At 39.4% G+C, this 273259-nt stretch overlaps 1 protein-coding gene across 2 annotated transcripts; it reads right to left on the bottom strand.

The window, feature by feature from the left end:
- Positions 1-39109: 39109 nt before the first annotated feature.
- On the bottom strand, positions 39110-249586 carry LOC135985436 (ubiquitin-conjugating enzyme E2 E2). 2 transcript variants are annotated; one of them, XM_065628763.1, is made up of 6 exons: positions 249375-249586; positions 244733-244921; positions 236640-236690; positions 77066-77198; positions 62837-62984; positions 39110-39858 (listed from the first exon to the last, which is right to left on the bottom strand). In XM_065628763.1, the coding sequence occupies exons 2-6, from the start codon at positions 244906-244908 to the stop codon at positions 39761-39763; spliced, it is 606 nt and encodes a 201-aa protein (XP_065484835.1). In that variant the 5' UTR covers positions 244909-244921; positions 249375-249586; the 3' UTR covers positions 39110-39760. The 2 variants fall into 2 exon arrangements, with proteins under 2 accessions (XP_065484835.1, XP_065484837.1); XM_065628765.1 differs by having other exon boundaries at positions 249335-249381.
- Positions 249587-273259: the final 23673 nt, after the last annotated feature.

Here is a 273259-nt window from a genome sequence, read left to right as displayed (position 1 = left end):
TCACCAAATTATTTGAAACTGATATTGTGAAAATGAACCTTATGATGGAAGTCAATACTCTCCTAGTTGTGAAAAATATATCTACACAACAATCTGAATCTTGGTAAAATATAATTTGTTCCAGAAATGGGTAACAGAATCATACATGTCATTTTAAGAAGCCTTTGGCTGGTTTATTAAAAACAAAACCAAACCAAAGCACCACCCACGCCCCCTCCCAACAAACAAACAAAAACCACAACAAAAACCAAACCTATAGAGTACAAAGTACAACCAGTGCGGGTGGAGTCCTCAGGTGGGCATCCTGATCTATACTAATGTAGCTGAAGCCTATTCTACTGACTGGATGTGGATACCAGAAAATGGCATAATGACTGTCTGAATGTCAGTGAACCTGATAAAACTTCCACTGGAAAAACTCTGTGGAGACTCCCTTTAATTTCAATGGTCTTTGGACTGAGCTTAGTATTAACCGTTTACCATAGATAATAATAGCAACCTCCAGATTATTTTCTTCATTTGCTTAGCATTTGCTTAAATGAATGTATTGAAAACGTCATTTTAGAGGGAAGGAAATAAAGTAAGTTTGTTTTCCAAACCTTCTGGCAGGAATGATTTAGTGATGGGAATCCCCACAAAATAAATTCATTTCTTGTCCTCTAACATTATTATTAACGAGTCAAGTCATAACTAAAGTAACAAGCTTCTGGTTGTTAGAAGTACCCTCCACTTGTCTCTGGATGCCAAAAGTGCTGGTTCTTCCTTTCCCAGTCAGCAATATCTCTCTGTAGTACAAGAATTCATCCCTTTTATTCATTGATGCACAGAGGTTAAGGTGAAAAGGGATCATTAGATTATCTGGTATAGCCTCCTGTGCACCACAGGCCATTGAATTCCTTGCAGTTATATCTGTAATTAAGCCAATTATTCATATTTGGCTAAGGCACACCCTGATTTGAAGATGCTATGAGATAGAGAATGACTTGATCCTTTGGTCATGTGTTCCAGTGGTTGATCACCTTCACGACAAAAAAGAAACCCAAAAACTCGAAACCAACCAAACAAAAATTTCCTCAGTTTTCTAATTTGAATTTGCCTGGCCTTTGTTTCCAGCCATTAGTCCTTTTTTTTTTTTTTCAGTTTTCTCCACTAGATTGGGGAACTCTTCTATTTTCTGCCTACAACAAAGGTACTTCTGTGCAATAATTCAGTCCCTTCTATTTGCTTTTCTATAAGCTAAAGCACTCAACTCTTGCATCTCTTGCTGCAAAGATTTATCTCCTTCTGCAGGCTCTTTCCTGCTTCAAATATACTTCAAACAGGTGGACACCAAAACCAGATGCTGTGTTCCAGTATAGCTTGCCCCAATGTTCTACCCAGTAAAATCACTTCATAGTCCTACTCACTAATCATCAGTTTAGAAGTCCCAGGGTAGGACTGCTCATGTTTTATCACAGGATTGCCTTTGGAGTCCATGTTGAATTTATTTTCTTCTATAATGTTTTTCAGATCCATTCTGTAACAGGATGAAGTCCGTAACTACTGTAGGCAGACTCTGTGAAAATTGTATAGTGCCAACTTTTAAACAAAATGGCACGAAGTACTATGTCAAACATATCGGCTGGTAAAAATAACTACATAGATGTAATACATTCAGTTTGTTTGACCTATTTTTCACAATATCTGTTGACTGGCAATAATTATGTTTTGGTTCTCCATTAATTAAGCCTTGTGTCATCATTTTCTTTTCCTCTTTTCTCTCTTTCTCCTGGGACTGAAATCAGCCCAACCGGTCTGTACATCATGCAGTGACCCTGGAACCTTGGGGAGACATCTGCTGATGACCAGCACAGCAGCTATGCAATTTATTGTCTGATATATGTGCAAACGTAATACAGAGCAAGTCTCATTTCTAATATATATTCATAAAACTTCTGTAAAATTCAGCTCTGTAGGAGCTGAACTTACAGGTGCTCCTGAAGATCAGGCACAGCTTACCATAAAACATCTGAGGACAAAAGGTATCAGTACAAAGCTTTGGGGACTCAGCCAGGGCTGTGGCTTAAATGATCTTGGGGTGCTTGCAGTAGCCAGCACAGACCCATGCTGCACCTGAGATACGACTACTCTGTGTTACACCGGGACCCTCTCCGGCACTCACAGCAGGCAAGACCAGGGCAGCATCCAGGTAGCTCTCTCTTCCCATAGGAGTGAAGTCTTGTGCAGTTCCTCTCAGTACACCTTGGGTGGGTATTTCTGCCTCTGCTGCTTGACACAGAAATGTATTAAGTACTTGTTTTCAAGGCTGTCGGTTTGGCACTTTTCATGAGGACTAGTATGATGCTTGTTCACTCCCCTTTATCCCAAAAACAAGTGACACAAAAAGTTACCGTTAAAGATGACAAGGTGCCCAAAGACATTAAAGTGTTTATATAACTTTATACACATCGTAACACATACGAGCAGTACTCATAGGCAACTGACACTATCTTTTGCCCTGTCCTATCAATAAATGGTTGCAATTTTCTTTTTGAGTCTCAGTTTCCTCACTTTCTAAATTCCCAATAAACAGCCGTTAGCATCTGAGGTATTTTTATTCTGTGCTTGAGAACAAAAATGTAGTGATAAAAATAGAAAATCCACACTAGGAAAGAAACACTGTTGTTTTTTAGTGTATTGAATAAAACCAGAACTCTCTGGAGCCCTTAATAATATGGATACCTGATATATCAAGACTATGTTGTAAGCCTCCCTGAGCTCGGTCAGTTTTCCTGGTCTGGTTCAAAAGAGCAAAGATTCCTTTTTTCTTATTACCTGTCTTTATTCTCATGAGTATCAAATTAAAGTTCCTTGCATCAGGGCTCTGGTTTGTTTGCGGTGATACTAGTGGAGAAGCTCTAACTTACAATCAGGCCTGAAGCATCGTGTCAGGGAACCACCAAGAAGGTGGGCATCATAACCCTCTTGAGAGGCTCTGCGGTGGCAGGAGTGTTGCCAAATAGTGTACGGAACTCCACAGATGAAGCAAACGAAAGCCCAGTGGTTCAGGCCAGGGGATTAGAAAACTGTGTGTCTAATTATGAAATGCCATATTTTACAGTCGAATGGCATAGACAGCATGTGCTCCAGACAATGATGGACACAAAAGGAAGAGGAGAGCCATGGCTGAAAGGTGATACTCTAGTCATCAGCCCTGCACCAGAGGTGCTGTGAGCTTGCTTCTCCACCACCAACCTCATTTGCATTAGGCAACACAGCTTTTTATACTTTTAAAGAAAATACAAGTAGCAATATGGTATTACAAGGTCAGCTGCAATCATAAATGTTATCAGTGGTTATCTGGAAACCACATGAAACAACAATCTCTTTCCTCACACCAGCTCTGCACTGCCTTCTGGTGTAGCTGAAAGTGGTTTTATTTTGCTTCCCCTCTGTGCAACTCTTTCATGACTTGCACAGCCCTATGTCTTCAAAAGTAGCTGCAAAGTTGGTCTATTCCCATGAGCACTTCTGAAGGCAATGGGTGTGGAGGTGTCGCAGCTGGAAGCCCAGCCATCCCTGCACCTTCTGAAGGCTTTAGAGGAGATGTTGGACCAATGGTTTACAGGGAACAGAGAAAGGAGCGGTTGTGGCCTTCCCCAGTTCTTTCATGACCTCTCTGAGACCCACAGCAAGGATGGCAGCAGGACTACCTACCAGGCAAGGTGTTGGCCAGATGTACCTAATGCTGGTCCAAGGTTGTCTTGAAACAAGCAGAAATACCCTCCTGCCTCAGTTTCCCTGTTTCAGTGTGGAGACAAGTCAATTCCTTGAGAGAGATTTAAAAAAAAGGTGTAATACATGCCAGCCACCCTCCTTCAGCAGGCGGTACGTGCGGCCCTGCAGGTGTGTAGCAGCTACAGCTTCTACTGACCCGTGTCTGTCCCCAGAGGTGAGGCGGGCGGTGGGCGCCGGTGCTGCCAGCGTGGGTGGCCCGTGGTTTCTGTAGGTGTGCAGGCTGTGCCAGGACCGCCACAGCAAATTCTTTTCAAGGGAGAGGCAGGAAATGGTGTCTCTGAAGCGCAGTGGAAAGCAAATCGTTCACTGCCGCCAGGGTTTCGTCTCCTCACAAATACGATTATTGCTCATAAATGTGGCTTTGTCATTCTGTGAGAACCAGTAGAGTTCCACTTTCAGGAACATTTTAATGATTAACCGTGAATAAGAAGAGGAGGATGAGATCTTTGTGGTGTCTGCTGAGAGATAGTGGTATTTTGCCATAGCTGACAAAAGATCCAAGACCGTGTCTTGTGGATGCTTACTCCAAACTTCCACTAAGCCACAAACAAGACACACACCACACAGTTCCTCTCCAAACTTACCCAGAAATTTACTTCTCCTGCCCAGTACCTGACCCTGGGCATTCTTACCCCAAACCTCCCCTGTCTGCCTGGCAGACCAAGGGGTAAGGACTCAGAGATTTGCCCAGTTTCGGTGAAACTGTGCAATAAACTTTATTAATCTTTCCAAGGCAGGAATTAGTATCTGTTCTTCCTCCTTCCTCCTCCTCCATCAGCACCAGCTGCTACAGTGCGTATTGCCCTATAAAACACTTTCCGTGTTTTGGATTCTGGTGCCCTCAGGTGCCCTTCTCCTCCCCCATCCTCCCAGATGAACACCTGTGAGAGGCAGATGGTACAGATAATCCAGAATATATTTCTTGAGTCCATGTAGAGAAGCTGCCAAGCTGCTGATTTTTTGGCACCGTGCCTCGTGGCATCCATGGCTGGTGAGAGACAGAGATGCCGCCTGAAAATAGCCCAAGAGGAAATTCTCCTGGTGTCTCCAGAGGTGTGGGGAAGGCGGCTGCTGCTGCGGGGTTTGCGGGCAGACGTCCCTCAGGCACCTCTGCTGGGAACGCCTCATGAACGGAGCTTCCTTGCTCATGTCTTAATCAGTCCTTCCTCCGGCTCCTCTTCGCTGGGCTCTGCGGGTGCTGCCTTGCCTTCTCGGAGTGGAGGGGGAGAGGCAGCTTTTGGTCAGGCATGGCCTGGCAAAGGGAGGAAACGTGTCTGCAGGGAGCTGGGAGCTGTTGTTTCTGCCTGCAGACTTCACATCCGTGCACACTCAGAGGCTGCAGCGAGAGATATCTCTGTTCAATTGTTTCCATAAAAGATACGCACTAGCGCGTATTTATATCTGCCAGAGGAATAATATGCACACTTGTAACTGATGAGCTTTGTCAGAGCGGTTGCATGGGGAGGCTGCGTAGATGTCCAGCCAGGCAGGTGAGAGGGGGCTCCCAGCAGCATCCCACACCACGCTGTGTCCTTCAGCAGCACCAGCAGCCCTCAGAACTGCAGCAAATAGGTCCCCGGGACAAACCACCACCATCAGCAAGCAGCCCAGCTCCTTCCTGACAAGAGAAGCAGTTTTCTAACTTGTGATTGTGCCTGAGAAGTAGCCTGGTTTACACAGAAAGAACTTAACTCTGGGGTAGGAGTCACGTCCAGGCACAGCCACGGCAGCGCTGCTGAAATTCAGGTATTCATCAGGGCTTATCACAACTGAAGCTGGATTATTCCACAGCAGTCATCAGGAAAAGGAGCTGAGACCTGCTTGCCAGCACATAAGACCAACAACAACAAATACCAAAGAGTCAACACAATGTGTTCTTCCTATTGTGTGGGGCTTCAGGGCAGCATAAATCCTTGCACCACCCTAGCTGGTTTTGAAAGACATATTCTTATTGCCCAGGGTCTGCCAAACCCTTTCTGGACACGAAGGAGAGCACAGTCCTTGCCTGAGGGGGCTGATGGTCAGTGGCAGACTAGCAGTGAGGAAATGGAACAAATGAGACAGAAGAGAAAGGCATGTGAGTTTTGGAAAGTGTGTGGTTTGCCCCAGTATGTTTTGAGAAGCTGGAAGAGATATGAGAAACATTGATTTTCCTGCCACTGTTTATTCTTTATTAGTTCTGTAACCTTGAGATCTCTAATTCAGGGTCTAACATCCTTTGTTTCTAATATTCACTCCTTTAATGCACATTTTGCAGAAAAATGTCTCTTGCTCCTTGCCTCCTCTTCCTCCTCCCCCAAAACCAGGACACTGCACCCAGGTCCTTAAAAACACAGGCATACCTAACCCCACTGGGATCAAATAGGCTTAACCAGATTTAGGTGCCTAAATACCTTTCAGGATCTAGGCTTTAATCAGCTGATTTAATGAGCTCCTATAGTCAAAATGCACAAACAAGGTCTTAAAGCCAGTGTCTCTGAGGTCCAGTGCAGAACAGGCGCTCCAAATGCAGACACGGAGGCAAAGGGTCAATGAAAGCCCCAGAAAGCAATGCTGAGGTGGAGACAGGTACCACAGTCCCCAGGCAGCGAAGCTGTGTCTGCATCAGGTGATGCAGATCATAAAAGAGCCTTGCAGTATTTGTAGCAGACCTGCTTTCTGCATTCCCTGCAAGACAGTCCCTCCTGCTCCTGTTTTCTCAAGGAACTGGATTTCTTGCTGAAGGCCAGATCCAGAAGTGAGAAGGAACCAGGGATAATTTCAGCTATGCCAGCACAATTTTGGGGAGAATACTTCTTCCCATTAAAGGGCACAAGTAATAAATCAACTAACTTCAGCCACAAGCAACTTAGTACAGAGACACAAAGGAACTCATAGCTGTGGCTGCTCATTCAGCCTTACACAGAATGAAAAAGAAGCTTCCTCTAAAAAATGATAATGCTATTCTCTTTACCAACAGATCTTATGTGCCAATCCCACTCTAACAGAATATAACTCTGCTAGGTAATGTATGAACAGAAAACAAAAGAAAAAAGAAGAAAAGGGTGCCTTTTGGCTAGAGAAGTTTAAAAAAAGAATAGATGGTGTCATGAGCAGTAAGGGGCAGTATCGGTGATGCAGCAGCTCAACCACAGATGAGTCTGGGCTGTGGTTTTTGGGAAAGTGTCATAAGAAGAGATCTTTCGGGGAGAAATTTTAGGAGGGAAACAACACAATCGCTTTTTCAGCAATGGGCAGGCTGCAAATAAGGTGTAGATGATGAAGGCTAAACAGTGCTATGCTATGAATTGCGGCAGTGCCAGTCCCATGGATCAGCGAGGGCTCTGCTGTTCTGAGCAGATGGCAGCTGAACATGAGATCACAACCATGCACGGCAGCACCCAGCCTCTCCGGGAAGTCACTTATCTGCTGCCTTGCTCAGGAGGTCTGACACAACTATACACACATGATTTGTGCTTGGGTTGCTGTGTTGAAATGCAAACAGGTCTTATAAAAAGATGAGATAGTCCACTACGCCTTTCACAGAGGGTGTGGACTTTGTTCATGTAAGAAATGGAAAATTTATATCATTCAGAACATTTCACTGCCTCTGGACTGGCCGATGGATCTCAGGAATCTTTTTTAGCAGTGCTGTAGGGCTAGGAAACTGTGGGTCCATGCCTTAAAACAGTCCTGCACCATGATGGCAATTTTCACTGTGATGTTAGCTAGGAAAAGCCATTTCTTGGTATTATTACATAGAAGGGACCACTGATACTAAGTTATGTGAGTGAGGTTGGAAAATGAAGAGTTGGATTAACAATATCTAATGCAGGAGCTGATTTCCACAATAATCAAGAAAGACAGTAGACAGGGAGGACCTAGGTGATAGTAATAGTTAAGCATGGTGAATTAAACTCATGAATTAACTTTCCCAAAGCTATTTCCAACAAGCTGAAGGCATGAATGAAGGCAAAGAGTCAGGTCCACAGCTGGAAGAGAGGTCTGGTGCCTCTCCACGCTCCTCAGACAGGTCTGGACTGTAGAAACTAGATAAGGACTTCAGCATTACAGGATGCAAGAGGGAGTCCTTTTTCTAACCACAATATGACCCTTCAGTATTGCCTTCTGCACCTGAACATGCTTCGCTTGAACTCACTATGGGGCACAGTTCTCCTGTTTTGGTGTTTATTTTGCAGCAATGGGCCTTGATATTATAGTAGTGTCTGCTGTATATATTGGAAGGGGGCAGAGGGAGTTTGGGTTACAACTGCTTTACTAACAGTAGTTCTTGAAGGAACTCTCATTTCAGTTTAATTCAAGTAGCAGTCCCAAGGCCTGGGGCTGTACTGAGTTTTGGCAATAGGATTCCTTCAAGGCTATTGTTTCAGAAATCCTTGCAGATTCCTGAGATTTCTCTTCATTCAAGTTAGCACACCAATACAGACTCCAGCTCTTCTCTTGGTCTAAATGATGCAAAGATGCTCTAACCAACTGAGATGGAAAAGAGTAAATGGCAGCAAGCACCTTTTCCTGCGCTCTTGTGAAAACAACGCTACAGCTGATGGTACTCCAGGCTACCACTCTGTCAAGGACCTGCTCATTTCCATCCTTCCAGCTCAATCCTCAACCCTCCTGACACAGCAGCTTCGACAAGAACCACCTATTCCTTAGTAGGCAACCAAATTCTATTGGACGGCCTGATCCCCTGCTTGCCAGGGAGGCAGGATTTCTCAAGTTACAAAGGTACCTAAAGACCAGTTAGGCATTTCTACAAATTCTGGAAAGAATCAGTGCAGGAGCAATGCTGAACTCTTGATGAAATCAAGAAGAGCTGAGGATTTAGCCTGAAGTGATATTTTTAGAGTGGAGATACCTTAAAAATACATCCTGTCTGCATTTTCAGGAAACTACCCACCCTTCAAGATCTGCCTCCGTGCTTGCTTTATCGTGCCAGCAGTGCTCGGGGTGTTAGGTAAATGTTGCAGCATTTCCAGTGAAAAGAGGCATTGGTGCAAATCATAATCAGGCCTGAGGATTCAAATCCTCCCCCCAGGTAGGTCAGTGTGACCCTGACTTCAGGGAGACAAAAGCATAAATGGGGAGTTCTCTGACCCGTCAGGGTCAAGATGGATTAGAAATTCAACTCAAGCCCCTCACAGCTGCACTGTAACCGACAGAGGAATCCCTGCATGCATGTTTAGCCTTTAGGTTAGCTTTCACTGTTATTAATTTCCTTTTATAATGTCCATTTCATGTTTACCAACACAGCACCAGATTCTCAGCTGATGTAAATCAGCAGTGATCTGCTGCTGTTAAGTGAGCGGCATTACAGCAGTTGAGGGGATGGCCCCTAGCTATTAATTTTGCTCTGCTCCTCTTTCTTGACAGCAATAATCTCTTAGAATTTGAGACTAAATAAAAGAATCACCCCTTGGATAGCTGAATTCTTTAATTCCCTCCCGGCCTCCACTCTCCTTGCTGTCAATGGAAATGAATAGCACTGAGCACCTGACAGGATCAGGCCCTCGGGCAGCTCGATGGCTGTGCCAGCCCTCTAATTCTAGGGTAATGATAATAATCAGGCTTGCACAGAGTGTTGACACATATTTATTAATTGCAAGGTGCGGCTGGCTCTGCACTTTGCTAAGACAAACACTTGCAGAACAATGTGCACAGAGGAGGCTGGAAAGCACCCAGCCATGTGTCAGCAGCAGCTGAAAGGGGAGGAAATCGCGAACTGTCCCGTGCGAGGAGGCAGAGCACTGAAAATCTGGCTGGAGGAGGAAGGACCTCCTTTTCTTTGGTTCAGTTTTCCTTTTGGAAAAAACCTTTCCTGTTTCATCACAAAGTCCCTGATCTCGCCATGGCCCCAGCGGCTCATGACACAAGACCAAGATGACACAATCGGAGCCAGGCTTTGTGCCAGGGCTGGCAGTGATTTAGTGATGTTCCTAGAGAGCAGGGGGAGGCAGGCCCTGGCCCATGAGCTGAAGGTTATTTGTGCAGTCATATATTTATGGCAGTAATCATGCAAGTGCCAGAGTGGTGGGAAGGGAATGGAAGGGAAGGGGAGCCTGCCTGCAAGGTAGCTGGTCCTGCAGAGGTGAACTGCTGGATGCTCAAGGCAGAAAGCAGCAAGAAGGCTGGGAGAGAGAAGAGCTTTCATTCTTACTTTTGATAGTAAAAAAAAAAGCAACAAGTGACTACCCTGTGTCTATTTACTCCTCTGTAAACGGTGCCCAGTGACTCACTCCTTTTAGCGCTTTCCTTTATCAGTGATGAAATTACTCTCTCTTGCGAGCAACTTCTTTCCCTCCTTTCCTTCAGCCTGAGGATTTACATACGGCGATACCAGATAAACGAAGACAGAGCAAGACAGCTCACTGAGTTCATACCTCAGCTTTGGTTGAGTTATGCCTGGCAAAACTGCAGCTGGCTTGGATGTGTCTGTAGGCTCTTCTTCACTGCTCCTCTGTTTGCTTTCCCACACAGCTGAGAGCACTTTGAAGCTGTGCTAACTCATGTCAAATAGAGCAATTTCCAAAGCTCACTTAACTTATCTGCCCTGTCATAGCTGTGACCGGCCTGGCACTAATCGGGATATTTAAGAAATATCAGCCAGTTACATAGAGTCCTCTGAATCAGTGAAGAGGAGAAACTTCTTTTCTCATTTTAAGTAGTTTCTATATGTCTAGAGATGTCTTACAGAAACAGAAACTATACCTGATAAAGTGCCAGCATTAATCCATTTGATGTATTTAAGTGCGGCTGTTTAACAGCAACATATCAAGTTAATGTAATAGTGATGGGATAAGAAATGGCATCAGAGGGTTTCAAAAGATTTCTTATCACAAGGAAAAAAAAGGATTTTGACTTCTCATTTCTCTGTGAATGAGAACACCTTTGCTATTTACATTATTTACTGTTTACTGTAGTAGAGTCACTACTAAAAATCAAAGAGATTTGCAGAGCCCTGCCAGTTCTTTTTATATCTCCTTTGCTGACTCAATAAACAACTGACACTCCAGTATTGTAACTAAGTACTGTACTGATTCTTCCCTCATTGAAAACATCTTTCTAAGAGAAAAGAATTGTTCTGCTCCTGCTAAAAATGTGATTTGTCTGGTGAAGCATTTGTAAAAGCTTTTTTCCCCAGTGTTACTGTGGCAATCGGAAGCAGTTAGGCGTGTACAGTAACTTGAGAAGCTATGTGAAACCTTCTGATATGCAAATATACTGCTGTATACATGGCAAAGAAGAGCTTTGGGCACGCTTACATGAAACAGAGTTGCATTAACAAACAATTCCCTTATATGCTATTTTTAAACCAAAACCTCATCCTGAAAAACTATGTGAAGTAAATATTCCGAAAAGTCTGTGCTGGTAGGAGACTGTTTCTGAATTCAGACCAGTTCTGCCCCAGGCTAGTTCTGTTTCTCTCAGTGCAGTCGCCTTTAAATAAAATAGAGCAGGATTGAAGCCAAGGAGCCTGAGCAAGGTGCAGCAAGGAAAGACACTCCAGTAGCATCTGGCAAGGATGAGGCATTTCAATTCTTGACCATCACCTGTCAAACTGGATGGATGACCCTACGGGATAATGTGGCCTTCCAGTCTGAAGAGGACACCCTGCATCTGGTCCATATCTGGTCTTAGATCCAACTTAAAGCAGGGAAGATACAATGGGAAACTAGTCTAATGCAACTCCACTATGGTGTTCTTGGATGCTAGCCACAGGCGAGTCTTCCAGGTAAGCACAGAACACAAAGGAATTTATGAGCACATAAATCATAGGAGCTGAAGATGGGAAAGGCCACTGGAGGACTAGTCAATGCAGGCTTGTTTTCTACAGGGAATTTCCCAGCTGACAGTTTTAAGAATTTCAAACAATAGGGCTTTAACTTTCCTCTGGAAGCAATTCAAGGTGGTTAGGCACCTATCTGAACCTTTCAGCATCTCGGTACGTTTCACAGGACTGGCCGTATGCAGATTCCTAGCAGCTCTTGCTGCAGATCATTACATTCAGATTTATTTTTGCTGCTTATTCGAGGCAAATCCAGAAGTGGAGGTAGTCTCTTCCACTTCAGGCTTGCCTACACTCTGGGTTTCCCCAGACTTCCTCCCAGGGAAACCGAGTCAGCAGGAAGAGTAGTTGTGAAAAGATCCCTGGGTGGACAATCGGAGTTTGGGTCAGAGTGAACTGGGAAAATGCATTAAGATCACAGAACAAGGAAGGCTGCATGCAGCATTGTTGGGGGATAGCTGCAGTGCATTGCAGTGATGCTCTACCGTACAGCAGGATGTCCTCTGCGCAGTCAAGTCCCTAAGATTTGAGCAACTTCCACAAATTGCTCCTAGAAACTAGATGGATTTTCAACAATGCAGATCACCTCTTCAAATGGCTTTACTGGTTTGCAGAAGGGCAGGATGTGCATCAGCAGCTACTCCACAACAGATTCCCAAAGAAGATGTAAGAAAGAAAGGGCACACAGAGGAAACCATCTTTGCCCCTAACAACTGAGAGTAAGGCTGCTAGAGCAAGAACGGAAACCTGCTTGTGTTTAAATTCCAATTTATATTCTCTGTAGAGATCAACAGAGTCTATTGGCATTTTGCAATGATTGTGAGGAATTTTAGTGGTTAATTATGTTTCTTGCCTCACTATCTCTGTGCACATGAGTCCTAAAAGGAGTTTACTGTTCAAATGCCCAGGCTCTGGGCCAGGAGCAGTGCCTAGATAGAATACTGTGAAACATCTCCTCACATGCTGTGATAAAATGCTCAGGGACATACTATATAGAGCTATGAGTACGTCTACAAAGTCATGAAATGTTATGCCATCAGTGCTACGAGTACTGCAAGGTTGTAATCTCAGAGCAGTCTATCAGCCAAAGTGGGAGAGTAACAAATCAATAACCTTTCAAGCCAGTGTGCAAAGGGAGGTAAGGAGGTGGTTGGCCAAAATGTGCAGGTTTTTGCAGTGGGAGAAGTGGGAGAGTAACATAATGGGCACAAAGGAAGGAAAGGGTGAAAAACAGGTGAGAGCAGTGGTGGTAGGGTGGTGGGAGGCCAACAGAACACTTAACCATTTCCTCTTGCCATGGGTTGGTGACTCATTTTCGGTGTGTGAAACGAGAAGACGGCGGTGTGCCACTGTGGTGTGCCAGGTGAGAGTCAGGAAGGGCGGAAGAGGGAGGGCTGGGGTTGGGTTGTAGCTTAGCCACAGCTAGAGGAAGATGGTTTGTATTAGCCTATGGCTTGCTTGAATTGATCACCACCCTTCACCGTCTCACCACCATTTAAATTAAAATGCTAATAAAACAAAAGAAATACAGACACTTTCTACCGAGGTCTCTTGCCCTGGACTGGCAGTCTGTGCGTCCATGCTCGTGCGCAGCCTGCCCTGTCTGTGTGTCTCTCCTTCCCATGTTACAGAGGGATCCTTGCTTACAGGCAGAGATGCTCTTGGGGTCCAGCCACTGTGGCAGCTGCCTGGGACCTTGGCCAGGTGAAGAGAGAAGGGCAATATACTTAGCTAAGATAGAAAGCAGTAAATACATGCAATGCTAAAATGGAAGAAGAAAGGAGCTTACCTCCAACTTCCCCCCGGCATACTAGAATTCTATGGTTAGGTCTTCCTTGTCAGACATCCCACTAGTCCCAAAGTATTCAGCAGTCTTGACTAACCTGAGGTAATCATAATAAAACATAGTTTATTAGAATAATAGAATAATAGAATAATTTGGGTTGGGAGGGACCTTCAAAAGTCACCTAGTCCAACTCCCTGTAATGAGCAGGGGAATCTTCAACTAGATCAGGTTGCTCAGAGCCCCATCCAGCCTGGCCTTGAATGTCTCCATGGATGGGGCATCTACCACCTCCCCAGACGACCTGTTCCAGTATTTTACCACCCTTGTTATAAACAATTTCTTCCTGATGTCTAGCCTGAATATCCCCTCCTTTAGTTTAAAGCCACTGCCCCTTGTCTTATTGTAACAGGCTCCCATGACAAAACCACCCCCATCATCCATCAGAATTATGGCAGGTTGCACAAACCCTGGCAGAGTCTGGCTTCTTTCTTTACAAAGCACTTCAGCTCCAAGCTCTTGATTGAGAGCTACAAGGTGCCCTGAACATGTACCTGCTCCAATGATTCATTAGCTGTGGCTTTTTGCAATGATTGCCGTATTGCAGTATTTCTTCAGGGTTTCCTGGCTCTCCCCAGGAGACCAGGAGATGCAGGATCAGCGGTGGTGTGGTGCATCAGGCAGTGCAGTCATGTCCACAGCAGAGATTCACTGCTGATTCCAGGAATCTGCAGTCGTGAGTGAGCTGCACTTGAGTGCGAGCCTGCCCTGAAACACAGGCTTGGCCATCTGGCCAACATGATTGCAAACGGGTGGAGGATGTGCAGGTACTGATCAGTTTTGGCACAACATGAAAACAGAGTGGGAGGGCGACTGGCAGCCAGTCAAACCAGCAGAGAAACGATAATCCTAGCTCACCATGCGCTATTAGTGAGCAGAGCACAGATTGTCTCCAGCATTCGTACCCGCTGGAAATTGCTCTGTGTGGGTGCAGGGTGTTTCGGTGAGAATATAGCAGGGTTTGTGGGGAGTCTTGTGCCGACAGGCTCTGGGAGTAATAGCAGGCATGGGAGTTGGGAGGCGTGGGTTTAATTTCTGTGGGGTTTCTGGGGCAAGGTCCTTCCTCTTGGCCTTTTTCCCTCCTCCCTGGCACTGGGATGTGGTGAGTCCTCTGGAGCAGGGGCTGTCCCTTCAAATGGATGATGACACAGCGGGTCGAATATCTGGTTTGGGTGCCTTCACCTGTACACAGGTAAAGTGCAAAAAATCATAGAGAGTGAGGTCCTCCCTTGCTTAATTGTCTACCTTTACTGAATCCTCTGCTTGTGTATCTGTGTCACAGTGGCAGAGAAAAACATGACAGGAAAGGGTTAATTTGTTGGGAGGTGGGTGAGGTTTGCAGGCAGAGGGGAGGAGCAGGAGAGTATTTCTGTATTAACATGCAGCTGGTTAATGCAGCTGAATAGCCCTGGCTCAGCTGTTACCTTTCTCAAAGCCAATGGCAAATGATGAAAAACCGTGGTAATATCTATTAAAAGTTTGTGGAAGGGGCCTGCTCAGTGGGAGCTTTTCCATCTCACATACAAGTGATGATTTAGAACAGAGAAAGATCCCCTCGAGGGGATTTTGTGAACCATGCAATGCTAATTAACTCCATTGTTGTATTTTGTTTTGAACATAAGAGTCCCTCTGGGATTGCAGCACTCTTTCCTCCTGCAATAGATTTCCATTTTGCACCACTGTATAAAATCTCCTCCACGTCCCATCAGCAAAAGGGATTAACAATAGGGAGAAGCATATGTGCATAGTTTTATGGGGTTCTAGGGAGGAATGTCTCTCCCTTCACCTCCCAGATGCATTCTCGATAGGGGCCATTCTGTACACCCTTGCTTTTGCTGTTTCTTTAACCTTGAATTAAAAACAAGTGTACATCAAACACTGGGCAGCATCTCTCTTTGATCTTCAGCATATTCAAACCACTTCCGAACATGCTGTGCTGGAGCTTGTTTTAGTGGCTGGGTTGTTTGGGCATTAATGAAAAAAAGAAAAAGAAAACCAAACCTCAATATTCCGCAAAAAATCAACAAAAGCTGTCAACACCAGGAGTGGAAGTGCTGGTGAAAGACTGATTTGTTCATCCAGAGTTCATCCCAAAAGGAAAGCAAGAAAATGAAAGCTCTCATCTGTCTGAAGCCCTTACTATCTTAAGCCAACAATGTTAGGAAGAAACTTGACTCTCTCTGTGCTGGATCTGCTCTTCATTTTCTGGACTTCTGGTGCCTACTTTGGCTTGCCCAGACACCCTCTCTGCTCGCTCCTTTTGTGTTGAACAAAGTGCATCCTGACTCACCCTCCTGCTCTGGCTATTGCAATGTAGCATCAACTTAAGTGAAGTCAGAACAAGGACAAGAGCAAGGAGCATCATGTATTTCAGGTCAACGAAATTGCTTCTTAATTCTTCAGCTTTAGTCTCTGGCCTCCATCAACTCTGAGAAAGCCCAGATCCCCACGTGGTGTCTTGGGTATTCTCTTTGCTGCCTTAAGTTTCAGCTGTGCACAGGCCAATATTCACAGAGTGTTGATGTCTGTCTTCCTGCTTTAGACAATTTGGTTGTTTGAAGGTAAGAAATATTTAGCAAGCAATCCTAAGGCAGCAGCTAGTGTACTGGCATCAGAATGATGACTTCTAGATGGGACTGGAACTGCACTGGAAGCTACCTGCTACCAGCTGTAATGGGAATTCTGCGTGAACTCTACCAATAGGAGCAGGGATTTGCAAATAAGAGACCTTCTCATCTACCTTATAACACTGCAGATTCTTAAGTCTTGATTCTTAATTCATGCTGGAATATATCTAATTATAAACTGGGCAATTTTTGAGTTGTCTGAATGAACAACGGGAAAGACATTTAACAACATCTTCAGGAGTGTAAATTGTGAAAGTCATGGAGGAGCCCAAGCCATGCTGCCCTTTGCGCTCAGGACCGCAGGGGAATGACTGTGCCACCTCCAGACCCAGGCAGAGCTGCTGCACATCAGAGACACTGCAGCCCATCAGAGACCCTACCACCCCACTCCCTATCTTCAGTCAGCTAAGCAGAATACTAGATATATTAAATAGCTTTGTCAAGGATCTGGTGGGGATGCTCATTGAGGCAACAGTCTCTATGGCGTTGCTGCTAGACTGATGAAGTAAAATTTGTCATATAAATCCTCCTGTTCTTCCTACAACATCTCTTGCTTACTGCAAACTCCTGTCTTCCTTTCCAAAAGAAGGGGAATAAATTCCAACATATTTATACTGCCTCTATCCCAAACCTTTCTGCACCACCATGGCTGGATAGATTTCCTCTTGTAGCAGGGCATTCAGTGATCCCAGCAGAAGATTCTCCTGGAACCCTTCTTGGTCAAACGCTATGACATTATCTCATGCTGTAGGGTCTTGAGGACTATTGCCACAACAGCTGAAGGTGAAGTTGTCTATCACAAGAGTGGCCTACAGACCATGCTAGTGAATACGAAGCAACCTACTGAAAGGATGTTCAGAGTCGTTCTTTCTGAAAATACTGCTAAATCTTTTCTGCTTGAGTGTTACAGGTCTGTGTAAATACATCTTTTTCTTCTTTTCTCTGCAGTACTTTTATAGCAAATGACAGAATTAAAAAAGAAAAACTCAAGGAGAGCGACTTTCCATTCTAAAATCCTCAGCTTATTTCAAACACGCATGGTGGTGTAGTGACCTCAACATCTTCTCACATACATCTGTATAAAATAACCAGAGCAACTAACTACATAGGTTTACCCCACTCAACATCCAGAGAGGAAAGGGTGAGAGCTAGCCCATTTTTAAGAAGCATTTCTAGTGCAGTGTTTTCAGCAGGAGCACATTTGCCAAATCCTTCTGCTTTTTTCACCCTTTAATATATGTATGAGGGAAGATTCTTGTGAACAGAAGAAGCCCAGAAGTCATTTTTTTCCAGTCCTCTCTGTAAGCTTGTCTTCCTTCAGCACTCGCTGATCGCTGCCTTGTTAACGCACGGACACAGACATCCCAGGCCAGGCTGGACGGGGCTCCGAGCAACCTGATCTAGTTGAAGATGTTCCTGCCCATTGCAGGGGGGTTGGACTAGATGACCTTTGAAGGTCCCTTCCAACCCAAACTATTCTATGATTCTACGACTCCATGACAGAAAGTTAGTGAAGGTGCTAACAGCATGGGCCTCATCATACCAGCCCTCTTGCCATTCCTGCTCTTGCGTAGCTCAACACATTACTCCTTTACTGAGCTGCTGCAGATAGCCATTGCCTTGAGCAGCTCAGGCTCGTGTCTGAAAGCTAACGAATCATTTCCCGACGAGTGTGCAATGTGGACACCAAATGCCACGAGAGAAAGTGAGCCCTTTTATGACTGCCAAGATCACAGCAAAGGTTTTCCGCGGATACTGAGAACAGATTTTGCTTGAAGCTGCTCCTGCTCCTGGCACCACAGAGGCCCCACTCCCCTCGCCCCCTCTCTCCCAGGCTAAGTATAGAAGAGATATGAACTCCCCGAAGTTTCATTCCCACTCCCGGTTTTGCAGCGCAGCTCTCGCCGAGTGACCCCATTTGCGTGCTCTGCCCATAGAGGTCCCTGCTGGCTCCTCTGGGGCTCTGCCGGGGGCTGCACACCCCCAGTGAGCAACCCACAGCCGGACCTGCCCACCTCTGGTTTCCTTGCTTCAGTAGCGCCGTGGAGATATTTTTGTAGTTTCCATGACAGAGGTGCGTAATGTCAACAACCATTTGTCCTCTGTGACCTGTGATTTTCCACACCCTGCTAGAATGAGTGAGAAGCGACTCTACTGCTGCTTGAGCGGCTTTCACGTGTGGTTAGGAGGAGGCTGGATATAGGGGAGGAGGGCACAAGGAAACATGGGAGCTGCTTTCACAGCCGCTGAGCTTTATTCCAGCTAGTTTCTGAGTTTTGCATCACCATTCGAACATTTTTCCCTGTCAGGCAGAAAGGAGTGGGAGGGTAGATGGCCCTGCTCATCACAGAGAGCACACGCTATTTGCAAATATTATTTTAGCATGTCCCTGCTCTTCCCTGTGTCGGCCTAATATTTGCAGTGGATAATTTCTAAAGCCTAAATAACATAAGCTCATGATTGAACATGCTTTTCTTGAGCTAAGCTCCACCTTGTTCCAAAGTAATTGCTTCCTCTCAGTGCCCTGCGTTAAATCCTCAGGAGAACAGGACAGAAGTCCAACCTGCAAATCTGGCAGCCAAACCACAAAGGCCAGCGTTCACCCCCACCTGTCTGGGGGCTCCAGGAGCTCCTGTCGCACCCCAGTCCATCGCTCTTCCTTCCTCTGGCCCTCTTCACCCCGCTGTCATGAGTGAGGCCTGGCTCTTTTCCTGGAGATGTCCCCTGCCTGGGGCTGTCACCATACAGAGCTCCTCCGGGTCAGGTCCCCAAACTGCCCGAAATCTGCCACTCAGCTGCCAGCTGTGTGACAGGAGGCAGAGGCGGGTATCACGCCGGGATGCATTTCAAAGCCAAAGAACCCTTGTTTTAAGTCTGTCGCAAGCTTTGTGCAATAACCTTTCTCCCAGAAGATTGGCGATAAAGCTTTTAAAATTAATTTGCATAATTGGATCTTTAATTCTTTTAAAATGGAAACCAAAATGGCACTGTTCTCAACAAAAAAAGGCTTTCAAAAAAGCCAAAGGATTGGTTGCAAGGTGGAGATGTGTCACTGAGCTGAAACTAAGCCCAGATGAAGGATATTTAGGCAGACTGAATCAAATTCTGGTTGCAACTAGAGCAGGGAAATTCTGAGGTAACAGCACAGACTCGAGTAAAATTACTTCATGATCATGTCAGCATAACTGAGGCTGGGTCTGCAGTAACTACTTTAACTTTTCAGCTCTGTGGTTAATTAGCAGCCCTTTTAGTTTATGGCTCTTTTTTTATTCAAAAATTTATTAGATTAATAAACACTGCAGATATTTTTACAACAGCGGGGAAAATGTTCTGTTTGTGTAAAAGATCAAGACATCATTTGAGTCAATCTGAGTGCAATCGTTTAATTCAGCAGAAATTTTGGCCCACTGAGATACCATTGGGAGAGCTGTGCATAGAAAACCAGACAGAGTTCAGCTAGTGAAAAACCATTCTCATGTGCTTGTAAATGAAAAGCAACATTTCTAATGAAGTGCAATGTATTTTACCTCCCAGCCCTCCCTGAATTACGTGTGGCTTCATATGGTGTTTTCACCTTACAAGAAAAAAAACCCCACACAACAATTTCAGTAGGTAGAATCCACGACACTCTTTTCTAAAGAGCTATTTTTATTTTTAAAAATATCGAAATGGCAGGGTATGAACCTGTTCTAAAAGAGAACTTGGTTTTCTCCCCCTGCTTGCAACAATCCATTCTCTAATCAAATATAAAGCAACTCCATCAGTGTCCTCTATTCACCAGTGCTGTTAGTTACCCAAAGCAGCCTGAATGCCAGATAGAGGCTTATGGCCATAACCTCATTGGCCTTTTCTTTCAAACAGTAGTGAAATAGAAACACCGGAGCTGGGGCAAGCTGGCAGAGTACAAATAGAAGATTTCTGTGACTTGTCAGTCCTGGGTGCTCCATCACTGCCTGCGCCATGGAAATGCAGCCCAGGTGGTGGGAGCATGCAGGAAGCCCACCGTTAAATTTTGCTCATGGGTACCCTGGTGTAAATCCAGAACAATGCCACTGGAGCCACTGGACTTAATTGGGATTTTCACCTGGGCAACCAAAATGCCTGAAGAAGTAAGGTATATCTGGGCTGCTGCAGACACTGCCAAGAATAAAGCTCAGCGGTCAAGGTTAGTTGCAAGCGCTGTTGCACAGATAAATTTTAGGTAGTTTGCAGCTCTCACAGATTTCAGTATTGTTTGTTTTGTTTCGTTTTACTTTTTCAAGAACGCCTGTGAGAATAAAACCTGTGTTGCTATAAATTAAAAAACCCTCATGAAGTACAGTGAGAGCAACAAATACCACACCATGGCACCAGGGATGTGATCTGTTTTAAGAAACACATGGCTTTATGTTTAATGAAGAGAGCCTGTTGAAGGACTGCAGACCAGGAGGGCACACTAGATTTGTTGTTTGATTAGGTTCTGGGTTATGTACTTCCCTTTTGCTGGGTATCTGACAACATATGCCATTCCACTTGCAACCAAATGAGCTGGGGGAGGAAGGCAGAAACAAAGCATTTATGAAGGACTGGAGCATTTTATTTTCCACCTTTTGAGAAAAGTGTTAAGGGAAAAAAAAAAGGTATCATTTTTTCTAAACTAGAAACAGAAACAGATGGAAAGAGAAATGGAATTTAAGTAGACAGAGGACAATAATTCTCTACAAGCACACAAAAGGAATTGTTGGAAATATATAAAATACACTCATCAGCATCCAGTTCATTAAAATAATGCCTCTGTGCAGCTAAAACCTTCCAGTATATCAGGGCCAGATCTTGAAAATACTTCACTGCCTTCAAGATGAATTGAAGGCGCTTTCCATCACACATGGGATAATTTGCACTTTATGGGGTTGGGAACTACATGGCTATGATCAGGCTGTGCTTGCAGGTACAACTTTCCATGCTCCATCTTTGGAATTGTCTGAAACTTGTGGGTAAAGGGCACTGCTGAGGCTGGTGTTGGTTGCCTCTCGTCCAGCGTAACTGTAGGCCACTGTCAGATGGCTTAGTGCCGCATTCCTCTCTAACCCTGTCTGCATGCAGCAAGGTGTCCCCACCACTTTATTTTTGATTTTGTGATCCTGCAACCAGCACTGCACCATTTTGAGTCTGCCCATGTTTATTTATCAGAAGACCGCTTTCCACGCACACCTCAGAAACTCCTTGACATCAGGTTAGCAAGCTGTGTCAGTCTGCCCACGGTTGCACACAAGCGAGATTTGAGACAAAAAGTGATGAACTATAATCCATGGCCAAGGTAGAGGGAAGGGCTGAGTCACCTCTTCCCGCAGCAGCCTACACAGGTGTTACATGAGGCCAACACCCAAAACACCCCTCCAAACACCGCTCCAAAACACCCCTCAAGAAATCCAGGCCTCCTGCCAGTACACCACAGGACTGCCACAATGATCCCACAGAAAATATGAACAACAGAGGTGGTCTCCGAAATCCTTCCCCATTTCCAAAGTTTAGCGGTGGACAAGGGCCACAGGAAGGTTCATTTCTGCTTGTTTGAGTTTCATAGCCCCAAGCTAACTCCTGAAGAACAGAGAAACCCTCCTGCAACCTCTAACATGGTAACCTTCCATTTAAGACATTGATCCAAGACATCTAGAGACTTGGTCTCAATTCCCTTCTAACTCAGAAAGGAGTTAGACTCACACGTCCTAGATATTTAAGGAATAGGTGGAGGTGAGGACAGGGAATCCTTCTCTTGATAGTCAAGTGGTATGTGGTGATGGATGCAATATTCACAGGGCTGGAACTAAGCAGAAGGGAACATTAATCCCTCTTTCCTGTGTCACTGGTTAGGGCAGTGAGTTTATCTCTGCTCTTCAGCTCTTTTCCACAACCAAGATCAAAACCTGGGTCTGCTCACCTCTTCAGAGTATCACAGATTTCATGCATTTGGCACTTGGGTGCTAGCAAAGCACTTAACAATGGCATGATTTCACCCAGTAATGGCTTCATTAGAGTACTTTAACCCTGTTGCACAACAGAATCATCATTAAGATAATCTGATTCCAGGACACTATCCCCTCAGATGGCCACTCTGCACACTTTCCACTCTCTCCTCAAGCCTCTTTGGAGACTGCTTTTTGAACAGTTTGGTATAAGTATTTTGCACAGGCTCAAGGATATTAACAGCTGGAATTTCTCACTCCCATACAATGCAAATATCCTTTTATTCGATAACAGAGCTACTGAATACACTGGTGACAGTGTCTAACAAGGCTCCAGTGCTAGTTCAGTTAACAGACCCCATATTTACAGTCTTCAGTCTTGGATATATAAATAGGCAAAGGCTCTGGGAGTAGATTTCCCCCCCGCCTTGTCGCTGCCAAAGATAAATTGGTGCAGAAGTTGGCCAGGCAGAAGTGCTGGGTGTGACGGTCCCCTCTGCATCACCCATCCCATGGGGTCAGCCCCTGGGGGAACACACTTCACTTCTAATGGTACAGGGAGATTTCAGGTTTAATTCCCCAGCCACTTTTTCCTCTTGAGCTCAGGATAACGAGCTGTGACTTTTCAGTGAGAAAACCAACACATTTTAACATTTCTCTGAAAACATTGGGAGAAAGTCCCAAACCCACAGGGTTTTGTTTATAATTGCTGCCAGGCTGATAAATCCTGGAGACAGAGGAATCTATATAAACAAAAAAGATTTCCAGTAGCACAGGAAAACTCTGCAATACCAACCTATCATCACATTCTGATAGACAAAACATTTATAGTTTATTGTCAGGAGGACTCTAGCTGAAAAGCACTTGCCTGAGCCAGAATGGACTGACCTTTTGCAGTAGGCACAATAAGGCGGTGAACACGGCTGAGCTATCAGAACTTCTGCAATAAACCCAAATCCCTTTTGATAAGGGGAATCAAAAGCATGCAGCTCCCCACCACCTCCTAATAATGCCCATGACCTCAACGATGCCTTACAAATCTGCTACGTAGTTGGAGAACTCGATGCAACACTTGCTTCCTGGCAGCAGCTTTTTCTTTTCCTCTGGGTAGGTGCTTTGCAATTTCAAATCAAGTTCCCCAAGCGCTGGCTTCAGAGCCATAAGAGAGTTTTCATTTCCTATCATACAACCTGTCCAAGAAGTCTCATCAATATTACAACAGCAAATAGCCTGACAACTTCCTTGTAAATAACACACTCCCACTCTGCTTAGTGCTCTGCATTTAATATCATACTGGATATTTTAGAAATAGTGGGAATATAGTTGAAAACGTAGTAATAAGATAAATGTTTTACCCATCACGAGGTGAAGTACACATAGCTCACTCCTAGCACCTTTTGAGTCACTGCTTAATAAATAACTCAGAGAAGGCTCCAAACAAATCTGAAGTGGGTAGAATTGCTTTTCCCTATGTATTGTGTGTGTGTGTGTGTATACAAACACATAAGCGCCCCACTGTATCACATTATGGAATTTAGTAACTAGTCCTTGCACATGCCTAACATACCATCAAAAGCAGCAATTAATTCAAATCTCTTGCTTGATTTGCATTAAAAAGAAACAATTATTTATTTTTATTTCATAAAGGTTCATTTAAAAAGGGAAGGAAAAAAAAAAAAGAGAACTTATTAGAAATGAAACCAAGCCAAATAATTAATTATGATGGGAAGTTATCACCAGCCTTGGGTTGTGGACTTGAAATGCAAGTCCACATTCAGAACCAGGGTCTGGCACCTAAGCTATAGCACACGTGTTCAGCTGTCAGCTCTAGGGGAGTTTAAAATCAAAGTAGCTTTAAGCTTTTTGGGTTTATCTGCTATTTCAATTGGTTTAAACAGTTACTTAGAGATCAGACTTCTACAGACCCCTAAGAGCCCCGCAATGCTATGTCAGGCTGCTCAGTGTCTTCCTTACACCCAAACCCCTTTCTGTGCTTCAGTCATTCCTTCACCCATGTGGGGTCTTTTGCAAGGTCACACTGAGCTCAAATAATTTTGTTGATTAACTGGATATGACTCCTACCCTTACAAAATAAATACGAACTCTGGATCCACAGAGGACAGGGGTTCTTCCATGTGTCTTTGATTCAGGCAGTGAAACCCTAACTAGTAAACAGGCCTCTCTGTTTCACATTTTTTGCTGGCAAAGTAGAAAATTCTCCACTCAGCATGCAGATTTGCTGTAGTATGCTTAGACACCAAGCCTCCATCGGCTCTGTCAGGGTTGTAAACTTCTTGCCTTGGGTCTGGGTTCTGCTAGTCCTTTGCCTCCCTTGCTTCCTTTCCTTATCTGAGGATAAGAAATGAAGTGAGGATAATAGCATTTTATTGCTGCACAGCAGGGATGAGAAAGTAATTAAAGATTGTGAGGTTGGAGCAAAGGGAGATGTATATAATCCCTAGATAGAGGCATTTATTTTCATTTAAAAATGTAAACCCCAAAGATGACTGCAACAGTACGTTTTTCCCTCCTCTACCCCAAACAACTGAATCCATTTACCTGGAGTTTGATCAAGTTACAGCACAGCAAATCCCGTTTAAAAACAGGGCCCTCATCTCTCCCTTTATACTCCCATCTTAACGCTTTACAAAGTGAAACTCCAGACACTTCGTGAGTCACATATCACTACCAAATAAGTAGCAGTCATTGAATGGCGCCTCATAAAGGAGGCAGGAAACAGGAAAAGCTCAAAATAAAGCTGTTTGTAAATTAAAGAACTAAGGGGAAGAATGGATAGGAAATGAGCCCCTTATTTTTTCTTCAAAATTATTCTGATTAATGAGGAGAAAGATCAATAGCCTATCTGCAGCTGCCATGGGGAAGACAGGGTGAAGAGTGAATCCAGACCCAAGTATCCCCGTGGTGCCAACACATCACATTCTGCACGACGCTTGATATAATGAGCTGCAGGGTGAAATCTCACGCAACTGCTCTACCTACCTGTCTGTCCATTTGGTTCCTCATTATAGGCTGATGTGATCAGCTATAGGGTACCAAAAGGAGAAATGTATGGCATATATTTGTGAGCAGTCAGAAAAACAATTGCTTTCATTCCTGCAACACTGCTTTCCTCCTGCTCTAACAAGGGACTCAACTATTCCAAATTTCTCTGCGCTGCTGCTGCATGCAGCTCTGAAACCATGTGCATTGTTCCTACCACACGTGGCAACACCTGGGGCCACAGCCTGATGCGAAACATACTGAAAGCAGCAAAACATTCCCATTGATGTTTTTGGATTTTATTTTTTAATCAGCCCCTAAATGAAGTGCCTCAGATAGTGCTGCTTCCTTTATTAATGTTTGGTTTGGGGACTTCATAATTATGTTTAGCAGCTTTTGTGGGCCAGCAGATTCCTAGGCAAAATGACCTGGCAGGCCGCTGAGGCCATTTCCACTGTTTTTGGAGTGCTTTGTAAGGAGAGAATCGCTGTTATTTGGATGGAGACCTTGGATGAAACAAGATGAGGCATCATGCTCCCATCTTCTTTGGCTTGCCCCAGCGACAGGGAGAAAGTACCCAGCACTGTTTCATTAAGGTCTTGGCATGTTCCTTAATGGCACTTGTGGTAGTTACACGCACAAAAGAAGCACTTATCCCCTGTCGCTTTTCCCATCTGCAGCCATTCATTTGCAGATCTGCTCAGAGATCAATCCACACTGGCATGAGAGATAAGAGGAGACCCTGATGCTGCGCTTCAGAGATTACAGCAGCCAGGCGTGCTCCAAGGGCCAATGCAGAGCCGCAGACGGGTGCTGTATTTTTGAGCATCCCCTGGTACTCGCAGCCCAGGAACGCTATCTCAGTCGACCTGCTCCGGGCTCTGCAGAGAGCTGATGGACACCAGTACTCAGATAAGGTTAGGGAGTGATTCCTCTTTTCTGAGGCCACTGGGAACACACAAAGCTACACACAGAGCAAGGCTAGTGCCAAAAAATATTACTGATACACATCTGTAAGAGAAAACTCTGCTTTCGTTTCCAGCTCTCCAAAGAGCTTTTAGCAGAAACATCTCTTAGCAAGAGCCACCTCTCCCACAACCGCAGGAGTGGCTAGCAGTTCTTAAAGAGCTGCCTCCTTGGCTATAAATACATACAACATTTAAAAATTCTTCACGTTAAGTATTTGTGAAATCAAGAACAACAGCTACACAATGCTCATATTTAGACTTACTGAGGAAAATGCTTTCATTTGGCAGAGTACTTAACTGTATTCTTACACTTGGGCTTAAGCCACCTCTAAAATTGGCTCAGGCTGCCACAAAAAAACCAGCTTAAACCAATTTAATTGCTCTCTGCTGCAATCCCACCCACCTTCCCACCCCTGGTTGCACATTCCCTGTCTCCTTCCTTATGCCAGCTCCCGTGCTCATCTGACCATACTCTGAGCCATTTGGGAATGCAAACCAGACACACACCCTCGACAGCCCAAAACCCATCCATTTTCTACCAATTTAGCATGCTGGAGTGACACACCAGAGCCAGAGTAAAGGAAGGGGAGGAATTGATCGGTTGAGGCAGGCAGCTTCAGGCATGAGCTCTAAAATTTGACAGCTCATCGCTGTGGTCCTGCTCCCTCCACCTCCGCCCATGCCATTTAATTCCACCCCTTGCTGAATTATCCAAAGCCCAAGCTGACCCTCCTCCCTCCCTTCCTACACACACACACACACACACACACGCTTGGTTTCTGCAAGGTCAGTAAATTGAATCAGCTCAGCAAGAGTCCCTGCCAGCATGGAAATGCATGACTGGAGGTGAGAAGGGCTGCTCCCTTCCAACACCAGGGAGCCATTAGATCAGCTAAGTGGTATTGTCAAGCCGTACCCTCAGGCTCCTGCATGTATTTGAGTCCCTGTTACCCTAAGGTAAGGCTACAAAATTGGAGACAAAGCCTCACGCTGAAGAGAGCAAGGCACCCGCAGCAGCAAGGAGCTGAGCAATAACCACGCTTCCCTGCGCAGGCTACAGCAACCTTGGCTGTTCCTCCATGCAGCAGCTGTCATTCTAATAGCCGTGTTTTAAGGTAAGGATACCAAAGCTTAAGTCAGCTCTTTCAAGAAGAGAGGCAGGTCAGTGTAAAGGAAATTCAAAGACACTGAAGTAGCCAGAACGTAATAAAAATAAATGAAAAGAGAAAAACACCACCAACAAAAACCCAAACAAAAAAGCAAAGCCCTACAGCAGGATGACAAGTGAGATTTCCGACAGGATACCCCTCCCTCAGTGTCGATTTACCAGTGTTTCGTGACACAGACGGACTCCTAAATATCAGGATAAGTGCTCATCTGTAATGAAGTTTGCTATATGCATTATATAGCAATGTATCTTTCGCACTTCACGTATAGCTGTCTGTACCTATAAATAGAAATGATGCCTTGTGCATTATCATATATTACAACCTCTGATGATGTGGTAAAGCAGAGGAAATGAGCAAAGGAAGTGGTGTGCTCCACCAGAACATACAAACTTCACAGGGCCTTGGTAAGTCAGCTTCAGGCAAACCAGGGCTGTGAAATAGTCCAAAAACACGTGGAGAAGCAAAATGATGAATGGAGAGACAGTAAACCGATGGGTTTGTTCCATGACACAAAACAAAAGACAAAGTAATCTTATGGAGAGGCTAAAAGACCAAAAAGAATCTTTGCATGCTTAAAGTGAGGATATTGCACAAAGTGACATGGAAAAAGTCGGGAGAAGCAGAATAAACAGGCCACAGCAGGTCTGCTGGGCAGTGCTGGGAAGAAGATGACAGACAGGGGATTCCTGCAATGCTGAGGCCAAAGCCAGGGTTGAGCCTGGACTTTCTGCAAGGGATGGGAGGCCAGGACTAGACTGCTAATCTCTTTCATTTTTCAAAATGTATCACCTTTGCATTGTTTGTTTGTTTTGATTTTGTTTTGTTTTTCCTTTGCATTTTTTTCCTTGAAAAAAGAAGAAAATTCTTCTTCATTCTCACACATTTTATGAACTGATGAAATATCTTCGTGACTTGTTCTCATCAGCTTTTTTCTTGTTTAGTATTTCAGCCTGACCACTATGCCTACGGGGCTAATGAGCTGTGACTGGCAATACAACTAAAGATAGATTTGATGGCATCCTAGCAGACAAAAGTGTTTTAATTAAACTGAAAGAAAATTGGTTTTTATCATAGAGTAAACCAGGAGCCCATACTGAATAGACAAAAGTAAACCTTTTGATAGGAAAGATCAGTGCCATGTCTGCCAGAGAGGGAATTTGAGGTTTAATTCTTGGCTCAAGCAGATTTCCCACAGAGCCTGTTACTCTGGGCCAAAAGCATGTTTTGACTTGCCTTTTGGAAGACATAGACAGTTTGGTCTCGGCTTCCTGGGAACTTCCTGGCTGCATTCACTAGGGAGGGCTGAGCAGAGCCCAAAGGAGGCTCCTCACTGTTCAGCATCGGGACCACTTACTAGTTCTCCCCAGAATTTCATTTAATAGTAAAACTCAGAGGTCAGTCACGAAAAGGCCAAGCTAGATTTGAGCTAGCCAGGGTTACGCTGAAAACCACAAGATTTATAAAAAACAGTTCCCTCTCTCACCTTGTTAAGGCTTAAACAAATAGAAAAACTTGCTTTGACTTTACCAAGAGCAAAGTTGAAGACTCCATGTTTGCTATTTTTATCAACTTCAGTTAATTCTCATTAGCTTTGAAAGCAGTATAGTTTTGAGCAATGCCTGATTCATTTGGGAAGCAGCATATGGAAAGAGAAAGAATGGTAATGAATCAGTTCCTCCAAGATAGAAATATCACATATAAGTGTTTCAAGGCCATGTAGGCAGCATTCTCTGTTGAAGTTTTGCAACACTTTTCGTATTAATACTATCTCATCACTTGCTTCTCTTGGTCAGCTTTCACTGCTTGGTCTGAAAGCTCTCACTGAATGCCACCAGTTCATCAAGAAGATGCTTTTTCTGGCTTTATCAAAAGTGTCTTATTTTTTTTAACCTTGTGAAAAAAAAGAAAAAGGAAAATAAAAATAAAAAGAAAGGAAAACGAAAAGAAAAGGAAAAAGAAAAAGATCTTTAGTATTAGTAATGTCTATAACTCCAACAATCAAGTATGACCTATATGAAAGACATCAGAAAACGTGTTGTTACACGACTGACAGTGCGGCCCATCTGTTAATGAGTTCATCATAAGTGAGTGAGAAGTGTCGAGGCAGAGGATCATTTACACAAAAACCGAAGTTGACTCAAAGGCACCATTACCTCCCAATTGTCGTGTCTCTTCTAATTCAGGTTTAAAAGCTGCGGTGCTTTACAGGTCTCTCACACTTTCTGGGAGTGGCCTTTGAGCTGCATGTAAATCGTTCCCATTTACCAAGCTTTCACTTGAAACAGAAAATACATCCTACGGTTTTATCAGCTGCCATCTAAGAACTGAGGCACCTCCCGAGGTGTTGGTTGCTAGAGCAAACCAGCTTTTTATTTCGCAAAAAGGCTCATACACAAAAAGGCTCATAACCTCTTTCTCCACCACATGAGAGGGCAGAAGCGTTGGTACCCACAGTAAGTCGCCTCCCAGACAAGCGTAGGATGAAGCCAAGAGTGGGGCAAAGTTGGCTAGCCCTCCTGCGGCCACCTCTCAGCAGGAAAACATCTCCGAGTAGCTGAATACACGGTTTTAACTGGAGCCAACTCGGGAAGAATAAGCACACATTTAAGCTCAGAGAGCCAGTTTAAAGAAAGAAAGAAAAGGAATTAAAAAAAGAGCTTCTTACAGCCAAATTCCAGTAAATTGAAAGGGAATCATGCCATTAGACAACTCTCCTTAACCTCAAGTAAAAGTCCTGCTTACCCTGGCTCTCACTGCTGCTCCAGCACCCAACTTCTTTGGTAGTCTCCTATGTGTGCTTAAAGGGGGCCCATAAGAAGGATGGGGACAGACTTTTTAGCAGGGCCTGTTACAACATGACAAGGGGTAATGGTTTTAAACTAAAAGAGGGGTATTCAGGTTAGATTTAAGTAAGAAATTTTTTACAATTAGGGTGGTGAAATACTGAAACAAGTTGTCCAGACCCCATCCCTGGAGACATTCAAGGTGAGGCTGGATGGGGCTCTGAGCAACCTCATCTAGTTGAAGATGTCCCTGCTCACTGCAGGGGGTTGGACTAGATGACCTTTGAAGGTCCCTTCCAACTCAAACTAATCTATGATTCTATGCCTGACCCAGTCAGCACATGATCCCCTGTCCATGCCCCCTCCAGCTCCCACCTCAGGGGTTGCCCATGGTGGCTACTGGCCCGTCGTGGCCATCAGCCCTTGAGAACAGGCTGCTGACAATCTCCACAGCTCAGTCTCCCCCGCCAGGTTCCTTCCTCCTGGCAGAGCGGAGCTGCTCAGAGCACCAGAGCCAGGCTGAACACAACACATAGTAAATCAAAGCCTCTCTGCTCGTGCTACTAGTGACACCTCAGATTACTAGCACTTAATTGAATTTACTTTTCAGCATGCTTTTTATGGTTTGCTTTTCTATTGGCTGTGACAATAAGAATTAATTCCTGTAGGGCAATTTCATTTAGGTTTATACCATGTTTCATATTCAGATTTTCAATGTTGCGACATTTGAGTGGCAAATCCATGGAGGACTATTTATAAGTACTTCTGCGAAATTAAAGCAGACCCATACTGAGGGTAGGCACTTTAACAAGCAAAATACTTTAAAAACAAATAAGTGTGAAGGAAAAACAATAACCTGGAGAAAAGTTATTTGGCCAACTGCAGAAGATTGATTAGAGAAATCTCATGTACAGGCAAGAAATACAGTTGCATGTATAAATATTTGGAGGACTGGTGACACAGATAAACAGTTATTTAACCTTTTTGTTGTTGTTGTTGAGTTTTACATTAGATTTGAGACAAAATACTGCTGAAATCTTCCCCCCAGGGCAAAACTGCCTACTGTATAAAAGGTCTTGATTCTTGAAAAATGTCTTCATGTGCTCAGCTTTGTGGATCAAGGGCAGTTGCACAGATCTACAAACTGTGTATAACTCACAGTGCATAAATTTAAGGATGGCATAGGTTGGTTGAGACTCTGCCTGGGTCTTGTGGACAGTCCCTCCTGCTCAGGTGGGGTGGAGCATTGTGAGAACTGCTGTAGTGACTAAGGGAATAAAAGGAGAATTTATAACCTTTGGAAGAAGGGGTAGGCTACTCAAGAGAACAAGAATGCCTTGAAGTGAAACAGGGAGACAATTAGAAGGACCGAAGCCTAACTAGAGCTGAACCTGGCTACCGCTGTAAAGAGGAACAAGAAATGTTTCCATAAATACATCAGCTACAGAAGGAGGGCTAAGGAGAATCTCCGCCCTCTGATGGATGCAGAGGGGAACGTAGTGATGGAGGATGAGGGAAAGGCTGAGGTACTTAGTACCTTCTTTGCCTCAGTCTTTAATAGTAAGAATGAATCCAAGAAGAAATGGTTAGTGACCTGCTGCACCACTTAGACACACACAAGTCTACGGGGCCAGATGGGATCCAGTCAAGGCTACTGAGGGAGCTGGAAGAGGTGCACACCATGCCACTGTCTATCATTTATCAGCAGTCCTGGCTAACTTGGGAGGTCTCAGTTGGAAGTTGGCAAATGTGACACCCATGTACAAGAAGGGTTGGAAGGAGGATCCAGGGTATTGCAGGCTTGTCAGTCTGACCTCGGTGCTGGGGAAGGTCATGGAACAGATCATCCTGAGTGCCATCAGGCAGCATATACAGGACAACCAAGCGATCAGGCCCAGTCAGCATGGGTTTATGAAAGGCAGGTCCTGCTTGACCAACCTGATCTCCTTCTACAACAAGGTGAATCTCTTAGTGGATGAGGGAAAGGCCGTGCATATTGTGTACTTAGACCTCAGTAAAGCCTTTTGCACTGTTTCCTACAGCATTCTCATGGAGAAGCTGGCAGCTCATGGCCTGAATGGGTGTACTCTTCACTGGTTAAAGAAATGTCTGGATAGCCGGGCCCAAAGTGTTGTGGTGAAAGGAGTCAAATCCAGTTGGCAGCCGGTCATGAGTGGTGTTCCCCAGGGCTCAGTACTGGGGTCAGTTCTATTTAATGTCTTTACTGATGATCAGGACAAGGGGATTGAGTGCACTCTCAGTAAGTTTGCAGATGACACCAAGTTGGGTGGGAGTGTGGATCTGCTGGAAGGTAGGAAGCTTCTATGGAGGGATCTGGATCAGTTGGATTGATGGGCTGAGGCCAGTTGTATGCGGTTCCAGAAGGCCAAGTGCCGTGTCCTGCAGTTGGGTCACAACAACCCCATGCAATGCGACAGGCTTGGGGAAGAGTGGCTGGAAAGCTTCCCAGTGGAAAAGGACATGGCAATGCTGATCAACAGCTGAATGAACACGAACCAGCAGTGTGCCTAGGTGCCCAAGAAGGCCAACAGCATCTTGGCTTGTATCAGAAATAATGTGGCCAGCAGGACTAGGGAACTGATTGATCCCCTGCACTCAGTGCTGGTGAGGCCACACCTCAAATCCTGTGTTCAGTTTTGGGACCCTCACTATAGGAAAGACATTGAGGCACTGGAGAGAGTTCAGAGGAGGGTGACAAAGCTGGTGAGGGGCCTGGAGCACAAGTCTGTTGAGGAGCGGCTGAGGGAACTGGGGCTGTTGAGCCTGGAGAAAAGGAGGCTGAGGGGAGACCTTATCGCTGTCTACAGCTACCTGAAAGGAGGTTGTAGCATGGAGGGTCTTGGTGTCTTCTCCTCAGTAGCAAGTGATAGGATGAGAGAAAATGGCCTCAAGTTGTGCCAGGGGAGGTTTAAATTGGACATTAGGAAAAGTTTCTTCATGGAAAGGGTTATCAGGCATTGGAACACGCTGCCCAGATAAATGGTTGAGTCACCATCCCTGGAAGTTTATTTCTGTAATTATTTTTCTTTTAATTTCTTCCTGGGGTTTGACTACATCTCTTGTCCTTCTGCCTCCAGAGTTTCAGTGCCACTCTTTGAAAATTAGATGGAGTTATTAGGCCTAACAGCTCCAGCCCACACATTAGCAGGGCTCAAGTGACTGCTGTTATTTTTCATTTGCAGGCTTTGCTCAATCATTTACATAAATGGAAAGAAAAAAGTTACAAAGAGGCAATATTACACTACACAAGTCTTCTTCTTCCACTAGAAAACTATTGATTAAAGTTGTTCAAACGTATTTATTTTAAATAGATAAAATGGCAAATTTACACAGTAACGAAATATAGTATTTCATGATGTCTATTATGAAATAGAAGAGAATAAGATTATTTATTTAAGCCTGTCGATTATTAGATTATCATAAAAATGTATGCATATAAGTAATTCCATGAGTCTTTCTGATTAGATTACCTTGATATGACAGAGCACGTTTTGATTACTCTTTTCTTCTTTGCAATAAGGATTTATATTCTAAGTAGATTTCAGGAAGATTTTCTTTTGAAATTGCAGCAAGAGGTAGTGGATGGACAATACATAATGAAGCAGAACAGGAAACAGGAGAGACTTTTTAATTCACACAATTATTTTCCTGTGCAAAAGATTATTACGTTTCCACTGCACACAGATTTTTTTTTTTTAAGTTCCATTCTATTTATTAGAAAAGTAACATTTAGAGCATTTAATACAAACCATTTTGCTGCTACTTACAATGCTTGTCCTGAAAGACTGAGGGACAGTGCTGTTGTAACCTCTGAGACCAGGAAATCTGTAGAGAGTATTTGTGTCTTAGTGTAACTGCTAAGCACCAAGAACATTAACTGCTCTTTCACATGAATGAGAAGCAAGCAGGTTTTCAACCCTCTTTTTGCAAAGATGGCAGTAATCTCAGGCACTGAGCTTCCTCTTCCTCAGTGAGATGTCAGCGCACCATGGTGAGACAGCGATGGGCTGCAAGGAGCCTGGAGCAGAGGTGACTGGTGTTTGGTGTGGTGCTGGGCTTAGCAAGGGGTTTGGATGACTGAAGCCTGAGTGAAGAAGGAGATTTAGGAACTGGGGAGCAGCAGATGGAGCAGAGATGAAGGTTGCATGTGGTCCAAAGGAAGAAGGAAGCAGGATTTTTGCAGTGTTGGGGAGTCTTTGCTAAAGAAAAGCTCTCATTTCTTTGCCCCGTTTATGACAAGCGGAGAAAGAAGCGGGGCTGTATTGAAATCTGTGTGGTAGGAGCTCCATCCACGTTAGGAGACCATTCAGGGCCTTACAAAGGCTATGAGTCAACTGCAAAGAAGGGAGGCATTTCACAGAAACTGAAGTGTGACCCTTTGTTTTTCTTGACCCCAAGGTCCTCAGCGACACAAAAGAGAACCCCAGCACCAATTCTGCAGCAACAAATGCCTGTTGTGAGTAAGTGTATTTGAGGAGCAGTGACAATAAGGAATGACCCGAGGTGCTTGTTTCCCAAGGGACTGCCAAGGCGGGGAGTCCTGTGTGCAGCGTGACAGAGGTGGAAGAGACGAGGGTGCTGGGAAGTATTTCCTTAGAAAGTCTCTCCTGGAATGCATGATCTGACCATCTACGTTTACTACTGGGACACCTGGACAGTGTTTTGTTTGTTTGTTTGTTTTTTAATTGTTCTGCAAAAACTATAGAAGTAAATACAGCTTTTAATTAGCCATTACCTGAAGTGGGATTTTTCTAATTTAGGACTGGCAAGTGTTTAGGAAGTCTTAGTAGCCTTGTCTTTATTTCACCCTTCCATCAGCCCATGAGTCTTTCACAATCAGAGCAGACATGAAGTGCTGCAGGTCCCTATTAAAGTTCATGATGGAACTAGGGTGCAGAATGATGGATTTAAAGAGGTCACAAAACTCTTTCTAGCAAATAGTAGTCCCCAAATACATTCCAGTTGTGACCTGAGAGAGGCTGCTGGAAGCATCCCAAGCAGCCATGCATTGGCTCTGCAGATCGTTTGAGCTGAGGAAATGCATTTGCATATGGATGTCACGCTAAGGAGGCAGGGCAGCCCGGATTTCATTACTACTAATGATGTGTGTGGGAGAAGTGATTTAGTTTACAGCCAATGCCAGGCGTGGCACATTGAGGAAGTACTTAGTTCATACAAAGCTCTCTCTTGCTTCTAAGACCTAAAAAACCAGGGGATTTCAAGCAATTCCTGGAGGCCCAGTGTTACGTGACATGGGAGAGAAATGAAAGGGAATGAAAAGGAGAAGAGGAGCAACTGAGGATGGAAAACCAGCAGGCATAGCTGGCTCTGTAGGAATTGTGACTGCCAAGACTGGACAGTCAGACTTTGCAGGTGCCAGAATTTTTACTCCAAGTCCTTGTTTTAGTCTGCCCAACTCAAAATGCAGGCAAACGCATTGGGCCTGGGGCAAGACATCCAGCTTCAGAGACAGGAGAAATTTCTGAGAACTGGAAAGGAGAAAAGGGTCCCCAGGATAATACTGGAGATGGAGCAACTGGTAGTTGCTGCACTGTCAGAATAATCTCACGGCATCTCCGTACTCCAGTGGGGCTGCCTCTGCTTTCCCTGCTGCAGCAGGCACTGCCTCAGGCAAGGGAGAGCAGAGCGGGGCCTGGGGGCACATGCTGGGCATGTACTTTGGGGGACAAAGGGATTACTATGCTGAGGCAGCTTCAGGAAGAGCTATTTGAACTGGGCTCAGTACCTTGGCTGACCTCTCAGGTCAGAGTAAAGAATCAGTCAAACAGAAGAATGCAGACAGAGGGAAGGACAGGGTGAACATGAAGGAGGAGTAAGTCAGAGGGATTAATGCTGGAGATAATCAACCTGATCTAGTTGAAGATGTTCCTGCTCATTGCAGGGGGGTGGGACCTTTAAAGGTGCCTTCCAACCCAGACTGTTCTATGGTTCTATAAGGCAGCCAGGGAGAGGGAACATGGTGTAACAGCAACTGGAGGAGCAGCTCAGGGCATGCACCGCACTCAGGGTGAGCGTTGGGCCAGAATTTCAAAGGCTGAGAGGACCTTGAAGAAGGGCCCAATTTGGGGGTTTATGAGGTGCAAGACCTCTGGTGTTTTATACTTAACGTGGTATCATTGCACAGTGTACCAGGGCAGAAGGGCTGTAAGGTGCTATCCATTGTTTGGGCATGGGATGTGACTGCATATCCATCTGCAGCTCACAATATGAAAACCTGAAGAAAGATCTTAGAAGAGGAATTATTGCTGTCTTATTCATGGAACAGCAGCTGTTTTTAATGGATTTTAACTGTTTGGCTGCAATCACCCACCATGCGTGTAATCAAAAGGCTTACGAGCTGCTAAAACTCACTCCTGGAGCAGTCTGGAAATGCTGTCTCTGGAAATACAGGATTTTTTGGGTACCTTAATTTAAGCTATGTTTTTTTTCCCCTAGCTTTCTAGAGAGGGAAATCATCTGGTCAGTTGGACAGGGGTATGTGAAGGCCACTTCAATAATTAGTGAATGAGTAAATGCAGTTTGGAGAGTTCCCTGTTTTCTGCTTCATCTGAGTTGAACTCAAAGGCTACGGGACACTGACATTTAGCTGGGGTTACTGGAAATAAAATATTGTTTACTTGATATTGCAGGTGAACTCAGAAAAGTTGTGAGATGTCTTTAAAGAATTAAACCATTTTTAGCATTTGTGCGTCCTTGAAAAAAATACTGAGATTTGCTGAAGTGGTGGCCTTTATATGCTGGTTTAGGACAACTGTATGCTATTGAATATGTTTTGACTATGTGTGAGTCATGTGAATGATCTTCATAACCAGTTGTAGGAGGGCAGCATGTGGGCTTCACCATGCAGAAGAAGTTAGAAAGATGATTTGGCATAAAAGAGGAAACAGGAATCGGCTAAGTTTGCTGTGGATCTGCGGAGCAACGGCGGGACGGAATAATGTCCAATATTTTCTAGATGTTGTAAAGAGAAAAGGAGAAAAAGAGACTAAGCCAATACATCATTGTGCAGCGGGGCTCCGCTGGCAGACTGAATTCTGTTGGAGATGGTTCATTTCTCCTCAGTGACAACAGCAGGTTTCAAATAATGCTTCATATTTCCCAGGTTTAGCAGATGAAGGGAAAGAATTACTTGGGAGGCAGTTAGAGCAGATTTGCAAATAGAGGAGAATGTTTTATGGACAGACTTGCAAACATTTGGCTCCTGCAGATGCCAGAAGATTCTGCATCTGCTTTAATCAATGTGGGTTGATCCTTTCTGATTATTTCTTTGAGATCCCCGTGGTTCTGAAGGCCGTAGTTTTATATTATCTAGGACAAAGAGACTGTTCGGCTTCACACAGGGGGCAACTTACCTGCAAATTCAAACTGTGCAGCTTTTGATTGGTAAGAAAGGCAAGTGAGAGCTGATGAAGTGAGAATAGGCATTTATTAAAATTCTGTGATTCCCCCTCCAAGGTATCTCAGCTGTCTTTCAGTTATGTCTTCATTAGAGATACCACAGACTCTTCTGTTTATAATGTCTTCTTTATATTTTGGCAAAAAAGAAAAAAAAAAAGATGGTAGGAATTAAAGACTACTTTTTCAAGTGGGTACCTGGGAAATTACTGCATTGTGCTCAACTGAGTGTAAATAATGGCTGCTGAGTGGCAGACAAAGTAATTCACACAAAATCTGAAATTACCCATTAATTACTGTCTCAGGGGATACACGTCTTTTATGGCAGGAATCTCTTCAGCAGATGGGATAAGAGGAGAAGTAATGCAGTTACTGTACTGGGCAAGACGCAGTTGTTCTTTTAAATCTTTTTACCCCTTTGTTGTACTTTTCAGCAGGAAGGTTCCCTTCAGATGTGGAGGTACTTTGTGGCAAGTTGTGTGGTGGGAGCAGCTTCCAAGGAAAACACATATAACAGTTGTCCTGAGAAGGTGTTCTGGCTCAGAGAAGTCTGGGTTTTGGGGTTTTGTTTTATATTTGAACTGTTATTGTTCTTTCATGCCTATATTTAGGATCTGTTGGCCTCAAAATGTTGTATGGCTAGGCTTGTAAACAGTTGGCTTCTGTAGACACCAGAAGACTTGCTGTTTGCTTTGATCAAAAGAGGCTGATTATTTCTTTGAGATCCCTGTGGTTCTTGGAGCGGTAGCTATATACCACCTACAACAAAGTCAACGTTCAGCTTCTCTTCACAGAGAGGACAACTCACCAGCAGATTCAAGCTGGATGTCTGTTCAGTTATTCGCAAATGGTGGAGAGAAAAACCAAACAGCATGGAAACGCTGAGCAGTGCAGTGGTTGGCATAGAGGCCCCATGGTGTCACCTTGACTGCTTTCATTTTCAAGACGGTTGGATTGTGTTGGAGGGTAACGGGATCGGGTCCCCCTGTATGTTTATAGTGTTGCTATTGTAATGTATCTTCTTTAAGATAACATCTTCTTTAAACATAAAAGGCAGGAGAGAGAGGACAGGGCAGGCAGGCACTGTATATAGCATCTATAACATTTAATTATATGAGACAGGGATTTTCCAATGTGCCTTGCAACACAAAGAACATTTAGATATCAGTATCACAGTATGTATTTTCTAAATCACAACACCCACACATTTCCTTAGCCAAGTAGAAGTTTTCCTTCTATGGCTGCATATCTAAAATTAGCCTGAAGGTCAAATCTGAATAGAAATACCCTTGCCATTGAACCTGCTGGGAATGATTGGTGCAACGGGCTCAATTTTCCCATTGAAAACCTTCATTTATTTTTTTTAATAACAGTTGCTTTTACAGTTAAAGAGCTTGGAGAAAGGCAAAATGAGGCCTGCTGTATAAAATCATCATCAATATTCTGCTTTCACTGCAAGGCTATTTTTATAGCCAACTATTTTAAATGTAACAAGATGGATATAGTGAAGCCATAGTATAAAAGATACAGCAAGAGGCTTCAGAATAGCTGAGCACTGGCACCCGAAAGAAAGGCCTTAAAATTCGGAAGATGTTTGTACGTGAAAAGATATACACCATGAAGAATTATAAGCTAAGAAATGCATTGTTGAGAAGAAATTAATAGTTCAGGTCTAGAAATAGTTGCTTAACCTGCAGTTGTATTATGTGAGGACTACGCAGCCTATACTGCACAAATGCAAAAGCACCGTCTTGCAAGAAGTGCATTTATCAGCCACAGTGTTTTATTGAGTGCTTTAATAATACAAGTGTACATCAACTGATCCACAGTCAAAAGTGGCAGGTCCCTAAGAAATTTACAAGCACTTTTTTTTTTTTTAAGTAAATCAAAATACATATTAATTTGTTCAACACAATAGCCTTTTGCGTGGGAAACAGAAGGCTAGTGATAAACACAGTCTTAGTAATGCACAGTGATTCTTGATTTTAAGCTTTTATACAAAACTTGTTCCCAGTAGCATGCACCCACCATTAAAGACTTCAGTACAAAAAAATAACCCTAAACACTACATTTAAGTAGAAACGAGATATAATTCTGAATTTGTTTGTTTTCCCAAAAACCACATGAAAGAAAAAAACCCCACACATTAATACAAAGCTTTGTGACAAAGCTCTATACTATTACAGATCCAACATTCTTTGCACTGATAACCAAAATTCCCTGTCTACATTTGAGGGAAACAACTTTCAAGTTAACAGAACAAAAAAACCCCAAACAAATAAAAATAAACATAAAACCAAAAAAGAAAGTAAGGACAACCTTTTGTCACAAAATGGTTCAAAATTTAATAAAAAATAAGAATGGAGGGAAGGGCTATTGATGCACTTAGTGAATGTGCTTGCACAGGTCCAGCAAATCCTAGAGTAGGTTCCTATGTGGCGTATCGCTTGGTCCACTGTCTGGCCATTCTGTCGTGCTCTGCTCTGTTAGTCATGTACTGAGTGGCAATACTTCCAACCAGGGGGTCAGCTGAAAAGGAAACACAAACCGTGAAGTACTTGTCAGCCTTGAATGGACCAAAAAGCTCTTCTTAGATCCATATTCATTGAGTTCTCCTGGGTTTAACTGTAAGAACAAGGTGCCTACAGACACTAGTCCCATTTTGAAAGCGTGCGTGCATACAGGAGGAAGGGAAGAGGAAGATGGGGAGGAGTCAGTGGGCTGGCAGTTAGCTATACATTTCTGGCAAACATTTAATTAAAAAACCTTTTTTCTAAAATTCTGCCTCACAAACTAATGTTCCAGTAATTTTATTTTGAGCTAAAAGTCTCTTTCAGGTGACAAGTATAAACATACTATGTCATTTATTTATGGTATTAGACTCCCAAAAATACCTACATTATCACCTAAGAGGAGGATGGGCTTGAATTCTATTATAGGGTTAAGTGTTTCTTTTTGAATACTTTTAGTTTTGAAGCATTAGAAAAAAGATGAGGAATTAGGGCAGTAAGTACTATTTTGAAAGGAGCAAAAGGTAATTCCAGTCTTTGGGAACTGGTATTTAATTTGTGGGATCTTTCTGAGCATTTATATGGCCAGAATGCTGCATGACTTGGTCTTCTCAAGCTGTTTCTCTAATTCTGAAATGAAGAAACATCCTGAAAAGGTATTTTTACATTAATCTGGATCTACAAATTACTTCACAAATTATTAAACAAAACTAATCAGCCCTCTAAAACATATAAACCAAGACTTTCCCTTAAGTCACTGTATGTCATCACCATGTTTCTCTTCTCAGTTCAAAGCAGACAAAAGGTATAGAGATTTTCCCTTTTTTGGGAGACCATACTCTTGCTATTTCTGCTGCAACACTAAATTTCCTGAGATTCTACCACCATACCATGCAAGTTCAGAACCACTGATACCATGGGGTTTTTTGTGACTTAGGACAGATGAACATGACATCTTCTTAAAGCTAGTTAATCATCAGCTTTGTAGTTGACTGAAGATGGTGCCATTCAACAATACAAATTTCAGCTTCCCCAGTACAGTCATAATCTGAGTGTGGTGTTTGCATCATTAACCTCTGAAATTCCTGGGACTAGATGTCAGGCCGTCCACAAAGCAAGAGTAAATTTGGGCTTTTTTGTTTGTTTGTTGATGATAAGAGTTTATGACAGGAGAAATGTTTCAGTTTAGCCAAAAATGAATTGATTGGCTTACTGCCAACATTACTGAATATTACTGGATAATATCTAACGAAAAAAATCTTTTGCTACTTTCAGGAAGAGTCCATGATTTGAATCTTAAATGTGCAGCTACTAAATTAGTAAGGCAAGTTATCACTGTGACTGTGGTGTACTAAGTCCCTGTAGTCTCAGTCCTGCAAACACTTACTGCATATGATTACTTTTATTATCTTAATATATCCAGAGGAGGTCACTGAGGCCTGGACTTTGCTATTTTTAACATGCATGAGTGTCAAAGAAGCATATCTGATCTAAGATCCATTTTAAAAGTTTCAGACTAGAAAGTATGTCACCTTTAACTCCTTAGCCAAGGAGAACTGTATAGGGGATTAGCAGAAGGATTTTGTTCTGTGCAAATAGGAGGCTAACAATCTATGGGTATTTAAGGAATGCAAATTGTTCATGGCTGGAATGAGGTTTGAGGCACTGCCGGGTAAATAGGGAACCTGGTCAATGGGAAGGGGCAGAATTTTTTACAATGAGGGTGGTAAAATACTGAAACAGGTTGTCCAGAGAGGTGGTAGATGCCCCATCCCTGGTGACATTGAAGGCCAGGCTGGACGGGGCTCTGAGCAACCTGATCTGGTTGCAGATGTCCCTGCTCATGGCAGGGGGGTTGGACTAGATGACCTTTGAAGGTCCCTTCCAACCCAAACTACTCTATGATTCTATTACTCTCTCAGCAAAATTTTAGGGAGTAGCCACAGGGAAATCTTGTCATAATGTAAGGTAACCTGGGGATGAGCCTGACAGCTCTGCTGCAAATTCCCACACCCTCCTTGGACGGGCTGAACTTGGAAGGAATTCTTAGAGCAAAATTTGATGAATGTGCTGGTTTACAAGCTGTTGGGGAAGGTGGGGTTTGGCCTCTGAGCCATCTGGCTGTGACGGGTTGCAAGAATATCACAGCACTATCATCTGGAACACAGCAAGTACTTAATGAGGTTTAGTCCGTATTTAAAGTGCTGCCGCTAAGACCTTTATAGAACCTTATGTGAGTCAGTGAAAAGTGATGTGCTGTAGTAAAGGTTTACCCAGTTCAAATCTGAAAGTCTTTTATGTGTGGGATGAATGATTCTGTGAAAGCGTGTCTTTCACATTGAGAGCTGTAAATCAATTTCCTTGGTATACTGAAAGAGTGCTGAGGATCATATCATCATCCCCAATCCTGGATGATAGATTACAATGTTTGGTTTTCTAGTGTGGGTTTCCATCTATATCTCCTTTTGGGAGCAGGGAAGTATTTCAACAACATAGATCTTTGGAAGGATTTAGAAGGTACAAGCTCATCCTCTCACTCCCTCGCAGCATAGGAGAGTGTCTACTTTCTTTTGGGGCAAGGGAATCAGTGAGAGGAGTTCTTGATTAGAAAGTGGGGAAATCTGGCGAAGCCCAGTAATGTAGGGAACTGGGCTGCTTATTTACCCATATGTTCAAGCCTTTGTCTTTGCAGTGCTTTGTTTGGCAGCTGGGGACAGAGTGGAGGTGACGGCCTGCAAGATATCTGAGATCTACACAGCTTTTGTTGTAGGCGTGTAAATTCCCACCGAAAGAGTGACCTGTGAATCAATTATCATCTTGGGTGCTTTCCTCAAGTCAGTGCCTCCCTCCATGGGTGTCTGCCTGTGCAAAGCCAAGAGAGGTCCTTGCCTGCCGTAGTGCAAGGAGGACCAGCTGCCCCCACAGCCAGCTGCCCAGCCAACGCTACGCAAAGGTGTTCTCCGTAACAACAGTAATACCATTGTTCTTTGCAATTTGGCAGCGTGGCTATACATTTTATTGGCTATAACAATATTGAATAAAAGAACAAACCCAAAGCCACTTGCTCGTTCGAGACTCCAAAGTGAAGAAACAGAAAAATGGTTATTGCTAAAGAGGCCCGGCTTTTTCACATCCTTGTCAGAGGGTCTGGAGGTGTGTTGTCATTGTATGCCGTTATTTATGAGGATTTTAAAAAGGACTCTTCAACAGGTGTTTGAAGAGCTGGTTTACTTTAGCAGTTTGCGTGGAGCCATAAAACCATCAGCAGACACAACTGCTTTGTTTGGGAAGTCAGGGCAGCTGGTGAGGAGGGAGATTCTAACTTCAGAGCCACCCAACCAGTGGCACATTGGCCTGTTTGATGCAGCACACCGTGTGTGTGCTTGAGGACAGAAGGATGGCGTGTGAACTCCAGAAATGCAAACGGTCTCTTTCTGCACCTGCATGGGCAGCTTCAAGCCCAAGCCCTATTGTCCCTGGTGGAGGAGGGAGCGGGCTGGCAGGCCCGAGGAGACACATCTCTCAACACTTAATGAGTTGTGAGTCACCATCACTATGAAGTTCATGGGGACTGGCCATAAAATGGAGATGACAAGATAAATTGAAGAACCTTAATTAAAATGAGTAAAAAATTTAATTCCCAACATGCACGAGCCTTGGTTATAGAGTCCGAGTCCTACAAAATACCAAATATGAGGAAGAAACAATAGTTCCCATTTACCCCCTAAACTAAGTAGCACATGGCTGAGCATCACCTGGTTATCAGCTGGGCTGCACTATTTAAGGATTATTGTGAAATCTCCATTAGTAGGGCCAAATATGTATTTATAAAACAATTGCTGTATAAACTGTCTGATTAGTCAATAAAAAGGAATACTGGATCTCAAAATGTATAATAGTACTTCTCCATGTTTCCATTTCTCATTACCATAAAACTGTTTCTCATTTTCCATTTGTATATATCTGTGGTTTTATTCTCAGTGTTAAAAATTTGTTTCCACAACTAGTAAACCGGTCTCGCCTTTTCTTTTATATTGTTTTTTTTAGAAGTGGCCTTATTCATAATTTCAATTCAGAAATTCACTCCAAATGGGACTGTGTCCAAACAACAACAAAAACCAGGGGCTCAGAATACAAAGCTATGCCAGAAATGTGCAACCGGAACAACCTAATGAAAGAAATGAAAACTACAATAAATTAATAACAATAACGGCAAAACTCTGCAACTCCTGGCCTGCCAGGAGCTGGGTACTTTGGGACCTCTTGGGCCGCCAGATGCACGATGCCTGGCTTGAGAGCCATGGGTCCCTCATCCCTCAGGGCGCTGGTGGCTGGAGGAGCCGTGGGGAGTCACGCCATGGCACACACCGTCTGCTCGCCAGAGAAGTTGCTGCAACTTGGTGGATCTGGAAAGCTTTCAGGTCTTATAATTTACTGTCCAGTCTAGTCCCTGATTCTCACTTCTACACATCTGCCCTACGACGCCTCTATAACCTTTTGCTTGTTTAAAGAAAAAATTCTATCCTGTCCTTGGATTAATTCCATGCAAAACCAGAGGACATCAGGAGTTACAGCATCAAATTTAATGTTAAAGAGTATTGCAAAAGTAATGAAAATATATAAAAAAGCACCAAATTAAACAAGCATGGACAGAAGCTAAAGTTCAGCAATGTTGCTTACATGGAAAACATTAATCAAGAGAAGTAAAGTATGAAGAAAAGCTTCTGGATGATTTATAGGAAGACTGCAGCTGCTAAATCCCCACTCACCTCACCATATGTAATCCTCATGTTTTATCAGAATTCACAAAATTACTCTGAATTTAAATGTAGTTTTGAAAGCTCGGCGAGCTGGATCTCCTGCCTAGTTTAAAAAGGTTGGATGCGCTGCTTTACAATGCCTTGTCATCCTTTGCAGCCACTTAATACGACTGTATAAGGAGGAACATTTGTGTCTCATGTCTGTTGTATGGCTAATCAAATTTACAGCCCAATTCTAGGGAGTTAATGCTATTGGGGATTTGGATGAGTTGAGGTTTGGTCATTACAAAATTTCAGCTGTGTTTAATGCTAGTTATACTGCTTTATCATCCAGAAGACAGACTGTAATTCTTCTTTAAAACTACTTTTCCCCCAAATAAATGAAAATATATTGCTATACTGTATTTTTCTCTGCTTGTATTTTTACAGCTATTTCTATGTCAGCAAATAGCAATTTCAGAGCAGAATTCATCTCCTGGGCTTTTCAATGCTCTTTTAAAAATACAGCAAACATACTCTAGTGAAATAAAAACTGGAGATGGTGTGTTTAACAGCTTGATTTCAATGTGCCTTCTCCATCAGCCACATGATATGCAATGAAATTCCAACTGATAGTGCCAACATGGTTAAAGAGACATACATTTAGACTTAAAATGTACACTATGGGTGTTTGTATGCATTATATATATTTTCAATGAGCATTTATAAAGTAGAATTATATTTCTATTGCAGTATTTTAGAGTTTTAATAGAGAGCAACTGATGGAGCCAGTTATTACACCATCACAAATGGTTTCTCAGAAAGATTTCTGGAGCACCTTAAAAACCAAAAAAACTCCACAGCACTATAAAAATCTCACAGTTTCCTCAGCCAAATATTTACAATGTACTTTTTTTCGGTCCAGGTTTAGATCCAGCTCTGTATCAGGGGGAATTCACGAGAGCTGGCCTCCAGCTGAAGAAGCAGAATTAAGCTGGAAGAATTTCCAAAGGTTAGATGCAACGTGAAAGGTTTTATTCTGTGTCTTGAACTATAAACGACTCCTTTCTCATAGCTGCAAGAGGCATCCCATTGAGAAACTCTATGGAAATAACTGTTCTGAAACATCAGTCACCAAAAATTAAATCTGCTTTCCTTTCTTTGGACCAGCTGTGTGAAATGCAGAAGAAAACAAACAAGTAACTTTTTAGTTATTTGGGCTCCAGTTACGCCTTTAGAAGAGTTTTTCGTTTATAGAATACATTTTTTTTTTCAGGCCTGCTTCTCTTTCCAAATATGCTGCTGTATTGCTTTTTGAATTAAAAAAATGGGAGTGCTTTGGGATTTTTTTTTTTTTAGGAAAAGTCCAGGTGCTCTGTATGTCATCTATAGGTCTATAGGACAGCTGCCTTCGAGTCATCTTTATACAGCAGCACAGGCAGGACTGGTTACCACGAAATTAAACCTTCCCAAAATAAAAGTTCATATTATCCATAACTACATTTTGTTTGGCGATTTCAGCACAAATAGCAGTGCAGGACAGTATATATTCCCATACTGGCTTGCAGTGAAAGCCAAGTTTCCTGAATCAAATTTTTGTGGTTTTTAATATTATACCAACCTTTAAGAAATAGGTCCCAAAAGGCACATTAAAAAAAAAAACCAACCCAAAAACAAACAAAAAAAACTGACGGGAAAAAGCAGAAACTAATAATTCTGAAACACCGGTTTTCTTAACAGTAAATGTTGACAGCTTGATGCACATCCAAAACATCCTTAAACTTAACTGAAAAACAAATATTTTGTTTATAATTATATTTTATTATGTTGTTTTCAGTGGCATCTGGGCTAGTGTTACAAGAAGCCTGGTTGGTGAAAACTACAGACAAAAGCAGTGTCAGACACGCAATATCAAATATATCATAGAACAATTTAATACTCCGAGAGGAAGAGATTAGAGAAGATGAATTGTTTGTGAGTAATGTTATTTATAGTGTCACTTTGTCTCAGGGAGTTTCCATAGTTTGCCACAAGTCACCTGTTTTAAACTTAACGAACTCCTAGAAGACCATGTCAAGGATACTGTGAGTCTTGAGGTGGAAAATGAGGTATGTGAAATGCATCACAGCATCCTTCAGTGATCGTACAGCAGCAGCGTTGCTCTCTTTTGCTACCATTAATAATAATGCACAGACTAAGTAATTCTTTGGAGGCAGAGGCAGGTGAAGTGGCACACTGAATTACTCCACTAACCTTTCACCTTTGAAAAGAGCGCTCAAAATCAGGGCAGAAGTGAAAATGAGGGCAGCACAAGCACTAATCCCTGTTTGTGCGGCAATAAAACTCGCCTCGCGGTTGGAAGTCTGATCAACACACACGTACGAACGGGAACAACAGAGGGATTCAAGTCAGAACAAAGGGCGGTAGCAGGGCTCTGAATTGCTTTACACACCCTGCAAGCCGAGCTACAATTTATTTCTGACTTTCATAAAGTCACAGTTCCAGCTATCTATACAGAATGTATTTATCCATCTATGAGACTCCTTGAAAACTGTACAGAAGAATGATAAAGTGATCAATAAACACTGTACAAAAAAAGGACAATAAAACCTGAATTATTTCTGTAAAGAAAAAAGGTAATCCTCTAGAAAGGTCTAACGTCTACTAGGAAAGAAGTCAGCGAAGTTAATATCCAGTTTAGCAATTAGTTTATGGCAGAAATCATAGGATATGGAGTATAATGAACTCTGCTTCTTGTTTCAGGAATTAGTTTTGCAGATTGGGTTGGTCCCATCTCAACACTCAATAGAAAAATTCTGATATATATATAGGCTATGGCAGTGTGCTAAAACATGAAAATATGCCTGCTGAAATTGCCTTAGAGCTCATGCAGATCATCAGGCTGGCTACTATGGCTGACATGGTTTTGACAAAGTGGACAACCATCTGACCTTCAAGGGTTGTTTCCACCAAAGTAAAATAAGAAGGGATGCAGCAAGATATCCTTTGACATAGTCTTCTTGGATACAAGGTGATCAAATGTGTTGGTGTCAGAAGAAACAAAGGCCAAGCTTGTAATGTCACTTCTCAGTTTCAGATAAAACCCTGGATTGTCTTTCCAAGTATAACAGGGGAAATAAGGAAATATGGGGCAGATGCATAAGAACTTGAGACACAATTTTTGGAAATGGATCTGAATGTTTAAGCTAACCGCCTCTGCATTTAGAGAACTGAGAACTGTGCTATATACTGTAGCTTGGAGACTGCGTAACTTCAAAGCCTAAGTTTGCCAAAAGTTTTTGTACCCACATAGGAAAGCCAACCTAGTGGTCACTGTTTTAATGCAAGGCTAAAGGAAACTTACAGTTTTGCACCAGGCTTCCTATGAAGTTGTGTTCAGCAGTACATCCCATAGTCGTGGCCACTCAGCCATCTGGCCCTTGGCTATCTCTCGAGCTATACACCTAAAGTCTTTTTCCTCGGAAAAATCAGAGCAAGTGCAGGAGGAGAAGGGGAGGGTGAGATAAAGCATGGAAGACCCTGAGGTTTTGTTCTGTTGTACAGCCAAGGTGTAGCCAGGGTGCACGTCTGGGCATGTAAGCACGGAAGCCGTCATGTCACACTGCTTGCAAGAGATGAAACTCCAGAGTGCTCCTTTGAGGAGAAACTTCTTCACGGTGAGGGTGCCAGAGCACTGGAACAGGCTGCCCAGAGAGGTTGTGGAGTCTCCTTCTCTGGAGATGTTCAAAACCTGCCTGGACACATTCCTGTGTGATCTGCTCTGGGTGAACCTGCTTTAGCAGGTGGGTTGGACTGGATGATCTCCAGAGGTCCCTTCCAACCCCAACCATTCTGTGATTCTTGGTCTTCATGGTTTTCAAGTCATCATGATGACTCCAAGGAAAGTTAAGTGGTCTTACAGTGGTGCCTCAGTTTCCCATCTGTAAAGCTGGACTGTTGCTTCTACATCACCCAGGATATTCTGAGAATAAAAATGCTAAAAATTGTGAGGTATCTGGATACTGTGGTAAATGGGGCTATATAGATGTGTATTGTAAAGAGACTGATATTCTTGACTTAACTCTAATTTTTAAGCTCCACGGAGTTGTCAGAAACACATTTGACTTCTGTTAGTTCATACAATGATCAAAGTTACCCAAATATTAAGGCATGTGTGACTTGATTCCAATGTTCAAGTTGTTGTCTGGAGGAAAATGTTACGTACCATCAAGAAAAAAAAAAAGAGCTCTGCAAATCCATCTTAGAAAACGTCCATTTACTAAAATACCTATTTTGGATACATGGAAGGAGAAAGTCATTCCTCTCCCAAGGCTTGCATTTGATTGCTGTCAGCCTACCTACCACAGATCTGTGTGAAATATGAGGCTGCCTAAGAAAAAGATGTTTCAGAAATAAGGAGTATTATCTGGCCCAATTTTATTAACATGGCTCTTAAAGGAAAGCGTTGGCAGTGATTCATCTCTGTACCTTGCCAAGGGAAATCATTCTTGTTTAAAGAATAAGGTTTTTTCCCAGTCTTCAGTTTTTAGTAGGATTTCTATAAACTTCACTGGCTGCCTGGGAGTTAGCTGAGGCAATCATGGATCAACGGGGCACAGTGTACTGATCTTGAAGAGTTGTCTTTAATTAAGGAAGAACATGCACCTATTAGAAGTGCCAGCATGCTGGAACAATTAAAGTTCTGAAATAACACACTTCACTTTGATGCTTGGATGCGTCTCAAAATTAAAAGGACAGATACATTAGCAACGTATCTGTTCATAATAATGAACTCAATTGAGAAACAGTCATTGTTATTAGAAAAAAATAATAAAAAGGTGTTACTAAATAAGAACTTGATAAGAAAGATATTACATGGCACAAGGCTTGATAAAATTTGCAGAAAAAGTGATGGCAATATGCATTTACCTTGTAGAAGGTGACTAGGGGTGGATAATAAGGAAATCTCAGCACTCTGAGCTCAAAATGCTTTCAAGCAACAAAAATGCTACCATCCATAATGTAACTGGCATGTATCCATAGGGTCATAACTATATTTTCAGAAAAATGCTGTAGATTTTATTTTTGTCTAAAGATTTATTAAGAGAGATAGCTATTCTACAGGAATTCCAGAATGTTTAGCGTTTCTTTCATTTAAAGAAAAAAGAACCACTTTTCTTCTGAATTTGTGTTTTCTCACCTTCCACTAATTATCATCTCCAGGCAAAGGTGTGACCTATGGGTCTTACACATCTCAAACAAACAGTTTAATCCCAAAGCAACTGGGTGCAAAGGCATTGCCTGTGGCCATGCTTTGTATAGTGTTAGACACTATAATCACATGCACCAAATGTAGATTACTACACAGAAAAACCAGGAAGTCCAACAGGATCCACACTTACCATGTGGATTCTCAAGGGACAGGGAAGGGAGGAAGTGTTACTGCATGTTCTGGTCTTTGGTGGAATTTACACACTGGCATCTTACTTTTAGGAGAAGGGTTTGAACGTGAGCAATACCAAAATCTTCAACTTAAACACATCAGGATCATCTTAGGTGAGATGTAGGAGTCATCTGAATCCTGCTCTTGAATCTATCCCTTTGTTGCTTTATTGCAACTAATCATTGGAGTAAATAGAAAAGCCTATACATGTTCTGAATGCTGCTTATTTTAGTTTAATCTGATTTTCTCCTTCTTGTCCTATTAAATCTTGTTATTAATTTCACACATTTAAATCCAAAACTGTTATTAGGAATCCCATGCAAAATGTCAAAAGAATACGAGAGGCTTTTATTTACAAAAGGGGGGGCTGGTGAAGAATTTTATCCTTACTAAAGGCCAATAGGACTTTTTTTTCATAGGCCAGGGCCTGAAATCCCTTGGCAAGTTGAACATCCCTTGGAAGAGAAATAGGAACTTGGGTGTGCCTTGCATTAACACACCTCTTACTGTTACGAATACCAATAATAACTCAAAACCAGTCAGGCCTCTCTATACAGTTCCCTCTCTATACCTCCCTTTCTCCCAGGGAACATGTGGAAGGAAGTTGCAGGCTGTATCTGGCTCAGATGTGTCTAAGTTTATATCTGCATCAAGAAATGGTAGAAGGAAAATGCCTGGAAACTAATTTGTTCGGGGTTTTTGTTGGAACGGCCCAGATGCTCTCGTTGATGGGCCTGGCTTCCTGGGGCTTTTCTGGACTGCAGGCATGGGTTGTTTGAGCCTAGTTGTGTGCTGCATGTTGGGACTGTGTCTCACATTGCCACCTGCATCTGTGGTCCATACTATTCTTGAGGGGTCATCCAAAACGTCACTGTGATATAAATGTAGGGAACAGGTGCCATCCCAGCAGAGTATGGGACAAGGACCTCTGGAGTCAGCATCACTGCTAACGTGTACACTTGATAGATTACTGACAGTCCAGAGTGGTGAACTCTTGATCCCTCAAGTGCTGCAGAGTTTGCAGTTAACACTGCCCTACCAAAAGAGGCATCCAGGGAAGATACTTGTATCAACATACAGTGGCTCAAGAAAGTACGAAACCCAGAGTGCCATCTTGCCCTGAAGATCAAAACAGTGACGGTGATATTCCTGGAGGCTGATCACTGAGGTGACATGGGACATCCTATGAAGGGAGCGGGGTGGTGCGAGCTCTGGCAATGACTGAGCCATCAGCAGGTGAGTGAGAAAATAACCCCATTTTAGTAACCAAATGGACTATCCAATTCTAAATTAACTTCAGAACACAAATATAATTAGGTTTCACTACAAACAGGTTCTAATAGGACTAGAAGGAAAAAGAGGTTAAACAATATAATTAGTATTCAACATGTAGGCAGGGTTAGCTCCTGGATTAGTTGCAATGAAGTTACATGGCAACGCTGAATAAAGATTGAATTTATGATATTTACAGCAATAATTTCATATTTAGTAACAGGTAAAATAACTTTATTTGCAAATCCTATCTTTCCTGCATGAGAGGTCACACTGACTCCATTGTTATGCCTGACTAAATGATGATCACTTTGCCAAATGATTTCAGGCATTTGCATAAAAAGTCCTAAGACTGAGCTGTAGAAAAAAAAATTATACAAGGTAGAGATGGAAAAGACATGGAAGTTCATGAAGGCATTCCTTCTGCTAGTATAATATTGTGCCTTATAGTAACTTCTACTTTCATGCCACGTTAATAGGTATTATAAAGACTGAGGATTCCAGCCCTTGAGAATTTTCCAAAATCTAATTAATCTTAAAGTTGCAAATGCTCCACTCCATAGAAAGGCCTTTTTCTAAGCCTTGTAGAGATGGAAAATTTTACAAATAATTTACTGATCAGAGCTCTATTTCTGTAATGCATATGAATTTGAAATCTTACAGTACAGACCATCCTTAAATTTGGGACAATTACAGCATACATTTTGCTATTTAAGTAACTGTCTGCTACTCCAGTTAAAGTGCCTGAACTTAATTTGCTGTGAAAATAGGGATTCTGAAACACACACTGCATATAATTTGTTTTATTTGTTGCCTTTGATAGATCTGCAAAACTGTAAAACACAAACAATCATTTCCTCCTCCCCTGCTGAATAATGCAGAAAATTAGCCATGCAAAATAAAAGATATGTTTTGCAGTAGTGTAAATCATCTCTGAAGGTAGAATCTGAATGACTCAGGAATAATAATTTCTCAAATTTTATTCAAGACAGTGAGAGACTAAACGATTTAATAGCTAAGATAATTATATCCAGGATTATAAATTTTGCTTTTTAGGACTGACTACATTCTTGTGAATCTGTTAGAGAGCCAAAGGTAGCAGGCTTCTTTTCAGGAGCTTAAAGAATGTGGAGCAGTGTGATTTCTATGGTGAAACAAGAATAATTGTATTTTAAGAACAGGAAGAAGCAGCCTTAAAAATAGTTGTGCTAATCAGGGTCCTGAAGGTGGTTCATAGGCAATTAGAAGCATATGGCATGAAATTTGAAAATATGTCCTTACCTACAAGTTAAAAAAGGTACAGAGAAAAAACCAAAACCCACACTTAGTAAAATGGAACAAAGTCTAAGTGAAAAATCTGGCGTACAAAAATTCAGGGTTTATTCCAGCTGAGATTTGAGTTCTTTGTACTAACTGGGAATAATGAATATCAGATTAAATTATTATGAGATTAGAGAATTAAGTGAAGGAATACAGGTAAAATGTGATGCCTACATTATTGATTTTCTAGTTTTAATTATTTTTCCCTTAAATACGTATGGGTCTGTTAGTGAGAAAATATACCCAGTAGAATTGGTTAAGACCAGATCTGTTATATCTACTTCAATCAAAAGACTCCAATGTAATTAAGGAGATGTCTATATTGGCTAGACAAAACCTGCATGAAACAAAGAAAATACATGTAATGACTGTAAATTAATTGGAGTGTATTTTGAAAGTAAAAGGCAGTTTACTTTGTATCTTGTAATCCATTCAAATTAAGCTAGGATTCTATATTATTATTATTATTATAATATATATGGGAAATAATTAATAGCTTTATTTAAATACTTCACATTGTTAAACATTTAACATTAATAACTTATTTTGGTCTTGGTTCACACAAAGATTTATTACGTGTATTCACTAAATTACCTGTCTTCTCTCTGAGGTAATAGGCATAGAAAACCTCCACTGGTACTATTTTAAATTACACATGCTTATTGGAAGGAAAATGAATTGTAACCTTTTGTATTTGTAACATCCATCACTCTCGCATTTTCTCAAGTACTTTCAATTTGACAGTGGTTAAGGTAAAGCTCTTAGAAAGCCTGTGCTTCTTGAGCAGAAGTGCACAAACTTTTAAAAACCCTGTATGTATATTTATCATATAGCTTTTATAAGCTTCATGTAAAAAACCACAACCAATCAAAAAAACTACAAAATTCCAGTTGTATTTTTTTCCATCTTTACTTTCATTTTGTGATAAGGCTGAACTTTGTATGTTATAGAAGCCCCTTTTGAGGAATAAGAAAAATGAGGAACAGTTAAGGGTAGTGACAAGACTCTTCTCTCTCCTGAGTGCCAATTATACCCCTTTACATTTATTTCTTGACAGAGATGTACAAAAACTCTTTACTGATTTGGATTTTAGTCAATTTCTGATTTAATCAGATGCCATTTAATAAACTGATGGTTTGGTATTATTATGTGTGAAGTTCAATTTTTGTCACCTCATCTTAAATAAAAACTAAAGAGGACAAGAAAACAAAAAAGGAGAAGAAATCATTAGCAGCATGGTTACGCCTTTCCCATTTCAGGAATGGTTGAAATCTAAGTTTATTTCCTCTGAAAAAAAAAAAAAAGACAAAATAAGGTGTGACAAGTAATTTTGTAAAGAAGGTTATTAAAAAAAAAAAAGCGGTCTCTTCTCCATAGTAAGAAAAGAACACAAACAAAAATGCAACGAATTTAGTAAAAGTTAAAAGAAAGTATATGTTTCATACATCAAATAGTTAAACACATGCAAGAATATAGTGTAGGAATATTAGAAGGCAATTTAGGAAAATTAAAAAAGAATTAAAAACCACACTAGTCATGGCACCACCTAAGTCACCATTGCAAAGGCTATTACTGCTCATGCTTCAACACATAATCTGATCGTTAGCTGTGGTGAGGAGGGAATTTCCTCTCCAGTATGTTACTGTGTGAGTAAAGTGCTTTAAGGGAATTTTACATTTTTCACTGAACCACTGAGCAATGAGCAGTTACAGGCAACATACCTGACTGAACCGAATAGTACTGTTTTTCTCCTACAGAATGACTATATTTCTCCTTCTAGTGATTTTTCTTTGTAGAGTTACAGATGCACCAGTTAAAAAAAGAACAGGGTAAGTGCGTGTGTGACTGGTATCTGGAGCTACAGCTAATGACTGCTTTGTGCCTTGGATACCACAAAATCCAGATTGCATATTTTATTTTTAAAAAGTAATCTCTACCATTCTATTTCTAAATTACATAAATCCACCAATTTTCTTATGTAAATAACTCCAGACATTTTTGAGAGAAAAAATTATTTAAACAGACTGTAGACTTCCGAAACCATAATGGGGGGTTTAAAACTAACAATTTCTAAACAATCTTACTTCTCTAGTTGCATTAATCTTTTTAATGATGTCTTGTGAGCTTTGAATAGCCTAAATCTGAACACATGAGCAGCTTCTATGCTCACGAACAACGCTCTTCTACCCATAAGGTGTTGTCAATGTGCAACTGAAAAGAGCAAAGATTTAGGCCAACATAAATAGTAATCCTGATCCAAGCCTCCTCCCCCTGCACACATAATTAGGAGATATTCCAAGACGTATTTTCCTGAGAACTACTAAAGGGATGACAGTTCACAAATGTTTTTCCTGCTGTTACAGTAATCCCTACAGTCACGGGTTCATGTCGAGGGGACTTAGTCAACTGATAAGAACAAAATCTTGTAACAGTTTCATCGGCTCTTCATGGCAAAGCAAATTCATTCTCTTTCGATGCTTATCTATGCATGATTTTCATAATGTGCTGCTGCACTGCTTGCATTCACATACATTTAATTGCATGTTTATAGAGCAGGTCCACAGAATTTAAGACATATAGGTGTACGTGTCTGCAAACATTTAAAGACCAGATGTACAGAGAGTCTCTTCCTGGCAGTGCAGAGACACTCCAAGGAAGGCTTTAGATGCCTAAAACCCACGGGAAGTTCTGCTAACCCTGCCGGCTGTCTGCTGGCATCTTTAGGTGCCTAAATGCCTTTAACATATTGGTGCTGTGTATCCAGCTCAGAATACAAGAAACTCTGATTCAAACTATAGAATAGCAATTAGTATAGTATACATACTACAGTACAGTACAGATAGTATAGTACAGTATCTTTTAAAAGGAATGGAAAGAGAAACTACTGATAGACTAGCAAGGATTTGTGAAGATCAACCGTAGAATATTTGATACGATCAGTACAAATATGGACATATTACTTCAATAAATATACAGCAGGTTCTTCAGAACTGGCAGGGGAACATACAATATTAAAAGATAAATAGGTACTTTCTAGCAAAAAGAACTTTGTTGCAATTGATGGGTTCATTTTGCTCATATGAATGAGTTGATGGTGATGGGTTTTTCCCAAGGCAATCCTGCCCTGGACGTCATTCTGTGTTCACTAACAGCAGAACGAAACTATCAGCTTTGTGCTGTGTTTTCATTTTGTGATCCTTTTGGACAACTTATTACAATGGCCTTTAGGTAAAACAGTCAGGCACATGCACCCATCCAGCAGCACCAAGGTAACTGAGCAACCACACACTACATTCTGTATTTGCTAAGCAAGAGCCACCGGAGTGAGCTCGTTGTACCTGGAGACAACCCAAGGCAGAGATTTTAAAAGGAACAGAAAGGTTACATTGGAACTTATAACAAAACAAAACAAAAATTACTACATGAATTGATTCCTCGCTGCTCTGACTTTTGTCTACTGTCCCTTACTTGTTGCTGTGCTTGAGTGACATGGCATAGAGTATTTTCCTGCTCCAGATACAAAAAGAGCATTTTCCATTGTGCTGAAACAGCCCAGAAACCTGTCCGTTTCCTGAGAGAGCACAGTATACAAACTCTGAAGAAAAGGGAAAACGAGCTCCAAGCTAAAGAGTATAAATAATCTCAGACAACAGAGCAATTTCGTTGTTTACACAACCCTCTGCTGCTTACAAAAAGGATATATGGCAAACGAGATTATTTTGTTGTATGTCTGATAGTGCTGTGCTGTGACATTGCACCTGGTAGCCTGTGGGTGCCAGGGAAGAATCAAAGTAGCAGGGGTTGGCCAGCCTTATAAAATGGGACAAATTAAATATTGTTTTGCCAACTTCTAAGTATTTCAGTCACTTTCCAGGATATTAACAATGTTCGACAAATCTACTCAAATATCTTCTGGATTATTTCAGGAGTATTTATGATTTTCTTGTCTTCTATATGTCTTGACAAAAATGTTGTAAAAGGAAACAAGATTTCATTACAAACCAGTACAAAATACATTTGTGCACAGAGAAGACTTAGAGTCCTATTTGATAAACTGAACAATGATGTTAAGCTGCTAAATGAGAAGGAAAAAAAAATCAGATTGGATTCTGAAGCAAAGCTTTTTGATAATAGCAAAATGTGCAGATTATGGCTTGAAGGGGAAAAATTACAAGAATGAGGAAAATGAAAAGTGGCTCATCCCTTGAACTTGCTGTCATCCAGAGTTTCTAAATTCACTTCACAACTGCGGGTGAGGGGAAAAGAAGGAATGATAATTGGGAAGTCTAAAAAATTGCAGAAGGAACATCTGACGTGAACCGGCACTGACAGAAAGCAGCCTCTGCTATGGAGAAGCACCAGATGAGGAGAAACACCATGCATACGAGATATATAGAAGAACACAGAGAAAAAAGATACATCCAGTCTGCTGAGTGGCGAGGGGCACGGACCTGTTCTTCATTACCCGGGACTGGGTAGCTATTTTAGTGTTTGAACACAGAAGCCAAACAGCAGAGCTGTGACCACAAGTCAGCCAAATTCTCACTCCCAGCCAAACGCTCCAGCATGGAACAGATTTTATTTTTACAGCTATGTTACATTTTCCTTTAATAAGCTGTCTTAGATTTATTTTTAAACTTTTTTTTTGGACAGGCTAGTGCTTTCAAATCTCTCAGTAATTCTGAAAATACATCTTTTTTATTGATACAGTGGACATCTATTAGTGTATTAAAATGCATGTTAGTATGCCTGGAGCTTATTGGCTGAAAAAACAGAGATACTCCCGTGGAACCTAATGTGTCAACACATGCTTGCTTTGTAAGTGGCCATGGCAATTTTGGATGTTAATGCCCCTGTACCAGAGACATCAGGCCAAAGCAGAGTCAGGAGAAAGGAGTGTGTCAGTGGGCATCAAGGCGAAGGTTGGCAGCCTCGCTCCAGCTCCCAGTTGGAGATGGGCTTTCCTGAGAGAGTTCAAAGGAACCTGCTTCCCTTTGCCTGGGGTGGGCAGAAGACAATTCCACGGGTGGTGCGGGGGCCAGCAAGGGACATCCTTAACTGCCCTATCTAGATTTACCTGTCAATACCTCATACAAATGGGTAGATGTCCCCACCTACTACTGTTTTGCAAAGGTCCTGGAAACAGAGCAGCAATTCCAGCAACTTTCTAGCAGGGCAAATACCTTTGAAAAGTCACTCTCCAGAGTGCTGTTTCAGATCCCATTGAGGACCAAAGATAAGCATTAAATCACACTATTGAATCCTTTTCCGCAAAGCATGACAGAACTGGGATTTTCTACTCTCAGCAGTAAGAGTGCAGAACCTTACAAATCTTTAGGAAAACAAAAAAGATTAAAAAAAAAAAAACCAAAACCAAAAAAAGGATATTGTAATGATTGCATCCCATCTCTAAACTCTCCTAAATACCAGCACTCTCATGCAGGTGCTGGTGAGGGCATTAATAATTTTTTGGCAGAAAATATTTAGGAAAACTTAAAACATGCCAAACCACAAGGATAACTTATAATTGCAATAGAAAAACAGCAACAAATTGGCAATTATACCTATTCTGGTAGATAAAGGCAAAACATAAGGATGATGCATATAAAGCAAGCTTGAAAGGATGTCTCATGTCTATTAGTGAGACCAGTAAAGATCTCCATAATCTAAGTATGTTGGCTTTGTTTATCTATGCATAGATAAATGTAAGTCATTAAAATGCACAGCCATATTACTTAATGTGGGCTAACAAAGTATGAAACAATCTGGCAAAGTCATGATTCATGGTAGAACTTGTAAAAAACAGCATATATACTTTAAATCAAGGTGTATTTTATTTGAAAACCACAATTTGCTTTGCAAAGTTTTTTAATGTAAGCAGTCTACTTTTCAGATGTGCTGAGCAACTGCAACTCCAATAAAAATTGATGTGCCTTATATCAAGGTAATGTAGCAGTATCCATCCAACTCATTTACTCTTATATTACCTGTGAGGACACATATGCTTCAGTCCTAATCTAGGTTCACAGCAAACTTTATGTGTTACACTGAACAAACTGTATCATACTTTCAGGTGAATTTAAAGGATGAAAAGAGACAAGCTGCTTTACACTGCTAGTATGATTTGCCACTGAAGTGTCTGAGAGCAGAGTCAGACCAGCTAACCTGGCTAGTGCTGATCCAGGTGAAGCTGGTACCACTGTCAGGTCATGCATTTGCTTTCCTGGAGGCTAACTTTTCTAGCAAAAGCTTTTCCTTTTCCTTTTCCTTTTCCTTTTCCTTTTCCTTTCCTTTCCTTCCCTTCCCTTCCCTTCCCTTCCCTTCCCTTCCCTTCCCTTCCCTTCCCTTCCCTTCCCTTCCCTTCCCTAAAATTGAGGGATACAATCCCCACTGGCCATGGAACATGTGTGTATAGAAAATGGTAAGGAGCTAGAGGCAGAGGATGACACCAGAAAGGAAGAGGCTGGTGTGAGGGAGATGCAGGTTTTGTTCTGATGTCCTAATCAAGGCTTAGCCACGTGTTATTAAGCAGACATGATTCGATATTAGACTGTTCAGACATCAGGGATGATCAGGCCAGCCGAGTTCAGACTTGGAATATGTGAAGAAGGAGACCAAGAAAAGAAAAAAAGTTGCAGCGCAGTCTCACTGGTGTTTCAATATACTTTCTCTGAAGCATTTGCAAATAAGAATTTTCCTGGGGCTTGAGAACCTTTGGCAGGGCTGAGGTGGCAATGACCAAGTGAAAACAGTAAGCATTTCAACTCAGATCAGCATCACCAGCTCTCTAAATAAAAAAATAATTAATTTGTTTTCGTACTTGAAGCTCAGTAAAAATATAAAACCTCAGGGCCCATCCACACTTGAAAGCTCTTTTGGATTAAGGCAGTGTGGGAATTTACACTCCCTAGGCTCTGCTTGTATACTTAAAGTACAGTTGATTTTTACTCCAATAAGTCATTTTTTTGTGACTTAACACATTTTTAAAGAGGGGAGTTTCTCTGAAGTAACTGACTGCCCACATAGGCAAGTTCTAGCAGCTAACACTGGAAGTAAATATTGTAGCACTCAAGCACATAGCGTATGAGCACTTACATATTTGGGTTCATTCAGATGACTCTATCTACCAGGTTTTGTAGGGTTGCTTGTGCACATGCCAAAATATTTACAGGATTGCCCTCCCCCTCTTGCCCCCGGCTTTGCAGGAGATGTGTGCTATGCCCCAGAGTGCCACCTTAAAGAAAAATATGAATCCCTGGATTGAATGCTAGCGTATCCCATCATCTTTCCCATCTCTCTGATAGCATTCCAGTTGGCGCTCTCGCACTCCCAGATAATTCACACATGTTCACTCATACGCAAACCCTACAGCACCCCTTCCCCCCACGAAAAAGTCGGCCAGCTGTTAGAAAATTCAGACGTTTCATTAACGCAATTTACTGGCTGATACTGCCAAGCAAAACAGAGACAATTAATAATAATCAGGGCTGAAGGGTCTGAGACAGCTTATGAGTAAAGGATAGTATTAGTTGTTTAAAAAGGACAAACTCGCTCCTGCCTGGAGTGATAGGGAACAAAGGGCGGTGATGTATAACCGGGGAGGAAAGAGACTCTCTCCGTGGCTTTTGCAGATTACTGTGTGAATGACAGGAGCGGCAGGAGCAAATACCTCTTTTCATTTGCTCAGCCTGCTGCAGAAGAATAGCAGCACTTGCCAATGAAGCTGCAGCTGTGCTCCAGCTCTGTTTAATCACTGTGTGTGACTGAGGGTTAATTAGCTGCCATTCTTACTGCTATTTGTTGTTCTAATGAAGATTTGCATAAATGTAAGACTAGGAGGTAACTGATACTTGATTTTTCCCTTCAGAGAGGCTGGGGGTGGAAAACTCGCCTATCCCAAGTGTTTATGTTTGTGGGAGATTCAGTGTTGCCTTTCCATTTGATCTGATCTGCTTCTGCTGATGAATGGTGAACAAAGAGTTCAAAATTGCTTATCAAATCAAGAGCCCGGTTGGGATTCTGCCTCTAGAAAGGGGCAGACTAGGTAGATGAAGAGAGGACTGAGGGATTAAAAAGTTTAACCCAGCTGACAGAGAGGAGAAAACATAGATGTGTGTTTCTGTACATATATACGAGTATATGTATGTGATATATCTCAGTGATATGTATCTCAGTGATGTATCTATCTATCTGTCTATCTATCTATCTGTCTATCTCTCTATCTATCTATCATGTTCCATCTGGATGGCATGGAACCAATAACTTATTAATGATAAAATGTCATAAAAAAATAATGAGACAGGCAGTACGACCAGAACAAGCTGTAGCATATTGGGCAGTACGCTGAAAAGCAAGAGCTTTTAAGTGTTTGCAAGCCCCCTGTTGTACATCACTAACACTCAAAGTTCACTTTTTAATATAAAAAGTATCTAACACTAAACAGGCAATCTCAGAGGAAAGCAAAAATGACTCAGCAGTTCACAGTCACCTGTCATCAACTCTTCGTAAGAGGGGAATTCACAACACAAATTAAGAAATGGCCTTCATTCCTCAAAAAATCATAGAAAAATTTTAACATGATCCATTAAAAAAATCCAAAACTACTTTGTAATTAAGTGTTTGAAAATGAAACATCATTAAATCGTTCTATTTGCTATGGTCACAACAATGCTTAAGGCTACTAACTAAAAGAAACTGAAGAAAAGAGTAACCTTCCATTTTCAGTATAGCTTGGTGCACATGATAATATATTATGGGCAACTGTTGTCAGTGTTCCTCTTACACACTTGCTCAGCTAAAACTGCGGCTTGACAGGATCTGTAAAATAGTCTAAGGGAAAGAAAAAGATCAAGAGGGCAGAGGTAGTAAATTTCTAAATTTCAAATCACCACTGGCAAGTGGCCAGCGTTCAAGCAGCCTGTATCTCTCCACAGAGACGTGACCATGAACGAGAGCAAATGTATTGCCAGTTCCTCAGTCTCAATGCAGCTTTGCGGCGTCTCTAGCCCCTTACCTGGTCTCTAAGACACATAAGCAAATACTCAGTTGCTTTTCTTTACACTTCTGCCACCAGTCCAACTGATTTCCTACAGGCACCTATGCAGATTTTGGGGTAGACCCTAGCAGAAGTCAATCTTTCAGAGTCATAAGCAGAGAGCATCCAGCCCATCTGAAATAAACGTGCCTGAAATGGTAACACAGGGCTCCTCTATCCTTAGCTGGAAGGAATGCCACGGATTTTAATGCTATATACAGCAACAAACTCACATGAAAATAAACACGGTCAATTGCATTTTTGCTCACTTTCACCTGATTTTGAGCTTTGAAATAATTCAGTCTTCTGTTACAGCTTTTAACTCAGCCCCTGATTATACAATCTCACATTCTGCCCTTTGCAAAGCAGTTTTTAGCCCTTTGGTTGAGGAGAAAAGTTTAAAAACAGGAAACCTAAAGGTTTAAAAACAGATGGCAAATTAAAAAAGAAAATTGAAGTGTACGATGAAAAAATAAACCAGCAACAACCCTCACAATGTGTAGATAGATCACTTAATTTTTCTTTAATGATTCCTTATTAATTTCTATATACTACAATTTTCCAAGGATATAGTCAGAATCATTCACTGGTAAATAGGGTAAGAGAAAGTGGAAATTACAGATCTAGTGGTCAATGGCAGAAAACAAATCTAAAAGAGCTGAGGGAAGAGGTTAAGTGCTATGCTAGTTAATAAGAATGACACCTTGCTTTGAATACTCATACTGGCTGTCCAGGATATTGAATAAACCTAATTTAAATTAATTTTCATTATTTGTAGAGTCTGTGTTAGATATCTATCATTGTCAGTACTATTAATATTATTTTCAGAGACCATATTATCAGCATATTTAAATGAAAGCTTTAATTTTCAATATTTATTAACTCATTAGTATTTCTTGGTACTAATATCCTGGTTGTAATATCCAAATTAGTGCCTACTACAAGGTATTCTCTACTGATTACACTTTTTGAATTAAAATATTTTTATTCTCAAGTACTAAAAATGAACTTAAGCTCCTGAAATCATGCTTACTTTCTATACTATGTCTTAATTTAAATAATGGAATTTAAAATTTACATTTATGTCTTTTTTAGTAGATAGCAGTAAAACAGTGCACTGACCGCGTCCTAGTATCCAACTGAACGTGAACTGTGAATGAACACAAATGTGAAAGTTAATTGGTCTTACCTGGGTTGCAGTCTGTGAGGAGGGAGCAAATGGAGAGGAGAACTTTAGAAATGGTTAATGCTGGGCTCCAGTTGTCTTTTAAAATGTCCAGGCAGATGACGCCTTGGCTGTTAATATTACAGTGGTAGATTCTCGTCCGGAACGTTACCTAGAAAAGACAGCGTGACTAAGTACAATGGTGTTCAATCCAGTAATTACACAATTATTAGGCAATTAAAAAATTATATGAACTAATGTTCTGCCTTCCTGGTTGAAATAACAGCACTCTGCTACTGTCAGTTAAAGACTGGGTGGGATACGGATATTCATCAGAAAATAAAGAAAATAAAGTCTGCCACTTCCACCTTTGGCCAGCGGTGGAACTGGTTTGTGCAAGGAGAGAATGGGACACGTTTCCTGAGCTTCCTTTTGCTTTGGTCTCATCAATCTCATTATTTTTGTATGGGACCATAAAAAGCTATTCCAGCCCGTGATCTAGACAACGCTCATAACTCTGGCCCACAGGTACTTCATGCTTTGAAGGGAGGCAGAAGAAGACAGATTCTTCTACAGTCTTCATCTGTTCACCATTTGACCCAATAGATTAAGCTGGAAAAAAAATGTGGAGGCATCCCATCAGTGAATCCTGGAAAAATTAAAGTGAAATATTTTTGAGAAAGGCTGCTCAAATAAGATGCTTTTCTTTCCAAATTTTAAGTTACAGTTGAATCAGTAGAATTGCTTGTGAAAAACCTTTTGCTTTTTTGTAGTTAATTTTGAGGATTTCTCTATTCATTTTTTATTGTCTCCCGGGCGATCCTGTATGTACCAAATCAAGGAGAAGAACACTTCTTTTAGCCTAAAATGATGTGCTTCTTCATCAAGTCAAAGATTTGGGCCTTTTATTTTAAAGGAATTTCAGCTATGGAAGTCCACTTTCTAGTTCAGAATGAACACTAGAGCTACGGGATAGAAAGGGACAATATAAAAAACAGCCTCTTGGGGGTCTCCATCAAGGACTGATTTCTCCATCAGCTCTATCCAAGTGACAAATCAAACCAGATGGTTTTAATGACATGTCCATAACATCTGAAATTAAGATGTACAATTTCAGTGGTCTATCTCATCAGCAATAACCCTGGAGAGTAATGGAAACTGATGACAGGCATGCCCCTGCTCTGATTTTTTTCAGTATCAGAAATCTCAGTGATTTCAGTAAGACTGAGATCAGGCCACTTATCAGTAAGCAGAAGAGAGGATACAAGGGAAATTACACAGTATCTGTTCTACTTGTATTTTTTTAAAAAAATCATTCTCCAAAACACTGAACAAAATTTTGCCCCTTTGGATTAAATCAACTAGCTTTGGCAAAACAACAAACAGAAGAAGTAGTAGATTTCTGGTATTAAAACACTACATTCAACAAGAAGTACTCTTCCTCGCAAGTACTTTTCCACATAAATCTAGGAAGCGCTTTTGGAGCCCAGTGTCATGCATCAGTGAGTTCTGTAACAAAGTTCCCAACAAAGCAAGTTCATCAGTTTTTAAATGCATCTATGTCTAAAGGTATTGCCAATTAACAGGATAATTTAATAGTTTGCCTTTCCTTTTTTTCCCCTACAGTTGTGGTTTCATTTATTGTTTTCTAGCCTAAGCGCTTCATTTCAAGAACTTTTATGAGAATTCAAAATATTTCTGTCACAATGAGCTCAATTTATCCAAGCACTATAGCCAGATGATGTATTTTTTCCCCTCATTAGGAGTCCAAGCACATTGAGCATTTGGAGTGAAGTAAGTCTTCTGCAAGATCAAGAAAATGGTATTTAATGATAAAATTAAATTTTCATCTACAAAGGGACGCTATTTTGGACAAGGAAGTTTACAAATACAGATGTGATAAACTATCTTGCACAAACTGCACGTCGAAAGTATCCACAGAGGGAGTTGGTGTGGAAGAGCATCCTGTGAATTGTAGGCCAGTGTTAATCATTAAGTCCCCAGATAGATTAACTCCAGGCACTCTTATACTTGAGAATACACATGAATCAGGGAATGTGTCCCAGGATGTCCCACGACTCAGGCAAACACTTTAGCATCTGCTTAATTTTAAGTACTGGATGTTTACTTCTCAGTACATTGTTGGAATAAAGTTTTTGATTAATTATTTTTCCTGAACAAAGGTGCTTTCCTATGCGTCCATGATGAAAAATTTGAGGACTTTATTCAGTGATATCTGAATACACCGACTAGTAAGATATATGTGGTCTCACCAAATGTAGGGGAAACACACTGAATCCATTGCACAGATTAAATTATACTCTTTAAATTATTTATAGATGGCTCAGACTGAGCTGCAAACTGCTTAAGAGAAGGCCATCAATTTGAGCCTGTAATTTAACATGTAACTGTTTTGCCAGCAGCTGAGAAGACAGACACGTCACCACACATTTCCCTGACTTAGCTGCGTTTGAATCATTGAAGTAGGGACACTGGGAATTTGGCAGGATTCAGAGAGCCGCTGGGATGAATGGAGGTGGTTCATGTCTTTCATAAGCTGTTCAATGCTCCATTGCCATCTTAAGCTGGTAGATAACCATGGGTGGGAATACCACCATTTGTAGTTGGAAGGCTATTTTTAGCAATACTTAAACCTGAAATGCAGCATTTTTTCACCACGAGCACATTTTAAAGCCGTGACACTGTGGAAGGTGCGCGCTCACAAGATAAGGCTTGCTGCTGCCTATCATTGACAAATATGTCACCAGCTTGCCAGACATGCCAGTCCACTTAAAAATGCCGGCCTAAGTACACAGAGACATTTTAATGACAAAAAAATCAAAGCTTTCAGAATTTCTAAAGAAGTTGTATTAATGACAGCCTTAATACGCTGGGCACAGTGGACTGACGGTGGCAGGTAAGGGTGTTCTCCTAAAGCAGCACCCAGCACACCTGGGATGACACGCCGCTTTCCTCAGCCAGGTACTGCCTCAAATTGCAGCTAATGTGGGAAATGTTGACATGCAACTTCATGGATGTTGTGTTTACACATTTTAAATTTAGGCAGGGTTGTTCCTATTATATGTGCAGAGAGAAGACAAGTGAAAATACCATTCCAGGGGAACTACATTTTCTTTATTGTGGTCATATTTTTACTTTTGATGCCACCTAAATGGTTCCTATAAAGGCTGAACTCTAATACTACTTATCCGCTAATAAAAACACCTAAGCAATCCCATGCGGGGGCTCAAGGGAGTGTGTGGGTGGATAGGAGTTATCCTCAGACAATTGAACAGTAAAGGAGTAATTTTTTTTTTTTTTTAACGATAAGTGTCCTCTATGGATTTACTCTCTTTGATTCTGCAGTTTTAAGAGGATATCTATTTTTTTTCGGAATAAAAGTGCAGGTCAGAAAAATGTGAATTATGGGAAATAAGGAAAAATGGGACTATTTTCTGAAAACTGTAAGAGTACTATAAACAAGCTTTAGAAAGATAATGATAAGGAATTTATATTCAATCAGTTTTGCAAGTAAACAATAATAAACTCATCTGTTTATCTACTGCTGAATGCCAAACCCTTCTGAGTACTGTAAAGCAGAATTAAACAAATAAAACCCCCTTTATATAGTCTCTAAGAAGAAAATGAGATTATCTATTTAAAAGGGGGAGAAAAAATTATTAGACAGAAGAGAAGTACATGTAAAGCTACGGCTGGCTGTTCATCAAATAAGTTTTAGGACTGAAAAAAAGATTGTTTGTAAAACCTGAGAAGGGTAAATTAAGATGGATTTCAGCTGAGTGGTTTGAGACAACTGGTTGTAGGCAAGACAAATGTCTCCTGGATCTCAGAGTGATTCTGAACACTGATTTCCCAGGATGATGTAGTCCTAAAATCACTCACAATCTCTGTTTTGCACCTAATGTTCCTATGTTAGGTCTAAACCCAAGCAGCCACTGGTGTTGCCATCCACGTGTGTGATTTGCTTAACCTGCGCTGTGAGACTCAGAGACAGGCGCGTGAATGCCCATCTAAATAGACTGGATATTAGGAAAAAACTGCTTCACAGAATGGGTTGTCAAGCACTGGAACAGGCTGCCCAGGGAAGTGGTTGAGTCACCATCCCTGGAGGTGTTTAAAAGATGCTTAGATGAGGTTCTTGGGGACATGGTTTAGTGCCAGAGTTAGGTTATTGGTTGGACTCGATGATTTTGAGGGTCTCTTCCAACCAAAATGGTTCTATAATTCTAAGGCACTGCAGCTTTGAAAGGGCTGGTCCCACAAACAGATCAGACTCCACTGAATTCAGTCGTAATGCTCTTCAAAAACCTGTCAGGAGGAAGAAATTATTCTCTGGTTCTGCACATTAGCACGCAAGGGGTTACAGCGTGTGCTCGGGAATTGATTTCTTCAGCATGTTTGGGTTCAAACCTCCACCTCCTGTTGCTCATTCCTCCCACCAAAGCCTGGCGACAGCCTAGGGAGAGACAAAAGATTCCCAGAGCCAACAGGAGAATAAACAGAAACAACCCCATTTTGCTCCGCCAACACTGGTAGGAGGGCTGAGATCCCAGGGCTCTCATTCCTGCAGTTCCTTTCAAGCTCTTTCATTTCTTACAAGGATGCAATCCTGCACGCCTGCCTGAGATGAAACTTCTGTCTTCCTCAAGTATTCCCCTGGAATTCTGTTTTAATAAAACTGTGGTGGCAGTACCTGAAGTGGAAGAAGTTGTACTGCATACAGAAAAGGTTATATATATATTAAAAAGTATGATGCCCTTTATGATGATGTTCATGGAGCTCTGGAGGGAGTAGGTAGTTCCCATCTCAGTTTGTCAGACTTTATGAGCAATAGATTTGTCTGCTCAAATAGAGAGAATAATAAAACCAAGATCAAGCCTACACTCTTTACTCATATTAGAAAAATACTCTAAAACAACAACGAAAAACATCTATAGCTCTGAGTGACACAATGTTCATGCAAGAGCCTTTACAAGCCTCTGGTTTGCAACTACAGATTTGAAGCACGCACATGATCAATCGTTGAGATACTTAATGGATTATCACATACAATGCGTAATAAATGACTGACCACATGATGCTCACTGTTAAAGAGCACGAGTTAAATATACGCCAAAAAATGAACTTCAGGCAGTTCTTAAAAAACTTGGTCACACCTAATTTTAATTGGTAAAGAATAACGATAGTTTATCAAAGGAAAATACATGTCATCTGCATTAGCAGGAAATAATAAATTGTAATTACTTTTGCTTGACCTACAGAAAAGTCTGACATGCAAACTGCTCTGGCTTTCTGTGGCAAAATACACCATGCAAGACACAGCTAACTGAAAGTGGTAACAATTTAAAAGGGATATAATGGCATTCATGAGTTAGCCTTTAATATTACTGAAAATGAAACAGTGTGCAATATGAGTAATTATTCATTATATTCATGGTAATTATGAAGCTGAGTAACTACTCACACTGTCTCACTGAACAGCCCACTACAGGGAAAAAATATTGAATAAGCACAGCAATACTAAACACCTACAATATATAAACATACTCATTTTGCACACAGATTTAATAGCAGAAAAGGTAAAAAGGGACCTTGATAATCTTTGAGGTACTTGAGAGGGCAAATAAAATATATCGTAAACTGTACAAAGTTTTCTGAAAATAAAGTAAGAGCAGCAGTGAACGAGGGAAATGGATTACTATTTGGGTTAGGGATCTTCAGATTAGAAACAATATTATAAGATGCAAAGCATCAAAAGCTTTCTCTGACAAAGCAAATACGAGTTTTTAAAAATGATAATCATTTAATAAGCAAAATCTTTCTTATAATTAGTAATTCCATATGGATTTTTTTTTTTAAGATTTACTGGCTATTTAACTTTTATAAAATAAATCCTCCGTTTCATAGTTTAAAGCATGCAGGCTATATCATCCTACATGCACACCTCTCTGAGTTCACCAAAGTGCTCCTTCATGTTCGGTTTAACACAATGCAACACTTCTGCCCCAGATGTGAATAAACCTAGCACACAGCACCATCTTTATTTTACATGAAAAAAATGTATATCACCATGTGACAGGCAGTATCTGGCATTTTATTGTTTTTCCTAATTCTGTGAAGTTTTGGAAAGAAGGGAGCTCCCGGGTGTGCTCTGGGTATCGAGGCAGAGGCAGGCGTGGCAAGCACAGGGCTGCGGGCACAGGGCTGCTGGTGAGCAGGACCTTCAGGTCCTAAACTTCATTTTAAGGAACTTCAGCTTTTCTTCCTCACCAAGTTTTAACAGCCACTGGGCATTTAGGTGCTCCCTACAGGAGCAGTTCTAGGCAGATTGACCTCAAATCACTAGTTTTCTGTCCTAATCAGTTCATCTGCTCTTATTCTATAGTGATACTGTAAATAAAATTCTTTCTCTCACATATGTATATATACATGTGTGCGTAAAAAAGGACAAAAAAGAACACTGAAATACGATGCAGTTTTAGATCACATGCCTTTTTGTGCAGTAGTAAAACGTGTGATATGACAGAATTACGTAGTTCAGAGATTTACACGGTATTGTTCTTATCAAAAGTGACTTTTGCACTTATTGGCAGTAAAATATAGTTATTGATCCTTTCCTTGGCCTGACATATATCTGCTTACATCTCTATCCTTCACTTTACGTCTCCGTGATTCTATAATTTTGAGAGACATTAAAGTTTCTTCAGGAGCCACTGGGGTTTGACCTGTCTCGAGCGCTGTACCGTTGCATGCTGCCCTATAGGTTCTGTGTCACCTGAAGGTATGGGACCTATGGAAGGAATGGAGTTCCACTGCAGAGTGATGAAGCTGGTGAGGGGCCTGGAGCACAAGTCTGATGAGGAGCGGCTGAGGGAGCTGGGGCTGTTGAGCCTGCAGAAAAGGAGGCTGAGGGGAGACCTTATCGCTGTCTACAGCTACGTGAAAGGAGGTTGGAGCATGGAGGGGGTTGGTCTCTTCTCCCCAGTAGCAAGTGATAGGATGAGAGGAAATGGCCTCAAGTTGTACCAGGTAAGGTTCAGGTTGGATATTAGTAAATATTTCTTCATGGAAAGAGTTGTGAAGCATTGGAACAGGTTGTCCAGGGAAGTGGCGGAATCACCACCCCTATAGGTGTTTAAAAGGTGTGTAGACAAGGTTCTTAGGGACATGGTTCAGTGCTAGAATTAGGTTGTGGCTGGACTTGATGATCTTGAGGGTCTCTTCCAACCAGAATAATTCTGTGATTCTGTGATTCTATGATTCTATGGTGCAAGTGTGGGAACTGCAGGCTGCAGTTCTTGTGCACCGAGAAGAGCAGGACTTGGGCTGATTCTGCCAGCTCTCACAGTGGTCTGCTGGTGGCAGGTTGTCCATTTCTCCCTCCCAAAGAACTCCCATGCATCCCGTTTCTGCCTGCAGCCACCCGAAGTCTTTGCTCGCTGGGAAAGCCTGCCATCTCCATTTATTATCATGGATGAGGGATCCACGGGCTGCTCTCAGCGAGGAGATGTAAACAGCAACGCTGGGTGAAGAACAAGGGAGTGTGGAGGCAAAGTGAAGAGGCTGGTGGAGGCATCAGGGTGGGAATGTGCCAGGCGAGGGACCACCGGACAAGGAGGAGGAGGATGTCGAGGGCAGAAGGCAGCTGAGAAAAGCTGTGAGCAGCCCAGGATGGCACTGAGAGCTAACGTGATGTGACAGAGGCTGTGAGAGAAGTATGATGAGGCAAACGAATGTAAGGGATAACAGTGACAGGAGACCATCGCATGTGAAGGCTGTTCATACGATGCAAATATCTGGGGAGGGTCAAGAGATGGTCAGTTGAAGCCCTGCCTGCACCAGGGGCGCAGAGAGGGTAAATAGCCATGATCAGATAGGCTGTACTTAAGATTATTTTGAGAGCTTCAAATGCAAATTTTGTTAACAGTGACATATACAAGTTAAGGTGCGGGTCTGCCTTGTGAGGTTCATTTTAACAATTGAGGTTAGTAATACCAAGGAATGCTTATTTTTTCTCATCTACTCCTTCAAACACTGTTTTTCTATTACACTGCAGATAAAAGTGTCTTTAACAATCACATATAAAATAGGCATGAAAAAGTAGAGTGAAAGAACTGCCTTTGTACATGAGGCTGAATTTATGAAACAGGTAGAAAGTTTGTCTCACAGAAGGATTCCACAAAATGATATGTAGTGTATAGAGATTAGTGCTATATGACAATTACATATAAAAAACTGAAGAGACACTTAATGTTGCCATTAAGATCAGATTCTATAGACACTGTGCATTATATTTACAAAGGAAAAAGACCCTCCTTGCAGTCAAGCAGTTGATTTAAAACAGCTAAGCTTTCAAATGCTGAGAACAATTTGTCAGTCAGTTGATAGACATATGAGATTTACAAGGAGGAAATGAAGTTTTCTGTTATTTTAATTTTGATTTAGAGGTGATTTAGCATTTGTAGCTTTCAAGTCCTGCGAACCACTTTTCAGTCAGCTGAGATTAAAGTCCCCAGCAAGATTAATTGTAGAGCTGGGATTAAGAGATTTTATAAATCACTCAAATTCAAAAATAAAGCTAGCAGAGTACTAGGATAATGATAGATATATCCATATGGTATCAGCTACAGCTAAATTGAATTGACACTGTAATAGACTGAACGCAATCAAATATGAGAGTAGAAGTTATTAATAAAGACTATTCTTGATGAAAATGCAGACACTACTACAGTGACATTTCCTGGGGGTAGACTTCTCTTGAAGAGCATTATTTCTCTACAAGCACCTGTACAACCATGGTATGGCTTCCTGATTCATCAAGGCTTCCTGCTCTGGAGAAACAGTATGCAGGATAATGAAATTACTGTCATTCCTTCAATAACTATAGTGTACGTAATGATGCAGTATTAATTTGTTGTGATAGCTAAATGTTAAAGGATCTCAGATCAAAAATTTGCATACTTGGGGAATTCACCGATTTCTTATGTGGACCATGGACAGAAATTGAGCTGAAATTCTTTTTGTCAGATCAGGCTGACTAAATGATGTGATATCCCGTATTCATATACATGTATATCTGCACACATGTACACCCACAGATACACTCACACCCACACAAGGGACATCTCTCTATGCATAGCTATATGTTCCATTCAATGCCCTAAAGAAAGAGAAAGAGCAAGAAAGAGCTCTCCTTTGTTAAAGCCAAGGGGCAAACTGTCTGAATCTATTAAGGATGAAAGGAAGATGGTTAGCAGGAAAAAGAAATCTCAAAGGTATTTCTAAATAACTGTTGAGGGGTCATTAAAGCACTGGAGAAATGTAAAGTTATTTGCTTGGCAGGCCATCTCAGTATTTTCATTAATTTCTTTAAGTGGCTGCTCTGAACGGGGCACAGCTTTCTCTGTTCTTCAGCCCACTGCACTACAAGGGAGATGAGGTATTTCTGGTCTGAAGTGCAACCTCACCTTGTGACCAAGACTGAAGCCTCGGCAGCAACTGGCCTTTAGCAGAAGGTGAGATCACGTCCACATCTTTGCCTCGCTTCGGCTGTTCCACACCATCCACCTGCCTGGCATCTCATAAAACCAACGTGATACTTGGGATGAAGCTGAAAAAAGAATAGTGATCCTGCGGGCTGCCGTTTTCTCGCTGACTCAGCCAACTGGGCGCTCAGCTAATTTCTGCACTGCTACAGAAGCTACCTCACAGTGGAGGCAAGGAAATATTCTTAATTGACTAGAGCCTCCCAGAAAGCCAAAGCTAATTTGTCAGGTCTCAGATGAGCTGTTCTAAAAATCATGTTCTCTGGTTGTGGAGATAAATCAGAGATAGGCTGGGGTGGCCCTTCAGCACACCTATTCAGTTTGGATCAGTCACACATAGATAAACTTTTTTCGGGGAAGAACGACTCCCTCCTCTGCATGAGTGTGCTGCAGTTGTGAGTGAAGCCAAATGCCATTGATTTAAAAGGAAAGCAAAGCTGAAAGGGTCAGTGACCTCTGTCTCCGAAAGTCTGCAGTCCAGTTTCAAGGCATGAGACAAAGTTGAAAAACTGAAATAGGCTGACTTTAAAGGGGGAAAAATTTATATTGTGAGAGCAAATTATACTCTGACTTACCACACGTCATAGTCTGTTTTGGTAAAGAATGATTTAATTTAATATTATGCTTATGGTCCTACTTTAGGGAGACATTGACGGGTAAGGACAGACAAAAAGAAAATTGTGGACCTGTAGGGGAAAGACTGGTTGTTGCAGACTGGCGGGGAAACCTGATGGCAGTGATACTTGGCTATGCAAAATGAGGAACATGAAATGGACCATAAAGTGTAATTAGAGGATGTAAAGAATAGAGGTAAATCTTAAAAATCTTAAGAGTATGTGGTGTTGAAGGCTACAAAGGTGTAAAAACTGAAGAAATACATAAAAATGTAAGTTTTGGATAGATACTTTTCCTTTGTTTAAATAAAACCTGAATGAATTAGTGATTCACTTTCATGTGCTAAAGATAAGGTGAGACAGCAGGTTAACTGTCTAGAAGAACAAATGAAAATTACTTTATACCTTTGTTAAAAAACCCCAAATATAGGTCAAACATCTTTTCTTCATGTGCAAATATTCTCTCAGAGGTTTAATTTTATTTTAATAATGTTTTCCAATATGCAGCAGGGTGCCCAGTGATCAGAATAGGCATCAACAATGTTTATAGAAGGAATCTGGATGCTTTAGAAAATACTGAGAACTTTGTATAATACAAACCAAACAATGGTTACACCACATACGTATTTCAATTATAATAATAAAAGACATGTCCCCTGAATTTACTTTCAATATATTTTTCTCACTTTAAAAATTATTTTACCCTTCCCAACATCCACATGCAACACAGACATGCATGATATCAGAGTGCATAACATCAGAGAATAGATAAGGAAAAAGGATTGTGGAAATCTTTCTGCAGATTTTAAAACACTTTGGATTAGGCCTTTTAACAGTAACTAAGTTATGTGACATGGGCATTTGCGTTTGGAACCTCAAGATGGGTCAAGTAATTGCATCTGGGAAACACAGTTTCTGTTTCTTCCCAGGTCTCTTGTGGCCACATTTTTTGAAGATCAATTTTGACAGTACTCATCTAAATGTTCCCTTGCTTCATAGTAAAATAGGGATGAAAATGGCCCATGGAAATCTCAGGAGTAATGTATGAATTCAATCATAGCGAGAAATGTGAACTAGACCTTTTCTGCTATGTACTTACAGGGAGGTAATCTTGCCAGCATTCAGAAATACATTTTATCTCTTTCTCGGTACATTCCACAGTCTTGTACTTTATCTCTAGATTTTTTAAGACGATAGAGCCTTAAGGAGTGGAACTATACTTAGAAAAAAAAATCTAAGATGATCTCTTCCCATAACCGTAGGACCCATGATTTTGAGAACAGCACCAAATATCACAAATCTTGCATTCAAGTAGGAGAGATGTCAACACCCAGTGACACAGAGAGCATCGTACTGTGTTGTTCTGTTGAACTGTGTGTTCTGTTCCATGTACTCACTAGCTTTCTTTTGCTAGAAATAAGCATGTGAATAACGTTTAACCATCATTTCCCAACAATACTGTTCGGCAGCAGCTACCTTATGACAAGCAGTCATCTTCCCATGCTGCTTTCCTCAAGGGCTTTCCCAAACTATTTTACCTATGAATCAGTTTCATAGGGTCTGGAAAACAGCTGTAATGAAATAGCAGCAGTTTGAGAGGACCTACAGCAGGACTGAAAATAGGGGTCGTTTACAACAATGGCTGAAGTGAATAGAATGAGAATCCATGTGTACAAAATACACCAGCGACATCATCGGTTCTATCTGACATTAGTCTCCTGTGCACATGTAGTCATTACTTTCTTACAGATAACAATTTCTCTCTTCATAAATGCTGGCCTTTTAGTAATACAATATGGCATCATCAACTCTCTCATTCTTTATCAAGGAGTACATTTTCATATGATTTATATACAGACTTTTCTTCCAACGACAATTGGCACCAAGATGAAGGCAGACAAAAAAAATCTATTACAAAGCGGGTTAAGAACCAGCTCTTTGCTTGATATTTCATGAATAAGCAATGCACAGCTACATTACTCATGTCTCAAAATAATACAGTTGTCAAAGACAACTGAGAGTGGATTGAAAAAGTCTTTATCTCATAGTGAAACAGCAAACTGGACCTGGACCTTCTCTTTTAAAAGGATGCATATTGCATATATTGCCTTAGGACAGATTCAACAGACAGAACGACAAAAGGTATCCCTCCAACTTGTCTTTCACATTTAGTTCTTTACATATTAGGTTTGGATCTCTGAGAGAACTTCAAGCTCTATTTTATACTCAACAAATCCATTTAGTGGATATGCCAATATCCCCTAAATAATACAATTTTAATTTGCTGAGGGACTGAATGTAACCCTTGCATTACAGCTAATACAAACAGACTAAGCTCAGCAAAGAAACAAACTAAAGGGGTCTGTTAAAATGAACCTTGTTTAGCAAATAAGAAGTCTTGGACTGGCCTGGGCTGGGAAGGAGGCAGAAAGAAAAGGGCATCGCCCAGCTCAGTGTACCTAAAGCTTCAATTAACTGAAGGAGAAGTTAGGAAGTTTCAAATTCTTTCTTCACTGTGCAATCATAGTTATCTAAATCAGAAAATGTGCAGTCGGCGAGGTGTACAGCCCCTGTAAGTCTCGTCGGGGACCTCAAAGCTTCCCTAAACCAGAACACTGAAAGTGGGAAATGAAGTCGGACCATCTATAACACTGACTCATCTTTAGGTCACTGGGAAAGTCTACTTTACAGAATGAGAAGTATTTTGAATTCACATCTCTCTTTTTTTTTTTTAAAAAAAACCAACCACCCAACTTTTCCTGATAATATCCATGTTAACGACTATAAACTTTACTACTGTTTCATTAAAATGTTGTTTATAAACACTCCTCTTTCAACAGTCTACTCACGGCAATCAAATAGGAGTCAGCTCCTTCCTCTTTTAATGCAACACCTTTCTAGCATAGACCAACATGGCACACCAAGCCTTTCAGAAATGTGTCAGAAAGAGGGTAAATATTTTTGCTCCCATAGATCCTCCCAGGGAGCTGTTCCAGTCTCTCACTTTCCACACTGGCAAGGTGAACGATTCACCTCTTTTCACTTTGGTTCATAAAGGACAGGCCTATCAATTTATTTGAGTATTAACAGCCCTGCGGGGTAAATTTTCCCAGTTTCTGTTCCTGTTAGTGAACATGTGTGCTAAGAATTGCACTCGGTCTTCCAGATAAAGTCTTACAAGTGTTTTGTATGTGACATAGGTAATTCCTTATCTCTACAGGCAATGCCAGAGGATGCATCTTAGGACTGTATTTGCCTTTTTTATAGATGCATTAAACAGGTGGTTTGTACTAATCCTGTGATCACCCCGTAAAGCCTCTTTTTGACACCCTCCCTCAGCAGTTATGACTACTGGTTATTGATGACACTCTGCATTACTGCATTTCAGCCCATTTCTGTTTTTCTAGTCTTCATAATCACTAGATTTTTCCTGTTTCACATTCCGAGACTACTCAATCATGGTAATGCTCTACCACCTTCATGTTACTGGTACAGTTCTATGTTTGTGGTTAGTGTCATTATTGACAGCATTGAAAACGAACCCGTAAGGAATTATGTAAATATCTCCGTCTTTCACTCCAGTTTCTTGCCTTTGTTGTGTGTTTCCAAATTCTCCTAGAAAACGGTGTAAAGCAATTACTTATAACTTCATGAACAATAGCGTATCTTGCATGTGCAGAAGTCATTTATATGGGGTAGTGGGAAAGTGGCACATTTTTGTCAGACTGCCACAGACCTCTGGTGAATGATATGGGTCAAAAGGCAAGATTAAGCATCTTCAGCTGCTTATAAAGGGTACAACTCAAATACAGAAACAAATCCAAATAAAACAAATAACTGCTGGAAATTATGCAACTGCTTGCTAAATAAATTCATACCCATCCAGCTATACTGGTGAAATGCAGGCAAATTTTAGGCAGTTATTTAAATTCTTTCCATCAAAATACTCAGTTTAAATATTCATTATTGCCCTGAAAGTTTTATATTTCATCCTACAATGATATACCAACATACGCATTAAAAATATCACAAGGAGAGGACTCCTGTCAGACTTTTAATATCCTCCTACTAACCTTAGGTGGTTTAAAAGGGTAGTCCGGTGAAAAGGTAATGTCAAGGAAGAAAACTCCACCTTCATATACAGACCCTGGAGGCCCCAGTATAGTCGACCTCCATTCATAAATGTTGTCTCCTTTGGGTCCAGCACTAAAATAGAAAACAAAAATATAACATAATAACCACATACAATCAAGAATATACTGCATCAGTTATAGTCTACTAGCAGTACCACTGGTTTTGCAGTATCACTACAAGTTAAAATTGTGTATCACATTCATTAAGTTAGTCCTGGATAAAATGTGTAACTGGTGTCCTAAGCTCTGTCGGTGAAGTGATATATTCGGCCAGGATGAAGTATTAAAATCACATTATAAATTATTCAAATAAGCGCAGAAAAATTCCCAATTGCCTTATCTCAAATATTTTAGTGGGCAGATGTGAAGTATTTACAGTGCAAGGATACAGAGACTTTGCTCAGATGTCTTGTCACTGCCTTGCTTCACAAGCCATCCTATTTTCACCTACCTCCTCATCCACCTACCTCATCAGTCAGTAGCAGTGTAATTACACACATTATTATACAGCACAGGCTGTACTAAAGACTGAGCAGGGTACAAATGACCTTGCAGCTGTACTTTCTAAGTTACTAACCTAAGGACTCCAGTCACTAGCACAGAAGACTGCTTTACTCTGCAATCCTTACCCTATCTTAAAAAAAATATAAGTAAGAAGTGGGTTAAATTGTTGGATTATGTTAAGTCAAGGTCCTAATTTAAAAACACAGTACTGGAACAATATTTAAAATACATAAAACATTATGCTGTTTGTGAAACAAGAAAAATCATCCACCCACATAGTTAATTCCTGAAAAAATCAAACTGAAAACTAATAAAAGTTCTTGGGCATGACCTTTCCAAAAGCCAACACAGTCTCCTTTCATACAACATAATGCTTGTCCACAGCAGTACATATTTTACTCAGGGTGGCCTCTTAAGGAGTACGAAGACTTCTTTTTGTTTCACAGCCTGCTGATACCAGTTGCTGATACAGGACTTGAATTTTAATTAGGATCAGTTGGGATGGGGACTTCTAGGTATCTGATTAATATTTTTCAGAGGAAGGCAGTGCTGGTAGGCATTTCAAATAAGTGACGTGTTATTAAGACATTTCTTGTGAAACAATTCTTGTTATGTTTTCAATAAAGATTTCCACAGCATGCAGGGGTTTGTGAAATAACCCTGCATGTAGAACAGATGAAAGCTCTTGGCTATGCCCCATGCCTCACAATGTACCCAAGGATACAACTATTATATGACATCATGTCATGTTCACTGCTCAACTATTCATTTTGTTCACCGAAAGTTAATAAAACCTCCTTTCACCTGAAATTCCTTGGGCTCCCTTCATTAAAACTTCTGACTGCATGATTCCCTGCACACAACTGCATGACTTAGTGCTGTGCGGTGTACTTCATTAGTCATGGTACCTACATGAATTTTCTGTAATAGCTGTTAATGCTTCTTGGCTTTTTAAACTACGTGCTTTCTTAACAAAAATGGGTTAGAGAGACTGTAACATTATGGAACATCCATTTTCTATATGTCATTGTAACAAAACTAGGAATTGTTTTAAAGATAAAATCTGGGGTTTTTTTAAGTATCACAATAAGAGAAGTCTTGCCATCCATATTTCACAGTGTCTATAATACATCAGGTTGCTAGCTGCCAAACAAATTTCATTTACCCAGTTCTCAGTTTGCATTAACCTTTGAATAATAAAGCACAGCTGAGACTGCTGTAAGAAACAAACCAGAGAATGAATAATTAAAACCACCTCCACTGCCTTTAGAAAGACCATTCCCGAGTCAACAGGGAAGGTTTAATTGTGACTGAACTAGGCATTAAGGGGCTAATTGAACTCTTTATAAGCCCAAATGAATGTGGAACTACATCAGTGCTATGGTATACAAGGTTCATAGAAACTAAAACCCTTAAAAAAAAAAATCAGGCAATTAGTTCAAAAAGAAAAGGCAAGAAGCGGTCTAAATCTTACATGAAAAAAAGCCCATAATATGTGAAGAAAACCCTTTCCCATTTTCTGCAGAAAAGTGTTTTAATACTTGGAGAAGTAATGATTCGGTTGATGCCAGTAGGTTAAAATGGAAGTGATCCAAATGTCGATCCCAGAGAAATGGTTGGAAATAGCAAGTAACAAAAGCAAACCCTGTCTTTATGAGACCTTATTTCGCCAGGAGGGGATGGTTGGGCTCTTTTCGGGTTTGAGTGAGGCTCACTTTTTAATCAGAAGTCTCTCTGATGGTCGCATTTTCATAATCTATATTATTTTTATTTGTTTTTCCTATTTATTTAATTGCATTAACATTTGAAATGAGCAGTCATTAATTAGAATAGTTGGAAAATGCTCCATCTGCCAGTTGAACTGTTTCGGCACGTCCAGCTACAAGCCCAGCCTGATCACATTCTGAGGATGCTGATTAACATTAATTGAAGGTTTTCTTTGCAAATAAGAGATGAAGCTTTATTAAGTATTATTATTAATTTGAAGAATAGCTTGAATTGTATGGAGTGTGGGAAGGCTGCTGTTACTGATGTTGCCCATTTGAGTGCTTGCTGGCAGCAAGGCTGTTCAGCCGATGTAAAATACTGATCCATGCGCACAGGCAACAGCTGGTATGAAGGGCAATAGCACGCACAAGCACAACATTTTTTTTTTAACTTGCACATTAATTATACAAAAAGTTTGACAGGTGTTATATCTCTGTTTTCCTTATTTCCTAATTGTAAGCCTTTTATTTATCCACATTATTGGCAGCCAGAATGACGACTCATCAGGCTCTGCTAGAGAAAACTCCCATATGTGCAAGACCTCAGCCAGATCCTTATTCTATATGGTTTATAATGCAAGAGGATTTAATTGCCCTTCTCTCCACATGGATATCTGCCCGGCACACTGAAGCCTGAGTGTTTTACATTCAGTATGATTTATATTCCAGCTCTATTAATGTTACTGGCAACCAAACCACAGATCTCAAAGAAAGGAAACCAAACATCTCAGTGCCTGAAGTTCTGTTATCTTTGGAAGGAGAGATTCAGATGTGCATCCGCTTGGCAAAGGGCAGACTAAATCTGTCTTGAACTCCACTGACCCAGGGCCAGAGCATACGCATGCTGCTCGCCCACTGCTAAATCTGTCACCTTCAGGGGAGAAATAACGGTGCCTGGGGCTGCTCCAGGTGGAAGTGGCTGAACTAGAAGGATGACATGGTCAGGAGAAGGACAAGTCTGCTGTCAGACCGGCAGCACAGCCTCCCAGTTTGAGCCCTGATGCTCCAAGCCCAGCAAACCCACAGGATGGGGCAATGGCGAAGCCCAGCAAGAAGCAGGCAGTGTGACCCCAGAACTGGCACTCCCAACATTTCCAGCATTTTCTCCCAGGTGCAATTGGTAATGTAGGACTGAGGAGGTGCAGCTGAGCATAAAGACTCTGGAGACCGTAGGTTATCAGTGGCTCATCAAGAGCAAGGTCTCTGCTGTCATTATTCCCCTGTAGCTGATGAGACACTGCTCACAATATTGCCTGGTTTACCCGCTGGGGAAGCTTTGCTCCCTGGAAGAGCTGGGGTGGGTGGACATGGAACCAGCCTCTGTCCCTGTCCAGAATGACATCAGTATGGGTGTATGAAATTCAGGACAAAGGAGTCAAAATAGGTAAAATGGTCTCCTTTGTATTTCACTCTCCTTTGCCTCTCCTTATCTATTTTAGTTCTGCCACTGCCTCCCACATACATGCTTGCAGGTGAAATGTATGCACATCAGTTACAGTTAGTAGCAGAATACTTTAAATGCTACTATAACTGAATTCATTTTGCTTTAAATATGCTTAACGCACTGAGTATTTTCTATTCCCTCAACATATTTCAGTCAGGCAGTCACTTGAAAGTAGCGCTGCTGAAAACTGCTTGTCCAGTACAATCCATTATAAACACCAAGCTTTCCCTGCATTTAGTATATCATGAAATATTAAATTTAAAATGATGTATTAGGAGAGTTGTATGAAAACAACAGCATCTATGAGACATACCAGATGAAAACCTATCTGGAGAAGTTATGCAATTACAGTTGATTTTTAGTTTTATCGGAGCTGTGATCTGCATACAAATTTACTCAATTTCCAGAGAATAACTCAAAAAAATAAAAACACAAATTCAAAGAAGTAACAGTATCCCACATGTATATCAAGTAGTTGTACGGAATAAATTAGTCAAAATAATAGTATTATTTTCTAATCTAACTTGTGTTTCTTGATGAGGAATCCCATGCTTCCCCAGCATCTATAACCGGAGGCAGCATAACCTTATACTGTAGAAACTGAGGACTAGCTCGATGTCTTCCATTCTTGGTATCTGAATCTTGCTGGTATCCACTTTTAAAGTGTAACTGTACTCTTTAACAGAAGGGAAAGGCAAGACTATAGCACAAACCAAAGAAGTAAGAAAAGGAATTGTAACTTAAATTGCCTACTAGTCCTGACATGCTAACAGTGTGTATGGGGAAACCATTAGGCCAAATAAAACAGGAATGTGAGATGGCTGGGAGGTCTTCCCATTCCTTAGGACGCAGAAAGGAATTGGAAGATTCTTCTGGACTGGGTAAGTTTAAGTTCATTTTTACCCTCATCCTTTATAGCAGAGCAGAATAAAGCAGGACCAGGTTATTATATTAATGTTGTCCATGAACTCACTTTCCATGGCATTGTCTATGGAGATTCATTCTTATTATCTAACCTGAATTCCCTTAGCACACAGAAACACACATCAGAACTGGGGTTCCCCTGCCCTAGGTGCAGTCCATGGAGGATGCAGACCCTCTCAACTATCTTCAGTAACATCTGACAGCTGAAAGAAAAGAGATACAGTTAAGTCCCTTCCTCTTGCTTTCCTTTTATTACACAGAGCCTTGAGTTTACTACTGAAGAGATTTCCCTCTGAGGAGGGAAGCTCACCACAGAATTATCTCAATTTTTAAGACATACAACACTTTTTCTTGCAATCCTGTTTCTTGCCCATCTAACAGTTATGCTGGAGCAGATCCTGCCTCTAGCTGCCCTTGGTGAATGCTTCTGGGAAGACAGTTGCCCAGAGGGCTAGGTGGATACAAAAGTATTGGCAGATTGGCAAAATAACTCAGAGTACCGCTGGTGAGGGAAGAGGATGGATGTGACAAAACAGAAGACTACAGATTTAGCTTTCAGCGAGATACGTCTCTTGAGAAGCACATCCAAAGCCTCATCAAAATATACCCAGTACATACCTTTGCTCTCTGTTTTGAGCATGGTGCCAACACTGAAACTGGTCCTAAGCGAAAGCGTTGCCTTGGTCTGTACCACAGCTCGGGGCCGTCCCCACGCCTGGGGACAGCCACGAGACCAGCAGCGGGGCTGTGCTGGCACAGTGGTTGCTGGATAATCCCCATGTGGGAAGGAGTAAAGTCAACAGGAGCTCTGCTGATGCTAACGTCACCAGGTAACTCAGACCCACCTGCGCACCCAGCCCAGCCCCGTTCAAAAAAAGGCAAAATAGTGCCATTGAGGAGCATCAGCATAACACCCCCATGAGCGGCCGTAGTTCTCAGCCCTGCGTTCCCACTCCTGTGTGCCTTTGCTTTGGAACGGTTACAGGCAGTGCCAGCAACACCAGGTATCTGTTGAATTTCCTCTGCTCTTCTCCCAGTTCTCTTTCTTCTCCATTCTGGAAGGCCACCTCATCCACGACCTCTTGAGCCTTCACCCTTTTCTCTTCCCTTGTTACTGACAATTCTCCTTCGTAGAACCTGTATTTTCTATTTTCTGCTCGAGGGTGGTGTCTCTCCCATTCCCTCTCTCTGTACGGTGATAATTCATTGCTCCATCATAGTGGATGCTTCCTCCCTTCAGGAGGTACATGCAGATCCCCCGTCCCCTAACATCCCCTTTCTTTTTCTCTCATCAACAGCCATCAACACACCCTGCTATTTTTCATCTTTCTCCAGAAGAGAGGAGAGGGTAGAAAATGGTGTAGGGGGGATTTTATTACAGTACAGCAGTTACTCATTTTGTTTCTTTCCTTCCCTGTTGCCCTTCTTCTGAGACGTAGAAAATGAGGAGCAAGCAGCACGGGTGCTGCAGCAACAGTGGCGTAGGGAAGGGAGTCACAGCTGCCTGCCCAGATGCTACAGTGATACCAGGAGGTACTTTTATAAATGTGTGTAATAAACAGTTGCCACAGCAGCCAAAGGAATATATTTCTACAAAACAAAAACAAAGAGAGAGCAGCGAGCACTGAGACTGCCTGTGGCAATGGGCACAGTTGTACGGTTAATAACACCTCTGCTATGAATAAAATTAGCAGGCTGGTCTCCAAGCAGTAAAATCAAAGAACAATTAAAGGAATAAACCCCTTCAGAATTAGAGATAAGTGCTTAGTTCGGCTATGATATTGATGACTTAAACACTCATCAAAAAATAAACTCTCCCCAAATTTTTACCTTTGGACTGTATAACATTTTCTTCATTTATTTTTCCTGAAAATCTCTGAAAACTCCTAATTTTTTTTTCATTATTTATCCTCACCTCAATTCCTTCATCTATATGGTGCAAAAAGTGTTTCTTAATACTTATTATCCAGACCAAAGCTAGAAATTTTTCAGCACTAAATTTGATGCCCAAGTAATCTGAATTACTCTAAAAAGTAACAAGATTTACACATTTTTAAAGAGTTGTTAATTTTTACTTTAACTAGATGCTATATGTAGTGAAAAAGCTTGGCTTTCCATGATCTAACACTCAAATTTGGGCCTACGCTAGATCCAGTATTTTTTGTCACCCTGCAATATTACTGGGAATTTATGTCTTACATATGTTGGAATATCAATATAATTAGATGACGTAAGCATGATTTTTGGGTAGGTATCTTTCATTGGACTTAATTATTCATAATGGAAAACAAGGGTGAAGTGACTGGGCCACTTGTCACTCAGTAAGGCTTTGGCAGAAAGAGAAACTTCAGACAAATCCCTTACACCACTTAGTTTCCATTACTGCAACAGAATTCAGCTGTAAAATTTGGATCAGACTTCCTTCTTGCTCTTCCAGTTTTCTGATTGAGACCATCTTTATGTAAGAAACCTTAAAAAAAAATACTACTTTTAGGCAAGCAGTAAGAGGAGGAGGATATTAAGACATTTTTCTAACCCATGCTACAATTCTTTCAAAGTGGTTATATCCTGCCTTTATCATGCGCTTTTTATTGAAGCCAGTTACAATTTTCATCTACACTTTGGAACAAATGTGTTCGTGGTAAATGCGACTGGAAGAATATCTAGGAAAACTGATCCCAATGAGCTGTCACAGGAGCAGCAACATATTACAGGACAACACTGGATATTGCTTCTTATGCTTATAGAGAGCAATTGAATTCTGTATGGGGTACCACATCTTTTCACTGTGAATCTTCTTGAGTTTTAGCAAGATGTTTCTAGAGGTCCATTTATCACCCAAAGCAATATGCTGTTTAACTTTGGGCCTTCCTGCCACTTTCTTGCAGCAAACCTGCAGCACACCCGGTCAGTGTGCCCAAAGTCTGTATGAGACAAATCCTTTTTTTTTCCTTCTGATTAACTTTCTCTGCCTGCCTGTCACTGGAGCCATTAAAACTTATTCACTGAAGTCGCTGAAACCATGTTGTATTTAAAATTAGTAAGTTTTGGCCACAGGAAAAATAACAAATAGATTAAGACCAAAGCTAATATCACTTATTGATTTTATTATTCACTCCTAAATAATACCCCTAAAAATTATTAGAAGTATCCCAGCGCTTTAGCAGACTGGTGTTATTCAGAGAGTGCTTTGATGCTTTTATTCTCTAAAGTCCTGTCTTCAGAGCGTTCCTGAGATAGAAACCATCATGAAGAAAACTGCTTCTTAATGCACAAAATAGTTATTTATATTATAGTATCTACAGCAATTTATTCATTGCAAACACCATTACACAGCGTACGATCACAGCATGCTGAGTATTCACAATGAGATTTTAAAAATGGCAATTTTGTTAAGTATTCTCCACTTTGTTCAGCTGAACAAAATTACATAAAACCCTTCACAGAAGGTTTTCCTTGTTCAGCGCTGGAAACAATCATTTGCCTCCTATTACACATCTATGGGCTCGATTCCCTTTTGCCACATCTTTTGTTTCTTTTTCTTTTAAAGTAATACCACTAACTGCAGTTCCATCTCTTTTACACCACTAGAAATAGACTGTATAGTTTAAAAAAGAGAAAATATTTATCAGCCTGATTTGCCTCTATGGTAAATTATATCAAGCATGATTTGTAGCCATACTTTAGCACAAGAGGAAAGCACAAGTAACTGGGAATGAAAAACACCACGAAAAAAATGTAAAGACTGTCCTGGGACCTTCTAATATGACCTCCAACCTTGCAACTTGGCAAGTGATATTATTTCCATGTTATTCCTAATTTGCTTTTCCTTGAGGTTTTTGTTTTCCAGGATTGCCATTTATTTTTCAAAACACAACTACTTTTCAATTTCACAACATTTCCCCTTGCCCACAACAGCTGTAATTTACCATTCTATCTTTTCTAAGTTAAACAGAAAACATGACACACAACAGTGGGGTGGCACCATCAGGCACTATATTTTTAAATTCTAGATTTAACTTAAAAGGATGAGGTGACTGAGCGTGGACAGATAGCACGGAAACCTCACAGCAGCTGGAAGATTTAAGAGGTGTAGTAGGGAGGAAAGCGTTCTTTAAAACGGCATTGACTTTTTAGTTTCTGTGGAAACCTTAGAGGCAACACAGGAGAAAGAGGTAGACAGGATGAAAGCGGACCAGCTCAAACAGCCTAGAACGACCTGTCACGAATGGGTGTAATACATTGAAAGCTTTGGATTCGAAATCCATTGGACATGTTGATTTGATCACTTATAAGAAAATTGATACCAAACTCCTGCTCTTTATCAGGATGAATCATGCAGAATGTATTAGCAATGAATGGATCAGCTGAACTTCAACTAACGTCTCCTTCACTTTCTGATGATGGACTGACAATTTCATGTAAGAAATTTTTAAAAGTGTTATCCAAGAGATCTCTACAGTATCTTACTTAAAGAACTATTAGTGTAAAGATACTCTGCAGTAGTCAGACATTTCAGTAATTGAGAATGATTTAAACAGGATTATTTCTAATATATGTTCACACACATTTTCTGATTATTATGGCCAATAGGCAGTAACATTTTTCAATGACTGCATATTGTCTGTTCCTCAGAAAGCTGGTTTTCTGTATGACCACTAGTCTTTGTATCCTTCCCCTACTTGGAAATGATTTATTCAACTGCCTATAGAGAGGCTTGATTTCCTCAAGACTGTCATCTTTAATAATCCCATCTACAGGCAGTTGTCTAAACAGGAGCCTGGAAATTTTGAAACGTTATGCAACAAGAATAATTTTGTAGCTTTTTTCCTGAGGGGCCCTGATTCTGAGATTTCTTTTTGTGATGTTTTAGAGACTTCAGTATCTACACATAAGCTGCTTGTAAAACTGTCCCAAAATATTAATGAGGGAAAGCAATGACAAGAAAATGTAAATAAGTTAATATATACAGAAAGAGAGATCTCAAACATACAATACAGCTGTGTAACCAACAAGTCTGCTCTTCTGTCCGCCCCGTAAACAGAGGAACAGGCTTGAATACAGACTCCCCTCATCTCAGTGAGAGATTCACACACGCTTACACGTGAAACGCTTGCTTACACAAGGAAACAACTCTATATTATGGCACAGATTAACTAACATGATGTTAAACACATTATAAAACAAGTCATTTCCTCCTGAGTAAACAAGCCTATAAAGCCAACAGGCACAGAAAAAGGAAATTTGATTCTGAAATCCATATACTTCAAAAGCAGATTCCTTTTATTTAGTCAATTTAGTTAAGAGGCTGTCTTATTTCTCCAGATCTCTGGTAAACAGAAGAAAACACGCTTGGAAATTACTGGCAAACAGACATGTTTTCACAACATTTGTTCTTCATTTGAAATTATTAACTTACTTCAAATATGGAGACCAGCCACAGGTCCAAGGTGAAAGAAACATTAAAATGTCTCAATTTTTGATTGAGACTGATTGCCTCCATTGCAGGTCACATTCTGACTTACCAGAAGAAAACACCATTTATAGGCAATTTTCTTTGCAGTGTCTGTGAGGACCGAGCAATTTACACCACTTGACTGACTAGTCGAAACAAACAGGGACCTGGCAGATTTCTGGGAAGTGTTTCCATGAGACTGGGACCTGGTAATGTGGATTCTTCTACTTCATTAGAATATTGTTAAGACTTTTTAATGTACTCCTTCCCTGGGGTGGGGGACTTATCTGGATCCATGACAGGGTGAACAGAAAATAAAATACACAGAAATTTCTCATTTTTCTATCAGGATAATTTTCTCCTAGGATCTTTTGGGAGCAGCTTTGGGGCTGAGGTTAGGAAGAGGCTTACACAGGACTAAGCTTTTTGTCCTGAGGTTGCTGGAAATCCTCTCAAAGTCAGACCTGGAGTTACAAAGTGAACTTGCTAAAACAGTCCCAGAAACTGGTTATGCCATGGACCACTATAAGAACGGGGCCATTCCAATGTGCTTTTCAGTAAAGGTGAGCTTATTTGGGACAACTGAGGCTACATTCTTCTCAGTACACAGACCTCCACTGTGCTCCCAGGATCAGGACTGTTGATTAGAAAACCCTGCCCTATAAATGGCTTATTTTAATCCCTTGCTTTATTCAAAAGCATTAGGATGGAAAGCTGGAAAGTGATCCTGGGATGGATGATGGCAGAATTGGTTCAAGAAAAGAAGGACGCTCGCTTGTCATTTGAAAGCGATAGTGAAAAGTTATGGCTCGAAGCGGAAGACATCCGCCTCTATTCTCAGGATGGGAAGGCGAACAACTGGTGTGCAGGTACGCCTTTGTGAAAGCAATCTTCACCTCAGAGCTGGAGAACTCAGAGCTCAAGCTTCCAAGTGACGCTTCCACTGCTGTAGGCCTCACGCATGATCTACTCTAGAAATGATGCTTTGTCTAACGAAGAATCAACATCAGTCAGGAGAAGCAGCATTATCATCTGTAATTCGTAATCAAATGCTTTGTCAGAGAAGAATTAAACTTCACATCTAGGACCTGTTTTTTTATAACCACAGCGTATGTTCCCTACATCAAGATATAATACCAACAACAGTTGAAATTACCATTACAATTTCCTTGGCAACAGTAACTTGGAATCCTTACTCACACAGATGTTTCTTGCATGACAAAAATTACATTTGTGTTATTTTCATTCCCATTTTCAGTCTCAGCTCATCTCCTTTGTTCAGCTGCCAGTGATACCTTCTCACATCATTGTTTATTCACTCATAATACACCTGGTTGTGTGCATTAAGTGACAAATGACCAGTCTTTTGAGTCAGAGCTACCACAAGGAGAACCACAGAACACTACACTAGTCATGCTGAAATTTGCCACGTAAAAATAACATGTAGCTTAACCTATGAACACTAGAGTTATATTACTTATCTTTATCATGCATTACTGCTTATCTTTATTGTCCTAATCACGCTTATTTAAGTCTTGTGTATTCAAAGCAAACAGCTGGAGCAAATGGTTATGAGCTATAGAAATCTTCATCTTGTGGTCTCTGGTTCAGCGCTAGCCTAGATGGCTTCTGTCCAGACTGTTTGTACTTGGAGGCTCTTTGGTGGTCTGCATCTAATGAATAGGGTTTTTACGAATCCATCTCTTAGTGGACAAATGTCCCAAGTCACAACAATATCACTGCTGATTGTGGCCTTGCTGACTTGATGGAGGAGGAAATAGTCTTTGGCTGGATGTGCCAGCTCTTGCTTGAGGCCCTGAGAATGCTGTGGGAACACATGCCAGACAGCTGCCTGTCCTTACTGGTTATTCACAGGTTAATTAGGAATCTATCTGTGCTAATCTCTGTAACGGTCAGTTCGGTACTCCTCACAAGCATTGCACTGAGTGTAATAGTTTTAACAGAAAAACATCCTGCTTTTTTTCTAACACAGAGGGAAGGCATAGTGGAGATACTTTAAGTCCTATTACTTTTTAGGTAACTTGGATATGATCAAAATCAGCAATGGTTCACCTGTACTGCTTGTGATAATTTAGCAGAAATCTAGCTGCCTAAGAAAGGTTTAAATATACCACTTTATGTATTAAGAGGAAAAACTGTTCCTCTGTCAGATCATATTGAATCACAGCGGTGTGTATATGTATTCTTGTCACAGTTTCTGCACTTTTACTCATTTTGATGCCTTCAAAATTGTCTTTTTTAAAATTAATGTACTTGCCAATTGTATATTCTGGAAGGGAGAGCAGCTGTTTCCTCACAACTGTACGCATAGCCTTTTGAAGAAAATTTTGTTTATTAATAGTAATCTATTTTTCATAGCTTTGCAATTTCTTAGATAATAGGGCAAAACACAATTTTCCTTTCATGTTCTCTGCATACTGAAGCGACAGATGCAATTGCAAGAGACTACTTATGCTGAGGGCAAAACTTAGTACTGCTTAATGTGACTTAATGACTAAAAAATGTGTATCATTTATAGATGACATCTAGTACTCAGCTAAGATATTATTATGGTCAATGAGTACTCTTCCCTGCCAGTTAGTAAAAAGATTTGGAATTAAATCCATTTTTATTTTACTTGTTCAAGTAGACACAATGAAAGCAGGCGAGCTAACCACATGAGTAACACAGATGAGATTTGGTCCTTGCTCTTAATGCTTTTCTAGACAGAAGCTCATGTATAACAATATATATTTTAACTTGAGACACAGAACTGAGAGAAAGGGGGATAAAACCAGGAGTGAGAAAAGGCTATTTTACAGCTACATAGATCTCCAAATACCTCCAGGAACTTTGCATAATAAGGGCAGCTACTTTCAGCTATCACTCCATGGCCCATGACAATCTTTGCAGGAAAGCACTTCTTTCTCCCCCAGGCAATGCTATCAAGTTAGCACGGATCCCTTGAAATATGTAAGTGCTGTATTTAGAGCTAAATGTATAGCATATGGAGGACTGGAGCTGTGCTCTGGAGAACACTCCCCACCCGAAGGCGCTCAGGCACGCCAACAAACGTCCCTACAAAATGCGGCAAATATGACAGGGAAAATGCCAGAATACAGACATTTCCTGTAGATTTTAACTCATGTCAAGAGACAATCTTGTGTGATAGAGATACCACAGGGTCCACAACTATCTTGAACTACCTCAAGAGACAATGTACACAATGAAGTAGTGTTTAATACACAAGCACTATTTCCCTTATGGGATACATTACCTAGCTTTTCCTAAAGCTACCAAGGCAATCCACATGCTTCTTTACCAAACTAGGCGTATTCAATGCCAATGCAGAGAAGCTGTGAGTGACACTCAACTTTCCCAGGAAGCGAAGGCTCAGTCCAGTGCACTCCAGAGTTGATCTGGTGTTCAGTGATGCCAATGATGAAACTCCCACTGACTTCAATACATTGAAATGCACAAAAAAGAGCACTTGTGAGCCACTTGTAAGCCCATAAAACGTGCATGCAGTTCTGCTCACAATTTTAAAATCTCCTATTTTTAATGAGTCTTGTTAAAAAAAAAAAAAATGCCTATGCATTTGTACACTCAGATTTATGCTCACGTACTTCAAATCTTTTTCAGTTTATCATGTTAGCAAACATTCCAAAACTGTAGCCTCAGATGATCAACCCCCTTCCCCACCTCAAACCTTCCAAATCAAAAAGCAGTGGATGGTGGTGCGGTCTGCGCAACCACCAAGCTTTGATCAAGGTTTTTCCGTTACAGCAATATTTTAGAACCATGCAAAAAATATGAACCAAACTTGTTGGTTGACTTCCATTCCTATCACTTCTCTGACATTCAAAACTGAAATGTCAGTTCCTCTGTGAAATAAGAGAACTCTGTAATTTGGGAAGTCTATTAACTTGTTTGACGGAACTAGATTTATTACATTTTTGGCATATAATCCTTCACAAGGTAATATTCTTTGCTTAAATAATATTTCTGTTTTCATTTGCATCCTTATACTTATTTTCAAGTAATTTTATCACTAATAAGGATTATTGCTGGGTTCAGGACTCAAATCTCACTGCAATTCAAAAAAATGGGAACAATTTCACATGAATATTTTCTCTGCAAAGGTAAAAGGTCAAACTGAGTAGCACTAGACACAAGAAAATGAATTAATAAACTGAAGGAAAGATAATCAGTCTGGCTTCAAGGTTAACTTTCTGTTATTTATTGTAGTTGTGTGGGCTTTTTTTTTCTTAACTTCTAACAATGCCAATCCAGTGCTACCACAGCAGATACTAACAAATATTAATAGAAACAATGTCTAAAAATCACACTCTCTTTCAGAAACCCATCCCTGCTCCACAGCTACTCCCTCCTAAAAAATCTGTAACAAAGAAATATCCTTTTTGTTGAAAATCAGGAAACTGAGGTCCTGGCAAACTGACAGGTAAAGTAAATTTATTTTCCTCAAAAACATGATTGTGTGAATAAGAGGTGTTCAGAAATGTAAGTGGCCAGCTGCCTTCTCAGATGTGACTGTAAATACTGCATTTAAATATAGAATCATAATATTTACAAACAGAAATAACACACAGTGTGTCTTTCAAAATCCCTCTGCCATTGTCCAGACTTTTTTTTTTTTTTTTTGTGGTAAACAAACCTGTATAAACAGTGGGAAGTAAAAGTGGTTTTAAAATAATTTTATTTTTTTTGCAAATGAAGCAGTCTTGCCAACATCAACAGCTACTACTGTTATACTAACGCTGCTGTCTTATTTCATTCTTCTTCATTCATTCTCTGATAAATATATTTTGCTTCACAAATTGAGGGAAGCCTGAAAACCTCAACTTTTTCTCACTTTGCAAGCTTTGGAGAATTTACCTAAAATATTTTAACATTCAGAAGCCCATACTTCTTATTGCATAAAGTTACATCTGAACTTTCATGTATTTCCAAAAAATGACAAAACAGATTTAGTGCAAGTCAGATGGTTTTGCCACAAATACAATTTCAGTTTATGGTTATCAATTTAGGCAAATTAGGATTTCCCAACAATGTCAGTTAAAAGTTCGGTATTGACTTATCTTTTGTCCAAGAAGTCAGTTAGTTTTTTTCATCCCTTTTCATCTCTGTTTCACTATAGTAGCCACAAGTATTTTTTATTTGTGGGCCATAAAATATTACAGTAATTCATTACATATGGCATTGGCATACTTGTTATAGCTACCTAGCGTACATTTCAATACCAAAATACATTTCTCAGTTTAATACACTACTAATGAATCAAGTAAAATTCAAGTGGTTTGGGGCTTCAACTGACACTTCAACTTATTGCTCCCATAATCACATCATGAGCAGAAGTGGCCTTGTAATACTCACTTCATGTTCAGGCAGTAGTAGTGAAACTCACTGTAATGTTCTTGCTCTATGGTTTATAATTACTTCCAAATTTCAGAAAATGTGTTTATGTGCCCATTGACATTATTTTTTCAGGGGGGTTTTCTGTTATGCTAGCCACCACAGATGCCTAAAAACAAACATCCAAAGAATGCATATCCAAATATACGTCCAAAAGAATTTTTTTAGCATTTTAAACAAAAGACTTTGCTTCATTAAAATACTTCACACCAGTCCTCCTCAGCAAGAGACTGACCCAGAACCAGAAACTCCTGACTGAGGAGTAAGGGCGAGCAGCTCTTCCCTTGCTGAAGAGATTTTCAAACCCTTTGACAAACCCTGCTTCAGATGTTCTTTATTCATTCGATGACATTATTTGTACAGGCATATAGAAAAGGGAAAGGTTCTGAGCAATGCCCAGTCCTTTGCTGTGGACTTTCCACCACTGCTGAGGAGAAGATCTGGACTTTAGGTGTTGGGGAATAGTTTTTATAAAGTTGCTTCTCCACAGTCACACGTAGCACAGCTTGCAGTCTTTGCTCTACAATATTTAAAACTTAATAACATGTTGCTGCAAATACTTTCTACCAGGTGACGCCAATGAAAATATTCACAGTACTATAAAGAGGACTCATTAATTATCTTCAGGTCTTACAGAATGTCAAGACCTAGTACCAAAAATACATATGGACATGAACAACAATGTTTTGTGCGCATAAAGCTACTTAAGGGCACAGCTTCTCAGGACTCACGCTTCCAAGCTACAGCTTGTTGGTTTTGACAGCAAAGTGAAACATTGCACTCCAGGAACTGAAATACAATTCTTTTATAGCATTATTTTTCAGCCAGTACACTACCAGGAGACACTAACAAGCAAGGCCTATTTAGTTATGTTGAGCAATGAATAAACTCAGTTATCCAAGGATGGAATATTTCACAAGACCTAAGAGTTTCATGGTGGATTTTCAGGGGTAATTTTTGCTTTTTGTGTACAGAGCATGGGATCAGTACCACAGCAGGTACAGAATACAAGGCTCGCTATCTGCTCAGAGGAACGTTACAATCAGGTTTTCGTCTGTTCAGCAGAAATTCAAAGCTGGGATGTCTTGTGTTGAACATCTGCATCTACGGCACCACGCGACAGTGGCAAACACTTTGTAGAGCTTAGGGTGAAGGGATCTCATCTCCACACCACAACACCTTGGTGTGCTGCCGGTTGCCAGTCACAATTAACTCTTTTAACTACAGAAATAGGCTCAGCCTCATTTCAATAAATCCCGCAGGGAGAGGAAGATGAGAAAACACACTGTGGTACCTCTAAAGAGTAGAACACTTCAGCCTATTTGCAGTCAGATTCACCGATTATAAGGCATCCATTTAGTCTAAGCTGGACGAGCAACGTCTCTGTCAATGGGTAGAATAAACACTATTTAGAGTGGAACCGTTTGTAATATGCTTTAATTGGCAATTTTCCCTTATTGAATAATACAACATCTTTCATATGAGGATTCTGCAGCTCTGTTATTTTTTGTCCCCGTATTAAGAGATATGAAAACTACTGCACAGAATAAATTCTCTTAATAACAGAGCTTAGAATAAAACATCCATTATTACAGGGATCAGACTGGTCTTCTACAACCATATGAATGCAACCAGAGCAAGAAAGAAATGTAAAACACCCACATACTTAAAATCAACATCTTTTCTCCAGAACAGATGGCAATATAAAATATGAATTAAGGGTAACTTCACATAAATTAAGGAAAAAAAGCCTTTTTTGAATAGTAGAAGATACCTCACTGTTTATAAACTGTGTTTACACTTACGGCATTTCTTCTGCATGAAGATATGGTCAGGAGGTTCAGCCAACAAAGAACTGCATATGTTTTTTGTAGGCTATGCAGAGGCTTGCAGACTAGACAGACTGACAACACTAAAATGTCACTGAGGCTGTCTTTCAAAGGGGCAGCTGACAGAGTTCTGCACAAATTTAATCTGTTCCAGGGAAAGGTAACCTGAAATGATGAAGTCCAATTGACTGGGTGCATCCAGGAGCTGGAACATACTCTCACATAAAACCGCTGGGTGTTGATAGGGTGAGTTTCATTGATAGCTAGACTGTGCAGTTTAAAGTGACTGGAAAGTCTCAACTGAAGAAAAGTTTTCATTCTTTGTTTTTTAAAAAGATTTCTATATGCTTTGTTCTTCTCACTTAAATTGGGCAGTACCTATCCCTCAAGGGTCTGTACTGGGACTAATACTATTCAATATCTTTACTGATAATATAGACAGTGGGATCGAGCGCACCCTCAGCAAGTCTGCAGATGGCACCAAGCTGAGTGGTGCAGTTGATATCCTTGAGGGACGGGATGCCTTCCAGAGGGACCTGGACAGGCTCAAGGAGCGGGCTCATGTGAACTTCGTGAAATTCAACAAGGCCAAGTACAAGGTCCTGCACTTGGGTTGTGGCAATTCCCAAGAGTAATACAGACTGGAGTACGAATGGATTGAGAGTAGCCCTGCAGAGAAGAACTTGGGGATATTGACGTGAGCCGTCAATGTGTGCTTGCAGCCCATCATCTCCTGGACTGCATAAAAAGAAGTGGGACCAGCAGGTCAAGGGAGGCGATTCTCTCTACTCCGCTCTGGTGAGGCCCCACCTGGAGTACTGCATCCAGCTCTGGGACTCCCAGCATAAGAAGGATGTGGACCTGTTGGAGACGGTCCAGAGGGCCACAAAAATGATCAGAGGGCTGAAACATCTCTCCTATGAGGACAAGCTGAGAGAGTTGGGGTTGTTCAGCCTGGAGAAGAGAAGCTTTGGGGAGACCTTATTGTGGTCTTCCAATACTTCTGGTTTGCATGAGGCTTTGAACAACCAGAACTGGTCAAAGATGTCCTCACCTGTGTCTCCTAATCTAGGGGTTGGACTAGATGATCCTTAAAGGTCCCTTCCAATCCAAACCATTTGGGCTTTCTATGATTATACCATGTTGCTCTGTATTAAAAAATAAACCAGAAAATCATAATACATCATACTCTATGAGGATATACATATTTCCCAGATTTCATTTTCACTAGAATAGACATCTACTTTTCTTTATATTTCCCAGTGTGTTCTTATCAGAATACATACCCTTTCAAGAGTCTACCGGTATCAACTAGAGCTCCTTGTAGCCGAATGAAAAGAACCTGCTTGTAATACATACATATGTAAAAAAAGCTCTCATAAATTAATGTAATGGGCCAAAATTTGTCATGATATTATTCACTGACTTCAGTGGAGTTTTTCTAGCTTACTTAAGGATTAAACTTGGCTCAGTAAGATCATTAGAAAAGTAAAAGACTATGGAAATAATTTTTTTAAATCATGGAAGTGGATTGTGTAAGATCACAATGGAGTAAAAATGTAAATAGCAGGATAAAGATAAATACACAAAACTCCGTATGGGTACCAAGAGCAATATTGTCAGAATGCGATCTGATGCTAAGAAACACACATGCACTATCAGAAAAACATGAATAAAGTAATTTCTCAGAGGTTCAATGCAAAAGACATTTTCCCCTTAGAGAAAACGTTATAAAATGCTTCCTCTCTTCAGAGAAGGCAACAGAATGGAAGGGAATGAAAAGTGGTAGGAAACACCTCTGCATCTCCAAATGCTGTTCAAAGTTAGAAAATGAAAACGTTTCATTACAAGATGAGGAAAAAGAAATAGCTGATCAAAGTCAGTCAACTTGCTTATTTATATCTCACAAAACACCTCGGGTCTGCACTTTGTCAATCTGCAGAAAGCAAAAGATTTTTCTGACCTCATAAATTGGCAAGAAATGGCTTGTGTACTGATCTGTTCAGCTCAGCGGATACTTGGCACCATTTATCTCGGCTCTCACAGAACCAAATACACCTACCATGAGGGTGATTGCTATGGAGTTTCTCAAGGTCAAGAGGAAAAAGCCTCATTTAAGCAACTGCTATGTCACAGTGGTGTCACGTCAACTCTGGTCTAATTGCCTCACAAAGCTGAAGATGGTGACCACTGAACGCTACTATTGTCACTATTCTGTACCTCTGGACACAGTAGAGCTAAAGTATCGTGAGGCAGAACCTCTAAAAAATTGTCGGCAATGTCATGTTAAAAAGTCATGAGGAGATGACACCTTATTTATAGCCTGGAGTTTTCATCCAGCTTCCTAAATAATTTGCTATGCAGGTATCACCACTAAAAAGTTAAAATATAGCACTGTATTAGCATAGAAGCATCTATAGAGAACAACATGTCTAAACATACAGGAGTGGCTGAATTTGTCCCAGTAGTATATATTCACATTCACATTCATCAATAACTTGGTATGTGAATAGGAAATAAGGTGTTTATTCACTAGGATAAATGAGATTTTCCAGCATCATAGTCATTCACTTTTAGGTCTAAGTACGTATGCTGGCAAGATCTATGTATGGATTATATGCTAGGACTAGACTGAAAATGGAATTTACTATTTTTGAAATTATATTAACTTTCTTAAAAATATGTATCTTGAAGAAAACTTTTCTAAAATTTTCATTCTAAAGTTTAAAACTGCAGAGCCTCTGGGCGCTTGAGAAATACAACCATACTGTCTCCTCTTCATCAGAGCATCACACACATCCACCGTTAGAGAGGCAAACACGTCAGACCTGTGGCTGTGGAAGGAGAGCTTCTTCCATGTATTGTTTCTAAAATCAGCACAACTATTTTGTACCTTCTATATGCGTTACCTCTTTAGAACATGGGTAACCTCAGACTCCTTTTCAGATAAGTTGGTTTTCTGTATCCTGATGGTTTTCTTTAAATAAATATCAGCATGGCCAATTGGCTCCACTACATTAGTGCAACCCATACAGTGAGCAGGACTGGCCACCAAACAGATGCTGTGACAGCTACCCTTTTAAGCACAAATAAAAGGCTGTAAAAGAAGAGGCACTTGTTTTTATTTAAGATTTCACATTACCTCTTCAACGGTTTCTGCCTGCCGACAAGCAAACATACAACCTAGACATCAGCAGCGGGAATTACCTATTTGCCTAAAGTATGTATTTGCTGACTTAATGTGTTTAGCATTTGTCACGTACACAGAGGACCTGACAAATACAATCTTCTTGTCCTTCCTTAATCATTTTGTGGAGCAAGAAATTACAAGATGAGTTCATTCTTCTTCATTACTTTACTTTTTCCTCACTATGGTAGTGTGCCAAAAACCAGCTCACAGCCATTTCCCTTCTCTAATATACAAAGTCAAAGTAAATTTCCATCTGGCAAATGAAATGCGATGTTGATTAGGAATGCAATATATTTGAAACATTTGACTTTTAAAGCACAAAAAACTTGCATCTGAAATATAGTAAGTTTGTCACATATCCACGAAGCCACATCAAATCAGGAAATGCAGTTGTTAGAGCTGATTAATGCTGACTTTGCAGTTTCATGATTTTTGTATATATGTGTCATAGCCCTAGCTCTGTAAAAGGAACACTGCCAAGTCCTTGACTTCTCAAATATGTTCTTTTAAACTGCTATCCTCTTGCGGAATTATGTTATATATATTCCAATTATATTATGGCTAAGTAAGATCTCAGATCTTACCTTCAAACTGACAAAGTGTAGCAAAGCAAACATTTGAGAAGTTGAAATACAGTCTAAACGTTACCAGTTTCATGCTATTGATAATTGCTGTGTCAAAAGTCATCAAACTGTGAACTTCCTCCATGTTATTTGGAAACTCATCCCCTGAAATACAAGTTCTAGAAAGAGCTTCAAATATTTTTCCCGTGCTGAAACAAACTGATTTATGAGCTCAGACATTGTCTATCAGTTGTCTAACAATAAGAAGCACAAACATGGAGTATGAGAAACCCTTAGTTATGTAGCATTCAATCACTCTAATTCAACTCATTTCCTCATTCTACATAAGCGTGGACTTAAATTCTACCCGTATGGAGGAAGGCTTATTCAGACCTTATGCTTCAGGGATTACTGCAGCAGTTAGCTCTACCCAAGACTTTCTGCCTGGATCTGGAGGAAGAATTAAGGTGTGAAAAAGGGAAAGATTTCAGGTATGTACAAGTCTCCAGCTCTTCCTCTTGGGTTACAGGCTACAACAAGAAACACAGGGCTACGGTGATTAAAAAAACAGCAGGAAAAATTCTCTTACAAAACCTACTATGCCAGCGATAGGTTGAATATTATTCCTGTTGAATACAGGCAAGTTGGCAGTACAGGCTCCTGGTAAATGTATGATGTTTTGAACATATTTTGGGGTTCAGATACTCCTCTTAGAGATTAAAAGCATTCACCATGTGTCCCAGTCCTGCTTTAACAAGACTGGAAAGAACTTTGTACTGATTTCAATTAAAATTAAGCTCTTCCCAAATACCGTTTTGTATTTTGTTTAATTGAATGCACAAGCATGCTATCCAGTAGAGGGGGTATAGCTCAACCGTTTCTCTTCCTCGAAGGGGCTGTCACAACTGAGGACAATATGAAGAAGAGGTAAGCAGGAAAGCTGTGAAAATTTACATGCCTTTAGAAAGAGGAGCTGCATGGGGAGAAAACAGGAAAATAAATCTTAATTTCAAGCTTCTCATTGTTTAATATAAACCAACGAAAAACCAGAAAATATCACAAGTACCTTCAATTCATTTCAGACTGAAACCTCTTCTGTTAAGTATTTTATCTCAACAGTGTACATACCCTACTTATTTGGAAAAAAGAAATTTTGCGTGTTAAAAATTCTGGAAATAAACTCAGGCATCATGTAATTCAATCAGTTTTTGCATTACAGAAAAATGAGGTGTTGATGTATTCTCCTTGAGAAATGATGGCTAAAAAACTTAACACCATTATGTGAGTGTTAACACCATTATGTGAATTGTAACAGTTGTACAACACTTTGCTATGTCCCCACTAGTAAAAGCAAATTCTGGTGAGGAAAAAAGTCCCTCCCCAAAAATGAAGCACACCTCAAAGATAGATAGAAGATGGATTTTTATGTTACAGAACTCCTGGTTGCTATCAAACCAACAGCAACTAGCAAAAGGGAATTTTTCAGATTTCCAAAAATATGCTTCAAGAATGTCAACAAATATACAAGCTGTCATTAACAAGAAAGTTCAGGCTCAAACTAGCAAACCGATCTCCCATTTACGAGGCCTTGAGTTTTGAGTAACTACATTAGACATTTTTATGTGAAGACCTCACAAATACCTTTGAGGCCAAGGTGTGGTTGCACAGCACTTCCCAAATTAGACTATTAGGTCATGATTCAAGAAAGCTCCTTAATAACTGCTTAATTACTAACCCAAATGCATATGTGTTGTTCAAAGTCAGACTCCGGCAACGGCAGCACCCAATGCAGGAAACCCATTCTGAGTTTGCTCCAGCCCAGTAAGCGCAGCAGGACTTGCAGAACGTGTCCAGAAGAAAGCGTGGTCAGTTTTGAATTCTGCAGAAGCTTTGCAACATTTCAGAGAAATACCCATGTATTCTCAGACTCCAACTGTGGTGTACTTTAAGATTAAAAACCCCCTGCTACAATGTCTTCTTAGAAAGTTAAAATGCTTTGTTATAGACCAGAACAATTTATATTTAAAAGGCATAATACCCTGATGTTAAATGTCAAGCTATTCCTATACTGTAAAAATAAATTCTAGTGTTGAATCTTACAGCCCATGAATTCAATTGGAGTTAAAGACGTGTAATTCAGGATGGCATTAGCTCAATTGTGGCCACGCAATTTGTATGACTAAAACCAGTACTAGATGGGTAACTATGCATATCTGCTCTATTCACGTAAATGTGGGGGGTTAATACACATCAGTTTTGTGCATGTAATATAGGCACCTATCAGTTACAGAAACAACTCTAAGTGTACCTGTGCTACCTAGTTCCCTATATCTCCATTAATGATATTCAAGGTAATCCCAAGAGGTGGTTCCTCTTACCAGCCACACTCGCATGGGATGATTGTCAACCACAGTGACCCAAACTTACTTAGAAATAATTACATTCATAGGAGGGAGTTTTTGCCCAGTGTACACTGCACAGCCATTACCCAACTAAAGGCTTCTACAACTCAAGTCTACTTTATCCTCAGAGAAAGCAGAGGAAGGGAGGAAGGAAGGAAGGAAGGAAAGGAAAAGACAGGACACAACACTGCAGTAAAGAACAGAATTATTTATTTTCTCACACTAGGCTGAACAGACACAAGTCCTGCCTGAATGAGTCTCTTAATCCCCCTAGTTGCTCCATTTTCCCTTTAATACCTCGTAATTTCAATGCTCTCAGACAGTCCTTCTTGCCTCTAGTAAACTGCACCTTGCAGCTCACAGGCTACCCAGAAGGAGAGGATGAAAAACAAAGGCAGAAGGCCCCACTTCACCTAGCAAAAGGTCACACAATTTTCTGGACCTCTAATGTATACCCATATTAAATTCTTTGCAAGTGCCAGGAGGCTAATTCTATAATTAATGGAAGGTCTGACATTAAATGAGTTAATTTTGTTCTCCTCACTGTGGGTAACATGTAAATTTGAAATTTCCTCTCAAATCGTTAATTAATTTTTCTAATACAGGCTGTAATTCTCCCAAGTGAGGGAAGCGAAGAGAAGCATGTTTGGAGCCCTGGAGTGTTGCTGCTTAACAAACTCCCAGGGTCAAAGCTGAACAGAGGAACATCTATCTCGGCTGTAACTAAAGCAATGTGGAGAACCATGGCTAGTTTGCTACAAAGGGTTTACGTGACAGTTTCTGGAAAAAGCTGGGGGTAATCTCTCCAAATGATGTGTTCTGGCTTTAGGGTCCCTGGCTGTATTCATGCCAATCTGGATTGAAATCTGAGAGATCTGGGTTCAGTTCCTGACTGTCACAGGCTCCTGTGTCATCAAGCAAGGCAGACAAGTCAATTAATTTCACTATGTCTCATTTCCAGTTGTAACATGAAGATATAAAGCTCATTTATGAGGGGAGAAGGAGAGGGAGAACAATGACTAATGAAAATATTTAAGAATGAGTAACTGAAATCCTTCCCTAACACCAAGTTAATACGCTTTCAGAAAAACAAACAAACAAACCAACAAACCTCTTAATTCATTAAGAGAAACAAAATAAATCAGTATATGTATTTTTTTTCCAATCAAAACAACATTTATGCAAAAAATATTTTCAATTTAAAAAAAAATAAGAATGAATGGCAAATTTCACCCAGTTGTGCTCACTTGGGATTATCTACAAATTCAAGGATTTGACAAAAATAAATCCGTAATCTTGATTTAGACCTTGTCTCATACACAGGCTGCAGTTTCATGATTAAGTTCACCTTATTCACTGTTACTGAGATTAGCAGTCCTGCCCTCACCGCTGTCCGTGATTGTGTGGTTTGTGCTGGCATCAGTGCTGGGGCAGCTGTGCAGCTGGACTGAAAATTAATCTGGCCACAGCAAAAAAAGAAAAGATTTTTTTTTTTTTTTTTCAGCTGAAGTAGCTCCCTGAACTAACAAGCCCTGTGCTGACACAGAGAGAGGCAGCAATGAATGGCTGAAGGATAAAGCTGAGGGAGGGACAACCTCTTTCAGTGACTCCAAGGATTTAAATAGGCTTAAAGCCATCATGAAACCACTCCCTCAGCCTGATCCCCACTGCCCAGAGGATCCTTTTCTGTCTTTGGTAGGGGACAGCACCTTCACACAGACAGACAGCTGAACAGTTACTCTCCACAGATACTATCTCTGCATCCACGGGAAATGCAAAGCTATTCAAGACAATTTGGCATGGAATAAAGCACAGGTAAGCGACGTTGCATTGACCGTGGGACAGACCCTGGCCGTGGCCAGTCTCCGCCACAGCATCGCATGTGCGGGGCTTATGTCGCTTTTGATAATACGCATTTTTGCTTAGCAGAAACTATATGACAACTCAATATTTTAAATCCCCAAATAATGTGGAGAAAAGATTTTCTGGACTCAAATTAATGCGGTAAAAGGGAGGATAAGACTGATTTAATTAGAAAAAAATAAATGTTTTTGGTCCATACAAAATAATATGTCCAGGGAAACATGGAAACATTCTACAAGTAACAGTCTAAATATTCCTACGAGGAATCCCCAGTATTATAATTATGGTATTCCTAGGATTTTTCCCTTCTCTGCGTGTTTGACAGAGTACTGATTTTAATACAAGTACTAACATCATCAGAACAAATTTGACCTAAAAAGACCTACTTTTTCTATAGTTCAATTTTGATAATACATGTTTGGTCCTAGATAAAAGTTTTATTTCTCAGACTCTGGTGAGAACTTAAAAAAAAGGGTCTGTAGTGACATAACTGCATATTCTTTGCAGATTTCTAAACTATTTTGCAATGGAACCGTTGTAGAAAGTAGAGTATCATTTTGTTGAAAGTCAAAACATAACTCAGTAATATCGTCAACTTTAATTTTTAATGATGTCAATACCACATTGATACTTCAGTCTTGTGTTGATCACATTTCCAATATTCTTTTATGAGCAGCTTAAAAATAACAGAGTAAGAAAAATGTCTTAATGTGATTTAAAAACACCAACAACTGAAATAAATCTTCTGTGTAGTCACGCTTAAATCAATTAAATAGATCCAGATCTTAGGAAGGTTTTCTAATTATACTTCAGTTACTACCCAAGCTTTAAAAAAATACAGAAAGAGAATGAAAAAAAGCTTAAATTATCAGGTGCCTCATCTTCCTTGTTATTACTTTGAATATGCAATGTTAAAAGGTATAGTATGTTAAAAGACACTAATAATGAGTTCTTTCTTTATGCCAAGTGAGCCGATCATTTTCTTATGATGGAAGTATTTCTCTGAGCAGTAACACTTACTTAAATAGAAATATTCACAATCTTCTTCTCCAGCTAATTAAAAGCACTCGGTCTGATTAAACATGAATCTGAACAATGTTTTTCACCCCTATCCCTCCCAATTCCATTATAAATCAGTGCTCTTGAGTGAGCTGAGGCTCTTGTTTTAAGTACTGTCCCTACGCTAATTTTATTTTTATGATTTTAAGAGTCCTTAAAAATATTAGCTCAAGCGACACATGGAAAGGCATCAAGTCTTTGCCTGAAGGCCTAACAGATGTTTGCCAGCTTATTGTTTCTAACACTTTAATAAATGACCACTTCTACAAAATGAAATAGATAATATTTTGTGCTGTTGCTGTACCGTCACGTGGGCCATTCGGTAATTGGAAAGGAATTAGCTGACTCCCTCCACAACACGCGCATCCTTCTTAGACCTCACAGAGCAACTCACCCTATGGCTCAGGGACTCTGGTTGATATGTTACAGAAGCCGGTATGGATGGTCAGCAAATCCTCCGTACACCACATTTCCCTTGAAGCTCCCATGACCACCAACTGGGTGGCCTTCCAGTGGTGACAGCTCTGTGACAGCCATCTCTATCTGCCTGGCAACTAAGGATGGGTGTTAGTTTTCATCTGGTGCTTGTGAGTTTCCCCTCGAACACAAGATGGGGTCAGACAGTGGTGGTGACAGGGAAATTGGCCTCCCCATCCTAGCAAAGTCCTCTCCTTGTATCTCTGACTACTGGGCTTGGCAGGAGCCAGAAGGTTTTAGGAAACTTTGAATGGTTCTTGCCAGGCAGTCTATAAATCGGGCTGGTAATCTGGCAGACTGTAAGAAACTGTCTGGAATTACGGTAACTGAAAGGCTAGCCTATGCTCTAAAACATAGAAAAGTAGAGGAGATTAAAAAAAAAAAAGACCTCCCTTCAAGCTCTCTGCATCATGAGTATCAGAATAGGGCTGAGGTGAACATGGTTGAATTAACATACTACCTACACTTTTCCCATTTTCATTTTACAAATTCACCTGGTTAACCTTCTTAGCTTTAAAAAAAACCAAACAAGCCCTGCCACAAAGCCCAGCATTGCTATTTAAACTATCAATAAACCAAGCTGTTAAAATAGTTTTGTTTCAGCTAGTACTGTTTGTAAACATGTCCGAGAGTTGTAATTCATTCCCCTAATGTAAAAATAAAAATGTTTTAAAAAATATAATTTTAATTTTTTTGAATGTTATCACTGTAAATACTTGAAGGAGTTACTAAAAAAAGCCAGAATAAGACTTTGATGCACCTTCTGTTATACACTGTCTTGTTTGCTGATAAATTTATGGTACAATAAAAACCTTTTTGTTAAAAACCAAAGAATTAGGCACACTGTATATTTTCAAAGGAAGTCCTAATCCACGTGAACAAAATGCCACACTGCCAATTTAGCTCTCTGCAAAAAGAGATGTCTAAAGATCGTGGCCTGCTAATGAAATATTTTTAAAAATTTTGCCTGTGGAGCTCCCATTCATGTTATGCAGCCTGAGAGACGACTGAGACACACATCCAAGAAATATAATTATTACTTTTCATAAAAGACAGAAAGCATAGCTGTAATATTACCTTCTAAAATGCCTCCAGCTATCTGAATTCAGATTAACACCTTTACAAGGGTAGAAAGTAACATTTCACAGCACCAGAGGCTGGAAGGGAAAGGCAGGAATTTAAAGGAAAATAGCAGCTCCTCTTTTTGGAATTTGCAGCCTAAAAAGTTTGAGGTAATTGTACAACTAACAGACCATGTTTAATCTTTGAAAGGATTGAGAGGAAACACAGAAGCTGTAAATTACCAGTAATGACAGTAATCTTTTCATTTAACTATCAGTATATCAAACCACAGACTCACGGAACACAATAATAACTCGTAGATAGGAATCTAAGGAGATCCAGTCTGTATATTTATTTGGTTCTCAAGTACTCTGTTAAGCCGAAAGAGACAAATATGTTTGGTTTTCTTAGCAATAATAGAGGCATAACAAAAGGTTTATGCAAGAACTAAAACATCGAGTGTCAAAAAAAAAAAACATTTCCCAAACACTGCAGGTACAGGGCCAGGCACAAAAGAGCATTTTGAGCTGGAACACCCACATAAAGGGAAGGGCTGAGGGTTATTTCAGTGCAGCTACCGAAACAAGGGGGAGCAGCCCAAAGGCTGATCTGACATCTGCTCCAATGCAATCTGGTGATCGCAACACTGAGGAAACGGGACCATGTGAAATACTGAGAGCAGTAGCTCTGGGACACCTGGCTATGCTTCTGTGCCACAGGGAGCAGCCCTTGGTCTGTTACCGGTATTTGAAACTTGGGATGTGAGCTTGGTATTTTTGAGAAAGTTTGCTGCCATCACTTGTAAGCCTGGGAGTCTGGCCTGGTTCGTACCTGAGAATTCTTCCTGTGCAATGAAGTTACTCATGTGTGCATTATTTTGGTACCAAGACATTTCTACTTGGAAAAGGCTTTATTGATACCTGTAGCAGTGTAGTTATTTCCTTTGCTATAAGCAAAAAAATACAAAAACATAAGGAACCTCTCTATCAGCGTAAGTGAAGTACATGATGGTGACTGTTTTAAACACATATATGGATTTAATTATAGTGATAACATTTTATAATGTAAATAATGCAAAAACAATGAATGATAATCAGCCATAATTTACGCTGTAACAAAAATAATAAAAACAGGCAGTAAAACCGTGTGCTCTTTCAATTACAGCTGATTCTGCTCTTTCCTGACGGCGAAGCACTTCATACAAATATTACACTTTCAGTGCTCAGTGTTAAACTCTACAAGGGAGAATCGAGACCATACAGCACTCTGACTGTATTCTTCCCTCTTTTTTCTCTCCCATGAAGTCTCCTTGCGAAAGCATTGTTCTCTAAAATCATTTCACATCAATCAGAGCCAAGTGTTTGTCATCTATATATCACATCCTCCTAAAGGCATGACTACTGTAACTTTGTTTACATCTTTTAACACCACACATCAACAAAGTCTACATGATCCTCTAACTGAACACCATATCCATTTCTAATGGATGGGCTAACACCTTTCTTGCCTGTTTTTTTTTCTTATGGTATATCTAGTGCCATGTACAGCTTGTCGCCAGTTTATTACTGACTGGGGATATTTTCTGCCGCAGCAGGAGATTAGCATGTGTTTGGTGCTAAATGCGCGAAGGGATTTGGATCCGGCAGGGCCTGCTGCAACAGGACAAGGGGTGATGGTTTTTAAACTAAAGGAGAGGAGATTCAGGCTAGACATGAGGAAAAAAATTTTTACAATGAGGGTGGTGAAATAGTGGAACAGGTTGCCCAGAGAGGCGGTAGATGCCCCATCCCTGGAGACATTCAAGGCCAGGCTGGACGGGGCTCTGAGCAACCTGATCTAGTTGCAGCTGTCCCTGCTCAAGGCATCGGGGTTGGACTAGATGACCTTTGAAGGTCCCTTCCAACCCAAACTATTCTGTGATTTCATGAATACTGAATGTCATTAATTCTCATCCTAAACACCTGGCATCCAGACCAAGCTGCTCCAGACCGGGTGCCTGAGGTCCCCGTAGGTGCATTGGAAGGAATTCAGAGCAGACAGTAAGGCTGAGCTGGGAGCTGTCGAAACTAGCCGAGAGAAACACTAAGGAAAGGGTGTGTGCCTCAAATTCTTCTCCTTTTGCAGCTTAGGTATCTTTTTTTTTTTTTTTTACGGCCTGCAAAGCAGTGCCTGTGTCAGATAGGGTTTCAAAGCCCCAAATCCACCCAAACTTGTTCGGGCGCCTCACTTCCTCCTTTCACAACCAAAACACGATAGGTGCCTACTCTTCGAATACTGTTGTAGGGTCAAAACACAGAGGACGTGAGGTCAATTCCTGGTTTAATTCCTCCTTAGCTTGTCATGGTACAAACCCACACTTCTCAATTCCCAGCAGAATGTTTCAACCCCATTACATTGGGGAAATAACAGGGGTGGGAGAGAGGGATGGGTCACTTGCCACTTTCTGCCTAAATTATGCCAGTACTACAATGAAGGCAATTTACTTAGTTAAAGCAAAAGGTAGTTTACAGTAGTCTGTTGCTTTCTGGACTAAAGTCCAAGGTCTATTGTGTTTTAAATTATATTATGCATTACTCTCATAATCTTATTCCCTTGGTATATGACAGTCTCCTGGGATTCTTTACACTTCTATTTAAATTTCAGGGACACACTGCTTTGCAGTGACTTTCAATTAGTTCTCCACTTAATAAACAACTGTATATAATTGAATATCTATATACATATTGAGAATAGAATGTATTCATTGTTCAAATTTAAAATCCTTAGTTATATGCTTGGAGCCAGTGAATGGCATTGTTCACACTAAAATAAAATCAAGGTATTACAACATGGAATGCTTATGTTTAGAAATGGATCATTTGCAATTTCAGAAAATAGATAATTTACAAAGTCTAAAATAAAATGCATGATTGCATTGTTCTAAGCATTGAGGGACTGAACAAAAGGCTTCCGCTTTCTTATCAGCATCAATTATGGCATGAGCATGAATAATATGAATTGTGATTAAATCATTACTAACCATTTTTGCATAAATTTCCACTTTCACTTCACCAATATAACATTTTTATAAAAGATAGAATTATAATTCTTCTTAAAGCCATAAAGGAAAACCACAGAGCTTTATCTGTGACAATTATTAAGAAGAAGATACAGATGATCTCTCTATCCCTAACAGTTACAGCTAATAACACTCCTGAATTGTATTTCCCAGCCATCATCCCCCATGCAGAAGGTTTTCACCTCAGCTTTGATGAAGCCAGAACTGGGACAAAGTTTTTCCTCTTTCTGCATCTGTTGCAGGGATGTACCCAGTTAAATGGAAATCTGCACAGGATCTGGTGGGAGGACAGAAACTGTGGTATTAGGGGTGTGTGTGTGACACAACCAGGCTGGGTATTGCAGTCCATTAATGTAGGCAAAAGAAGAGTGATCAGTCCTGTGTTAATTATGGAGCCACCAGATTGTGCAGCAGCTAATATTTCTTTTGTCTGGAAGGTGACTTGGAACAGTGATGGCAAAAGATGATTACCATATAAACACTACACGTTTTCATACCTTTCAAATGTAAGCCTTAATATGGACCAGGAAAAAGATGAGTTTAAAAGAAGCTTGGACTTAAAGTATATGATAATCAATCACCCAGAAAAAAGTTTGATTTTATCTATTGTGTTACTTAAATGCTCTTTGAAGGCAGATGAGACGAAATGTATGTTTAAATATGTCAAATATGTTCAAGGAATATTTTAAACAGCTATTCTACATTGAGATGTCTTAAGGGACGGGCTCATGGGACTGTAGACTTGGGTCTTCAAGTGGGATACACTGAGAGGCTGGACTCCAGGTTGCATAGATTGCTCCACACATGCGCGTATGGGGACTAGGGACTGTACCGCAGCCATTTTGCTACATTTTCAAGTGAAAGTACTGTTTTTTGCAAAAGTTATTTAACACCCTGAAAGAACCCACAGAATGCAGCAGGGAGCAATGTAATACCATGTTTGATAATGATTTCTCTCCATGTTTGTGTAGTTACTTGTCTCTCTAAGGTTCATCTGTTGTGAGCTTTTCTCTAGGAGTGTCTGGATTGGTAAAAAGGCTTTTAGGTTTTCTGTTTTGTCATGTATCAAAGGGACTACTGATGCATATAACTCATTAAACAAAATTTAATGAAGGACAATGCACGTGTTTAACTGTAAACACCTGCTATAAATCTTTCAAGGAACCCTGGAAAGTAAGTGGCACAGAGATTTATCAAGGTCTTACTTGTGGAGGCATCTTCATTTGAATAAAACTAAGCGAAGCATAAAGGAAAGATTTGTGAGACAAAAAAAATTGTGTTATTATTACAAGGAGGAGTTTTTTCTATCACATAAAAAACAAGTGACTAGTGTGAGCCAGGTTTCCCGCTTTACTCCAATGAAAAAAAAACTGCACAGTTACTTTATCACCTTCCAAAATAAATTTTATATGAAACCTACATGTTTCTTTATGGCACACAAAAGAATAAATTAGCCTAGGAGAACATTCAGGCCTTTGGTACTCCCTGTATAAGTTAACTGTGTTAAGATGAAAATGTTTTACAGAGCCCTGCCCAGTAGTAATGCCTGATTTAAAAAAAAAAAAAGAAATCAGTGTCTAAGAAACTTACAAAGGACAAGGAAGAAGCTGATTATGAAGAAATGTTTTATACTCTTGTTTTACAGCCCAACAAGGACACTAGAAAGAATGCCCGATGATCGGAATAACTGCATAAACAAACACACCGATAATCAGTCAAGTTTAGAGATAAATTAGTATGGCTTTCCTAGGGAATTCAGTTATTTCAAAAGCTCAAATTATGGCAGATGGCTGTAGGATGTTCTACTTTACAGGCCTGTGCTACCAAATGTGCAGTTAGAACATAACCTACTTACTCTACACCCTTCATTTAAGTGGATCTACCCTCGTAGTTGGATAGATTCCCTTTGAACGTCCAGAGGCAGTGACACAGGGTCTTATTATATTATCCAGAGCACTGGCCTCATGTATCTGGGCTCCATGGTATCATTCCAGATGAAACAAACACTTCCTAACCTTTGCGTTCAGCTATTCTGTATGGCATTTGACTTGTGAGCATTGCTTCCCTGTTGTCTTACCATGCTCATGTGGTTTCATGCAGACTTGCTCGCTTGCACTGCAGCCTTCTTGTAGACCATCTTTTGTAGGCCAGTACCAATGGCTGCTGCGTGAATTGGGAAGCTCTTTATGGAGGACAACCTTTGTGACACTGCTCCCCACTACTTTCTGTGTATACTTCCAGAACTACAGCCTATGTGCAGAGCCTTTGCCAACTGTAAGCATTCAAACAGTTATTTAAGAAGGCCATTCTACGTACTGTTGTGGCTATTATCCCTTTGCATGAAAGGTTCTGGCAATCAGCTTCATCCCACAGTGTATGAGGACCAACCCCACTGGCCACAAATACTTAATTACAAAAAGAAACCTACAATGTCCGTAGTCCATGAACGTTTATCACTCCCCATGGTGCTGAGTACAGCTATCACCATCAGGGGACCTGGGATGGGGAAGGGGCGTATGTGCCATGACTCTTCATCCTCCGTATTGCCAAGGAGATGAACCTGGTCCTGGGGGACACTGGGAGGCACCGTGCCAGGCGGGTGGGTTCGCACGGGCCCGTGTGTTAGCGCTTGCTGTGGTCTCTTCCCCTTCCCTGGGATTTTTTTTTAATGGCTTATCGATGATGTTCAGCTCAGTACTAAGCAGGGACTGCAACGAAACCTCTGGTGTGAATTTGTGGACCGTATTTCTTACTTGGATCATTCTTTCTTTTGTAAAGGTAGTGCAAAAAAAAAGCCACGTTTGCAACACTTTTTTTGAATAGTCTTTACCTAATCGTAAAAACAACTGCACCGAACTTCCTCATCACTGTTTTCTTTTATGGACACCATGCCATGCCAAGATGTTGTGGTGTTTTGGTTTTTTGTTTTTTTGGTTTTTTTTTTAATATCAATTTTTTCCCATAACTTTTTTACTGCAATGCTCAATAAATACTTAAGTGCCAGTGTGAAGTGGATTATTGTTAACATGTTGCAGGAAAATTGCACAGTGCTAAAGCTTGCAATAAAAATAAGCAGAACACCCACTGTTAATACACTGTAGTTAAGTGTATTAGCTGTTTTCAAAAGCATTAACTCCCACACAAATAGCAATGCTATTTTGTCCAATATATTATTATCAGACAGTGAAAATCAGTTGGAGACTATCTAAAGCCTTTATGCCATTTGTATTAAAACAAAATTGTTTCACAAAATTAGGAAATTGTGTAGGGACAGCACTTAAGATTTTACTAGGTGTAAACAAATAATAATAATAATACTAAAAAATTATGAAATTACATACCAGTCATACAAATGACTCTTCTCTGTTTCCCATCTGATATTCAAAATAATTGAAAAAAAAATCTTTTTTTTCCACCTCTTACTTTTTATTGTATTTTCTCTCTCAGTAGCTGGTGAGACTTCATAAATTTTGAGCTCCTGTACTTTTCCCTTCACTGGAGTGGGAAAACTAATATTGGATAAAACTGATACATAAGAAGAAGCAATTGTTAATGATCCTAATGTGGCAGTGGAAGCTCTTCATGAATTTACTGATTATCCTTTTGTTTCTGCTTCCTGTTCATGTGTCTCAGCAGCGACATAATGAAAATAATAATAATTTGCACCCAGATTCTCAAAGTGGTTTGCAAATATTAATTAATCGCAAACCTAATTAAGCCTCTGAGACAGATTTTATGCTCCTGTTGTGCTCTGGAGACCTACGTGCATCTCTCCTTAAAGCATATTTCTTCTCTTTATGGGGCTACTCAAAAGCCTCTGAAGTTAAGGAGGAAAAAAAAAAGGGGGGGGGGTAGGAGAGAGGGAGGAAGGAAAGGGGGGAGTGTGAGGAAATGAAAACAAACCCCTCTTATTTTCCTAGGTATTGTACTGGGCTCTAACTACTTGACATAGGAAAAATGCTGTTTTCATAGCATCTTCTGCTAGCAGTGGTATTAAAGATGACTATGTTTTGTCCTGAGGTACTGTTACATGACAAAAAGTAAAAATATTACTAAAATGGTAAAAACTGTCAAAGTGTATCTTAATTTTACACGTTCTTGGATGATGGCTGTCACCTGGCTCCCAGCAAGCTCTGCTTCACACATAGCTGTGGTTTGGGGTTTGGACTGAGCTGCAGGGGTGTCACGCAACCAGGCACGCTGTCACATAGCAGGTGTAAACCCTGCCACATCCCCTTTCTGGTGTCAAACTGTCACAGGCTCAAATAACAACTTTGCAGCAGCAACAACAAGAGACAAATGCTTTAAAATGCATCTTCTAGGGAAGCTACTGAGGATTTTCCCTTCTTTCAGGGAAGCACACTTTGGTGTAAACCAGGATGTGTGTCCTTTGGAATAACTATTACAAGAAGCTCTTTCTTTTCCACCTCTTTTTACTTCTTTTTCAGAAAATCCTACATCACTCTAAGGAATCAAACTATAGAAAATACTGCTGGCTACCTTTTTCCTCACTTTAACATCATAGATAGCCAGGTGATTCTGCCCTGCAAGTGCTATTCTTCTGACTTCAAAAATTAGAATTCTTTCAGTCCTAAAAAAGCTGCCATTTAATTCTCACCCCATTACAATAAGAGCCAGCAGAAGAACGGGCCAACTAGAGTCAACAAAACAATGACCTTCAAATCCTTGATCATCACCAAAATATGCTTGTCCCAACGGAAATACACATGCTTCTATAACATAGGTGGTTTACCAAAGGGAAAAAAACTACACAGTCCTCCAGATGTCTTACCAAAATGAAATACTCCTCCTATAAATAGCACACAGACTGATGAAGAGCAACAGAAGAATTAGAGCTCAAGAGATGTTTAGGACCCTGCAGGAGTGCAAAAAATTCAAGTAAAGATGGGAGGAGAAGTTTAAGATATTTTCTATAAAACTGAAATAATTAAAAGTGTTCTAAATCACCTATCCTAATTAGCAGAATGTGAAAATGTGAATACTCTTTGAAAAACTTAAACTTATTTTTAAAATTGTTTTCTTGAGTTTTTTCCTCTTTCTTCACCTAAGAGCCTTAAAGTGGACTACGTAGCTGTTCAAAGGATTTACAAATAATCTATTAATAAATTCTACAAAAAGCATGCTTTGTAATGAGTATCTGACTTTTAAATTGGTCAAATTTAGTAATTTGGTTTACTCATTTTGTTTCTGAGAAGAGTAGCTGAACAGATGACTGGCTCTGTTTCTCCTATCATTTCCACATTTTGCAATACAAATGGATTTAATAAAATGATAAGATAAAATAAAACAACTTACAGCTTTTTCACCCAATCAGTCCATAAAGCTTTAGCTCCCTCACCCCTCCCCTGTTTTTTTATTAAAAACCAAACCTACAGGCTTATAAATCAGAACATAATTCTTTAAGAAATGTAAAGCCTGATATTTGAAGTTGTATGAGAGTCTTGCAGAAAGGGAGTTGTAATATGCTGGCAATGATCTCTGGAGAAGCAGATGGCAGGAATAACTTTGTCTCTTACCTTTATTCACCATATGTCATTTGACTGATTAAACTGTATTTATGTAGAAAAAAATAATATAAAACAACACATGTAAGTATAGCTCTTCAGTGCACATCATCCCACTAATTTTTTTGTGTTCTGATAATCCATCTGCAAACCCTGTGCGTTTTCGTGCAGGTTTCCCCTTCCTGCGTGAACTTGCTTTATGTTTTTGCGCCCCTGCAAAATAACACATATTCCAGACTCTTAGAGCTGTGATCTTCCTATCTGGCTGAGTAAACACAGATGATTCTAGAAGAGGAGGGAAGACCTGTAGAAAGGATTGAGGCACTTCAGAAGGTCTTGGTAATTCAACAGGTGGCAAATTATTTCTCAGCAAGAATCTGTAGTGCCAGACAGCGCAGGGAGAATACCACATCTTTCATTTGAGAATAGTTTCTTCTGTTTTGACTGAGTTGATCACCACAGGGACCAGCCAGGTGAGCACCAGATCAGCTCTCCATCCACCTTATCCATCCTTACAAAACGGCTTTTCTCTTTCTCCTCCAAATACCCAACACCTTCATTCTTCTTCCCCTTCTCCTCCAAATGCCAGCCTTCATCCCTCCCATGTCCTCCGGCAGCACTCCCGCTCACCTCCATGGCTATCGTGGCACCACCTGCCCAACAAGGCAGGCTCAGTGCTGTCTGCCCCGCTGCACAGCACGGTGCTGCTTTGGGTCAAAACTGTGGCTTTTGTGCTCTAACTTGCCTTAATCAACACACAGTCATTTATCCTGTCTGCTTTCGCCAGCATCTTCTGCTCCTGAACATAAATTTGGAGAGTGCAGTGGCAGCAGAGTTGGGTTTGCTTTTGTTGGTACAGTGGGAAACTTTAAATCTTTTCTGTGATCAGGCCATTTTCAGAGCTCTTCTTTTAGTTCTGCCAGGGCTAACTGAAAACAAAAGCTACTCCTGTTCCCTAGAATTAAAGCACACACCTCTGAAAAGAAGATTTCCAGATTTTCCAAATTTCTACTCAAATATTCAATAAATTAATAGTCTTAGTATTTATTCAATAAATGAATATTCTTTTGCTCAGAGCCTTGTCCAGCCTGGCTTTGAATCCCTGGAGACATCCCAGGCCAGGCTGGACGGGGCTCTGAGCAACCTGATCTGGTTGCAGATGTCCCTGCTCATTGCAGGGGGGTTGGACTAGATGAGCTTTGAAGGTCCCTTCCAACCCAAACTATTCTATGATTCTACTTTGCCAAACTCTGCTGACCTGGCGGGTTATCCAGCGCATCCCTGTGGCTGCTGTTTTCGAGCTCGGTCCCGGCGTGTGGTGCAGGCATTGTGTCCCATCTGGAGTTCTCTCTGGGTAGGTCTTTTGTTTGTAAAAATAGCAATGGTCTGTAAGAAAACTGCGACTGGCCTGTAGAGCTGAAGTTTAATTGGCTTCACTCTGATGTGATTTTCTCATTTCCCTGAGTGAGGTGAGGATCACTCCCACCTTGCTGATGGAGGCTCCACTGATGTCAGTTACGGCCTGGAGTCAACTGGGCCAGACTGAAGTGCCTTGGGATTTAAGAGTGAATACAGGAAGATTAAGAAAAAACTAGAGACCACCAGGATGAATGCAGCAGGAACGCAATGGGCCGTAAGAAATGTGGGAGAAAGACATTGATATCCACCCAGCTGATTCTGTTTAAACCTGGCAAAATCTCACTCTCAAATAAGCGAGCTAAGACTTCTCTGTAAAACCGACAGAATCAGCAAACTGGGAATGACTGCTTCCAGTGATTGCACTGACCGAGAGCTCCTCAGTTTGACTTTGGCAGGGATTTGCCATCTGCATCAGCTGACAAGTGTAGCCCATTGTTAGAAACTGCTTCTAATAGCTTCAGGCCATTATTCTTTGTCTTGATATCTTCCCAGACTGGGAATAATTCCTTCCTTCATCTACACAGTTACTCTGGAAGTATTTATAGATGATAATTGGGTCCCTTCCTTCCATCCTACTGAGTTTTCTCTAGCTGTAGGACTGTCTTATCATTTGTTATATTATCCTATCTTTCAATCACTTTGTTAGTAAAAAAAAAAAAATGCAGCTTCAGATATAAAGGCAATCAGAACCACATAATACTTCTGATGTTGCAGGATCTGCTAATGTGAAATACACACTTACAAACTGTGGAAAATAGAAGTCCAAAAAGAGAAAGCGAAATAAAATAGCACTCCCTCCACATTCGAAAGATTCTCTGGATGGAGTCTGAACATTAGTTATACAGATTGGAATTTTAGTTAATGCCAATAAAGTACACAAAGGAAAAAATAACAAAGATTTCAATAACATTCAACAATCATCTCAGTGAAGCTTCTGCTAGTTATTAAATCAGTCGTGGGCTTTTAATAAAATATTCCAAATCATTTAAACATACAATTGAAATGGTGAATCAGAATGTCTTGCCAAAATGACTTCAAGGATATAGATAATTTGAACTACACAGACATCTTGTTTTTCTAATTCCAGTATGTTATTAATTCTCCTTCCTCTACAGCTGTAAGTAACAAACCAGATTCCTATTTTAGCTAGCACTGGATTAAATGTGGAGTATTCTTATTGAAAATTACAATTTAAAAAGATAGCCTAAAGTATCCTGATTAAAGAAAAAGTAGCATTACCATTTTGCCTTTGTTTTAGGGATTTGGACTCAAATGAAACTTTGTCACCATATATAAGGCTAATACAAATTTGAAAGATGTGTACTAATCTGAAACAGGTATTTAACTAGATTAAAATTTTGCTGGTACACAGAAACCAATACAAACTATCAAAGCTAATTAAACTGTCTCTGTAAAAAGTTCCTCATTTCTATTTAACACTGCCAATTTTCAGGCTATTCATGAACTATTTTCTACACTCTTAAAGATGTTTTCTTGTTGCCAATGTTTTTTTCACCCTCCCCTTTCCAACAAATGAAATTAGACTCCTTTCTATGCTATCTACCAGTTTATTTGCCGATTGATTATTATTAACTATCTTCAAACAAAGAAAATACTTTTATTTGCACACATCTGATAATGATATTCCTGGGTCTAGACAAGTGAAACAGGAGTTAGACAAGATATGTTAGTGAACTTAATACTGTATTTCCAAAAGAAAAATAAGGTAAAACTTGAGAAAAGTGATGTAGTTCAGTACAGTTAAAAAAAATAAGAATGCTACTCAAATATTTGATTCAAGCTTTTGGAATTGAAATAGGGATTCTTGCCATCTATAGGCAAGAAGGGATTCAATAAAATAAAACAATTCTCTTGCCATCTACAGTGATTCAGTATAATAACATAATTCATATCAAATTAAGCATTACACTGAAACAAAACTCCCACTCTAGTTAAGTGAAGGAATAAATAATGACAAACCTGTTTTGTTATAAAAACATATGGAAAAAAACCTCATTATCTTTTATTCATAGATCTAGCAAATATAACATCCTAGTTTCACATTTATTTCCCTGTTTCCACGTAATGAGGCATAAGATTATTTCAGTAAGATTTACCCCGGACAAATCACAGACAGATTCCCAATCCACTTAAACTATTAACTCCATGGATTACATGTGTTATGTGAAAAAAAATTAACAAATAAAACTGAGCCCTCCTGAACATAAATACTTTTTTTTTCTTTTTTTTTAAAGCCCCAGACAGTTCTATCAAGTAAAGGAACAATTTGTCTAAGGGTAGATCAGTTTTGAACATAAAGGTCTTTATCCCATATAATGTCAAAATATTATGTATTGTTCTCCTTATTAAAGATTACCAACCGTCTGTTTTTATACCTCTTGTAAAACTATAATGATCATACAACTATCTAAGAGCTTGCTCTTAGCTATCACAGTTTGGTATCTTTAATTATCTGTTCAATTTTGACGACCTGTACAACATTAAATTGATTTCGTTATTTTATATACATATATGCCTGTAGCATACCATGCACTGTAAGCCTATTTATCTATATGATTTATTTGTGAATTTAGGAATACTTGTACTAGATCCAATGCAATTATAATCGTAATTGCTAATTTGATAACAATTAAATTTATATAACATCCCAAACGCACTCAAGTCAGGTAAATATGACTTATTTACTCCCGCCTGAGCCACAGCTCCAGTGACAATTCAACCTCTGTAGATTCGTCAGACATGAGTCTATTCCCACCAAGTCCAAGTAGGTTGCCTGTATAAAGCCCACTTCTTAGGATTTGCCGAGACAACGAGGATTTATTATAATATTTAGAATTAAACTGATTATCTTTAGAAATCTCCTCAAATCCTTCCAGCTAGTTACATGAGACTGTCGTTACAGTGTCTTTCCTCCATGGAGGACTATGATATCTTCCCTCCACTCCCATCCCTGGTGAGAAAAAACAACAGTGCTTTAGTTCATTTACTTTGCTCCTGTAGTTTTAAATGAAATCCTGCCTTGGGATAAGGAACTTCTGTTAATGATAACACAAGGTTACAAAAAATAGTCCAGATAGTAGAAACTAGATTAAGACTGTGTTAATCTAAACACCAGACCTCAGATTTCCACCATTACACATTTTTACATGTATTTATCTCAATTAAAACAATTCACTATCTTTTTTTTATCATCTCAATTTTTCCTGGAGAACAGATGATACTCAGTGTAATCAACCCAAACGATAACCCCGTGATTTAAAGTGTAACAGAAACAGTATGATTTGTGTGTCCTGAACTGAGTTATAACCATCAGGCAAGTACAGAGAATATTCTTGAGGGGTCGGTATCACAGCGGAGACTGGCTGTGAAGGCAGAACATGGAGCTCTAGCTTGTGGTGGGTTCCGAGCAGATGTCTGTAGTCCCTGAACGGGGCCAGGACAGTGGTATGGGAAGGAGGAGGAAAGAGAAGGTAAATCCCACGAGGACAGCTGTTACTCTGAAAAGATCTTGCAAGGACTTTCTTAAACTCATCTGTAATAAGGACCTACTCTAATCAAACACTCCACAGCGAGGAAAGCCTGAGTCTTGTACCAGTGGGAACCAGCCTGTGTCCTCATCTGCTGAGGTGCATAATAGCCACGTGGATGTTACTGCAGCTTTTGGAAAATACACTACATCTTAGCAAAAAATATATGTCTTTTTAATCATCTCTCAATGCATGTCAGTAGGGATCAAAGCCAGCTGCTCATGAGTGGTAACGTCGATTTGGAACATTGCAAGCATTTCATCATCAGCAGGCTGGGGGCCTGTTTTCAATTCGGTTAAATTTTCTGGAGTTTGTTCAGCATGGTGATATTTTTAATAAAGCCCTGTAACATTACACACATCAATGTACAAAACTGGAAATAAGAGGATGCCAAAGTCAGCCCTTAAAACTGATGTTGCATGAGAGAGTATTTGGAGTGGGGAGCAAAATTAGTTCCTCATTATTTTCTAACTATGGGGCATGACATTCATTAATATGAATTATTATATTCTGTTTGTATCATATGAGGCTCAAATACCTCTGGATTCAGTGATCAGCAAACAAAACCACTGAGGTAAAGAACAAAGACAGCAGTTTATTTGTCTGTGACACAGAAATTTAAACAGTAAAGCTCTAGACTCTTGCAACTGAAAAGTGTGTAAAATTAAATTAGCATTCCTAAGCCCAAACCACTCATATATAACAAATTGTCTATGTTTTATATCAATTTAATGTAAAATTTTTATATAAGCTTTTATGCATTGATCTACTCTTTCTTATGATTATATTAATATAGAATGATAATTACAGGATATAGAATTCATTACAGGATAGAAGGTAAATAAAAACTGTACATGGAAAGTGTCTTATTTCCATCTCATCTTATTTTTTCTCTGCCTCTTTCAGGCTATTTAATAGGCATTTTTTCTAGCTTATATCCTTTCTTTCTCCCCAAAATATTTAAAAATTGTCCAGGAATAAACAAACAAACAAAAGAAAACTGCATGGCCAAAAAGAAACAGATTTTTTAAATGTTTGACTTATCTTCAACTAAGTTCTGGGGAATTCCAAGCATGCAACAAATGCAGTAAGAGGCCCATTGCTCAAGCTTGGCTGAAGATTGCTCTTTGCCTTCAGCCACTTGATCTGTATCTCTTCCTTTTATAATTTCTTGTCTGAATAAATAAGGTTTTCAGGAATGAAATTATTTTTGCATAAACCAAAATAGTACTCAAGATTTAAGTTATACAATGGCACTTTCTTGAACAAATCAGCTTTAGTTTCTTTCTTCAATTTGTCTACCATAAAAAACCTCCCACTTCATGTTGCATGAAGAAGATGTAGTAAATGAAATATGCTGCTGCCTGATAATTATCTATTGTTAAAGTTTAAACTATTTATTTGTATCTTCTATGATATCCTGCACTTTTTCTCCTAAACACTTTAGGGTCACTTAAAAAACCAGTAACTTAAAATTCTTGTGTTCTTTTTCATTTGTGGCACAAGCTTACAACTCTTTTAAAGATACCTATTTAAATTTCCTTTGTGGTTACTTCAGTGGTATTATAAAAATAAAAAGCAGCTGACTTCTGTATTATTGTAATTGTGCTTTTCTTCATTTCTTGTAATGTCAAGTTATCAAGTCAATCGTGATTAGTCTGCGCTATGGACACTGCTTACCTCTCATGACTCTGTATGAGAATTCGTTATTAAATGTTTGTATGTTTTCTCTTTTTCTCATTCTTAATGTGTATAACTGAAAAGGTAACAATGATAACTAAACTGGTCATGGTATCTTCAGTATGCATGCATAGAACCAGATTTTCAAGTAAATTGATATCATGTATTATTGTTTTCCTATTTTTTCCCAGGCATTAGGAAAAATCTATGCTGATATTAAAGTACAGCATCTGTATCAACTGGGGGATCTCAATATTATTTCAGAAAAGACTGTATTTTTCATGAGTAAAAGGTATCTCTTTATTAGGTATGCTAATTTTACATCCACCCATAAAATAAGCACGAAGTACCTTAATTTCCTTAATGACCATAAAACCTAAAAATGTTTTGTAATCTGAAAAATGAAGCATGCCATCAAAGGTAAATTTGCTTAATGAAACATGAGGCTGCACAAACTCCTATTTTTACAAGTATATGGTTTATTAACTTATGGTTTCAAGGCCTGAACAATAAAGGTATTGTGAAGTGATGATCTGTGTTTAGACAGCTGCTAACTCTTTCATCTCACTTATATATTGCTAAGCATATTTTAACAATTAAAGTTTCATTTGTAAAGTAATACCAAGTATTGATTTGAATATGGCTAAATTTGGCACTTCGAGATATTAACACAGTCATTATAATAGTCTACAACCTCATGCTTGTTTTAAAAATTCCTAGAAACCCTACATTAGCACACGCTTGCTTTTCACTACAGCAGGGACCAAACGATGAGCACTCAAAAGCCTCTCTTGGTGCATCATTCAGTACTTAAGCGCACGTGAGCCTTGGGTAGCTTCTTGACTACATCTCTATCAGACAGAGTCGAAGACTTCAAAACATAAATAACAAAGATGAATATTTAACCCACACGGTAATACGCTAAATATATTCTGAGTGTTTCCCAAATGGCAGTTATGCCCTGGAAAATATTAAATCAGCAAAAAGATTGAAATATGTCAAAATTACATGGCAGCTAAAATTGAAGCCATATTAACTTTTATTTTGTGTGCACTTAATTGGGCAATAATTTTGAAGACTGGATTTTATTGAATATCTTGGGAAATCATCTTTATATTTCCCTGTAACGATGAGAAACATCAAACATAGTAAATAAATACATTTAAGAAATTTACAATTTTTTCTCTAATATTTGACTGTGCCAATTGAAATACTTCCAGAGTGAGAAATGAAAGGAGCGACTGTCCAAAGAACAAAACACAGAGTTCTAGGTACATGTTTCTTATTGCATTTAGCACCTATGGGTAAATACATTCAAGTTAAACAGATCAAAACCACAGAGCTCAATATGAAGTTATTCTCTTGTAAAATTGTTTATTTCAGACATTCTTTACATGTTTCCTGCTTGGTCCTGTAAACTCATTATCTTTAGTCTCCTGATACTCAGAAACTTCTTTACATAACGGTCCTCATGAGTAAGCTTAAACCGTTTTACTACAGATTTTTCTGCAAAAAAGAGCTTTATTAAATGAAATTGCTACAAAATACCATTTTGCCAGAAACTGAAACTCTGTTTTGTGAAAGTTAGATAGTCTATGTCGTACTGATGAAGCCAACAGTTTCCTAAAGCTTTTAATACTATTTGCAATTGAAGCAGAGGCTGCAGAGATCAATTTTCAGGCTATGAAAGTAACGGGGATCTTCAGGAATTGATGGCCAAGATAATTTCAGTAACAAAGTTCTGTTTTCAAAAATGACACATGCAGAAATGAAAAAGATGTAAAAAAATGACACAAGCTTAACCTCACCGAATGTTATGAACCTTTACTGCTAAAATACTGTATAAACAGCAAGGTTAAAAAAAAAGCAGGACGAAATACTTTTAAAGCATGATGGCTTACTTTGGAGAAGGTATTACAATATCCAAACAAAACAGTTCAGACTATATAGCTTAAGAAATTGTCTATCCACAACAAGGAACAAGCCAAACAGCTATACAGAAGAAAACTCCTGCATGCACATACACTGCAGAAAAGAATTGTGTTTAAGATGCCTCGATTTAGTGCCCATGCTTTGCTGTGCCCTCGACAATTTTTTTTCAATACTTCTTAAGAAACGCAGCTGTTAGGGAAATAGTAATCACTATTTGGTTATGTATTTTACTTGTGTACCGTAGGCAAGCACGCAGACTTACTGAGATAGGCAAGGTCTTTATAGCCATTGGATACCCAGAAGCTTAGTTGCCCTCAGCTTCCAAAATCTGTGCTACTGACACTCATTTTTTTCTCAAGCATTCTACTAAGTAGACGTGACTGACATCTTTACAATTCTAGCTCTAAATATTTACATACATATATCCTTTTGCTAACACCGACTTATCACAGCGTAGTCAAATAGGTTTAGTACCTCATCTGTCTGGTAACTAGGGCTAAACACACTGATCTCACCAAATCCATGAGAGGTGCTTATTATTTTTCATACAGCAACGACAAGAGGTCCAAATCAAAGGTCAGTGACCCTTTAGGTAATACAGCCATTGCATTTAACAAAAACATGGTCTCAGTCCAAAAAGACGTATTTTTCTAAACAAAGGAGTGGTGAATCATACTTATGTGAATAAATCTTAAAGTAAACTAATTCAAAGAAGGCAGCGTGTACATAGGCAAATACAATTTCAAGGTACACATGATACAAACATCAAAAGGCTTAGGTTTTTTTCTACCATATTGTATTCCTCATAAACAATAGCTACTCTGGTGCCTCTAAGGCTCTCATATGGTAATTTCTTTTCTTTGGTGAAGAGGCGACATATCTTGGCAAAGAGATGAAAGATCAGACTGTTCATTTGCTACTTTGAGACTATCACATCTGATATAATTATGATTTCCTTTTCCCAACATATAACTAAAATTCAGGATCACAGGCATTGGCCTCGTTCTTTCCTAAATTTTAAAGAAATTAGACTTTTTGTGGCTTCTCTTGACCACGTCGGTAGAATTTGATTAGACACAAACACTTACCACAAGTCATATTTTTATGAGTCGAAGCAGCTATGAAAGTATTTCTCAGCCTGCTTAATGAAACAACTGTTGAACCAGCAAAAGATAGCTGTTATGATACAACTGTGGTTGAAAAAATGACTAAGTGAAAACAACATTTTTTCTCAGCAGTTTTACTCTCTGAATGAGCTCACAGTCTGTTGAGTTTTGCAGAAAAACTACGATTTTATTACTGCACTTTATTCATTAGTATGGCAGCATCAGCACAGATGTGAGAGACAGGAAGCAATAACTGTTATCACCTAAAATTTTAACCAATAGGTGGTAACCATCCCCCAATATGTCTTTGAACTAGGAGACATGAAGGTGATGAGAGTGCTTCGAAGTGTTATTATCTTCTCTGCTACATTCCACAGAAACACTTAAGACAAAATGAGAATCTCCACAAGAAGGGTGTAGGAAAAATAAGAACAGTCATTTTTGTTTATCAACTAACTACACTATCTCCCAAATAAGTAAAAGTTGGCCATTCTCAATTTTTAGAATACTAGATGTTTTACATTTACAACCACCACTGCAAAACTGACATGCTCATAGAATGTCACAGCTTTTTTTTTGGTGGTGTTTTCACACTACTGATAATGTTTTTTAAAGCTGAAGTTCTATAAATAACATAGGAACATTCAATTTAATGAGAAACGACAACATAAACAATGGTAGATAAATGACACACTTCTTTTTGTAACAAGAATTAACATACTGTTGTCATTTTTTCAGAGATCAAGGAAGTCTAATGCTTCACAAGCTTAGAAAAGTAGATGCATAGAGATGATGGGAAACCTGATCTGTCTGATAGTCTTCTTGTGCCTTTTTTCAGCCATATTTCAATGCAAAGCACTGGCCTCACAGTATGGTTGCTTATATGCTTTCTAAATATGCGGCAGGATTAGATGTCCAGAATACGTGCCCTTAAAGATTTTAAATACTTCTGTGATAGCAAGGGGCTCACCAAGTTCACAAATCTGACTTATTTTCACTCGGTTTTTTACTATGTGATAATATCTGCAGATCGACTTGGAAATGTGCCATGGCAGAGGCTACACACACAGGCAGGATGAATTGTTTCTCCTTCTAGGGAGCTTATGGTGGCATTTTGAAATTAATGGAGGGTTTTTCTGGTCCTTATGAAAAAAGTAGCAACTCAAATTTCAACAGCTATGAAAATAAAAACATTCCTCCATAATATTTACAGGCGTTGCTATGTTATTTAAATATTTTGTTTATTAATTGACTGGACTTTTAAGGCTTTATCTTTTCTCCTCAGAGTTGAGAACTACACACATGTTCTCCCAACAGTTTGGGCACAAAGCATTTTGTTCTGCGAGTCCATAGGAGTATTACATATCCACAGGTTATTTTCTTTCTTTCATTTATATTTCCCTCGGTCCCTTGTGGCAAATAATCTTAAATAATTTGGATAGAATGCTGGGAATGAATAGTAATACATTTGTTGAGTAGAGTAAGACTTTCTTAAAAAAAAGGCAAAACAATCCGCCCACCAATGTTTAGTTCCTGCTGCTGTACAGCGCAATTCGGACAAGGTCACCCTGGGATTTTTCCCTCTGCAAAGTGACAGCAATAGGCAAATGACAGGCATAAGGAAAATGTCAGTAAAGCAGCCATCTAGCTTTTTGGTTTTTCTAGATGCCTACTCTGGCAGGATGGATCTTTGCTTTTCTGCAGCAGCACAAATCGAAACCAAGTATATGAGGCATATACCGGTATATGAAAAGGGAAATTTATGTATAGAGTAGTAAAAGAAAAGCTAACCAAATACCTGTGAAAGCATCAGCTGTTTACAGTATCCTATAATCCAGTTCCTAATCTATGAAATATTTAGCCTACTAATAAGAATTCAAGGCCATACTTATCAATTAATTAATCCATTTTAATATCTTGATTTGTGAGTTAAGGAAAAAAACCCAAACATTGCTTGCTTGTGTCACACGATACCAGAAGCTTAATTAAAACTCTTTAAACATAAAATCCATTGGATGCCATAAAACTGCCAGGTGTACAAGTCATTATCTCAGGAGAGAAAAAGACACATTTTACTGGCCATAAAAGCTAAATTTTTCTAATACTAGCACCAATAAACCTTTCACTTAATTTGGAAATCCACAGTGCTTGTTAAAGTTAAGCACAACAAAAGTATCATCTAGGAGAATTTTTCTTCTAATGAACAGAAATGTAAAATTAACTGCAAGAGAGGTCACAGTATTGACTGAACATAAACAACAGGAGACCACTGCTCCTGCACAAGTACATACATTGTGGAACAGTCGGTTTAAATAACCCGCCAGTTCATCAGTTCTTCTAGAGGAATCTCACATACTTAGCAAGTGTTAAGGACAAAATAGTGGTATGCCAGCCCTTTTAGTAACAGGCAACTTGGGATACTCAGTGAAGAATGACACTAAGAACTCAAAGTCTGTTAGTATAGGTAATAAGTCTAAAGCAATTACCACCTGCTATGGAAACACTCTATTGATTTGGCCACTTAAGTTTGATAAATGGGTGTCATATAGCAGAAACTATAAGAAGGAAGAAGCTTATAATCCTGGTACTGAATCTTAATTTATTGCAAGAATGTCAAAATCAATATTTTAAAAAAATACTGGTATTGTGCTAATGCAGGCTGCTTTCAAATGACACCCTCTTCCCCTCAGCATGGCAAAATGTCACAAGCATTAATATTTCATTATAAACCGCTTCTTCCATCAGAGAAGTTGCAATATACACCACACAATTGTTTGCAATCCAGAACACAGAAATAGTACTTGTTCTACTTATCAATAAAGATTGTCTTAGATTTTTTTCTTATCATCTGCTGGCAACAACAACATACCACGCCATTAGTGTTTTCACATCTTACGTTTACTTCTTCGTCTGTGATTTACTGTATAGACTTTACGTGCCCAAAGCACTGCACCACAGAACTGATAAGGAAAATGCTCTGCATGTAGTAGAAACTTGTTCCAAACTTTAACAGCCTGTTGAAATACTATGCTCTATTACTGGTTTAAGTAGTTAGTACCAGTAAGAACTATTTTAAAACGTATATACTCAAGTTGCTATTGGATACAGTTTCATGCTTTAAAAATTGTTAAAAATTCTGGGGAGAACTTCCAGGACAGCAGTTTGCAAAAACTGAATAAATACTGAATTCATAAACCTTTATGAGAAAAGGACATTTACTCTCCCAGAAGGCACTAGACAGTTTCCAGATCATTAGTAGACAAACTTGGGATGGAAATGATGGGAAAGAGTGCTGAAACAAAGCATTGGAATAAATTAGCTAAAGGTAGAGTCCTACATCTGTGTAAACTTCTGGTTCAGCTATTAATTTAACTACATCCCAAAACATCCACTAAAGGTTTTGCATTCACATAATGGCCATGAATGAGGAATAGCTCAGGATTAAGTAGGTGTTTCTAGTACCTTTTTCCATGAATCAGTACTAGAATCAACACTATTCAGTCATTTTCACCAGCAATCTGCATGACGTCTTCTGATAAAACCACCGACTGCCACAAAGATTGGTGAAAAGCGAAATGTTCAGACGACATTGCAGTCACACAGGGCTTGTCCACAAGGTGCAGTGACGGTGAGAGAGGAACCCAAAGCTCATGAAAACCTAATGGGAGTTGGTTAAGTATTCCCAGCCCCTCGCAGTGTGGTGAGGACTGAGCAGGTCAGGCCTCGAAGCATCGGGGGATGCTGATGCTGAGTCAGCAATGCTGCTTTTATTAATAGATTGTGGCAGCTCACAGGACTCCAGCTTGGGGTTGTTTAATGAAGACACAGCCGAAGAGTATCTGGATCTCTGGTGTAGAATTTAATGGAGAACAACCTGGATTACACCATAAACTGAGTCAAATCAGACAAAGTGTATTTCAGCACACTGAAAACATTTAGGGACACATTGCGCAGGCCAGGTCTTCAAAACGGGGGACTGTAAGGTCAGGGTTCTAGAAAATGACACTGGATAAGCCATGTCACACCAATATTCAGTGTTGTGCAGTGGCAAGAAGCATATGTAACCAATAGAGAAGTAACTTTACTTATATATATGATGTTGGAATACTATATAGCATGCTGGTGCTCATATTTTCAAGAGATATTGGAAAATCTGGAGAGTGTAACAAAAAGAAACATAGATATGAGACAAGGTCAGAAAAAATGCCATATCGTGAAAGACATGAACTGCTGAATAGTGTACTCTAAAGAAAGTTTATTTAGCAAAACAAGGTACAATATATATGTGAAAGCTGAAGCCAGAATTATTCAAATTGGAAAAAAAATCATGAATTTTTAATAGTGAAAGTATAATTCACTGGAATAAACTGCCAAGAGAAGTGGCAGATTCTTTTGGTATCTTCCAGTCATGAGAGGCTATCTTTCTGGAGGACTAAGTGTGAGATCAGTCCTGTGGAAAAGCTAAATGGTGGGAATGAGGGTCTGTGATAAACAGGAGGTTAACCTGGCTCTTAGTCTCCTCTGTTGTAAACCTGTGAATCTAAAAAAGTGAAAAGCAGGTAACAACAGCATAAGATTCTTCTGTGTCCTTTCATTTAACAGTTATAGTCTAAGGCATTGACTCAATTTTCCTCTGGAGAGAAACTAATCAATAGAACAGGGTCACAAAAAGAAAATGAAGTTTGGCTCTAAAATAGGTAACTACATCTTCTAAAAGCAACAAGCTGGCTTCCATGTTTTGATTGACAATACATTCTACAAACAATTGTAAAGTTTGATAAAACGGGAAGAGATATGAAACTTAGGGCTGATATTTTTAGGTACCGAGGTGAATTCAGGGGATTTTGAGACCTATCATCAATGCAGTGAAACTATTGTAATACAGAATTGATTTGCTAGATCAGGAAAAATAACATGACTTCAAACCGGTCATTGAGCCAGGGAATTATTTGAGAATGGTGCATAACACTGTGAAGGTTGCCTAAGAACTGGTAAACAAGTACTCAAAATGAGAGAGAGGAAGGATGGGCAGATACAGCAGTGAGATATTTTTTCCAGTGATAGCCAGAGGTCAGTAATTACATGGAAAATCAGTAACCAATGTCAGACAGGAGGCGAGAGAGGAAATGAAATATGATTAAGACTCCTATTTAGGCACAGTGTGTGAAAGGCCTGTCTGTTTGTTACCTCAGATGAAGTTGTTGAGGATATCACATTATAGAAATGTCCTTTTAGAGAAATATCCTTCTGATTTGTATCTAATGTCTAGTGTTCCATACGCCTGTAGTGAGGATATGATCATTAGAAATTCAGACACTTCAATGAGTCTTGTAAACTCGTCATCTCATGGATGTCTTTTTTGACCACCGATTTTAAAACTGTTCTTCCATACGGATTAGCAGGAGAGACATCAGCGCCCAGCAGCTGTCAGATGCAAGGCGCCCTTTTGACAACGCCAGCGGAGGGTGCTGGGGCTGCCACCGCTCCCTGACGCCACCATGGGCCAGCAAGACGAGTAGGTGGAACGCAAAGCTCTGCCTAAACAACTGTTCCATTTCTTCCTACAAGGACATAAAGCTCTGTATCGAGCTACTGGAACAGCCATTATAATTATACATATATATATATATCAATTCAGAGTAAGATGAATGGTGCATGTACCTCACCCTGAAGGTACACTGATTTGCATATAAGAAATGTTGCTGTTCTCCTAAAAGCACTTTATTTGTAACTGAAAGCAGCTGATTAACATGCCAAAATTTAGACGTGATTTTTTATTGAAAGGGGGCTGGATTTCCATACGTTTTTCAGGACTTAAAAAATAATTTTCACTTTTAAAAAGAAAAATTCCACCACACGTTTATGAAATTTCTGTGGTTTGTTTTCTTACTGGCATAGCACTGAATAAGTTCTTCCATTAAACCACTTTAGTAAAGGAAAAAAAAGGAGTAACTTCAACGGATTTTGAGTCAAGCCTTTTGAATAAATAGCACACCCATATTTTCAAGTGGTTTTCCTAACAGTCTGATCTAAAACCCACTGAAATTAAGCAGATTCTTTCCTGTTCAGTACAATGAAGGTTGAACCCAGCCTATGGACTAATCACCCCATATGCTCAGATGCGCGTCTGAGAGTAGAAACTGAAGTTTCACTTTCAAATTACAGAAAGAGTCAACTTCTGTCCATAAGAGTGCTCAGAAAAGAGAAGCACAACCATTAGACTATCAAGAGTGGTTGAACCCCCAAAAGCCTGGCACTCCTCACTGCCCAAACAACTCCTAAAGAGTTACTAAAAACCCATACAGAAAGAATACTGGAATTGCTGATTCTTTGTTTCATGCTGAGTCCAGCAGTCACCATTGACTTCCATGGACAAAATACGGCATGTGTCTATGACAGTGTCAGGTACAGTCAGTCACGCAGCTTTAGTCACAGCAATATTTTGAGTGACAAAGCAGGAGTAGAAACTTGCACTACGTTTAAGTAAAGCAGCCTTAAACTGGACTTTCAGGCCTTCGCCTGGGTGAAACACCTCCATAGAGGAACTGAGAAGGAATTTCCATAAGTAGCCATCAACATCAGGACCCCATTGGGATAACCAGATTTAAGAATATACAACTCTGCCACATGTACCACCACCACCCTGGTGTAAAATACATGACATTACCATTTACGAGTTGATTCACGAGATTCCTCTAAGTATTTTTCTTTTTCAGCCATGCAAAATAGAAGGTCACTGAAGAGAGATAATCTCTTTTATTAGATCAACTGATGTATTTGGAGAAAAAAGACAAGTTTCCAGTCAGCCCATTTTTGAGTTCTGAATTAGACGCAGCCATCTTCAAAATGAAATCCAACTGTTCTAACTAGATATATTGATCAGTCAGACCACCCAAAATGAAAGGGATCCAACACCTGGGGAGCAGATGGGGCATTAGCAGGAAGAAGGCTGATAAGGTGCTTATCTCTATAAGAAGGAGAAAGGTAAATTACAAGGCGCGTGTTTCATTCTTCGCTATTTGAAGCTTCTCTATTTGGATGAATGGCCAAGACCTTGAGTAAGAGACATTGTCTGCTTTTTAGTAACATATGCCTTCTTGATAGCTATACACGCACATATAATGACTTCAAGGATTAATAGTTTTTTACAACTTGGAGATCCACACACCATCATGAATAAAAGCAATATAAACTTGAACCTGCTACAGCTGCAGTGCTCTGTATATTGCTAAGCACTATTTTGTTAATTGCATTTTAGCTGCTTCCCGTCCCACCCCCCCCCCCACCCCCAAGTCTTAGACAAGGAATGTAGTGAAAAACTTTGGACATTGAGAAACAGTGCCTCGCTTTCCTGGATAACTTCTCTGGGGCACAATATTACTGGGGAAATGCCTACTCTCTGTGTTTCAGGCTGAGAAGTCAATATTTGTACCTTAAAGGACACTCAGCATTTAGCTGCTGCACCCAAGCGTTAGAAGAACAGTCATTTCATCAAGAATTGTATCACTATAATACAGAGGAATAGGGAAGCTGTGCCTTTTTTATAGTAAGAATCAATGTTAGGATAAGATATGCCTTTCTTTAATGTTCTGACTCCGAGCAGGAATAATAGGTAATGTAAGAACAACTATTTAAATCCTGAAAGCTATGGACCTAAATCCTAAATTATCCTAATCCTAATCCTAAATTATTCACAACAGTTTAGGATTTCATTATGCCTTTTTAAAATCTTTCTCAGTTTTGTTGTGTATTTTTGTTCTAATACATTCTTAGTCCGAACACAAAGCATTGTTTAATTGTCACTTAGATTATCTTAATGATAACACTCCACCTTTTCTATTGAACGTACTCTCGTACTTGGTGTAACTGATGCACTCCACGATATTTAAGAGATAGCTTTTTAAAGTTTATTGGATGATTTCCTAATCCAGATGTTTTGCCTAGTATTTTTCTCTTTCTGCAGAACAAAGTAGATCATATCCTCATAGGAATTCCTTTACTTCCATTCCATAATACGCCAGCAGTAGCTTTCAAGATTATTTTTACATGAGTGCAGCTTCTCTTTTTTTAAACATATGATTTTCACTGTCAAATGGGAAAAGCGACTGAAATAGCGCAGACCTGCTCTCATCACTGTTATGCTATTTTTTTCATGCTTGGAAGTATTGTAATATTCAAGGGAGCAATTAAAATTGTTCCACTGTGTAGTAATAAAGAATATGATTCTCAAGTCAAGTGCCAGCCAAGCAGGTTTTATAAACTAAGAGAACACTGAATTTCTAGATGTTATAATATGCTATGTAGATATTTACTCTGAAAATGATAAACTTCATTATAGTCTAACATTTTTAACAAAAGCATGAGCCAGTAATTTAAAGAGTGTCCATGGAACTACACCAATACGATGGACCACTTAGAAGGCAAAACATTTGAGCAATAAGATTAAAAATCTATAAATATAAATAATGTTGTTCTAAAACTGACTAACATTTTATTTCAGGAATGTTTCAACTTTATATCACATACCATAAAGTATACTCTGTTTCAGTGGTTTCACCAACCTCTTCAGCATTGCATTTTTCTATGTAGAGAGACAAATTTAATCCTATTTCTCCTTCTATTATATATTAATGTTTACAAAAATATTGTACCCATGAGAGTTATATTTCTAGGATTCAATTTCAGTACTTGAAACAGCACTGATTCAGAGGCTTTTACAGAAATAATATGTGAAAGCATTTCGATGAAACATAACTGCTTTAGGATTTCCCCTCAGTCCCTTCATGACACACTTAACAGTATTTCTCACACTCTCAAAGAGATTTGGTCTCTTAAGAAAAATACAGACAAAACCCATAAAAATAAAGAATTTTGACAGGTATCAAACTTAAAGCAAAGTGTGGTACATCAATACATGGCAAATCATACCTCTTTACTATGCACAAATCCGTTTGCAAGAAAACCAGTAAGAGGTTAGTATAACTTGTAACATCATGGCTTCCTCCCCACCTTCTAATTATTCCCAAACTCTCAATTTTATACAACTTCAGAGCCACACACTCTCCAGCTTGGCATTACACGCATGCCTGAGTCCAGGTACTCCCGGTAACTACACTGGGTGGATCAGGCAGGACTGAAGACTTTCACTCCAAACCACGCAACTTGCACATGTTAAAACCAAAACTTTTTCTAACTGTGCACCTTCAATGAGATGAAAGATGTCAGTGGACGCGGATAACAGGGGAGCCAAGGATACGTCAAAAGCTCCAGTGCCATTAACTGATGTAGCATGTCTGGTGGTGGTGGTGTGGCCTAGTTGCATAATCATTCTTCTGCAAGGGTCTTTCCGTCTCCTACTTCACGTATCTGTTGGAACCATCTGCAAGTTACAGTTTCTTACCCATAAAACCAGGAACAGCATTTTCTACATGCGTCCTTTTGGTTGTCATTATACATACATATATTTATTTCAGGCATACTAAGTACATTGCTAGTGTCAGTCAGACTTGACATAAGAGCTAGACAGGCTACCCTGGAACCAGAGAGCCAGATAACTCAGATATTATATTTTGCACTGAAGAGATGACACAGCACTGTTGCAGAGTTATCTCATTCAGTTAAATGCTCCACTATTCTAGTTTTGTAAATTTTGTAAACATAATTCTGTTCTTATATGTGTCTCAGAACGAGCAGCCTGGGCACAGAGCACGCTGACACTGAGATTGTGGATCATTTTACTTATGGTACATACCCCTTCAGCAAGGTACTCAGGGCACTGAAGTGTGCATAGGGATGGAGAGGTATTATACAGGAAAGAAAAAACTTGAGGAGATTTTCTTTCTAGTATTTTAGTATTATCATATTTTGAAATAATGATATATAAGTGAGAGTTTTGGAGAAATATCTTTCCATATAAATAAAAGATAATATCCTAAGGAGATTAATTTATATCTAAAAATTTTAAAAGATGAGAGTATAAACAGAAGGGTCATAAAGACAGCTACAGTATAGCCATACTAAGTGTATATATACATTACTGCTACTGAGTGAGCACACTGCATTGTAGTTTGGCAGAGAGCTCAGAATTCCTGAACCTTGGCCCAGGGGATCAAAGGTGAAGATCTGAACATCTGGCTGATGGTGGGAGAGACGGTAGTTTAAGTTTCCATTCTCTTCAAGTTGGCTAATATGTCAAGCTGCATACTACATAGTAATTGATCTCTTGATTAGAACAAAGTGTTCCAGATTTCAAGGCCAAGGAAAAAGAAGAAAAAAAACCAAACAATCCCCTATAAGTAAAAATGACAATATTTCTAAAAAGTTTGGAATTCTCAAAGCATTCAAATCTTTTGTGTCTAACCAAGTTCAACTTGAAAGTTAAAATGAACCTTCCTATGAAGTTGACTGTATAATTGTTTTTAATTTAAACATTTGAGGGAAATTTAATGGGTATCCTTTGCTTCAAGAACATTCAAGAATAGCAAGTAGTATTTTTGCATACTAAAATAGATTTGTTTAGTGTTCATAAATGGCATAGAGAAAACTCAAACTGAATGTGTATTAGGGCAATTTCACACCATCTTTTTATCATTTTTACAGTGGGTCAATTTAACAGTGGGAGAGCAAGTAACGTCTTCAATTAAAAAATCCAGTGGTAATGAAATAACCATAGTCTTTCATATTTTCCTGTATACTATGCTTGCGTGTGTAGACAGAAAGTATTACTCTGTGATTTCAGTAATGACTGCAAGACAGAGGTGTCAAAGCAGTCACTGCCTAAAACAAAATAATAACTAATTTTCCTTCAAACAAACCAAAAAAGAGTCGCATGAAATAAAATATCCTGTGCTGTGGATGATGGTTAAAATGGGATGGGAAAACAAACAAACAAACAAATAAACATTTAAAAATCTTTGAAGATATCTTAAGAATTAAAAATAGAGTCAAGTTGGCACACAAATAAAATTTGAGTGCTAGACTAATCACTAGAAGCACAGCTGGAACAGTTAGGGCAGCAAAGATCTGGGTCTCTGCCATTCTTCATAAAGTAAGGCTTTCCATGCTTTTTTTAGCCAAGGATCTCTTGCTTCTTGAGAGGTGCCCTACCATTATGCAGAGGGCAACCAAAGGAATACAAGGTCCTCTGACTTCTCTAGGGTCATGCAACCAACCAGTTTAAGAATAGAAAAATCCATCCTGTATCTCTTCTTACCTACTGCTGTGGCCTCAGGTCCTGAGCTCCTCCACCCCACTTCTCAACACATATTTCAGTTTGCTGAAACTCATCTGTCAGAGTAGCTAGAACGAACCTTTTGACTATGCTGCTACACAAAGGGAGCTTCATAGCCACAAACACACATGAGCAATTAAAGACAGTGTATGTAACACAGAAAAGTGAAAACAACAAAATAAAACCTAAATTATGGGCTAGATTAGGTTCTGCTGCTGGAATGTTGAGCCTTGTTGGACTCTTTCCTTACTGGCTGTTTCAGAGTAGATGGAGCTCTATCAAAGTCAGGAAAACACAACGATGGGAAGAAAATTTTATCCTTTTAGAGACTGCAGTATTCAAATGGCACAGCAAATGAACTGGCTCTGTGCTTCTCAGGCTTTCTCAGGCTGGCAGAAAGGAGAAATTCAAAGTGGGGATCCAAGGGATTACTTCATCTGAGATGTGACAAAATGCAGAGAAGGGTGCACCTGCTGAAATAAACAGTTTGTTTTGTGTGTGCTGCTTTTTTTTTAAGAAAGTGAAGCTCTCATTCAAAGAGAGGGTTTTTTCTTAATAAAAGTATTTTTATTAGGGATAACTGTGCTAAGAGGGCTTTCCACTTTCTAGATGTAACTAAGATCTCTGGGTTTGATTTATTCAGCTCCTTTATTCTAACCTTCAAATGATTCCTGCAGTTTTTTGCACAGACTGAATAGAAGAAATGAAAAGCTTCACAAATAAGAATAAACTGTCATCAGATGAAACTGCAAATTTGGAACTCAAATTCCTCAGACTGTAAATGGCACAAAAATACAGCCTCTCATCACTGGAGACTCATTTGTGTAGCTACAAATCATGGCAAAAATATTTCAAGATGAAATATGAAAAACAATAAGAGAAAATAATTGCTTAACACATGCATGAAAGTGTGTCCCAAGCAGTAATGCTGTGATTACATTTAATACCTGAATAATTGTTTGGCTTTGAGGAAAAGAGATTCTCTTAGCAGACATATCTATAATTACAATTCCTTTGAAATGAATGTTGTATGAGTCCTTAGAAAACATTATACCTAACAAAACAATTTCTGCAGGTAATATACAGCCCAGTCTGAGAGGCCCTGGTACATGTTGCATCAGAACACCAAGTTTGTGTCTTCATGGATTTGTGTAAAAATTCTGTACCTCTATGGGAATAATCGTCTCTTTGCTTCATTCTTTTTACATGCATAGATACTACTAGAGAGAGGAAAAGGTGGTGGTGGGGTACCTTTGGCGTATGTGAACACTAACTATCCGTAACTTTGGTAAAACTTCTGTAATAAACGACAATAGCTAAGTGAAAAAAAATGCATCACTTTATGCTGCCTGTACAAATACATCTTGGTAACTAATTTTTTACTATAAACTGTTTTGCTTTTGTTATTTTTAGCTAACTCTGAGCAAGATACCCTCAGGAGCCACAAATTCCAGTTATAAATGCAGCTACAGTTTTGAATCTACCTCCTTTTGTGTACAATGCCTTACACTGACCATCAAACAAAAGTTATATACAGAGATTTCTCACACACTTCAACAGAGCAGGGTGACCTCCACATGGTAATTAATATAACTCCATCTTTATTGTGGGTTCTGCTTGGCCGTGTGTTTAGTACTGTCTATCTGACTGGAAGATGCCCACCCTCACGTAACCCTTGTCCACTTTTGGGCAGTCCACCATCTCCTCTGACCTTTCCCACTGAGTACCTACCTATTTCACCAACAGACAGCTGCATCCTCGTTGATTCTTGGCAAATGTGTCAAGAATTTTTTCCTGAGTTATATAATGATCTACAAATATATTGTATTTCATGAAGTATTTAACAAAATAATATTTCATAAATATATCACAAAATGATATTTCGCAAAATGAATTGTGTGGGATATGCTGTGGGGAGTCCGGAAGAAAAGAGCAATAATGACTGAGAAATGCAGAGCAAAGTTAAAATACTTTAAAAATTTTAAGGACTTTTTGGGATTTTCAGCCTCCTCTTCCATTACACAACTTCTTCTTGAAGTTGTATCTTCTCAGTTCTTAAAAAATGACCACATTAGGTATGTACATTTCTATTTCAGACATATGTAAAAATCTCTGATATATTGACGTGTAGGTCATTAGCATTGTTTTATGGTACCCAGCCTATTGCAAACACTAACTAAGAGGAGAGCTGGTGCTTTCCAAAAAGATCCTCTGGTCTAACGCAGCCAAACCCTTCTGGCACTTACGCAGGATCTACCACTTTTCCTGCACTTGGACAGAATGCCCCACATATTTCTTTCAGCCTGGCATGTGCCTGTAAAGAAACCACTCCCATTCATGAAATGCAGCTAAAATGCAGAAATAAAGCATACACTAGGTATTAAATACAAAGCCAAGTAAAACGTTCTCAAGTCTAATATCAATGTTGCCATCATGCCAAGCTCCTTACAGCAACTACACGCACCCTGCAGTCTCTTTTCCACCCTTCGCACAGACCACCCAGAATATTTCAATCAGACAGTTCCTATCTAAAACACATACCTCCTTCTCTACAGATTTGGGAAAAATCGAGCCTTGGTTACACCTTCACAGGCAACGTTCTTCGTCCCTGCAGCCTCCTTATCTACGCTGGTGTAACTGCTTGATACAGCTAAATGATGAACTGATACAGCAACAAACCAAGCAGCAATAAAAATGGCAATGACAACATTAAAGGCAAACTTAGAAGGTGGAAGCTGGCACTGCTGTTCAAGAAGGACCTGGGTAAGTACGGGCATAGTGGGAGAACATCTGCAACAGTTCCTTGTGGACCAGCCAACACAGATAAATCACATGCTCCAGGTGCACACAAGTATTTGCAAGACAGCAGCGAATGAAGGTACATAATGCATTGGCTTGTAAACTTGGTGATTCTGAGTATAACCCCATTACTAGCTCTTACTACATTGATTTATTACCCACATTTGCCTGCCGCAGGATCCTTGGTCTTTCTTTCAGAGGGCACAGTTGGAGAGCAAGGAAAATGTCCACGAAGCAGGACCCAACACGACTATTTCATTCTAATTTAATTCCGAGCTGGAGAATTGTAATTTGATTGATTTGGGGTTAAATTAAAAATCAGAAGGATCTCTGACCTCTAAAACATTACATGGGTAATTTTTGCTGAATTACGACTCATCTCCATGAGTTGGATACCTATCTGTTGTGCGACAGACATGCTTTACAACTGATATGTTACTTAAAACACATGCAGTATAAAATATGGTTAAGTATTTCAGTAAAACTTAAATAACAACCACAAAGCACCAGAAAGATGCTGTAAAATACCCGTAAGGGCCTGGTTCGGATAACATAAAACAAGAAATTAGGGGGTTCAGGTTTGGAACTATCAGAAAGTCTCTTAAAACCACATGAATTTCAGGGAATTAAAAGATGGTTCCAGGCTATACTTTGAATTTGGGGGCATCTATCACTACGAAGCAAGTCATTAACAATATTATTTAGAACTAATCTTCGTGTGAACGTGTTGATGCTTTCAGTCACACAACATTATATAAACAAAAACAACCAAGGGCAAATGTGATGTTTTAATTTAAGAAATGGCAACTGGAAATCCTGCTCTGATTATGCACCTGACCTTGCTATGCTCACAGTGCCTCTGCAAAACTGCTGAATACTAATTTTTAAGCATGTCGTCCTTCAAGCGCTGTTTTAAGCACCCCCTACTACACGAACAGATGAAGCAAACTGCCGACAAGCTGCAGCGCGTGTCATACACGCAATGTGGTTAACAAACAGCGTTCTGTAAAACCACAAAGGCCAACTAAGGCTCTGATTAAGTCAAGTGAAATCAGTATTGTTATACCAGGATTACATTTCTGTCCAACTTCCTAAGTTTTAGGCTTTGCTATCCATTTAAACACAGATGTCTCAAAAAATTTCTTACCTTCCCCATGAAAATATCAGACAAAAATAAGCCTGACCTTGGAGAAAATTTGTAGAAGGGGAACAAAGCAGCAATTAACCCCTAAGAACTGCACTTCCATTTTCTATCCTCCCACTGCTGACTTTGTCATTCCTTTAATAACAGAAAGATTTTCAAAATTTCTAGTCCATTAACCAACAGCTTGTGGACACCAAGAAGCAGAGGAGAGAAGGCACATTAAAATTAGGCTTTGGTCAGGAAGGAAAAAATAGAAAATGCTGCACATAACTGTACAGAAATGAAGACGATATCAGAACAACTCATTATCTGAAGCTTTTAAAAGTATTTAAGGATGCTTCTGTAGCTTTGCAGGATACAGGCTTTGGAGTCCTGTTGTTAACCAGGACTACTTTCTGGAGAATTTAATTTTCTGTAGAATTTAATTTTCTGGAGAAGTAACCAGAACTACTTTCTGGAGAATTTCTACTTTTTTACCATGAGGGGATAAAACATATTATTTAAAATATTTGAAAAATAATATAGAATCATTATTAATATCTGATACCTTAAAGCTAGTAAATACAGAGGTACTGAATTTTATAATTAAATGTTACTGTAATACTTTACTGATTCAGTGTGTAATATGATGCATCTGTAGATATTAAATTTTACTACCAATTGCACAGAATAATTGATTTGCAAAAATGTTGTCCATTTTCATGGCTTTATATATTTAATCTATTTATTTATTTGTTTATTTTTATATATTTAATTGAGCTTTCTACATTGTAAATTACATTCCTGAGGCACAACATCTTACATTTCATCAGATTAATGCTCTGCCAATTTAATGTGTTCACTAAGAGCAGTAGTTTTCATAACAATCAACTAGCTCTCTGAATCCTCTTTTGGATGTTAAAAAAGCATTATTTCTTTTCCTAAGATCTTTGTTATTACCCTCTTCAGAAATAGCCTTGCTCATAATATTAGCTAGGAGGAGATTAATGTAGTGTGCTAAATGGCTGATAAAATCTTATTTATTTGTATTTATTATTTGAGTATTTCTACCTTCTGTCTTTATCAACACAGTGCTGTGACAAAGATTTGGACAGCAATTCTATTAATTGTCCTAAGTTTGGGATGAAACATTAACCGAGATCAGTATTCAGGTTATAATCTGACTCTTGATTTCCCTGTGTGGAAATGAGAATGAAGAAATAGAAATTCCTCTGAGGTTACAAAGTTTCTGGTGTCTGACAAAGGAGACAGAACCGTTCTCCTCCTGCAAGTCAATTCACATACACACAAAACCAAAGAAGTGCCCAAGCTCCATTCCCTGCTCCAGTCAAGGTGTGATTAAATCCAAGCAGCACCCTGGGGATACAGCAGGAGTCCATCTTCCTGCAATATGCCACAGCCCAGGATTTCCCCAGACATCCTCACAGGAAAAGAAAAGTACATATTCAAGTCTACTCGGGTGATAAAAGAAACTGTGTGAGGCTTTCCTGAACCTGGATGCATTTCTCCTTCTTACGGGATGCAAATGACACCAGCTGTCCTTCCTCTTTTATACATATATTTCTTCATTTTTCCCCCCCTTACAATTTCACGAGGGCAGTTTTGAAAATAGTTGAAATTTTTAAAGAAAAAATGAAAGGAAATCAAAAGAAAACTGAAAGAACCTGAAAACTTAAGTTTTGCCCTGTCTGCCTTCCCAAATGCTCTTCTCCCACTCTATATTTTGGTGCAGGTGCGAAATTACAGAATCTTAACAAGTTTTCCCACAGTATTAACTTTTGCATCCAACATGTTTGATTGGTTGCATTCCCTGCATGTCAGAGTACAGCACAAATACTATAAACCTAATCGAAAAGCTCACGGCCCTAGAGTTAAAGTTTAGAAGATTATTTTCCATTTAAATGACCAAATATATTTTTGGCCCTGATTTACAGGGAAGCTGCATTTCATACATTTACATTTACACAAATCTACAAAATGTCCAAGATGACAGCTTTCTGGATGTTAATTCCAAATTCCCATGCTCTAGGGAGTCCCTCTAAAGCACAAGCAGGGAGCTGTACACTTGCCAAGAGATTAAGTACAAAAAACTCTACTACCTATAGCTGAAGGTGCATTTTGATGACTAAGTTAGCATTTAGAGGGTTTCCTTTGGAGATGTACCTGCCTAAGGAAATCTGATTTTTCTAAGGACAGCTCTATGAGATGTAAAGACATCCCTTGCCCCTGCCTCTGCCTTTGACATCCAGAGTCTCCCAGCAGCTCTTGCACGATTAACAGAGCCACAAAGCGATGTCTGGTCTTAAGGACTGCCTTAATTAATCCTGATTCCCCTCACCACTTCTACCTTTGCGAATCAAAGATCTGAGAGAGCGCTTCCAATCCCCTTCCACACCTCCAGAAGTCCCTTTAAAAGGTGGCAGCTGGTAGTGTCACTCTCCTCAAATTATTCTAAGCAGCTTCACAGGGATATCCGTCACTTGCTCCTGTGATGCCCATGGTCTCATTACTGCAGAACTGAAATTCCCACCACAAAGTGCAATTTTAGAGGAAGCACTCTCAACCTCTGAAGCATCTCTCTGTCACAAGGGCACAAAGCTACACAAGACAGAGAGAATCGCCTTCCCTCTCCTCAGTCTCTGTGACAGCTGCTCAAACAGGGAAAAGCTCACAGATCTCTTCTGAGCAGGATACATCTTTTTGCTCCTTGCTTGTAGCTGAATGGAGAAAACGTATCACATGGAACACACTGGTGACAAGAATGTTGCTGTTTTTCTCAACATGAGACAACCACAACCTGGCAGAATAATGTTCAGACACAACCAGTGAAGCTACAGACCAAGGAGCACTTATCTAACTACTTATCTTCTCCATCAATAAATATCAGAGGTTACGCATCCCCACAACCAACATATTTTTTCCACAAAAAGATTCACGTTACTCATTTAGTCACACATTTCTTCAACTTGTTAAATTCTATGAGGCACTTACACAGATGCATACAAATATGCCATTTATATATCAACAAAGGACTAAAGCAATTACAAAGTGTTTTTAAATGTTATAGCACATACTGTATCATACCAGTGAGGAACAATATATCAATCTCACTGTTCTCCTAGTTGAATACAAAGGTAGTATCTGTATAATCCAACCATTCATATCTCAGACAAATATTGTAATGACTTTATCTATGTTACTCTGCAATATCTTCTAGTGGGATAGTATCACTTACAAGAAATAGCATGGTACAGGCATTTATAAACACCAGCCTTGGAATATATACATGTGGCATGGTTTGGGGAACCATTCTTCGCATAAACTGCAGGACATGTGTGGGAAGATCACCTGCCAGATTATCCCGGGGGAAAGGAGTCAGAGTACTGCAGATCATTAGATATGACATACTCATCACTATTATGGCTGTGAAGAAAATGAGGGAAGAGGAACTGTCAGAGGAGATGCTACAGAAAAAACTCAGTAATACAGTATCATATATTTGCAAAAGTAAACAAAATAGAACCACCTAGTCTTCAAAGAATCCTAATTAAGTTAAAAAATCCAGTGCTTGAAAGTTCAGGATTGTCAGATATATGGTTTTCTGTGCACTTGTATTTTCTACTCGTTGTGTAGTTGTCTTCTGTACTACATGAAGATAACCTACCTGTGTCACTGCTTTATTTACACAGACAGAAAAATTATCTCAAGTACTTCTTTGTTCACATTTTCAGTGTATGGTTATCGGTTCCACTGAATTTATTCTGCATTTACTACTAATTGACATGAACGTCTCATATTCACCAACTTAATGATAATCTAAGGACTTTTGGAGATAAGGACAGGAAAGAAACAAATGTAAAAAATACATGTATAATCTCAGAAGCATTTCTCATTTTCTATTTTCTTTTCTTTCTCAAGTGAATTGGAACTGAAGTAGAGTAAGGATTTACTAAAGACACTCGCTGTTCTGCTAAAATGAATCATTCCACTTCACTCTCAAACCTAATTAGCAATATGTTAGCGGGTGGAAAGAACAGATAACAGGCATCTAATCTGCCAAATGCTGCATCCACAGAGGCCCATTTATCTAACCTGCCTGGTGTTTGGTGAAAATCTGGACAGATTGCTACGCTCTCAGAGAAGACCGCCTTCGTATCAGACGTGACCTTGCAATTTCTGAAACACCAGGTTTTGTTAAGTTTTGTTAAGTCTCAAGTACTGAATATTTGAGTATAAAACACTGAGCTCTGAGGTAACATGAAAAATTGATTCACAGTGATGCATATTATATTAAAAAAACCCCCAACAACTCACTGGTCATTTAGGAGCCATTACTACTACCGTGATTAATCTCTTCCAAAAGTACCTGGTCTAGAGTTTGGCACCCCTTTTATTTCATATTTTAGTTGATGACCTTGGGATGAAAATAAAGATGCACTAATGCAGTTTGTTGAGGATACAAAGTCAGGACGTTGAGTCTTCCTACAGGAGGAGGATTTGAATGTCCTGTGGGGGGAAATGCATGATCTTGAAGACCCCAGAAACAGAACTGGCTTGAAAGTAATAGTCCAAAGGGCACATGGGACTAACAACAAGAATTCCTGATATATACGGGGAGCTCATTAGTTGGAAATAGCAGCCTATTTTAGTCAGTCACAGGATGACTATGAGCCACTTAATTGATTCTGACCATGAAAAGGGCAAAGCAACGTATTTTCGTAAAGAAGAGGGAGTATTCATACCATTGTATAGCCTGTACCGAGACCTCATCTGAAGTATCTTGTGTAATTCCAGTTATACATGTTCAAAAAAAAAAAAAGATGAATGCAAATTTGAACAGGTGCTGAACAGGACTGTTAGGGAGATCAAACACAAACCTATCTTATGGGAGGAGACTGAAGGGATTTATTTTTTTTATGCTGAAAAATGAAGCCTGAGAAGCAAGATGATTGCTTGCAGCTAATGCATTGGGGGCAATAGATTCGTTAAATCTATGAGAGAATTTTGGTGTCACAACAAATGGGTAGAAGCTGCTCGTGAATAAATTTAGGACAGAAACTGGAAGGTTTGTAGTCATTGTTACAGGAGAGTGGTCCTACAACAACCTTCCAAAAGGAGAGATTGGGGAAGGAAAATCTAATAAGTGAAACCTAACTAGTCTATGAAAAATACTGTACGATGTTGCATGCCACAGCAGAGGTCTTGGTGACATCAAAAGTTCCTTAAAATCTAGTGTTTCTATTGGCTTAGCTGAAAGTCCTCATGCCTCTAAAGAGCTATTTGCAGATACAAGCACTACAGCCACCACAGCCCATAGAGCAATTAAATTTATTTTAAACAGCCTTTTTCATTCTGAACTATATTTATACTTCAAAATACCCATTTGTAAAACCTTAACGAGGCACGATTGCTCGGTCATACTTTCAGTACCCACAGCAGAATCACAGTCATGCAGTGCAAGTTCACATTTGGTGTCACAAGCTATCTGCATCTAAAGTGCACAAGTTAGAAGTGCTCTGTGTCTAGCGGGCATGTTTGGCTTTTAAATACGATATCTTGTTTGAAGCAGCCAGCCCACCTCAGGAAAAGCTGAGACCATAAAAGAGCAGTCATGTTAACCTGTAACAGGGGGAGATGCTTATAGCTAGGACAATGGCCTCTGGGTATTTATTCTCTATTTATTTAATTGTTTACTAAGTAAAGCCTCTAAATAAACCAAAAGTGTGAGAAAAAAGAAACTCTCTCAGCATGATATATGGCAAGAAAATCCCTCCATATTAAACAATTAGTATCAAACTCCTCTTGCTTAACCAATTGCAGCAGGTGCACTTAGAAGCTTTCATTATCCAAGCTAAGCAGTCTAATATAACTAAACTTTGAGGAAAGCCAATTTCCAGTACTATTCCTTTTTGTCTCACTTACACAGCTTTTTGTGATTTTCTGTTTCTGCTATATAAAAGTTCTTCCAGATAAAAGATGATATCTCAAGATAGAAATAGTTTCAAACAATTGTTAAATGGAGTCATTTGCCCAGTTATGAGTTATAATGCGGGAGGGAGAAAGAAGCTTCACGACCTCCTGTAATATTGAGATTTCTAAATGAGCATTTCCATAATGTTGACTGAACCTTCTAAGTATTTAAAGATGTGAACAGTTAATATTGCAATGTTTAAAAGGCATCAGTTAGTCAATGCTCAAATTCAGAGACCATTACAGAACTGCCTCCTCATGTAGAAGTAAGATTCATGGCAGCCTAAGTAATTTCTCAAGACACATCGCTCTATGAATGAGTTGTTTGAACTGTTGTGCTGTCTGTACAACACTTACATAAACACAACGGGAGAAGATAAGCACTCAATAATTTAGTTCAACAACAATATAATTCCTTCCAAAATAGCTTGTTGGAAACACTCTGATTTTAACTCTATGGAAAGAGCTTGTCATCACATTATTAAGGCCCGTCAGAATAAAGTAAATAATGACACAAAAACTAGAGTTCTTAATATTAATCCAAATGCAAAATTTTCAGCAAAATTATTCTCTACTCAAAGAGTAATTCCTCTTTGTCAGAAGAAGATACAGCATTTTTCATACAGCACAAAACACACTGATTCCTGTTCTAAGTGTAAAGTAAAGGTATTCAGTCAAAGCCAGTCAGTACCTTGAGAATGCAAAGTCACATTACAACAGCTTCAGAATATTCTTTGAAGGCACATTTTGAGGTTTACCAAAACAGAACGGTGTATACATAGCCTGTGACTCTCTTATCAGGAAGGCTAATGTTTCCATTCATCAGAATGCAGTAAAACATTTTAAAATACTAAATTACTAAATAAATATTAAAAACATAGCTAAATAATATGTAATTTCTCAATGGACAAAGCTTTCAGGGACTATCTGAACCAAGGACATGTGTCTCTTAAAAAAGGAGACAAATTATATCAGCTAAGTTTTGTACACAATTCAGTGGCCAATAGGAATACTTTTAAATATTAAAATATCTGTTTATGTGGTGAAACTTCATAATACATATAGGGATGTGTAGATGGCTGCGATTCTAAAGAACTGGGTATACTTTTACATCATGAGATCAAATTGTTACATTGGGAAAAATACGATTAACTTCACTAGATTTGCTCAACTAAGGAAACTATAGGATCATGTAAAATACATGCCTGTCTATAAAGAATTAAACTGTGAACTGACATTAGCAGAGGTTCACCCTAAGCTCCAAATTACTTTGCAGTTGCAAGGGTTGAGTGCTACTCCTATAATTACTATTTTGCCAAATTGTCTTGGTAACTTACTAATAAAGAAATAAAACACATTCACTTGACACAATGATTGATGAAAATACTAATGGTATTCTGCTTACTTATTCAAAAATAGCACTCTGGCTCTTCAGGCAAGTTGAATTTTATTAAACTGAGTTATTGCTATGTTATTTTACAGTTTACAATTTACATTAAAGGCTCCCTTTACATTTAAAGACTACAAAAAAAAAAAAAAAAGTTATGTGAACAGCGGATATAAAAAAAACCTTGCCCCTTCCCGATATGTCTTATATCCTCCAAAACTGTTTGCCACAATGATCAAATTCCCTGTCAGATGTCCTGCAGAAGTGCTCTCTGCTTCAATGCAATACTGTCAGCATCTCCCCACTACTCTTCAACCCACCTAGCCTACACCTTTTGGCTTTTTTCCATTTTCTTAAAAAGAATTTTGGGCAGGAGTATCTGTGTGTGCACAGATTCACTAGATAATGAATGTGGGCCAAATTAACTTTAATTTCTCACGTTATGCTGCAGACCTTCCCCAAGCAGAAGAGCAGGGGAAGAAATGGTGAGAAAAGCTCATCAGCAGCTCTGCTGAACTGTTGCTTTTCATGAAACTTGTAAACCAGACTAATGAGCATATAGACAGGCAGCAAAATACTGTACCTCTCATTTAATGAGAAAAAAAAGACTATACAGTTTACTCTTGTCCAGACCAACTCAAAGAAGCAGAAGAATTTCTAAGAATGGTATGCTGTATTTATTTTGACATTTGCGGTCAAAATTACTTAACCCTGATAATTTAATTTACATTTATTTCTTATCTATGCTCACTTTTCTTCTTCTCATGCCTGAGCTTTTTTTCCCTGTTTTAATTTTGAGGCACAGCAGGGTTCCTGCTCTATTCCTAATAGCTTTCACAGACAAAAGAACACATGCTCATAATACGATAGTGAAAAAATCATAAGCAGAAAGCAACCAACGCAAACCAGCACCCAAACACACACATGTATCAGCTGGGGAATTCTCGCCAACTTCAGCTGCTGCTAGCTTTTTCTTTGGCAGCTCTCTGTTCCCCTGAAAAGCTCCAACCTCATTTAAAACCTGGCGGAGTCCGTTCAGCAGCAATTCCAATTTCTGTTAGTTTTTAAGTGGCTAATAACAGGATGTTTCCGCACAGACACCTGGAAACTCTGCAGTGGCCCAAGGCATAACTCTTGATTCAATCAAGGAATTGATCCTGGAAGAGTCAAGTTCAAGTCCCTAAGGCTGTGGTGGCCCAAACAAATTAAGAGAGGCAAAGGGACATTCCCCCATTATACCACAGGCAAGCAAGGTCCCTAAAAGAGCTTCTAGGTCAGCTGCCCTTCAGAAGAGCAGATTTTCCTACAGAGGAAGATTCTCCACTGACTCCTCTAGAAACCTGAAGTCCTGTCATTGTCTTTATACAGTACAATATAGCTACAGTATATCAAATAGTCTAGTTTCTCTATTCTGACACTCCATTACTATATATCTATAGTACACAAAGATCTGGGAAGTTTGTATTGCAGTATTACAGACTGATGAACAAACCACAAATATATGCTTCCATGTGAAATGCATCTATTCCAGTATTTTATGGTGTATCATCTACATCAGCCATTTCTCAATCAGCCATTCTAAAAATACCAATTCAGATCAACTTGAAACACCTGCACTTGAAATTCCATGTCAGCAGCAAGCTGATAACATAAGAGGAAAGTAATCTTTCGTGTTAATAAACAGTGTAATGGAACTGATACAATGTGTGGCTATTGTCCTTTCAAGTTGCTTTGAGAACATCTACATAAATTAAATGCTCCTTTTTTCATTATCAAATCTCTGAGGTTTTGATGTGCTGTATTTTATTAGTTCAGCAGCCTCACTCAAATAGCAGCTAGCTAACACAATCCTTGCAATTAGTACCTTATGTACATTCTTGAACCAAATTCCTCCTCTGGGATTCAAAGAAAACCCAGGGTCTCATTTGAGTCTCTCTTGTAATTCAGCTACATACTACACTTTTACAGCTATGCAAATTAGCTTCAAGGAAAACTGTGATGTACAGCAAAGGAAGAGAGCTGGAAATTAAAATCCTGCAGGAGAGAAAATATTTAAAATTTCCTTTACATTTTTTCTTTTGTTTAGCTAATCCCTAAAGGCATTAGAGCAGCATGTTTCATCTTGAAAGTCCCTGTAGAATCATGTACTATTGAGCATAACTACAAATGTGATGCTTTGAGCAGCCAGATAATGGTTTTTAATTGGCTCATCATTGCAGCTTCAGCCCAAAAGCACAAAAATGAATTTAGAACCAATATTAACAGGTGATAATTAAATTATGGGGTCTGCATGCTTAATATATTGGAATAAGGCAGATGAGGCAACTAAGACCATTAACTTTAATAATGGAAATCAGTATCTACCTGAAGTAGTATTTTATAGCACATTAGCAATGGTTGATTAGTGTTAAATCATAAAGTAAATTTTGTTTTCTTACTAAAGCTTTTTTTCACTTATTCTACTCTGTACCCGTGTATTTAGCATGCACACTAAACTAAGGATGCCCATTTAAACCATTGGGCAAATGAGCAAAACCCACAAATAAACCAGACAATTCATTGTGATGACTTGAGGACTTTATTTGTTACTTGAATAACTTATTTACTAAACTTCAATATTAAAGCATACATAGATCGAACAATGAGTAAAGTGGGAAACTTTTGAATCCAAGAGTTTTAGTAAAAAGTATTCATCATCAAGTCAGCAAGGTCCGTAACCCAGATTTCCCATTCTCCCTTGGTGAAGCAGAACTACCTGGATGCGTCATTTCTTACCACTGTAAGAAACGATGCCATGTACAGATAAACCCTGCACTTCCTGAGAGCAGCAAACCCAAACTTCGGTGGTGTCTCAGCACCACTTGAATTTGACAAAAGAAAGTGCTGTTTTCTCTTTTTTTCTTTCATGTTTTCCATGCCTTTACACCTGAGGAGAGAGGCAAGCTTTGGATTTTCCTGTCTTCTTTAGATGGGCACTCCACTAAATGTCTTTCTCTCCACCTCCACTGTCTTCTATATTCAATTTACTTTATCTAACACAGCACTATCTCCTCAATCTTGTAAAACTGTGTATCATCATCTATTCTGAGTCTCTCATGACTGCTGTCTCCAAATTAAAGCTTTCATTCTGCTTGCCTTTCTGCTGCTACCTACACTCTTTTGTCTTTTCTGTAGCGTATCCTGTCAACTCATTCTTTTCCTTCATACTGGAGCGCTAGGGTTCCTTTTTCTGCTTCTGTGTCTGCCTCGTCGGCTTGAGCTCAGCCATCAGCTTCCCCTATTTCCACTCCTGCCAACAGAGTGAGAGCTATCAAGTGCTTTAGGAATCTTAGTTTTTTCTGTAAGACTTCTCTCTATCTGTGAAGTCTCTCATTTCTGCTTCTCTCTTCCTGCTCGAGCTTAGTTTTGATCAGCACTTGCACCTTCCCTGCTACTGAGGATTTCCCAAGTTCAGCTTCCATCTGAAGTAATGTTCTTCAAACCCTAGCCATTCGTCACTTTCTTTCCCTGCCTTTTAACTTTTTCTAACATCTTTCATCTCAATGGACATATACGAATTCCCTTCCTCCCTATAAAAAACAACATAAAAATGGTCCATGAATTTATAGAGCGAAGCAGCCATGAAGTTACAACAAAACTACCCATTCCCACTAGTGCATGCAGGGACATCGTTAAATTAAGCCATGGCAAAGAAATATGGAGGTGTAACCACTTGTTTAGGAAGCTATGTATGAATTCAGAAGCCTGGGTATCTCAGTCTTTGAATGAAAGCACTTAGGAAGCTTGAAGGATTGAAATAACCCGTGGCCCATGAACCACAAGGTTATCACTGGCCCTCAGGGAACATATTCCGTAACTCTCTTCAAAGGTGCATGGTTTATTAATACATACTCTTAATATGCTAAGTACCTAAGTCAGACTTTATGTAAAATGCGGGAGCCGGAGGTAAGGAGGTGGAAATGGCACTTCAGAATACGAAAATCAAAATCTAGCAGCAATTACCTAGAAGTCCAACATGATCCATCCAAGTTTCTTATGACATCATTGCCACCCTACTGTTGTTAATGTCAAAGACCAAGGGAATGCCATTAAGCAATTGAACAAAGATTGAGCAAAGATTAAACAACTAAACTAAAGAAACAATGATTCTTCAAAAGACAATAAGTCATTTTGAACTGGAAGTCAAATTTTATATCCAAGCAACACAAAATTGTTGCAACACCTGTGATTTTCATCGAAAACAAAGTAAAACGAATGCTTAATATGCTTGATGAAGCTGTGGTGAAGGCTAAAGATAGAACAGATCCTGAATGAAAATGAAGTTTGTCAGTTATATAACAAAATTTAGATACACATATGTGACTGTAACACACTCTCATGGCTATAAATTGTTACACTCACCCCAATGAAGTGGACGGCTAAGGTTTTACCGTATATGAGCCCAGCAATATTGCCTTATTTTAATGTAGATCACCCCAAGGGAGTGCTCATAATACCTCTGTTTTGCACCACTGTTTATCATATTTATAACATATTTTGCAGGCAATCTATTTCAGATCTGTGTTAGAGAGATTTACTTTTTTATCGAGAATATTTCTTATATATCCACATGTAAACCCACTTGATTTTATTATCATGAGTTCAACTTTATAGGCCTTAAAGGGAGAATAAAATCATAATGAATATATTTCAATAACCTATGAAAATTATTAAAATATATTCCCTATAAGTCATGGTACTACAATTTTAGCATCCAATAACTCAAACCTACCATGAATTGAGAAGAATGTCTTGCAATACCAGAAAACAGAATTTTCAGCTCTGTTGATTAAGCTTTTGATGGCTCACAAAATATTGGCTCTCAGGCCACTTAGTAAGGTAAAATAAGACAAAAGCATATTAGTTTGGTGGGTTTTTTTCAAAATGCATATGATGCAGGGGAAAAGAAATGTTTCTATTTTACAGGATGATACTTCCACATAACACTGAGTCCAAATCAAAATGAATAGTGACAAGAATGAAGGTGAGGTGGTCAAATATGCACCGTAAAAGAAATTTATCTCATGGTTCCATGGTCTGTCACAAAAATCCCACTGTCAAACATACAGTGTATGCACAAAGAACATCCCATGTGCTGACCTTCAAAACCACCGCAATACTCAACACTGAGATGGTATTTGCATCCAACAGACAGAGAAACACAGCAGAGAAAATTAATTCTAAAAAAAGTATTTACATATCTTTCAAAATGAACCAGTAAAAGCTTGGAAACAATGTTCATTAAAGAACCCTCAGCTACTGCTAAAAAAATTCCTTTGAACTTCCAGCAGCAGGATTAAAAGGTCTTTCAATGAAACTACACTGCAGTCATTGTACCATTCATACGTAGAGTATCTTACATACTGCTATGGTCTTTTGTGACCCTGTAAGAAATAACAGCATTATGGGGCCAGTAATACTTATGTGAAGTGACAGCAACACAGAACTCACTGAATTCTTCTGCAGTTTTCATTGATTTTGACAGCAGTGTCATCCATGCTACTGAGAGACATATCTAGTTGTTCCATGGTTTTTAAAATGCACTTTTAATATCTCTTTGTAGAAGTCTTAAATAGACAATGTTCAACCCAGCATTGCAAACTCCAAGTACTCAAATAAAAAGGAGTACTTAATTTCTAAGTTAATTTCTAACTTTTAGGAACATTTTCTTTTGGTTTTCTCCAAACCCACAGGAATTAGACACCTTATCCTTCTTAAGCAAAGGCTGAGCTTTTGACGTGTGTGCGTATCTCCTAAAGCACCACACACGCATGCACATACATGAGAAGTGTGACAGTCCCAATGAAACTTAACGATTTCCCAGTGTTGTGTATACATGTGTACATCTTCTCCAAAGGGAAATCGTATAATGAAGCTAAATAGTAGCACAGCTTAAAAAACAGTTAAAAAACCACAAAAGGTCAGGAGTTGTAGCAAGCAAGATCAAATCAATAACAAATCAAGCGTCAAATAATGTGGAGTGAAATGCTGTCACTTCTGAAGTCCAGTACATGTGTTTCCTCTCAAAAGCTGTGGCAACAGAGTCTCAGATTGTTCACAAATTTATCTGACTGAACACATTCTTTGGGCTTGCTGTTCAGAAAATGGGATTTTAATTCAGATTCCTCTGGCGAAACGCAACATTCAGAATTCCTGTTTCATCTGTGCCTGGAGCTCACAAAAATGGGAAGAGCCCAGGCAGACCTCTGTTTGCAGGGAAGTACCAATGAGTGGAGCAAGATTTGGCCACTCGTGAAAACAGAGCACGGGACACTCCGTTTGCCTTTTCAGGGGAACAAGTAGAGCTACTAATCAGCTCCAAAAGCCCTTTATTTTTGACCTCTTTCTTGCAGATTCCTTTTCACAGGATCTTCCATGCAACTCCGCAAGGAGCCTGGAGAGATCCCAAGCCTCCTGCACAGCCCTGGGACAGCAAATGCTGGAGCAAATGAAACCCAGCAGGAAAGAGTGAGCAGCTACAGGGACATCAGAGCAGCAAAGAGAAGAAGAGGCAGAGGATATATTTAGATAAACGGTTCACAGATAAAGTATCATAGAAGGAATTCAAGGCTACACATCTCACTGGCTTTTGTTGAATCAATGGATCTTGCTGTACACAGCAAAATATTTCCTCTCTGCAGCATTTTATTTCAGCTCTTAATAACTGGAGACTTGTATTCCTCTTCTATTATTACCTAATATTACTATTATTGATTTATGTAGCACTGCCAGACAGAGAATTTAACTGACAGAGCTGATTTCAATAAAAGCTTTTGTTAAAATGACAGTATAGAATTATAAAATAAAATTGAAGTTTTAATTTTAAAACATTAAACAAATGGAAAATGTAGAATTTATATTTATGAAAAAAAGGAGATTGCGGTTAATACACAAAACCTTTACAAATCATTACACTCATAAGTCTAGAAATGGAGAATCCCTGGCAGCAAAATGTCTGAAGACAGAATGTTTATTTATTAGTGTTATTTTTAAAAGGATGTTCCAAGTCAAACTCGACAGCTTGTTTACAGTGGGGTCCTGCCCAAGGGTGGCTTAAAAGATATTAAACAGGCATATAACCAGAATATCACGTTACTGTACAAGATACAAGTTTGCCTGTGGCTTGATTTTACCGTGACTGCTTTAGCAATTTCTTATTTATTTTTCAGGAAGCACTCATCTGTTCTAGCTTCCCCTCCCTCTGAAAAGAAAAAGAAACACAAGACAAAACTCTTCATATATAAAAATATATATAAAATAAATAATCCTGGAATCAATAGAATATATACACACTCATATTTCTATATGAATGAGCTAATGGGATAATGCATAGCATCCATGCAAAGCGCTGCTACTGTTTCCAGGTGTTGGCTTTCTTCAGAGAACATTAGCTTTTTCATATTTGTAATAATTTTAAGGAAAACCAAGATTTTTTGCAGGTTTCTCAATTTTCAAAATGGGTCTCAAAAGGATGGTGATTTCATCACAGAATAGTAAGTGTTTGGTAGTCCTTCCCACCACACAGGTTTGGAAAGGGAACGGCTTTGAGAAGGGACAAATTTCCAGCAAGCAGGACTCTTGGTAACATCATACAGGTGAGAATTATTTTGGAAATATGGCAGCTGTTTCTGAGGCTGGGAACATCAACTTGGAAACTGAGAGTGGGCTGATGAGAAACTACCATGCCAAACCTGACACAATTACTTTATTTTAGAAAAATTTGTCTTCAAGGAGCATTTAAGTCATCATAAAATATTTTCCCTATTTTACAAAAACAGTCTTTTCTTAAGACCTCCAACAATGTTAAAATTCTCAGTAGGAAAAAGAAATCTGACTTTGTAGAAGATACATCCCTGACTCCAGGGCCTCCAATCTAAACTGGCCTCAACTTTAAATTATTTAACGCTGCAGCTTCTGAGAAGCATTTGGCTGAGCAGAACTTTCTAGAGGCTGATTATTAAAATCCCACAGTATTTCCCCAGCACCATGAATGCTTCATCCCAACATCATGCCACATGCTGCTTGCTGAACCTTCAGATAAGACAGAGGCAAAACATTACGGCACAGTGGTAAGTTTAATATTAGTACTTCCTAATTTTTGAGGTGTGGTTGTGAAAATCAAAATAAAATTCATGTAGATGATGCTACATGTGACATGTGCCACGTAATTTTTGTGTGCATATATGGTGCATATAGTTACAACATTCAAAATGAGGCTGGTCTACAGAAGAGAAAAAGTGGAAAGGAAAAAATATACCAGAACTTCTCAACCACCACACCAGAATTTCCTCTTCTCCTACTGCATATCTCTATGGAAATAATAGATATGATGTGCAACACAAGTCACATAATCACAGAATGGCTGGGGTTGGAAGGGACCTCTGGAGATCATCTAGTCCAACCCACCTGCTAAAGCAGGTTCTCCTAGAACAGATCGGAATGTGTCCAGGTGGGTTCTGAATGTCTCCAGAGAAGGAGACTCCACAACCTCTCTCGGCAGCCTGTTCCAGTGCTCTGGCACCCTCAAAGAAGTTTCTCCTCATATTCAGATGGAACCTCCTGTGCTTCAGTCTGTGCCTGTTGCCTCTCATCCTATCGTTGGGCACCACTGAAAGCAGTCTGGTCCCATCCTCTTGACACCCACCCTTGAGATATTTATAAACATTGATAGATCACCTCTCAGCCTTCTCTTCTCCAGGCTGAACAGACCCAGCTCTCTCAGTCTCTCCTCTTAAGAAAGATGCTCTAGGCCCCTAACCACCTCCATAGCCCGCCACTGGACTCCTTCCAGTTATTCCTTGTCCTTCTTAAACTGGGGAGCGCCTACAGGGCTTGAAAACAAAATTCTTATATGAAGCCATAGATGGCACAGATAATATTAAAAGATATGTAATAATTAATGCTTTGTATATAAGGACTAAACTGAAACTTTTCAGATAAAATTTTACCCCGAATTACTTTTTAATTAGCATCACTGAAGTAAATGGAAATACAGAAATGTAAGAGGCATAATCCAGCCTCTTGTAGCTATGTTTGGGGTTTTCATTTGAGGCAGAATCTAATTTGCAATATTAAAACAGCATTATCTGTCATTTATGAAACATAAGAAAAAATTTATGACCCCCCAACCCAATAATAATGTTTACCAAAGAATTAGACAGTCCAAGTTTAAAAAATGAGTTTTGCATTCTAGTTCAATTTGTCAAGATAGTAATTTCTACTTTGACAGTAACAAAGAGCTTTCCTGAATTACCGTTTAATGTTGGTATTTAGATGGAGCAATCTTTTACGCTGCAGTGGAAATTTACATTGAAAACATGGCCTGACATGCCTCCATTTCAATGGTATGCTGGCACTAGTTCTTGTTTCCCTGCTTTTTTGTTGCTGCCTACAGTTTGCCAGTACAGGGAACTGACCTAGCTTAAAAATAACCTTTTTAATTTTTTTTTTTTTCCCCCGTAACTTGGCCCAGGTCCCTGATCTGGTTCAGTGCACGGCTGCATAAATACTTCTACCAACACAACCTGGGAGTAACAAGGGCTGTATAAGCCTGAACTGCAGCCAAAGCCAATTACATGTCAAATTATGGTGTATGTTTGAGCAGACAATTTTAATGTACTAGATGTAAAGGATGTTGAGAGGTCTGTAAATGTTATGACTACATAGCTAGCTGAAACTGTTGAGTCATGTTATCTGCTGTCAGAAGAGTGTAACGGGTTAATTCAAGTGCATTATTTACAGGGAGTGGACACAACAGGTTCATATGGGCTCATTTGATAAAGCAGATGCCACTGAATTTTAAGTTTTACAACTATAAATGTTTCATATATACAAACTTTTCAAGTCTGGCTAAATTCTAATATAGACCATGCCAGAAAAACCCCAGCAGCAAGCACTCATACAAAGGCTTTGAGAATGAATAAAATGCCCAGTCTTCAGAGGCAGTACTAGGAGGCTGACAGTGAACAGCGTAGCATTGAAGAAGACTGACACCTCTCCCAATACTTTATGCCTTTTTTTCTTGATCACAGTTCCAACCTGCTCTCCTCAATTTTTTGTGAGCAAGAAGCCAGGGTAGAAAAGTCACTGTTTACTAAACGAACTCAAAAAAGTCCCAAAAGCAAGCTCATGCCTTACTACCAGGTACTAAAGTATTCACACAAAGAACAGAGTTGGTTAATGTTGCTACCTACTGTCCTGTCACTTACTTCTCTGACACCAAATCCTCATCTGGAAATAAAGAACACAAAGGGAATTACTTGCTCTTCTCCATGCTTGTTCCTCACTAATTCTTTTGGTGAGCACCTACTGTTGGGTCTAAATTGCATTATGGAGGAGTTTCATAAAGGTTGACTTTTGCGTACCAAGACTAGCTTTCCTTTCCAATTAGTGGTTAAGAACCTCAGAGAACAATTAATTCAGACACCTGCTCTCTGAAATTGCCTTTTGGATCTATCTCTCTTTTCACTTGTTCTAGAAAAAGACCAAAAGATAACCTACCTAAGGAGGGCTATCCACTAGTTCTACCCATCACCATGCCACTATGTGCTCTGTTATGGAGCAAGTGTAGTCAGAAGTCCCAACATCTTATCAGTCACAGCACTTAAAAATAATCTTAGGGCCCAAAGTAACAGGCAAGGAATCACAGAATCACAGAATGGTTGGGGTTGGAAGGGGCCTCTGGAGATCATCTAGTCCAACTTCCCTGATAATGTAGATCACCTAGAGCACGTTGCACAGGAATGTGTCCAGGCACATTTTGAACGTCTCCAGAGAAGGAGACTCCACAACCTCTCTCGGCAGCCTGTCCCAGTGCTCTGGCACCGTAGAATTCAAGAAGTTTCTCCTCATATTCAGATGGAACCTCCTGTGCTTGAGTCTGTGCCTCTTGCCCCTGATCCTATCATCGGGCACCACTGTAAAGGGTCTGGTCCCATCCTCTTGACACCCACCCTTGAGATATTTATAAGCATTGATAAGATCTCCTCTCAGCCTTTTCTCCAGGCTGAATTGCATTCTCCTTCCCCTTGAAATAGAAAACAGCTTGTTCTCTGCAGAGAGAACATCATTCGGCTGCTCTGTGAATCGTGGGATGCTGAGCAAGTCCACACAGGTGGCTGTGCAGGGAACTAGGTGTGAAACTGCAACGTGATGCGTCAAGAAATTTACAAATTCACAACCTCAACTGCTGTGCAGGGGCCCCAAAGCCCCGCGAGCTGGGTGCGGGGCACATCTCCACTCCCACACCGCGTTACGATCCAGCACTTCAGCGCTTATCGACCTGGGTCACAGCTGATGGTTTTAGATTCTAGATAGTGCGAACTGCAACTGCTGTGTTGGCTGCTTATGACAGAAATGGATCTGAACACAGTTCTTTCCTTTTATAAATTCTATGTGTAGTGCACTTTTGAAAGATGGTATTTCCTTAATCTAAAATGATCACAGGTAGTACATCTCTGTTAGTTTCAAACGTGAGAGCCAAGATTCATGACACCATAGTTTAATGCTGCTCTTATCAGAAACCTGCAGAGATTAGAAACTGTAAGAAAAGCATTGATGGACGTTTTCAGGCTTTCTGGATTAGTTTGGAATTAACCACCGGTGTATTGCTTTCTTTGACAACTCTTTTATAATTGGGCACAGATGGATGAAACTACACTACAAACACAGTGAGATTTTCTTTAATCATTAATTTTCACTTAATTCGCCAGATGGCTTTAGCTTGTAGTGAACCCTTTATTTGCTGTTGTGTCATTTGCGGGATAAGTTTTACTTTTTTTTGGTTAAATGTTTATGTCTCCTGAAACCCTTATTTTACTATTGTCTTCTGATCACTTTCTAAAACCTAAAGAAGGCGAATTTGTGTATCTGATTATATTACCCTTAATTTCTTGTAAGTACTTCAGTTTTCCCTCTCAGGAACAGAAGACTTTTACACTATCAATAAAATTTCAATATTAAAGTTAAAACATAATACGTTACTTCCCTAAGATGTGTAGAATGTGACTCTAAAAGTAGCCTGATTTTTAAAGCATATCTGCCTTTCCTAATCATGTATGTGTACTGTTTGTGAAAATGGGGCATTTTCATTCACACTTTTGCATCACTTTTCCTGGGTACTCTTTTTCTGCCCTGCCTCACACTGTAATTGTTGAGTTCACATCCCTTTCTGAAAGTATTTGAATGGAAAAATCAATTACTCTGTTCAGAAAAAAAAAAAGCATTTCTTAAATCTGCACTTGCTCCATAGTTAGGAGTGACTTCAAAAATCACGTTTCATGTCAGTTTTCTGAGGCTTCGCTCATTTTTCACATTAGCCAAGATGCTCCTTTATAAGCTTTAATTAAAAGTCCTTTTCTTTAACCAGGATGACAAGAGGCTGCTGTTTGGTTGAAAAGGGACATGGCTGTTTAAGTCAGTGGAAAACTTTTCCTGATGTTGAACTATGTGTATTAGAGTTTCTTAGTCTTTTTATAGCCCAAGATTTACTCTGAGTATATGTTGCAGGACACATCCTTCTCTGCAGGACGATCCCTGGTTCTGTGAGAAATGTGCTGGGCACCAGAGAGGGCAGCATGTGAACAGCTTCTCATCATAGGTGAAAGCAGCAGAATCCTTTAAGAAGTGCCAAGTCTCTGATAAGCCAAAGGACTAAAGGAAATGCTGAATTTGAAGCTGTTCTTTTTCCTGCAGTGGGCTTCTCCTCTGCGTTTATACAACCTTGGTTTGTTCTTAGTGACTCTTCCTTCAATGAGGCACTAATGAGATTATGTCTGAAGGTCTTTGTTATGCTTTCTGCTGATACATTGGATGTAACATTATTCTGAACTGATGAATGAAGGCAGAAAGAAGAATGGAGAAAGTGTTAAACGGATATGAAATGGAATATTCAGACAACAGCCCTAGGCAATCAGAACAGGGCAGGGATGAGTGAACAAAAGAACAAGGTTATCTACTCTCATATGTTAAAAATTCTCAGGGGGCTCTGTGTCAACCTTTAAAAAAACAAATCAGAACAATGCAGCAACAGAAACAAGAAAGGGAGAAAGGAAAAATTCCCAATTTCTTTCCTGTTTGCAAATGTTACTTTATCTTCCATTGCAGCAATGGATGCCTTTAAAGGAACAAAAGGAAATGAACAGGAGGTATAATGAGACTTTCCGACACTTACACAGTTATAAAACAACTTCTTTTTTTTTTTTTTCTAGAAAAAGATTGTTCAAGCTTCTTAATGCATGGTATTTAACTTAAATAATATAGAGAGCAATGGAGCTACAGCACAGGCCAAGTGCCAAGATTCTTTTCACATAAAACTGGAAGGCAAAGTCAGTCTGTAGAGCAGTCTGCCTGCTTAGGAATAGAGGCAGCTCTCAAAGTGAAGAAGAAATCTGAACAATATCAAAAGAGAGTGTGCATTTCCATTCAGATTCCTAAGGCTTTTACTGGAAATGCATCTTTGATACGCACTCAAATTTATAATAAGAAAATGAACTCCCTTCTTTAATGTGTTAGAATAACAACTATGAATGCAAGTTTCTATTGATTTTCACGCAATTCCTATTTTTTTCCAGTTTCTTTTTGTCAAAAAATAAAATCACACCAAGAAAACACCCCCCAATACAATCACTAACACTAAAATTCCAGTGAAATAATTCTATTTAATGCTTCTGTAAAAATTAAATAATACATCAGAAGTTTCCGGATGCTATAAAGAAAAAAAAAAGGCACTTGTACGCAGAATCCAAATGGTACAGGTAGCTATATCAGTTGTACTAGGCAAACCATGTCCTGCAGAAAACACACTGATCTTGTTGACATCAATGGAAGCTCCACATGCAGAACTGAGAAGAGGTTTTGGCATTGGACTGCAGTTAATGGCAAATATTTACATCATTTTAGTCCCATCTGATACATTCATGGGAGATACAGATTTCAAGGTATGTATAAATCACGAATAATGAGCGCTGCATGTGACACTTCAAAGAAGAGGATTAATAAGTATAGGAAATGCACAACTGAATGTAAGTAGTTTGGCCTTTCTTTTAATGAAGAGAGGCAATTTAAGGCTTAGCAAACTAACAGAATTTTTATTTGACTAATATTAGCTTTAAATAGAATGCGTTGTTAGCAATGGCATTTAAGAAAAGGGAAAAACCAGAGTTAGTGAGGCTTAAAACCAGCAAGGGAGTAGAATATGTTCCAGTAAGAAAGCATATGAATCACAGAGAACTGCTTTCTGTTATAGCAACAAGATCAATTAGATCTGCAACAGCTGAAAACCATTAACTGCTGTTGGCTGCTGTTAGCGTAATGGGCTTTTTTCTGCTCAGTATTCTGGTGTCAGTTTATCACTATACTACCCAAACAGTTCTGCCTGAAGCCCTGGTAATCTTAAACATAGAATTGTTAGGAACAAAAGAAAATCTCCTAGCATACAAATTGAAGTATTAAATATTACTAACCTGTTTATAGATTAAACCCAGCTTCAGCTGCCAAAATTGCTCAGTACGGTGTCAGAGATGTCTTTGATTTATGTTTTCATTTTTTATTTTGTGAGAGGCAGAAATGGTCACCTAATGTTAGCCATGTTAATTAATTTCTAGCCAGACATATAAGGGGGAAAAAAATCGGGGCAAGAAAAGCTTCCCTAGAGCAGTCAGCAACAGCACTTCTTATTTCTGCTCCCACTTTATGGAAAATAATCAAAACTAAGTTTGTGAGGCTGCTGTTCTTCTCATTGTCCCAGGGTTCCTGTGCCATCCCCAAACTTCTGTAGGAGCTGTGCTCGGTCCTTTTTCAAATTAGCAATACATCACCTTCTCTAAAAGCACAACATCTTTTTACATAGTTTATCTACAGCACAATTTATTAGTTTCTGATTTTCAGAAGAGAAAAACAGTATGTCTTTTTAATGTTTTCATTTAAATATTCATAGCATAACATTCAAAGTGACAGTTGGTCTTCTTCTAGATGAGGTTTGTTTTCTTTTGCTCATTAGCGGCTCGACCTCAGGCAGCATTATTTCTCTAGCTTGTCAGCTCGGTTTTCTCACTTCAGTGCTACTCCCTTTCTTCATCATCTTGGTGGCTGCTTTTACAGGCTTTCAAACTGTTGGGTGGGAAATATCAGGAACACCACTGCTTACCCTGGGCTAAATTAATGCCTCCCATGTGAGGATCCATGTAAGCAAATGTTGGGTTGTTTGGTTGGTTGGTTTTTTTTATTTTTGGTAGCGGGGGGTAGAGGAAATGAAATGCCAACACTGACTTATATTCACAGGATTCAATTGCGATAAGCCTGTCTGCTTCAAACAGTGAGGTGTGGCGAAGAGATCCACAAGACAGTGCTAAACCAGTGAGAAATGTTTGCACAGGACATTTGGATGCTACGCTGACCCAGCCAGGGTCTGGGAGGTACAACAGACCCCAACCGTGACACAGGGGCAGCGCGGCCACAGCCAGGACTCCCAGTTTAGGTACCTACACTGCCTGCAGTTCTGGAGTAATAGGTTGGCACAGGTTTGGTTGGGTGACAGTCCCCATGGAAGGGACTTGCTTAACGCCCCTGTCTCTGTCCCAGGCACGATTACATTGTGACCCACTCTAGTCAGAGTGGCAATAAAAAGCTGTTTTCTTCATTGTCCATTGAAATTCTCTTCACCCTATCCTTAAGCCTCAGAGTTCTCTCTGTGGTTAGGATGGGACTAGTATGTACAAAAATTTGAGGTGTGCTTTCAAGCCCTTAATACATATGTATTTAAAGGAATATCCCACAGCCTCTCCTCCGTCATTTGGCTGCTTGGCATCATCAGAATATGAGTACCTATAACTCAGCAGAAATTGTATGAAATGACAGGAAATCTTGTTGCTAAGAGCCACCTGTAAACACAGAGGAAATCACTACTGAAAGACTCCACCCTACACTTCTGTGCACAAATAATGACAGATAAATAAAGAAAAATTGCAATATTTCATTATTATATAGCAGCTAACCCACATTTCTTTAGTTGTCCTAACTTACATTGAACTTACAATGCTATAGCTTCAGACTTCAATGCCATTTATTATTTGTCTGTGTCTTAGAAAGGAAAACAATTAAAGTCCTTGTGTCACTGAGGCAGTGGGATGGAGAGGGGACATGGTGGAGACAGAGAATAATGCAACCATCTATCTAAGGACGACTTAAATACCAAATTTTGTTTTCACCTCACATGTATAGTTGTGTTAATTAGTGAAGCGTGCATTTACAATAGCCAGTTGGGAAGGCGAACAATGTCTCATTTGGATTTTCTGCACAGATGTGGATTTCTTTTAAAAAAAGGGAGAGTACTTTCAAAACTTTCAAGATTTATCTCTCAAAACTTGTCCTTAGTGCACAAGACAGCCCAGTAGGAAGGGCCCTGTGCTTGCTCCAGTACCAGGAGCACTGGATAATGTGGACTGAGGCTTGAGCTCTGCGGCATGAAACGCAGGAGCATTCTGCCAGCTATGAGGTCCCCATTATCACAGTCCACACGCCTGAAACTAGACAACTAAATAAATGTTTAATATCCCCCTGAAGTATCCTGACTTCAAAATACAGCTCGGGGGCTTAATAAACATGCATCTCAAGGGCATTTGGAATTGCCCCAAATGGGTGATTATCATATTTTCTGGGAGACATTGTACAAGGGCTTTTGTAGATTTTGTCTCGGAGTTTTAAAGTGACAGGATTTGTGCCTCAGAAAATATCATAGATAATTTCATAGATTCTTAGGTGTTCCAATGTCATTATTTCAAAGAGCTCCTGCCATTGAATTCTGCCAAGAAAAGGGACAATATCAGAGAGATAAAACATAAGCAAATCTTTTTTTTGAAACCACTATTAACTGTATAAATTACAGATAAGATAAGCAAGAGGTTGTTTAAGCCTTTAGCAGGGGGTGAGGGGTGGGGAGGGTAAATCACAATTCCCCCACACACTCTCAATCTAGGAAAAACTCTTAAATTCAGCTGGTGTGAGCAGGGACTTGAACAACTGCCTACAACCCTTTTTAAAAAGGATTTCTTAATTGGGGACAGAAGAAAAGTGAATGTAGACGATCTGTTCCCCGACAGTGATGTAATATAAAACATTGCATTTTTGCTGTAAAAAAAATAATGTGTCTGTCTTGTTTAATATTGAAGGCTAAAAGTAAGAAACAATTTCAAGAAGCAATTATACCCTTCGTGTGCAAGATTAAATAAACTTCAATCCATGATTAAAAACAAACCCAAAACACTCCTTAATGCAGATTGTACACAACTGGTTTAATGCCTTCTTTCCTAAACATAACTGAATCTAGTTTATTTTAAATTAATCTTGCTTCTTTGCAATGTAAATCTGAAATATAGGAGGCATTCCTTAAAATTCTCATGGTGGGCAGGCCTTTGAACAACATGAAATAACTGTGAAACTGCTGACAAATATATGCTTATAAATTACCATGGAACAGCAGAGAAATCACTCTGTTAAGCTAATGCATATTGAGATGTTCCTTTATATTGTATCTGTTAATCAGATACTTGAATGGCAAAGCATAAAAGCAGACAAGATATTGCCCATATAAATTGGCTCATGATGGCCTGTTTTTAAATAAAAAATTAAGTCTATATTGACAGAACAGTTACAGATAAAAATATCCCTGGTTTTCTAACATAAAATGGTGTGTCTCAGTGAAAGAACGGGTTCATTTTAATTCTAATTTATAAGAAAATACAGTTTACTTTAGGAAATGTACAATCATGGTGCAGAAGTGTCCTGCTCTACAGTAAGTTCTATAAATCCAACTCTCTAGAACAAGAACTAAACAACTATTCAAATACTAATGACTGAAGTTTTAGTGAAGACTAATATATTATATCACATTTAAAATTTTGAAGTGTTGGTTTATTTTAAACCTAGGCAGAACATTTTAAATGAAAATGAGATAAAAATGGTTTTTAATATGACTAACACAATTTTCACATGCAGAATCCTAGCTAGATCTCAGTATCTTCTGGTGTAGCACTGTATTAGCTATGCAGTTAAATATTACAGTATTGCCTGAAAAATTTCACAAATCCTTACTCTTTCCTGGTGTTATTAATAGCTTGAATACTGATTTTTGTTTGCTATAACAAGACAATTCATCTATTAAATCAAACAAACATCTACTAAAACAAATAATTTCATCTATTAAAACCATCATAAGCAGAAGCAAAGTCTATGCCTGTGTTTATTTCTGAAAACATACAGTGAATTTTGAATACTATTTAAGCCCTTGAGCTCAGGAAAATTATTATGCTAGACTTTGGCATCGGAAGGCTTGCAACCCTTAAGAAATTTAGATATAAGATTTAAAAAGTGGTTCGTTGTTTAAAATCCCAGGAAATACATCACATTTTCCAAATTTCATCTAAAGAATCAAGTAGGAATCTAGAGCCAAGCTGGAAAATGCCAACAAAACTGCCTAGAGACAGGAAGGTGGATAGAGATATACACACATAATTAGCATTCTGCTAAACAATTAGGCCTGCATTAATTCTGTTTTAATAGACACATGATAACTGAATTTATCTTATAAAACTTCTTTATCCCAAATACATAAATACTGGGAAATCCTCTCTCACCAAAAGTAACACCAAAGAACGAACATTTTTTTCTTCCTTACTGTTACCAGGAACAGAACCAAATGAAGAATTTCATTTGGTAAAAGTTATATTAAGATTTGCACCATTTTTAGCAAAATACTTCTTAAGTCAAATACTTATATTTTGAAAGCATTCTGTTTGTGAAGCAAAGTGCAAGTAAGAAATAAAGCAGGTGCAAACAAGTACATTTTCTCAGGAGAGAGCATTCAAATGCGAGTCCTGCCCTTAATCCCGCTGGCAGCTCAGGGACTAATGCTGCCCAAGTCAGAGAGTGGTGATGACTCTCGATTGCTGTTGGTACAAAGAAGGAGACATTACAATGCTTCCATGGATTTTTCACCCTCCTTCCTGCCTCGAAGAACATCTGCTGACTGACTAATCTGGTAAAATATACAATTTGATCAGCTATTTTATGTGATCACTAGGTTAGATTAAGAAGAGAACTGCTTTGGAAGGTGCAGAGTTGGCATCCTTCCACGCACAGCGATTCAATGGCCGAAATAAATCCTGCTGCCAAGATGACAACAATGTAGACTGAACACAAAGAAAGTATTTTGGACATGAATTTACTTTTCAGTTCATAATTAAGCTTCAATGAAAAATATTTTTGCGGGGAGTAATCCAAGCTTCAGGCCACTATAATGATGCCTTACTTGCACATCAAGTTTCATATTACTGTATATTTAGTTTACATTACTGGAACAGGGTTTGATGATAACCTGTACCACACATAAAAGAAAGAAATCACATTAAGGTCCTTGTTAACTGCCAATGTAACCAAGAATTTCTCTTCGAAATCTGTATGTGATGCCATTAAGGGAAAATTATCTTATGTTTCCCACTTTGAAAGATCTTATATCTTCCCCCAAAGCTCTGAATGACATGTCAAATTCTACATTCCCATAGCAAAGAACATATTAAGAAGGCAGTAGAATCAACCGCAGAAAACATAATAAAACAATTTTTAAAAGGAAGGAAGGGAGAATTAGTTCATTTGATGAAAGGGAGCACAGAGACTTATGGATATGGTACTTGAATTTATCACTTTATGGTAATGGTAGTCTTGCCATCCTATCTAGAACAGCAGAGCAAGGGATCGACACAACAGTTTTAGATCTCTCTCCTTGTACCAAAAATATTATCATGTGAAAGGAAAAAGACAAAAGCTTGTTGAGGAAGGGAGAAATTATAACTTAAAAAAGAGACAGCCCACGGCTGTCACTCGGGAACCAGACTGGAAAATGTTCTGCTATATTACCATTTTCTGCAAGGTTTATTTTTGGAAAACCGAGGGTAATCTCAATGTCTACAATACCAGTTACAGATACCAGGAATAAAGCATTAAACAACAGCTAAAGTATAGCACCTAAGTAAATACCATTTCCAGAAGTACATTCACCTTGTTACAATCACTTACTTCTATTTTTTAAATCTATGCTTCAAATTTAAATATAAATGGATTAGGCACAATGCTGAAGCCCTCCTAAGTGTATATAAAAAAGAAATACCAGTCTTGGTTATCAGTCTGTTTATAGGATTTGAAAAATCACCTGCAATCATAAAACATTTTCTAAGCCCTATTCTATTGTGTGCAATATCTTCATTTGTAAAAACAGAATTTTTATTTGAAAACTTGATGGTATTATTTAGTTTTAGTATTTGACTTCATGAAGTACCTCATTAAAAATCCTTAGCTGACTTCACAAAACATCACCTACCATTTCTCTCCTTCTGTAAAACAAATTCTATGCCAAGAGTGTTCTTATGAATTCCCTCTTTTGCCTGTTAGACAGGTAGGACAATTTCTTGCGGAGAAGGGTATGGCGCAGGGGGGACCCCTGATACAAACACTGTCTTTTCTGTGAGATGAAGCTTTTTTGAAGAGAATGGTTTTGCAGGCGTTTCCTAAGACTGTTTACACCCTGGCTTTATGTAATTACTCAGGGATTTTTATTTTGCATGGAGACTCTGTTGGTGGAGAGTCTTCCTCCCCGCTTTCTCGCATTTGTCTTGGGTATTGTCCGAGTAGAAACTAATTATTCCACTGTTGATCACTTTATTAAAGCTGCCATCTGAAATGAAGTATATCCATGCTTGAGAGACTACAGCTTTAAGGAGACAAAGCTGTGTGGAGGGTGAGTGTTTCCTTGCCCTGGAGCCTACACTAGTGTCTTGGACGGGATACAGTACTTCATCAGAGAGGGAGCTGCTTTCACACAGTTGTAGCTGTACCTCAACCAAGGGGTTTTGCCATTGGAGCTATGCCAGGTGGTAGCACAGTATTTTCCACCTTATGACTGAAACGATCACAATGGCAGAACTTGAAAGTGCAAATCAGCCTGAGTCCCATGAATGAGATCAAAGCCATGTCTTTTGTTTTCTGTTCCCCCTCCCTTTTTATTTTTTTTTTGCTTGAAGGCTTTGTTCTAATAGTAATATTCAGCAGAAAAGCAGAATAGCCTGATGATTACTCTGCTTTTAACAGATGACTCATCCTTTGATGACTCTTGAGGGAAAAGAGCACTGGGTTTGCTTGTGTCTTTCCTGGAGTAGCTTCAGGCCTCGATGAGTCAGACCTCGTGCTCAGAAGCACCAGTCTACAGCATTTACCACTATGTTAGTAATGAGCATGTTTTGCATCAACTAGCATACATTCCTTCTTGAAGCTTATATTTAAACCATATTACTCCAGCAAACATTAGGTAATTGGCAGTTCTTAATTCTAGTTTCATTTCTTACCTTTTCCTGTAAGTTTTAAAATGCTTTCAGAAATAAAAGGTGTTTCAGTGCTTCAGAGTTGTCCCGTTTTGCATTATTCCACCAAATACCTCTGTCAGGAACACAGAATGTTTTGCAAGTTCCTCACCGGGCTACAAAAGCATTAAATAACCAAGCCAAAAAGCCTTTAATGAAAATGCTACAATGACTTTAATCTAATTTCACAATAACCCAGGTAGTTATGGATTTTCTGTGCACAAGACAGAGTTGGGCCAAGTAACCAGTCTGGTTCAGTTGTGTTTAGCTCTGTGGCGTTATGTGGGAACACAGCATCTCATTGCATCGCTGCTCTCTCGCCTATGCCAGGCAGATATGGTTATTAAGCACATGTGGTTTAAATAAGGAACACAGCTTTTTCCAGTGAGGAGTTGCTTGTACTAATTAGTCTCTCATATGTTCAAGCCACTTTTGTGATTCAGTTACATAATACGAAAGTTCCTTTTCAGATGCACCCTCCACATAAGGTCACAGCAAAATATGCACAAAAAGAGGAAACGAGTCATTTTAAGTTCCTAGAATTGCATTTGATTTTTCAGCCAAAATACCTTCAAGATTCCCAAATCCTTTTTTTCTATGTTTTGCATTACACTAGTCTATTAAATTATTTTTATTGAAATTTCATTATATTGAGTGCATATTTCAGTTGTGGTGGTATTTTTCTGCACATTTGCACATGCTAGTGACCGCTAAAGTCTGCTGTTAAATATTCTTGTAGAATATTTCAGTTGCTGGTTTGTTTGCTTGCCAACTCTCTTCCTAAAGATGGCAAATAAGAAAACACAAATCTGTGAGGGTCTATAGAGGCTCTAAAAAGCAGACAGAGAAGTATCTGAAAATGTTTTTTATATGAAATAGTACTGGAACGTAATGTATTTATATGGCTTCATATGCATCATTGCATATGGAAAATTTCAGAAAAGCTATCTTTACAACCACCTTGCAAGATAGGATAACTCATTATTCCCAGTATACATACAGGCAATTAAAACACAACAAGACTAAGCAACATGCCATGTGAAGAAAGAATGTGGAACTAAACTTTTGTCTTCCAAATCACATACCAGCCTAACTGCTTTTTCTAGAGATAAATAGCAACCAGCCTAACCAAAGGAGTATATTAGAAGATTCAACTGTAGAAATCATCTCTCACAGAGAATGTATTTCTGACATGTTTTTGAGATTTAAGAATTCTTCAACTATCTTTCCTCATCAACTTAACCCATCCCCAACAACTATGCAAAGCTACAAATAAGGCAAATCAAAACCATCTCAACTATTAATCAGTTATTAATACAAACTGGCTATATAATAACTTGGAATGAGGACGTTACATTAGCCTTTCTGAATGACTGAATTGGGATTTCAAGTTCAAAAGATGTCCTTGGCTTGTTCCCTCAAAAATGATGCACTGTATGTAAATATTTCACTTGCTCACATCCAATTTATCAGTGATCTATGTTGTTTTGTAAGAATCACCCATGTTCTTCATTATCACTCCCCCAATCACTTGTGCGAATCAAACACTGCAGGTAATTTTATTTCTACTCGCTTATTGATTAAAATGTTATACAATACAGAGTGAAGAACTGATTCCAACAAGATCCCAATAGAAAATGTTCCTTGTTTACAGGTGTATTGACACCCCTTCATTTGCCAATTTCTAATGTAGTTAGAATGCCAGATTGATCTTGTATAATTATTTTTAAATAAAAATGTTAGACGGTAGTGTGTCAAGCCTTACAGAATTCTGTATATCTTATAGTAACAATATTAGCTTTAATCAGCTAAAGTTTTAATCTAATAAAGATGGATGCACAGTTAAGTGAATATTGACTGGCATAGATTACATCTCTCTCCTTTACTTCTGTATCAATGGAGACCTGCATCAGCCTTTCCATTACTTCACCTAGGAACGATGTCAAGGATAGGCTATAATCATATCGATATTTTTTTTAAGGTTAAATACTTCTTTACAGTCAAGAGTAAGATACTGACTTTCAGCTAAATTAAAAAGAAGGGGAAAAAGATGACTTCTGAATGTCAGCTTCTGATTGTGAACTAGTTTCCCCATTTCTCCAGGAACTTACGACATGCCTCACACAAGGAAGACAGGGCAAGATTTTGGTCATTGTTACCAAAGTAATTTCTGATGCTGCATTTGCCAAAATGGTGCAGGGAGCTGTCTGAAGAGGGAGGAAAGAAAGACAAGGAGTAAAGGGGAAAAAGGGAGAAAACCAACTTATTTTAAGTTCCCTCTTCCCAGGAAGAAGGAATACCTCTAAGGTCAGGCTTCAAGAGTTTCAGTTGCAGGGGGACTGGTCTCCCTGTCCATGAACTTGCAGAGCACTCCCATGGCATTAAAAGTTTGCTGAAGTGGAGCAATTTCAAATGACCAAATCTCACACGTGCAGTTACTCATTTAAAGTGAATACAATGCATTTACTTTGTCAAACTTGTTAATTCTCAGTCCTGAATCTTATTTATTTCCCTGCCTGTATGAATATGGTTTCTAAATCACAATTAATGTAGGAAGTAACCCAAGGCAAGTATTGTATCTACCCTGTGTTTTACTTCTCCACATTCTGGCAGGTACAATTCCCAGTTATGCCTTGATTGCACCCAGAACATGGAAGAGAGGACTCAGATGCAGGTTCTTGAAAAAGTCTGAAAAGTAATAAGGTAACACCTTGAAAAAAACTTAAGACTGCTTTTAAATCAACCATGTATGCAAAACACACATTATCTAGAAACTCCTCTATACAGGAAAAATAATTAGGCCTAGTTGTGTTAAACAGAAGATAAAGAAAATACTTACAAGGATATGATTATAAGGAACGTGAGCAGATTGTCCTCCTTCATTCAGAGCATTATCATGGAAAAGAGGATATATGAGATGTAAAGCTATATTTGGCTAGACTTAGACTGGCTGAATGAATCTAAGCCACCATTTCAGTTTATTTAATTTTAAAAGCAGGTCAAAGTGCTGCTTTCAGCCAGCTATTAATATTGAAAGGATCTTCTGGTTATTACAGCTATGCTCCAAAATATCTTCAAAGCATTAAAACTATACTAAATTGTATGTCTTGCTGAACAAAAAGACTGATGACTAAACAATTTTTCAAGACTGAAGAGTGCAAAAAGATCATTACAAACACCAGACTAAAAGAGAACCAACTTACATTCGGTTGAAAACATCAGGCAGCAGTATCTGAAAACACCACTTCAGACTAATGGGAAAGAAATGTTTCCGTTAAAAATAAATTCTCCCTGCTCCTCTCCCTTCCCTTCTGGCCTGGTTGCCATTTATTTGCTTGGAGAGCATCTCTTTCCTCCATACAGCAAGTCCTAATAAAAGTATTAACCAAAGAGTGAAAAATTCTGGAAATGCTATTTAAAATTATATACTAACAAAATAATAACAGCATTGAATTTAAACTTATACAATTAAAAAAGACTGATGATTTTTAATTTGAGGTATTGCAGATCAAAATAGGGAACAACCAAAGTTAAACGTTAAAATTATGTCTCTCATATTACAACATCTATCCTGTAATACCTTGAGTTCCTGCTACTCAATTTCACTGCGTCCTTCTGCCATTCATTCATACTTCATTTACAGAGATGTTAAAATGAGTATAAAAAGCTAAAACACTGCCACAGTAGAGCTTTTTACACACTTAGTTGCAAATTCTGTAAGGACTGAGAAAAGTCTTTGCACTACAAGTTGGTACCAGACCCTGGTTTTGAAAACTAGGGTACATTGTGAAAAGTGAAGAGGACTAAGTAAAGTGGGTAAAATTAAGCAGCTGCCTAAGTTACTGTAGGATCAAAACCTTATTACTACATTGTGTGGTTTGCTTATTTCTAAGGACTAGAGGGTTACTACAAGCTCAGTTTTGGTTTTCTCCAGCTCAAATTCACTATAATGTCATGTCTGTGATGTTCCTCTTAATCACACCATAAATACAAGATTTTTTGTAATAAAAACAGAGAGAGAGAGAGAGAACTGAATATTATTTCAGCAAGTTTGTATTAGCTAATCAAAATGGAAATTCCTGGGCTATTTACCATTAGCAGTAGAAGTGGATTGCTTTGTGGAGAGAAAAACTGACAATCATTCAATATTCTTGTAATAATACTGTGGTTTCCTGTTTGATCACAGCAATAGTCTCATCTTCAGTTTATAACTAATCAACAGCAATCATTTAATATTTTGAAGTAAAGAATTCTATTACGAAAATGCATTGTGTGCAGGATGATAAAGGCTGTCTGTTCACAAATTAATGCTCTGCTTCAGAATTAAACATCAAGAGTTGTCCTCCAAACAAGGACAGTCTTGATGGGGAGGCTGAGGGGAGTACAGCACAGCCCGTGTGCTCTAGGCAGTTTCCCCATCTGTATCATAGATGCATCCAGCCCTGTCCAACCCCAAACTCTCTAAATCTAGAGGAAAAAAAAAAAAAAAAAATCAACTGAGCTAAGTGACTTTGAACTTGTTTGCTTTACACAGTTGCAACAAAAACTTGCCTATTTCTGCCATAAAGAAAATGATAATTTTTTGCACAAACTGTTCTACATATTTGTAAAAAAGAACACATAATAAAAAATGAGCCACACCAAAATTAGAACAAATCTGAAATCAGTATTATACTGGCAAATACAGAAACAAAGGCTAATCCAGATGTGTTTTCAGGCACCTCTAGTTTGCCTGGGCACAACCTGAGTAATCCTGGAGTTCCTGTATGAAACTCAAGTGTGACTACTCACAACTTAAAGCAAAGCATTCCTTTTTTTCTATTTCTTTCTTTTTAGAGTAATTTGGAATAAAATAAAACATTACAGCTTTGATTTGATATTGTAAATCTTTCAACCTATTTTTACATAAATAGTCTCTGTTGCGACAGAGAAGGAGAAACATAAGTATTAACTGTTTACATGAAAAGAAGGTTTGCAGAAGCAATCTCTAAACTATGTAACTAAATTTTTCTCAGACAACAGAATGAGTATCAAGCAGCTTGCTGGACAGCACCGGAGTAAAATCCATCTAATTTAATAACTATAGATTTGTGAGAACTTAGAAGGGGCCTACAAATACATATGCACATTTTCATCAGACTGAAAAGTCTTGGTTTGTCTGTTTATACATAGCTGCTTGTAGTGATAATTTTCAATATATCATCACAGCATCTAACAAACACAGAAAAATTATTTCCTTCATATATTTGAACTGACAAGACACTGAAACATTAAATACATTATCTGAAACAAGTTATTACTTAAGCGCTAAGCTAATGAGACAGTCAAAATACTGGAAAATTATAATCTCATCACAAATCACATCAAAATGTATCTCGGCTAATTAGCAGCAGAAAAGCAGTGAGAAATTACTTGTATTTCTTGTTGTCCACTAAATAGGCTTTCAACATATTCTAAACTGTTCTAAATACGAAGTCACTGCTTCTCACTAATAAAGAGTTGTTTAAATACCAAATTTCTATTGTTTTGATGTGTTTAGTCTTGGAAAGCTATATAGAAAATAACAAAGCTTTTTCCGGGGGTGGGTTGGAGGAATGGATGTTTTCAGAACATATGGTAATAGCAGCATTTATCTAGCATACCTAAAATATGTGCTAGTATCTTTTAGCTAAAGGCATAAAGACACTGTAGATATCAATTCCCAAGCACTTCAAGCCCAAACTCACATGCAGGTCCCCAAGGCAGCATGAACATTCACTCAAGGTTCAGGTCTAGGATAAGGCTGGCAGCTCTGCTGTTTCCGGAGGAGGCACCGTGTTCCTCCTACCTCCTCAAACTGGGGCTTCTCAAATCCAATTATGACTAAACTTCTGCTCAGTCCAACATTTGGGGATAATCCAGGGGGTTCATTTCCACCAGTTGTCCTGTGTAAGTATTTGTTTTATTGCATGGCTGCAGATTGGTGTGATGACCTGATTACCTCCTTGTTATTCCATAACTTTATTTTTCAGACTTCCATGCTCGTTTACTGCTTTTTACATGATGGTACAGAAAATGAGGCAGTAGTCTCTCAAGACGTAAAAAAACAGCAGGAGGACTGTTGTCTTCTGTGACATTCATCTACTGAAGAGCTGCACTGCTGCAGATGAAAGCATTAAGCAACTCCTTTTGGTGAAATTGGGGAAGCTGAATGAGTAACAGCTGATACTGATACTGATGCTGGGGGGAAAAGCATCTATGAATTTTATTCAGACTCTATGAGGTAAATAACCAGATCAGTGACGCATAATTCTTACACAAACAAAATATCATTTAGCTAAGGACAGGGATGTTCAGAGGAGGAACATTAGTGTTAAAAGCCTAATGAAAGGGGTTTTGGTAGAGAAACAGCAAGAAAAAACGTTTTCACTCTGTACCACATTTCATTTCTTTTGCTGCTCAGCTTCACGTCTTTTTTTTTTTCGCGAGAGCACCTGCCACATGAGATGCACTCATGAGGGGAAAGTCCCTACCCGAGAAGATCCCAGTGTCAGGACAGATAGAGACTGGTGAAAGAGGAACAAAGACGATGACTATTACTTTTCAGCAAAGCAAATGGAAACGCTTTATGAGGTTGAGTCAGAGCACTGACACACTTTCCAACGCATGCATGCTCCCTCCCTCACAGCCTCCTACGCAGATTCACTCCCTCAACAACAGTAAAAAAGTCAACATCAAACCCAGAAAAACTGCTCAGTTACCCATTCAAAGTGGCAACTGCTTCCTGAAATTAATTAAAATAGCCAGACTTGACTCCCTTCTGCTTGTTAGTTCTGGGTCTCCCTCCCCTGTACCGCAATCCTTCCTTACTTTGCTTTCTTTTCAGTCGCTTCTAGTCCAAGCATCCCCAAGTCTTCAAAGAGGGTTTATTTTCCTTTGCTTCTTGCCATAGAGCTGTTATACCCCAGAAGACTTTGTTTGCATCTGTAAATGACAAAGACCCCTCAAAGGGTCAGCAGCAGATGGGGAATAAATGGTAGCTGGGGAACCCAGAGGAGGTGAGCAGCACTGAAAGCAGGGAAGCAATGGGAATGGATGATTCGACAGTGTAGGAGAAAATAACTTATTTTAGGCTTTTAAGCTGTGCCGGAAAGGGTACGGTTGCCCCTTGCAAAGGAGTTCCCTGGGGAACGGCTCATTGTACTAAGAGTGGGAAACATGAAGGCAGGGGAAGTATGAGCTCAGTCAGACACAGAGACAATGAGCACAAGGCTCCTTCCAGGGTGACTCATCCAGCCGCTGGGACAGAGGAAACCCATCACTCCATAAATCAGCGTCTTTTGCTAACTATCCAAGTGGTGGCACTTGGCAGGGGGGAAAGCAGCTGTTCACTCCTAACAGCTCACGGGATGGTGCTGGGAAGCGGCACTTGAAAAGAGGTTTGGGGGAAATGACGTTTGGTGACAAGCTGAGAAGGAAATAGTACAAGATACTTAAAGGAATTAATTTCCCTTTGCATAAATAATAGGCAACCGGATCAAAGTCACACTCCAATAACACTAAGGTTCTGCTAGAGCTAAAGAAATTTTTTCAAACTCGTGGGCCACTGAACATTTTTCTTCTAAGCAAGACTTCATTTTTACATAATTTATGTGCCAGTAATGCAGTTTTCTCATGACAAAGCCCATTCTAATATTTAATAGAAAGGTAAGACAGATTTTTGAAAAACATGCTTTTTTGCATAGTTATTAGATTTTAAGTAATAAAATTACATGCAGACTAATTGGGGGAAAAAAGCCCAGTATTTATTCCTCAGCTTTATAACTTTGAGCATGGTAATGCTTAGGAGTCCGCAGGTAGGAGTGCCTTTTCTCGTGAGCATTGTTGTCACCTCCTGCCTTGAAAAACTAAAGAGCTTCCACTCTTATGGAAGGCAAATAACACACCAGAACACTGAATTAAGCGATGCGCCAAATATTACATTAGTTTCACTATTAATTAATCAGGGTCAATGGTTTAAGAGTAAATTTTTTTACTAGAAGTGTCTGCTTTCACAGCTTGTCTTACAGCCTAGCAGTTACAGATGTCTCTTCCGAGTAGTTTCTTTCATCCTCCTCTATCCCCAGAAGGAGTGTAAAAACAAAAAACAAAACTATCGGGTTTATTTTATACTGATTGTTTTTACTTATTAGCTTCTCGAAAGTAACAAGGATGCAACCTAAAGTAGCATAAAGCTTTTCAATTATCTGATGTAGATAACTGAGCCAGAAAAGCTCACCCCAGATGATGAGAATCAGACTGGGTCATCTGTAGCTTACTGATCACCTCTGGCTGCATGGAGACCCCCTGCGGCCCAGCTACATGTGCAGCAGCTCTCAAGTAGGGCCAGGACTGCTCATACTTGAAGTTCATTGCTTCTATGACTATCAGGAGGACCCAGGTGGCAGCTGGAACTGTTCGATCCCTTACGATCTCATTTTGTACGTAGGGAGTTGAAGCACAGGACAAGTGGGTTTCCTACAACATCAGAAGTTCTGAAAAATCAGAAATCCTCTCCCTCTCAGATTCTACCAGGGAGCCATAAAAACAATAATAATTAAAAAAAACCAACAAAGAAAGAAACAAAACAAACACAAACCAAACAAAACCACAAGAAACAAAAGTGAGAGGTTAGTTTGCAAGCTACAGTCATTCCTGAAGAACTACATTCAGCCATTTCAGAAGTGACTGAACCTTCTGAAAACCACTTAACTGGTTTTGTGTGTGGAAAAAGGCAAAGAATGGCAGGCAAAAAAGAGAGGCAAGTTGTCTCTCCTCCTCTCCTCTCCTCTCCTCTCCTCTCCTCTCCTCTCCTCTCCAATGCAATTTCCTTAAAATAACTGGGACAGTCTACCAAAACTGGAGACCACTCCTTTAGAAACAGAAGACTGTGGCTAATGAACCCAAGCCATTTTGGTTGAAACAGTCATATTTACAGGTAAATAAGCAACTGCCCACCAATGTCCCATCCCTGAAACCAAGAGAAACACTCTTAATCTGAATATTGAAATATCTAACTTTTTTTTCTTTTTCAGAAAAACTTCAGAAAACAGCCTTGTTTGAGAAAAAGAACTGATAACATCATTGAGAAATCTTCCTTGGGCTGGGAAAAATATTTCTTCAGCTTTGACAATCTGGGAAAACTCCAGCTGTTATAGTAAACACGAGATGAAAATGAAAAAATAACCCTGAAACAAACAATCTCACTTTTAGCCTTTCACACATTCGAAGTGCTTGAATTTCTCCTACCAAGAGTAGATCAGCCTTGAGAGGTTGCACAGCAGTGTCTGAAACCATGGAAACTGTAGTTTGCCTGTTTTTCTTAAGAGCTGGGCAACAGGCCCTGTCTGAAATCTAGTTTCCACAAGGTTTTGCAATTAGACAAGTCAAGTATGAATGCAGCAAGTTAGGGAACAAAAATAAACAACATTTCCTACTTCATCCTAAGAGTTTCTGAGTTATTATGAAAGCCTTTTCAGAACCACCCTTTGTGACTGAAATTACTGGGTTACCATCTGATTTTCTGGGCAAAAGCACTTGCAATTTAAAGAAAAGCAGGATAAAGAGCTGTACCAGTGTGACACAGGTACTTTGCAAGACAGAATTTATATACCTTCTTTTTTTGGTATTTTATGTCTTATTTGAAATTAAACTTCTATTGAGACATTATAGAGCAAGAATCCAGTTCTGCAGTTTGTCCCGAGAAAGACACAAGCAGACTGATGGAAAAGGAGAGCTATGGATAAAAGCTTTTAAAGACAAAATCCTTCATGAATGCTGACTAGAATTTCCCCTTGCTATCCATGCAGAAACTGATTAGATGTTCAGAATGGGGTACCACAGAAAAGACATCAACTATTAGACAACTTCTGTGGCAACCTACGTTTTTATTTCTCAAAATTGCAAATAAATCCATACAGATGTGTAATTGGCTGACCCACTGGATCCAACACGTGGGTCCATAAAAAGGAAAGTAGTAAACTGGATACCCAAAACTACCAGGCAGCAGAGTAGCATTACAGCCTTTCTTTTAATAACATGACTACTCTCTTCTTCCACCATGGATGTAAGTCATACCAGAAGGTATCTCTTCCCATTAATTAGTCGTAAGACCAAGGATCATGCCATGCATTTCCAATACTATGGAAAGTCTTCTATTGCTAACTTTTACTAATCCCTAAGTAAATTTATAGCAAAAGAAGGAAACTGTATTTGAGGTTTATGAATATGAAGTTATTGCTTCACTCAAGACAAAGCCAGAAGACCAAAGCTGGTATTTTGCTGAAGTACAAATGAATAAAGAAGACTTTTCAAGAAGCTCTGCATAAGCAGGATTGTAAACATTACAAACTTGAAGGTTTACTTTGAAACATGGTGAAGTGCAACAGAAAGCAGATCTACTGCAGAGAAAAACACAACCACCACCACCACCACCACACTTATTCCTAAAACCATTTATTTTTGTAACACATGCACAGCAGTTGTGCTTACCTGTAAAACTGCTTATGCATAACTTAAAAATTTATGCAGAAAGTATTACTACTTCAGCACTGGATAAATCAACTCCTGGATTACCTAACTTGTTCATTAGAAAGGTGCATCTCATCTCTGCTAGAACAGGAGCAATAGCCATTAAATCTTAGCACTGACAACCCCTTGTCACATAGAAACATACTGGAAAAATACTCAGCTGAAGACTAGGAAAGCAAGTTTGAAGGGATGTATGAGAAACTGAGTTTCAGACCATGGTGAGTGAATGCAACACAGAAAACACCACCACCCCTCTTCCCGCATTTTTACTGCTGCCCTTCACTCAGAATTTTTAGAAGATGCAGCAATGATACAGAGCATTTCTTTTCACACATACAAACCTCAGAGTGAGCTTAATGCACCTTATGGTATATTGGAATAAATAAGTTACAATTTAGTAAAGATGTCAATTAAGATTCACAGTTCACTTACAACCCCTAGCTGACCAGCCCTTAAGTGCAAAACTTCGGACTTTTCACTTTGACTCCCCAAAAGCTTAACAGAGAGGGTGAAGAACACACTTGGTTTATCTTTTCTTTTAAATAAAGCAACACTTTCAGGAGGAAAACTGTTCACAGGCTTCAAATATCAGCAAAGATCCAGGAACAACGAGAGCGACTTGCATTCAAACAGTGACCTACTTCCTATTATAGCTTTCCTCATAGCTGAAGAACACACAGTGCTGCTTTAGTAAAGCTGAAATGCTGTGGCATATGCTTCTGCAGACAAATAAAATGCTGACAGGCAATGCAGTAAACTGAGCTACGCCACTTTTTCCTCCTGTGAAAGCCCTTTAAACACGGGTATTACATTATTCACTGGAATAATGACTGAATACTTTATAAACGGGACAGAAAGTCAATTATTCTACACATTTGCCATGACAAGCAAGAGTGTAAGATCAATGTGCCTATAACCTATTTTATAAATACTTCAACAAAAACAAACAAGAGAATTAAGTTCGTAGTTTCTTAACACTTTCCAGACCCGCTAATGTATGTACTGTAACTCACAAGGGCTATTTATAGAGGCGAGCTTCTGCACAGCATTCTTAGAAAATCATTTTTATTAACCCTCAGATACCATGTTTGTTGCAGCCCTGAGGATGTGTTACAATTAACAATTGGTGTGAAATTCGAATTTCAGCAGTGTTTTTTATTACCCGGACATAAAATGCCATTTGACACTTTGTGATTAAGATGAAACACTAAGTATTATTTGATTAAAATCAACAAAAGAGCAATAAAAGCTACCAGTCCTAAATATCCTGGTGTTAAATGCAACACGTCACTTGGATGTGCAGCAGGGATACTTGTTGAGGAACCTGCACAGCATGGCTGTGACTTGCAAACGTGCAAATTTAAAAGATCAGGATTTATTCTGAAGCAAAGTAGTATAGGTTTAATATTAAATACCTTTTTCTTCAGCAGTTTGGAAATGAACACAATTGCTCGCAATCATTGCCTCAATTTTCATTTGCAAAGATAAAATGTTTGAGGTTTTTTTGTAAAGCAGAGTGTACCTTAGTTGTGCTATAAAAAATAACACATATTCTATGGAGATCCATTTGTTGGTTTATCCTAATAATTACAGGAAAACATGTTTATTGTTTTTTTGTCTATATACAACACATTGAATCTACTTAGAGTTGCTAAATTTAGGATTGTTCCTAGATGGGCATATTAAGCCTGAAAATAAAATTATTTTAGAATATGCTACAAAATCTCTTTAAATAACTGAAATGTATATTCATTGTGTTATGCTGTTCCAATTGATAACTCCTCTATTTTTAAAGAAATTAACAAATAAAATATATACGTAATGTTTAGCGGTGCAGCTATTAAATCTAATTAAAGAGACCTTACCAACAGTTTCTTTCTGCAAATTCACACCAGCCTTTTAACGTTAGAGCATCATTAAATGTCTTTAGTAAAGAAATATGCCACAGGGATGTTTTTTGTTAGCCTTCTAAAAATATTCTGTGCTAAATATTTTTGCCATATACTTAAATTTCACTGGGGATGTTTTTAAGCATTTTCCCCTCAATGCACTGTAAAAATATATGGTATATTACAGTAAATATACTGTTTACATAATATGGAATATTTCAGAAATTTCACTGAATATTTTTACAATTCATAAAAATCTGAAATAGCATTTTCTGCTGTACCTTGCTAACTTGCATTTAGTCTTGCATATTAGAAGACAAAAGGTAGCACTGAATTCCAGTAAAAGTCCTCAATAATTAAGGAAACATGGATGAACATGGATGAATAAATGCTTTTGAAAACAGTTTAAGCAATAAAAAAGACTAAAACAATGTTTATGCAAAAAATGAATTAAAATACTATTCAAATTCTTGAATATGAAAGATATTCCAACAAGTACTGAAAGACACACAATTCTGGGCATAGCACATTTTCTCCAATATGAACACTCCCGTCTACTGGTGAGGCCATGCACAAGGTTCTTTTGTAAAGGTTACCAGAAACTATCGGAGTGGATTATTGATATATTAACTTTCTCATAAGGAAGCACAAGTAGTACTCAAGTATGAAAATCTGTCACAAGAGCATATGAAATCCCAGACTATATTAGTGATCCTATGCTCTGATACCAATAATTAAGTCAGAATTTGCAGAACCTACTGCTTGATCAGCACAGGTAATGAATTATAATTAGAGAAGTATACTTAAAAAGCATTGGTGACAATGACTAGGTAATTTGTAGTTACACTCTCAGAGCTTAATTAATAATTTGAACTTCAGCCATGTCTGCTTCAATATTCGCTAGCTGCAACCATTATATGGTTAGGTTTGGGAAAGAGGAACAGCTGTTTGCACCTGTAAAATCCAGCCCCCTGTGAGACCCTGCCCAAACATGCGGGAGCAAGTCCGATTTTGCACACTAAAGTTTAGCCCAGAACAAATAGTCCTGGCTTAGCTGGCTGCAAATGTGCAAACTGAATCCCAAAAGAGGCAAGCCCAATTACACCATTAATGTATTTGTTGCAATATAGTAGTATTTTGAAAACCTGGAACTAAATATATCTGTATAAAAAAAATGAAGATAGAAGCTGCTTTAGAAATCCAGTGTAGTTGCATAACCTAAAAGTTAATAGAAGCAGATAATTCAGCCATATTTACGTTCAGAAGCATTTACGAAGGTGAAAATATAATCTGTTCAGGAAATATTTTATTTTAGTTTTAAAACATGCTCAAGGAAACTGATGATAAAAAGCAAGAACAAGTTATAACTGAGTATATGCAATTTCATTAGAGAAACAGATTCACTGTGTGTAAATATTGTAGGCGTTTGTAGACTGGTATTTAGGAAATGTGCCTTTTTAGGCTTTGCATTCCAAATATTTTATGAGGTTTTTTCAACTAGGCAATATATTTGTTGTAATGACTTAACATCTTATTGTGGCTTTATAACTAAGAAATCATTACGTTTTGGGGATGAATATGCACAGGCACATGACAGTATGATTTACGTGTGGACCAGAGAATAACTCAGAATCATTGGTATCTGTAACTGCTCTGGTGGCCGTCATGGATTTGGAAGCTATTCAGGAAAATTTTAAGTCCATTAGCATCATACTGTAAAAGAGCTGTAATTTCTATAACAAAATCAGTTAGAAGCCAATTCAAAGTGGAGTAATTCTAACCCAAAATGAGTAAGAAGTCAAGCTGTTCGTGATGCAACTTGTGATGGCCAGAAGAACTGAATTTATATGTCTGAATAGAAAAATGTTTTCTTCACACAATGTGTTTTATTTTAAGCATGACAACATTATTTATTCAGTTTGTAGAAGTACATAACTTGCACTTCACCACAGTTTGAAATGAGAAAAGAAAAAAGAAATCTATATCTCTTGGTACAGTTATAAAGGGTAGATATTGACTATGGTAGTTGTAAAATCAGCAATGTTATGATTATAAATCTCGATGGAATGGTCTGACCATTATTATTGTTTCAAAGAAAATTTAATAGCAGTAGTGGCCATGTAGAAAACCATGACTCCAGGAATAAAGTAAGATAAACAATTCTTATTTCTTACACTTGAATTTTATTTTATTTACTTGGCTTGAAATATTGTAGCTAAGCTATAATCTTTGACACCCTGTCTCGTAATAGCACCTCTCTTCCTGAATTCTGACAAAAGGAGATGAGACAGTGTTTAACAGAATCCAGCACCACATCAGCTGAGAACTCCACTTCTACAGCTCCTTGCTTTTATGGAGAGTGGTGAGAGCTTTGTAAACAAAATTTAAATGTTAAGCATCAGTATCCAAAAATAAACGCTCATCTATTCAGGAAAAAAAAAACAAAAAACCAAAAACACAACCAAAAAAAAAGCTTTAAAAAGAAAAATCATTTAAGGGTTTATTTTTAAACAGTTACTTTTAAAGTGATCAGCCTTGGCATCAGAACATTATTCTGTCATAATAAGAAAAGAGAGTTTAATTCTGAGCGATCAAGCTGCTTGCTTTACTTTGAGTTCCATAATTCTTCCTTTCCAAACTTAACAAAAGCTACCAGAGTGTAACTGCTCAGCAGTAATTGACTTAAACATCCAGAGAAAATAACAATTAAAAGGGTACAAAGGGTTCCCCGCTGTACAAATACATTAAAGAAGGTAAATATGAATTTTGAATAAATGAATTTTAATACCTTCACTCTTTGAAAAGAACTCTTTTATTCTGTATACACAAGCGTCACAAGCTGTTTATGAAAACAACTGTTTTGAAAAGTAAATAAGACACTGGCAAAGAGTATTTTGTGTACTACTTCTGTGGCTGATCTAATAGTTGATAATTCACTTCTGTACTTCATGGTTTCACTCTTTTAGCTCAAGTTATGACAGTAGGTGGATTGAAGGGTTACCTTCAGGGAGACATTGTATCCCGATAACTTATTTCAATGTTCATAATGTCCAAAGTGGAAATACTGATGGACAATAGCATGTGATGACATATGTCAACCATGGGAGGGAAGTTTAATAAAGCAGGAAATGCCATAAGGAAATCTGGCTTCAATTTCTGGCTCTGAGACAGCTTTTCTTTATGTGACAAATCATGTCATCTGCCTAAATTGCTTTTCCCACCACTTAAATGGGATAATATTTGTTTACTTTTCCAGATACTGTGAGAATTAATTTATTTATACTTGGGAAAGCATTTCAAATTTGTACAATGGGAGGCTCTACTGGACCTTAGCATAAAGTTGACCTGCAGACTGGGAATACTTCTCATCTACAGCAAGCAGGCAGGCTCAGATATGTTACCGCAATTTGAAACCCCTTTCATGCAACTTCTACCACAACTGTTAACAGAAAATGTTTATTCCTGGCACACTGGCATTAGCAGTCTTAACTACACCAGTCTTATACGTGAACACACAAGAACAGTAACCAAATTAAATTTATTGCACTGCAACTGGATTAAATTATGGCACCTTAGTGGTCACTAGCACAAATATAATGGGTCTTTTTAACAACTGGAGAACTTCTCATTCTACCACCTATCCCTACCTTGTCCCCACAGTCCCAGAACTCCTTTTTTACCTGCTTGGTCAGGACTTAAGGCTCAGGTACAACTGCATCAACACATGGTGTCCTCCTCAATGGTCTTAGTATACTAACTACGAGTAGTAAAATATAAAAATACACATAACATTTTAAAAATCTCCAGATCAAGGATAAAGAGATTAAAGAAAAAAAAATTAAAAGATATATTTGTGGGATGTTGTGGAAGCAGAACATGAGAACTCTCCTGAATCATTGTCAGAAAAAACTGCCTCGGTAAATTCACTGGGGACCGAGCAGACCATGAAGGTTCCCTACATGCATATCCCATCAACCAAAAGGAAGACAGATTTGCTCATTAAATCGTAAATAAGTTATCAGTAACTGAGCTCTTAAGAAAACATAAATTAAAATTATAACCTTTGAAACTCAGAATATACCTAGTTTAACAGCTGCTGAAGAGTAGGAAATATACAAAGAGGTTTACTGTCAAACTAGCAAAATTACAGAATCTAATAGTGTGAATGGCCAAGCCAGTTCTCCTGATATCACAGTTAGGTGCTGCTACAAGAGACAGTTTAATCCTGGATTAATTTCTACTCCAAATAATTGGAATAAAGCTCTTGATAACTGTCTAGCATTCCTGGCAGGATTCCAGACGGTCCCATGTAAAGTATTTATAATTCACACAGTACTTCCACTGTCTGTTTAGAAAGAAAGCATGACTACTTTAATTGAATGAGATAATATTTCTATACCAGTGGTATTACATTAACTTAGCTTGGAAGCTAAAACCAATATAAGTTTGTATGATTTAAGAAGGAACCATATGTTATCCTTGTAAAAAAAAATCTAAATATATTTATACTTACAGTCTTTAAAGAAAACAACTAATTTTAAAAACAAACTTGTAATTCAACTGAAATTTCAAATTATTTTTTTTTCTCTCCAATCAGGTACATTTAGAAAAAGTGAGATAATCCAAATCAGTTTACTCATATTTCATTATCTTGAAAGACCTTGCTTTTGCCACGGGTTAATAGTACATATGTGGACAGATCAACTTGTTTTCCCTCTTCGTTTACCTGCTTAAATCCACAAAAGAAGAATAAAGAAAAAAATAGCCACAGTTTCAGTGTGCATGAGTTTTTGACAGTTTGTCATGAAATACAGGTTTAAAACTGTGGCTGCTAATTCCTTATTCTCCCTAGAACAGTAAGTAGAAAGAAGTGTCAAAAGAACAAAGTGCTCACAGAAAAAAGGCCAATTCTGGTGCAAATCCAATGCTGTTAAATTACAGAGAGGCAGTAATGAAGTACAGGTTGTCACCTGCTGCTGTTTTATTCTCAAAAACTGAAAACAACAATTAATTAATTCTAAATTAGAAATGGATGTTCCCGTCACTGAAGGGTTGCAAATATACACATCACAGAAAAGGCAAAGCCAAAACGTCAGCACAAGATGGGATCCCACAAGTTGCTGCTCCTTTACAAAAACAATGATGTTTCTTCAGAAGGAAACAATGGCCACGAGCAGCAGGAGTCACAAGATGTGCACTAACACACTCGAGGACTGATGGACAAAGAAATAACCAACCCCTCCTGCAACTTCAGAAAGGAGGGAGATAGAGAACACTTAGCAGGACAGTTTGCCTGAAAAGGTTTGGACCACTGAGCCCCAACAGAGACCATGATGATGGATTTATCTATTTATCTTTTTTGTCTACAATGAGAACCTACAAATCCCGCACAGAGCATTCCCTATGCTGCTCTTTGTCGTGTTTGGTTATAAAATATTTGTCGTGGTTGAGATGGACAAACGACATAGACCAAGTTCTTCCAGGATGAAAGTAGTAGATGCCATTTATTGCCACAAGTGCATTTTTATACAGTTTTACCAATTCATGTGTCTCTTCACTATTGGGTACAAGTTACAGCAGTAACATCTCATTGGCTAATTTGCTATCGTCAATGTTACTCTTCTACTCCTTTCTCTCTCAGGGGTACATCCCTTCTCTCTCACGGGTACACCTTAATATTTCCAGATACTCCTTTACTCCCATCTTTCTCATGGGTAGGCCTTAATATCTTCAAGGCTGATCTCTGTTCCCATGCTCTCTGTCAGGGAATCCACGGACCCACCATAATCCTCCACAAACATTTTGAGCTTTGTATTATACTAATGGTGATTTTTAATTAGTATTTTATGCCCAACTGGGGTTACTGTATCTGTAAGGCACACTGGCCAAAACCCATGTTTCCTGAGCAGCAGCTGGTGGCTCAATTCCTTAGAATTGAGACAACCAAGCAAGCACACCTCTGTAACATGATCTGCTCTGAAACATCACTAAATAACTCTAATACTCCCAAAATTAGAAGATAGTTTCACATCTAACTATCCTCAAAATATTATTTTCATTGCCTCTGTATGATTACCTTATCCAGCTAAGAGCACTAAAATTCTGAAGAAATCTTTGTGTATTTATAGCGCTGAAAAAATGTGATGGAGCAGCCTTATCTAAAGGATGATGCTGGACATCCTTCATTGTGCTGTGAAGCAGCGGTGCCAGAGTAGCTCACCGTATACCTTAAATTTAATGAGCATACACTCATTCCATAGGGAAATAAGCCTAAGGGATCCATGTAATGATGGAAGTGGCCCAGGGCCTGATCATAAAAGCTGGGAGAGGACTCAGATTAAGGAGCACACTCTCATTCACTCTCCATCCTCCCTTTCCACTATGTTTTTTATGGCTTTGCTTTATCATCAGTCCAAGTTATTGCCAGGGAGTAATAAGAAAAAAAAAAAGGACCTAACAACTCTATCACTGATGTTCTCCTTCCTTGGATTCTGAACAGAGCAAGAGATTCTCATTTTAATTCAGTGAAGTAGAATTTATATAAAACTTCAAAAACTTAGAGCTATTTCACCACATCAAATGCTTAACCTGCACTTAACAGAAAAAGTTCACAGTCTTGGTGTTACAAAGAAAATGGAGTAATTTACAAAAAGTACCAGAAGACTCTTACATTCTGGAGAAGGTTTTTTTGCTTGTTGGTTTGTTTGTTTTTTGTTTTGGTTTGTGTGTGTGTGTTTTGTTTTGTTTGTTTTGTTGTTGTTTTGGGTTTTTGTTTGGTTTGGTTTTTGGTGGGTTTTTTTGTTGTTGTTGTGTTTTGTTTTGTTTTTTTAAGGCTGTAGCCATGCTGGGTAGCAGGGATTAACCTGCGGATTTTCCTCATTAAATTACCTATCCTCGGAAATTTTTGTATTTACAGAGCTCTGCCACCAAGTAACCCACCCAGCTCTAAGGTCAAAAGAAACCCTAGATGATTTAGATCATTTAAATTCTTTCTAAAAATGTTGAGATCCTTAGCAACTCATTAATGGATTTAAGTTGTCCTTAGTTTTAAGGGCTGTGCATGCTGGCAATTTACATTTTGTAGCACTGAAGAAAAACAAGATAAACGCACCACCATTGTGTTACTTCCCTTCCTTAGAGTATATCCATCTGAAAAAAGACCATGTTGATGGGTTTTTCCTTGTTCCTTAACAAAATATTTCGGCTGTTTTCTCTGAAAGAAATACCAATACATCAGCAGCCAAACTCTCACGTCCAATCTAGATGCAACAAATCCTAATATAGGCAATACAGGGGAAGAAAAAAAATGGGAAATATTTCCATTTTAAGCTGTTGTTGATTACAACAGATGACAAAGTTTTGAATCAGTACAAAACCAGTAACTATGTCTTAGTTTGTTAGAACAACAAACTCCTAAACAATGATATGTTTTCCGAGTGCCTGAGCTAGTGATACCCTCAGCTGAGAATCTGATGACTCAGAACTCTGTCAATTTTGTTTGCCGACATTGTTGAGCTCAGTCCCCCTATGTCACAACTTCTGAGTAGTTTATCTACAGCAAGCCCAAAGAATGTGAACTTTATTATTGCAAATCAGTTGCTATGCCTAAATATTTAGGAAGAAATGTCAAGTTTCAAACACACTGGAATTTTTCTCATAATTTAAAATCAACCCTGCAGCTGGAGGCAATATAAATTCAAGAATGACTTGCATGAAAGATGTCTTATGTCATACAGAACGCAGCGGGTCTGGGCTGACCCATCTGAGGAACCGCTGCCCTGTCCCAAAGGCGGCTGCTTGCCGGGCTGTGCCGGCCACAGCTGAGAACCGTGACTCCCCCCGAAAACCACCGACCCCACACAGCTCCCTACACCGAGCTGCTTCTCGCTTCACCCACATAGCCAGCCCAGCAGAAGGCCAGCGCAGAATCGGGGAACCAAAAAGTATTGCCCACTCCTCCTTCCCAGACAGGCCGTAGAAGAAATCATTCTACTGCAGATGATCAGAGAGTTGGGGATTAAAAACCGAGATGGTTTCCTCTGGCAGCAGCCCGGGTTCTGCCTGCTTGGGGGGGTTTCAGCAGTGCTGGCTCAGGGGGTCTTCGGTGTAACTGACATCCCTTTTACATTCTGTACAAAAGTAGTAAGACAAAACATGGTAGAGGAAGGATGTCAAAATACACTTTGTGGTCTCTAAATCTTTCTGTAAGAGGAGTATGTACAACCCTCAGGCTGCAAACCACGAGCATCACTGTAATATACACTTCACTGATATATGTGATAACATTCTCCCTATGCACCACTTTTTATTGTAGCTCGAGAAGAGGGGGAAGCTAAAGAAATCCATTTAAAAGAATTGCATTATTTCTTTTAGCTGCTGATTTTCCTGACAATTACTAATGAAATACTTCACAGTCCTGTACTTTTTATGTAAAATATACTCCCAAATACAATTTCTTTCTTCTTCAGCTTTCTCATTTATTTTATACACATGGACAATTATACACTTACATCTTTCTGGTACCTCACTATTTTCTCTATCAGACCAATTTACAGTGAAAATCAAGGTTGTTGAGATAACAGGGATGGGGAAGATGGGCAGATGAGTATAAATTGTACACCCACCCTTTCACACTTGTCCTCCTTTCCTCAACAACCCCCCCCATTCTCTCTCTCCATCTTCTAATCTTTGTTTCTCTTACAAAATAAATGTCACACATTTTTCATTAAGTAGTATAGAAATAAACTTACCTTTCCATATCCACTTGTCCCTCAGAATACTCTCCTCCACAATGGTAGACTGACAAATGACAAGTCTTACAAGTAAGGACTCGTCCTGCCCCTCTTACAGTGTAGATTTGCATTCTGCCTTTCATCATCTCTAGCCTCCATCAGTGTCAAAACTGATTGCTTGGCTGTTGAAACATTAATACTTTCATCTCCTTTCCCATTTTGGTCTTTCGAACTGATACAAAATGAGATCACAGCCCAATACTGTAGGTGACACATAACATAAACTGTCACATCTCCTGATTTCCTACTTCTCTAATCAATCGTGCAAGTATGTCCTTAGGAAGAGCTTCTCCATCTGGACTCAAGAACTGAAGCCCCCCTTCAGGTAGGGAGGACATATGCTACAATTCTTTCCGATTAATTCCCTTCATTCTGCGCATTACCTCTGGATAAAGCCACCACCAAACAAACTCAGCTACCACATCTCAAAGACCACTCAGACATCTGCCATTATTTGAGATATGCTGCATTCTCTCAAGTAGATCAAAATATACCTCCATCTCTCTGAACATCTGCCAGCTCCTGTCTAGCCAACCAGCCCTGTCTCCTTCCTTCATCTCTCCAAGCACTGTCCTCACCCTGCTATTATGCAAGCTGATAGTTAAGGAGATGTTTTTTATTTGGGCCTCCTAGTTCCTTGTGTTTGAATCATATCTAAATGCTTTCTTTGTCACTGCCCCATGATTTACATTTTCCCACCCTTCACCAAGCATATTGCCATATGGAATCTGATTATGTCTCATTTCTTTATTGCACCTTCTATTTCTCTGGACTTTTTGTTTCTCATTTCTTTAGCAAATACAGTTTTACCACATTCACAACTGCTCAGACTGTACCTGCAAGAAGCAGTTTCCTAAGCTACTCGAATCATCATGTAACCCTCTGTATAAGTTCTTCCCACTAACACCTGCTCCTCCATCTTATTAAATACAAACTATTTGTCTTCACTTCATGCCCTATTTCAACTTGGCCATTTCTCATTTTTATCAGCTCCTATCTCCAACTGGCCTATATTACTTTCCTCCATCATTCACTTGTAAAATTCCTAAATGCTGTTGTCTACGGTGCTGGTCCATGCTCACACTTACCTAGTACTGTGATAAAATAAATAATGTTAATTCTATGGCATCCATTGAGGATCGCCAAAGAGATGTAATAGAACAATTCTCAATCTATTTGGGGGGGGGGGGGGGGTGGCGGGGAAAGAAGAGTCAAATCAACTGTTCCTTGCCCATTTCCTGGCGAATTTGTCCTACTATTCTTTTTAAAATCTGATATTCCAACCGCTACTGGCAATCATCATTGATCATTTAAATCTTTCCATTTTCTTTTGCATCATAGGCAGGTATGCTGTATTTGGTTAGGTGACAGCCTGTGCTTACCTGATGATGCATTCATTAAACAGTATTCATTTACCCACCTCAACACTGTTTGCTTTTATTATAAAGCCTTTTCAACTGAAATAGACAATCTATTTTCACTTAGGAATTTTAAAGTCACATTGTAAATGACTGCAATTATTTTGAAACACTTTTAAACCTTGTATATAACATCCTACAACCTTCTAAAGGGTTGCATTTACAATAAACTATTAGTGTATGTGTACTCAATTATTCTGAAATATTTTTAAAGACTTTCATAACATTTTCTACTGCGCTGCCTGCAGCAATACCTCAAAATCCCTCCTTCTGTCACTCTCAGCTTTCTTTCTCCATTATAATCCCCACTCAAACTTATATTTTTGCATAAGGAAATGGTTGCAATGATCTTTTCATTTGTTACCTCCAGCCTGGACTACTGCAATTCACATAAGCAAAGGCAGCAGGAGGTTCTGCAGGGATGAACGAGGAGCTCCTGCCAAAACTCAAGCACAAAAAGGAAGTATTCAAGAGGTTGGAGCAGGGTCCAGGTGACCCAGGAGATATACAGGGACACTAAGCTTGCAGGAATGGGGTTAGAAAAGATAAAGCAACCTAGAGCTGATTCTGGTGAAAGGATGCGGAGCGCAAAAAGGGCTTCTACATGAGCCACAAAAGGAAGACAAGGGAAAATGTGGGCCTGCTGCTGAACGGGCATGGGCCCTGGTCACAAAGGACATGGAAAAGGCTGAGGTACTCAGTGTGTTCTTTGCCTTGGTAAAGAAGGTAAGATGGGCCTTGAGAAATCTGAAGCCTCTCCAACAAGGGGGAAGGTCTGGAGCAATGCAGACTTTCAGTCAGTGGAGAGTGGTCGGGTTGAGGAACATTTACACTGGAGACACACAAGTCCATGGGAGCAGACAGTATGCAACAAAGAGTGCAGCGGGAGCTGGCTGATGTCACTGCAAGGCCACTCCCAAAATTGTCTTTAAAAAGTCACAGCAACGGAGAGAGGTTCCTGACGACTGGAAGAAAGCAGACCGCGCTCCTATCTCTAAGATGGGGAGGGAGGAGGTTCTAGGGAACTACAAACAGGTCAGCCTCACCTTGACTCCACCTGAACACAAGAAAACACTTTCTTTACTGTGAGGGTGGTAAAACACTGCAACAGGTTGCACAGAGATGTTGTGGAATCTCCATCCTTGGAGATGCCTAAATGGACAGAGTCCTGGGCAACCTGCTGTAGCAGATCCTGCCTTGAGCAGAGAAGTTGTACTAGATGATCTCCAGAGGTGCCTTCCAAAACCAGGTAGTCCGTGACTCTGTGAAATATCCACCTTATTTAAGAATGAATACTGAGACCCAAATACAAGCACTTTTCCAGAGCATCTTTCTATGTGATAATCCAGAACTATGTATCTTTCATTAGATACTACTCATTTTCATTTGCCAAATCTTAGGCCGAGAGTCCTTACTTTCAAAGCCCTCAGAAGACCTGACACTAGCTACAAAGGCATTTGTTTCTACCAGAACCAGGCCTGCGGGTTTTTTTCAGAAAACACAGCTAAGAAAACTGCCACAAAACATGGGACACCAAGTGAAGACATTCATAGTGGAGGGAGTCTGGAACAAACTCGCCAATTGAACCAGATTAAAAATGCCTTGTTAATTTTAAAACATAACAGAAAATTGTTCCTCAGGCTACAGCTTTCGTAATACTACGAAGAAATTATATGAAAGAGAACCCTATTTAACTTCTACTTACAAAAAAATATATCAAAAATACATTCAGAATTAGGAAAAGTGCCATTCCATGAGAAAACCTGCTGGTATTCCAAAACTACTTAAACCGCAGTATGAAAGCAGCCCAGAAGGTACTTTAAGGGATTTGATGTTGCCTGCTGGCAAACAGCTATCATGGTAGAACAGAAGTTGGTATAGGCTCCAGAGCCAGCAGCTCTGAAATTATCACTGCAAGACTTTATCTTCTGCATCAGGGCAGGTTTTGCCTGACTAAGGAATCTGGGTTTGTTTTCAATTAAAGCATTAAAAAATGAGGGCAAAAATTTTAATCAAGAAACGTATTTATCCCATAGTCAAAGAATCCTATGTGGATTAATCATCTCTGTTCACATGCTTTTGCTGTTTTGTCAGGGGCATGAGAGTTAATAGCATATTTGGGCAAAACAGTGAGCACATGACAGTTGAGATGCTCTGAAAGACAACTCATGTATGACCTTATTTCAGACTAAGACTTGGATCCATTTAGCTGATTTAACGGCGCTACAACAAACAACATGGATAATTTCCTGCTTTGTCTTAGGTAGGAGAAGCTGGCAGCTATCTACAGAATGAATCAGAGATTTTTCAGCATTGCAATTTGGGGCATAACAAGTGCAGCGAGTATGACTGAGCTTTCTTTCCCTTTTGTAAACCCGTGAAAATGAGTGTAAATATTTTTCAGTAAATAGATAAGTAATGCTATTGTTATTTAATAGGCCTATTTTTCAAACACAGTTATTTTTATTTTGTATACCTACATTTTTCTTTAGAGTTAAATGAGGAGTACAAATGAAATCATTATCGAAATAATGTAACATAATAAGCTACGGAGACCAGATACTGTGAATTTGTACTTCAACTGAGGACAAAGTAAGAGGGTCCATAAGAATGATTTAGCAATTTAAGAGCATGTGATATTTATTAAAACAAAGGCCCCAATATCCTGATATAAAGACCTATTAATATTTAATGCAATAATCTTTGGGCTTCTTTTTTTGTCAAACTGCTAAACTTTAAAAAAAGCAAATTAATATTTTCAGTGAAATAAAAGTTATCTCCTATTACTCTAGTAGATACTTAAAATAGTCTAAATGAAATTGGCAGCTGTGTATAAAAACCTCATTTAATTTTCACAAAAGCTTTTAAGTACTGTTGCAGTGAGCAATCAATATTACCTAGGTGACATAATAGTGAAATACTTGGGTGCAAAGCAAAAAAAATAAGTGCAATCAAAGTAAATGAACTGTGATCATACCAGCAGGCCTAGCAAAATTTGCTTTAATCTTGGGAATATTTATGAAGTATATGTGTAATTTTTCATGATAAAATTTCACCTATGGTTCAAGGCATACCAATAAAACACTTTTTGATGGGTACACAAAACAGTTTGCTTGGAATTCCTTATCTGTCAAGTGAACTCACAGTAGAAAACAGACGAACTTCACAACCAAACAGAATGTTTCTGTCTCAAATTCTGGTTTCACATCTGCCTATTAGGACTGTCTCCTGAATGAATTAATTATCATTAAGGAACCACACATGTTGTATCCACTCCCATTAATAATATCTTTTAAAATAACCCTTCAGGTATCTTGGCAGGCATGGCAAAATTAGTATTTAATATTTTCTATTGAACTAATTAGGATGAACGTAAAATCTGAAATACAGGATTTGTAAAAATATTTTCTTATGAAATTACACATAATTATAGTCTTTTTCAAATATGCGTGCCTTTTAATATGGTACTTAATCTCTATTCTCTTCTATGAAAAATGTGAAATAATAGTAGGACCTATAAAGCTTTTCTTGTACCAGTGAGCTGAAGAAAACTCATCTGTATTTAATGCAATATTTCCTTTGTATTTGTCATTATGAACATGTAAGATTAGAGGCTGCGTAAATCTTTTCTATACATCAGTCACTACAGTTTCCATATGTCAGTAATTTCAAGCCTCACCAAATAATTTAGAATCAATTTCACATTTTTGATTCCCTCTTTCCCTGATTTACATCATAAATAATATAATCAAACTGGCTAACTACACTTCCCTTGTATTAATTTTTTAAATAAAAGTATTTCGTCCCTGAAGACTAATGATTTGCATTCATTCTGTGACAAAGCAGAATGGCCACCACAGCAATAAAAAAACCACCATAGCCCTGTGCATCTTCTTTCATTTTTCTAGTCTTCTTTTTGTCCACCTGACAAGCCATCTGCCAGCAGAGCTCTATGGTGCGGTATCTACACCCCCACAACTATTAGACAAGCAACCGTTTTTCTCCTATATAAATGTTCCTGTTCCAGTAAGGACTATGCATGTCCTCAAGGAAGCACTTGTTGAGAGCCAGATCCACTTCAGAGAGTGGTTTTGGCAATGGAAGTAGAAAACATGCTACCATCTATAATGAACAACAACACAGGGAATAAACTGATGAGATAAAAGAAACAAACAGACAGAAGTAGGAAAGGTTTGGAATTTCCTTGGAAAAGAGAGTTCTGCTTTACTAACAAGGTGACACTTTGGATACTTTGGAATAAGTATCTGCTAGTTATAAATGCCAGTAAAGATAAAACTCGAATAATTAAGGTATCCATCAACACAGTATAGAATAAATGTGGGAGAAGAAAACACGACTTTTTCTGGTCCAGTACCACACTATATAAATGTTCAGTTTTGGAAGTACCTGTTCCAGCTTCTGGCTTTCGGTGCGTTAAGTGGCCATGCAAGGGAGGCCCCTCGGCATCGCATGGGAGGCACAAGCCGACGCAGCGTGGCTGCAAGAAGAACTGAAGCTCTCAAAAGAGAGCTCCAGGCCAATGCAACTCATTTCACATGATGGAATGAGAGACTTTCTGGTAATGATTATTTGTTGACACAAAACAGACTACAAGTGTTCCCATGGTATTGCTGAATTACCTTGTTTGCTCCTTCTGAAAACCAAAAAATGATTTGCGATATCTCACTTCAGAGAGCAACCCCTTCTCTTCATGCAAATTTCTCGTATGTCTGGTGGCCTTTTCTCTGCCAAAACCGTACCATCTCCATACATGTAAATATTTTTCCCAACTGTGAAATTATCGTACTACCACAAGATCAATTTAATTGGGAACATGCATTGTTTAAACTGTACCTGGTTGTAAGTTCTTGGTGTTTTTTAAATACAAAATTCTACCTAAAGTAAAGTGGCAAGTGGAAAGATACCTAATGTGAAAAAGAAATGTTGCCTTATAGAGCAGAGGAAAAGATAAAAAGCTACTGTATATGTAGAAGGTGATGTTCTGATGCAAATGTAATTGTAGCCAAGAAGCAGAAAGCAGGGGGAAAGATGAAAATTCCAAACTCTCGGAAAATTTTCTCTGTTCTGATTACTGTTTCCTGCTCTAATTTCAGTAAAGCTTTTATTTTGAGAAGGTGGGAGTGGGGAGGCAAAGGAAGGCAAAAAAAAAGGGAACACAGTAAAAGATTTTAACTCCCAAAAATTGCAAAATCATCTACTTTTCTTTTTTTTTTTTTCCAACAGATTTTGTAAACCTAGCCAAATTCTGTGCTTAGTTAAAAACAGAACAAGTAAAAATAGATACTAGAAACTAGGCAAGATACCACAAAAGTGAAGCCAAACAATGAATTAATATAAAATCACGGGATATGCTTTGGGAATGATAACTCTGTGGAATAACTCTGGATGATTTATCAACAAAATAAAGTTGGTCTTCCTGAACGCTGGTGGTTGCTGGTACTGAAGTGGTGGAGTCGAACTTCCTCAATGGTTACATTTTGTGGTTAAGGGAAAATGTTTTCGTACCCTATCAGTAGCTCATGCAGGCTATCAAGTACCTCACCATATTCCGTTATTTCATGACAGAAAATTTTAACCTAATCCCTCTGAGTGTGCTTGATGTTAAATTTTATTACTGCCATCAGCCTGACATTAACATTTTCATTAGGCTTTTTGAGATTTTGCAAACTATGCTTTCTGCCACTAATCCAAGATGTTGCATTAAAACTTTCAAATTTTGATGGCAATAAACTATAATAGAAAATAAATTCAAATGGTGAAAGTAAGATTAAGGTACGAGCTACTTTCTGTGTTTCACTTACCCTCTCTTCTGCCAATTTTTCCACGCTAACTTCCTTACAGATTATTCTTTCTTTTGGCAGCTAAACTGAGCTCGCTTCTCAAAAATAATGAAAAGCAAAACTAAAAAGATATCCCTCTTTCATCCAGATGTCTGGAAGCTGGCAGTGTCAGTAACCGCAGAAGCCCCATTTACATAGGCAGTTGTGAAGAGCTCTCCGGGTTGTTCCACTTGGATGGTGCAAACCTGCTTCAGCTGTCGTGGCTGTTTGCAGGCGGTTAAGAAGGGAGCTCGCAATCCTCCAGAAATACCACCAAGAGAAGGAAACCTCCAAGGTTAAGTGCTGTAGGAGACAGTCTGAACGTGCTCCTGTATTCATACACACATAACGCCTCCTGGGCAATTTCAGCATTTGTTGTGTCACTGTGATTTACACAGGATACTTTGTGAGGACTGTCAGGATTTTGCTCTACTGTCACTCATGCCAACAAAAAGCAAGGCTTAGGCCTCAATTAAGCAAATAATACAACTTCTGTTTTAACTACATCCTTAAGTTAACCTTTTGTTCCACCTTAAATGACAGATTACATGCTACAGTGCAAGACAACACAATAAAGATTTGCCATATCAGAAACCTCAAGGGATAAGCTCATAAAAGTTTCTGGCTCCACAACGTGAATCAAAAAAACCCAGAACTATGGGGTTTATTTCATCCACCAGAGTTAGTATTTTCTAGCAAAAAGCAATCTATCAAATGCATGCAAAAATGGAACATGGCTCCCAAGTTGTAGAGACTGCTATGGTCAGCAGTGTACTTTTTCCCCAATTACTCCACAGAACTTCCACTGGTGTTCATGTGAGCAGAGCAATATTGAATATCACAGAATCACAGACTGTTAGGGATTGGAAGGGACCTCACAAGATCATCTAGTCCAATCCCCCGGCTGGAGCAGGAACACCCAGATGAGGTTACACAGGAAGGCGTCCAGGCGGGTTTTGAATGTCTCCAGAGAAGGAGACTCCACAACCTCCCTGGGCAGCCTGTTCCAATGTTCTGTCACCCTCACTGTGAAGAAGTTTCTTCTCATATTCAAATGGCACCTCTTGTGTTCCAGCTTGTACCCACTGCCCCTTGTCTTATCATTGGTTGCCACCAACAAGAGCCTGGCTCCATCCTCGTGACACTCACCCTTTACATATTCATAAACATTAATGAGGTCACCCCTCAGTCTCCTCTTCTCCAAGCTGAAAAGACCCAGCTCCTTCAGCTTTTCCTCGTACGGGAGATGCTCCAATCCCTTAATCATCTTTGTTGCCCTGCACTGGATTCTCTCCAGCAGTTCCCTGTCCTTCTTGAACTGAGGGGCCCAGAACTGGACACAATATTCCAGATGAGGTCTCACCAGGGCAGAGTAGAGGGGAAGGAGAACCTCTCTCGACCTATTAACCACCCCTCTTCTAATACACCCCAGGATGCTATTGGCTCCCTCGGCCACAAGGGCACAGTGCTGGCTCATGGTCATCCTGCTGTCCACCAGGACCCCCAGGTCCCTTTCCCCTACGCTGCTCTCCAACAGGTTGTTCCCCAACTTATACTGGAACCTGGGGTTGTTCCTGCCCAGATGCAAGACTCTACATAATCTCATCTCTACCTGTGAGCATAAAGGCAGCCAGCCTAGGTCAGGATCTTGTTTCTGACAGTGGCCAAAAGGGTCATGCACAGAAGAGCTCACAGCAGGGTCACTATATAAAATACATTTTCCAGTGCTTCCCATTCTGCAACTGAGGGATGTTCTGCGGTTGGGGCAAATGTGGTTTCTACACACATCATGGATGTAGCAAAAATTTATCTTTGGGGCTCTTTTCCAGCCTCTCCTTGATTCCATGTGAAGTTACAGCATTCACAACAAATGTCAGAAAGGACTTCCCTAGTTTGCATAGGTATTCTCTGAAACCCTTCATAAAAGAGTCAGCTGTTAATTTTATTTGATGCTAATTAATTCCTGTATCCAAAAATGCAGATAACTACTACCTCCTCATGAAATATGTGATTTTACACAACCCTATCATATCAGCTCTTTGGTAGTCCTTTTTTTGCACTGAAGAACCTTATTCAGGTTTTGTTTAACAGGGGGAAACTGTTCTGTACTTTTCCAGAATACATCAGGGGAACTTAGAAATCTGACCTTAATTCACAAACATCACAGCACATATTCACTTGAGCAGCTGTAGAGCTAGAAACACCAAGATTAAAGTAACAGTTAAAAGTGATATTTTAACAGTTCAAACTATGTTAAAAGTTTTGAATCTCTTAAATCCTCCAAAGAATCAAGTTGAATTTATAATAGTGTCATAGAAATTAAACTGAATTCCAAAATGGGTGAGGGTTATTCATAGCAATGCAAGTTATTGGACAAGGCATCACCAAAATCTCTTGACATAATTAAAATAGACTTCTGTACTGCATGAAAAATGAAAGGGGCTGTTAAATTTCTTGGTGTATGAAACAGAACTGAAGCTATATGATCCTTTCATTATTTTTTAAGTTTCATTATTCTTGCACCAATAATAAAATTAAATAAAAGTGGTATTGTTGCTATTTCACAAGTTAGTACAACAGCCTGTCTCTTTAAATTAATTTAATTCTGGAGGACAGAGGATAACAAGCTTTTTCAATTCTGACCACAGTTCTGATTACGAAACCCACTTCAAATGGCCTCACAAACCCAAATATCAATATAAACAAATCATTTCATTTCTCTTGGATCATGATCTCTGATGTGGATCTGGTTAAAAATTGGTAGCACTTTCATGAAATTTTTTTCATGCAAGCTGTAACCCAAGACAAATTGAAATCTTGAAAACTTCTCAAAATATACAGTAAACCAGATATATTTCTCCCTCTAATGAATATGAAAAACATGAAGCAAAGTTTTAAATCTGCAGGCTAACATAAAAAGAATATATAGGGTTAATATTGGTATAAATGGCAGCTAGTAGGTGAATAGCCTTGCAAAAAACTGAGAATATTCCCAAAGTGTGAGTAATTGCATAATGGCTTCACTATTTAGCTTATTCAATTATTTATTCACTTTGCACTGAAAGCATAGATGTTGCCTAATTATTAAGAAAGCAAAGAGACAAGCAGCACACATCAGTTGATTATATTTTATACATCCCATTGCATTCTTTACATAAATACAAATTGCTTAATTGGCTAATTCACTAGACCTTAATGTGTCATTGCTGCAAAGGTGATCAACAGCAACCTTCTTAGCAATTATATGACAGAAAAACAGAACAAGCTGCAGATGAAGCGTTAATCACTTCAGTTTATCATTTTGTCCTGTCTGTATTGGGGGAAAACCACTAGGAAGTTAAATATAATGTTCTGAAGTTATTTTAATAACACCGCTTATAATTTAACATGATAAGCAGTAGTCCATATTCCAACTTAAAACTGCCTTTCATGAAACTAGGCTTTGAAATGTTCATGTATTTTCTTGCTGTACACTCTGCACAACAGGCTCTCTTCTATAAACGTACACTAACATATGCAGAAGAGTATGTATATTAGAGGAAAAAATATTAGCAAGATTATCTTATGTATAAAACAATCAATTGTGAATCAAGCTGCTTTTTAAAAAAAAAAATAACAACATTTTATGACAGCAGACGATGTGATGACATTGTCTTGGCTGCAGACACCCTGTCAAGCATAACAAGAGAACAAGAACTGAACATGGTAGATAAATTATGTACTTCCCTATCAGGGGCAAAATGAGAAAGCTAGTTGTCCATAAAGCAGTAGTGGACTATCTGAACTTTGTGTTGGTAGTTTTCCAAATTCATTTGCTTGTGTATCATTATAGATGAAGAAACAGTGCTATGATGCAGCCAACCAGGAGCAGTGAAGCTGAGAAAATGTATGCCTGAACATATATCAACGCCATGATATGACAGCAAAGTTTTCAGAGCAAATTAAATTATTGGAACTATGCAATCTATCTGTTTGGGGTTTTTTTCCTATTTTGATCAGTAACCTTCTGCCATGTTTATTGTGAACCAAAACACTTCTATCATCTCTGAGGGATATAGATATTCTCCTTACTTGAATATTATTTTCTGTTCTCGGAAAAAGTCAGTATTGCAGCAAAGACTCAAACATTGCTTAACTTTTTCATATTTCTTTTTCTGCAAATACAAAGTTTGGACTTTGGACTAATGACACAAAACGGCTAAATGGCAGAAAATTAGATAGGTCATTTTGTGCGAATGACTGCTGCCAAGTAAGTGCCCACTTCTAGCAGAAGACCAGAGTGAAGTGACCAGTGATTCCTAGTGAAGGTCTGGCTGTGTATCTGTTAACAAATGAGCTCAGGTATATTTAGCAGAAAGAGTCAAACTCACCCAGAGCTCTCTGCCTGCCTATCAATGCCACAGCAAAACAGGGCACATGTCTACATACTGACTCCTGCATTTTACAGCATGGCGTCATGATGAAAAAAATCATATTTATCAAAGTGCAGCCCTCTCCCAGATAGTAAGTGCCAGCAGAGAGACCAGAAGCATCTGAGCATGGTAACACCTTAAGCTGTTGCGCTACAATCTGCCAGAACTCATTTGTCAGAGGTTGGAGGCAGCAGGAGCTGCCATCATCTCTCCAGACGTGGGTCAGACAAGATGTGCACAATTCCACGGGCCTGAGGGATGCAGCGTCCCTTTCAAGGCTGTTGTAACCCCTCAACCCCGTGGCTTTCAACATCAGTTGTAACTTAAAGCTAAAGATTAAGTCCCAGTAAAAGTGTTTCTCTCAGCCAGATTTTTTTTAATCAACACCTGTTAAGAATTCTCAAAAAAAAAAAAAAAAAGGGGAATTACAGAAGATTTACTGTCAGAAATCAGAGGATGTCCACTTCAGATTCAGGATGATTTGTTATCATGCTACTGGGTAAGTAGGATAGATTTGATTTCTTATCATAAATAAAACAGTAAATGAAAATTACAGCATTTTATATATGAATTTTGTAAAACACACTTTAAATTATACAGAGCATTCAGAAGCTCTCTTCTGAAGTTATAACCACATAAGCAAAGATAAAAAGAAGAGAAAATAAAGTATTTCCACCCTAGCTGCCTTTTTTTGAAACTATTTACCCTGTAAATCCATTCCCTTAAATCACCTGACTTTACACATTAGAGATTTAGAAAGTACTAGATGTTTAAAAGTCTGTTTCACTAGCACTAGTAGATACATATACAAAGAGGTTCCCTGGTTTTGTTACCCTGCTGCCTTCATGACAAACATGAGGAAGAGACTGAATGACTGGTCACAGGTCTGGGAAAAATACATCATCTTTAAATTACACCACTTCACACTGTTGTATTTTTATTTGCCAAAGGGCACCTACTGCACAAATAGCATCTTCAGAGATGATTGTGCAGAGAAGGTAACTGAACAAATGCTTGACAACTGATAGGAAATTAGGTTGTTTGATTTAATAAAGCTGCCAACTACAATTTTGTAATACAAAGTCAAACAAAATAAGCCTGAAACTTGCAACAGAGAGGATTAATACCAAGGTGAATTAGGAAAAAAGGTTTGCAATGAACTATAGCTAGCAGAGTTAACTAATACAGTAAGTATAACTAATGCATTTATTACCTTTGTGCAATAAATGCATCATCAAATGAACTGCTGAGATACACGTGTGTATATATGTGCACACATATGCACATGCATGCAATTATCAGTAGAATGGGCCTTTCAAAGGGAGCTTAACCATTCTTGGTTCCCTACTCCAGCAAATGTCATTAACACCACCCAGGACTGATGGCATCCACCAGTGTGCAGGCTCTCTAATGCACCTCCTCTGAGTAGCGGCATGGTAACAAACAGATTGGAAAAGCACCTTCTTTCTTCTACATCTCTCCAGCCCAAAAAGCATGTCTGGAAACTGTTCTGACCTACAACAGCTGACAAGACCCTGCCCTTTTCTTCCTGCCCTTCTTTTTGCACCAGGCAGCTAAAATCAGAGGTTAAAAGCACTATAGATACTTTTCCACCACAGGCAACGTGGGGTGGGGGAGCAGCTTTATAGTCAATATGAAGTTTTCTTCCTCTAACAGAGTAGGCAGAATTTGCAGCCAGCCAAAACAAGCCAGATCCTTTGTGACTGGGCAATAATCCTGCCTTCAATTATTTTTTTCTAAAAAAAAATAAAAAAAAAAAATTAAAAAAATAAATGTCTGGACTGGAAAATGATAAAACGAAGGAACCTTCAGTGCAGAATTTGTAAAGTGCATTTGAAGGCTTAAAGCAAAAGGCCCAGTTATTTTTTTTAAATAAATTCATTACTTTGGGGATTGAAGAATGTATACAAACCCACATTCATACAGACACACTACTGCAGAACTATGCAATATATCACTACAGTAGAAATAGTTCTACTAGGGTTGCCTGTACAGAGAAATTATGCAAACCTACAGCACTTTGTGTGCAGTCATTTTTTTTTGTGTTACTTGAGGAATGATTCAAATCAGAGTTAAAATTTGGTGCATTATCTGACATTTGTGATTGGTATTAAAAAAGTAAAAAGTTCATGGATTAGTCGAGCAAAAAGCCAGCAGCCCAGAGTAGCAAACAGCGTCACAGAGAAATGGGGAGAGTACATATTTTATCGGGTGAGCCATCTCTTTTATATTTACAATCCAGTTTTGCTTGTCAAGTAGAGGTGAAGTTAGAAAGGCCTGCTTAATCATCTTGAGAGGTGCGACAAGCCCAAAAATTGCAACAAATTCAGAAGAGAGATAACTATCCAAATAGTCACTCCAAAGAGCTAGAGTTTTTCACAAAGGCATGAGGGAGAGAGAACAGACAGCCACAACAGCAGGGTATGTCCACTGTTGGAGGCTCTCCTGGTCTGCATTGCTCCTCTGCTTGCTGGCCTTCATTTTGATGGACTGCTTCCACATTTTAGCCTCATCTTCTAAAGCCGAAGCCTCTGTGAGAAGAGGTAACGCAAGCTACCACTGCACTCAGAATGCTCTTGTGCATGCAATCTTCCTTCAGGTAAGAAAGGAGAACTATTTTACACCAGAGTTATGAAAATTCCCTTCCCTAACTATTATATCAACCAGTCTTTATAGTATGAAAAGTGTATTACCTTTGTTAATACATATATTAGTTCACATTATACGCTGTCATGTAATGAAGTAGTGGAATTTTACTGGAGACTTTGGTATTGTTCATGCTAAAAAAAACAAACTGAAGAACAGCCTGGCCCTGGAAATAAGGACTGCTTTTCGGAAGCTTAGAGCTGTCCATTAAGGACAAAGGACACCACTGGACAACCAAAATAACACCACCACCCTAGCCCCTCTGACCCAGCTTTGAAACTCTCTCAGTGTCATCTGGTGTCATAGATAAGTAGCTCTGGCAAGAATGACTCCAGGGACTTCTGAATCAACAGACAAACAGCAAGAATGCTGCAGAAGTAGAGTTGCTTTGCAAAGTTTTACGATGATTAGCAATCGCTAGCGTGAGTGCTAGTGATTAGTCAAATCATGTTGTACCTGAACATCTGAATGTGTAAAACCACATTTGGGGTGCCCCAGTTTGGCCAGGAGACCTCATAAGTATGAATAAATATTTACCCTTGTGATTTTTGACTTTGTGCTCTGGTCGCTCTCCTCAGTTGACACTGGCCAGCTGCAAACTTTCGTGACACCAGCCATTCCTGAACCTGCTCCCCAAGGAGGGAAAACCCACCACAGGGAGCAGATGCTTCCCATCTTCTATGCTTGAAGGCAGCTAATGGGCTTCTGCCCAGGTACAAGGCAAGTCCACAATGACACAGATATCAGCAGAAAGGGAAAGTACTCTCCAGGAGAATGGGTGATCCCACAGATCCAAGTGTTTCCCCATGATTCATTAAATTAATGCATGAAAGACACGATTCCTAGTTCCTCTCACAGGACAAAGTACTTTGAGGAAAATATTCATGCAGACTGAAAATAACCAGTGTTTAAAATTTTATTACTAATTCACACTGCCTGTGTTAATTTTTCAGTTTTAATTTATGAAAGAAGAATAAAAGGCCCAGTAAATACTTGCTTAGAGTTCGTGAAAGTTGTTTTATTGGGACAGTTAACCACAGCTAACCTTGTTTGTTTACTCTAGTCATCTATTTTATTTACACAATACTAAAGCCTTTTTTAAACTCTTGAATATATTAAATAATTTTGTTACAAAAAGCCATTAGAGAGAGTTTGCAGAAGCCATTTTTATAAACGGGATATTGATTTTCTGTGTTACTTTCCTGGAGATACTAAGCAGGATAGATTCACAATACTGATACATACAATATCATCTATACTTCTTAATCACATTACCAAAAAAAATTTTAAAAGATTTATGCTTTTTTGACCCAGCCTGAAGCAAGTTGAACAGCTGAATTACAAGCCAGTGTGAAAATGCAATGGAAGTGTACAATATAATACCTTAATTACTATTGGAAAAATAAATATGATAAGATTTGAACAAGATGGTACATTTAAGGAATATGGTTTTTGTTGGAGGTTAAAAAAAAAATCCATCTACATAGAATCATAGAATAGTTTGGGTTGGAAGGGACCTTCAAAGGTCATCTAGTCCAACCCCCCTGCAATGAGCAGGGACATCTTCAACTAGATCAGGTTGCTCAGAGCCCCGTCCAGCCTGGCCTTGAATGTCTCCAGCGATGGGGCATCTGCCACCTCTGTGGGCAACCTGGGACAGTGTTTCATCACCCTCGTAATAAAAATTTCTTCCTTAAATCTAATCTGAATCTCCCCTCCTTTAGTTGAAAACCATTACCCCTTGTCCTATTGCTAAATAGCCTGTCGCCATCTTTAAGTACTGAAAGGCCACAATAAGGTCCCTTCTGAGCCTTCTCTTCTCCAGGCTGAACAACCCCAACTCTCTCGGCCTGTCCTCACAGCAGAGCTGTTCCAGCCCTCTGATCATTTTTGTGGCCTCCCTCCAACAGGTCCATGTCTTTCCTGCACTGAGGGCTCCAGAGCTGGACGCAGGACTCCAGGTGGGGTCTCACCAGAACAGAGCAGAGGGGCAGAATCACCTCCCTCGACCTGCTGGCCACGCTCCTTTTGATGCAGCCCATACCTACCAACATTTTGCCTTTTTTGTTATATAGTAGCAATATGTAGTATTACTAGTTATTTCAAGATGATATTCCCATTGGTCTGAATCAGTTCTTATCAAATGAAATCTAAGTGCTAATATAAATAGACAATTATGCTGTTAATATTGTCTCAGAACATATGACTGAATTGATTTACCTAAGTATGGGAGCAGGGGCTTTAGTCCTTTGGTTATGTGACTTCTCTCAAAAGCACTAATTCTGTGACCCCTCTTTGTTTAGGCAGTTGTTTCCTCAATCCATTTGTTTAGAGAATATACATATGTACAGTTTGAGTTCAGGCATAAAGATTGCAACACAAAGCATGCAATTGCAGTGTCACATTTTGAAACTAGGTGCATAAACACTACCTTTGACAGCATGTAACTGTGTATTCAGAGTTAGAAGAATCCTTTGCAAAACTGGCACTGTAAATTTAATACCTACATTTGTCCCCTCTATCTTGTTTCATTTTTGCATTACACTTAATTCAAGACAGAGTCATAAAATGAATGCTACTTGACGAGTGTGCTTAAACCCCTACCTCAGCCTAAGCTTAACAAGAAGCAAGAAAAAATAATGGTATACTCAACAGAATAACTCTTGATTATTGATTGCAAGCACACACTTTTTAAAACTACATGTTTAGTGCATTAACTAGGATGCCATTGCTTTTTTGTTGTCTTGAAATCCGGTTGAATCATCAGCAGTATGATTTGAACAAAGATCAAACTTAACATTTCATTTTTAAAACAACCGATTTTGGTATGCTTAAAGAACTTAATGCAGTCAGGAGGAACTTCTATCTGAAAACACTGCTGCATCGCTAGACAAATAAATTACTTTGTTGCCTTCAACAATAATGCCTATGTTAATTATTATACTCTCAAGACATCCTGGTATTATGAAAATTGCGTAAAATCTTGTATGGGCTGGTGGGCAAGGCATACTCTATTTATCTGTAATAAATATGAGAGATAATTAGGCTTCTCAAAGTGAGCAATTTGCGAACAACATGAATCACTATCTCAACCACAGCCTGTAAAAAGCTGACTAGAGGCAGAGCTGCATGGCCTTCTGTTGGAGGTTGAATGCTCCCTTAAGGATCCAGGCATGGTTTGACATTCCTCTCTGATATTGCGGTCATTGGCGGAGAAAAATGTCGGGGTGCTAAGGATGCTCTGAGAAAACCATAAATAGCATGCTTCCTTCCCACAGTCCTGATAAAACTTCTTTGCTTGCAGCTGGGACCGTGCGCTCTGGCCTACAGTATTGATTCATCCCCTCTGGCAAGCTTCCTGGAGACACGGGCTCTGTCTGAAAATCCTTCAAGAACAGATGACCTTAGGTGCTGGCTCACAGATGCTTCAGGAGTCTAATCACACTTTCCCAGAGCTTCATCCTTGCGGACGCTGCATTTATAGATCATCTCTCTCGAGACACGCACGCACAAAAGTTAAGCAAATGGACATTCCGGGCACTATATGGAGCCCGCATTCTGCCTGTATTTTAAGCAGTACAGGATACGCACAGCTCTAGACAACGCAGTGAAACACCCACTTCACCATTTCCCTGCAGGTTTTGCTGTTTTCAAATTGAATAATTTTAAGGATCAGCAAACAGGATCCCAGTCTATACACATCACTTTTTCTCTCCCCTTCTCTTCTCCGCTGCCAGTTTCTGTTGTGATTTTTTTATGCAATTACAAGCACTCATCTGCAAAGAAAACATTCCTATCTGTCCCTTTCCTTTGTCCATGCTTTTTATGCTCCCTGTTTCTTCCAAGATCTACTTTTGTAGTTGAGTCCCCTGACTAGCTTAACTGCTCAATCAATACTTGCTTTTGTTACTTGTCCCTAAGGATGAAACTTGAAAAGTTGATCTGTATAAGATAATTGACAGCCTTTTGTCCACTGATACTCTATCTGAAACAGGATCAAAGTTTAAAAACTAAACTAAAGCAACTTCACCCTCCCCTGAAGCTTAGTAACCGTATCTGTCACAAACATTTATCCTGACGCTCTCCTGCGGTTTTTACCTGAACACAGAGGCAAAATGCAGCAGGGGATGCAATGTGCCCTCTTAATGAACCTGCTAGTGAAATTTGCATGCTGACCCTGAGAAACCTGGGCAATCCTCAGTGCTGAGCAGAAGAACAACTCTTAGGATTGCCACAGTAGCCTAGAAAGTCAAAGTAGAACAATTCCGTGGAAAAGAATTAAATAGAGAGAAACTTGTAATTATTGAAAATGTTTTCCTCATTGTTGAGATGCTTATTTACAAGATTTGTAAATACAGTGGCGTCAAAGAAACATGAATTTCTCCCAAAAGGCACCTTGGCAACCCAGAATACTGCCAATGGTTTGAGTAAAAAAAATAAACGGTAATGATGTGATTGATAAGAGACTCTTAACATTCAAAGCCTCAAACAATACAGTATTGGTACTTAGAATGTTTAATTGAAAAAAGTACTTGAATTTGGCTAAAATATCTTTTCAGAAGCTGTAACTATTTGAAACACTGTTTAAGCTACTTAGACCTGCATGTGTGGATGATACTTTTTGGTTTCATTAGTGTGTATGAAAAAAATCAACTTATTTATCAATTAAAAAAAAAATCAATGTATTTATTAATTTAAAATGACACCATATAAAAGCCAAGCACTGCAGTTTTCCAAGTTAAATAAATAGCTGCAATATAAAATTACATAACAGTTATGTTACATATAGTAAGCTACTTAGAACTGTCCATGATTGAATATGCTCATTTAAGATAAACAGTTGATTAAAATACAACCCCTATCAAAAATTCTAGAGCTCTGACCTGCAACTTTACAGAGCTGCAGGGAAGCCAGCTGAGATTTGAATTAAAAAGGGATACACAAAAAACCCAGAAGTGATGCATATATTAGACACGCTACTGCAGTTTTCATTTCCTGCTATGGTTTTCATGCTCTTAAAGCACTTTTATTGGTGTAAATTTGGAGCAACAGATATCATTGTAGTAACCAGCCACCCATGCCTATCTCTCCCTGAATCCTTGTCCAGCTCCATCACTTTACATAAAAATGCTGGTTGTTTCCTGGATGGACACAGTTTTTAGTTCTATGAGAACTCTCAGGAAGTGCAAGATTGTTACTAAAAACACCTGAAGAGAAGTCCTCAGTGCCTGCTCTGCCTGAGCATTTGCAATCATCTTCTTGCCCACACACTTCTCCTATTAACTGTTTATTTTACCACAGCTGCAATCTTTCGAACACATAATGCTGTACAATGCTAAGATCAGATCAGCTTACCCTCGTTTAGAGCCAGCTATACCAGTAAGCCTCCTAGCCACTGACAGGAGGAATCAATTTTTCACTTGAAGTAAAATGCCACCAAATCCTTGATACATGTTCCCAAGAGAAGAACAATTTAGCAATGTCCTTCTTGCAAAGTTAATGGATACAGCGTGCCTTGACTGACACTGCAAGCCATTTTTTTCTCTCCTTTTTTTACTAAATCTTGAAGAATGCAGATTTTTTTAGATGCCACGACAGAACTCTGCTAATCCATGATGACATTCTTCCCAAGGATCAGTAAATATGTGAACAGATGCATAATTGATTTTGCTCTCCCGTACATTAATGGATTTTCAATAGCATTCTACAAAACAATTAACAGCTTCTTATTCCAAATAAAAATCGGTATTTTAGCTTCAAGACTGCCACACTACTAGAATAAAAGTAATCCCCTCCCACTCTGAACAGCAGAAACTTTTTTCACTTTTATTCAATGCCTTAACTTGAGGAACAATAATTAGACACAGTAACGATTGCTCCATTGTTTCACAACTTTAATGTGGATTAAATAATTTCAAAAAGAATACTAAAATTAATAATTCTGCTGCAAAGATCTGACACAAATTATTAGAAATTATTTCTAGTTATTTTAGAGCTATAACTCATAGCAAAAGGAAAACCTTTTCTCGATGCAAGACCTACTGCCATAAGAAGTAGTCAGTCAACCTATTTCTTATTGTATTCACTTCAATATTGGAGTGAAAATGCCACTTTCTTTAGAGGAACGATGATCTTTTCTACACATCTACCAGCATGCTGAGTTCACTATAACACATGTATTGATGAGAGCTGTTTGCTCTCATTCTTTGTCCTTTCATATTCAATTATTTTTTTCCCTGGATCTTGTACAAGTGACTACTGTTGCTTTCTCTGACAATTACAAGCTTTGTCATCAGATATAAAGTTCTACTATTTTTAAGACACTAAATAAATTGAGCCTTCCATCCTACTAGAAAGTGTATGATCTTTTATTTGGGATTACATTTCCAGGATTTATTTGCCATATCTTTGAGTCCCAAATCAACTGCCTAAAACAGAATTTGATTGTCCGTGGCAAAAGGGCTGTAAAAACTCACTCTTCTGAACAGTAGTGACATGTGGAAAATGGTTTATAACCACTTTGTCATCTAACTCAGTAATTGTTTTTATGAAAAATAATTACATTTTGCAGCAAAAATAGCTTCCTCTCTTTCTAGAGTAAAAAACGTAATTTTCCAATTATGAACTTAATAACCAACTGTAAACCAGTAAGATTGTATTCCCAAGCCTAAAGGAAAATTTATCTGGCTGCACACAGTGATTCTTTTCTCCAGTCATATGCCAAAACCAAACTAGCAATAAGTATGTGAACTGCACTCGACCAGAGGAGAAAAAACAAAACAAAACAAAACAAAACACCCCAACACACACACACACGCACACACACACTCACAAAAACCCCACACATGAGTAGTAGCAATGACTCATTGGAAAGAGAGATAACTCAGGATAACCTAGATAACCCTGGGGAACTGTGTGAAAGACTTTAAAAATCCCCTTTTAAAGCAACAGCAGGCAGACTGCAAAAGAAGCAAGTGATCTAATCCTACCATTCAGCCTCATAGGCTCCAAAATACTTTGGACAGCCTGTTCCTTCCAGCTGCTAGAGGCAAACGGAGCTTCAAATTCATAAGATATTTCATATTCAGAGCCTGATATGAAAGGCAAAACTCCTTTACAAAAATCTAAGCAGCAGGGAAGAAAGGTCTCTAGCCAGGCATTTCCCTAAAATCTCTTATTAGTATACATAATACATTCTCTTTCAGTAATTTTAAGTAGGTGGTTAGTTATTTGGCTGGTCTGATGTGTACACAAAGTTCTTTTTGCAAATGCTGAATTCACTGTTGTATTACTGACTTATCTTTTTAAATTTATCCTGGTAAAGCAATTTATTTTATTCTCTCCAGAGCAGGTAATATTCATGGGGACATGGTGCAAAACATCTACCAGCAAGTTGTGAATGTGACTGTTCCATCTCTGGGGCCCATATGTTATGTTATGAAGTAGCAAGTGAATCTTCTCTGTCTTTTCAGAGAATCTGTTCTTTCTTCTGCCTTACTGACGACAACTGAATCCACATTATACCACGTTGGATTATCTGAGCGCCTTCAATGTATCTTCCTGTGCTAAATTAAGTAAGTTTGACCTGATAAAAATACCATACAGATGTTAGTAATGAGACCCTAAAGACTCAGGGCTAATCAAATCTACTCTGAACAAGTCAAAATAGTAACTACAAAAACTGGGAATACCGATTTAGGTATAGCGATCACCTAACACTATGTGAAATATATGCCTGTAAAAGGTTTGTTTGAATCTCCACTGTTATCTGTATAATATTTTTTTTAATCTGGGAACTCAGTCCGATCCACAAATGTAATTAGGCCTTAAGTAAAGCAGAGAATTAAGACATGAAAAAACAAATGAGAATTGTAAATAGTACATTTTCTCTAGTTCACAGTAAATACATATAAGTACTCCCTATGGGGCTCCCAGAACATCAGATTGGTAACCATTTTATCAATCATAAGAGTGCCATGGAAAAATATTTTTCTGTCACATGCAAGGAAAGTAATCTGTAACACGATGTCATCCAAAAGCAGTTTCAAAACACCTTCATGATCTGCAAGGCAGCCCCAGAGGTACTAAACTGGCAAACAAGGATGAATGAGAAATGGAAAAAACCCAACCAAACAAAACCCAACAAAACCATGACAAGAATAAAAAAAAAAAAAAAATGCACATTTTTATAATCTGCTGCCTTCCTGGGCAATTGCTACTTAAATATACACTGTCATAAATTACATAACTGGCAGATGCCAGCATCTACTGCGATGTTAGTAACATTCTGCTTAAATATTTGCTTGTTCTCAGAAGCATTTCCTCTTTGTATCTGTCATATTCATCAACTTACTATCTTTCCCACTTCCCTCCTCCTCAAGTATACTGGAGAACTATCAGCACTTTTGATGGTTCTTACAGCATCTTATTGAAATCACAATATATTTGAACTGCTCAAATGAGAGTTTGATTTGTCTGAATGTATGTTTATATTGATTCACCTCTGCTATAGTGATCAATGTTCATCTATTTTATAGGTCTCCGACAGTGCCTTCCTGTGTAATTTCAAATATATTCAAAACAATTTATCTGTTCTCACTTATATAGTATAAGTGGAATTTTTTTGTGAGATATAACGAAGCACACACAGTTGTCATTGCCAGAGACGCTTCTGTTACAAACTCAGCAAAGCAGTAGTATCATTGCGTTAGTTGTAATATCACTTCAGCAATCATCACGACCATTTGAAAAAAAAAAAAACAAAAAAAAACAAAATTAGATTTCTATAAAGTAATTCACATATTTAATTACCATTTTATTATTAATCAGCACTTTTCATTATTTCCTCACGTAACTTAAAACCAATGATTTTGTTCTGTTTCAGCAGTGATAGCACAGGTAGACGTGAACCTCTCTGAATGTGAAGATTTGCCAGATCATTGAAACATAAATACAGATTTGTCCAAGCAACAGTTAATTGCCTCATTCTCTCTTCTGTGAGGCTCATTCATGTGGCACCTATTACTTAGAATCTGATACAGGAACAAAAAGACTGGACACTAAAGACTCTACAAATTAGAGAATAACTTATTCATCCAATTATGTATTTAGCAATGTGAAGGCTATTTAGAAATAATTTTCCACAAAATTTGAAAAAAATGTTCTAGTGAGGAATTGATTCTTTAAGTGCAGCTCAGACTAGCATATCAGCTATGAGATGTCAATCATTTAAGACTTGCAATCTAGAAGATGCTATGAGATGAGGAAGGAAGAGAGAGAAAGTCACACTCTGCCAATCCTCTAGCAATATAAAAAAATGCAGAAAATAAGGTGGCAGGGCTTTTTACTCAGTCAGAAAAGGAGGAATTGAAACAGTCTAGGAGCAACTTGTAAGATCAGGTCTTGGTGCTCTGCGGTTTCACATTTATATTCATGACCTGAAGTAAAATAAATCATCACTGATAACAATTACAGTTTCAACAGAGATGGAGGAAATGGAAAACACTGAATTGCCTAAGTAAAGCAACCTGAACTTCTTGATAAGTACAAGCAAATAGCAGGATTTGGAATATGAAAAAACATGAAGGCTTACATGGAAGATACAAAAATGCAGGCTGTACTGTCAGAATAACAAGAAAATCTGATTTAGGAAGGCAGACTCATAAACGTGCCACACCAACCAGCTGAACACAAGCACCTTATACGACAACAGATAAAACCAAAAAAGCTTACTTTGGAACAAGAACACTCCAGGAACTTGAATTATTTTGCTTTCAAATAGAAAGTTAACGGAGAAACATAAAGCATGGAAAGTTAATGGAAAAGTACCAACAGCAGAATCAGCATCTAACTATACTTCAAAAAATACTATAAAATACAGTAGCATATTCCTAATGCATTTTAACTATGGCAGGAAGACATTATAGAATGAAATGCAGTATCTGGAAGTTATGCAAATCCAGACTGCAGTTTACCTGAAGGATAACTGATTGCTGAGACATTAATTTGTTTCAACCAAAAGTCAATCTTTCCAAGAAGACAAGCTTTAGTTCAAACAGGAATGAACTCAGAAAAGTCTTAATGTCACGCGGTAGGCAGAAGGGCACACTTGATGATCACAGTTGTCCCTCCTGACCTATTGATCTACAAATGAATGCTACATTAACATCTTTGAGGCCTGCATTTTATTTATTAATACTGTGACTACTCTGCATCAAATAAAACTAAAGCTATGTGTCATAATATGGCATTTAACTTGAAAAGGACAAAGCAGAAAACCCAGCTATCATTCATTTGTCACATACACGAATGCTTAAATCTGTAGCTACAAAATGTTTTCATTATTTTTCTGCTTAAGTCATTGAGTCCCAAATGATTTACTGGTCTTTGAATCTTGAAAGAAATAGCCATATTTAAAATACACTCCCACTAACTACCAGAGGAGAATTTGAAGATCAGTGTTTGGAACTGATGACAACAGAATATTTGGGAAAGTACGATCCAAAAGAGATCTCAGACTGTTTGAGCAATGTGCAGGTTTCAGTTCTCACTGCATCAGTACTAGAAATAATGATAATTTTTATGGTACATTTTTGAGTTTCATGTTTAATACAGCTTATAAAAGAAGTTCAATATTACTCCCTGATGTATTACTATTCTGCCAGTGTACAGCTGCCAACAGTAGTTAAATCTGATTAAAGCCCCCTGCCGAGTTAATCAATCTGATAATGTCAGACATTATTAAGGAAGCATACATGATACGGTCACACTGCCTATTATCAGTGGCATGTACACCAGCGCCTTTGTCTTCACAGAGCACTGAAGCTACTTAAAATAGATAAGCATAAAAAGGATAAAAGGCATTATAAACTTTCAGTCTCAAACATTTGTATGCTAATTCCTGCCAAAATACAGCTATTTAATACAAGATACCTTTTATTGTAGGATTTCATTTTAGGATTTATTTTAGGAGTTTGGGGAATAACAAAAAAATTTAAATTTTTAGAACTACAAAGTGCAGCTTAAGAATACTTTACATCATTCTGATCAATGCAAACCTGCTTCTAAGTAAGAAAGTCTTTGCGTTTTAGAATAAATTCCTTTTACAGAAGCTATGTCTCAGTTTGAGCCATACACATAAAACACAGGTCTTCAAAAGACTTACACACTACTTGACCTACTCAGAAGTCACCGACGTTGCTTCTGCACTACCATTTCACTAATACATCCTAATGCTGAAATCATTTGCATTTGCAAAAGGAGCTGCTTCTTTTCTGTTTACATTAGATTAAAAAGCAAAGTCATACCTATTTACACTGAGCTGTATTTAGTCTTTGAATTTCAGCACTATCAGCAAAAATATCTGTCCTTAGCTCTCATGCTAATCAGCTCATCAACAGATGAAGGCTCTGTAACACCTGGCCAATGCTGTTCCTTTACAAAACATGTGAAAAATTGCAGAGGACAGAAGGACACACCGTGTTATTTCAGAACAACAGAGAGCAGACATGCAAGGGGTGGGTGGGGGTTGAAACAAGTGCAAAAGAAAGGTGGACAGTGAAACGAACTTTCAACTCTAAGGATTCAGTAATTATATAGAATCATAAAATCATTTCAGCTGGAAGAGACCCTCAGGATCATTGAGTCCAGCCATAACCTAACCTAACTCTAGCACTAAACCATGTCCCTAAGAACCTCATCTAAACGCCTTTTAAACACCTCCAGGGATGGTGACTCCACCACTTCGCTGGGCAGCCTGTTCCAATGCCTGACAACCCTTTCCGTGAAGAATTTTTTCCTAATATCCAGTCCTAATATCCACCTCCCCAACACAACTTGAGGCATAAAAGAGAGATTGTGACAAACTCCTCTCCTAGAACTGGTGGAAAGGTAATTCCTGTAGTGCCTTACAATCCAAGAGAAGTTGGAGGCCTGTCCCTATTCTAACCACAATTTCCTGGGTACCCAGCTGAACTGCTGGCGTCCCAGATAAATACCTGTAATTAAATCTATTCAAGTGTTCCTGGCTTGGTCCAGCACTGTAAGTAACATCAATTACCCCTTCTATACAGCTACTTATTTTACTGATATCCCCTATCAATCTAATGCCCAATCCAGAATGAAATAATCAGTAGCTTGTAGGACACCTACACCTGAGAATCAAATGTAGGCCAGATCTAGATCTCCTCATGAAGAAACAGACTGTCTGAGTTGTTGTTTTGGCAGGAGGCAGGAACCAGACTATTACATCACAGACTTGAAGACTAAGTATATACTGTTTGCTAAAAATTCTATGCAGCATCTTCCTATCCTCCTCTAGAAGCAGAAATGATTTAAGCAGCATTATCTAATGCATCTACAGTGGTAGATTCAGGATCCCTGCACATTAAGTCAATACCTCGACTAGGAAGTCGCTCTCAGTTTTGGTGCAGGGCAAGATAGTCATTACAGACCAGTCTGAAATATATCCATATGTTTATACAGATAGAACCGTCACTTTCCATAACTGTAAATCAAACAGAATTTAGAAGCATATTTCTTTTCCCACAATTTTTTCTTTTGGAAGGTTTTTTTTCCCCGTATTTGCTGCACTTCAGCTGCAGTATTTTTTTCCCCTGTTTAAGAATAAAAGAGAAATAAACCACAATGCTACTTAACTGCTGGATTAACTCTAGTTCAAGAACTGAGATGCAACAAGTACTTCCAGTTACAACTGTCAGAAAAAGGCTAAAGCATAAGATTTTTCGAAGAAAAGACTGCAACCTATGTTTAATCAGGGACATCCAATCCTTATCATACTGTCTTTTAGAGGAAAAGGCAGATTTAGCCAGTGTTAGTTCTTTAAAGAACAGCATATTGCTTTTCTTCAAAGAACAGCAATAACATTGTCAAAACTTGCTACGAATTTAAAAGAAACAGAAGGGAAACAGTTTTTTGTTTTTACAGAGCATCCTTTTGTTCTCATTTTTCTCCTCTGCCCTCACGAAATAAACCAAACTGGAGATCAACTGGTAAAAAAAAGACAGTGCCAGTAAGAAACAATTTATTACGGATTTGTGCCTCAGGGCTGAGATCCCATGTGGATTCTCTAATGTCTAATATGGGTTGTATTTACATATTAATATTCCCACAGGGCAAAAGCCTCTTCTTTATCGGTCATCTGATTTTCAGAAACCTCATACGAATTTAATATATCTGAAACCTCTTTCCTTCTGTCAACTTTGGTTGAAATTTGGCCAGTGATTGGGGGAGGGGAGAATACTGAGAAGAAAGGAGCAGCTGACAGGATTGACAGGGATATGTAAGCAAACTAAGTGCATAAATTGCATATTACAGCAACACTTACTCAAAATCACATCATCCGACCAAGACATTAAAAATTCACACCTCTACACACACCAAAGGTAAGAAAAGAAAACCAGAATTTAGGACTTAGTTTAACACCAATAAAACTGCTCCTCTCACAACAGATAGACCAATTAGGAAATATATTCTGAAATTCCAATATCCTTAATAATAATAAGCACCTTTCTGGTTCTTCCTCCTTCTCCAGAATGCACGAAGCACTACAACTTTTTTTTTTTCCCCCCCCGGATTCTCTGTTTAGCATAGACCACATCTAATGATAAAAGTGATATAGCTGTATGATTTAGGAGTCAAATATTAGTTCCACACACCTGACATCTAAATTAGTAACAAATACAGTTGCACATATGCTCAGATACAAGGAGAGTGCACTATTAATTCCAGTCAAGCTTTTTGGGAAGTATGAAAATTGCGATGGAAGGCAATTTTACCTCATACAATAAAGGCTTGTCACTTATCTGTTGATCCAGAAAGACACTGCAGAGTCTTTATGTCTAAAAAATAGCTACAATCACAGTTCTTCAGGAATGGGTATCTTCTCATCCTTGTTGAGCAAAGGCATCGCAAATCTCACCTGAATCAGGCACTCCACTAACAATCAATTCCCTTGGTAGAAACCAGCCCGGAGACCACAGCCTCTCACAAAGGTACACCTTTTCTTAAAATTATTGTCACGATAATAACAGCAGTATCATATCTCTGAAGACTGAAGGTCAAAGAAGAACTTCATAACACCAAAAGAATGCCAGTCAGCTCACTGTCCTCCCACAGTACCTGGTATTTGGCAGCCTGAGGCACAGAGAGAGAAGGTATCGTGAAAATTGCCTGCTCCAGCTCTCCAAAACAGCAGATCCCTGTGGTGAGCACAGATGGAGGTTCTTCCAAAACCCAGCTACCTCTTAATATTAAACACATCTCTAAACAGGAACTTCTGCCTATCCAAAGAAAGTCGAGGAGTGTGTTTCAACCCTTTATGTTGCTTCTGAGCTTATTTCAAGAAAGAAGCTTTTGGAAGAAATCAGCTCTCCGGTTTTCTGGACAATCTGTTGAATATGTGATGAGAGGGAACATGTTGCCCCCTGGCCACTGGCACACGAAAGCAATAGCTGCAAGGATTACATGTGGGCTCCGGGCCATATGATGTGTAGGCTTATTGTGGGAATTTAGCATTTTTTAGACTCCTACTTTCCTGTCAAATTGTCTGAAATTAGCCACTGGGCTTCCTCTCTAAAAACTTTGGAAACAGCACTGTGATTATATAATCTTATGTCACTGAAAACCAGCTTAAAAGGTAAACAAAAATACCATAAGAACTATATCTGTGTTCTTCAGAAAGGCAAGGTGGAGAAGTTATAGGAGATGCTTTCATAAACAGGGATATTTACTGGAAGCTGGAGCTTTAATAAATGTAAGCTTAGCATTACAGAAATGAGTATATATTACAGCATACAAGCTTACTGCTATGAAGGTTTAAAATAGAGTTCAGAAGCTAAGCCAGTTTAAGCCACACAGTAGTATTCCATTATCCTTCCAGAGAATAGCACAGAGTACGTATGACTGACATACAAAAACGTAATCTTATTTGCTATTTAGCTATTTCTAGAAACTCAACATTATGCTAGGTTGTCTGCAAATAATACAAATGCTGTTTTGTGAATGAAACAATATATGAAGTAAAATAATACAGCATTGAGGTCTATAAGTGATGAAATGCTTCTAGCCTCCAGATAGTGATGTTAGAAAGGAATTTATTTTAAATGTATTACGACCACATCTATTCAACATATTTATGCTTTATTGATACTCAGTCTGGAGAGGAGAGAAACTAAAAACCAGGATTGCAGACAAAGTTGAATGAGCATAGACAGGTGGGGGGAGGTTGCTTGCTTTAAACAGGGCACAGTTCCTTACTCACTGCTGCAAACAGCACATGCTTGGCATTTAATTTTAGCTGAAAAAGTTTAATCATGTAGCAATCAACTTAACAAATTGTCTATTCATCTGTGCCAGTGTTCTGAATTATTTTAATGGACCTTCAGTTGCCTACCAAAATGCCTTTCCATCCTGTCCCCCATCAAAAGGTAAAGTTCAACTCAACAGATTTCTCATTAATAAATACCCCCAACCTAATCCTAAAGTCAAGCTTGTTTTGGCTTTAACAGAAGTTTTGCCATGTGCCCTAGTACTGTGCATCCAGCACAGTGAAGGGAGGTAATCAAGCCATTCAGATTACAAAAATTTATGTACTACCTGTGCACTAACCTTCTGGCCTCTCTTGGAACACACATAGGCACAACAAGTTTAAAGCCATGAACAGGAATAATTTCTGGAGCATGTTTCGGCGTTACACAATCATTTAAGACCAACTTGGCAAGTGAAGATTTCTCAGTTAATGTATGATGTGTAACATGTACAGCATGCATGCATCTGTTGTGTGCAACTTATAGATGCCAGCAATATAAATACTCTCCTTTGAAGACCATTTGGCCAAATGAAAAAATAAACATGAACCAACCTAACAAAGCAAAAAACAACAACAACAACTCAAACAGACAAATATTGAGAGATACATCAACAAGAGTGTAGCATCCCAGAGAGTATTTGGGGGGAACTAGTCCTCATGGCTCCTAAGAGTATCAGCAACAGAGGAAGGGCTGGGGGAGACCTGGAAGCAAGATTTAGGAGCTGGGCTGAAGCCTGGGGCTCAAAGTGCAGCGCTGTATATTAAGCTTCTACTATACTCCCAGATCAAATCAGTTCCCAAAGGTAGCAATAATATATTCTCTCTCAAAGGAGAAAAAGTTTGTTCAACTTGCAATTACGTGATATTATCATTGACTTGTCTATTTTAGGTTAGGGGAAAGGCTGGTAGAGCAAAGATAATATTTACCGTGCCCCAATCATATTCAGGTCTCAGTGAACCCTGAAAGGAAAATGATACCAAAAAAAAAAATCTCCAAGGAAAACTAAACAAGAAATATGGTAGATAGCAATGGTCTCTTGCTCTCCCTGCACACACCCAAATAAAGAAATATCCAACAGTATTTTGATTGCTGGACACTACCATACACAAAGATATGTCCAGGAATCAAGAACAGTCAGTCAGAATTCCTATTAAGACTGAAGATAAATAGAGAGTAGAAGAGGCTCTAAGCTGATGAATCACGGACTACAACTGAGGCAAAAAAAAGAAAGAAAAAAAATGGTAGTTAGGCAGAATCAGCCAAATTTAGCCAAAGATAGTTATTCTTATGTCAAGCAAAGACACACAGAAGAATAAATGCTATTATAACATCTTAATTTATTGACCATGTCATTTTACTATAAAGCATTCATCATAATTATCAGAGTCAAATAAGTTCTTTCTCACCAGGTGAAATGATTAAATACAGTTTGACTTCAGAATGGTAAATACAAGTGTAAATTTCTTTTAAAGCTAAACTACAAGAAAATTAAACTCACTGAAATTCAGAATTAAACAAGTGAGTTTCACATTCTCTATGTAGCAAATAAACAAATAAAATCAGTAAAGTCAACACTGAAGCTATGCAACTACATTTGGTTATTTCAGGCACACAAAGTATAATAGTTGCCTTCTAAGCGTGTATTTTTTCCACACGCAGCAAGAGGACAAATATGCTGTGAGATGGTCAATAACTCAAATTCCATTTTTACACATGGTAAAAAGTGACAAGATTGATAGCAATATGCCATCCATTCTCATCAGTCACACTTAGTCCTCAGACCTCCATTATCCACAAATCCTGCTATACAATCAAAGAGGAAGAACTACTGAATTATTTATTAAAACTGACACCATCAATTACGCTTGCACGTAAAAAGTCACTGAGCAGCCATTTAAAGAATTAGAATGCACATTTTGGTTACTTTTGAACTGGTTAACGACTGCTCTGCTGTGGGAGAGGACGGAAGCTCTTGTCAGACATTTTACATCTGATGAAGTTACACTTACAAAAGCATCATTTTCTGTATTTCTGGCCAACAAAAGCTGAAAGTGTGATACCAATATCGGTTTTTTTCCTCCACCATATCACCTTTTGACATAATCTGAAGAGTCTACAGAGGCGTAACTAAAGTTACAGCCTTAGAATAGCCTTTCTACATTGCAAGGCCAGCAACACTGACCATCATCAATGCCAACAGCCCCAGATAACGAAATGGGGTACAGGTCATATTTCTTGGCAGCCAGCTCGACTCAACACCAAACTTCTGATCTCTCAGTACAAGCCAGGCAACACGGTTGTCGTGTTCCCTTTCGGCACATGGCGTCCTTTTTAAATTCACACATAACTTTCATTAAATTTCTACCGCCTTTTAACATCAGTGCTATTAAGTTTGTGTTTTAAGAGATGAGAATAACTATATTATTACTGCATAGCAATACCAAAATACTAACACAACATTGCTTTCAGAAGAGTGGGTTACCTTCCCCAAACAGCCTGTCTAGACAATTATGCAAAGCCACGGCCCACCGAGTTATTTCCCAGTGTCACCTGGTGGCCCTTCCTCCAAGTAAATACAGTGCAACCACAGCTATGAAAGTTACTCTTTCAACATCAGCCAGGAGTTAGAGAGAAACCTGGAAGTAATCTAATAGATAAATGATATATAACCCCTCATATATATGCCTTTCAGCATGGGAAGGTGCCCAGATTCACACGGTTTCTGTTCGTGGTGGTGTATAAGACAAAGCCTGTGCCTATAGCAGTAAATTACACATGCCAGGGCTGTGTGTGGGCACTGAGGCCAGCTGGCACAGAACAGCCCGTGTCCGTACTCCTTCACCCTTCAAAGTATGCAACGGCCGATGGGAATGTCTTTCAGCCTTCCTTCTTCACAGCCACGCTCAGGATTTCTTCCAGAGAATATTGGTTGATGCTGTCAAAAGCCTTGCCAGATTGTTCTAATAACTAAGTAATAAAAAACCTGAGTTTTATAGTCCAAGAGCACACTCTGGTATTGTTCGTTCTACCTGCAGAGATCTAAGTGACAAGTCCAGAGGGCTCACCTCCACTTTGTAACAAGAACTAGCGGAACATAAATTAATACATAAATCAAGGTAACATAAGGGGCTAGAATAAACCATGACACAACACAAGGGATTAACATCATGTTACCAAAGACATTAAATAGCTAGTTATTAAAGTACTTCAGACGAAAGAATGGAAGCTATTAGAATAGAATCATACAATCATAGGATCACAGAATCATAGAATAGTTTGGGTTGGAAGGGACCTTCAAAGGTCATCTAGTCCAAGCCCCCTGCAATGAGCAGGTACATCTTTAACTAGATCAGGTTGCTCAGAGCCCCATCCAGCCTGGCCTGGAATGTCTCCAGGGATGGGGCATCTACCACCTACTTAATTTCTGCATTTTCTATTTTTTTTTTCTTCAGGAAGAACTAAGGAAAAAAGTAGCAAAATGGACAACTAGGTGGAGGCTTGCCTAGGCATAAACTTGCACTGTTCAAGAAAAACACATTATTTAAGACTATTTTTAGCTAAAGCACTCAAAAAGCTGCAGGAACATTTAGAAACAAGGTTTACATTGATTCAATTTAAAATCAATAGACTTAATATAACCCTAAACAAGACTGAAACTAAAGAATTCAAAAATCTATCTGGACACTTTTTAATTAAAATCAGTTTAAAACTAATTCAACCAATTCATCAGCTTTTGTAGCCTGCATATTTAGATAAAGCTGACAATTCAAGTCACTGTATCAAGGGGATAAAAGAACACATAGCAGAAGCTGGAAGAAACCAGTGTAAAGGCTTGCAAGTCAATTGTTTTGCTAAAGGGTGAGTGAAATGGTGATCACAAAATATCTGTAAACTCAATGGAAATTTTAGGACTGAATGGCATTTACTCTTGAAAAACAGACATTAATATATTGTCTCTCCACAGATAAGCAGAAAATTTACCTTTTTCTATCCACCATACAAGCATTCTGTATTTGATACTGAATTCTCAAGAGAATGACCACTTTCTATGACTGAGATGAAACCAGGAAGAATTCACAGTGGAACACTATCTTCAGACTTGCCACAGAAGGACACAGAATTTCGTCTGAAATAGTAGGGACAATGAAAATTCTGAAAGTGAAATATGAGAAGTTTTAAATTTATTCAACGGACTAAGCGACAGCACAGTTTTATGAATCAAGTATGTTTGGATTATTGTGTAAACTCAGTAACAGCTTGGGGATTTTTAAAAATCTTTTTTCTCTTCCTGGCTGTGTTCTGGCGTGGTGTGGTTTGTTTTGTTTTTTAAAACTTGCTTGCAACAAATTCAGCAAAGTAGATTGAAAAGCAGTGACAACACTATTATGCAATTTGGACTTCTCTCCATTACTTATCACGCTGCATTGCTATTTCCAATTCCGTTTCTTCATTTCAATCAATACATAGTCAGAAAGGACATTCATTTTGTAGCCTTTGTAATTGCTACAGTATAAATCCTGAAGTTACTTACCTGTGATAAACATTTTATCATTTAAAACTAACTGACTTCCTGACAGACATTTCTCACCTTTACATATTTGCATAAAGTAAGCTCTTATTGGTTTAGTAGTCTGTAGGACATGTAGCATTCGTTACACTTCTACAACACATCCACTTATCCAAGCAAAAAAACCTTTCATTTATTTCTTCTTGTAACTCAGTGTAGGTGACTACTAAAATTTGACATTATCTGTGCCCTTTATGATAAGAAAAACATAAACATATACTGAAGTATTCATATGAATAGCCCAGCTAGACTGCTTCTGGAATTGGACACTCTCACATCACTGTGGTACTTACTAATCATCTCTGCGTGTTTTCTCTTTGAAACATTGTTCTGTTGCTGAGCTATAACAAACAAACCGTGTATGGCTGATTATGCTACCGCACTAACAATTACAAGTTGGCCCTTTTCCATTTTGTCTGTTAAAATCTTCATTAGTCATGTGGAAAGCTACTAAGCCATACAGAATCTAAAAACATTACAAAAACGTATGGAAGTGTTTAGGAGTGAAAACAATTCATGTTTCAAAAATTCAATTTATGTTTCTTAGCCGCAGAACTATAATGCATACTAAATAAGAGAAATACGTTAACAAGTAAGTCGTCTCTTACTAGTGAGTAATGAACTGTCCTCCTACAAAAGTAATAATACGCAAACACCTTAGCCAGGAATTTATGGATGGTCGTGGCAAAAATCATTCCCTTTAAACTGCTGAAGTATGTTCATTTTATTTTTACTTCTCGAAGCCTTAAAATTAGCTATTCTATCATTTTACTGTGCTTTGTGCAAATTTTAGACATATTTACAATGTGGTCTGTCTAGCAGAGTTACATCACTTATTTAGTCTGAAAATTGTATCAAATTAACATTCTAAATAATTTTAAAAACCCAAACAAACAGAATGCACTTCACTGAAATATTAGCAACAAACAAATCACTAAACATAAACCCAGAAGTTTTCATGTGAATAAGGAAAAAGCCAGTATGGCAGAGCAGAAAAGAACAGCATCCCAAGTATCAAAATACAGCTACTGCTGCACCAAAATAATTTCATGATTCTCAAGGCTAAAAGACCCCTGCAGCTAATAATTTTTAAACAGCACAGGGGAAAAAAAATCTCCTAGGGGGCAACAGGTGGAACAAAGTGCATGCATTCAATTAAAATATTTCAAAAAGAGGGAAAGTTACACAGTAAAATCTTAATTTTGAAGACCCTAAGGTGAAAGGAGTTACGTAAATTGAACAAAGCCAGTCCCAGATTTTGGGACGGCCTTGTGGCTCTCTTTGATATAGGACTACACGGTTGTATACAGCTGACCAGCTCCCTTATGAAGTTGTGCAGCTAACAAGAACACAAAAAAACCCCAAACCAAACCACAATACACAACCTGCTATCTTATACTAATATTTTGCATGTTCTTGCATTATTTCTCTGGCCACTGGGCTGCTTACAATTCCACAACTCTACAGGGAAAAAATGAAAGTTATCTTTGGAATGAATGTGAGATATGTGGAGTAACACTAAGAATTTGTAAGGCACAGTACAAATCATAAACCTCTCAGATGTATCAATAAGGTTGGGTCACAATGCACAGGGAGTCATCTCTAAGGTAACAGTACAACTGCTAAAAGCAACCACAGACATAAATGAATTAGGATGTGTTGACAAGAGGAACTCAAGTTTAAAGTATTTCCCCACAGCCCACATGAGGGGAAACCCACTCCTTCTAAGTTCTGTAAATACTCAGCATGTTTTTACTACAGTATCCTTTAGTGGTATTTATACACAGTGATGACCTCATTCTCTAGCACAGTGAATGAACATGAGAGAAAAAAAATATTTTGGTTGTGTTATTTATCAGCATTTGGGCTCATTTAAATACTACTTGAATAACAATTATCTTTCTCAGCTGAGCAGAGCATCAGGTTGGCAGACTGTGCTTCACTTCTTCTCAAAGTGACAATTAACCTTGATATCAGTCTGCAAAGTGCTCTGTGCTGGCAGCAGAATAAAATTATCATTAACATATAAATCATAAAGATTCTACTGAAACCGCAATAGCTGTAGTCCCCCAGCTATTTGTATTCAGTAAGGAGCAAAGCAGGTTGTTGCAGAACATATTAAAAATGTGTCATCCTACAGCCACCACATTGTGGGCTTTCGAGGCTGCATTTGTGGCTACCTGAAAAATGTATGCCTCGCATATATGCCAGAACACTCATAGTTAATATACATTATTAATTAAATATCTCTCAGGGAGGTTTGCAATACAGGAGGTCATTACACTTGAATCATGAATTTAAATCTGATTTACACTACAGTAATATCAGACTCAAATGAGATTTTCGAGTTGATTATGTGATGCCTATCAGCTAGAAAGTTTCCCATCCTGACGATACTTGTCATCACCTCACCTTATTCTTCAAAGACTACAGTTTACAAATAAAAAAACAGAACAAAACCAACAAAAAGCCCTAAACAAACAAACAAAAAACCAACCAAACAAAAAAATCCCACTAAAACTCCCACTATAATTCAGTTAATGCTGGATCAAAATTCGAAACAGTCCTCTTGCATTGATGCCTAATCGCTGTGTTGACAGGCTGTTGAGGAACGTACTCAGACAACCAGGATTATAGTAGTTGTGCCCACAACAGCCCATTGAAATGCCATATTAAGTAGATGCTTCTTCCCTCCTAGGCAGCCCAGACACGTAGCGAAGGAAGAAAATTGAGTCATCTTCTCTAAAAATTTCCCACCTTCAAATGTGCAATGACAAGCGACTGTGAAAATGTTTACAGCCATTTTTGATACGACACTTCATTTTTGTAATGTGCACGCTGTGTGTCAAAGTGTTTTACTGTTCTTGCTGCTACCGACAGGACATTGCCGTGAATAAGACATGGCAGCGAAGCAAGCCCTCTTTCAGAAATATTTTTATAGACTGACAGGTCTTATTTTATCTGTAACAGAACACAAATAAGACAAATGGCTAATTATCAGGGGACACATTTGGCATTGGGTTTTTCCCCCTACTAGAGCTGGCTCTTTCCTCCGAGCAGGACTACGGCAGATCTTACTCAAGTACGTCGGCAAAGGGAGAGGCAGGACAATGAACCTGCTCTTTGTACCCTAGGCACAAAGTGACTCCAGAGGATTGGTTTTTGGCAGGCAACATGGCAGGTGATTGTATGCAGGAGATACAAGAAGCCATGGTTGTGTTTCTGACCCAAACAGCAAAATCAGTCCTCCGGGACGGGTGAGGTGCAGTGCCGAAAGGTGTACTCCCACCATGCGTTTTGAATAAGCCCCAGTGACTACCATAATGCCTGCTGCAAAAAATGAACTTACTCCAATATAACATGGATCAAGACTAATGCTTTCCCAGTAACCAAAAGCCAGATAGTCTTCCCTAAGAAGTCCAGTCAAGAATGCCCTTCTTTTCAAGCTATTAAACAAAACACGAAATAATGGGAATGGTCCATTTTCACGCTAGAGACTCAGTCAAAATTCCTGTGCAACATTCAGGCTCAGACAACTCCAGCCAACAGCTGTAACCCACAACACTTAACGAATCCCAACCACTGTTACTTTATATTACTGCAAAAGCTAGTGCTGCATTAACCATAACAGTCCTGAAACTGGTTGTCCCAGGAAGCCACCCTGGCTGCAAGCCCCACATTTGAAACTTTGTTTTCCCCCTGGCTTGCAACCCTGGTCTAAATGACACAGCTATGAGCTTGGCAACCAATTATTTACATCAAGAAATCTGAAATTTCATGCTAGGCAGGCATCTAATTTTCCCATCATAAACTTCTCTGAAAATTAAATGTGTTACATTCCATCCATCCTCTTTTGAAGGGTTATAACATGCCTAATTTTATAGGTAACACGTATATTTATCCTATTCAGGCTAAGACAGCAAATAGTGAAATTGTACAGCATTTTTAAATTTTCTGCATCACATCTATGGTAAAATGACCTTACAATTGATACCATATGGTTATTCTAAGCATATTGTAATTATCTTAAAAACAAAAAATAGGTCACAAGTATCAAGTCCTAAACGCTGCCTTCTTGTATGTAAACAGACTAATCATAAATTAGTGTAATAGAACACTTGTCATTTTAGAATTAGAACACCTTAAAATGTAAAATAAATCCAATTTGTTACTACAGGTTTATATGCATTACCCATATAACTATGAGTGATGCAGAAGATACTGCAGTGGTGTCATAGAAAGAAAAAAAAATCCTTTGGCAAGTTATAATAAGAAGGATAATAATCCCTGTTAGATTTATGATGTATATTTTCAGTGGTGATTACTGTCAATAACTCCCAAACAGAAGTTAAATCTCCTCCCCCCAAAACCAACCTGTACATGAGGCACTCATTTTGAAGGAACTAAATTATTTGTTATTTCTCCACTGACCATCAATATTATTTTCTGATAAAGCAATTACATTATGAAGAGTCACTGCTGCGTTTTTTACAGAACGACTACAGCCAGACGACACAGAACAAAATGCTTTTAAAAGCTCTAAACTTCATAAGGACTATACTAAGCTCCAAATTTCACACCAGTTATACTAGTTTTAAATAAAAAAACACTGAAACCAGAAAAAACCTTGAGAATTTCAAGCTTTGTGAGCTATGTCAAGTGTTACTCAAAGAGTAATTGTTGTAACTGTGTACCACTTAACCTTCAAATACAACTCGATCTCCTGAATTAAGCATAAACCTTTATATTTCAATCCTAGCTACAGTCATCGTCTTGGTGTCCATAATATTTATAACATTAAAAGGCTAAAAGTGTCAAAAAAGCGTATTATCACTCGCCTATAGCCTTCTCTAGGCACAGGATGCATCTTCGGTTAATAAAAGCCACATAAACATGGCTTTTGTGCAGACAGTAAATTATGTATTTAATTACACATTTCTCCCTAAAAAACAGAAACAGTTGGCTCTCTGCTATTTTTGTTAACATTAATCAGAGGAAACTTCAGATTCTGGCATAAATTTGACTATCGTATAAAAGGTAATATTTAAAATACAGAATGCCTTACCACACAAACATGAGCTGCCATATGTGAGGCACTGCTAAGCATGGTTTCTATTAAGCCGACACACAGTAACTGGCTTCTTTCCAAGCAACATGGAAGTGTTTAAAAAACCCTGTTTAATCCAATTCCACAGCTTTGAAACAAAAATAAAGTGCTGCAAGAACTGTTAAAATGAAAAATTAAAGGCATGTAAATAAATGAAAAAATAATTTGTCAGGGAAAATGAAAACAAATATTATTTCAAGCAGATATCTTAATTGTAATTAGCAACATTTGGCATGTGTTATGATATGATTCAAAGCTGCAGCCAATTAGATACCCCCAAAAGCTTGTAACAAAGCTGCAAATGTGTAACTGCAGTGTAAATAAGTTTTATTGCACATCAAGAAAACGGCACCCAGATCAATTTCATAGTTTGTTTCCGAAATGCTGTAAAGTATGCTCTGTTACTAGTTCATGACTTTTTAGTCTTAAACTGCAGCTTTTCTGCCAGATTTTGGAAAATAATTTGATTAAATTCAGACTACTAATTGTAAATCTGCACACATTCCATGTATACAAGAATAAAAGATAAATTACAGCATTGCCTTAGACTGTCATGCCTATGTAAAAACAAAACACAACCAGCAACAACAAAAACCAAAACAAAAAAAGTGTATAAGTTAACAGCTGTTAAAATGCTGTAGATTGTGGTATTTGATCTTAGAAAGATTGACTTTTAAAAATGTATTTCCATGAAGAGAGGAAAATACTATTCTTCCTTTGGAAGGAATAAGAGGTATACAATAGCATTCAGGAAATAACAGGAATTTGATGCTTTTTAAAAGTTTTCTTAAAAAGGAAATTAATTTTAAGTATTATATAGAAGATCAGAGTTCAAATTCTGCTCAAATGTGGGTGTACTGAAGACAACAGCATTAGGCACTTCTGAGATTGTGCCATTTATTTAAGGAAACAAATACTTCATTATCAGTAATGCTGTCAGTCCCAACCAACAGACAAAGTACCTTACATTTCCCCCATTTATTCAATAATTAGTAATTTACTAAAGGGTAATGAGTTGCTAATAAAAGCATGTTTCTTACATGATTATCATGAAATGGCAGTGACTGCTTGTTCAGTGCAACAGTACCTGCTACAGTCACGCTTTCAAATAACTCTGCTCTATCAAGTTTCTGTAAATAAAATGATCCTTACGTAGTTTCTATACAAGTCATTAGCCTACATTTAGGAAAAAAAAAAAAGGAAAAAATCCCCACAGAAATAGCTAACTAAATTTAAAAGCTACACATGTAGATATTTCCTTGCAAAGTTTCCTAACAATGATGCAATGTCTCAGCCAACGTGGTTTTGTTTCCCTTGCTGGCAAGAAACGATTGTTTATTTAACACACGTTTTAAGGTTTGGTGGAGGGAGAGGTTTTTTTGGCATTGTATGAGGGTTGTATTGAAGAGATTACAGAAACACGCATATATAATACCAGTTTTATCTCATAAACCAAACTCAAGCTTGTAGGGAAACCAGCTGCAACTCAATATGAAACCACTGGAAGAAAATTTCTCAGTTCAGAATTTCCCACACCAAGAGCAAAATGTTTCTTTTTACCCTTGTTACAATCCTCCACTCCACCGTCCCCACACTTGCAATTTAAACTAGAGCTTTACGAATCTTGTACGCTAAGCACATTGCAAAGATCAAAGATTGTTTCCATATCCATCACAGGCTTGTTTTGGGTACTTTTCTGCCCTATACCTGCTTCAAGGAATGTGTGATCATCATGGTCTCTCCTTATGCCCCAACCTCCACTCATTTTTCTGCTTCAGCTGCCCCATGGGATGCGCTCTGGCATCCCCCTGACCTTCCATATCTGCCCTCACACAGCGCTCGCTGAAGTACACTTATTCTTCTCTAATACTATTTTCTCTTTTCCTCCTGGGAGAGGAGTCGTCATTATTTGAAAACTGGGAGAACTGGCAGAAATCATGTGGAGGTATTGTTATGCTGGGAGGTATTAATGGGTGTTGTCAGCCAGTTCCTTACTTCATCAGCAGCGAGTGAAGTCGCTGGCCCTGGCGAGCAGCCAGCTGCAAGCTCCCTTTACTGCCTTTATTTATTTTTTCCCCCTTCTCATCTTCATGAAACTTGCTAGGGTTTCTAGCCAGCAGTGCCCACAATACATCCTGAAGCTTTTGAGTCCTGCATCTAATCAATCCTAAAAATCACCCCATGACTGCAATCAGAAATCGAGTCTAGCAGAGATTCAGAATTCAGTTTATTCAATTAAAAAATAATTAAAAAAAGCTCAGTGCTGTCTAATGGTTTTTCATATCAAACATACATTTTCAAAGATATCACATCACTGTATTTTAGATGGCCTTCCAAGTACACTGCACCTTGACACATGGAAGACCCACAAAAGAAACATCTGTGAGTTATTTTTAAAAACAGATGCTTTGTGAACAATATGACATTGAAAGGTCTAGAGTCACTTTTACAGTGAAAACAAACAGATATTTTTAAAAAATGTTTTAGTACAGTTAGATGCTTTAGACCGTAGAGCACAAGTCATAGTGTCCTGCACTGTCTTAAAAGAAAATAGCTAAGGAAATTTTAAAATTACATAATAAAAGTAACCTGACACTCTTCATCCAAGGTACTTCAAAGTACCACAGTAATAAATCTAAAAAACTCACCAGTTATAAAAACCAGGCAAGCTAACTCAAGTGATAAAATATAGTATAGTTGCTATTATAAAATACAATCTCAGTGCGATCGTTATCTTGCATGTTTTTGGGACATATTTCTTGCTGCTTTTGAAGCAGAAAAGGAACCAAAATTAAAAAATGAAGCAGTTGCAATGAGCACTCAAATATGCTTTACATTCATTTTATCCTCAACTGAGTGCTGATACATCATAGATTTAAAAACAACAGGATTCTGCACATTAGTATCAACCATTTCTATGCATATCTTTTAGATTGTGTTGCTATTTGCTGTAATTTCTTAAGAGGCCGAGCCAGGCAAAGTTATATTTAATTTTCTGTGTCACATTTTCTCTAGAAGGTTATAGAAAACTAGCAGCAGACCAAAGTAAGCCTAAAAAAGCAGAAGGGAAACTCCATGGGTAACGTAATATAACGGGAAAAGAGCCCAGATTCATACCAAGGAGGCTGGAAATGTTGGTGAGGAAAAACGTTCAGAGCAAGTATTCCTTACTGCAGTTTTCATCCCACTCACCCATTAGCATCACATGCATCCTGGTCACGTGCCTATGGCAACAGACCGATGGAGCCTGAACTCAAACGATCAAAATCACTGATAACAGTCCCTTTTAAAATAAAAATATGAGCTGTTAGATCTTGAGGATTTTTTTACCACTTGAATTTTGTGCCTAGATCGTCCTTTGGTGAAATCCCTATCAGCCAGAGAAGCCACTATACTCACATACTCCTTCTAAGGGACACAACAACAATTAGTATGATGCCGATCACCCTTTGTGCTTCCAGAGTTTTATGGAGGAACCAGCAAATAAAGACATGCTGTTCTGTGCCTACACTGCCTCCAAGTTTCTTCTTTGGTTACAGAGCAAGGAAGAACCTCACTGACATAGCCTGTGAATTCTGTACAAGAGTAAAAAGAACTCAACAGGCATCTAAAGGTAGCGAAATAGGTAGTGGTAACTACCTAAGCATGCGCAGTGTTACTGAGCAAGATCTTAATGCTACCAAAATCATCACATAAACTCTATGCAAGCTAAAGAAGACTAATTAAAAGAGAAGCAAAATTAGGTGAGCAAGTTGCTTTAAAAACAGAATTCTTCCAGCACTCAAGAGGAATTGAGTTTGCATTTTACATTTGGAGAAGGTATTTATCTGCTTTCTCTAAATATTTTCACATTTACTCAATATTTTAAGGAAATATATATAACCAAGATTATTCAGATGCCTCCCGCCCCCAAGCCAGACTGATGTTGTGAGCATATGGTCTAAAAACTGTAAGGCATCTCCTTGTTCATACTGGAAAGCTATGTGAGTGTCCATGTGTTTGCGTGTGCACATCGGGAAGAGGCAAAGACCTCCTTAACAAGTTCCTCAAGTGAGAGAGAAGGAAGGAGACTCAAGTAGGCCAGGGCAGCACGATAGATACTTGCTGTACCTGCTGCTCTAGGTTCTTACACTTCATAGAACCACAGAATAGTGTGGGTTGGAAGGGGTCTTCAAAGGTTATGTAGTCCAACTCCCCTGCAATGAGCAGGGACATCTTTAACTAGATCAGGTTGCTCAGAGCTCTGTCCAGCCTGGCCTTGAATGTCTCCAGGGATGGGGCATCTATCACCTCTCTGGGCAACTTGTGCCAGTGTTTCACCACCCTCATTGTAAGAAATTTTTTCCTCTGCATCCTAGAGCAAGGCAGACAATATTCTCCCCCTGCCCAAGTCTTCCCATGCAATCGTGCTAACATCTGTTTTCTGCTCCTGACACTTGTGTCATCTCCTTAGCTTTAAAGTAGCACTAGGCAAGAGTTTATACCAATGGCCCCAAGAAAATAATATATCATAATATAAAATAACATAATCCCTTTGAGTTGTGAAGATCACGGCCTCACCATTTCGGCAAAAAATGAGCCAGAGCAATATTGAACAGGAATATGAGGCTACACATATTCGTTAGTAGCACAAGAGGCATCCATGAGGGATGCTGACCTCTCTCCCTGAGCCAAATCGAATAATTTGCCATTCTTCTCTGCATCACCCCCAAAAGAACTGTGTTTTAACAACCTTTTCAGTGTGATTAGTTTTCATAAGCAAATACTAGGATCAGATATGCTGGGTGACTATCAATTTTGCAGATAGTATAAGAAGCAAGGAATTTATGTAATGGCTCCAAACTAATAGAAAAGACTACATGTGGGGTTTTAAATTGATCGTTTTGGAAGAACCACCACTCAATTTGTCCACTAAGCTGCACAACCCTTTACAGAATATTTCTAAGCCTCAAGCATCGCCCATATTGCTATAGGGAAAAAGAAATAAAACGTATAACACATAAAAGGAATTGCAGTAAATACACAGAAAAGAATAGTGACAAATGTGTTAGAGAACATCAAAAGAAAACATGAAGAGGAAGATAGAGAACAACAGTGACTTAATAGGAAAATTTTGAGCAGTTGCTCCAAGTGGTGTCCACAGAGAGCTGCTATTTGCTTTGCACTGGCTCTCTTTGTTTCCAGCTGCTAAATTCACATTTAAATAAGCTAAAAATACATTAAATACTTTCCAAATATTATTTTCCCATGTAAGCAATTGGTATAAGTTGCCACAGAGATGTTGTTCTCTTGCCAGTGAGAAGGGAAATAGTATACAACACTGACAATAGAAGTTGTATTCTATGAAATGTATTGTCTTGGGCAAGATGCAGTCCAAAATATGGGAAAGTTTGAAAAGCCATTATTTTAGCTACAAGAATTCCTGACTACTCCCCTTTTCCAGCAAGGCAATATATGAAAATGACACTTAAATATGAGGTTTTTATTGCCCGTGAGAAAAGATATACTCTGCACTACTCAGAGGTATATTATGTGCAACATTTCTAGCAATCAAGCTTTGGTATTTCAATGAGAAAAAAAAAAGAGAAGAGTGGCAAACGTCTACAATTTAGGTATGCTGTCTCCTGACAAACTAAAATTTCACAATGCTGAAGATTTAAAATACAAATGTACCTGCTCAGCATTCAGGACTCTCCTTGACAGTAAATTCTTCTCTATACAAAAGTAAATGGGGGAGGCGGGGGAAGAATGGGACAAAACACGTACCAAAACCCATCCAGTTCTTTCTGTTAAATGTGAATTCTAACAGGCTTTTTTATGACATGCCTTACTCCAAAAATAGCAATGATTACACTGTTCAACTCCTACACACCCTCTAACTTGACTTTTTGACACTTAGAACATTACACATTCTCAGTCCTGAGGAACGATGCAAAGTTTGGGAAGCCAAGAGGACTCTTCCTATTGCCCAGAACCCAAAGTATAGAATATGAAATACAGCAATACCTAGGGAGGCAGGCAACTCCAACTTCTTACAACATTAAATCTTGTTTTAAAGCCAAACGTGACAGATTTTTTTAGGAACTCCGAAATCCACAGCTTTCCATAGTTTTGGAAAGATGCCGCAAGTCACAGCAGTGATAATCTGCCAATTACAAGGCACATGTGTGAGCAAGACATTTTTGTCTTCCAGACAAACAAGAAGATTATACAGACTATTCTCTTTATGGGGATGAGGCGGGGGAAGTGTTAAGATTGCAGCTGCTGCAGAAGTGGAAGCTGCAGAAGTGGAAGCTGCAACTCCCTTGGAGCCTGTACCGACTGCATAGCTAGCCTAGCGTGCCATTAAGGGATGTTACTGTACTACAGATACTTTTCCATTTGGAGGTTTTTTCCCGAATGAGACAAACCTGAAGCTTTGGCCTGCTGTAGTTAATGGAAAGTCTTGCAACATGTCTTACAATACTTCACCCAAGTTCCAGTTCAGCTCAATATCCTATCTATCAGAAGTTCCTAAATAACTACTCAGAGAGCATTCTTGAATAATACAGCTTTTCTTCGTGTCTTGTGTGACAATTGGGTTTGAGATTTATCACATTCCTATTGCCCAGTCATGATTTATTTTATACTTAAAACTCGCCACTGAAATAAAAGAGTATACACAGTGAAGGAAAGCTGGAATCACAACCATTTCAAATAGGAATCTGTAAGGAACTTATCTTCATGAAATGCAGGGTTTTTTCCCAGAAAATATAACATCTCTTACAACAATGATCTAAATTTCACTAAAACAAGAAAGTAAGTATCAATACTTTAGAGTAAGACATACTATATTCCAGCTTGGCTTTCTTCATTATATTGAAGGATCATATCTGGCTGATGTATTTATTTTGTAATGTTTAACTATAATAGAAAATAGATGAAGTTCAAATGAAAACACTGTTTAGACTGTGTCAACAGAGCATAAAACCAAATGAAGTGATTTCATATTGACTATAAAAATATATTTGTTAATAGTAAAGCTACTAATGGTTATCTATCAAGATCACAACATGAAATAATTCTGCATCTTAAGGACTGTGTTAAAGCAGCAGACACACAAAGTTAGATGTTATTTTTTCATCTGGTAAAACAGCATCCTGCAGTGCACTTTATTGCTATTTTATCATTAGTGTAAATAATTAAAAAAACACAGGAAATCTCCAGCTCACTTTATTTTTTTTAATTGCAAGTCACCAAAGGGCTTTCCACTAAGACAGCCAATGCTCACTTTACCCTTGGTAGCAAAAGAAAGTCAAATAACAGTATCTTGTTTCAGTATACAACTGCTTTGTTACAAAGGGAAGGATTCAGAAAACTAGAACAAATGACACTGCTATAAAAACTACCAGCCTTCTAGACTCAGTTCAAAGACTTATGCATTCTTCTACAACAGACTGAAGTTATATATTAATCTCAGCAAATCAATCCACTAATAGGCATCAGTCATCAACACCTAAGTAAAGATCTGCCATTTGAAAGAGCTTTGATGTGACTGAAGACTCGCGCACAGCAATAAGTATGACAGAACAGCTTAGCTATTAAAATGTTTTATCTAGCAAAGAACTGTTCATCCTAATTGACTGAAATACTCTTTGAACGCTATTATTGCAAGGCTGCTCCACTACATAGCCACTTGACTTATATCTTGAGATCCAGCACAACCACATCAAATCTTGTTAGAATATTTTCTCACACATACTTTTGTCAAGAGACAGACCAAAACAATAAAGCTGACTGTCATTTTTACTACCAGTTGCTTAGCTAATTTGATACTGAAACGTACTTGGATTCATTACAAAAGCTGCAGGCAATCAGCCATTTCTATCAATCTTTCTTTTTACTGCACTAACAGAATGAATCCTACTAAACCACATCGGTTGAAATGGGTTGGCAGGACCGGGTGGAAGATATTCCTCTGCACCGCGCCCGACCTCTCGCCACAAGAGGTGGGGTGGCCAGAGCTCCCCAAAGCAGCTCTGGCCAAGCTCCAGCACTGACCACACGTCAGGCTGACAGAGAAGCAGCCCCAGACAGCCATCGGAAAACAACTGTATATCTCCCTGGCCCCTGGGCAGCCAGGGTTTCTAAGCCTCTCTCATTACTCATTTCAAAGCCAATTTTAAACACAGCGGAAGTAAACATACCTGACAAAAAACAAACAAACAAACCAACCCACACAAGCACAAAGTCATTATTTGAAAGGCTATGCAATGATATACTCTATTTCAGCAAGTTTCCACTGAATATTGTAATTGATCACCAGAAACACAGTCAGAGATCAGTAATACTTTGTGCCTGTAACATTTTTCTTTCTCCATTATATTCACAGTGTGTTAACAATTTGCAACAAAAAGGAATCAAACGTACCAGCAACTGCCACTAAGATTACATTTTACAGAATCAAACAAAATGCTATTGATTTAATACCTCAAATGAAGGGTGATTTGATTTTTTCACCATGTATCTATTAGTGCATGATAAAGCTCATCAGTTTTCACCATTACAGAAAGCATGTCATATCAATTCCTTGTATGTGGGCAAACACATGTTATCTACCAGCTTTTATTCCAAAATTACTAAGTAATCAGCATAAAGGAATAGCTAAAATTTACCCCAGTCCCCTATGCAATTTCCATAATTCCATATGTTCCGTTTCCATATTCTAAATTAATAAAATCCAGGTGAACTTACCTACAGTTTGGAGGAGGATCTAATGTAATTTCTGCAAGTTCCTTCTGAATTCTTAAGAGAAAAAAAAATATAATCAGGACTTTTTTTCAATATATTTATTTCAAGTTCATAAACATTTCTACAGCAATCAATAATAATAAAATATAATTCTTACTATTTCTGATGGAAAGCTGATGATATAAGGTTTCATGAAACCGCTCAAGAAAACATTGAACTAAAAATCAAATATTTTCTGAAAAACAAGCCTCCAATCTGAGACAAGTTATGCCATGAGCAGCCACCTAGAAAATCCCACTTTTTCTATAGGTCAGGGTCCTCAGCTCATTTCTTCACTCACAAAACAACTAAATGTCTTGTATATCCTCCTTCTCTATTTCCCCTCTGCCTATATGCCTCATAGCTCTTGCTCTCCAGATTATTTAGCTTCTTAGTATACCTTGTATTGGCAGGGCAAAAAACCCAACTTCATAGGATAGTTGTCTGTCACCCTTCTGGAAAGAGCCCACTCTGATCTTCTCCATAACCTCCTTCTAGGTATTTTGGGGCTGCTATCAGGCCCCCCACAAAGTCCATCCTCAAAGGGAAGTGCTTCAGCCTCCTGGCCAGGTTGGAGACCTGACGCTGGACTTGCTCCAAATTGTGTCTTCTATGTACTGGGGGGCCCAATACTGGGCACTCATTATTCCAGATGCAGTCTAATGAGAGCTGAGTAAAGGCAGATAAATCGCTTTCCTGCACCTACTGACTGTGCTCCTGCTAACACAGCCCTGGAGGCCATCAGCCTTGGTTGCCACCTCATCTTGAGCTTGCTGTCTGCTAGAGCCCCCGTGTCCTTCTCAGCAGAGCTGCTCCCCAGCCGGTATTGTTACAAGGCCTTAGTCCTTGCCTCATGCATGATGCTGTGTTTCTCCTTATTGAATTTCACAAGTTCCCCACCCACCCGCTCTTGCAGCCTGATGACATCCCTCTGAGCAATAGTCCTGCCCCTGCCTGTACCACCTGCTCCCCCCAACTTGGTGTCATCTGCAAACTTGAGAGGATGCTTTGCCATATCCTTCAGGTCAGTGATGAAGACGTGAAGCTGGTGGGCAAGTCCAGTACAGATCCCAGAGGTGCTATACTTGTTACAGTTATCCTGTCGGAGCTGTTCCTCCAGGCAGAGTAACTTCGTTGTTAAAGATTTCTGGATATTCCCAGGCTGATGCTCCCATGTCAAGTCCTTCAATTCCTGATCTCTGCCACATCTGGCCGTATGGGCTCTTTTTCTTTATACCAGCAGTTTCATAAGAGCCAGCATCTTCCCCTCTGCAGAAATTTAAACTTGCAGAGTAGGAGTTTGCGGAGCTCCCAAAGGAACTTGTAAGAGTTTACAGTTCCCAAAGACTTGCCAGAGGATGATGCCATAAGCAGGACTGCAATGGCCACCTTCCCTACAAACTACGCCCAAGGTTTCTTTTTCTAGGCTACTTCAGTGCAAAAACATGAACATTTAACAGCAGGAAAAGAAAAACAATTCAGTGCACCCTCAGCATTTTCTTCTTCCCTTCTCCTTCACAAGATTTCATGTACAGGAGCACATTGCTATTCCTGTCATTCTCTATGCTAAGAAAGAAAACCTGCACGATAATACCACTCAAATTCCTGAGACACATGCTCAAGCCACAACCCCAAAGTTCAGGCCTGACCTGAAGTATACACAAATCTTCCTAAAAATGACCACCACCCATTTTGCACATAAATACAGGCAAATAAAATGGTTTATCAAAACAAACATTCAGTTATATTGGCATGTATAACATAAAAATGAGCAGTTTAATCTCTATATAATGTTAAGATCCCAATACAATCTTACATGCTAAGGAGTCTCACAGCCACTATCAAAATTCCCCTTATGCCACTATGAGTTGATTTTATGGCTATAATGAATAAATGAACCAAAGGCAGCAGAGGAACTGGCCTGAACCAGAAACTCCAACCCTTTATCATTCTCATTCTGAAATAATTAGGATATACGTGGGCAAGATTTGAAGGTAGAGGTAATAAGCGCTTATTAGATCAGCTGATATGGTTGTAAAAATAAAAACACTCTTTCAGATGTTTAGCTTTTCTTCTAACTTTTATGTATCCCAACTCTACATACACACACACTAGATACTTCTGTAGAGGGGGAGATATTCGATGTTTATTTGCTTTTTCTACTCATCGAAATACTTGCATCTCCAGTACACAGAATTTCCCCAATAAACAGCATTCCTTTCCTGTAAAAATACAGGCACAGCCTGCTTAGTCAATATTTGCAGCAAGACATTGTAGTGACACTGAAAATCCACCACATTTTTTAAAAGGGAAAATCTGATTAGTGAAGCCTAAGCATAACAAACATGTTGCTTTTAAAAAGTTACCCTATTTTAACAATCCCATTTTAGAAAGGAGAAAGGAGAACTTACATGCTTAAAATATTTTTTCTGAATATGTCAAATTTCTACTGTGTTTTTTAAGTTTACACTATCACAAATTCAAATCATGGGAAACCTAGGTAGCATGAAATTTCTCTCAATTTCATGTTTTATGGCTTGTTTTCCTTTTTCTGCCTTTCAGGAAGTTACAGAATGACTGCGTTGAACTTCTCTAGATTCAGGGATTATTCCTTTGCTTTACATATAGTAGTAAGAGCAGTTAATATTTCATTGAGTTACAATGAGTCTGAGACACATCAAGAATGGATTGACAAGAGTAGCTTAAGTCCTAGATAAAAAACCTCCCATTCTTCCTCCTAACTCCTAACCCATGTCCTTTCCATACAGAAAACAAAAGAGTATAGGGCTCTCTCCTTTTCTCCCTCTGTTCTAGTTCAACTCAAAATTTCTAACTTCTAATGCCAAGAGCACTAAAATGCTCCATTCTCAAGCTTTTAATGTGATTGAGCAAACAAGAACAAAACACCTTTCTGCTTCAAGCAATAATTGATCAGATGGTACTTTCTATTTATGTTCAAAAGTCCTAATTGCTTTTGCAAGTATCTAAGATAAAGAGATTTTTCATTCATTATTATTTTTATACAAACAAGATACAACCTATTAATGTGATACTGTCCATCAATTGCTTCTCAGCAAGTTGTCTGTATTTATTCTTTTACTCCGTGGCACCCCACACTAAAATTAATATATACACCTTACAACCTCTTTTGTTGCAACCTTAATTTACCTTGCATTCATGCTGAGAGCACATTCATAAACAGTTTCTGGAGAGCAGCTGACACGCAATCGCTTGTTCACATGTCACAGCATTCAGAGTTACAATTAAATCATCAGACAACATCCCAGAGAGCTTTGCACTGATAGAGACCTCCAATGTACAAGCTGGCCTTTGTCTGCACGAGTTATTCCATCGCTCTGGCACTTGTTTCGTATCTCCATTGAGCTGCCCTCAGAATCTGGCACAGGAGAGGATGTGCCTCATTTCCTTCGCTGACCACAGAGGGTTCACCGCGAGAATATGCAGCCTCTGGCAACAAAACATTTTTTTACAGGGTCCTTTCTGGCATCTCTTTCTTTGGATTTTCTGCCTCAGTACAGTTATGTTTAGCTATGTCAGAGGGGAAAAAGGACTCTAAACTAAAATCCAGTTTATATTTAAACTAATCACATACTGGTTTATTATATATTGGGGAGTGGGGTGACAGCAGGAGGAGAAGCCCTTGCTAGTAATCAAAGCCCTTGGCTGTATACATGGGACATTTAATTTGCAATGTCAGATCTGATACTCTTCTTTCGGTCTTAAAGAAGTCATTTGACCCCTCTCTCTCTTGTATATATATACATATTAAAATATTTTTCCCCTCCATTTTACTAACAGAAAAGAAGAAACACAGTTGCCTTCCAGTAATAGTGCAAAGGTTAATCTACCCCTAAATTCAGAAGCATGAAGTACATTGTGCATTTCAAATATTATTAATTCTCAGAGACATATATTTACTACTTTTCCAAGCCTAGGGGGACTGTGTGTTGTTTCCTTCATGAAACAGTAAGAGTTCTCTGAAGCTAAGAGAGAACTGAACATGTCGGAGGATTTCCCAATACGATTAATAGGAAAAGAAGCAAAATAAAGGACTGTATGACAATAAGCTATTTCTACCACGTCTACTTTTCCAAAATACATGCCTCGTTACCCATAAAAGCCAGGTGAACCAACAATCCATACGGAAGAATATGCTATTTAGAAAATACTAAAAAATGTGATCACTGGTATGTATTGCAATCTTACATGAACTGTGACTGAGCAGGAAATTGATCTAAAGATGGTTAGTTTCATGCTGGAGGAAAAGAAATATTCTCGCCTCCATACTACATGCACAATAAATGACAAGAATATTTCTCACAAGGAAAAGCACTCCGTATTTTGTCATCTTATTCAACACGTTAAATATAATGCCCAGATTCCTTTAAAATACTGCTGTGCTAAATTTCTCAGAGGAAAAAAGAGGGGGGGAAGTTCATTTTTATTTTGTTGAATTTAAAACAAATTTAATGCATTACCTATTTGCTACTCCTTAAGGTTGTAACTTATTTCAATAAAGAAAAGAAAAAAAATACAACTAAAGTTTTAAAGTTCACAATTCACTGTGGGCACAGATATTTATTAAAAAATTCCAGGCCTGGACAAAAAGGTTGACAGATTTTCAACTATCAACTCCAGGAGCCAAGCAAAACAATACATTTATTTGTTGAGCTACTATGTCAGCCAAGAATGGTTACACTTCTCTCAATCCAAAGGTCATGCTAAGATTTGCTACTTAAGAGGTAACAAGATGCCTGCTGTTTTCAAGGACAGCAATTCAATTCCGTGTCTGAACTGTAATTGTGATATGCAGCAAGTTTCTCAATCTTGACATGTTAGGTAAGAAAGGTTGCTTTTTAAGGCGATGCCCTCTGGGTGAGGAAAATTGAAGGACCGGTACTCTGCATGACATATGCTGTAAGCTATTACACCTGTGTAGCAGCTAGCCCTAAAAGTATTGACAGAGAAAGGACGGCGTGTGATGGCATTCTGCCTTCTTGATGCCATCTATAGTGATGCTAACAGAGGAAACTCCCTATCTTAAAACCAAAAATCTTACTGTAATGTAATATGAATACAAGTGGTTTCATGTAGCCTCTATAATCAGATCATTTTGGAAAGCAGTAAATTGCTGGAGTAGTATATTCATACATAAGACATGGTAGCAGTTTACTCTTACACCAGTAAAAGCACACTGCTAAATCTTGATTTATATAAAACCTAATACTACTGAAAATGTTTTAGATCTAATTGACTCCATAAATACACAAATAAAAGGCAGAACAGAAGTATTCCAAATACAGAGGCACAAATCCTCATTGTAATCCAAGACACACAGTAGGTATCATAACATAATCCAAAAATACTGTGACTACAATTCCATATGCGCAGAAAGGCTTTTCAAGTGAGAAAACGTGACTCCCAAACTCCAGTTAGAATCAAGTCCATAGTCTGTGACTCCAGCTTAACTTGCTGGTGTTCTCTGCTCTAAACAGGAATTAAGGAATCTTGACCAAAGCCGCAACTGCACTACGCTCTGCTGTTCAGGGTTTTTATTGATTTTAGCAGAGTTTAGTCCTTTAGCTGTAACAGAGTTATTAGAAGGAATTGCATAGTGAAACACTTAAGTGAAGATTATTGTGACTTTAAAGTAATGCCATATAAACCCACAGAATTCAAAAGCTGGAAAAGGAAAAAGTCGCTAAGCATATATTCAGTCTTTTTTTCAACAGGAGAGCTGAATTACTTCAATTTATTTCAATTTTTAAAAGATTACTTTTTTAACCTGGTCAAGAACAACATTGCCATTGAAGGAGTATAGCCTTATTCCTGCACTATTTTTAATTTCTAATGAACAAAAATAATAATATTACTATGAAGATATTTTATATAGACAGTTTCTGTAATACTTATATTGAAGACTCTCTGTTATTTTTCCTTACTTCATGTTACTCCTCTCCTTTTCATCCTCTAATTTCTGATTTTCCTTTCTTGAGTCATTACTGATTTTAATTAAAAAGCAAAGAAACAAAATCTGTAATAGGAAAACCTGACTAGATTAAGAATATATAGAAACGTAATCCTAATTCTAACACAGTGACAAACTACTGAATACTAGAAAAAAAAGAAAAAAGAACAAAAAAGAAAAAACCCTATTAATGTAAAAGCTATGTTGCTGTGATCCTTCCACAAAGTGCTATGACAACCAGCACTCCTAAAATACATTTTTTCAAAAATATTATTTATTGTGCACATATCTACAGAACTCTTATAAGTCATCTCAGCTTTTAAAATGCATAATCAAAGGCTGTTCTTCAATATTAGCAGACATGTAAAACTGCCTTTAGAGTCTAACTGGCAAACGTACTGATGTCAGCAACTGGCATAATTAGTTTCAGCAGAACCATAAGCAGATATGATTAAACTTTAAAAGGTTTAAGTAATTCTATCACTGTGAAATGCATGTTGATAAAAGCTCTAAGCTTTGAAGATACAAAGCTAAGATTAATAGACCAATTTCTGACATATCGTTATTAATTTTTTAATAGGATAGTGTCCACAGGCCCTTGTCAGAATTGTGGCATCATTACATTAGGCATCGTACAAAGTTCAGAATACATAGACTCTTTTCTGAAGATGTTAAAACCTGTTTTTTATGACCTTAAATGTCACGACTAGACCAATATTCCTAATACTAAAAAAAATAACAATAGCAGGAAGCAGACGAAACAGAAGAAGGCCAGAAACTGTAACGGCTGTGAGGATTAACTACATGAATAACATCATGGTTTGAAGTGAAAGCTGGGTGTTTTTTTCTCCTTTGAGTCATAAAAAGAAATATGGGCAAGCTTTGTTGGACACCCTTTAAGCAATATGACTAGGTAATCGCCTAATAGCAGGAATGGGTCTTCAGAAAGCATTTCACCACAGTCCTCACATAGGCTAGCTGTGAGGAAGGTGTATGAAAATACCTCACTGGAAAGACAAAAGAGACTTCAGTTCATAAAAGTATGTAAATGGTAAGGGACAGATTAAGCCAAGACAAAGACTTGAATCCTGTAGAGATGTACACACATGTCCATATAATGGTGCTTACAGACTCCTACTACATGCATATCTTATAAATTATGGCTATAGGACCGTGATGCTTCTCCTTTACCACAGCACCATAATGGTACAACTCCAGTGTTTTTTCTTGTAGTTTACACAGCCTTGAATGAACAAAGTAACAGGATCTAGGAATTCTGCATCAGGATAGTCTGCAGAATTGGTCGCTTGTCAGATTATTTTAAAAGTGCTTTTTAACTTCAATCACTATAATCCAATTTGAATTACGCTGCCTAGACTAACACCCCTACATGGACTAATGGAGCAACACTAAGCTGTAAATTCCTTCTGTCTGGTCTGAGCAAGACAATTGTTATCTGGAGATTGACATGATAGCATAGAATAATTTAAATAGCTGTTCTACAAACCCACCTTTCCAATCACGCAGAAAAGAGAAAGAAAAGAAAGGGGTATTAAAACAGACTACAGTTTAAGGTAATGAAACCAACATGCATTTGTTGTTCACTCAAATATTTCTGACCTGACCATCTGGGAAAAAGAAACGCAGCACTTTAGAGCAATAGGTATTACGGTAGTCCTAACATGCTGAGTTACTGAACTGTCTGAAACGTTTATGGTTAATTAACTGTAAGTTACACTGACAAGTTTCAACATCAGTCATACATACACATACAGAGATATATTTTATAAGGCTACAAAACTGTCTGAGTTTTACTAGCAATAAAAAAATGTCAGCTTTTATCATGCAAGCTACTATTAAAACCATGTGAAAGAGCCAATCTGTCAGAGAAAGGAAGAAAGTATACAGGTCTCATTATTGTGACCAGCCTCAAAAGGCTATTACACTGACACAGTAGTGTTATAATAAAATAATAAAAAAATTAATATACTGAGTCAATACATACATCTGATGGTCAGCTGAAAAAAAGAAAAGAGAAAGGAAAATAAACAGCCAGAAGGAACACTACCTTTTAGCACTAGTTGACAGTTTAGCAGCTGTTTTGCTTGATATTTTGCCCTCTTTTTTCTTGGGTTGAACTTGCTCCCTTTCTTGCTCCTGCTGAACACCTTCGCGCTGATCTCCATCGGAGCTGCCCCCACTTGTGCTTGGACTATCATCAGCTCTCTGCCCCTCTGTAGACATGGCAGATGCTGCTCTGAACAAAAAAACAAACAACAAAAGTTAGCTTTTTCAGAAGAAACTGCCCGATAGTATTTCTTACATGCCTTAAGGAAATAACACACAAGATTTATGTTTACATCTTTATACATAATGCTTGTGTTACAGTACTTCAGTAATCTTAGTGCTGAAGAGCTTCGCCGTAAGCATCTTAACAATAATTCAGGAGCTGGTCATTTTAAACCCCATAACAAATAAAAAATAAACACCTGTATGCATGAAAAATGTAAGTTGTTGTAGTTAAGTGGGAAATACAATTCTGCAAGTATAATACCATTCACTGTAAGTGGTATTTTTCAACTGCTCGGCAATATAATGAGTTAACGATCTCATCACTATGCTGTCGGTTCAAATCTAACATAGTTTGTTAAAAACTGGGAGCTATTACTATCTTAAGACTCTCTGTCATCCTGTATGAAATAAATCTGTGGACTCATTCCAAGCCTATAATGTGGGTTTCCACATTACAAAATCCACATCTTGGCATGCTCGATGGAAACATTAACAGAACCAAAAGGCACTAACACAGGAGTGTTTGTATTTACTAAAATGGTGTGTTCTAGAGTGGTAAGCATGCTGGTAAAGTATATAAAGAAGTTTTTTCCTGACAAATTCTGCCCAGGCAACATGAGGTAACAAAGCTTTCAGAGAAAAGAAGTGACAAGAAATCTCAGTATATTTCAGTAGCCAAGTTAATGCTTTATTTGTACACTTCTGATACTAGTTAGCTATTTTCATTTCTTCCTTCATTTTAAATAGTATAATAATATGCCGACAGATGAGGAATTACAAGCCCACTGTTACAGCTGTCATGACTTCTCAAACTGTTCTAATGAAGGGCAGATGTCCACAAAAAACTCTCACTGAATTAGCATATGTGGTGGCAATGAGTGTCAGAAAATTTTACAAAAAAACCCAACAAACCCAAACCCCAAAGATCTCTCCTTTAATTCCAAACCTGTAATTTATATACATATTTTATATATCCTCCTCTAGAGATTTTAATAAAAGAGGCACCTTCAAAGCACACAGGCCCGAATGTTAGTTGCTTACACCCACACAATCCCCTTATATCTGGGTGTTTTTCTGATCAAATCTGTCTGAATAAAGAATTTGCTCTTTCATACAAAGAGTTCTAAATTGCTGTGAACTTTGGCTTGCACAGACACTATCACAATTAAGAACAAAACTATTCACCTTGACTATTATATGTTTTAATACTCTGTCAAGGGAGAATAATGAGATTGCAGGCTCAGATTCAACCATGCTCAATCAGTGGATTAAACAAAGTTCATCTGCCTATGCATATTTATGGAAAGAGACAGCAAAGGCAAAGTAAGATCAATGCCAACAGGGTTATGTTGAAAAGGACACTTTTTAAGAAGGCCGTAAGTGTTCTAGTTACAGGTGCCTGTAAGAAACTAAATTTACTCCTATTCTGCAGAAGCCTTAGCAAGATCTAATTCTATCAATTAGTACACACGGTGGAGTGGAAGAACTAATATTTTCAGGCATTATTGACAGAATTCAACTAACTTCAGGAGGCATTAGATTTTTTTTTTTTGTCTAATTTATGAAGATATAGTGAAAAGGAAATAGGTAAGTATGGCATCCCTTCAAAATGTTTAGATAGTAAAAGAAATAGCAAGTAATAGCAAGTGGTGGATATGGGACTAGGTTTCCCGTAATCAGCTGAAGCTCTATTTTGGATTTTATTATGGAAAACAATATTTTATAAATATATTTCCATATATAAATTTATATAAAACCCCAACACCTAGCCTGCTCATTTAATGAACTGAAGTAACACATAGTTTGCATCCTAAAATTAAAACACAAATATTGTTCATTCTTGGAGAACAATTTTCCTACAGTACAGCTAGAACCTTATATTCAACATAATTTGTATATTTACACAGGTTAATGTTTAGATATTTAAATCCTAGTTGTCAGTTTTTAAGATAAAAGCAACAGAAGATTTAGAGGTAATAAACCACAAAAGTATCCTATTCTGACAAGTCAAAATATACATTTAATAACTATAATGCAATTTAGGTAGTAGGTACCCATTTTCTTTGCTTCCACATACAGCTAAAATACAATCTCATCTCTTTATAGAACACTTTGATGGCCTTTGTTTACTCTAGATTTTAGTTCTGATCTTTGCTTGATACATCTAATTTTAATGAGAAAAATTCTCTTCACAATGTGCATAGGCTTTAACATGGCAGGCCAGAAAGAGTGTATTTGATAAAGCTTATATGCATAGGACAACTGCTGTGAATAATCTTAGCTATAAATATTACTATTATCCAAAACCAACTGTATTCACTTCATAAATTCAGGTTACTGTCCAGCAGACAAACACTGTAACAGTAGCCCAGAGCATATATACACATAATGCCAGCGTTTACAACAGGAAAATGCTTAAATCTGTCATTTGATGTCTGGCTAGTTTCTTGGGTTCTTTTCTTCTCTCCTTCTCACTCTGTTCCCCTTTCTGACATCCAGGCAGTTCTTTCCATGCCCTCTCCTCTCGGTATCTGCAATTTTAGGATTTTTGCACAGTTCGAGGTATGCCCGGTATCATGGTAAAAGTATGTTTTAAAAGGCCTAAAGTCAGACACTTCAAACATGGTTAAAGACAAACAAACACACGAACAAATAAAGAATGGAAAAAAAAAATCAACTGAGGGGGATGGCATTGTTATGAAAACATTGCACGGCCGGGAACACAGATAAACACAAGATACTCCTTGAATGTGGACGGCTGTGAGTGTGTTTTCAACTGTCACATGGAGCGAGAGGAAAGACACACGATGTCCAGGTCCCTGGCTGCCAGGCTATTCTACATTCAGACGAGGGTTACTAACCTCCCTGCTGTTGTGCTGAGAAAAATGAGCAGAGGGGGCAGAGGAAGGAGTGAAAGTGGACTTAAAAGTCTCTCCCTTAACGTCAGATGATTCAGCAGAGACACAGATTACAAGTGTTAACTACAACTATCAATGCTTAGTGAAGAGTGTCCAAAAGATCCTGCTTCTGTTATATATATCCACGTGCACTTTCACATCCCTCCTCAAAGGGAAAGAAACAAACAAACAATGTACAACAACAACAAAAAAACAACCACCACCACCCCTGAAAAAAACAAAACGAAACAAAAGAAAACAAAACCAAAAACCAGCAGTTGGGAAAGAGAGATCCTGGCAACGTTCAGATGGGTCCCAAGGGCGGCACAGCTAGTGATGATGTCTTTCTAAAGTGGTCTTAATTTCCTATAAGCCAAGATAAATTGAATATTTCTGCAGGGTCCACGAAGAGCAGCAACAGCAGCAGCCGCCTTACTTCGTCTTCATTAGAAACCGTAAAGGGCAAAGAGACCAAAACATGACTGAAGGGGACGCAGAAGGAGCCCGGTTTCTGGCCGGGCAGGGTCCACGTCTGAGACGGACACCCGGAGGGACGCCCCGGGCTCCCACGGCCCCAGCGCCGCGGGTGGGCACACACGCGATTCACCCGTCGGGGAGACCCAGAGTGCGGCACCGGGGCGTACCGGGGCGGAGAGTGGGGGAACGGGGATCCCCAAACGCCACACGCACCTCCCCGGCCGGCCAGGGTGAGAAGTAGGAGACAGCCGTGGAGAGGAGGAGGAGGAGACTGCGAGAGGAAGACGCCGGGGGCACAGGAGGGAAGGGTGGAAGGCGGGCTGCGGGGGCTCCTCGGGGAGCTCCGTGTGAGGGGAGGGGTAGTGCCCTTCCCGAGGGGCTCCGGCCCGGGATGCCCACCGCTGCGGAGGGGGGGATGTGGGGATAGTGCACTCCGGGAGGCGCGGTCAATGCGGAGTAGAGGGGTAGGGGGTACCCCGGCGCTGGGGCGACCCAGAGGCGCAGCGAGTGCCGCGGGGACCACGCGATGGGCGCGGAGTGGGGCCGGGGGGGGACAGGGAGGCGCAGCGGGGGTGGGCGCTGCTCCCGCCCGCAGCGGGGCAAGCAGGACAAATGGACACGGAAGAGTTGCTGAAGGGGTGCGGGGATGCTGAGGAGCAATGGAGGCTGGAGCGATGGCCGGAGGATGGATGGAGCCAGGGGGAGGGGGGAGCGGTGGCAGAGATGCCGAGGTGGCGGGGGGCGACAAGGGGCGGACGGGAGTGTTGCTAAGAAAGGGCACGGCCGGAGATGACAAGGGGGGGTGGGAGAGAAGGGGGTACCAGTCAGCGCCGGGGGGGGATGCGGAAGGGGGAAGGGAGATGAAAGATAAAGGTAGAGACCGAGGGTCGCAGTTAAACGGGTGGGAGGGCTGCCGTGAGGGAGCGATGGCGAGGGACGGGGGGGTGGGAGCCTGGCGGGGGGAGGGGAGGCAGCCGGAGACCTCAGCCGGGGCAGAGGTGTACCTCGGGAGGGACGGGGCGGGCGGAGGGGAACCGCTGCTACCTGCAGGCGAGCGCAGGTCCCTCTGTGTCTCTCGCTGGTGCCGGGCACAGGCTGCGGGACAATCCGACGCGGTCGCCCCGACTCCGGCCGGGCGCGGGGCTTGGAAGGGGCTGCAACCGCTCACTGAGTCATGAGCCCGCTGCCCCGCGCTCCTCGCCCTCTTCACCGTCCCTCTTTCCCCCCCTCTCTCCCGAGCAGCAGCGGCGGCCGCTGCTGCTGCTTCTCCCACCGCCGCCGCTCCTGCCCCCGCCGCCCGAAGAGAAGTGAAGCTGCTGCTGCCGCCGCCGCGCGCGCGCGTCCCCGCCGCCGCCGCCTCCGCGCGCGCGCGCGTCCCCGCCCGCCCGGCCAGCGCCGCGCGCGCCCCCGCCAGCCAATTAGCCCGGGCGCTCGCGGGCCGCCGAGGGAGGGGCGGGGTGGGAGGGCGCGCGAGCGCGCGCGCGCTTTCGGCGAGGGGGCGGGAGGGGGAAAGTGACAGGCGGGGGGGGGGCGGGGATGGGGCGCGGGCGCGCGCCCGAGGGTGCCATTGGAGGCCGCGCGCCGCCGGGCTGGGGCGGGAGGAGGGGGAAGAGCCGGCGGCGGGAGCGCGCGTTAAAGGGAAGCACGGGGGGGGGCGGGGGCTGGGCGGGGCCAGCGGGGCCGAGTAGGAAGGAGGCGAGAGGGGATGCGGGGGCCGCGGAGTCTCAGCCGGGCGTCGGGGCTGCGCAGGGGGACGGAGGTTGGGGCACCCGGCCCTCCCGCTCTCCGCAGCCAGCTCAGCCCGGCCCCGCGCCGCCGCCTGTGCCCGGCGAAAGTCCCGGGGGCGGGCGGCAGCGGGGTGCGGGGCGCGGCCGGGCCGGGCCAGGGCAGGGGGGCGGCGGGGGCCGGTATCAACTTTCTTTGCTCTTCTCGTCTTTTTCTGCTTCTTTGTTCCCGCCGCCGGTCGCCCCTTTCCTCCTCCCCCGCCCGGTCCCGCTGCCCGCAGCTCCCCGTGGCCTTTGTCTCCGCGAAGCCACCGCACGGAGCAGCCGGGGACACGCCGGGTGCCCCTCGGGGAGCGAAGGCTCCGGGCAGCTGCGGTCGGACGTGGTACCGGGTGCGGGGGGGCAGCGGCGCCTTCCCCAGCGCGGAGAGAGGGCCCAGGCCGGTGACTTTACGGTCACACTTTTGTGTTTGTGTCGCGGTGGTTTCGACCGCAAGGCTACTGCGTCGCGTTAGCACGGCTTGATGGCACAAACAGCCCCCGGGCCACTCACAACGTGGGATGACGTAGGGCATCCCGGCTGGAGATGGGTGCAATAGCGTGATTGCAGTCAGGTGAATTAATTAAATTAATCTCGCCTCCCACGCAAGGAGGCATTGCCTCTGTGGCAAGCAGCGCAATAAGGAACGGGAGAGGCCAAGGCAGAGCCACGCTTAAATGTTACGTGTTTAGTATGAATAACATTAACCTGTAACAAAACAAACCTCCGACAGAACTGGCTGTCAGATAGCCGGCTGTGTGGGCCTGAGATACCTCTGTCCCTGTGCTGACCCTGCCGCTTTAATCTTTACATAACATGCAGTTTATGTTTGGCTACTTTATGTAAACTTTTATCACCTCAAACCTTTCTTCACCTGACAGGGAAACACACCAGCCAAGGGTAAAGGGGTAACGACAAGTCAAAATATTTTCCACCTTTTAACAGCTAAAGGGAATTAAAAAGTAAAATGTGTTCCTGCTGCACATGTACAAGGAAAAGTTTCTCCCTGCTTGAGCTGTGAAGCATTGTACTTCTTCTGACTCATGGTTACGGTGTAGGTGGAGCCCATGCTACCGAACATACAGAAATTGAGAACTTGAAGCACTGCTGAGATATTTAAGGATTAGAAACAGTATTGGCACCTGCCCTCGTGTTGTATCCATAAAACATAAGCAATTTTTGCAGATTCCCTGTACATAAAATTAATCTTTGAGTAATTGTTTTGAAATAACTTGGTTTATTGTCTCTTCCTATTTCTTCGTTGAATAATCCCAGTGACATTTTCGCTTAAACTTAAAAGTACTGCCATCAGCTAGTTCTTCCTATTTCATGTGCATTCACAATATATTTTCCTGCTTGTGATGAACTCATGGAGAGAAGCTCCTCATGTCATCTGGGTGGGTTTCTGTCTTCTAGCATGCATTGACTTCTCACAAAGACAAATAACTAAGTAATTAATAGAATATGATGTGTAAAAATTCTTTAAAGAATGCAAATCTCCTACAAGTAATGCTTCCCATCGCACTGAAAGGTTGCTGGCTGCATTGCATGCTCTTGATGTCACAGTCCCCTTTTCTAAAATCACTGAAATCATGCCTTCTCCTTTCAGTCACTCCAAAACAGACCTCCCAAAAACCATCCAGAAAGTGATGAAATTCACTTCTAAGTGAGTCTTCTACTGCATTTCCTTAATGTTGGTCTGATTACTTAAGGGTACCTTGAAGGAGGCATAAATTTGACTGTTTGAATACCCCATCTGTTGAAACTCTTCAGCCTGTGTCAGGACTTCAGTAACAGTCAAATGTGCTTCGTTATAGTTGTCCTTTTCTGCTGGGATTCACAGGAAGCACAGAGAGACAAGCTCAGAGAATAGCCTAATTCAGACAGGGGTAGGATGGGGCTGTACAGTGTCCCAGAATCTGCGTCATAAATTCACGGTGCCAAAAGAACCAAGAGAGTGCTGAAGTGCTCTAGCACCAAGTGAAGGGTTTGAGTCATCGGGAGTCAGGCCCTGATTTTTCTTTTAGTGTGTAACCTCTGGCCCAAAGCCCAAAATGCTAGGGCTTTAATTAAGGACAACTAAACCAGGGAGAAGGTTTGTGCTGCCTTATGAACTGAGGTGTGCCCTGTGATATTAAAAGTGGAGGTTTTGAATGAGCCCTACCTATCCAGTGTAAAGACAGTAGGGCAGGGTAGTCAAGTGCTCCCAGTTTTATCCTTTTGACCTTTCAAAATAACATGTTTGGCCCTCGAATGTTAAAGGTTGCATAATATTGTGTTTTTCAAAATCCTTTGGAACATTTTTGTAAGTTTGGATTATATAGGGTGAAATCCTGATCTGTTTGAAGTGAGCGGCAATACTGCAGTGTTAGATTTCACCCATGCTGGAGTGCTAAGACGCACACATAACACTTTTTTTTTTTCCCCCCATGCTTATTTTTATGTGGTTTCTAAAAGCTGACACTATTTACAACACCGGATGCGTCCAAAACAACCCGGAGTTTGGCTCGCCTGGCACAGACAGTCACGCTTTAAGACTGTTATAGTTGAGGCCACTTCTGTTAAGGCCTCTTATTTAGAGTGTCTGTTATAAGGACAGATATGTCAATCAAAACCCTTGAAGATGGAGAAACCTGAGCCAAGTTTCCATTTAAGAGTGTTTAATTTAAAGAAGCATTGGATCAATTTAGATTTTTAAACTTATTTAGACTGACATCTCATTTATGGCAAGTTTTATTTCTGTTCAGTTAAAAACAGGGAAATTGAGGTATAATAATTGATATTACGTATCAAAATAAGAAATAAGAAAATGCAACTCTGAGGTTTCTTTTGCATTTCTATTTATGAATTATTCTTCATTCCCATTTAAAAGGGCACATTTTAATATTGGTCTTTAAGTTTCTAAATTATCATCGTCATCAAGTTATAACTGATAAAAAGGGATTGGTTTTCTGAGGTGGAGAAAAGATGAGGGATTATCTAACTGTGATACAGCTGAAAGCATAACAATATCTCTCTTGTGGTAGCATATCTCACTTTCAAAACTTTAATATTTTATATCAAAAAGTGAGATGGAAATATCTGGTTGTCCATGGCGTGCCCTGTTGTTCTATCAATCTCAGCCAAATCCTAATGAACCGGATCATTTCATCCAGCCGAACCATTATTAGCAGAGGATTGGAGGAATGGGGACAGAGGTGCCTTTATTCATTCTTTACCTGATTCCACTTCTCAGCTCCGCAGGAGTTATCCCAGCCTTTGTCACTCCCCCCATTTCTTCCCTGCCGAGTCTTGGGCCCCATGGGGCTTTCCGGAGAGCGGCGAGCGGGCAGCTCTCAGCAGCAGGCCCACTCTTTCCCAATCTTGTCCTCCATCCTGAGCTGAGGCGGGGAACAGAACAGCATGAGTCTCTGCTGTAGCTTTATGCTGTGACCGGGATTCCTCTCCCATAGCTGGCTTTCGTTATACTGCTGTGATAGCCGTAAGGATAGTCCAGAGCATCTGTCCTGTTCTCTATTCTTTTTCCCTCTCTGGTAATTATTTTTCTTCCATTTGTAGATAGTTTATTCTCACACTTTTTTTTCCTTTTTTTCTTTTTTCTTTTTTTTTCCTACAATCTTGCTTCGCTTTTGTTGCCACTTGGATGAATCCCACTCTGTATGTTGGCAAATGTAAACTGAAATTCACAGGTACCCTGATGCCTGAAGCATCAGCTGTGTCTGAAGACACAGCATGTGAGGGATTCAGAGATCAGGATTCTTCATGTTAATTTTGTTTTCCAGCATGTAAAATGAAGTGGAATAGTACGGAAGATATCTGCAGCAGAAATTTCATTAGTGTTTTCAGCTAACTGTGTATGTCTTCATCCTTTAGAAAAATTACATCCGTTATCAAGTAAAACATGATTGAATTCTGAACACCAGGTAAGCTTATTATTCAAATAGTGCCTTGACAGAAATCTGTTTAAAGTATTTTCATGGCATTCCGAAGTAAAATGATTGTGTGGGCACAGAGATAAGTTACTACTAGCCTGACTGCTTTATTTGCTCTACAATACTGGAAACCCCCAAATCACTTGAATTTATTCACTCCACTTTTTTACAGCCATTAAATATGAAAAGAGTAGTACGTTGTGAGGCTAACAACTTTTAAGATCTCTTTTGCTCCTCTCCAACCTAAAAAAAAACCCCAAGAATTTGCAGCTTCTCCTCCTCCCCTTTGCTCAGAAGCAGAACAGCTCCCACTACCATTCAGCTGGAACCAAAAGAAACAACTGGGACAATAACCATGTGGCATCAGAGATCCTCATGGCTCTCAGCTGCTTTGCTGTCCAGGATTGTAAAGAATAAAGATAAAACATATTAGGGATGGGTGGGAGGGAAGTAATAACTTGCTTCCGTGTCCTTAATGAAAGCCTGGCTTTTTCTTTAAGATAGGGAATAAATCACTGCTTAGTGTCGGGAATAGAAGTTTGTTTCTATGTGCAGGTTTAGAGCCCAAGTCAAGATAATTGCACAGGATAATTCTCTGATAGTTTCTAGACAGAAATCATTAACAACTGAATCCTAGACTAAGCCACTGCTTTAAAAATCTCATCTTGTATGTACTGAAGGGAAAAATCTTTATTTCCAAAGCTATTGTAATGCAGTGACCTGTAACTGGAAGAATTCCCTGCATTGCCTGTTTTAATTCATCACCATATGTGGGAGAGAATGTTGAAAAGTAAAGATAGGTTAGAAGAGAAAACTGGGATTTTTTAGGTGTTATTTCCACACGCTCTTCAGCACCTCCACATTCCTATTATTTTCTGTTGGTTTCGTAACATCTTATTTCACAGAATCAGAGCTTGTTTTTCTGGTTAAAGATGGGTAAAATTCTGAGGATCTCTTGTGGTTCTGTAGGGAAAGTTATGTCTTTACACAGAAAGAGAAGCCGTGGGCACTCGTATTCCCTTTTAATAAAGTTAAGGTTCTAGAAAATGTGGGCTAATGTCCTCTGTGGTTAATGCATGATTAATGCATGCTTAAGGAGTAGGCTAGTGCATCCACCACAGCAAAACAAACCCCATACAGAAGGCTTGTTCGGTCCTTTCAGTATGAATGACCAAATATATTTCAGGAACCCAAGGGACCACAATCAGTCTGAAGTAAATTGTCTGCCTTCTACAGAGTGGAAATTACCCGCATGTTCTCTGCAGGGGATTCCCCCAGTGAAATGGAAGTCCCCTGCAGCAATAAGTCAGACCAGTCAAGTTTTGCACTTCTTTCCTGAAGATCCTGGCCAGAGAGCCTGATCTCGGTTATACTTGGAAGGGATAAAGGGGAATGTTTGCAGTATGATAAAACTAAATTATCCCTTCTGCTTTATGGAACCTTATACCGAATGAGTGCCAATACAGCAGCTGCCAGTGGCTAAATCCAAGGACAAACGGAGGAAGAAAAAACCCCAAACTTCTTTTATCTCATCCTTGGTGGTAACCGTTGCAGGGAATAAATGACAACTTTTTTCCTGTCAGTCTAGGCAGAGCCTGAAAAATTCATGTCTGCTCTTCCCTGAGCTCCTTCTGCAGGACCTCAGGGAGCAGAAACAGAGCAGCCAGTGCTCATCTTCCTCACCTACCCAAAATGAAGCAGGCAGGCAGTGGAAGCAGCAACTTCAGGGAAGGGACACACCCTCTTAATCACATTGGAACTGTTCCTGAGGCTGCAAAGTCATGGGGAGGCAGTGGGAAGGACACAGGTGAGGCATACACATCATTTGAAAAAGCTTCAAGGAATAGCACAGGAACATGTGTCTGCTTCCTGAGTAAGCAGACTTTTTCCCTGAATATCCTTACCACAGTTCAGAGCCCTGAGCAGCATAAGTGGGCTCTTGGACACCTTAATCTTATCATAATGAGTGTTAATGGAATTTTGCTTAACCTCATAACTTTCAGAGCCTACCTAGCTATATTTATTACTGTGTTTTAATCCAAGTAGACCCTTATTTTGACCAGCTTTGCATCTTACATAGCCATTTCTACCTCTGCAAAGTGGATGCTTTTTGCATTTTACAGTTAATTTGAAGATGTGGAAAGTAATTAGAGAATCCAGCACACATTTTCTCTTTGAAATATTTCTTTGTCTTGATTTCCCGTGTTCTGCAGGGTTCTTTGAAATGGAATCCATAGCATAGCTGAGGACTATATCCACAAACGCAATCTGGTATCCCCGTTGCAATTTCTAACTATTGATGCTGTGTTGGCTAGTGAGGTTCACAGTTGTCAGGGAGGCCATACATTTCAAGTGAAATACATTAGCAGAGCTAGATACTTAGACAGTGGAGGTCCACAAATATTTGGGTGAGTAGTGAGCCACCTAACCTAGTCATTAGGAAGTGGCAAGGAAACAGAAAACACCAGCACAGTTTCTTCCACAACTATAAGTACTCTTGTTAGGGCTGCTAGCTACAGGATTTCTACATCCATTTCCATTGCCTGTTCAATCTTCTGGTGATGGAGGCGTCACTGTTAATGTGAGAAATGGAAATTTAATTCTGTCTGCTGACTGGAAGGACAAAACCACACAGTTTCTAACTCCCAAGAGTGTGTTCTAACCACTACAGCATTTTGGTGCTTGGCGTTTTGTTCTCTCGTACTGCATCTCTTCTCTCTAAAAAATACCTACGTCTATAGTGGGTTGGAACTGCAAACGTGAGAGGCCTAACAAACAGGCTAAAAGTCATTCTCCATCTTTTGATCTTTCACTCTTTCAATATTTAATGATCCCATTCAAAATGGAAAAGCATTAGCAAGAGAGATTAAGAAGTCCCCTGTCCCCTCCTGACGCCATTGCTTGTTTTTGAGGCAGTAACCTGAGATAATGTGTCCTTCAAGGAAACAGGTGGTTTGTGCCCATGTCTGTGACATCCTTGGTGAAGGTCCAACTGCTTCGTCTTTTGATGAAGTGATTCTGCCTGTGCTTTGGTGAAGGTGGGAGTGCTTGCTCTGCCAGGCCAGCATCTGCAGGGGAGACACCAAGATCCTTAGCTTGTGAGCTGTCGTTGTCAGGATCACAAATAGGTGTTGAACTGCTTGGTGCCATCAAGACTTCAGGTTTCTGCTTGTGAGATCAAAGACATGACTAGCTTAAAACCAGAAAACACCACAGTCCACCATTACCTGGGAAAATCCATTAAAGTAACAAAGTGTATGCTACAGATTCAAACACACTGTGTGCTGACACAGGAGTGAGATTTTCAAGAATCCAGTTCAGACTGAGAAGGACTCCCAGACATTGCCAGCGAATGGATGTCAGTGAAGACATCCTTGTTCAAAAGCTCTTGCAGCGCTGTGTGCTGCCCTGCCCTGGGGACGGGGACAGCCCAGATCCCTGGGTCTGCAGCTGGGGAGCTGGAGACCGTCCCCGCTCTGGCACAGCTGGGGCAGGGGCTGAGAGTCTTGGGGGGCTGACATGGGGCCCTGGGCACAGCGGGGGGGATCCCAGGGGAGGCTGGACAGGGACAGTTGGGCTGGTGAGGGCCCTCAGGGCCCTGACACTATGTCAGTGGAAACCGCTTTCGACAGCCATAAATTTTAGCTAAAGAGCATTTTATTACAACTATGGACACACAAGGAGTATAATTCTGAATATCACTGTTTCTAAATTTCTTAACTGTAGTTTTCATGTAGTTATGTATAAAGAAATCCTGTTTTTCAGGCAAGAAGAACTGTTCTCTTCGGGGAAAAAAAAAAGGTTCTGTTTGGGAAAAGCAGAAATCAGTCACTCCCAGGAATGCCCACTAATTCAGCTAGATGATAATTATATTCCACAGTCAGCCAGCCAGGGTTTATTATTCCTTTGAGACAATGGAAGATATAATTTGCTTTTGGAAGAATTTCAACGATAGCTTTTCACTCCTGCACGCCGGCAGCTTGGATTGCACGGCGTTACCGGACCAGAGCTCCCGGTTGCGGGGGGACACCAGCTAGATGGTTTGCTACGCTACATCTCCCGTGAGGTGAAATGCCATGGAAGCTGTGAGCTCCACAGCTGCTTCGGCATCTGCTCACAGAGCCCACAGATCTGAAACAATGGACCAGAAATTGGCTGGCAATTTACATATAATGGTCTGGCCGTTACTGGTAGTTAAAAATCCATTTGTGAGAGCCTAGAAGGTAAGGGAGGCATGTGAAACATAGACAGGTTTCTTCTCACCCGGGTGGACTAGGAAAGGCCTAGAAATGGAGGTACATTTTTTTTCTTTTTTTTTCACATGGACCTACTTCAAGCTCCTTTGAAACCAATGGAAACATTCCCATTGACATTAATGGACTTTGGATCAAATCCTAATAGCCACTATAAAACCTTTTTATTGATGCCATACATTATTTGCCATGTATGTATTTTAATAAAGTGGTCCTGAATGTACCATAGGGAATGTACTTCTTAAAATGGATGTCTTTTTTGAAACTCTAACAAGACTAAGCCCTCTGACAGGATAATTTGGTTGTACTTTATTTCTGAATAAAAAGTACTGTTTAATTTTGTAGGGAAAATAAAGAACTGTGCAAAAGTCTGTGGGTTTCTTTAGGGAGAACCTCACATAAGCATTTTCTTTATTCCGGTTCATAACAGTTCATTCCTCAGCTATGGCTTTGGTCTGAAACTCAAAATGCAAACCAAAACTGACTAAGAAGCATCAAAGCTTGGGGGATCTGGTTTCATGCACTTTACATAGTTTGGTCACCAAACCAGATCTATAGGCAAGTTTGCTCAAAACAGTATCTAGATTAATGCAAAAGTTAATGAATATTGTAGTAAGACTTTTTCTAAAAATGGGCTAAGTTTTAAACTTACACTGAAACTCTAAACCGGCCTAGTTTCATGTGATTTCAAATTTTATTATGAGTGTCTTGAAGGAAGAGTTTTCTTTTTCTGGTAAAACTTAGGATATGAAGTGAAGAGAGCTAAGATGACTTGCGTAACTCCACAAACCGAGTAAATTTTCCTCAGTTTCCCTTTCACAAAATATACATAATAGTCACATGGATGTCAAAAAGCTCAGACCCCCTGATATTTGTATATATTTATGAGTCCTTCAGGTCAAGATGCAAAACATTAATACAACTCTTGAAAGCATCAGTGAATACTACAAGAACTTTCATTTTCCACAGCATAGCTGTAAAGGTGAATTATGATACCATTTTTCACTCCAGGAATAGATGGAAACATACATCCGAGATCTCAGACTGCAGCTGTATTCTTGCTAGCAACAGTAATGTACAGTGTTAAAAATTATATAGGAAGACAGGGATTCTAAGTAAGCTACAAATGATTATTATCACAGTTTCAGAATAAGCTGTAACTTTGTCTGGTTGGTTTTTTTGTGGCCTTCTCCACAGAGAACTCCCAACAAACATATTGGCACACAGCTAAAGGCAGATTAAAATTCAGCGGCTGAAGCAATTAATGCCCCCAACCCTGCTGCCTTCCAGAGACATCTGCCCTGTGACAGGGGTGGCAGGATGGCTCATGAATCAGCTCCTGAACCTTACAGTTTAGCATAAACCAAAATCAATGTTGGTTTACCTTAATAGGCCTGGCTGTAAGCTGTGGTGGTTTTGAGCTGATTCATGAGCTGTTCAGCTCCCCCCTGTTAGGAGGTGGCAACCTCTGGGAGAAGTCTGGTAACCTCTTTAAGGATTCTTGGAAGAAGAGCAGCCAACTCTTCAACCCCTTCAGTTTAGTTGGCCACCATTTACTGCAAGCCGTAGATCTCTAGCTATCATATTATTTTAGGTGTGATGAAGATCAGGACCTGTGTTCCCCACTGCTCGTAGCAAAGATTTATTGCTGCATACCCCAATGTGTTAGCCCAGGGGGTCTCAGCTTACATCAGCATCTAGCCTTGAATCTCAGGGACAAAGACAGAATTAATCAACAACCAACCAACTGTACTATTTACTGATGGAAAAAAATATTATGGAAAATATATATTTCAAACCAATAATCAGTCAACAAATATGTTTTGCTTGTCAGCTTTCTCCTGCATAAGTGCCTGGCAGGTCCCATGGACAGGTCTGTCACCTTTGTCCAGAGTGGATACCTCAGTGTTTCAGATGAAGCCTGTTTCTGTTTTCTTTTTATTGCCAGTCTTTCATGTCAATCTGTTAGTTTTTGACATCTCTCTGTGTCCAAACCTCACTTGTGCCACAACCTATGTTCTAGAGCCGCATACTATTGTAAAGCCTCATGGTACCAAGAGCACCTTGGGAGGCCACATGGCCCAGTAAGATCTTCCTCTTCTTTTGCTCACAGTCTCTCTTAGATTTTCCAGGTACACAAAGCACCAGGTAGCCTGCTGTCTGCTTCAGAGGACACCTCACATAGTTACCCCAGTAGCAAAGCTGCAGCCCTGTTTCACTCCCCTCTGCTTCCTTGCAATGCTTCGCACTTCATCGTTTGAAGACGGGGATTGCTTTCGTATCTGGCCTTCTGCAGGCAATGTGACTGTTACAGCAACTCTATATAATGCCTGCTTTCCACGTGACATCACTTTAAAAGGTTGTGAGCCAAGGCAAAATGTGTCTTTGCACGAATAAACTATTTTATCCCTTTTATCCTTTCAGTGAACAGATGATAATGTATTATAAATTTGACTTGTCTGTCAGCTTATGGCCTTATTCATTTATTTATTTAGTAGCAAACAGATTTTGGCATCTGGAATGAAGTTCTCTTTCATTAACTACCTTGAGAAAACTGATGGAGCTGAGTATTTTAAGCTTTAAAAACACACAAAACTAAAACAAACAAACAAAAAGGCCCCTATAGGAAGTGGAGAAGAGTTGTACTCGGAGAAAAAAAAAACTGTGGTAAGTAATAAGAGCATCTCATGGTCTAATTCTGTTTGAGTAAGGCTCCCTTCATTTTTTCACACATTTCTGTACCTTTGTCTTTGCTTTCATTTCACCTGTTTTGTCACTTCCTTTTACCTTCTACTTTTCCCCTGGTTTTCTTTGAATAAGGATTTTGTACCTGAACTACTTGTTGTTTCTTTCCCTCCATTCTTCCCTTTCCTTTTCCAGACACTATTGTTCCCTGTTGTCTCTTTGCACACATTCTTTTTCTTGACTTTGTCCCTGGATAATCTTCCCTCCCCCAATCCAATCTGTTATGCATTTTTTCCTTCCAGATGTGGAAGTGTGTGCCTTAGTTCCTCACTTCACGAACTGTAACTCACAGACTGTTGGTTGATGATTAATTGGAAGGCCGTTAATCAGAGAGAACCGTTGTCTTCCAGATATTGTGTATCTAAACTACCTTCAAAGATAAAGCACATCAGATACCTATCTAGGATTATTTCCTGCATAACTGTAGGTGTTATAACATTGTGAGGGTATAGGTCTATGCAGTTGTGAGTAAGAGCAGATATTTATGCTCCCTGCATGAACTCTGCTAAGACACCACCCACACTAAAAGTCAGAGTTGCTAAAATTCTGAGGCAGTGGTTGAAATTGCAGCCCTCTCCATATTGGAGCATGTAATAATCTAGTGATATAAGGACTCCAGCCTCTCAAAATATGGCATTTATGACTAGGTGGTCTTCCTTTTTAGTCTGAAGACCTCATGGTGGCCTTAGTTCATACTTTTAATTTGTCTGAAAACCTATAGATGGGATTCTAACACACAGTAGTAACAGTCTCATTAATGACTGATTTCAGAAGTGGATTAGCAGCAGCTCCCAAAGATATTAGAGGTACTGTAAGGGTGAGAGATTAAAATATTAATAGTATTGTCAGAAGAGGATCTCTTGTAGCTAATTATAATATTATGGGGTTATATGGGTAATGGGCCTGCCACAAACTATACATTAGATCTGAGCTGTGTGGATCCGAAGGACCAAAGCAAAGCCTTACCTTTTCTTTACTTTCTTAGGCACTGCCCAAGACAAGTCTCAACTCTTAGGAGACTCTCTACTCCCTTCAATGTACTGGTCAGCAAACCGAACAGGTTGGCAGTGTTAGAGTAATGAAAACAACAAGGACACTTGTCTCCCTGGGTCTTTTTGTCTGCTGCTCTTTGAGCAATACCTATGTGTTCCACCATGACCCAGGCTGCAGTTCTACAGTTTAGCACAAATGCTTTAGTCCAAGGTACTGTTTAAGTGCTGAACTGGAATGGTTTGAGGAATCAGTCTTACTAAGGAGGAAGACATTGTGAAATACTGAGAGTTTCCTTTAACTTTGAGCCATAATAAAGTGATTTCTTAAAATCAGTTTACATACAGAACAAAACCATTTTGTTTGATTAAACACAGAACACCAACCATATTTCAAGACTTGGTGTTTTGGAATATTCTTTAATTAATTTTCATCGAGATTCATAGAGTAAGCTTAGGTCAAAAGGAGAATTGTTTGAACAAAGTAGCCCCAAGTATCTTCTTGCTAATTGATTCATCACATCTCCAACACACTTTCATGTTGTATTCTTTCTGTTCTGTAAAAGAAATATTTTTAGATTTAGAAATGAGGTATGCAAACAAAGGGCACATAATTAATTTCAACCTGAAATAGACCAGTTTTGGAAATGCGATATTAAGGCAGGCCTTAACCACACTTGATTCAGCTGGGTAGTATGCCGTTCCTCGGGGAATACTTCAAAGAATGACGCAGAGCAGTAGTGACTGGGAGAATACAGACAATTCACACAGCCTGCATGCTTTCACACCCTTGTCTCAGATCAGCAATCCCAGATGGTGATCACCCAGAAGAGTCGCAATCTTTTTATAGTCAATACTCTGCAGTCACAAAGTGATTTAACACATAAACTCTGTGAACTCAGATGGGATTGACATTACCTTTGGTAGGCTGAGCACACTTCTACATCCACTTACTGCAGGAGATTAGCATGATCACTCAGGGACAGTTCATACATCTGTAATTAACGGCAGTACAAAGCGGGTACAAGGACATATCCTTAAACTGTTGCTGGAGGGATCTGGGCCTAGTAAAGTAATACGCATCTTGACATCAGTAAAGCTAGCAGAACATAACAATCAATTACACCGGTGTAAATCCAGAATAATTTAGCTGACTCCATGAGATACATGTCATCATAGTTAGCACCTGAATAGTACTCTCAGTAAAGAAAATGGCAGAGTGATTTTGGCATCTCCTCCACCAGAGTAAAGCACTCAGCTTTGCTTCCGATGGGCATCAGTTACCAATTTTTATTTCTTCATGTAGGTTAAGCCTTAGCTTTTTTGCCTCTTTCTTATCTCAGGTCTTTTGAGAACGCATTAAGACAGCAAAAATAGCCACAAACTAGTGTCCAGTCTGACTGCATTGTGAGGTCTGTTATGACAGCGGTAAGAGTAGAAAGGGTATGAAAAAGAGTAAGAAGGTAGTATTTCTTATTCTGTGCCACTTCTATGCAAACAAACAATTCAACAACTTTTTTACTCTTAGCTGCTACCCAGCTCAACCTGGCCACTGTGGATTGGGACATCTATATTACTGTGCAATGTGATTCTGAATTATTTTCTATTCTAGTAGAAAATGGGTTTGTTCATGACTTATAGTGGGTAATGTTTGCCTGGCTCTGGTGATCCTAGTTGTGTAGAGACTCTGTTTCCAAGCTAAACCACTCCTTGGCAGAAGTCACCATTCAGAGCACCATGATAATATGAACCTGTTCCTCCCAGTTGTGGAACTATTGTGGCTCACTCTAGCTCAAACATCTTTACACTGCCCTTCACTGTGTCTTTACCTCCACTGAGGGGTCTCTGAAGCACAGTAATTCCTGATAATGGAATGCACATGTTAAACAGACTATTAATTAAAACAAATCTCTTTATTGAAGAAGGCTATTGCTAAAGTACCAGGTTTTTCATGTGAAAACAGTGGAATACCTCCACCACTCTCTGGTCCTTCTAGAATGCCTCTCCGTCTCATATCCTGCCATTTAAAAATAGTTCTACAGTAAAAATACATTTTCTTTAATAACCTGTAACCTTTTTATAAACTGGTTCCATTTAAAATTCTATTTTAATCACTTTTTCATAGCAAAGAGAAGATATTAAACCATGTCATTTGTATTCTTGACAGCAGCCATCATTGCATCCAGACAATGCTGAGAAAATTTTGTGAGACAGAAATAGGAAAAACAATTATAATGAAACTTTTATTTACTGAATTCTTCTTGATGGATTTTTAAATGTCTGGACATATATCATACATGTATAAGCTATTTTGGAATGATTTAAAGTTATTTCTGAGACTCATAAAAAAATAAATGTCTGAAATTTGCACTTTTGGTATTAGATTAAGCTGCCTGCTCTGTCCCCCTTGTGATGTGCAAAAGGGGAGATTTTGGCTAGTAATGCACAATGTTTACAGAAAGCCAACATGAAAGAGTTGTGAAGAGATCCACTTTGAAATTTTAACAAATATCATAAGTATTCTTTCATTCAGACTCTAAGATGCTTTGGAACCCCAAAATTACAAGCATTAGAAAAAGCAGCAAAGAAAACAGAAGTCATTTCCAACTTTCCACAAGGCACTTATTATTATGACTACCAGATACCACATTATTTAGACCTCCATTCTCCTCTCGGGTACTCACATTGGATTTGTTTTATTCTACCCATGCAAATAATGTGGGATCATCAGAACTCATATTTTTATGCTATAAAAATTAATTGCACTGTTTAAAACAAAGATCTCTAGTCAGCCAGGCCAGGTATAGTGTGTATATATACATATATATATATATATATATATATGCGTATATAGGGTGTATATATACATATATATATATGTATATATATCAGGGAATCCTGAACTGCTTATTTAAGTGTATCCAATGCTTTTCTCTTATAAAGACTGTATTCACTTGTGTGTTCTGGGAAGAGAGTAAAAGGCATAGATGTAAAAGATACTGGGCCAAATCAGATATCTTTCCTAACTCAATAGTTGGACAAACACACTTTGCCAGTAGTAAAGATTTGAAGATCTGGCCCATAACAATCCTTACAATAGTAGACAGTATTTTGTTCTTGGCGGAGCACCAAATCTAATTTACTCTGAATTTACAGGAGAAAAAAAGTAAAAAAAATATTGCTCTACCTCCCATTTGTTGCAGCAGTGTATGGAGCAGTGAACTGCTGATCTGAACAGCAGCAAAAGAACCAAAAGAGGAACAGAGGAACGCTCTGCTCTGCTCTGCCTGTGCTGCTGCCGGTGACGTCAGGAAATCAGTCTCCTGAGGACAAACAGCAAGCACAGCAACCAGCCTTTGTTTTACTTTTTTTTTTTCTTTCTTTTTTTTTTTTTTTTTTTTCCTCTCCTCTGGCACATTAGCTTAAGCAACCAGATTTAAACGTTAACAAAACACTAGTGTTTACACGTGTTTTCCACTTCATCTTCAGAACGAAACAACAATAACCGGGAGCCCCTTGCTGCCCTGGCTCGTGTGCTGAGCTGGATCACAAGAGGCTTCACATGAAGACTGCCTGCAGATGCTGTGCAGCAGGAGAGAGGGCTGCAATGTGATACCGTGTGACAAAACCAGTTAGTTCCCTGTACCCAGGGCCTATGGGCAGGGAGGAAGATCTCTGTGGTCAGTACAGAAATGCAAGAAGTCAATATAATGCCCCTGAAAAGCTGCCCAGCTCTCTGTAGGGAGGCAGAGGAAGCTCCTGCTTGTCCAAGCAGTAATCACTTGCATCTAGCAGCCTCTGCACCTGGATACCTCTCCATGCCAGGGCAGTTTTGGATTAAAACTCATGGGACTAGTATGAGAGTACAGGCACCATATCCATGCGAACGCCCGATGCTTGAAGAGAGGGATATGCCTTGCCTTCGTTCCTTTATTTCGAATAACACCAAAGTGCAATTTTTGAGGGTGGACATCTGGCTTCTGAAGGAGCGTTTGCAGGAGCTCACCCTGATCAGCTGCTCCCAACAAAGCAATGGCTTCAACTCCTGCTGGAATCCCACAGCCTGGTTTGACAGTCACCATTGCAGGTCCAGAAGCCAATCCCTATTGAAGCATCACCCCTTCACTTTCTTTAAAAATAAAGTAGAAGCCCTATAGAATTCAGCCATGTTTCTCTAGTTTTATGTCAGCACCACTGATTCCAAAATCTGGCACATCATCCTTTTGCTATGATGCATTTTATGATGATTGGGCGCATCACGTTTTTAGGATGAAGCTCTCTACAGTTTTCTCAATGATTTCCAATATTGGCTAGCATAAGTCTTCCTGTACATCCAGCTACTCACCTCAAAGGATAAATTACTGTGGAAGCAAGAAATGTTGGAGGAATGCACATCCCCAATTGACTCTAGGAGACAGAGTTTAAAAAGAAAGTAATGGAGAAGGAGCTCCCTCACAGACAAAACCAATGAGGTGATGAAGTGTCTCATCATCTGGGGCTGTTCTGCAGGAGCTTTCTTCAGCTTCCCCACAGACACATCATTATCTTTAAAAAAAGAACCACTTTTATCCTGGCCCACTGTGTTCAAGTCAGATAACCTCAGCTGTGGTTTGGAGGCTTGCGAATTTCCTTGCCACGAGTACGGGATATAGAAATTTTTAGCCAGGGATAAAGACATCTAATACAGGAGAGATGAAGATTTATTTGAGCACCCGCTAAACCATAACAGATTTGCAATTCCCTGCTGTAGAGCTCTGTTTTCCTTTTCGGCCTCATACTATATAATTTTGGCTGGGCAGATTTTGAAGTCTGTATTTGCTGTCAAAAAGACAGCAGCTCCCATGGAAGGAACTCTGACTGTGTGTTCAGAATCTTTATGTCTGGTGACAGACTGGAAGCTGCTGGTGGCCTTTGAAGCACCACTATCATTTGTAGAAGTTCAAACCATTTGGGGGTTCTTGGACCTAAGATTCCCCCCATCGACTCCGCCTTTTGTTTTTTATTTTGGGTGGGGTTTTTTTTTGGCTACATGTTGTAGGAAATGCACTGTTTTTTCTTAGCTCTCAGAAGGAACAAAACTTCAGTCTTATAAACTACCTTGGTAAAGAATTCTGAAGACCTAAAATGTCAAATTTTGTTCCTTATTACTTCACATTATCAGATGTGGATCAAATAGTTCCCACAGTTACATTTCATGACATAAGGTTCGAATTTGCCACCATTCATATATTTATATTAATGCAATCTTGCTATGTGACTTTATGTATCTTTGTATTTCAAAGCTTTCAGATGAAACGAAAAAAATGTTATTCTCTCGTTTTATTAGCACTGTATTCAGATTTTCATTGAGTTCCACAATAACAGGAGAAACTTGAAAAGTAATTAAGAGATTCTCCAACACAGCAGGAGTTTTTGTTAAAGGAGAAAACCAATTCAGACTGTAGTTTGCAGATGCAAGAGGAGTTAGGGCTCGAGTCCAAGAGACTCCTAATCTTCAAGAAAATAGCTGCTCTGAAGCCATGGGAATGGAGAGGTCATTCATATACTTTCATTTTCCTTTCAAAAAAAGCAAACTATTAGGAGCTTATCTAACAATTAAAACGTCTGCTCCACAAAGGAAAACACATGTCAGCTTGCATTACCTAGATTGAAAGGATGTATTTTATTATATAACTTAATTTGGAAATGTAAAAAGTAGTATATTAATTTGCATTTGTAAGAAATACAGTTTATTTCCAAAGATTAATAACAGATGATACATATGCTTTTGAGAAAGCAACCAACCACATAAATGACGGTTTCCAAATGCATGTTTATTTAGATTTAACCAGATTACATATACCCTGCTCTATGTAAAAAGCTTGTAAGTCACACCAAAGATTTCGGTGTTCTGTTTTGATATTATCACAACACACTGACATTTTCAAAACTGCAAATCTTCTATGCTACATTTTTCCCTGATGCAGATATAGATGGTAACGGATGGCAACAAGTAACTCAATTGTAAATCTTTGCTATCTCCTGCTCCCTCATGCTGCCCTTGTTACTGCTTTGCCTATCTCATCTGCCCTTTTCTGTGGGTAGCTGCCACCTCTCCTACTGCTTTGATTCTGCTATGCAGACACAGGTTTCATTAATGTTTTTCAGCAGCTGTGCTTGGCTTTAAGCTTTTCTAACAAAGGGATTGTGAAAAACTGCTTTAATAGAAAAAAAATATGGTGCAGTTTCTTGTGCTAAATAAGGTACTGAGATCATTCAGAATGTGGTTTCATTTCTTTAAATGTAATAATTACCTTTTAAAATGTGCGTGTGGCTTAATCTTTTTATGGTGGATGATAACGGAGGAGTTTTATATGATTCACTTACGAGTGATGATAAGGATGTACATTGTAGATTATTGCTCTATCACCATACATTTGAAGAGAGCTCCCTTGTGGCAGTAAAATAATAATGGAACTGATTGCCTCATCCTAAAACCCACTGGAAAGGGCCGCTCTGGGTTATTTTAGGGCATAACACGTAGATTTGTTCTCCTGTGTGCTTCCTTATTGCTCCTAGGAGGTGAGGAGATCCACCTGCCCCGTGGAAGGCACCATGCTCAGCACTTTGTCTGTGTCCCCTAGTTCACAGCAGAAGCCTCCTGCCCAAAAGCTGTGCACTGGCTCTTGCTTTCTCACCACTCTGTAGGACTGCTTTTGTAATGCGAAGCTAACCGGTGGTCCCTTGCTAATTTGGGATCCAACTGCAGGAAGAGAGATATGGAGGGGAGGAGGAACATATGGAAAGAAGAAGAAAAATAAAATAGTGTGGGAGGTCAGTGGGAAACCAGTGTGCACCCACTTGCTGCTTTTGTTCCATCTCTCTCTGGTGTCAGAGAGAGCTGTTCTTCAGGAACATGGCATTTCCTACAGGAATGAGTGTGGCTGAGCCAACACCACTGCAGTCATATGGACTGAAATATGTAGATTTAAAACAGCTTTTCACACTCACCAAATGCCATGTAATTTTTAACCTGCAATACCCAAGAAATCTGTATTGAGGAAAGACATTATAAAATACTAATAAAAACTGAAGAATGGCCAATGATTTTATCAGAAAGGTTTGCTTTAAAAGCAAAAAAAATCAGACAGTTATGGGTTGCCAAACATCTTTTTGGAGACACCACAGATGCTGGACCTCAGTAGGAATCAGTCAGGAGGACTGGGATAGAGAATGTGGGCAAATGTGATACAACTCTCTAAAAATCCACTTCAGTTCCCACTGTAAAACTGCACCTAACCCATCTTTATCTCACCTCCCTCAGCTTTCTTGTCACCTTGTCCAGCGATATCCATTCGGTTGTAAATCCATCAGGAAATATTGCTGCCAGCTAAACTTCACGCGGCGCTCAATTTAGCTGTATTTGAAACACTGAAGCTTTTCAAGCCAGAAAAAAATATTGATGCAAAATGAATGAAAGGAGGACACAGAGCAGCAGCACCATCCTTTGTCATGCAGGCAATGATGTGTGCGCTTTGCCAGGAGGTGCTAAGAGGAGCTTCATGTCCCTTCGGTTCTCCTCTTCCTCTGGCTGCTCTGCTGCTGAGCCCAGCTCTCTGCAGCCCCAGGAGAAGACTTCTGCTGGTAGCACTGCTGAGCCAAGCTGGCAGCCTGAGTATTAACATTTTTAGCGATGTTTAGTGCTATCCTGAAGTCATCAGCTCCAGATGTTCTGAGACTGTGGGGTGAATCTCAGATTTATATGAACTGTGAAGAAAAGTTTGAAAAAATGGATCCTGTAGTTTCAAAATCCTCAGTAAAGCCACCCTCCCACCTCACCTCCAATGTCAGGCTTTTCAAGCCAAAGTAGTGATTTTTGCCTCACTGTATTTGAATGCTCAAGGGCAGCAAATTGTGTTACTACGGCTGCTGCCTTAGGCCTGTTTAGGAGGGTTTGGGTCTAAGGTTAAATCAAAGTTTGTAGGCAAAAACCTGTTCCTTCTTTTGCAATGTCTTTTATTTAGCTATGTTTTGCATCTGTTCAGTTAACCCCTAGTTGGAGAGGTGACTTAGGGTAGCTCCTCAGTAGAGGCTGTTTTATGTGACACAGAGAAGTGCTGGAAGGAGGCCAGGATTTCACTGACATAATCCTATCCCATGGTTTGCAAAAATTTACCTTTGCTTTAGTGGAGTCAGTATCCACAACTTCGATTTAAGGAGGCTGCTATTCCAAATCAATGATTCACCAGAAAAAAAAATATCTGTGAAAATATGAACTTGCCAGGAGTTCGGAGTGTCTCTTGAGTTCCCAGAGTTCACTGTAGATTTTCAATGTATCTCAACTTGCTAGTTCAGAGGTTTTCATCTTCCCTGCCTTCAGGCATGTGCTGTTTCTTCCAGAAAGACCTGGGAGTTTTGTAGTAACACTTCTTCCACTCTCTTGAAAACTATGTGCCAAACTGAGCGATTGTGATATGCTTTATTCGTAGTATTTTAAAAATATACATATTTCTTACATGAAAAAGGTACAGTCATGCAATGGATTGCTTTTGATTGGCTGGTTTTTGTTTCCTGCCTATAAATTTATGACATGGTTCCAAGGTGACATAAGTCAATAGCTGGTAACATAGCTAAAGACTATGGAAGGAGACCAGGCAGGGAATAGTCCTGTGCTGCTATTACTACTGGAATGAAACTACATTGTCCAGAAATTACTACCACATGTGAGGGAGATAAGTTGTGGAGGAAGCTGTCTGTATTCCTGCATCTTACAGTGATGATTTCTGAAAACAGCACAGTGGTCTTTAAAATATCCTGTTGATTTGTCGTGCTCTCTGGCATTAGTAGAACACTTGGTGCCTATTGAAGTTATATTGCAATTAAGAATGGCAAATCTTCCTATTCTGTACTGTTTCTTTTGTTTCTCCTGCAACTAGTTTATGCAGTATCTCCATCATCTGCTGCCCTGTCCTTCAGTCTCCAGGGTCACATTTGTCATCTGTGTGTGGGGAGCAAAGGATGAGGAATTTTACTGTATCTGTTCTGGTCTTTCCACTGGTGATAAGGGCAACAAGCAGCTCACACAAACTTCTGTTGATGACAGCTGGATGGTGGCTCGCTTAGGGAAAATGCATATATCTGAAGCTTGGTCCTTCTTTATATATATAAATATAAAAGTATTGCAGTTCCATTCATGCCCTTCAGTTTTTGTACTGACACAGTCATTTAAAGTTGACTTCACATAGAGCCATAGTCAGTGAATCTTATTTTAAACTCCTCTGTGCAGCTTTGCACTGAAACTTAATTGTATTTGGTCAGTGTGGTATTGCTCAGAATCATTAAGAAACAGGGTCAGTGAATGGCAGTGTTCAGATTCATTAAGAAATCAGATTTTGTCCTATTGCTTCAACACTTTAATATTAAACCTTATCATATGCGTAACAGCATGGTACATATTAAACAAATAAGTTCACACTGCGTAAAATAATTTACATAATTATAAGCAGGTCTCTTTGCTAGCTGTATAACCTTTTTTAAAAAAATAAAATTGAAGAGTATAATCTCTTTTTTAAATGCTGTGGAGGCCTTCTTGTATTTCTGAGAGACTTTGGAAATCTCACTGTCTCTTTATGAGATATATCTAGGGATCATCTGAAACCAGAGTTAATTAGTGTAATGTTTATCATTCTGATATTTTCAGAGTCCTTGGTTGGGTAAATCTATTAAAGAGTGATGTGTTATTACATTTTGTGTCAACTTAGGCCTAATCCACCATGTTCTTATGTATCTTTTTACTTTCTGCACGTGCGTAGCTTCTTTGTTTTAGACAGAAGTAGTTTAACCAAGCATATGAGTGTTTACAGGATATAATGAAGATATAAAACATTAACACTGTTTCTGCTAAAATGTACTTCTAACACTGCCCCTTTTCCACAGGTCTCAACCACATACTTGATTTTCTTATCACTTTGCCTCAAGTTATTTAAGCATGTTTGTACTGTGTATTTTACAGTTCATATGTAAATAAAAATATACTTTAAATAACCTTCTTAAATTGCTGAACAAATACATCACTAGATGGAGAACAGAAAGAAAAAAAAAGGTAAACCGGTCAATCACACTTATAGGAAACTCAACCAATGAACTGCATCTCCAGCATGGATAAAAGGTGCAGGAGGGAGTTGGGTAGAGAAGGCCTGGATGGCCTCTGTCCCCATCTTTGTGCTTCTGAGGATGGTTTCACAATAGTGCACTCCTGTATATGTTTCAGTGGGCAGTGGAAGGATGTGGACACTGGTTTCTTGCTAACTCCAGAAGACACACGGTGAGCTATTGGTAACTGGAAGCTCCTTTGCCCCATTCTCTCTGATCTTGGTTAAAAAGAACCTTTATTTACAAGGTTATGCTGGCTCCTGCTCAGTCACTGATCCGGTTCACTGTACAGCCAGACAAACCTTTGCATCAACCCAACTGAGACATTGCTACAAAATCTAGAAGCAGGAATTACCTAAGTTGGCATAGCCACCAAAAGAAATGGGCTTCAATTACAAAAGAACACGCTGGACATCCATACTCTTGGCTGTGCTCTCATCTGGGGTACCAGTGGCAAGGGGGTCCCTCTTCACTTTTGTGGGGCAGGAGTACCAAGAGGCTCCTTCCACAGCTCCTGCAGGATTGATAACAGGGCTCTTCATGGTAGCAGCAGCCTTTTCCCTGGAGAAAAGCACCTGGAGGGAGGGGAGGTTGTAGATCAGCCTCCCAGTCTTTACCTTCTCCAGGGTGACCGTCTGGGACCTGCCGCAGTGCTTGGCACAGAAATGCTCCTCCCGAGGGGCTGCTGACAGGACCCTGAGAGCACGTTGTTAACACACTATTGAGACTCATGGCACACTTCACATTTCCCAAAGTTAATGATGCAGACTGTCTGCAGATGCAGGCAGACATCACTGCTCACACCTATGGTGCTGATGAGCTATTTACAAAAAGTCATGTTTTATCTAAAGCAAATAAATACATATAAGTTTTACGAAAATTGACTTTTTTTGGATAAGTTTCAGGAAACATTTTTTCACTTAATGACTGGTTTGAATCCAGGCCAAATTAGTCTGTAAGCCTGGACTGAGCAAATAATTTTGAACAAATTATTTATTCAGTGAAGATAGCTGCTTTTCCTCACTAGTACATAGCTCATGGTCAGACTGTGAAACTCTTTAACTTATTTGTAATTCAAAGTTATTCATACATTTCCTCACATAATAATTCTTGGTC

The sequence above is a fragment of the Caloenas nicobarica genome, chromosome 2 (genome assembly GCF_036013445.1).
Source record: "Caloenas nicobarica isolate bCalNic1 chromosome 2, bCalNic1.hap1, whole genome shotgun sequence".
Lineage (NCBI taxonomy): Eukaryota > Metazoa > Chordata > Aves > Columbiformes > Columbidae > Caloenas > Caloenas nicobarica.
The sequence above is the reverse complement of the archived record's forward strand: the minus strand, read 5'-3'. Positions and strand labels throughout refer to the sequence as shown.

What these genes read in the sequence shown, in the direction of transcription:
- LOC135985436 (XM_065628763.1), bottom strand. Translation starts at nt 244,908, where the DNA reads ATGTCTACAGAGGGGCAGAGAGCTGATGATAGTCCAAGCACAAGTGGG. An exon ending in CTGTCAACTAGTGCTAAAAG is followed by an intron (nt 236,691 to 244,732) that starts GTAGTGTTCCTT and finishes TTTTCTCTTAAG; the next exon opens with AATTCAGAAGGAACTTGCAG. An exon ending in ACCCTTTTAAACCACCTAAG is followed by an intron (nt 62,985 to 77,065) that starts GTTAGTAGGAGG and finishes TGTCTTTTCTAG; the next exon opens with GTAACGTTCCGGACGAGAAT.